A 288,358-nucleotide genomic window follows, 5' to 3' on the forward strand; every position below is an offset into this window, starting at 1 on the left:
AGGGTGGTTCCATGCATAGTCAGGTGGTAGGGTGGTTCCATGCATAGTCAGGTGGTAGGATGTTACCATGCATAGATGGATAGTAGGATGGTTCCATGCATAGTCAGGTAGTAGGGTGGTTCCATGCATAGTCAGGTGGTTGGGTGGTTCAATGCATAGTTGGGTGGTAGGGGTGGTTCCATTCATAGTTGGGTAGTAGGCTGGTTCCATACATAGTTGGGTAGTATGGTGGTTCCATGCATAGTTGGGTAGTTGGGTAGTTGGGTGGTACCATGCATAGTCAGGTAGTAGGGTGGTACCATGCATAGTTGGGTGGTATGGTGGTACCATGCATAGTCAGGTAGTAGGGTGGTACCATGCATAGTTGGGTGGTACCATGCATAGTTGGGTGGTACCATGCATAGTTGGGTGGTACCATGCATAGTTGGGTGGTACCATGCATAGTTGGGTGGTACCATGCATATTTGGGTGGTACCATGCATATTTGGGTGGTACCATGCATAGTTGGGTAGTATGGTGGTTCCATGCATTGTCGGGTGGTTACTTCCAGCAACTCTGTCTTGAAGAGAATTGAGGAGAGTGACGGACGACTTACTACCACAGTTTCCATAACGGGTGAGTCATCATCGCCTTCTAAACCATTATTATATATATATATATATTTTTACACCTGTTCCCCCCCATTTCGTGGTATCCAATTGATAGTTACAGTCTTGTCTCATCGCTTCAACTCGGGAGAGGCAAAGGTTGAGAGCCATGTGTCCTCTGAAACACAACCAAACCAAGCCGCTTCTTGACACAATGCCCACTTAACCCGGAAGCCAGCCGCACCAATGTGACAGAGAAAACACTGTACACCTGGCGACCGTATCAGCGTGCTTGCACCCGGCCCGCCACAGGAGTCGCTACGCACACGACCCTACGCAAACAGCCAAGACAACACAGGAGTGGCTTCAGGAACAAGTCTCTGAATGTCCTTGAGTGGCCCAGCCAGAGCCCGGACATGAACGCAATCTAACATTTCTGGAGAGACCTGACAATAGCTGTGCAGCAACGTTCCCCATCCAACCTTACAGAACTTGAGAGGATCTGCAGAGAAGAATGGGAGAAACTCCCCAAATGCAGGTGTGCCAAGCTTGTAGCGTCATACCCAAGAAGACTCAAGGCTGTAATCGCTGCCAAAGGTGTTTCAACAAAGTACTGAGTAAAGGGTCTGAATACTTAGGTAAATGTGATATTTCAAAAAAACTGTTTTTACTTTGTCATTATGGGATATTGTGTGTAGCTCAATGAGGGAAAAAAGCAATTGAATCAATTTTAGAATAAGGTTGTAATGTAACAAAATGTGGAAAAGGTCAAGGGGTCTGAATATATTTCCGAATACACTGTAGGTTATTCACACATTTTCTATAGGCTACTGCACTCTGTTAAAGATAAGGTACATGTTATATTCTCACTGTGGTTTTTATGCCCATTTTTATTTTCAAAGAGAGCTAAAATAAGAGGCCTGCATAATATTGTTCTAATATGTCTGCTGGGTAGACAGCTGCTGTTTAATAGCATATAGGATGTGTCCCAAATGGCACCCCGTTTCCTCCATTGTACACTAGTTTTGACAAGGCGCAGGTCAAAAGTGCATAGGGTGCCATTTGGGATGTTCCCACTGAATCACTGGGAGAGTAAATAAATATCTATTTTATATACCTTTACCATGAGCCAAGAGTGGAATCACTAAGTTATAAATCTATTTATGTTCCCTGGGGGTTGGGTGTGTTCTTTTTAGAGTTTTAAAACATGAACTCATAAATCTTGATATTTAAGGACACAATATTCCTCTCTTTCTGAGTAAACCAGGTCATCAACATGTTACGTCTCTCACCTGCCTCTCACATTGGTGTCAAACATCATCAAGCTACCCACATACAGTGCCTTGTGAAAGTATTCGCCCCCCTTGAACTTTGCGACCTTTTGCCACATTTCAGGCTTCAAACATAAAGATATAAAACTGTATTTTTTTGTGAAGAATCAACAACAAGTGGGACACAATCTTGAAGTGGAACGACATTTATTGGATATTTCAAACTTTTTTAACAAATCAAAAACTGAAAAATTGGGCGTGCAAAATTATTCAGCCCCTTTACTTTCAGTGCAGCAAACTCTCTCCAGAAGTTCAGTGAGGATCTCTGAATGATCCATTGTTGACCTAAATGACTAATGATGATAAATACAATCCACCTGTGTGTAATCAAGTCTCCGTATAAATGCACCTGCACTGTGATAGTCTCAGAGGTCTGTTAAAAGCGCAGAGAGCATCATGAAGAACAAGGAACACACCAGGCAGGTCCGAGATACTGTTGTGAAGAAGTTTAAAGCCGGATTTGGATACAAAAAGATTTCCCAAGCTTTAAACATCCCAAGGAGCACTGTGCAAGCGATAATATTGAAATGGAAGGAGTATCAGACCACTGCAAATCTACCAAGACATGGCCGTCCCTCTAAACCTTCAGCTCATACAAGGAGAAGACTGATCAGAGATGCAGCCAAGAGGCCCATGATCACTCTGGATGAACTGCAGAGATCTACAGCTGAGGTGGGAGACTCTGTCCATAGGACAACAATCAGTCGTATATTGCACAAATCTGGCCTTTATGGAAGAGTGGCAAGAAGAAAGCCATTTCTTAAAGATATCCATAAAAAGTGTCATTTAAAGTTTGCCACAAGCCACCTGGGAGACACACCAAACATGTGGAAGAAGGTGCTCTGGTCAGATGAAACCAATATTGAACTTTTTGGCAACAATGCAACACGTTATGTTTGGCGTAAAAGCAACACAGCTCATCACCTTGAACACACCATCCCCACTGTCAAACATGGTGGTGGCAGCATCATGGTTTGGGCCTGCTTTTCTTCAGCAGGGACAGGGAAGATGGTTAAAATTGATGGGAAGATGGATGGAGCCAAATACAGGACCATTCTGGAAGAAAACCTGATGGAGTCTGCAAAAGACCTGAGACTGGGACGGAGATTTGTCTTCCAACAAGACAATGATCCAAAACATAAAGCAAAATCTACAATGGAATGGTTAAAAAATAAACATATCCAGGTGTTAGAATGGCCAAGTCAAAGTCCAGACCTGAATCCAATCGAGAATCTGTGGAAAGAACTGAAAACTGCTGTTCACAAATGCTCTCCATCCAACCTCACTGAGCTCGAGCTGTTTTGCAAGGAGGAATGGGAAAAAATGTCAGTCTCTCGATGTGCAAAACTGATAGAGACATACCCCAAGCGACTTACAGCTGTAATCGCAGCAAAAGGTGGCGCTACAAAGTATTAACTTAAGGGGGCTGAATAATTTTGCACGTTTTTGATTTGTTAAAAAAGTTTGAAATATCCAATTAATGTCGTTCCACTTCATGATTGTGTCCCACTTGTTGTTGATTCTTCACAAAAAAATACAGTTTTATATCTTTATGTTTGAAGCCTGAAATGTGGCAAAAGGTCGCAAAGTTCAAGGGGGCCGAATACTTTCGCAAGGCACTGTATATTACCACATACACTACCCACAGTCTTGTTCTATAAGAAACCTTGTTTTACATGTGTTATAAACATCACTTTGTTAAAATAATTCAGTATTGGCAGTTTACACAACTTTAGCATCTAGCTCTCTGCCAGGTCACTGGCATCAGGATTGCCTGTACTGTAGTCAAGTTACCCTGTCTGGCCTGACCTGGCTGTGTGTGGCAACTTCACCTAGGATTTCTTACCTAGGTTACCAGTCTAGTAAAAGCAGAGCTCTGATTGGCAGCTCTCTGTTATTTCCAGGGCTGCTGTTGTCAGGTGTTATCAGGTAAGCAGTAAGCAGGTGTGTACAGGGAGCACCCATGTCAGCACCTGAGCCAAATAACCACAATAAAAACTCACAGTAACAGAATCGGTGATTGATTGAAGGTTCTCATTCATATGTATATGTGTTCTGATTTGCTGAACTGATTACATATAAAAGTTCCAGATGCAGTATGAGTCATTCTGATGACATGGCCCAATTAGAGGCAGCAGGCAAGCTACACAACAAGAGGTTTAGGTCACAGTAAGTCCGTCTGTTGTCATTTATCTCCAGTGGGGATAGCCATCTTATGGTTTCCTTTCTCTTCTGATGTTCAAGTGGTGTTTGTTGATATAGCTTTATTGAATCATTGGCACCGACACTACCTGGAGAAAAACAAAGTGTGGGATTAAACTTTAGTGTATTGTGCTGTAGTAATGACACACATCATTTCAGAGTTAACAAACTGGCAACACTTTACGTGAAGTAGCCCCTATACCTACAGTATATAGCACACTGTAGATATGTAGCATACTGTAGATATGTAACATACTGTAGATATGTAGCACACTGTAGATATGTAGCATACTGTAGATATGTAGCATACTGTAGATATGTAACATACTGTAGATATGTAGCACACTAGATATGTAGCATACTGTAGATATGTAACATACTGTAGATATGTAGCATAATGTAGATATGTAGCATACTGTAGATATGTAACATACTGTAGATATGTAATACATTGTAGATATGTAATATACTGTAGATATGTAATACATTGTAGATATGTAACATACTGTAGATATGTAATACATTGTAGCTATGTAACATACTGTAGATATGTAATACATTGTAGATATATAACATACTGTAGATACTGTAGATATGTAACATACTGTAGATATGTAATACATTGTAGATATGTAACATACTGTAGATACTGTAGATATGTAACATACTGTATGTAACACAAGTGGAATCTAATCTACCTTAGTTGGCTGATACAAGGCACAGTGTATAATTCACTTCACAGAAATGTCTGTTACTTCCTAGCACCCACTACACTCTATTACCATGTACTAACATAGCAGTTGCGGCCCTCCCGGGTGGCGCAGTGGTGTAGGGCACTGCATCGCAGCACTAGCTGTGCCACCAGAGACTCTGGGTTTGCGCCCAGGCTCTGTCGCAGCCGGCCGCGACCGGGAGATCCGTGGGGCGACGCACAATTGCCCTAGCGTCGTCCGGGTTAGGGAGGGTTTATCGTTTTCTCATCGCACACCAGCGACTCCTGTCGCAGGCCCGGGCGCAGTGCGCCAACAAAGGTAGCCAGGTGCACGGTGTTTCCTCTGACACATTGGTGTGGCTGGCTTCCGGGTTGGAGGTGCGCTGTGTTAAGAAGCAGTGCGGCTTGGTTGGGTTGTGTTTCGGAGGACACATGGCTTTCGACCTTCGTCTCTCCCGAGCTTGTACGGGAGTTGTAGCGATGAGACAAGATAGTAATTACTAAAAATTGGATACCACGAAATTGGGGAGAAAAGGGGGTAACATTTATTTAAAAAAAATAACATAGCAGTTACACATAGGTAAAAGGGCAAATTGTGTTACACATGTTTGCGGCATGAATCGTTTCACAGATTTGCATGATCAGTTTGTTTTGATGTTTGGAGCATGTGCTAAGGTGGCAACCAGCGGAGAATGATTCAAGACTAGAATCCCCCCCCCCTTCCATTTCCCGAAAATAAACCATTCTAGTAAAACAACAGCAAACAAGGTAACCTCAGTGCTACAGGTTTTTTCTTTTTACCAAGTGGAGTTTGGTGTCATTTCAACAAGTGCCCTTTAGGACTTCTTTCCCACATTCCACTTCTTCAGAAATCCCTGTTTCTGTCAGGAGGAGTCCCCTGCGGCTATTTGACTGCGTTAAGAGGTTGGCTGAGACCTCCCACTGTAACCTAAGATTTTATTCATCTGTAACTTATCCCTCTGTCTATTTATCATTCACCTCAGCCTGGTTTGAATAATAAGGCAGCTGAGAGAGAGAGGGAGAGAGAGAGAGGGAAGGAGAGAGAGTGAGGCTAGGAGAGAGAGAGAGAGATGAGAGAGAGAGAGAGAGAGAAGGAGAAAGAGAAAGAGAGAGGGAAGGAAAGAGAGAGAGACAGAGGGAGGGAGGGTGCTACTTTCTTGGTTTACTTGGAGGGTAGGATAGGAATTTACCTGTATTGACATACTTCTTCCACTCCTCTCGCTTACTTTCTTTCTCTCTCCTTCCCCCCCTCCTCCCCTTCTCTCCCTCTCTGGCTCAGGTGTTGGTCTTGATCCATCTGTCAGTATAAAAGTTTGGAAGAGGTCTTCAGCGGTTCAGTCCATCATTTGCTTTCTCAATGAGAGGCTCAAAGGGTCAACCCCTCTCCTCTACTCAGCGCCACTCAGTTTATCTTAACCAACAACCACCTTGGCATGTGACCGGTCTGACAGAGTGTGACACATCTGGCACTTCTTCTCTGAGCCTGTGCCGTCTGCTCAGCACCTGACTGCCTGGCACTGCGTCCGCGACAGACCTGGACACATCTGGGTACGTCTAATCCAGCAGTTTAATTCGTTAACTAATGCTATTTTATGCAGGTGCATCAAAATGTCAAAATTTTTAAATCTACAAAAATATATAAAATGATAATATATTGCCGTAGCAAATGAGAGCCCTGATGCAATCAAAGAACAGCAATTAGTGTCAATAGACCAAATTAGATAATTGAACTAATGTGCTATACAGGCTCTTATGATTGGTGCAATTACACAGAGAGAACCAGATCCTATCCTACATGTCCTACCGATGTGAACAAGCTCTGAAACCAGGGCTAAGTACCCACTCTCTGCCAGTGGATAGGGGATGTGATTGAAGTGTATCTGATGCCCCATTCACACAAGTCTTCAAATCAGGTAAAGAAAGAGGGAAGGGAGAGAGAGAGACCGAAGTGGTGACTTCAGCAGTACGGTAGCTAGGCCTTTGGTACCTGTTGTGACAGGTTTCCTCCTATGTATCTCATAGCGCTCTGCTGGTCTGCCGTGGGTTGGCTGAGGGCCAGACAGAAAGAGAGAAAAAGAGAGAGAGAGAGCATGAGATTAATGCTCTGAAGGCTGGAACCAGCTCTTCAGCTCTTCTTCCTACTACCACACTCTTCTTCGTCAATATATCTTCAACAGTATTCTTCAAAAGATGAATCACTCTGTTGGAAAGTGTTCCAGGTGTTTAGGCTAAACCAAGTGCATTATGTGAATCTGATAAATTCTTCTTCTTCCCCAGACTGGAATGATTGATTGTCACCACGAGATTCAAATAAGATACTGTGGCTTACCGGCAGAACAAGATTGTTGTCGAATCAAGGAGGGTGAGTTGAGCATCTCTAAAGGGTCAAGGATGGGAAAAGGTTGGAAACTTTGGAGCAAATATGCCGAACCTATGGCAATACACCTGTCTGTGCTTCTAACCAGCTATTGTTTCTTTATTAAGTGTGACATGCCTGTGAAATGACACTGAAAACTCATGTATGGCATGTTAAGGCCCACAAGGAGAGGACCTTGTTTGGTGGTTGTGTGTTTGCTGGGGTGACAAAACTTTCAAAAGAAAAGCTGTGTCTTTGAACAAAGATGAGTCTTGTCTTCTTACCTGCAACTGATGTTTAGCGGCTGAAAGGGCACCGACTAACGACATTAAGCATGCTTTAGTGGCCTTCTGGCCCCGTGTCAGCCACAATGGATTGAGTAACTACCCCTACTGTATGATCAACTTAGCTACAAAGTCTTCCTACAACTGACTCATGATAAAATGTTTAACAGACTTAAATCATTACTGTCAACCCAAGCATCTGTGACTTTCAAATATATGGATCAGGTGTTATAGAGCCAAATGCTAAAGTATAAATTATTGTAAGCAAATATATGTATCATGTCCTGGTTAGGGTTATATTAGCGTCAGCTACCAGGGTTCGCTACTGATAGTGAGATGAAAGCCTGTGACAGTGGCTAAAGTTATAGAGCATAACAAAGTTAGAGGCAAGGTAATCTAGGTCAGGGGGAGGTGCAGAGACAATCATATAATCTAGAGAAATCGTGAGCGATTAGAATCGTTAGCATGACTGCTGTCAATAAATCTCCCAGTGGGAAAGGTTATAATGACATCTTTACTACCGATGAATGACAGGTTCCATAATGACATAATGACATGGTGCCTGGGACCTAAAGGTTTAGGTAGTTTACAGAGAATATACAAACTTCTTGTTCTGAAACACTTACATAACATTAATCTTGAGCCTGAAATTGTAATTGGCAAATAATGTTATGGATGCTTTTTTTAGCGGTGACAATAAGAAATATTAAAAGATAAGAATACAAAACATAAAGCAAATGGCTCAGTAGAAGAAGCCTTATAGCAAGTGAGTAATATCAAGGAGATTAACATTCAAAAGCTTGTTCAGTTCACGAGGGCACATGTTGTCATGACAGCCACGTTTTTATACACAGGACAGGAGTTTACTGGTTCTTGTTCCAGACTTTCACTAACACCTCATTCAACTTATTGTGGTCTAAATTGTAGACGATGAATAGTTGAACATGGTGTTTGCTGGACAGGAATAAATACTTGCACACGGAGCAGTTCACGGGGACAGAAATCCCCCATGTCTGTATTTTAGAATGGTGGTCATATGTTACAATGAGCTGACAATTCTGCATGATAGAGAATAACTTGTGAATCTTTTTCTAACATAGTGATGTTGCACAGTGCTGAATAAACTTCTGACTAAACTCCTGGGATATGGTGATTTTCCTGGTGGACGGAGGGTTCCCAAGTTCTTTCCATCTGTCTGGGTGATGGGGAGGGATGTGCTTCAACCCGAGGAGAACAGAGCAGAATCATAAGGCTAAGGAAGGATAAATTAACCTCACTGCTCAGATTTCAGTCCTGGTTCAAGTTGCTGCGAACCACAACTGCCTTTGTCAATGTGCAATGGTTTTGTAAACAGTTTTCATATTCATAGGCTTGATCAAGTTGTCCCTGATTTACTTTATATTTATAATTTCATTACTCAAAACATTTTCTTCATATGCAATGGTGAAACACGAGGGGAGGGGAAAGTGACAAGAAGAAAGTTAGCTGGCTTGCTAACGGTAGTTAAACAGACACTACATGCATGTACAGTATTGACTGATTTTGTAAGAATGCACAACTTGACTGGCTAGAACTGTAAAAGTTTCTCCCGAACAGGGACCATAACAGTCCACCATTAATTCAGATGTTTTTGGAATTCTCGCTGTGTCGCAAGGTGTTATGGGATACCCTCCCCACCAAAGGGAATGAAAAAGTATGCTCCCATGAGTGCTTTGTTTTCCAGAACTCCCAAGTACGCTTATAGAACTTCCAGTAACTTAGTACATACTTGTCTTTGAACAGTCTTATGTTTGGAATCACACTTGAAAAATGACAGTTGACTTTCGTACTTGCTATATGCTCTAGATAGAACACAAGTATGCATTTTGGAACACTACCAGTGTTTGTTTGACTAAATAGTAAATGTAATGTGAGAACTAACAAGAGCGCTGTGAGTTGTATAACATGACTATCACATTGTTGACAACAGGCAAGCCAGCACTTTCACATGTAGGCATGAGAGCCTGTACAGAGAGGAGAGGCTATGGGATTATGCCTTTGCCTGGTTTCATGGTCCTATCCAATGGTTTCCAGGAAACACTTCCCCAAAATGACTAATTCGTGGTAAACAGGTTGGAGGAGCACCCAATCTAAATTCCTCAAAAAAAGTATGTACGGTGTATTCAGGAAAGTATTCAGACCCCTTGATTTTTCCCATAATTTGTTACGTTACAGCCTTATCTGCATGTTTTCTTTTCTTCTTATCAATCTACACACAATAACCCATAATGGCAAAGCAAAAACAGGTTTTTAGAAATGTTTGCAAATGTATACCCCAAAAAACCTGGAAATCACATTTACATGAGTATTCAGACCTTTTACTAGGTACTTTGTTGAAGCACTTTTGGCAGCGATTACAGCCTTGAGTCTTCTTGGGTATGACTCTACAAGCTTAGTACGTCTGTATTTGGAGAGTTCATTCCATTCTTCTCTGCATATCCTCTCAAGGTCTGTCAGGTTGGATGGGGAGCGTCGCTGCACAGCTATTTTCAGGTCTCTCCAGAGATGTTCGATCTGGTTCAAATCTGGGCTCTGGCTGGGCCACTTAAGGACATTCAGAGACTTGTATCGAAGCCACTCCAGTATTGTCTTGGCTGTGTGCTTAGGGTCGTTGTCCTGTTGGAAGATGAACCTTTGCTCCAGTCTGAGGTTCTGAGAGCTCTGGAGCAGGTTTTCATCAAGGATCTCGCTGTACTTTGCTCCGTTCATCTAGTCTCCCAGTCCCTGATGCTGAAAAACTTCCCCACACTATGCTTCACCGTAGGGATGGTGCCAGGTTTCATCCAGTAGTGACGCTTGGCATTCAGGCCAAAAAAATGTAATCCTGGTTTCATCAGTTCTGAGAATCGTCTTTCTCAATTTCTCATTTCTCAAGAGTCCTTTAGGTGCTTTTTGGCAAACTCCAAGTGGGCTGTCATGTGCCTTTTATTGAGTAGTGGCTTCCCTCTGGCCACTTTATCATAAAAGCCTGATTTGTAGAGTGCTGCAGAGATGGTTGTCCTCCTGGAAGGTTCTCTCATCTCCACAGAGTTGCTCTGTGGAGGTTCTTGGTCATCTCCCTGACCAAGGCCCTTCTACCCCAATTGCTCAGTTTGGCCGGGCGGCCAGCTCTAGGAAGAGTCTTGGTGGTTCTAAACTTCTTCCATTTAAGAATTAAGGATGCCACTGTGTTCTTGGGAACCTTCAATGCTGCAGAATTTTTGGGGTGCCCTTTCCCAAATCTGTTCCTCGACACAATCCTGTCTCAGAGCTTTACGGACAAGTCCTTCGACCTCATGGATTGGTTTTTGCTCTGACATGCACTGTCAACTGTGTGTGCCATTCCAAATCATGTCCAATCAATTGAATTTACCACAGGTGGACTCCAATCAAATTGTAGAAACATCTCAAGGACGATCAATGGAAACAGGATGCACCTGAGCTCGATTTCGAGTCTCATAGCAAAGGATCTGAATACTTACGTAAATAAGCTATTTCTAAAAAACTGTTTTCGCTTTGTCGTTATGGGGTATTGTGTGCAGATTGATGAGGATATTTTATTATTTTATCCATATTAGAATAAGGTTGTAATGAGTGGCGATTTTAGCATGTAAATCCTGATGGGGAAACAAACATTTTTGGGGGGGATGCATGCCAGCAAAGCCACTTCACTACACAATACATCACTAAACAATACATTTATTGCGCTATAATGGTGACAAACTATACTCACAAGCTGTTATGGCCTACATACAGCTGTCACAACAGCAGAGTCCCAACAGCAGTCCCAACATCTTACAACTGTTACACCTGGCTATCAGCGGAGCATTGTCTGGCAGCGAAACAGTTCATTCAGCCTAATTTCCTGCCTTTAAAAAAACATTGCTGATATGGTTGACTTGCTTAAACAAATGTGGTTTCTAATGACAATTCAGATGTACAAACTATAGCATAAGGGGATGACAAGCGGATACGAGCCAATCAGTAAATTCGATTAAAACATTAATGAGCTAGGATGGATGTAGTCAATATAACTATTTGTTCAGCACTTTTGAAATGTAAAGTGGCAGAATTCTGGACATGGGCCATTCTTACAGTGTTCTCCTTGTACACCAAGTCAGAACCATAGGATAAATAAAGGGGGCATATAAACCGACAATGACAGCTCTTACAATATTTGATTACATTTTTATAAAACAGGTTATAGGCTACATGAGCACCACCAAGTCAGAACAGTAGGCACAATTAAGAGGGGAAAAATAGACAAAATATTAGGGTGAGACACATGGGCTACTAAAGGCTTACTACACAACTTACAGTTGAAGTCGGAAGTTTACATACACCTTAGCCAAATACATTTAAACTCAGTTTTCCACAATTTCTGACATTTAGTCCTAATACAAATTCCATGTCTTAGGTCAGTTAGGATCACCACTTTATTTTCAGAATGTGAAATGTCAGAATAATAGTAGAGAGAATGATCTATTTCAGCTTGTACTTTTTCATCACATTCCCAGTGGGTCAGAAGTTTACATACACTCAATTAGTATTTGGTAGCATTGCCTTTAACCTTTCTAGTGCAGGAGTTCCGCTAGCGGAACACCTCGACAACATTCTGCTGAAAAGGCAGAAATTCAAAAATATTTTTGGGAAATATGTAACTTTCACACATTAACAAGTCCAATACAGCAAATGAAAGATAAACATCTTGTTAATCTACCCATCATGTCCGATTTCAAAAATGCTTTACAGCTAAAGCACAGCATATGATTATGTTAGATCACCATCAAGTCAAAAAAACACACAGCAATTTTTCCAGCCAAAGAAAGGAGTCACAAAAAGCAGAAATATAGATTCAATTAATCACTAACCTTTGATGATCTTCATCAGATGACACTTATAGGACATCATGTTACACAATACATGTGTGTTTTGTTCCATAATGTGCATATTTATATCCAAAAATCTCAGTTTACATTGGCGCCTTACGTGCAGTTATGTTTTGATTCCAAAACATCCAGTGATTTTGCAGAAATACTAATAATAAACATTGATAAAAGATAATAGTGTTATTCACAGAATACAGAATTAAAGATAGACTTCTCCTTAACCTCCTTAACGTTAACGATTTCTGAAAATCGCAAATAAAATGAAAATAATGCGCCTGCTCTCAAGCTTAGCCTTTTCTTAACAACACTGTCATCTCAGATTTTCAAAATATGCTTTTGAACCATAGCAATTGACTAATTTGTGTAAGAGTATGCTAAGCTAGCTTAGCATTTTGAGTAGCATTTAGCACGCAACATTTTCACAAAAACCAGATAACCAAATAAATAAAATCATTTACCTTTGAAGAGCTTCGGATGTTTTCAATGAGGAGACTCTCAGTTACATACCAAATGCACAGTTTTTCCTGAAAGCTTCTGTGTGTAGGAGAAATCGCTCCGTTTTGTACATCACATTTGGCTACCGAAACGAACCGAAAATTCAGTCACCTACAACGTCAAACTTTTTCCGAATTAACTCCAAAATATCGACCGAAACATGGCAAACGTTGTTTGGAATCAATCCTCAAGGTATTTTTTCACATATCTCTTCATTGATATATCGTTCGTGGAAGCCTGCATTCTTGTCTAAATTCCATGGAAAAATACTTGCAGCTGACTTTTGCGCACCAATTTCGGCGCAGGACACCGGGCGGACACCTGGTAAATGTGGTCTCTTATGGTCAATCTTCCAATAATATGCCTACAAATACGTCACAATGCTGCAGACACCTTGGGGAAACGACAGAAAGGGCAGACTTACTCCTCTCGCATTCACAGCCATATAAGGAGACAATGGAAAACAGAGCCTCAAAAATCCTGCTCATTTCCTGGATGCCGTCTCATCTTGGTTTTGCCTGAAGCTCACGTTCTAGGGCACGCACAGAAAATATCTTTGCAGTTCTGGACACGTCAGAGTGTTTTCTTTCGAAAGCTATCAATTATATGCATAGTCGAGCATCTTTTTGTGACAAAATATCTTGTTTAAAACGGGAACGTTTTTCATCCCAAAATGAAATTGCACCCCTAGAGTTTCAACAGGTTAATGCAACCGCTGTGTCAGATTTCAAAAAAACTTTACGGAAAAAGCATAATCTGAGAACGGCGCTCAGAACCCAAAACAGCTAGAGAGCTTTACAATTTTGGGACTATTCTATTGGTCCATTAAGCAAGGCATGCTCAATCAAGCACAGATAAAGTATTCATAATGATTTCAAATACGATTTCAACCCAGGTCTGTCAGAAACCAGCACACAGTTCAGCTTTAGAAGAACGTTAAAAAGGAATTGGACACTTAAAGGAAAACCAGCACCACTAAACATTGGTGTATCAAATTATTCACATATATATTTTTGTCTTTAAATCAGATGGGAACCATTCATTCATATATTTCGGCTCCTGAATTGTGGGAATATCCCCAGGACAAACTGTGGACATTTTGATACCTGATTTTTAATGGGTCATTTTTCTAGAGTCATGATAACATGGCAGACTGGTGCCATTTCTTTTCCCACATCAACTCACAGACAATGGCAGCATTTGTTCATCTGAATGGCACATACTGTACATTTGTCAGTATTAGCTTCTGGTTGTGGAGACCATTATCAGTACACAGTTCCTAGAGTCAAATCATATAGACATTAAGGTTAATTGTGAAGATGTATTGCAGTATATTGGTTAGTTCCCAGAGTCTAACGAAGGACGCTGCTGTTACATAGCAAGTGCACTTCACCTATGTCATAAAGGTCCAGCCCTTTTGTCAGAGGTCACAGTACACTTACAAACAGGGATGTCACACTATAGTCCTCAACCGTCCACAGATCCCGCTCCACCTTAAATCCAGTTAACCATCTTTGGCGAAAGAAATGGCAGCACAGTGATTATTTGTCTTGATCAGTTATTCTTCCTCGTCAGTGCTCCAAACGGCCAATCAGAGGTTTGAGTCAAACAGGTCAAAAGTCAAAGGAGCTGTTGCTGCAACAGAACAAAGGCTGTCTCAACTCTGACATTTCACTTCCTTTTTACTCCTGTATGAAAACTTCCACAATCTCTCTCTCTCTCGCTCTCTCTCTCTTCTCTCTCTCTCTCTCTCTCTCTCTCTCTCTCTCTCTCTCTCTCGCTCTCTACATCCCTGAAACGAGTCGCCATCAATAATGGTAACACAACAAAAGGATCTTGATTTCACCCTTCAACCCACCTCAGCAATAGCTGGTTTTGAGTGACCTAATCTTCACAGTTTGTTGCCCTTTTTAATGAGCTTTGAGGAGTGTGTGTGTGTGCGCATGCGTGTGAATATGTGTGTGTATGAGGTTACCCTTCCTGGAACCTCTGCCACGTGCCTCACACCTCTTCTGATAACAGTACTGTAAACTGATGAAGATGGAAGAGCACCTTGCCTCCTTCCATAGAGTCCGAGACTAAATGTTTCTCCATTTAAAGTGCTTCTTAGTCCAAGATTAGACTTGATCTGTGTCCGGATAACTGTTCCATCGAACCTAAAGTACCCACACCTGCACACTGAAAGATCACGTACTGTATCGCTCCTAGTCTTGTACAATGATAACTCAGTGATGCCCAGACGACCACTGAGACGTTACACTGGGGTGCTGTAGCCTTCCTGAAAGGTACATTCATACTATGAATAACCCAGACTGAAGGATACAATAAGAATATAATGTAACGCATGGATGGCACTGGCAAGCATCAACCACAAAGAGATGAATCATACAAGCCACTGTGCATATGGTACATGTCATGGACCTGTGAAAGCTAGTCATGACACATTTCCAATTCCAAATCACATAGAGAAAAAAACACAGGGAATGGGAGTGTGACTCATAACACACATGTTGAGCTACACTGAGTGTACAAAACATAGACTGACCACATAGACTGACCAGGTAAATCCAGGTGAAAGCTATGATCCTTTTATCAGTGTCGATGAATGGGGGGGAGACAGGTTAAAGAAGGATTTTTAAGCCTTGAGACAATTCAGATATGGATTGCCATTCAGAGGGTGAATGTACAAGAAAAAATATTTAAGTGTCTTTGAATGGGGTGTGGTTGTAGGTGTCAGGCTCAGTTTGATTGTGTCAAGAATTGCAATGCGGCAGGGTAGCCTAGTGGTTAGAGCATTGGACTAGTAACCGGAAAGTTGCAAGATTGAATCCCTGAGCTGACAAGGTAAAAATGTGTCATTCTGCCCCTGAACAAGGCAGTTAACCCACTGTTCCTAGGCTGTCATTGAAAATAAGAATTTGTTCTTAACTGACTTGCCTAGTAAAATAGATAAATAAAAAAATATATATTTTCTTCCCGGGTGCAGATTTCTTTCTAGGCACACCATCATGTCTACAGACTCTCCCAGCTCCACATTTACACCCAGTGCCAACAGGTTCCTGACAATGACACCAGCCCCTCAGACCTCCTCCCTACGCACCTCTGATCCTCCAAGGTCCTCCTTCCAGCAGATGGCGCACTCACTGGTACCAGAATACACTGAAAACTGTTTATTTTAAAGTTGCACCCATTTTCACCCAGAGACAATCCAGATGTTAACCATAGGCATGGAAACACTCCATTTTGATCTCGCCCAAAGCCATGCATGCTTTACCCATCTAATCTCCTTTCCTGCACCTGCATTAGGCTACTGTTCCTCCAGTGGTAATTCCAGAATCTACACTGTGATCTTAGTGCAATAGCCCTTAGCTGTTTGACTAACCAAACTTCAGTTCAAGTAGTATTTGTTATCTTTCAAATACTTTGAGCATTTGCTTCAGCCTGCTTGGAGTGGTAGATGGACAGGTTTTGAAAAATGTACCTTTTTTTTGGTTGAATTGGTTACTTTTAATTTGTCATTTTCATTGGTTCCAGTGTGCCAGATAAAGTATTTGAATGAAAATGAATACTGTTTGAACCCAGGTCTGCTTGCAACAGAGAGATTGTTTATGAGTGAATCTAAAAGGATGTAAACTATCTACCTATCGCACACACAGGACCTTTTCAAGGACAAGATGCCCTGGAGGAAATGTGTTAAGTTTTATCCTGACATTAATCACGTTCCTCTTCTTTTGGACTAATTAATTACCCACCCTTGGGGCAGTAATGTCTATCTAGAGATCAAAATACGACCACACCCCCCCTGAAACAGGCAGGATGTGTTTAAACAGAAATAAATCTGCGTCCCAAATAGCACCCTATTCCCTAATAGGATGCCACTTGGGACACAGTCAATGCCAGGAGATAAAAGGTAGGTGATTGTTGGCTATTTCCACTTGCATTGTTTTATGATTGCAGATGCTAGCCAGGAGATTCTGGACGTTGCTAAATAACCAGCTTAGAAATTGTATATTCATCTCCCCTCAGTGTGAGGAGAGCAGTTCTGTGTCATTTACCACTGCCCAGCGTGAGAGAGAGAGTGCCACCTACAGACAGAGAAATGCCGCTGCAGAGAGCTGCAGGAGGCACAGCGTTGATGGAGCCATGGTGGGACAGAGTCAAAGGTCAAACTTAGGGTCAGGAACGGCTGACCGCTTCCACCCCTACCGACATCAGTTCAGCGATGATGGGGTTGGCACCGGTTGCCTGGCCCCTGGTGCCCCTGGGTCTCGTACCTTCGTCTGTCTCAAAGAGGCTCCAGATAGCTTCGCTGCCACACGCACATCTACCAGTGAGGAACAGACATCCTGGGATCCATACAACGGGAGTTTCCAGGCTTCCAGACTGATGGTATGACACAGTGATACTCATACTCTAAATGGCTATTCATTCTTAGTACACGCCACCAGCTGAACTGTAGTACCATACCCAGGTGTACATGGCCATCGGGGACAGCCCCACATGCGCAAGTAGTTCCCCATAGACAGATCTCTCATACACACCTACAGCTCCTATCCACATACCCACCCACCCACACATCACATTGATACTAGTGCTGCCAATGAGTTTTCTCAGATTTCATCACTTGAATCATGCTATTATCTTCATTCATTCCCTTCATTCAACACAGCAGGGCTCCCAGCGCTCTTACACAGAACCACAGGATGCACCCGAGGAACCTTCCTGCTTCCTGTCCCAAGGCCACGCCTCCTACAGCCCCCGAGCCCCGCTACCGCAGGTGAGTGGGCAGGACCAAAGTACAGGGGGAGGGGATAACTTAAGGGGGAGTTTCTTAGAGGAGCTTATCTCAAAGGGGTGATTTTGGAATTGCACAGAAAATAAGGTCAGTGGTAAACACAGGCTTAGGAGATCTTATAGTATATGTTTTGTTTTATGAGATAATCTTCATCTGCTAACGTAATTTTTTTAAAATTTTGAAGCATTTATGTAATCGAAACAAGCACACAAAGCACTTAATAAGGCTTCATAATTCATAAATGTCATGTTTACTGATTAGTATTCTCTCAAAGAACAAAACTCATTTCTGTTTTTTAGGACTACAAACTGGCGAACTCATTTTGTTTGGGTGGAATTTTGGCTGTGTATAGGTTGATTGACATAGAAACCACCTACGGTACTGCATATCTTTCCTATTAGGTGTGTATTCTACTGCATATCTTTCCAAGGATTAGTGCCACTCTGCCAAATACCTTGTCAAACACCTTGCCAAGGAAAATATCACTTTGCCAACAGGGCTTGATTATATCATACCATGAACTTGTTTACAGTTGTTGGCTTTGCAGCACACAGCTGTGCGGTTTGGAAAAACCTCACTGTGTACACACTCTGTTGCTAAAGTAATACAAGTTCTGCTGTAACGCATGTGTACGTGTGTGTGTTCTCTCCAGTTCTCACCAGGTGTGTATTCTACCGGTGGACAATCCAAAAGTTCTGCTGTAACAATGTGTGTATGTATGTGTGTGTGTTCTCTCCAGTTCTCACCAGGTGTTGTATTCTACCGGTGGACAATCCAAAAGTTCTGCTGTAACAATGTGTGTATGTATGTGTGTGTGTTCTCTCCAGTTCTCACCAGGTGTGTATTCTACCGGTGGACAATCCAAAAGTTCTGCTGTAACAATGTGTGTATGTATGTGGGTGTGTTCTCTCCAGTTCTCACCAGGTGTTGTATTCTACCGGTGGACAATCCAAAAGTTCTGCTGTAACAATGTGTGTATGTATGTGTGTGTGTTCTCTCCAGTTCTCACCAGGTGTGTATTCTACCGGTGGACAAACCAAAAGTTCTCAGTACTCCCTCCAGTGCCTCTCCACTCCAACCCATCAGGACAGTAGCATGCAGTCCCTCTTCCCCAAGCCCATCTACTCATACAGGTGAACACTGTCGTGACGTGACTATCATTCATCTAATGACTCTTATTTATTTTGTCAACTAACTATGTTTAATTGTTACTCAATTGTTATTCAATTAAATTAATCATGTAACAATTAATTCATTAGGAATTTGGGGCACCATGGAATAAGTTGTTTAATGACTTACCACCTCCCAAATTAAACTCTAAAGATATGTTCTGCCTGTGGCTGTGGAATCCTGACCTGGTCCCCGGATGTGCTACCTGTCCCAGACCTATTATTTGACCATGCTGGTCATTTATGAACATTTGAACATCTTGGCCATGTTCTGTTATAATCTCCACCTGGCACAGCCAGAAGAGGACTGGCCACCCCTCATAGCCTGGTTCCTCTCTAGGTTTCTTCCTAGGTTTTGGCCTTTCTAGGAAGTTTTTCCTAGCCAACGTGCTTCAACACCTGCATTGCTTGCTTTTTGGGGTTTTAGGCTGGGTTTCTGTACAGCACTTTGAGATATCAGCTGATGTACGAAGGGCTATATAAATAAATTTGATTTGATTTGATATGCAGATATCTCTTACATCAATAACAATCAATTATGAATTATTACCTCATCAGTCTCAGTCTGAACGTCACATAATCCTTGGATCCGCAAGAACCCTAGCCCTTCTGAATATTCAGTACTACACAAATTGATTTAATCATTTATTTACTAACTAACAAAATAATAACACAGAATACACATACACACGTACATGAGATAAAAGTCCCTAGTGGACTGACAAGATATGACGGCTTGTTACACATATGAAGAGGGAGGGGTAGGTAAAGAGAGGGAGAGACAAAGAGTCAACTTATCATTGTTACATTTGGAACCTACACTCAAAGGAATAGTAATACTTTGCACACGAACCACCGCTCATTCGGATAAGAAGTACAATATATACATTTACGCATAACTGTCCTTGATCTTCGTCGATCTCTGTTGAACTCGATGACTCCTATGGTGAAGTTGTCGATGGATGTAAGGTTCTGGTTTGTCCACCAGAGGTCACAATGTCTTTTGTAGAGCTTCACTGGTTGTGGAGAGGTTGTTGGAATAGATACTTCAGATGTGCCAATGGTTGTCTGAGAGGGACTTATTCCTTCCCCTCGTGTCTTTGATCTAATGTCCTAGACTACTTTACATGCCAGCTGTAGACTGGTAAATGCTATGGTCTAGTGAGTTTCTTCTTCTTGTGTAAAGATTGAGAGTTTCAGAGTTTCACCATTTCAAACATATAGACTACCGTCTCACATTTTCTGGTCTGTAGAGTTGAAACCATTTGTCACGTTTAGCTCACGCTGTACGTTGGCTGGTCTCGTAATGGTCTCGTAATGGGCTGATTATTCAGGTTCAGGCTCCCAACCACTTTACACGCCAGCAGCAACCCGGCATGTTTTGGTCTAATGTAAATTTAGTTTCCAAGGCTTTTATCCTTGGTTAAAAAGGGGGGCATTCCATCACGCCGACACAATGTCTGTGCTCACTTGGGCGTGTGGTTACTGACTGGGCACAAGTTTATATGAAAACAATTAGCTAATTTAGAAGGCTAAAATTACATCACTATCTTCACAAAACTGTTCTCATATTTAATCATTTATTTTACACATTTAGATGTAAACTTGACACATAGAATGCGTACACTTTCAGAGTTACAGTTACTATACCATCCTTAATGACATCACAAAATAATAAACAATATGACATGATTATTCTTTAGATCACCACTGATCATTCTTAACATTAATATCTTATAACTATTGTTCCCATATTCACTTTCTGTACAAAAAGGTTTTGGCGGCAAAAGTCTCTCTCTACACAAAGCACATTCCAACCTTGCTACTAGAGAGCCAGAAGGAGAGTTCTCTCTCCCTTAATTTATGATAGGGTGTGAAGGTGTCAAAACCATCCCAGTCCGTCAGCCATTTGCCAAGCTGATCTGGCACCTTTGATCCTCACCCAGGAAAGAGTCATGACAGCACCCTACTTCGATACTCCATACATGTGCATAATCACAATCTTTTACCAACCTGTACAATCAGGTTTTGGACTTTTGTGCAACATGAATTATATACTAAAGACCTTATTCAATCAAGACCTTATTTAATCAAACCCATTTCTCACTCTTCATCACTCTTCTTTCTCTGCATGTTTGAAATAATGTTTACAAGGTGAAACAAAAAGATGTTAAGCTGTAAGCATGTCAGTTCTTTAATAACCCCTAAAACCAGTTTACCAGTTTGGATTGAAAATGAACCCAAGTATTCAGTGTTCAGCTATGATTTCAGTTAGTTTCTGTACATTTTGTACTCTGGTCCTCTGAGGACCAGATGGTATATATTTCAATAATGATTTAACCTAAACTCCTTTCAAGTATCAATGTTACATAACACAAATAATCACCGTTATCCCTCAGGCTTGCAGGTGTGAGGTGGATGGGGTGTGTGTGTGTGTGTGAGGTGGCCCATGCCCTAGATCTTCACTGGTTCTGCATACACAGCACGGCCTCTTATTCTAACCCACAACGGAAAACTATTCGTGCTTTTATTTACGATAATGTCAATTCTACTGTATCTACTATACTTATTTTCAGACTTTTTCCTCAAAGACTGAATTAGTATAATAATAACAACATGAATGTCCTTGTTTCCTTTTAGTGTTTTGTGGATGTCATCATGGATCCTTGTCACGAATGTACACTCATAGAAAATAATATGCTATCTAGAACCTTAAAGGGCTGTCCCCATAGGAGAACCCTTAGAATAACCCTTTTTGGTTCCAGGTAGAACCCTTTTTGATTCCATGTAGAACCCTTTCTACAGACGGTTCCACATGGAACCCAAAAGGGCTCTACCTGGAATCAAAAAGTTTTTTACCTGGAAACAAAAAGGGTTATTCAAAGGGTTCTCCTATGCCTATGGGGACAGTCGATGAACCCTTTTTTCTGAGAGTGTAGTGTATATGAAATAAATAATATCATGTAATCATGTATATCATGTAATATACGTAATAATAAATATAATAATAATATTGACTACATCTGATTGACTACACTGACTACAATGTTTGTCTTCTATCCATAGCATCCTGATCTTCATGGCTCTGAGGAACAGTAAGACAGGGAGTCTCCCGGTTAGTGAGATCTACAGGTTCATGACTGAACACTTCCCCTACTTCAAGGTACAACAGGAGGACATTATGGCTTCTCACTGACCCAACAGTCATCTCTGTTTCATTATTCTCATCCTATGTATTTTATCTGTGCAATGTCACAGGCAGAGTTTCTCATGCACTGAGAAATTGTATGAACTTTGCATCACCTAACTTACCAAAACAGACACATAAGTGTGTTATGCATTGTAAAGTAAATACCTTGTAGTATTTACATGTGGTTTAAAAGACTCAATCACTCTCTCTTATCTTCTTATCTGGCGATAAGCCCTTTATAGAAAGACACGGAGAGGGAGAGAGAGAGAGAGGGAGAGAGAGAGAGAGAGAGAGAGAGATATCAAGAGAGAGAGAGAAACCACATATTTTCTTTAGACCATAGGAAGGATTGGCTCTACCACCTTGCAGTCTCCAGATCTCCTGGCAAGCCTCGGGGAGATGGATGATGAATGATATACTGTGATAGTGTATATAGATTCAACAGTGTGCCAAAGCAGAAGCAGCCGTAGGCTAGCCTCTTCCCCAGCCGTTTGTTAGGCATCATCGACCCCTACCTATTCCATATAGAATACAGGCGTGGCCTAGGACCTAGTCAAAAGTAGTTTACTTGGTAACAGGGTGCCATTTGGGAAACAGCCAGTGTTTAACGAGGCTGACCGTGGGCCACCCCGGCTGATTCCCGTTAGGGCTTGATCAGTGTCTTCCCATCCATCCCAGTGGTTATAGACCCATGAAATGGTTGGCTGTTTGTTGGCTGGCTGTTTGTAGGAGGAGCTGGAGGAAGGTGCAACGTGGCATTGCAACAGCTTTGGCTCCTCTCCAGCCAAACATACAGTAAGACCTTTGACTGAGAGACTACCTCAGGGGGTGTGTGCACATGTGTGTGTGCACATGTGTGTGTGTGTGTGTTCAACGTGGCACTCACACTGCTTTGGTTCCTCTTGACTTTTGACTTGATTTTGAATTACTTAATTGGTTAGGGTTTTGGCAGTTGAAACAATAACTCAGTGTTCTCCCCCCCTGTTTGAGGTAAAAAGCTGAGGGATGGGGCTGGACAGAGCTATGGATGTAAGGTGTATGTTGTTTGTTTACTCTTTAATGTTCACCAACAATGGAGTAAAACAAGCATATATTTTGAGTTCTGAACTAACTTATAAGTTGTATTCTTCAAGGATCAGTGGGGGTAACACAGGAGGTTGGTGGCATCTTAATTGGGGAGGATGGGCTCGTGGTCATTTGTGCCGTTCCAGCCATTATTATGAGCCGTCCTCCCCATAGGAGCCTCCACTGATGGGTAAATATCATTCATTGAAAAGTCCAAAAACGGATACGTCAATCGCAGATAGTGTCACGACTTCCACCGAAGTCATTTCCTCTCCTTGTTCGGGCGGCGTTCAGAGGTCGGCGTCACTGGTCTTCTACCCATCGTAGATCCACTTTTTTCCCCCTACACACCTGGTTTCCATTTCCCTCATTATTTGTTGTGTATTCAACCCTCTGTTCCCCCATGTCTTTGTATGGAATTGTTTGTTGTCAGTGCTTGTGCACATGTTTACTGCGCGTTGGGTTTTTGTACCCATGTTCTGTTGTATTTTTATGCCATTGGTTTTTGGATTAAACTGCTCCGGCTATTACCTAGTTCTGCTTTCCTGCGTCTGACTTCCCTGCCACCAGTTACGCACCCCTTTACAGATAAACCCTTTTAAGGAATACATAAATGTTAAATATACTTCAAAGCAATACCTTGGTTATTTACATACAATCGAAATTGAACAATTTAAGAGAAAAATAGTATCCCATGGAAAATGTAAAAATACACTGTTACTGTGAGTTTTTCCTCTCCTTTCTGTCTCTCAGACGGCTCCAGATGGATGGAAGAACTCGGTCCGCCACAACCTGTCTCTGAATAAGTGCTTTGAGAAGGTGGAGAATAAGATTGGCAACTCTTCCCGTAAGGGCTGCCTGTGGGCCCTCAACCCAGCCAAGATAGAGAAGATGCAGGAGGAGCTACACAAGTGGCGCCGCAAAGACCCCCTCACTGTCCGCAAGAGCATGGCCAGGCCAGGTAGGTGGTCTATACATCACAGACCAGGACTCCCCTTAGACCTGGGCTATGTTTTATTTGCGCTTCCTCAAAGTTCAGATCCCAGTATTTTAGGTGGAGGGTAAGCTTGGCATTTCTCAGGTCCGTCATGGCATAAATCACACCATAAAATAAGATGCGGTGACATACATAGTATGTTACCTTTGAGACTGAGCAACTCCAGCGTTCTGGTGATTCTATCAACTCAGACTTTTTGGCAGCTGTTACAGGAGATAAGTGCAAGGTCATCTCAATTTACCCACAGTCTCTCTCTCTCTCTCTTTCTCTGTTTTCTCAGAGGACCTGGATCGCCTGTTGGGGGAAAGACCAGAGAGGCTGAAATCTTTACCTTCTTACCACAACCAGATCCCTACCCCTTCCTCCTTCACATCCCATCCTCCAGAGCCCTGTCATCCTCTTCGACGTCCCCTCTACCCCCACGTCACCCCTCCCTCCCTGACAGTCCAACAGCACCCCCGTTACCTGCCCCCGACCACCCCCACCCCTTCTCCTTCTACTCCCCCTGCAGACAGCAGCCTCTATCGGGAATCCCCCCCAATGTGGATACCCTGGGTTCCCCTCTGGCGGGGCAGACACCCCCCACCTGTAGCGCCACCATACATGCAGAGTATGATGTTGGGCCCAGGAGCATACAAGAGCTACAGCTAGATGAAGATGCTAGTAACGATATTGACACGCTCAACCCCAGCTTGACTGACCTGCAGCTCCATGGTAAGGATGAAAGAGAGAGATAGAGAGTGAGAGGCCAAGACAGAGAGAACCATATTCAGGAATTATTTTTATACAATCTACAACAAGATTCACAACCCTGTTCACTCTCCTCTCAGGTTACTTGTGGGACGAGCTGAGAGAGGACAGCCTGGCTCCTGATTCGCTGGTGCTAATCAGTCCCTCCCTGTCCCCCTCCTCTTCCCAGCCAACACACCTCCTCCTGGGGTCCAGTCTGAGGAGCACCAGTCCTGTCAACCAGACATCAGAGTGGATCTCCGACGGGCTGGGGAAGGAAGATGAGGAGGAGATGGGAGGAGGATGTGGAGGTCCATCAGACCTCCATATTAATGGACAGTACCACACAGCCTACCCAGGTGTAGAGAGCTTGGCTAGTTACCTCACTTCTATGGGGAACACCCCCATACCTTTGCTTTGAAGCCCAGGAATAGGGCTCCCTTCGTGGAATAGCTCACAAAGACCTTCCCCCTGGACCTCAAGACTGTGGTTGTGAAGGTCAAGACTTATCACAAAGGGCTCAGTTTGAAAGTGAATGTAGCAATGATCACAATCAAATGTCATATTTTGCTTTGCTTTGAACATGCAGAGCACGTTGACTCAATTTGTCGACAATGAGTCTGAAGAGAATGGGGGAGCCTGGGTTCATAACCGTGTGAACAATATGTTTTTATTCATAACAATGACTTTGGCTGGGTCAAAGTCAAGACTTGACAAATGAGAATGAATGTATCCAAAAGCTCATGACACACCTGACTGTTCAGTGTTAAGGAGTAGAGTGCAGTATGAGCTGACTCCACACTAGATGGCAGTGGAGAGCTGTAGTTACTGGGAACTTTAAAGTTGTAGACAGAAATACAGCACTGATGACATTTTTTCCGTATTCTACACTACAGAGAATCATATATGTTCTACACAATACATTTCTATGTTGAGCATTCTGTGAAGTCCCATTCTCCTGAATAAGCCCCCTGGTGTGATATGTTCCCACTATTGCAATTAGCATTTTATACAGCTTAATGGTGACAGGAGATGATTCAAGCCAGTTGTTTTTTAGCTCAAAGCTAATGAATACAATTACAAAATGTGTCTCAGCATAATTTCTTATACGATATAGGGAACATACTCACTGTTTACTCAATTAATTTTGCTTTCTAGAAATAGTTTTCAAAGCTTTATAGCTAAATTACCATTGAGGATGGAAGTCTATCAAGGCAGAGCCAGACGACTGTTCTCAGGCCTTCATCTGGTTCCTGCAGGCACTATCTTATAATAAAAATGACATCACCTTACCAGATTTTTTGAGTGTATTTTAGTCAAAGCATGTGTGAAAAGCCCCTTTTTCTTGTATGACTTAACTGAATATATAGTAAACTGTTTTTGATTTATAGCGCTTGCATTCATTCATTAAATTATATTCTAGTCTAGACAATTGTTCTGTGTCTATCTATGCAATTCATTTCTTCTAATTTCTGTCACAGATCTATCCAGTCATTGTAAAACAACATTTGTTATACGGTGCATTCGGAAAGTATTCAGACACCATTGACGTTTTCCACATTTTGTTATGTTACAGCCTTATTCTAAAATGTATTAAATAAAACATTTTCCTCATCAATCTACACACAATATCCCATAATGATAAAGTGAAAACAGTTTATATTTTGTTTATTAAAATTTAAAACAGAAATACCTCACGTCTGGATGAAACCTGGTACCATCCCTACAGTGAAGCATGGTGGTGGCAGCATCACGCTGTGGGGACGTTTTTTTAGCGGCAGGGACTGAGAGACTAGTCAGGATCAAGGGAAAGATGAACGGAGCAAAGTACAGAGATCCTTGAAGAAAACCTGCTTCAGAGCGCTCAGGACCTCAGACTGGGGTGAAGGTTCGCCTTCTAACAGGACAACAACCCTAAGCACACAGCCAAGACAACTCAGGAGTGGCTTCGGGACAAGTCTCTGAATGTCCTTGAGTGGCCTAGCCAGAGCCCGGACTTGAACGCGTTGGAACATCTCTGGAGAGACCTGAAAATAGCTGTGCAGCGACGTTCCCCATCCAACCTGACAGAGCTTGAGAGTATCTACAGAGAAGAATGGGAGAAACTCCCCAGATACAGGTGTGCCAAGCTTGAAGCATCATATCCAAGAAGACTCGAGGCTGTGATCGATGCCAAAGGTGCTTCAACAAAGTACTGAATAAAGGGTCTGAATACTTATGTGATATTTCAGTTTTGATTTTTTAAATATTTGCAAACATTTCTAAAAACCTGTTTTTGCTTCGTCATTATGGGTTATAGTGTGTAAATTGATGAGGGAAAAAAACAATTGAATCCATTTTAGAATAAGGCTGTAACGTAACAAAATGTGGAAAAAGTCAAGGGGTTTTGAATAATTTCCGAATGCACTGTGATTGGCTATTCCCACATATCTTCATCTTCCTATCAAGTGAATAAAGACCACAAGACGCATTTCAAGACTTCCCAAAAAATCACATATATTTATTTCTCAAAGTGGCATTTCAACCATCTAAACTTTACACTATTTTTTGTTTTAATTTACAAAAACCACATTTATTTTAAATAAATCTGCAGATCACTTGAGACTAAATAGTATGTGCTGGATATCAAAATGAATATCTGGTTTTGAATTCCTATGACTATCCTTCACCTACTTTTAACTCCTCAAAGTGGCTATTTAAAAAAATACTTTAGAACATAAAACTATGAGTATACGGAAATAAACACTACTAGGATCGCAAAATTCGACTAACTTTCCTAAAATTCCCAAGTTTTCCGGAAATCCAGGCTGGAAGATTCCGAGAATCAGGTTGGAATAAGAAATGCAGGAATCCTCCAAACGGGACTTCTGGAAAACCAGGGAATTTTGGGAAAGCTAGAATTTTACAACCCTAAATACAACACATTCACTGTAAAAGAGTACCTGTCCCATTCTACGACTTACTGTACCCTAATGGCATTCGACTGGTTTCTAGTGGAATGATGATTGACAAAGAATTTCATCAAACAGTAGTACTATTCCTATCGGGGACATCGAGTCATTCAGAGCTAATGGCTATTTATTAGAAATTCAATAAACTTTTTTGACTTTCTTTAAGAGTAAAAAAAAGTTGCTGAACCCTAGTAGAAATATATAGGTTCTGCTTGCTCGACTAGAATACATGTTTTGAGGATGTCAGATAATTGTGTGTCTGTGTCACTTGGTCCTGTGACTGACAACTGGCGGGTCTGTCTGTCTCTATTGTTTAAATAGCTGAATGTTAATGAGATGAAGGGCAGATAAGCAGACCCTCTCTCTATCTCTCTTTCTCTCTCTCTCAATTTTTTCTGTCTCTCCCTTTTCTCTCTTTCCTTCTTTCTCTCTTTTTCTCTTTAGTAGATTGACTGAGCCCTTCAGAAAACACTGACTAGACATTCAATCTCATTCATTGTTACTGGCCCTTACATACTGTACTTGTTGTGCTTTGGTCAAGATCAGGCCACATCAGACGTGTCCCATAGCGAAGGTCTATGTGTGTTTATGTATGCTAGACTGTGTACACATCTACAACACTCTCTATCAGACACAGAAACATAAGTTGAGAGGTCATTGCAAGAGACTTGGGAGTATGGGGATTGCAATTGAGGCGGTAACAAGCAATGGGGGGATTCTGGAGAAATAAAGCTGCGGAAAGTGTGAGAGGCTGTCCATCAGCCCTGTTGCTTGTGACCTGTCAGTCCGTCCATACATCTCTCCATTCGTCATCTGTCAGCACGTTCGTCTGTCTGTCTGTCCGTGGTCCCATGGGGGGGGGATTGAGTTGGAGTTGGGATGGGTCTAGATGTCTAGGGGGGTCCTGTGGTCCTATGGACTCCCACTGTAGGAGTAGTCTGCCTTGTTGTGCATCACCAGCTTGTTGTCCACAAAGTAGAAGCTGTCGGACTGCGTTTTGTATGGGTGCAGGATCATCTCACGCACTGAGGAAGAAGAGAGAGCAAGGACACATCAGTGTGTGTGTGTTTGTGTAAGTGTGTGTGTTTGAGTGAATGCGTGTGTGTGTGTGTGTTTGAGTGAACGTGTGTGTGTGTTTGTGTGTCGGACTGTCTGGTATGGGTACAGGACATGCATGCATGCGTGCTATGTCTGTGTCTCTGTTTCTATGAGTGTCTATACTCACTGATGTCCTCTGACAGAGGGGGGAACTCATAGATGTGTTCACAGGTGTTCTTGCTGCTGGGCATACAGAAACCAAACTCAAAATCAAAGCTCTTGAGGAGCTGCTCTCTGAAGTAGTGCCTCTCAATCATCCTGAAGTTGTTGATGGGCATGTCTCCCACTGTGAACTCCACACTGTGTCAGAGAGGACAGGGGGACAGAGAGATCTGATAAACTCTTGGAAACACACTTACACACATCATTAGTTTGTCATAGTTTGATGGAGAACGGAAGTATAATTCCATGTCTCCTCATCTGCCCCCATTCTGTAGCCCTTTCCTGCAGTCCAATGAAACACTGACCTCATGGGTGGAATGTTATTCATATTTTTCAGAATTTCCTAATTAATAAAGATTATTTTAAAGAGGCGAACATCTGGTGTTTCTATGTCAAACAATTTTGTTATATTTCATTCTTCTATGATCTATATAAAGTGTAGTATTGGGATGCAAACTACAACGATTTCAACTTTATATCTGAAATAGTACAGGTGTCTTCTTTTTTAAGCCCATAACCATGTGTGTGAGGTGTATACTTTGGTTTCAAAGTAGATTTGTTCAAGACTACTAAGATTTAGCCCACTGCAGTAATTAATAACAACTGGCCCGAATGTCCTTTTCCTCATCTCTCTGTCTCTCTCTCTCTCGTTCTCCCTCTCTGCCTTCTTTTCTCTCTCTCTATCTCTCTCTCTCTCTCTCTCTCTCTCTCTCTCTCTCTATCTCTCTCTCTCTCTCGTTCTCCCTCTCTGCCTTCTTTTCTCTCTCTCTCTCTCTCTCTCTCTCTCTCTCTCTCTCTCTCTCTCTCTCTCTATCTCTCTCTGTCTCTCTCTCTCGTTCTCCCTCTCTGCCTTCTTTTCTCTCTCTCTCTCTTTCTCTCTCTCCCTCTCTCTTTCTCTCTGCCCCCAACTGTACGGCCTTCCTGGCTCCTTGGTATCTGTCACTCACAAACACGCATGCAAGCACGTAGGCATGCATGCACACACTCTCACCTCCTCTCACTCTCCGAGAATAGCCCTCCCCATCTGTCTCCTCTTCGTAGAGCAGCAGGGCACTGAGTGTCCACCGCACCACCATTCTTACACACCCACACACCCTGGCGGCCATCTTAGCTCTGACTTACGTGGCTCCGACCTGGCGCAGCTGCAGGAAGGCGGGGGTGAACTGGTAACGGACGAAGCGGCCTCCGTTGGGGTCCAAGTCCTTCTTTTCGCCCGCTGCCACAGTGTCACAAAAGATACCGCGTTAACAAGCCTGCTGTTTTGAAGCGCAGTCGCTCTGCTGTGTACCTCTCTGAATAGACACCGTTTCAGAGCCTTAGATGATCAACTCACACAGCGAAATAACACCTTCTCAATGGCGACCTAGCAATTCATTCATGAATCATGCATATTACTGCCTGGGCCTAGTTAACCCAGAGGTTGATGTCAGAAATTAACATACACTTTAGCCAAATACATTTAAACTCAGTTTTTCACAATTCCTGACATTTAATCCTAGTAAAAATTCTCTGTCTTAGCTCAGTTAGGATCAGCACTTTATTTTAAGAATGTGAAATGTTAGAATAATAGTAGAGAGAAGGATTTATTTCAGCTTTTATTTCTTTCATCACATTCCCAGTAGGTCAGAAGTGTACATACACTCAATTAGTATTTGGTAGCATTGCCTTTAAATTGTTTAATGTGGGTCAAACATTTCAGGTAGCCTTCCACAAGCTTCCCACAATAAGTTGGGTGAATTTTGGCCCATTCCTCCTGACAGAGCTGGTGTAACTGAGTCATGTTTGTAGACCTCCTTGCTCGCACACGCTTTTTCAGTTCTGCCCACAAATTCCCTATAGGATTGAGGTCAAGGCTTTGTGATGGCCACAACTTTGGAAGTATGCTTGGGGTCGTTGTCCATTTGGAAGACTCATTTGCGACCAAGCTTTAACTTCCTGACTGATGTCTTGAGATATTGCTTAAATATATCTACATCATTTTCCTCCCTCATGATGCCATCTATTTTGTGAATTGCACCAGTCCCTCCTGCAGCAAAGCACCCCACAACATGATGCTGCCACCCCGTGCTTCACGGTTGGGATGGTGTTCTTCGGCATGCAAGCCTCTCCCTTTTTCCTCCAAACATAACGATGGTCATTATGGCCAAACAGTTCTATTTTTGTTTCATCAGAGCAGAGGAAATTTCTCCAAAAAGTACAATCTTTGTTCCCATGTGCAGTTGCAAACCATAGTCTGGCTTTTTAAGGTGGTTTTGGAGCAGTGGCATCTTCCTTGCTGAGCAGCTTTTCAGGTTATGTTGATATAGGACTCGTTTTACTGTGGATATAGATACTTTTGTCCCTGTCTCCTCCAGCATCTTCACAAGGTCCTTTGCTGTTGTTCTGGGATTGATTTGCACTTCTCGCACAAAAGTACGTTCATCTCTAGGAGACAGACTTGTGGAGGTCTACAATTTTTTTCCGAGGTTTTTGGTAGGCTTTTAGGTAGGCCTTGAAATACATCCACAGGTGCACCTCCAATTGACTCAAATGATGTCAATTAGTCTATCAGAACCTTCTAAAGCCATGACATCATTTTCTGGAATTTTCCAAGCTGTTTAAAGGCACAGTCAACTTAGTGTATGTAAACTTCTGACCCACTGACCCCAACAGTGAATTGCACAAAGCAGATGTCCTAACCGACTTTCCAAAACTATAGTTTGTTAATGTTTGTTATGACCTATAGTTTAGTGCCACAAGTCATACATCCTAGGGTCTAATAATAGAGAATATGTTAACATGTATCTATGAATATGTTAGGGGACACAAATACTAACGGTTATACACTACCGTTCAAAAGTTTGGGGTCACTAAGAAATGTCCTTGTTTTTGAGAGAAAAGCACATTTTTTGTCCATTAAAATAACATCAAATCAGAAATACAGTGTAGACATTGCTAATGCTGTAAATTGCTATTGTAGTGTTTTGTAGCGTTTTGAACGGTCGTGTACATAGTACAGACAGGCCTAATACTGACCTGGTGCTGGAGGCTTGGTGATCTCAAACAGCACCATCCCTGTCTCCATGTCTTGATTAAATACATTATAATGGGGGACATGTATCTAATATCTGTACTGTATAATATGATAGTTTCGACATAGCACATACCTGGTACAGGGGGCTTGGTGATCTCAAACAGAACCGTCCCTGTCTCCATGTCTCGGATTTTGAACCGTGTGAAATCGATCATGTGAACGTTCTCCTCTGGGGAACATAGGTAGTCTGAAACAGAAAGGAGACAGAGCACCTTTTAATCTGAATACAGGAGGGCTACAGGAGGGCTACATACTCTACAGAACACCTTTTAATCTGAATACAGGAGGGCTACATACTCTACAGAACACCTTTTAATCTGAATATAGGAGGGCTACATAATCTACAGAACACCTTTTAATCTGAATACAGGGTGGCTACATACTCTACAGAACACATTTTAATCTGAATACAGGAGGGCTACATACTCTACAGAACACCTTTTAATCTGAATACAGGAGGGCTACATACTCTACAGAACACCTTTTAATCTGAATACAGGGTGGCTACATACTCCACAGAACACCTTTTAATCTGAATACAGGAGGGCTACATACTCTACAGAACACCTTTTAATCTGAATACAGGAGGGCTACATACTCTACAGAACACCTTTTAATCTGAATACAGGAGGGCTACATACTCTACAGAACACCTTTTAATCTGAATACAGGAGGGCTACATACTCTACAGAACACCTTTTAATCTGAATACAGGAGGGCTACATACTCTACAGAACACCTTTTAATCTGAATACAGGGTGGCTACATACTCCACAGAACACCTTTTAATCTGAATACAGGAGGGATACATACTCTACAGAACACCTTTTAATCTGAAAACAGGAGGGCTACATACTCTACAGAACACCTTTTAATCTGAATACAGGAGGGCTACATACTCTACAGAACACCTTTTAATCTGAATACAGGAGGGCTACAGGAGGGCTACATAGTCTACAGAACACCTTTTAATCTGAATACAGGGTGGCTACATACTCTACAGAACACCTTTTAATCTGAATACAGGGTGGCTACATACTCTACAGAACACCTTTTAATCTGAATACAGGAGGGCTACATACTCTACAGAACACCTTTTAATCTGAATACAGGAGGGCTACATATTCTACAGAACACATTTTAATCTGAATACAGGGGGGCTACATACTCTACAGAACACCTTTTAATCTGAATACTGGAGGGCTACAGGAGGGCTACATAGTCTACAGAACACCTTTTAATCTGAATACAGGAGGGCTACATACTCTACAGAACACCTTTTAATCTGAACACAGGAGGGCTACAGGAGGGCTACTACAGGAGGGCTACATACTCTACAGAACACATTTTAATCTGAATACAGGGGGGCTACATACTCTACAGAACACCTTTTAATCAGAATACAGGGGGGCTACATACTCTACAGAACACCTTTTAATCTGAATACAGGAGGGCTACAGGAGGGCTACATAGTCTACAGAACACCTTTTAATCTGAATACAGGAGGGCTACATACTCTACAGAACACCTTTTAATCTGAATACAGGAGGGCTACATACTCTACAGAACACCTTTTAATCTGAATACAGGGTGGCTACATACTCCACAGAACACCTTTTAATCTGAATACAGGAGGGCTACATACTCTACAGAACACCTTTTAATCTGAATACAGGAGGGCTACATACTCTACAGAACACCTTTTAATCTGAATACAGGAGGGCTACATACTCTACAGAACACCTTTTAATCTGAATACAGGGGGGCTACATACTCTACAGAACACCTTTTAATCTGAATACAGGAGGGCTACATACTCTACAGAACACCTTTTAATCTGAATACAGGAGGAGGGCTACATACTCTACAGAACAAATTTTAATCTGAATACAGGGGGGCTACATACTCTACAGAACACCTTTTAATCTGAATACAGGGTGGCTACATACTCTACAGAACACCTTTTAATCAGAATACAGGGGGGCTACATACTCTACAGAACACCTTTTAATCTGAATACAGGAGGGCTACAGGAGGGCTACATAGTCTACAGAACACCTTTTAATCTGAATACAGGGGGGGTACTACAGGAGGGCTACATACTCTACAGAACACCTTTTAATCTGAATACATGAGGGCTACATACTCTACAGAACACCTTTTAATCTGAATACAGGAGGGCTACATACTCTACAGAACACCTTTTAATCTGAATACAGGAGGGCTACATACTCTACAGAACACCTTTTAATCTGAATACAGGGTGGCTACATACTCTACAGAACACCTTTTAATCTGAATACAGGAGGGCTACATACTCTACAGAACACATTTTAATCTGAATACAGGAGGGCTACATACTCTACAGAACACCTTTTAATCTGAATACAGGAGGGCTACATACTCTACAGAACACCTTTTAATCTGAATACAGGAGGGCTACAGGAGGGCTACTACAGGAGGGCTACATACTCTACAGAACACATTTTAATCTGAATAAAGGGGGGCTACATACTCTACAGAACACCTTTTAATCTGAATACAGGAGGGCTACATACTCTACAGAACACCTTTTAATCAGAATACAGGAGGGCTACATACTCTACAGAACACCTTTTAATCTGAATACAGGAGGGCTACATACTCTACAGAACACCTTTTAATCTGAATACAGGAGGGCTACATACTCTACAGAACACCTTTTAATCTGAATACAGGGTGGCTACATACTCTACAGAATACCTTTTAATCTGAATACAGGGGGGCTACATACTCTACAGAACACCTTTTAATCTGAATACAGGGGGGGGGGGGTACTACAGGAGGGCTACATACTCTACAGAACACCTTTTAATCTGAATACATGAGGGCTACATACTCTACAGAACACCTTTTAATCTGAATACAGGAGGGCTACATACTCTACAGAACACCTTTTAATCTGAATACAGGAGGGCTACATACTCTACAGAACACATTTTAATCTGAATACAGGAGGGCTACATACTCTACAGAACACCTTTTAATCTGAATACAGGAGGGCTACATACTCTACAGAACACCTTTTAATCTGAATACAGGAGGGCTACAGGAGGGCTACTACAGGAGGGCTACATACTCTACAGAACACATTTTAATCTGAATACAGGGGGGCTACATACTCTACAGAACACCTTTTAATCTGAATACAGGAGGGCTACATACTCTACAGAACACCTTTTAATCTGAATACAGGAGGGCTACATACTCTACAGAACACCTTTTAATCTGAATACAGGAGGGCTACATACTCTACAGAACACCTTTTAATCTGAATACAGGAGGGCTACATACTCTACAGAACACCTTTTAATCTGAATACAGGGTGGCTACATACTCTACAGAACACCTTTTAATCTGAATACAGGAGGGCTACATACTCTACAAAATACCTTTTAATCTGAATACAGGAGGGCTACAGGAGGGCTACATACTCTACAGAACACCTTTTAATCTGAATACAGGAGGGCTACATACTCTACAGAACACCTTTTAATCTGAATACAGGAGGGCTACATACTCTACAAAATACCTTTTAATCTGAATACAGGAGGGCTACATACTCTACAGAACACCTTTTAATCTGAATACAGGAGGGCTACATACTCTACAGAACACCTTTTAATCTGAATACAGGGTGGCTACATACTCCACAGAACACCTTTTAATCTGAATACAGGAGGGCTACATACTCTACAGAACACCTTTTAATCTGAATACAGGAGGGCTACATACTCTACAGAACACCTTTTAATCTGAATACAGGGTGGCTACATACTCCACAGAACACCTTTTAATCTGAATACAGGAGGGCTACATACTCTACAGAACACATTTTAATCTGAATACAGGAGGAGGGCTACATACTCTACAGAACAAATTTTAATCTGAATACAGGGGGGCTACATACTCTACAGAACACCTTTTAATCAGAATACAGGGGGGCTACATACTCTACAGAACACCTTTTAATCTGAATACAGGAGGGCTACAGGAGGGCTACATAGTCTACAGAACACCTTTTAATCTGAATACAGGGGGGGGGGGGGTACTACAGGAGGGCTACATACTCTACAGAACACCTTTTAATCTGAATACAGGAGGGCTACATACTCTACAGAACACCTTTTAATCTGAATACAGGAGGGCTACATACTCTACAGAACACCTTTTAATCTGAATACAGGAGGGCTACATACTCTACAGAACACCTTTTAATCTGAATACAGGGTGGCTACATACTCTACAGAACACCTTTTAATCTGAATACAGGAGGGCTACATACTCTACAGAACACATTTTAATCTGAATACAGGAGGGCTACATAGTCTACAGAACACCTTTTAATCTGAATACAGGGGGGGTACTACAGGAGGGCTACATACTCTACAGAACACCTTTTAATCTGAATACAGGAGGGCTACATACTCTACAGAACACCTTTTAATCTGAATACAGGAGGGCTACAGGAGGGCTACTACAGGAGGGCTACATACTCTACAGAACACATTTTAATCTGAATACAGGGGGGCTACATACTCTACAGAACACCTTTTAATCTGAATACAGGAGGGCTACAGGAGGGCTACTACAGGAGGGCTACATACTCTACAGAACACCTTTAAATCAAAGGAATTAACAGTAGTTCCACAAAGACTATGGGATACTTTTACGATACATTTGTTCAAGTTCATGAACATTCTAGAATTGTCAATTGTCAACCTCTTGCATACAAACCAGACCAGAACTGTTTAATATAAAATGTAACTTTGATCAAATAAAGGAATGTAAAAGCATGAATCTTGGTGTAACGATCATCTTCGGGAGAAAGAGAGGAGGACCAAAGCGCAGCGTGGTAAGTGTTCATGATGATGTTTAATTAAAACTCAGAACACTAAACAATAAATGACAACGTGAATTTACAAAACCGAAACGGTACCGTGTGGCCCAAACACTCACACGGAAACAAACACCCACAAACCAAAAGTGATACCCAGGCTGCCTAAGTATGATTCTCAATCAGGGACAACAATTGACAGCTGCCTCTGATTGAGAACCATACTAGGCCGAACTCAAAAACCCACATAGAAAAACAAACATCGACTGCCCACCCCAACTCACGCCCTGACCATACTAAAACACAGACAAAAACAAAGGAACTAAGGTCAGAATGTGACACTTGGTACACTTGGACTACAAGTAATAAAATCTATGTTAAAAGACAATTATGCAGTTGTTACAGCGTTGTGTACACTGATTCAGCTCTTCTGACCCTGCCCCATCCAGCCACCTGGCCAGCCTGTCAGATCCTCACCTAACACAGAGACAGAAATAGCTATTTTTACTCCTCTAATCCTTGAGTCTGCCAAGATGTGACACTGACAATAATCACAGTCTTATAGTCACTGGAGAACTTCTCTGAGATAACATGCAGGCCCACAGTGTTTTGTGTCACACTAACAGAACTGACAGCTTGGAATATGAGACACTTCTATAAGGCCCTCTCACAGAACTGACAGCTTGGAATATGAGACACTTCTATAAGGCCCTCTCACAGAACTGACAGCTTGGAATATGAAACACTTCTATAAGGCCCTCTCACAGAACTGACAGCTTGGAATATGAGACACTTCTATAAGGCCCTCTCACAGAACTGGCAGCTTGGAATATGAGACACTTCTATAAGGCCCTCTCACAGAACTGGCAGCTTGGAATATGTGGAAGGGAAAATATTAGGACAGAAATAGAACACTGACAAACACATATGGTTCCAATACAGCTCAGTTGGTTGGAGCATGTTGTCGACAACACCAGGGCAACACCAGGACAAAACCAGGGCAACACCAGGGGGCCAGCCAACATAGCCTAAGGTTTGGGTCGAGGGTACAGTACGCTGATCCCACACCCTTAGATAAAAAGGGTTCCAAAAGGGTTCTTCGGCTGTCCCCATAGATGAACCATTTTTGGTTCCAGGTAGAATCCTTTTTGGTTCCATGTAGAGCCCTCTCTGTGGAAAGGATAATACATGAAACACAAAATACTTCTAGCTGGAACCAAAAAGGGTTCTTCAAAGGGTTGTCCTATGGGGAAATGCATAGAACCCTTTTAGGTTCTAGATAGCACCCTTTTTGCAGATCTGTGCCCAAGGGACAGCATCTACAGCCCTGTGGCATACACTCACCCCCCCACAGGCTGTGGATTAGGACTAAGAGGCTTACATTGTTTCACCGTCATATGGACAGATTGGAAGACGTTAAGGGGATTTGGGGAAACTATAGGTTTTGCTGTACTATAACCTCCATTCCCCCGACACCACCCCACACATTGACCACTACACCCCTTTCATACACCCCTCCCTACCTGCGTCCCATTAATTGAATCTACAGGTGGGCACCTGCCTCTAAGCCTTTGATATAACTTCATGTCAAAACTGTACTGAGGTAGAACAGTAAGAGCATGTTCTAGTAAGAGTTCATCGAGCCCTCAAACACACACAAATCAAATAGTGTGCACACTCTCTCTTTCTCTCTTTTGCCTCTTCCTCTCTCTCTCTCTCTCTCTCTCTCTCTCTCTCTCTCTTTGTCTCTCTTCCTCTCTCTCTCCCTTTCTATCTGTCTCTCTCTCTCTTTGTCTCTCTTCCTCTCTCTCTCTCTCTCCCCTCTCTGTCTCTCTCTCTCTCTCTGTCTCTCATCCTCTCTCTCACTCTCTCTCTCTGTCTCTTCCCCTCTCTCTCTCTCTCTCTGTCTCTCATCCTCTCTCTCTGTCTCTCTCTCTCTCTCTGTCTCCCACTGTCTCTCACTCTTTCTCTTCCTCTCTCTCTTTGTCTCTCTCTCTCTCTCTCTCAATTCAATTAAATTCAATTTGCTTTATTGGCATGGCGTAACAATGTACATATTGCTAAAGCTTATTTTGGATATATACAATATAAAAATGAACTAAAAATAAGAATCAAATAGGTTAACGGGACAACAGTAACAACAATAACCAAGCGTCAAAATAACCATACATTCAACAATAACAATAAATATACAGTAGAGTACATGTGCAGGTTGATTGGTCTGTCAGACACTGTCCCTCATCTTATGGCAGGCAGCAATGTAGTGTTCTGCCAACTCACAGCTCTCTGCGTCCTCCCCCAACAGGACGGGTAGCCTATCCTCATCAGAGAGGTCTTTGAAACCTTGAATAAGGGTTTCAAATTTGGGAAAATGACACTCTCTAATTGTTTTATATTTTTTACATTTTGTCAGGAAATGCAGCTCCGTCTCAGGTTCTGCTGTTGTGCAGTGGTTGTACAGCCTTTCCTCTACAGGGAGCCAGGTTTTCCTGTGTCTACCCTTCTCAATGGCAAGGCTGTGCTCACTGAGCCTGTACTTTGTCAAGGTTTTTCTAAGGTTTTGATCAGTAACCATGGTCAAATATTTAGCCACGGTGTACTGTCGATTTAGGACCAGATAGCACTGCATTTTGCTTTGTGTTTGTGCTTGTGTTTCCCAATAAGCAATGTAGTTTTGTTTTGACTGTGTTGTAATTTGGTTTATTCTGATTGATTGGATGTTCTGGTCCTGAGGCTTCAGTGTGTTAGTAGAACAGGTTTGAGAACTCAGCCTCAGGACCAGCTGGAGGGGACTATTTTCTTTGCTCAGCTCTTGGCATTGCAGGGCTTGGTAATGATATGAGAGGGGGTCACTGTATTTTAGACGTTTCTAAAACTGAATTGCTCTTTTTTTGAGTTTTTATTATTTGTGGATATTGGCCTAATTCTGCCCTGCATGCATTGTTTGTAGTTTTCCTCTGGACATGTTGGAGAATCTTACAGAACTCTGCATGAATGGTTTCAATGGGGTGTTTGTCCCATTTGATGAAATCTTGTTTTGCAAGTGGACCCCACACCTCGCTGCAATTGGTTCAATGACATATTCAATTAGTTTTAATAGGTATTTCAATTTCAATTAGTTTTTTAATGGCGTAGAATGCCCTGCGTGCTTTCTCTCTAAATTAATTCACTGCCTCATTAAGGTGTCTAGTTGAACTTATTTTTAAACCTAAGTAATTGTAGTGTGTACAGTACTCTATATATGTTGTACCAATTGAGAACTTTGGTCTAATTCCCTGAGATCTCTCTGTCTCTCTCTCTCTCTCTCTCTCTCTCTCTCTCTCTCTCTGTCTCTCCCTCTGTCTTTCGCTCTCTCCCTCTGTCTCTCTCTCCCTCTCTCTGTCTCTCTCTCTCTTCAGTTCTTTACTTACCTAAGGGTTAGGAAGCAGATGGACCAAACTGGCTAGCCAATGACCAGGAGATATTTTTAGCCTTCCTGTTACCTAGCTGTGCTACATGGAGAGAGGGGATGTGTGTGTATGTGTAAGTGAGTATGAAAGGTCGTGTGTGTGTGTTTGTGTATACGCATGCACGCGTGTGTGTATGTGTGCGCTCACATACGTGTGTGTGTCTATGTGAGTGGAGGAGGGGGGAGTGTTGCACTCAAAGGGCCTTCACACAAACCTGCTGAGGTCTTAAGACGACGCCCTCGTTCCCTGCTCAGGCCCCGGTGTTGTTAGGTTCATTAATATAATTGGTAGCAGGCTTTGGACTCTGCTGTGTGTGTGTGTGTGTGTGTGTGTGTGTGTGTGTGTGTGTGTGTGTGTGTGTGTGTGTGTGTGTGTGTGTGTGTGTGTGTGTGTGTGTGTGTGTGTGTGTGTGTGTGTGTGTGTGTGTGCTGTGCAGATGGCAGTAATTCCCTTGTGAGTTGTGACTGGGTCTCCTGGCTACTTTCCATCTCACCTACTACCCACCTGTCATTATAATCCACACCACAGTACTACTACACCCACAGATAGATAGTAACAACTGTATATACTGTACGTGTGTGTGTGCGTGCGTGTGTATTCTGTACTGGTGGGATAATGGAACTTTTTCACATGTAAGACTGGGGCTCTATGTCTAAGTCCAGAAAGGTTGTCTCAGTGGAGTTGATGGGAAAGCACTCAGCACTGGGATAGCCAGACCAGTCAACAGATGTACTGTAGCTCTCCAACTTAAACCAGCAACCACAAATTCTGGGATTTTTACTTCTGAGGCCAACCTACAGTAAGGTTGAGGGTAACAGTGGTCTGAGGGTTACAGTGGTCTGAGGTTTACAGTGGTCTGAGGGTTACAGTGGTCTGAGGGTTACAGTAGTCTGAGGGTTACAGTGGTCTGAGGGTTACAGTGGTCTGAGGGTTACAGTGTTCTGAGGGTTACAGTGGTCTGAGGTTTACAGTGTTCTGAGGGTTACAGTGGTCTGAGGGTTACAGTGGTCTGAGGGTTACAGTGTTCTGAGGGTTACAGTGGTCTGAGGGTTACAGTGGTCTGAGGGTTACAGTGGTCTGAGGGTTACAGTGGTCTGAGGGTTACAGTGTTCTGAGGGTTATAGTGGTCTGAGGGTTACAGTGTTCTGAGGGTTATAGTGGTCTGAGGGTTACAGTGGTCTGAGGTTTACAGTGTTCTGAGGGTTATAGTGGTCTGAGGGTTACAGTGGTCTGAGGTTTACAGTGGTCTGAGGGTTACAGTGGTCTGAGGTTTACAGTGGTCTGAGGGTTACAGTGTTCTGAGGATTACAGTGGTCTGATGTTATAGTAGTCTGAGGTTTACAGTGGTCTGAGGGTTACAGTGGTCTGAGGGTTACAGTGGTCTGAGGGTTATAGTGGTCTGAGGTTTACAGTGGTCTGAGGTTTACAGTGTTCTGAGGGTTACAGTGGTCTGAGGTTATAGTGGTCTGAGGTTTACAGTGGTCTGAGGTTATAGTGGTCTGAGGGTTACAGTGGTCTGAGGTTATAGTGGTCTGAGGTTTTCAGTGGTCTGAGGGTTACAGTGGTCTGAGGTTTACAGTGGTCTGAGGGTTACAGTGGTCTGAGGTTTACAGTGGTCTGAGGGTTACAGTGTTCTGAGGGTTACAGTGTTCTGAGGGTTACAGTGGTCTGAGGGTTACAGTAGTCTGAGGTTTACAGTGGTCTGAGGGTTACAGTGGTCTGAGGGTTACAGTGGTCTGAGGTTTACAGTGGTCTGAGGGTTACAGTGTTCTGAGGGTTACAGTGGTCTGAGGGTTACAGTAGTCTGAGGTTTACAGTGGTCTGAGGGTTACAGTGTTCTGAGGGTTACAGTGTTCTGAGGGTTACAGTGGTCTGAGGTTTACAGTGGTCTGAGGTTTACAGTGGTTCACAAAATAACTGATGTTGATGTATGACACTTCTGTACTACTAAGAATATTATGCCAGAGTCAAGTTTGATTTGTCACATGCACATTTACAGCGACATGCTTAACTATAAGCCATATCCAACAGTGCAGTATTCAATATCAAAACAGTATAACTAATACAAACATAAACATATAGAAACTCGAGCAATAAGAGAGGAAGAAAAAGACAAAAACAGAAGAATGTCAGCTATATTCAAGGTCAGTGCCAATACCAAATGGACAATGTGTAGTGATACTGGAGTATTGAGGTAGATACTGTAGCTGTAGGTGAATAACACAGTGTTTTAGGGGTAAATGTGGTCAATAAACAGTAGGAATATGGAGGGCTGCACACTACAGTATATCTTAAATAATTGCCCATTGAGTCCAAACACTAACTTACAGCTCTTAGGCTAACCTTTTCCTCCTTGGGGAGCACAGGTCATTCAGGTTCAAATCGGTGTGAAATAATACATTTCAAATGAAATGTTGCTGTCCCCTCAATAATAAACAAAGAATTATAGAACAGACCTACAGTGTTAGAAGGTAAATATGAATAACAAAACACTGTAGACTATTACAGCTATATAACATGATTGTAGGTCAGTTATATGTGTAGTGACTGATTGACCTTCATTTACACGCTGACTCTGGTGCCATACGGTAGGTGTTATCTAACACCTAACACGTTAGATCAGAGGCCCAAGCTGTATGTCCAGGCATCGGCTAACAAGTGGGAGAGCAGAATAGTGCGGCCCTTAAATCCTCATCAACACACAACCATGCTGCATCACAGTGTAAGAAAAGTCAAGTCTACATTCAATCTCTGGTTGAAAAAATAATGCTGTGCCGTACTCAAAATTGTAAGAAATTACGTTATTATGACCATTCAATTTCTATAATCGATGTCCCTTTTTCCAATCTGTCACTCAACCCCAAAGGCTCCACACACATTTCTACAGCCATGACAACTACAACCACAGTGTGTTGGAACTGAAGGTGCCGTTACCCTGGCAACACTGGCACTATGTTCTTGGCACATGGCAGCCTTACCTTCTTTACAGTGACTGTGATGTCTGATAAGAGTGATGTTCTCAGAACATGAGACGGCTACAGATCAGCTAGCTAAACAGGAGCTCCACGAGCAAATTGTATGAGCCCCACTACCCATACTGCAGTACAAAGGTTGCATCTCAGTAGTCGTCCCCATGACCCATAGTACAAAGAAGGCCGCATCTCAATAGTCTAAAGTGGCTTCCTCCCCTTTACTGATCTGAACAGAGACAAATCAATTATGGAGGATGCTTTCACCTGTTCATTTCATTCATGTCAGTGTAGATTGCCGGAAGGGCACGAGGAGAGACTATTGAGACACACCCAAAGTGACCAATACTCCATTGCTCATCACAAAAGATGACAATGATAATACCACTACATTATCTGTACCTACTGTAGGTCCAATAGTCATTGAGCCATCTGAAGTAACAGGGTCTGAAATGCTGAAGGCTCAGAGTAAGATAGCATCAGAGACCTTTGTGCAGGCAATGCCAAAAGGCACATGGACCCTGTTCCATCAGAGACTGTCATGATGACTCCCTATAATGCTTGTATGAGCATGAGCTTTTCAATCATTTCAACTAACATGGCGTGGGCCACGTTATCTCTGATTATTCATGTAGCCTAAATATTGTATTCCCTTCTCGACACATCCAGAAACACAATATACACCGCACATCATATAAGTGATCATGTCAGCTTCCTCATTGGGAATTCTACTTTCTGATTGATTTCTGTTGCAGCTTAAGCTTTGCCCACTCATCCAATCCAGTGGGCAGGTAGGTAGGGAGAGAATACACTACATGGCTGCCTAGCATTAAATTGAATCTTTGGCCCCGTGAAACAATGCACTGCAAAACGTGTGTGTGATTCTAAATCTGAAGCTGACTGGACAGATTACCGACAGATGCCCTGCAGAGGAGGGATAGCAACACGCCAAGTCACTCACACACACACACACACACACACACACACACACACACACACACACACACACACACACACACACACACACACACACACACACACACACACACGCTAAATCAGACAGAATTACAGATGGAGGGAGAATGTCATCAGACATTACACACTATGCTAATTAACCTGCACTAATTTCCCTCATCGTGAACCAGACGGTGTGAACATTTGCATAGAAATAAATGTACTCTACTTGTAAACAAATGTCATACCCAACGAGTCACCAAAAAGCCCTGCAATCACAGCTCCTAAATGTCTCTCCATTCTCTCTCCTCACTGAGTAAGGCCTGCACGTAGATAATAGATGGACATAAGTACAGTAATAGCCGCTGTTAAAATCCTAACAGACCTCATCCGCTGTACTTTAAGGGTCATTTAAGTGATCATTGTGTATATTTCCTCACAAGGAACGACAACACAAGATTGTAATTTACGTCTAAAACATCGAGAGAGGGACAGAAAGACGAAGTCACAACAAATATGGCGTGAATCATCGTATTCAACAAGAAGAGGTTCCACTTCCGATTCATCTGAATGGTTATCCTTGAAGAGGAGAGAAGGAGAGGAGAGGAAGAGATGAAAGGAGAGAAGAAAAGGATGAGAGGAGATGAGAGGAGAGGAAGAGAAGAATGGAGAGGATTCGATGAGAGGTGGGAGGGGAGAAGAGGAAGATTATACATTGTAATTGAATGTTTTTTTATTTATTTGTTATTTCACCTTTATTTAACCAGGTAGGCAAGTTGAGAACAAGTTCTCATTTACAATTGCGACCTGGCCAAGATAAAGCAAAGCAGTTCGACACATACAACGACACAGAGTTACACATAGAGCAAAACAAACATACAGTCAATAATACAGTATAAACAAGTCTATATACGATGTGAGCAAATGAAGTGAGATAATGGAGGTAAAGGCAAAAAAAGGCCATGGTGGCAAAGTAAATACAATATAGCAAGTAAAACACTGGAATGGTAGATTTGCAATGGAAGAATGTGCAAAGTAGAAATAAAAATAATGGGGTGCAAAGGAGCAAAATAAATAAATTAATTACAGTAGGGAAAGAGGTAGTTGTTTGGGCTAAAATATAGGTGGGCTATGTACAGGTGCAGTAATCTGTGAGCTGCTCTGACAGTTGGTGCTTAAAGCTAGTGAGGGAGATAAGTGTTTCCAGTTTCAGTGCTTTTTGTAGTTCGTTTCAGTCATTGGCAGCAGAGAACTGGAAGGAGAGGCGGCCAAAGAAAGAATTGGTTTTGGGGGTGACTAGAGAGATATACCACTGATATACCAATGTTAAAACAGTTCTGTCCATTAACCGGATCACAGCAACGACCTGGTCCATGATGACCTTTACCAGTATTCCCTGGAGTAACTCGGCTAATGAAGATGAACAAAGCTATGGCTTAATTTACAGAGAAAACCATCAAAAGGACATTTCTGCCATCCCACCAGGAGTTGACCTGCATATTACAATACATCAATGTCTGAGACAGCCTATTGATATCATTGAGCAAAGTGGCCCAGGTGATCTACGCATCTATGGAGGGTATATGAATAAGTATGTGTGTGTGTGTGTGTGTAAAGTATGTATGTGTGTGTGTGTGTGTGTGTGTGTGTGTGTGTGTGTGTGTGTATGTGTGTGTGTGTGTGTGTGTATTCCTTTGTAATTAATACGTTTGTCTCTGTCTAAATTCAGTCTGATTGGTCCAAGCACACTTCCAGTATGCAGCAGGACAGAGCACAAATGAACCTGCATTGTATCTGTCTGTAGTCAAAATCAAATAAATAATTATAGGCCAATCTCAAAGCTGTCCCCCCTGGTGAAAATACTTGAAACCCTTGTGAGTGAACAGCTAAATGAGTTTTTATTTACTAACTCTATTTTATCAATGTACCAATCGGGCTTCAGGAAGAGGCATAGCACAATTACAGCAGCCATGAAGGTTTTAAATCATATCACTGAAGCCCTTGACAAAAAACAGCACTGTGTCTCACTTTTTATTAATCTCGCTAAGGCTTTTGATACAGTTGATCATGCTATACTGAGGCAGAGATTGTCGAGTGTAGGTCTTTCCGAACATGCAGTTGCATGGTTTGTTAACTATCTGTCTGATAGAACTCAGTGCACTCAATTTGATGGGCTCATGTCTGTTAAATGTCTGTCTGTAATGGTGTGCCCCACAGCTCTGTACTTGGTCCTCTCTTATTCACTATTTATATAAATAATTTAGACAAAAATGTCCAAAATGCGCAACTTCATTTTTATGCTGATGATACTGTTATTTACTGCTGTGCCCCGTCTCTTACAAAAGCTTTCCAAAACTTGCAAAATGCTTTTTATACTGTTCAACATACCTTGTGTCAATTGAAGTTTATCCTCAATACTGACAAAACTAAACGAATGGTGTTTTCTAAAGCAAGAAATAGACCTCTGAACCTTTCACCTGTCAGGGCATTGAGATTGAGACTGTAACCTCATATAAATATCTTGGAATTTTAATTGATGACGGCCTCTCTTTTAAATTGCATATTCAACAACTTACAAAAAAATTGAAGCTGAAATTGGGATTTTATTTTAGGAATAAGGCCTGTTTTTCTTTTGAAGCCAGAAGGAGGCTAGTATCAGCTACATGTATGCCTTTACTAGACTATGGGGATATTTTATATATGACTGCTTCCGCTCAGTGTTTGAGATCAATTGACACTCTTTACCATGGAGCATTGAGATGTATTTTAAACTGCAAAACTCTTACGCACCACTGCACTTTGTATACCAGGGTTGGCTGGCCTTCTCTAGTCACTGTCATTCTGCGCCTGAACAGGCAGTTAACCCACTGTTCCCAGGCCGTCATTGAAAATAAGAATTTGTTCTTAACTGACTTGCCTGGTTAAATAAAGGTAAAATTAAATATAAATCCTATGGTTTTTACTAGACTACTTGTAGTTTTTCATGTTGTTTGTCTGTCATTTTTGTAATGACTTGGTGCTGCCTATCTTGGCCAGGACGCTCTTGAAAAAGAGATTTTAAATCTCAATGAGCACTTCCTGGTTAAATAAAGGTTTAATAATAAATAAAAAATCAAATCACATTTTATTGGTCAAATACACATATTTAGCTAGATGTTTTTGTGGGTGTAGCGAAATTCTTGTACATGCCTACAATGTCAGGTGTATTGATGTTCCAGTACCAGCATGGTTCAGTGAGTCAGAACATTGAGCAGTGGCTTACTGCTTACTCTTCAAAGCAGAGGGATTCTCTCTGTAATGAACTTCACCAAAACACTTCCTTCAAACTGCTGGCTGTGCAGATATCAGACAGGAGCTGCTTGGCAGAGACTTGAGGGATGCCACTGCACTGTGCAGTTAAAAGGCCAGTTGACTTTGTAGTCTAGTCTACACAGAGTACCACTGTTGTCTTGCTGACTTCAGCGTGTGTGTGAGTGTGCGTTTGTGTGTGTGTGTGTACATCATCACAAGAAAATTGCCATACAGGTGGCTATTCATCAACCTGTAATGACTAAAAGGTGATATTAAAATGACAGGTGGGTGACATTAGACAGTTCATGAGAACCAACTCTAATATTGATAGAATTCATAACTGATAAACATGTTTTTCCCTGTTTGTGAGGAAGCATGTCATCCTAACGGAAGCAGTCTGGCACCTGATAATAATATGAGCTCGATGTCTTATTGTATGTGCTTATGGAGGCACTGTAGATACTGTGAGTGGGATAGAAATGGGCTTCACAGAATGTGAATCGAGCTCTATGGATCATTCTGTGTGAATTAGGATCCGGCGGATACAGTATAGCACTGTGTCCTCTGGCTCTCATCTAGATACAGTATATCACTGTGTCTTCTGGCTCTCATCTAGATACAGTATATCACTGTGTCCTCTGGCTCTCATCTAGATACAGTATATCACTGTGTCCTCTGGCTCTCATCTAAATACAGTATATCACTGTGTCCTCTGGCTCTCATCTAGATACAGTATATCACTGTGCCCTCTGGCTCTTGTCTAGATACAGTATATCACTGTGTCCTCTGGCTCTCGTCTAGATACAGTATATCACTGTGTCCTCTGGCTCTCGTCTAGATACAGTATATCACTGTGTCCTCTGGCTCTCATCGAGATACAGTATATCACTGTGTCCTCTGGCTCTGATCTAGATACAGTATATCACTGTGTCCTCTGGCTCTCATCTAGATACAGTATATCACTGTGTCCTCTGGCTCTAGACGAGATACAGTATATCAATGTGTGCTAAATGGGATGCTTTGTATTAGCTGATCTAATACAAGGCCCTGTGGTTTGATAGGCCCTGTGGTTTGTCTGTGCGTGTGTACATATGGATGGATGGTTCTTTGTGTGTATAGTTTGGTTGTTCTGTGTGTGAATCAAGGATCCTGGGTGTAATTAGATATAGGGTGTCACTGTCCTCTCAGTCTGCGTTCTAAGGGATGTCGCTGCTTCATGTGGTCAAGGAGATCTGGTTGGTCTGGAATCCTATGTGTGGTTCTGTCTGTGTATGTATGAACATAAGGGACCCTGCTCTATGAGTGTTTATGCTCTATGAGTGTCTATGAGCTCTATGAGTGTGTATGCTCTATGAGTTTCTATGAGCTCTATGAGTGTTTATGCTCTATGAGTGTCTATGAGCTCTATGAGTGTGTATGCTCTATGAGTGTTTATGCTCTATGAGTGTCTATGAGCTCTATGAGTGTCTATGAGCTCTATGAGTGTTTATGCTCTATGGGTGTCTATGGGCTCTATGAGTGTCTATGAGCTCTATGAGTGTTTATGAATAATATGTGCCCATGCGTGTGTGTATCTCTTCCTGTGCGACTGTGTGTGTGTTTGTCCGTGTGCTTGTCCATGTGTGTCGGCAGCTCGGTGGCAGCGTCTCCCAGGTTCCCTCTGTCTCTCTCTCAATGCCTATCTCTCTTTCCCTCTCTCTCCCTGAGAAGAGTGCCACTCTTCACTTCCTTTTCCTTTAACAGCATCACTTAGCAATGCTCCTTCTGATACCGTGCCAGGACATTCTGCTTTCTGCTCCACCTCTATCCCCTTTCCTCCCCTCCACCCATCTCTCCTCCTCCTCTGCCTTTCCTCCCCTTCACCGATCTCTCCTCCTCCTCTACCTTTCCTCCCCTCCACCTACCACTCCTCCTCCTCTACCTTTCCTCCCCTCCACCCACCTCCCCTCCACCCACCCACCCACCCACCTCTCCTCTTCCTCTACCTTTCCTCCCCTCCACCCACCTCTCCTCTGCCTCTACCTTTCCTCCCCTCCACCCACCTCTCCTCTGCCTCTACCTTTTCTCCCCTCCACCCACCTCTCCTCCTCCTATACCTTTCCTCCCCTCCACCCACCCACCCACCTCTCCTCTTCCTCTACCTTTCCTCCCCTCCACCCACCTCTCCTCTGCCTCTACCTTTCCTCCCCTCCACCCACCTCCCCTCCACCCACCCACCCACCTCTCCTCTTCCTCTACCTTTCCTCCCCTCCACCCACCTCTCCTCTGCCTCTACCTTTTCTCCCCTCCACCCACCTCTCCTCCTCCTATACCTTTCCTCCCCTCCACCCACCCACCCACCTCTCCTCTTCCTCTACCTTTCCTCCCCTCCACCCACCTCTCCTCTGCCTCTACCTTTCCTCCCCTCCACCCACCTCTCCTCCTCCTATACCTTTCCTCCCCTCCACCCACCTCTCCTCCTCCTCTACCTTTCCTCCCCTCCCCTCCACCCACCTCTCCTCCTCCTCTACCTCTCCTCCCCTCCACCCACCTCTCCTCTTCCTCTACATTTCCTCCTCTCTACCCACCTCTCCTCCTCCTCTACCTTTCCTCCCCTCCACCCACCTCTCCTCCTCCTCTACCTTTCCTCCCCTCCAACCACCTCTCCTACTCCTCCTCTACCTTTCCTCCCCTCCACCCACCTCTCCTCCTCCTCTACCTTTCCTCCCCTCCACCCATATCTCCTCTTCCTCTACCTTTCCTCCTCTCTACCCACCTCTCCTCCTCTTCTACCTTTCCTCCCCTCCACCCACCTCTCCTCCTCCTCTACATTTCCTCCCCTCCACCCACCTCTCCTCCACCTTTCCTTTAATCTACCTTCCCTCCCCTCCACCCACCTCTCCTCTGCCTCTACCTTTCCTGCCCTTCACCCACCTCTCCTCCTCCTATACCTTTCCTCCCATCCACCCACCTCTCCTCCTCCTCTACCTTTCCTCCCCTCCACCCACATCTCCTCCTCCTCTACCTCTCCTCCCCTCCACCCACCTCTCCTCTTCCTCTACATTTCCTCCTCTCTACCCACCTCTCCTCCTCCTCTACCTTTCCTCCTCTCCACCCACCTCTCCTCCTCCTCTACCTTTCCTCCCCTCCACCCACCTCTCCTCCTCCTCCTCCTCTACCTTTCCTCCCCTCCACCCACCTCTCCTCCTCCTCTACCTTTCCTCCCCTCCACCCATCTCTCCTCTTCCTCTACCTTTCCTTCTCTCTACCCACCTCTCCTCCTCTTCTACCTTTGCTCCCCTCCACCCACCTCTCCTCCTCCTCTACATTTCCTCCCCTCCACCCACCTCTCCTCCACCTTTCCTTTCCTCTACCTTCCCTCCTCTCCACCCACCTCTCCTCTTCCTCTACCTTTCCTCCTCTCTACCCACCTCTCCTCCTCCTCTACCTTTACTCCCCTCCACCCACCTCTCCTCCTCCTCTACCTTTCCTCCCCTCCACCCACCTCTCCTCTACCTTTCCTTTCCTCCCCTACACCCACCTCTCCTCCTCCTCTACCTTTCCTCCCCTCCCCTCCACCCACCTCTCCTCCTCCTCTACCTTTCCTCCCCTCCACCCACCTCTCCTCCTCCTCCACTTTCCCTCCTCTCCACCCACCTCTCCTCTTCCTCTACCTTTCCTCCTCTCTACCCACCTCTCCTCTTCCTCTACCTTTCCTCCTCTCCACCCACCTCTCCTCCTCCTATACCTTTCCTCCCCTCCACCCACCTCTCCTCCTCCTCCACCTTTCCACCCCTCCACCCACCTCTCCTCCTCCTCTACCTTTCCTCCCCTCCACCCACCTCTCCTCCTCCTCCTCTACCTTTCCTCCACTCCACCCACCTCTCCTCCTCCTCTACCTTTCCTCCCCTCCACCCATCTCTCCTCTTCCTCTACCTTTCCTCCTCTCTACCCACCTCTCCTCCTCCTCTACCTTTCCTCCCCTCCACCCACCTCTCCTCCTCCTCTACCTTTCCTCCCCTCCAACCACCTCTCCTCTTCCTCTACATTTCCTCCTCTCTACCCACCTCTCCTCCTCCTCTACCTTTCCTCCCCTCCACCCACCTCTCCTCCTCCTCTACCTTTCCTCCCCTCCACCCATATCTCCTCTTCCTCTACCTTTCCTCCTCTCTACCCACCTCTCCTCCTCTTCTACCTTTCCTCCCCTCCACCCACCTCTCCTCCTCCTCTACATTTCCTCCCCTCCACCCACCTCTCCTCCACCTTTCCTTTAATCTACCTTTCCTCCCCTCCAACCACCTCTCCTCTTCCTCTACATTTCCTCCTCTCTACCCACCTCTCCTCCTCCTCTACCTTTCCTCCCCTCCACCCACCTCTCCTCCTCCTCTACCTTTCCTCCCCTCCAACCACCTCTCCTACTCCTCCTCTACCTTTCCTCCCCTCCACCCACCTCTCCTCCTCCTCTACCTTTCCTCCCCTCCACCCATATCTCCTCTTCCTCTACCTTTCCTCCTCTCTACCCACCTCTCCTCCTCTTCTACCTTTCCTCCCCTCCACCCACCTCTCCTCCTCCTCTACCTTTCCTCCCCTCCAACCACCTCTCCTCTTCCTCTACATTTCCTCCTCTCTACCCACCTCTCCTCCTCCTCTACCTTTCCTCCCCTCCACCCACCTCTCCTCCTCCTCTACCTTTCCTCCCCTCCAACCACCTCTCCTACTCCTCCTCTACCTTTCCTCCCCTCCACCCACCTCTCCTCCTCCTCTACCTTTCCTCCCCTCCACCCATATCTCCTCTTCCTCTACCTTTCCTCCCCTCCAACCACCTCTCCTCTTCCTCTACATTTCCTCCTCTCTACCCACCTCTCCTCCTCCTCTACCTTTCCTCCCCTCCACCCACCTCTCCTCCTCATATACCTTTCCTCCCCTCCACCCACCTCTCCTCCTCCTCTACCTTTCCTCCCCTCCACCCACATCTCCTCCTCCTCTACCTCTCCTCCCCTCCACCCACCTCTCCTCTTCCTCTACATTTCCTCCTCTCTACCCACCTCTCCTCCTCCTCTACCTTTCCTCCTCTCCACCCACCTCTCCTCCTCCTCTACCTTTCCTCCCCTCCACCCACCTCTCCTCCTCCTCCTCTACCTTTCCTCCCCTCCACCCACCTCTCCTCCTCCTCTACCTTTCCTCCCCTCCACCCATCTCTCCTCTTCCTCTACCTTTCCTTCTCTCTACCCACCTCTCCTCCTCTTCTACCTTTGCTCCCCTCCACCCACCTCTCCTCCTCCTCTACATTTCCTCCCCTCCACCCACCTCTCCTCCACCTTTCCTTTCCTCTACCTTCCCTCCTCTCCACCCACCTCTCCTCTTCCTCTACCTTTCCTCCTCTCTACCCACCTCTCCTCCTCCTCTACCTTTACTCCCCTCCACCCACCTCTCCTCCTCCTCTACCTTTCCTCCCCTCCACCCACCTCTCCTCTACCTTTCCTTTCCTCCCCTACACCCACCTCTCCTCCTCCTCTACCTTTCCTCCCCTCCCCTCCACCCACCTCTCCTCCTCCTCTACCTTTCCTCCCCTCCACCCACCTCTCCTCCTCCTCCACTTTCCCTCCTCTCCACCCACCTCTCCTCTTCCTCTACCTTTCCTCCTCTCTACCCACCTCTCCTCTTCCTCTACCTTTCCTCCTCTCCACCCACCTCTCCTCCTCCTATACCTTTCCTCCCCTCCACCCACCTCTCCTCCTCCTCTACCTTTCCACCCCTCCACCCACCTCTCCTCCTCCTCTACCTTTCCTCCCCTCCACCCACCTCTCCTCCTCCTCCTCTACCTTTCCTCCACTCCACCCACCTCTCCTCCTCCTCTACCTTTCCTCCCCTCCACCCATCTCTCCTCTTCCTCTACCTTTCCTCCTCTCTACCCACCTCTCCTCCTCTTCTACCTCTCCTCCCCTCCACCCACCTCTCCTCCTCCTCTACATTTCCTCCCCTCCACCCACCTCTCCTCCACATTTCCTTTCCTCTACCTTCCCTCCTCTCCACCCACCTATCCTCTTCCTATACCTTTCCTTCTTTCTACCCACCTCTCCTCCTCCTCTACCTTTCCTCCCCTCCACCCACCTCTCCTCCTCCTCTACCTTTCCTCTCCTCCACCCACCTCTCCTCCACCTTTCCTTTCCTCCCCTCCACCCACCTCTCCTCCTCCTCTACCTTTCTTCCCCTCCACCTACCTCTCCTCCTCCTCTACCTTTCCTCCCCTCCACCCACCTCTCCTCTTCCTCCACCTTCCCTCCTCTCCACCCACCTCTCCTCTTCCTCTACCTTTCCTCCTCTCTACCCACCTCTCCTCTTCCTCTACCTTTCCTCCTCTCCACCCACGTCTCCTCCTCCTATACCTTTCCTCCCCTCCACCCACCTCTCCTCCTCCTCTACCTTTCCACCCCCTCCACCCACCTCTCCTCCTCCTCTACCTTTCCTCCCCTCCACCCACCTCTCATCCTCCTCTACCTTTCCTCCCCTCCACCCACCTCTCCTCCACCTTTCCTTTACTCCACCTTCCCTTCTCTACCACCCTTCTCTCCTCTTCCTCTACCTTTGCTCCCCTCCACACACCTCTCCTCTTCCTCTACCTTTCCTCCCCTCCACCCACCTCTCCTCTTCCTCTACCTTTCCTCCTCTCCACCCTTCTCTCCTGTTCCTCTACCTTTCCTCCCCTCCACCCACCTCTCCTCTTCCTCTACCTTTCCTCCACTCCACCCACCCACCTCTCCTCCACCTTCCCTCCTCTCCACCCATCTCTCCTCTTCCTCTACCTTTCCTCCTCTCTACCCACCTCTCCTCTTCCTCTACCTTTCCTCCTCTCCACCCACCTCTCCTCCTCCTATACCTTTCCTCCCCTCCACCCACCCACCTCTCCTCCTCCTCTACCTTTCCTCCCTCCCTTCCACCCACCTCTCCTCCTCTACCTTTCCTCCTCTACCTTTCCTCCCCTCCACCCACCACTCCTCCTCCTCTACCTTTCCTCCCATTCCACCAACCTCCCATCTACCCACCTCTCCTCTTCCTCTACCTTTCCTCCACTCCACCCACCTCTCCTCCTCCTCTACATTTCCTCCCCTCCACCCACCTCTCCTCTTCCTCTGCCTTTCCTCCCCTCCACCCACCTCTCCTCCTCCTCCACCTTCCCTCCTCTCCACCCATCTCTCCTCTTCCTCTGCCTTTCCTCCCCTCCACCCACCTCTCCTCCTCCTCTACATTTTCTCCCCTCCACCCACCTCTCCTCTTCCTCTGCCTTTCCTCCCCTCCACCCACCTCTCCTCTTCCTCTACCTTTCCTCCCCTCCACCCACCTCTCCTCTTCCTCTACCTTTCCTCCCCTCCACCCACCTCTCCTCCTCCTCTACCTTTCCTCCCCTCCACCCACCTCTCCTCCTCCTCTACCTTTCCTCCCCTCCACCCACCTCTCCTCCTCCTCTACCTTTCCTCCCCTCCACCTGTCCACATTGCTTTCTGTCCACTTTGCAAAAGCAGACAAAGCAGAGCTGAACGGATCATGTTAGGGTTGATTCAAATGGTAATGAAACACTCTTAGCTGGTCTCAGATCTGTTTGTGCTGTATAGATGTAACTTATATTGTTGTTGTCATGAAAAATCAGGGTAATGAAATGCTACTTTACAGTGATCTGATAAAGTGGTGTCAGACCACTGGGCCCCCGGCTGTGTGTGTGTGTGTCCGTGTGTCTTTCTCTGTCTGGTACTCAACATGAGGAAGGGCCAGTAACAGAAAGGTTGCTGGTTTGAATCTCCGAGATGACTAGGTGGAAATCTGTCTGTACCCTTGAGCAAGGCACTTAACCCTAAGTAAGTTGCTGTGGATAAGAGCGTTGACTCAAATGTAAAAAATAAAAAAAAGAGATGAGAAAGACATTTTACACTCTGGCTCAGAAAGCAATTTGGCTGTTACTGCCTGAGGCTCTGCCTGTAATACATTACAGTGTGATGCAGAACACTTTCAGATATGTCTTGGAACAGATGTGTCAACATACAACACGGTACATTGACATGAACTCCACGTAATGGGGATGTGGGTTTTATACAGGTTCTATGATTTATGTACAGCCCTTACATTCGTGCACAGTAGACGACAAGGCTACAGGATATGATAGAGCCTCAGGTTATTCCAAAACTGGACACAATACAGCATGGGCTGACACTGATCTGCATTTCTTGCATCGAATGCTTCAAAGCTCACAGAAGTATTGCGGAGGAGTAAAATTAGACTCAGCCTTGAGTCATGCTGTTCTTATAAAAAGGACCTGTATGACACAAGATGGCCGTTCATGGCATTCATCAACAGCAAGCGACTGCCATATATAGTTCTTAAAGAAAGGGACCTGTTTTGACACAAGATGTCTGTTCATGGCATTCATCATCAGCAAGCGACTGCCATATATAGTTCTTAAAGAAAGGGACCTGTTTTGACACAAGATGTCTGTTCATGGCATTCATCATCAGCAAGCGACTGCCATATATAGTTCTTAAAGAAAGGGACCTGTTTTGACACAAGATGTCTGTTCATGGCATTCATCATCAGCAAGCGACTGCCATATATAGTTCTTAAAGAAAGGGACCTGTTTTGACACAAGATGTCTGTTCATGGCATTCATCATCAGCAAGCGACTGCCATATATAGTTCTTAAAGAAGAAAGGGACCTGTTTTGACACAAGATGTCTGTTCATGGCATTCATCATCAGCAAGCGACTGCCATATATAGTTCTTAAAGAAAGGGACCTGTTTTGACACAAGATGTCTGTTCATGGCATTCATCATCAGCAAGCGACTGCCATATATAGTTCTTAAAGAAAGGGACCTGTTTTGACACAAGATGTCTGTTCATGGCATTCATCATCAACAAGTGCCTGGCTGTCATTTATAGCTCTAATCCCCCAGATTAGCCAGGAGGAGTTAGAAGACTTTTCAGCCACAAGCTTCATTGACATCTCCCTCTTTCTTTCTTTTTACTTGACTCGAGCTGTCAATCAACATGGATAAATACACAAGGAGACCTATTTAAAGGACATGCCCAAAACCTAACAGTTGACAGTCTCCCACAGGAACAAATCTACATTTGAAATAGTTTTCTTTCCCAGGATGATAGTGATAGGCTTTTTATTATGCTTCTTCACACAGCATGTCTCAGATATGCTGCCTGTAGGCTACTGGTTGGCTGCCTGGCTGACTGTGAGGTGATTGGCTGACTGGCTGTGAGGTTCATTGAAAGGTTGTGTTTTATTTAAGAGCTGAATGCAGATGAGATCTCCTCCCTCTTATCTTCCTCCTCAGCCCCCGCTTGGTCTGTTGTTTGGTAAGTGTGAAAAGGCAGCTTGATTTGGAAGGGAATGCGTGAGAGGGCCTGTGTCTGTTTGTATAATGGTCTGGGGGAGAGGTATCAGGAGGGTTTACGTCTCCATCACACCGACAGCGTCATTGAGCAAAATGGTACGCAGCATCATCTGGATATGTGTGAAACAAAAGTTCAATGTTCACTTTTTGCTACCATTTCTGTCAAGCCGTCTACACATACAGTTTGATACATACGTTCGATAAGTCCAATGTATGCACCACACACAATGCACTGCCTCTGCATAGCAATGCTGCAAGGCAAACGCACAATTCCATTGGAATTGAATGTACTTCTGGTGTACCAAAATGCAATGAAGCTGTCGGTGTGATCGAGGCGTTAAGGTCTGAATTTGAGCTGCAATTGGCTGTGAGAGAAGTGTTGCTGTGTGAACATACTAGCTCTGTTCACAAGCCCTATGATTGAACACTATGTTATGTTGTGCTAGGTGCTACATCATGCTAACCACACACATCAGGGTAACTAAGCGATTGCCTCACCTATCAAATAGGTTACATTCCAAATGGCACCCTATTCCCTATCTAGTGCACTACTTTTGACCAAAACTATTGCACTTAATACAGAATAGGGTGTAATTTGGGACGCACAAATATCCTCACTTCCTGTTCATGCTTTACTCTGCTGACTTACAGTAATAGAGATGGAACCCTCCCGGTCTGACCCCAACACACATAAACACACCTACACCTCACTATCTCACACACACACACGCACGCACGCACGCACACACACACGCACACGCACACACACACACTCACACACACACACACACACACACACACACACACACACACACACACACACACACACACACACACACACACACACACACACACACACACACACACACCTCATATCGACTTCCCTGTCCTGCCACATACATATTAAATATCATTGCCAGTTATGCAATACAACAGCACAGCAATTAATGCTCCATTACAGGTCTGTCACATTTACGAGACTAATACCACCATCTTATCTAATGTTAGTGTGAGTTAGGTCTACATGTTAACATAGTGTACTACTCCTTTATCATGATGCAGGCCTCTTGCTTTGTAATGCAGGTGGCTGTGGTAACTGTCTGGAGAAGCCCCTCACTCACATTTACTGCACATACAGCCAGGTAGAAAGCTACTGTCAGCAGCACACTGACTTGGGGATTTGATGATCAGCAGGGGGTGCTGCTGTTCCGAAAGGGTTAACTGCATTAACCCTGTAGAGGTGCATCTGCAACAGACAGCTTGTTAACTGTTTCCCACTTCAACAAAATGGAGGAAGTGGACCAACTGTGTGTCTACAGTAGCCTATAACAACAATATGTGACGGTAAATCATTGACTATAAAACTAGGCCTTTTTTAAACACAAACAAGATAGACCTACAAAGTGATAGAAAATGTATATCATTTAGTTTAGATTTAAACAAACCTTCTTATGGTATTTTGTTTACTGGTCACAATCCTTTTACTCATCTGCTTTAGAACTTTGAGAAGCAAATCTAGAGAGGCGGAACAGTAGAAGCCACAATATAAGCTGCTACAGGTTACTACACTGCTTCAGCCAACCAGGAACACGTATAGACACATACTAGGAGGTGGAGGATCAAAGGAAAAGCTCTGAACCTTAACCTTAAAATAAGCATATTGTAGGGCAAAAAAAGTATAATGTTATAGCCAAGTTTGACTTTGCAGCTTGTCCATGTAGGCCTAGTTGGAGCCATGTTTTAGGGCCATAGGAAAAATAAACAAAGCCCAGGAAGCTCCAGTTACACTGCAGTTGAACATCTCTCTGACAGCTTTCCTCTGATACCTACCATCTACCACTACAGTACTTCACTGGCCCCCAGGGTCACACTGCTACCAGTTGAGAGAGAAAAGGCCGGCGGCCATTTTAAACTCTGCTCTATGTTCATAGGATTCTGTGCCAAACGTCACAAAGAATGGAGGCAACTGAAATGAATACGGCTTGGTAAGAAGTACTGTTGTGTTATTGTACCGTAGGGCTGTTTTAGCTTGAACGCGAATCGGCTCAGTTCATCACATCATCCCATTCAGAGGGTGAACACACGCACGCACGCACGCACGCACACACACACACACACACACACACACACACACACACACACACACACACACACACACACACACACACACACACACACACACACACACACACACACACACACACTTTAACACACTCACACTGGTGGCGGTATGACTAAGCTCATATATTCCTCCAGGGTCTCTTTCCACTACGTGGCATACTGAGTTCACAGGTCTGTCTGGAAACAGATTCCCTACCCCAGAATTTTAGGCACAGATACATTCAAATATCACGTGAACCTTTTTTCAGACCTGCATAATACAATAGTAACACATATCCTAAGACTGGTGGAACAATGGTCTGTCCGACAATAAAAGCGTAGTAATATTTTTGTATTTTTCATTATGCAAATGATACAATAGCATATTTTGGAAGGTTTTGTTTATGTAATACATAATGTTGAGGGCCACATGGAAATGTCATGGTGGGCCGGGTACAGCCATAGGGTGGAGGGTTTTTGTGTCCCTGACCGAAGAAGTCATTTCCTCCTCCACCAACAGTGTTGAGTGAGTGGCTCCTTCTTCTTCCTTTCTACTGGTGCACAGACTTTGTGGTCGGCTGGCACACACACACGCACACGCACGCACACACACACACGCACGCACATACACACGCACACGCACGCACGCCCACACACAGAAAAACAGGCCAAACTGACTGACTCAAACCTCATCAGATGAAAATGAGTCAATGGCTTGCTGCTTTCAACAAGCAATGATACATTCTCAATACCCCAATGTGCCACTCAATAGATCATACATGTTGTGTTACTTAGGCCTATCTGACTTGCGTTAATTGTTAACCTTCAAATATACAGGCTATCACAACTGTTTTGTTATACTAAAGATTACACTTGTTTAATCAGATTTAGAGTTGAGTTGCTTTGACCCAAGTGAGGAACAATATCCCCACCACAAGACATCTATCCACATGCAAAAATTAGAGGAGAAGACAGAAGAGCACAGGACAGGACGAGAAAGGACAGGACGGGAGAGGACAGGACGGGAGAGGACAGGATGGGAGAGGACGGGACGGGAGAGGACAGGACGGGAGAGGACAGGACGGGAGAGGAGATGACGGGAGAGGACAGGACGGGAGAGGACAGGACGGGAGAGGAGAGGACAGGACGGAAGAGGACAGGACGGGAGAGGACAGGACGGGAGAGGACAGGAGAGGACAGGATGGGAGAGGACAGGACAGGAGAGGACAGGACGGGAGAGGACAGGATGGGAGAGGACAGGATGGAACAGGAGAAGAGAATAGAGACGGGAGAAGAGAATAGAAGAGAGGAGAGGACAGGACGGGAGAAGAGAATAGAAGAGAGGACAGGACAGGACGGGAGAAGAGAATAGAAGAGAGGACAGGACGGGAGAAGAGAATAGAAGAGAGGAGAGGACAGGACAGGAGAAGAGAATAGAAGAGAGGAGAGGACAGGACGGGAGAAGAGAATAGAAGAGAGGACAGGACGGGAGAAGAGAAAAGAAGAGAGGAGAGGACAGGACAGGAGAAGAGAATAGAAGAGAGGACAGGACGAAAGAAGAGAATAGAAGAGAGGAGAGGACAGGACAGGAGAAGAGAATAGAAGAGAGGAGAGGACAGGACGGGAGAAGAGTATAGAAGAGAGGACAGGACGAAAGAAGAGAATAGAAGAGAGGAGAGGACTGGACGGGAGAAGAGAATAGAAGAGAGGACAGGACGGGAAAAGAGAATAGAAGAGAGGACAGGACAGGACGGGAGAAGAAAATAGAAGAGAGGAGAGGACTGGACGGGAGAAGAGAATAGAAGAGAGGACAGGACGGGAGAAGAGAATAGAAGAGAGGAGAGGACAGGACGGGAGAAGAGAATAGAAGAGAGGAGAGGACTGTCCTGCCCATCGACATCAAATGAATGACCCCCATAGAACAGTAACTTACCTTGTGACAGATGCAAAGAGTAGATTTAAATTAAGCCGGCCACACACATCAATTTGCTTTTAAAACTCCAGCCATTGTGGTGACAGTCAAGTCCAGAGACTGTAAATACAGTCATGGGAATATACAGTTAGAGGGAAAGGTTGTTGTTTATCAGACAGACAGTGATGAAGTGTTTCCCTGGCTTTAATTCAATCTCCCTATGATGTCGGAGACATCGAGAGACTGTATAGGAGCTGGACGTGAAGTGGGCTGGACTCACCGAATAAGAGTTTCATTACTGGAGAGCTAATATACTTACATTAATATACTTACAGTAATGTCTTTCATACACTCATTTGAAGAAAAGACAATTACACTGCAGACAAATAAACACACAATGAGTGAGGAGGACTGGACAACAATTGGAGGTGACTAGGAATAGCTAATATACATTATAAACCGGGTGGTTTAGTTTTACTGCTCTAATTATGTTGGTAACTAGTTTATAATAGCAATACGGCGCCTCGGATGTTTGTGATATATGACCAATATACCACAGCTAAGGGCATGTCGCAACACACCTCCTCGGGCCTTATTACTTAAGTATAGTACTGTTACTTTTTGATGTGGCTCGACAACTACAGTAAGAAGTCAATAAGTGTGAGAAAAAAAAGCTATAGTTCTACTTTTAGGATCTCATTATGTTACCTAAGGACAACTGATTGAAGTGGCCTATATACATGTATCTGATGTGGTGAGACTGAGACCTGCCAGTATACAGGTTGGTTCCCTACTTCACCCCACACATACAGAGCAGTCCAGTATTCTGCCAGGAGCCTGTTGATGTATTGTTGGCTTTGGCTACCTAGGATGGTTTTCCAAGAGTGGTGGCCTATATTCAAGCAATTGCTTGTGTGGCGAGACACTTCCTGAGGGCCAAAAGCCTGTTGGGTCAGTGTTGGCTAACTCGAGTGGAATGAGCTATCCCTGAGAAAGGATTCTCCCTGGTGAACAATCTGAAGCCATTATGATTAATACTATTAATACTATCACAACAAAGCGGGCCATCTGACTACATTTGAGTAATAAGATGACAGCCAATGTTGTGTGAACTAGTCACATCAAATGTCAAATGGCCCGCGGTTTATCTAATAGATGTGAGCATGTGCCAAAGATAAAATGTTTCTTCAGTTTCCTTTGGAAACAGATTGTATTGTGATGCATTTGCATCGTATCTCATAACAGTATGAAATATACGGTACATGAAGAGTTTCCTAAACACTATCTACCAATTTTTTCATGTGTGTTTTTTCATCAGAAATGATTGCTTATGTGTGTGTGTATAACATATTACTCTTATACACACAGTAATATGTAGATGTTTGATGAATAGATTTTAGATGTACATGTATATGAAAATGTGTTCTCTATATATCAGTTGTTTAGCTGGAATGGAATGTCCGTATCCTGTATTGGACTGTGATATGTGGTTGTCTCACCTAGCTATCTTAAGATCAATGCACTTACTGTCACTCTGAGAAGATTGTCTGCTAAACGACTCAAATGTCAAATGCAAATGTTTTACACAAAAATCTCATATTACTGTATTGAATTATATATATACAAATAATAATATTGAAGCCACAAATGTATCATTTGTACATGTGTTTATGACAGATGTAGTTATTTATTAGATTTGACTATGTAAAACCTAGCAGTATGACATCTTTCTCTGAGACTGAGGTGGGTATATAGAATTTTGCTAAACAACATGATTATTTGTCTCCCTGAAATGAAACCATCAAGTGATAGATTTTAAATAAATACATGTCTGCCATTGAACAACCCCATGATTAGATAATCAACAACCCAATGATTAGATAGTCAACAACCCCGTGATTAGATAGTGAACAACCCCATGATTAGATAGTGAACAACCCCATGATTAGACAGTGAACAACCCCATGATTAGATAGTGAACAACCCCATGATTAGATAGTGAACAATCCCATGACTAGATAGTGAACAACCCCATTATTAGATAGTGAACAACCCCATGATTAAATAGTGAACAACACCATGATTAGATAGTGAACAACCCCATGTCATGATTAAATAGTGAACAACCCCATGTCATGATTAAATAGTGAACAACCCCATGCCATGATTAGATAGTGAACAACCCCATGCCATGATTAGATAGTGAACAACCCCATGCCATGATTAAATAGTGAACAACACCATGATTAGATAGTGAACAACTCCATGCCATGATTAAATAGTGAACAACCCCATGCCATGATTAAATAGTGAACAACCCCATGCCATGATTAGATAGTGAACAACCCCATGCCATGATTAGATAGTGAACAACTCCATGCCATGATTAGATAGTGAACAACTCCATGCCATGATTAGATAGTGAACAACCCCATGCCATGATTAGATAGTGAACAACCCCATGCCATGATTAAATAGTGAACAACTCCATGCCATGATTAGATAGTGAACAACTCCATGCCATGATTAAATAGTGAACAACCCCATGCCATGATTAGATAGTGAACAACCCCATGCCATGATTAAATAGTGAACAACCCCATGCCATGATTACATAGTGAACAACTCCATGCCATGATTAAATAGTGAACAACTCCATGCCATGATTAGATAGTGAACAACCCCATGCCATGATTAGATAGTGAACAACCCCATGCCATGATTAAATAGTGAACAACTCCATGCCATGATTAAATAGTGAACAACTCCATGCCATGATTAGATAGTGAACAACTCCATGCCATGATTAGATAGTGAACAACCCCATGCCATGATTAGATAGTGAACAACTCCATGCCATGATTAAATAGTGAACAACTCCATGCCATGATTAAATAGTGAACAACTCCATGCCATAATTAAATAGTGAACAACCACATGCCATGATTAGATAGTGAACAACTCCATGCCATGATTAAATAGTGAACAACTCCATGCCATGATTAAATAGTGAACAACTCCATGCCATAATTAAATAGTGAACAACCACATGCCATGATTAGATAGTGAACAACCCCATGCCATGATTAGATAGTGAACAACTCCATGCCATAATTAAATAGTGAACAACCCCATGCCATGATTAGATAGTGAACAACCCCATGCCATGATTAAATAGTGAACAACCCCATGCCATGATTAGATAGTGAACAACTCCATGCCATGATTAAATAGTGAACAACCCCATGCCATGATTAGATAGTGAACAACCCCATGCCATGATTAGATAGTGAACAACCCCATGCCATGATTAGATAGTGAACAACCCCATGCCATGATTAGATAGTGAACAACCCCATGCCATGATTAAATAGTGAACAACCCCATGCCATGATTAGATTGTCAGGATTTGGCCAGGGTTGTTCCGGGTTTTGGTCACTAGATGCCCCCATTGTGCTTTTTGACCTTATGTTTTTTCCCTTGATTCCCATTATTATTTGCACCTGTGCCTCGTTTCCCCTGATTGTATTTAAACCCTTAGTTTCCCTCAGTTCTGTGCTCTGTGTTTGTATGTTAGCACCCAGCCCTAGTGTTCTGTGTATTCTTGTCGATTCCGGTGGACGCTCTTGTGGAATTCTGTTTTTGTTTTTTGAGTATCTCTTGAGGCTTTTTTGTGCTATTCCTACCACCTTTTGGATTTGCCATTTTGTATTGAAGGACTTCTCCTTTTTTACTTTATTAAATACACCGTCTTAAGTACTGCTGTGTCTGCCTCATCTTCTGGGTTCTGCTGACTATTCGTGGCTCAGTTGGTTAAGTGACTGTTTCTCACTCCGGAGACCCAGGTTCGTAACCGGGTCCTGACATAGATAGTGAACAACCCCATGCCATGATTAGATAGTGAACAACCCAATGCCATGATTAGATAGTGAACAACCCCATGCCATGATTAGATAGTGAACAACCCCATGCCATGATTAGATAGTGAACAACCCCATGCCATGATTAAATAGTGAACAACCCCATGCCATGATTAGATAGTGAACAACCCCATGCCATGATTAGATAGTGAACAACCCCATGCCATGATTAGATAGTGAACAACCCCATGCCATGATTAGATAGTGAACAACGCCATGATTAGATAGTGAACAACCCCATGCCATGATTAGATAGTGAACAACCCCATGCCATGATTAGATAGTGAACAACCCCATGCCATGATTAGATAGTGAAAGAACACACCAATCTCTTTCATAATTTCAATAAAGAATAAAAGCTAATTTACCAACATTTATGAAAATGCATATATAGCGTTTTGGAATGAAACTCTGCACATCTCACATACTATTAAATACATGGCATGTTGCAAGCTGAATAAATCCCTGAAGTGACTACTGTATTTCATATCCCTTCTCCCTTTCCTTTCCTTATAGCATAAGCCCCATGCAGCATGCATACACTGATAAGAAACCATTTCTCATTTCACAAAACACCCTCTCTCTACTGGTTAGATTACATTTATTTTCCTCATCATGCCTGTCTCAGAGAAACAGTGTGTCCCTCCCTTATCAGCGCTGAGCTACTGTGTCTCCCTGCCTCCCCAAAATGGACGCAGTTACCTCCCAAAGCACTGCCATGAAAGTAATTTACACAGCAAGCCTTGCAATTTTCTCCTTCAGTCTTTCACTGGTTATTTCTCCTCCACTGAGCAGAAAATGGACAAAATTGATCTCTGTACAGTCTCGGCATACATGTAGCATATGTATTGACTGAATAATGAAGATTCTCTGGTTCATTAATACAGTATGTACTGTGCTGATTCAAAGAGAGTAAGGCAACCATAGGGCCAAATTCAATACGACTGCATCTCCTACAGGAGGGGGGACAATGATATTCTATACAATGACCATGAATCAAATAATTATTAGACCATAGCAGGTGGCTATCATAAAGCATTTGTCAGAGAAATGTAATTTATGTCATTTGATCTATGGTTTCCTGAATGTATCCTAAACTGCAACTATGTTGGCTAGAGACCAAAACAGTGAACACAGAAAATGTAACACATATAGTATCAGCTAAACTTGGCTTCGAATCAGAAATTATATGCCCTGTAAACACATTTCCAGATGCGTTGAGTGTTTTGTTGCATGCTGCTTGACTCTGAAGCATTAATTAACTAGAGTCAATCAGGTCATAGAAGTGCCACATTCCCTTCCTTTCTGACATAATCCAGATTACATGTCAGTGGAGAGCAGAGATTATCACTATGCAGCCTTCATCAGTGATTTCTGTATTATCTCACCACTGCAGCCCGATGCTGCTCTTCTGCTCTTCCTCTGGGGGTTACAGAACCAAACAGCTAACACTATCGGACAGGAACATGGATAAAAGGGATGATGTTGGCGGGCTAGTGCGCCTTTTGGGATGAGTACTGCTCCGGATGATGAGAAATGCCCTTTGCTTAAAGCAGAGACTCTCCGCATAACAACCAAATTGTTCAGACACAAGTCTGCATGTACAGTATATTGAAATGACTCATCGTACATGGAGGCTTAGGTTAAAGGCCTTATTACCATCTAGCTAACCCACAACCACAGGGCATTGGTTTGTGATATAAAATGGAACTAGCGTGTCAAGTACAATATGGATGCATCCCAAGTCTCTAAAGTGGCCTAGAAGGCCCTTATCCTACAGTGTCTACAGAATAGTACCGTAGTATGCCTGGCCTTCGCTCTATTGTACTCTATATCCGCTACTGATGTGAAAGGTGAATTGATGCAGGCAATACAACAGCCACCAGTCTGTATACTTTGTGAGGCTGGTGCAATTAATTTTAACCTGAGAAGCAGTATCTTTCAGACCAGGACAAAGCCACTTGATAGAACCAGGATGCACTCAGGTAGTTGACATAAAGATGACCCCATAAAATTACTTTTACAGCTAACCAAACACCAGTAACCTAGTGTGAATGCAGAAGGAACAGAGAGTGGATGTGCTTTATACAACAACAACAACAACAACAAAAAGCATATCTGTGTCCCAAGTGACTGTAGCTGTGTTGTTGTGTCATGTAACAATCTAATGCAGATCTTTAAATAGGCTCTGACTGTCTCAGTCTCAGTTGGCAGGCACAGAGCACTGACCACCTGTTACCTAAGAGGAAACACGTTCTTCAGGTTGGGGAAAGGATTTAAGAGAAGTCTGATTTACTTTTTTTCATCAACGTGGACAACAGCAGGCCTTAGAAAGAACAATCACATTAATCCCTGCCTGTCTGGTTCAAAAATACTATTTACACACACACTCTCTCTCGCTTGCTCCAACCTTCTCTGTCTTTATCCCTCTTTCTAGCTCTTTCTCTCTCTCTCTTTTTCTCTCTCTCTCTCTCATACACACACACACACACACACACACACACACACACACACACACACACACACACACACACACACACACACACACACACACACACACACACACACACACACACAAGGTTGTGTGCATACCTATGTTCCGGTCTACTAAACCTGTCTGAGCTAGAGGCTGATAGCCTACTCCCCTGTCTTACATCATTATCTAATATGTCGAGATTGCCCACACAGAAACATTCATGTATACATTTCGCTAGCCTATATAACCTGTATTTCCACACGCACAAATATACTACTTTAGCCTAATGTTCCTCTATGTCGCTATCCAATGCACTGGCAGTATACCCTTGAAAAATTAAAACCTGGCACGAGGCAACTAATATGCTACTACGCGGATGGATGAATAGATGGATGGCTGGCTGCACGTTAAAAATGTAACGTTGTTGCTGTGGACCGGATGCTTCATGCCAGGCATCAGGCATCCGAGCAACAGCAGGTGCGCTGTGGCCAGAACGGTTCAGGTAGCCATGAAGCTACCCTTCAGACCAATTAGTAGCCTACTTACTTTCAGTGATCTTCTGTAACCCAAGTACATCCTCAGGCGATATTACGGTGTTTCTTAGCAACTCGTCTTCCGATGTAACCGGGACCCCAGCATCTGTCGAGTTGCAGCCTTTCTTCACTTTCATGGCCACGAGCGGTTTGGGGTGCGACTGGCGTGAACTCGGGCTTCTGCTGCTGCTGTCGAGATCTCCGCTGCCACGGTTCGTATTATTAGTAGCCGCTTTCTTCGCACTGGCGTTAGGTGCGTCCTGGCTGTTACACACAGCCTCGGTGGTACAAGAATAGCTCATTCTCCGTGCCTCCTCCCCCTCCCGATCTGGTGAAGATACAAATCAGTCTCTCTCCCTCCCTCACCCAAGGCTCAACGGCTCTCTCACTCGGTATGTAATTTAAATCCTTAAGTTCTTTAAACCCGTCTGTCCGTTACTGCTTGTGTGCGGCGGCTGAATAGCCCTTGCTCTTGGAGCGCGCGTGTGGTGGTGGCGGGGGTGTACAGACTTCAGAACGTAGAGAGAGGAAGGAAGGATGTGGTGGGTCGTCTGCGCTCATACGAAAGCATCATAAACCGTTAATGAAAATACATATAAACTCAAATGATAGCAGGATATTCTCACATAAACGGAGTCCTGTCACCCTACATGCATCTCTGCGGTGGCCAACTAGCGCATGGACATGCGCTCCCGCATTGAACAGCCTATGACTCATTCAATTGTTACTGTAACTTCTCATCAATTTATGACATGATCATTACATGATTCCCAGAAACTGTAAAAATGGCCACTTGGCCAGTGTAGGTCATGTGAAGCAGTTGTCCCTTCAGCTCACATCCATGACTATTCACGTGTACATATGCAATTTACATGTTTGCAGATTTTTGCAATTATTGATCATATCTACAGAAATCAGCGAATCAGACAGCTTTTTGGACACATTCTTACCAAAATTCTGTGAATAATTTAACATCCTTATATACTGTATCTGGCACAACTGGCAAACGTGGTTGTGTATTCTACATCACTATGAACATTTTAAGATATTTCAGGGCATATTACAATTATATTTCATAGAGTTATGGTCCTGCGAAATTTTCTGATAAGACCACATTGAGTTGTTGGGTAGCCATATTGGAAAAGAGCTTCTGCGGGGCTAGAGAATTATGTGATGGCCCTATAGCTACAAATCTTTTTTTAAACCCTGTTCCACCCTGTGCCGCTATCACCATTACAATCCAAAAACGGAGCTGCCACATTACATGGAATTATGTGACTAAACGTCCAACATTTTAATGTCAATGGCACAATATGGGCGATTTTTAAACAATAGTTGCAGCTGATGCTTTCAAAGTTGGTTATATTATACAGTACCAGTCAAAAGTTTGGACACACCTACTCATTCAAGATTTGTTACTATTTTAGCAACCTGTAAGGGTGCGTGCTGGTGGCAGGGAAGTTAGGCGCAGGAGATCGAACTTAGAGACATCAAAACTATGAAATAACACATATGGAATCATGTAGTAACCAAAAAAGTATATATTTGAGATTCTTCAAAGTAGCAACCTGTAAGGGTGCGTGCTGGTGGCAGGGAAGTTAGGCGCAGGAGATCGAACTTAGAGACATCAAAACTATGAAATAACACATATGGAATCATGTAGTAACCAAAAAAGTATATATTTGAGATTCTTCAAAGTAGCAACCTGTAAGGGTGCGTGCTGGTGGCAGGGAAGTTAGGCGCAGGAGATCGAACTTAGAGACATCAAAACTATGAAATAACACATATGGAATCATGTAGTAACCAAAAAAGTATATATTTGAGATTCTTCAAAGTAGCAACCTGTAAGGGTGCGTGCTGGTGGCAGGGAAGTCAGGCGCAGGAGATCGAACTTGGTATAAACGGAGCAGTTTAATAAGTGCTAAAAAAACAAAATATACAGAATAAAACAAGTGGGTACAAAACCCGTCGCACACCAGAACATAACTTGCACAATGCTTACAAACAAACAATCAAAGACAAGGACAATGAGGGGGAACAGAAGGTTAAATACACAACATGTAATGACTGGGATTGAAACCAGGTGTGATACAAGACAAAACCAAAGGAAAAAGAAAAGATGATCAGAGATGGCTAGAAGGTCAGCAATTTCGACCGCCGAACACCGCCTGAACAAGGAGAGGGACCAACTTCGGTGGAAGTCGTGACACAACCGTTTGCCTTGATGACAGCTTTGCACACTCTTGGCATTCTCCCAACCAGCTTCCTGAGGTTGTCACCTGGAATGCATTTCAATTAACCAGTGTGCCTTGTTAAAAGTTCAATTGTGGAGTTTCTTTCCTTGTCACGCCTTGGTCTTAGTATTTTGTGTTTTAGTTAATTAGTTGGTCAGGCCAGGGTGTGACATGGGTTTATTGTTTGTTGTAATTCTTAGTGGGGTTTTTTAGTTATTGGGATTGTGGCTGATTAGGGGTGTGTGTTGCATAGGTTTGGCTGCCTGAGGCGGTTCTCAATCAGAGTCAGGTGATTCTCGTTGTCTCTTATTGGGAACCGTATTTAGGTAGCCTGGGTTTCGCTTTGTATTTCGTGGGTGATTGTTCCTGTCAATGTGTTAGTGTTCACCAGACAGGCTGTTTAGGTTTTTCACGTTCCGTTTGTTGTTTTTGTTATTTCATGTATCGTCATTTGTTCTATTAAAAACATGAGTAACCAACACGCTGCATTTCGGTCCGACTCTCTTTCGACAAACGAAGAACGCCGTAACATTCCTTCTTAATGTGTTTGAGCCAATCAGTTGTGTTGTGACAAGGTAGGGGGTAGGGGGGGTATACAGAAGATAGCCCTATTTGGTTAAAAAAACAAGTCCATATTATGGCAAGAACAGCTCAAATAAGCAAAGAGAAATGATAGTCCATCATTACTTTAAGACATGATGGTCAGTCAATCTGGGTTAAGTTCAAGAACTTTAAACGTTTCTTCAAGTACAGTTGCAAAAACCATCAAGCGCTATGATGAAACTGGCTCTCATGAGGACCGCCACAGGAAAGGAAGAGCCAGAGTTACCTCTGCTGCCGAAAATAAGTTAGAGTTAACTGCACCTCAAATTGCAGCCCAAATAAATGTTTCATAGAGTTCAAGATACAGACACATCTCAAAATCAACTGTTCAGAGGAGACTGCGTGAAAGGCCTTCATGGTCTAATTGCTGCAAAGAAACTACTACTAAAGGACACCAATAAGAATAGATGAGCAATGGGCATTAGACCGATGGAAATCTGTCCTTTGGTCTGATGAGTCCAAATTTGAGATTTTTGGTTCCAACTGCCGTGTCTTTGTGAGACGCAGAGTAGGTGAACGGATGATATCTGCATGTGTGGTTCCTACCGTGAAGCATGGAGGAGGAGGTGTGATGGTGTGGGGGTGCTTTGCTGGTGGCACTGTCTGTGATTATTTAGACTTCAAGGAACACTTAACCAGCATGGTTACGACAGCATTCTGTAGCGATACGCAATCAAATCAAATCAAATTTTATTTGTTATATACACATGGTTAGCAGATGTCAATGCGAGTGTAGCGAAATGCTTGTACTTCTAGTTCCGACCATACAGTAATATCTAACAAATAATCTAACCTAAAAATTTCACAACAACTATCTTATACACAGAAGTGTAAAGGAGTGAATAAGAATATGTACTTAAAAATATATGAATGAGCGATGGCCGAACGGCATAGGCAAGATGCAGTTGATGGTATAGAGTACAGTATATACATATGAGATGAGTAATGTAGGGTATGTAAACATTATATAAAGTGGCATTGTTTAAAGTGGCTGGTGATACATTTATTACATCAATTTTTCATTATTAAAGTGGCTGGAGTTGAGTCAGTATGTTGGCAGCAGCCACTCAATGTTAGTGATGGCTGTTTAACAATCCCATCTGGTTTGCGCTTATTGGGACTATCATTTGTTTTTCAACAGGACAGTGGCCCAAAACACACCTCCAGGCTGTGTAAGGGTTATTTGACCAAGGAGAGCGAAGGAGCAGTACATCAGATGACCTGGCCTCCACAATCACCCGACCTCAACCCAATTGAGATGGTTTGGGATGAGTTAGACCGCATTGTGAAAGAAAAGCAGCCAACAAGTGCTCAGCATATGTGGGAACTTCTCCAAGACTGTTGGAAAATCATTCCTTATGAAGCTGGATGAGAGAATGCCAAGAGTGTGCAAACCTCAGTGGTGTAAAGTATTTAAGTAGTACTTTAAAGTATTGTTACTTAAGTCATTTTGGGGGTTATCTGTACTTTACTTTACTATTTATATTTTTGACTAATTTTACTTCTACTTCACTACATTCCTTAAGAAAATATTGTATTTTTTACTCCATACATTTTCCTAGACACCCAAAAGTACTTGATCCATTTTGAATGCTTAGCAGGACAGGGGAAATAGTCAAATTCACGTCAACCGAACATCCCTGGTCATCCCTACTGCCTCTGATCTGGCGGACTCACTAAACACACATTCTTTGTTTGTAAATGATGTTGGAGTGTGCCCCTGGCTTTCCGTAAATAAATACAAAACAAGAAAATGGGGCCATCTGGTCTGATTAATATAAGGAATTTGAAATTATTTATACTTTTACTTTTGATACTTACGTATATTTAAAACCAAATACTTTTAGACTTTTACTCAAGTATAATTTTACTTGGTGACTTTTACTCAAGTATGACAGTGGGATACTGTTTCCACCACTGGCCAAGCTGTCACCAAGGCAAATGGTGGCTATTTTGAAGAATGTAAAATATATAATATATTTGTTTAACACTTTTTGGTTACTACATGATTCCATATGTGTTATTCCATAGTTTTGATATATTCACTATTATTCTACAATGTAGAAAATAAATAAATAAAAATCATTCTGACAGCAGCCCAAGTGAGTCCCCGACAGTCCAAATTTGGGCTATTTGTTGGATTGCAAGAACATGACATGGTTACAATTTGTCACTGTTGATGTAGGATCGTCTTTGTGAGGATATCTATATTATGTAGAATAATGTTTTGAATGTTCAGCATAACTGATATGAAAATGTGGGACAAACACCACAGATAATCATACAACACACAAGAGAACAAAAAGTCAAACAAGTAACCTGACATGAGCCACTGATTGCATTTCTAGCACTGAGGTTAGGAATCTTCATTCATTTATTTTATTTTATTGGAAAGTTGCTTTCCAGATGCCAGTATCCCTGAGAAATATATAGTGTATATAACAAGATTCCTCAGCAACCCCATCATTAAGAGGGGGGAGGGGTCTCCCAAAAGGTCAGCATGTCTAGAAAAACACTACCAGGTAGCCTACAGCAGCCTGTCTCCCAATCATGCCCCCGAGCTCACTTCCTCCTTCAAACATCCTCACTGCCCTAGACTGAGTGGGTCATGGACATAGCTTCCCTGCCCTAGACTGAGTGGGTCATGGACATAGCTTCCCTGCCCTAGACTGAGTGGGTCATGGACATACCTTCCCTGCCCTAGACTGAGTAGGTCATGGACATAGCTTCCCTGCCCTAGACTGAGTAGGTCATGGACATAGCTTCCCTGCCCTAGACTGAGTGGGTCATGGACATAGCTTCCCTGCCCTAGACTGAGTAGGTCATGGACATAGCTTCCCTGCCCTAGACTGAGTGGGTCATGGACATAGCTTCCCTGCCCTAGACTGAGTGGGTCATGGACATAGCTTCCCTGCCCTAGACTGAGTGGGTCATGGATATAGCTTCCCTGCCCTAGACTGAGTAGGTCATGGACATAGCTTCCCTGCCCTAGACTGAGTGGGTCATGGACATAGCTTCCCTGCCCTAGACTGAGTGGGTCATGGACATAGCTTCCCTGCCCTAGACTGAGTGGGTCATGGATATAGCTTCCCTGCCCTAGACTGAGTGGGCCATGGGCATAGCTTCCCTGCCATAGACTGAGTGGGTCATGGGCATAGCTTTGAAGCCTTGAAGGTGGAATGTCATTGGGGAAATTATGGTTGAGGTGCAATCCCTAAACCAGAAGGTGGCTTTGGGGGAGAGTACATGGGGAAACAGTGCCTCCCGTGGATGATTGAGCTCACTGCAGGGCATGGACAGAGCACAGAGAGCTGGCAGCTGTCCACCGTAGCTTAGAGACTGGAGTGAGAGCAGTATGTTGTATCTCTGCTCTCTAAAATGATTCACAGATCGCAGGAGGGTAGAGCATTGTAATGAACAGGCTTATCCGGCATCATTAGGTATATAGCTAAGAAACACATAAGCAACAAAAGATGTATAAAATAAATTGGGTTTGCAGATATGGAAACAAACTAGTGAACACAAACTAATGAAGTTATATAACTTGTTAAAATCTTTGTTAACTAATTCCCTTTCTCCAATTAAAATCCCCATCATAAATATCATAAATCTTCTCATGCTATAATTCCATCCGGTCTTGGAACAGAGAGTACAGCTATCACTTTCACCAGTATTATTATATTCAGGCATTGTGGAAGTCAGCTGCAGGTGAGCTGCAGTAGCAACCGTTGCCCAGTAGGTGACACTGTCCTCATTCAAGGATTATGCATCTCAGTACACACACCCTGAATGTTACTACTTGTAAAAGTGATTGAGGTGGAGCCAGTGATGTACGCTGTTAGCTTATGTTGGCTGTGTGGAGTTCCAAGATGGAGCTCCAGACCCAAGGATGGTTAGCTCTAGGGCAAGCCAGGCTCCTTCCCCTCTGTCCTGCTGGCCCATGATCCGTCGCCTGCCTGGCTCCATCTAGACGGTCCACTCAAAGCAGCCTCTGCGATGTGTCTGCATGTCCCTCACTCTACGGATGGACTGGATCTGGGGATGGTGGGCGCCCCACTCGTTCCAGTGCTTGAAGACACCGCACTCGAACACGTACTGGTAGCCACGGTAACCAGGGTACTGGTAGCCAACCCAACTGTCATCCAGAGAAGCACACGGAGATAATGTTTGAGAGAAATGGAAGTTAACATCTTAAATCAAAAGGATGTGTAGATGGATGGATTGATAAGTTAATATGCCAACTCACGTTCCACCAGTGACCTGGATGCTGGCCACACGGTCCTGGAAGCCGTAGGACCACAGACTGGGGATATCCTCATCACACACCTCCATCTTACGGCCCTCAAAATTATTACACTCAAACAGGCAGATCTTGTGGTCCTGGGTGTCCTGTAGGCATAGAAGAACAGAGGGAGGGATATCAGCAATAGAGTTTACCACCTATTCACCCACATCCCTCAGACGAGGAGGGGAAGCCACTTAGACTAGAGTATCCATGTAGTGGATGGATGGATGGATGGATGGACAGACTAACCATGCGAACGGGCCTGACGGACATGAAGCGGTCACACCTGTAGCTGTTGCTCCAGGTATCCCAGCGGGGGTACTCTCCCTTCTCCAGCATGAACATCTCTCCACTCAGGTTCTGCTGCTCATAGCCCACCCAGCTGTATGGGGACATTATATAAGTGTTACAGCACAACTATAACACACTTATAATGAATTAACACAACTCTCTTTTCACCATGATCAGAAGCCTTGAGGCTAGGTACAGCTAAGTGATTAGAAGGTTCCTAGGTGACACCATGTTAGATGTCACATGTTCATCGCAAAAGTCATGTATCATTGGAAATTGCATGTTGTAAATGAACTATGTATCTGGTGTCTCATTGGACTAAGATAACGTTAGTATTAGTAGGTTTTACTGGTTTCTCTCAGTCATAGACTGAATTGTAAACCAATTTACAATCATAACATCAATCACATAATTATCAAATAGTTTAGGATTGTACTATCAAAACACTTAATATAATAAAATGTAAAAAATATGTAATATATACAAAACAACAATACTACGACAACAAGGTTTGGGGTGGCAGCTTTAGAAAAGGCATCTTCAGAGTTCAGAGGCATTTCTAAGGCCCCTGGGCTATATGGTGTGTGCATTGATCAGTTTAGTGAAGTATGGAATGGGAGAGTTCTGATAGCGGCCTGTGTGTGTTATGGGAGTGTTCAGTTTGTGGCTGTTGCGCGTTGCCTGTCCAGTAATCTGAGGTCTGGTAGGGGGGAGCCAGTCTGCAAACTGGGAGTTCTGTGGGGATTTAGCAAATGTCAGGCAGATCTGCTCCCGTCTGCTGTCGAAGGACATGATTCCGAGGGTTTTGAGGGCTTCCCAGTAGCTGGTGTACGACCCGCTCAGAATGATTCTGCAAGCATTCTTCTGGACACTCTCCAGCTGACAACTTCATTCTAATGGCTCGAATAATATGAATCCCTATGAATGTGTTTTTTAATCTTCTATGTAAACAGATGAAGTTAGATATGACGTACGGTCCACACTCCACCCTGATGGAGCCGATCCTCTCAAAGCCCTTCTCACACAGGTTACGGCACTCAGTGATGCACTCCATCATACGACCCTGGAAGTTCTCAAACTCAAACAGGTACATCTGTAAAGATAGTGAATACCACATTATGGTAATTTACCGTAATAAGCTATAATATATTACTGTTAATGATTTGATATGGAGATCTTTGATCAAGATGGCAGTCTTGGGCATTTAAAACAACTGGAAATGCTGTATCTTCGCTAAAGATGATTAGTTATGATAAGTAGTTTGTTAAAAAAGTGTGTTGACCTACTTTGTGGGCACGCAGCCCCATGGCTGGGTGGCTCCCAATGCTGCCCTGGGCTCCGGAGTGGGACATGGTTGAATCTGTGGCCAAACAGGAAGAGAGTGAGAGGAAGGGAGAGAAATTAATGCCGAGCCTCTTGGAAAAACAGCCTCATTTGACCTTCATATTGTGACACTCATTTTAATCATTTAGTAGACATTCTTATCCAGGGCAACTAGGGTTAAGTGCTTTGCTCAAGGGAACATCAGATTTTTTCACCTCGTTGGCTCAGAGATTCAAACCAGCGACCTTTTAGTTAATGGCCCAACACCCTTAACCACTAAGCTACCTGCAGCCCATGCCCCAGCTGTGTATCTATTCAACAGGCCCCCCAAGAGTCATATCTGTTCAGCTAAATAGATCAAAGAAATGTTTCCCACTGGTTTCAGATACAAAAGAGAAAAAAAGACCAACAGTAGTTCATGTTCAACTCAATGACTATAAACAGATATCAATATTCGTCTTTTGCCAAAATTCCATATCAAAACCCACGTATTCACACAAACTATTAATGAGAACAGAATCTACTTGTATCTAGTCACTCAAGGCCTTAATCTAGACTGTTTTTTAGGCTTTTTCCTCTATCATGAACTCTACTCCAAAACACACCTTTTGATGTTGAAGCCTGTTCTAAGAGACTTGCCTGTGCAATTTACCCCCACTAAATATTCCATAAAGAGCAATTCCTCTGTGAAAAAATAAAATCTCCAAAGATCTTTTTTAAACAACATGCTCAAACATATTTTTCTTACAATTACTAAATTTAGTGACACTGAGCACACTTTCATCTGCCAGATGCAGGTAGGCCTGTCATGTAGTATTACTGAGCTGAGAGAAGATCACAGTTAAACATGGGCTCATCTCTCTCACCGCCATTTCCCATTAAATGAACCACGGAACAGACAGAACATCAAAGTAATGCAAAACATCACTCTCTTGATATAAGACAAAAGAACATCCCAGAGTTAATTGAAGTCAAAAGCTTCAATTTGACAGTCCTTGATTTAGGTTATGGGACGAAGAGACCACACCTTTGCCCCCCATCTCTCTCGCTCACAACCCCCTTCCCTGAGTGTGAATCTCACCAAGCGGCTGGTTGTCAGGTACAAGGGAGGAACGAACGTCCAGAAAGATAAGCCTAAGAGTTTGAATCAAGCCCCCAGAGTAGGGATATATATACATTTACATCCCCATGCCGCCTATTGGGCTGGGATCCCACCTCGTCATTGGATGAGCATGGTTTTCTTTGGGGGGGGGGGGGGGGGTCAGGGGTCATATATGCTGATCTCCACTAAACCATGCTGAGTCGGCTACTCGCTTTGTTGTCCTGCGCTGTGTGGTGGATCTCTCGCTGTCTCTCTCTCTCTAGCAGAGCAAACAATGTGCTGACCTATTGTGTGTCGTGCGAATAGGCGCGCAGGTATGCACACACACAGTTTGGTGTTTGCTAGGTTGTTTTGTTTTGTTGTTATAGCATGGGACACCTCAATGGACAGTAGTGTCTGTCAGACTGCCAACATCTAGTATAGTGAGAGGAACACAGCAAAAGGACTTGGCACCCATGTAATTTTACAATACAATAATGGTTTACAGTGAAACAGTCAGAACATGACATTGGCCAGGCAGAGAATATCTAGCTAAGTGGAAATCATCAGGTACAGTTGGGTGAAGAAAGCAGGTTTGTAAAGCATGTTGTTTGGTACAGGTGTCACATTATATAGTATCATCATATATCAAAGATAAGGGGGGGGGGGGGGGTCAAGTGGATTAGGATAGAAATAGAGCTTATTGATAATGGTGCTTAATATACTCTACAAGTCTAAGCTGTTGGGGGGGGGGGGGGTTCTACTAAGCTAACATATGGAATGTTTTAAGATGATCAAATCATGGCTCATTTAGCTATTTGATTTTGAAATGTAGGACACTGAGGTAGAAAAAAAGATTTACTACTATAGCCCATAGAAATGCATTGAATAACACCTTCGTAAATGCCAACAAAGACAGTCCAAAAAATAACAAGAATCTGAAGTGTCTGTCCTATATCTAAGAGACATAAGAAAGCGCAGGAAAAAAATAATAATAATATATATTTAACTATCTCTATAATTCCATTAATTTGTATGGGTTACATTCCAATGATTCCCGTGACACTTATGGAGTCATGTTAGTTTGTAGCCTCAACGGTTCAGATGCTACGAACATTTGTGAGAAGACCGATTTTCGGGATGTCACATGGTCTGACAAACACCGATGGAACTCGGCCGCCTTCCACCGCAGATGCAGATGCGGAGGATTGAGATGAGGCCCATGCGGTTAAACTTCCATTGAACTCGTGATTGTGGCTCTATGTCATCAAAAGGGAGGGGTTCGGTATGAAATACACTCCCTTCCAGATGTGTTGGGTGGTACCACCTCAAGGCTTACTATAAAAGCAGGTGAGAGCGTGCCTTATGTGGCAATGGTCTTGGTAAGCAACCTGGTCTCAAAGAATTTCGTATGATTTTGTACGTAAATCCGAGACACTCCATTTAGTATGATGTTTCGTATGGTATCTATTCATTTGTGGATATCCATTACCCGTTTCAAATCAAAATCAAATTTTATTGGTCACATACAGTACACATGGTTAGCAGATGTTATTGCAAGAGTAGCAAAATGTTTGTGCTTCTAGTTCCAACAGTGCAGCAATATCTAACAATTCCACAACAAATACCTAATACACACAAATCTAGGTAAGTTATGGAATAAGAATATATATATATATATATATATATATATATATATATATATATATATATATATATATATATATATATATATATGGATGTCAGAGTGGCATAGGCTAAGATGCAGTAGATAGTATAGAATATAGTATATATACATTATTAAAGCGACTAGTGTTTAATTTACTAAAGTTGCCAATGATTTCAAGTCTGTATGTAGGCAGCAGCCTCTCTGTGCTAGTGATGGCTGTTTAACAGTCTGATGGCCTTGAGATAGAAGCTGTTTTTCAGTCTCTCGGTCCCAGCTTTAATGCACTTGTACTGACCTCGCCTACTGGATAGTAGTGGGGTGAACAGGCAGTGGCTCGGGTGATTATTGTCCTTGATGATCTTTTTGGCCTTCCTGTGACATCAGGTGCCGTAGGTGTCCTGGAGGGAAGGTAGTTTGCCCCTGGTGATGCGTTGTGCAGACCACACCACCTTATGGAGAGTCCTGATATGTTACGAATTGCAATTCATATTATATTTTACGAATATGTTACAAATTCTAGCTAGGTAGCTAGGTGGCTGACATTAGCTGGCTGCGAACATTAGCTAGGCTAGGGGTTAGGGTTAAAGTTAGGGTTAAGTTTAGGAGTTAGGTTAAAGGGTTAAGGTTAGGGGAAGGGTTAGCTAACCATCTAAGCAGTTGCAAAGTAGCAAGCAGCTGAAAAGTTGCTAATTAGCTAAAATTGCCCCCTGACCAACCACCCTACTTCCATTTGACCTTAAGTAACCATCGGTCTTATGTAACCATACCAAACGTACCATATCATACTAATGTTACATCTAGTCTATGAGACCAGGCTGTGTTAAGTGGAGTGTGTCAATATGTGCATGATGCTTCCTTGACTAGACCACTGACATTAAACAAAATTCAAAAGGCAGTAAGTTACATTTCCTTCGGGAATTCAAAATTACACCGCAAGTTGCAATATAAGTCTGGAACTCTGCACCTTACCACTATGAGCGAACTGTCGGGAGGAGTGTTTGCTCTCGATGCATAATCTTATTATCAGAGCGTGCCAATGAACTTCTGGTAGGTATGCTTTAGTGAGAAAGTGTTGGTATCAGGTACAACTACCCCCCTCTCCAATTAATATTTATGAAAAATTCCCCCCAGCCACACCATCTCACCTGATAGTATTTTGTTTTAAATTTGAAGGGGTTGGGCAAAGGATGAAATTTGGGTTGAGAGTTACCCTTTAAGGAAAATGTTATTGTTTATTATTTCTCCAGTAGGTTTCCTCAAGGAGAAAGCCTGCACTTCTATGTCAAAGATAATAAAACAAAAATACTACAGTAGTGTCTGCAAGAACACTACAGTAAATACTACAGTCAGCAAAAACACTACGGCACATACAGTGCCTTGCGAAAGTATTCGGCCCCCTTGAACTTTGCGACCTTTTGCCACATTTCAGGCTTCAAACATAAAGATATAAAACTGTATTTTTTTGTGAAGAATCAACAACAAGTGGGACACAATCATGAAGTGGAACGACATTTATTGGATATTTCAAACTTTTTTAACAAATCAAAAACTGAAAAATTGGACGTGCAAAATTATTCAGCCCCCTTAAGTTAATACTTTGTAGCGCCACCTTTTGCTGTGATTACAGCTGTAAGTCGCTTGGGGTATGTCTATCAGTTTTGCACATCGAGAGACTGAATTTTCTTCTCATTCCTCCTTGCAAAACAGCTCGAGCTCAGTGAGGTTGGATGGAGAGCATTTGTGAACAGCAGTTTTCAGTTCTTTCCACAGATTCTCGATTGGATACAGGTCTGGACTTTGACTTGGCCATTCTAACACCTGGATATGTTTATTTTTGAACCATTCCATTGTAGATTTTGCTTTATGTTTTGGATCATTGTCTTGTTGGAAGACAAATCTCCGTCCCAGTCTCAGGTCTTTTGCAGACTCCATCAGGTTTTCTTCCAGAATGGTCCTGTATTTGGCTCCATCCTTCTTCCCATCAATTTTAACAATCTTCCCTGTCCCTGCTGAAGAAAAGCAGGCCCAAACCATGATGCTGCCACCACCATGTTTGACAGTGGGGATGGTGTGTTCAGGGTGATGAGCTGTGTTGCTTTTAGGCCAAACATAACGTTTTGCATTGTTGCCAAAAAGTTCAATTTTGGTTTCATCTGACCAGAGCACCTTATTCTACAAGTTTGGTGTGTCTCCCAGGTGGCTTGTGGCAAACTTTAAACGACACTTTTTATGGATATCTTTAAGAAATGGCTTTCTTCTTGCCACTTCCATAAAGGTCAGATTTGTGCAATATACGACTGATTGTTGTCCTATGGACAGAGTCTCCCACCTCAGCTGTAGATCTCTGCAGTTCATCCAGAGTGATCATGGGCCTCTTGGCTGCATCTCTGATCAGTCTTCTCCTTGTATGAGCTGAAAGTTTAGAGGGACGGCCAGGTCTTGGTAGATTTGCAGTGGTCTGACTCCTTCCATTTCAATATTATCGCTTGCAGTGCTCCTTGGGATGTTTAAAGCTTGGGATATCTTTTTGTATCCAAATCCAGCTTTAAACTTCTTCACAACAGTATCTCGGACCTGCCTGGTGTGTTCCTTGTTCTTCATGATGCTCTCTGCGTTTGTAACGGACCTCTGAGACTATCACAGTGCAGGTGCATTTATACGGAGACTTGATTACACATAGGTGGATTGTATTTATCATCATTAGTCATTTAGGTCAACATTGGATCATTCAGAGATCCTCACTGAACTTCTGGAGAGAGTTTGCTGCACTGAAAGTAAAGGGGCTGAATCATTTTGCACGCCCAATTTTTCAGTTTTTGACTTGTTAAAAAAAGTTTGAAATATCCAATAAATATCGTTCCACTTCATGACTGTGTCCCACTTGTTGTTGATTCTTCACAAAAAAATACAGTTTTATATCTTTATGTTTGACGCCTCGAAATGTGGCAAAAGGTTGCAAAGTTCAAGGGGGCCGAATACTTTCGCAAGGCACTGTATTATAGTATACTACAATCCGTAAAAACACAACATTAAGTAGTATATACTACAGTTTTTTTACTACAGTATTTATACTATAGTTAACTGTAAAATACTTGCCTAGTTAAAAGGTTACTTTAAAAAAAACACTTCACTACACTATTCACTGTACTGTTTTGTCCACAGAAAAACTACAGTGAATGGAGCCAGCAGCATAACACCCTGCATCCCACTTCTGACTTAAATCTCAAATCTCAGGGTTGGTCCTGGATGGGAGACCAGATGCTGCTGGAAGTGGTGTTTGTAGGGCCAGTAGGAGACACTTTCTTCTGGTCAAAAATGAATCATTTCCCCAAGGCAGTTATTGGGGACATTGCTCTGTGTAGGGTGCTGTCTTTCAGATGCAACGTGAAATGGGTGTCCTGACTCTCTGTGGTCACTAAAGATCCCATGGCACAGATCCCATTGTATGAGTAGGGGTGTTAACCCTGGTGTCCTGGCTAAATTCCCAATCTGACCATCATGGCCACCTAATCATCCTCAGCTTCTAATTGGCTCATTGATCTCCTCAATTGTCATCTAAGAAACACATTTTTAAATGGTTAGAATTTTGGTACATCCTCTTTCTGACGTGTGTCTCTATCTTTTTCCTCAACAGCATATACATTAACTACTGCAATCGTGTCATGGGTTAGGGGTAGGGCTATGACCAGGACTGGGTGTAGTCTATGTCTGTATAATCACGGAGTCCGGACGCTTGTCCCGGACGCTTGTGTTAATCGTCACTGGGCACAGTGCCCTGCATCCAGACCAGTACACCAGCACACCATGGCAGGCGGGGGAGAGCCTAAAGCCCTGTGGCTCAGTATGGAACAATGGAGGGCCCAGCAATGTGCTGACTCCTACCCCGTCCCACAGGCCTGGGCTCCATTTACCACCACTGTGTATAAATAGGCCCGTTTACTCAGGGGTCAGGACATCGTTTTGTGGAGCCCCCCGTGAGCGCTACACAGCAATTTTTTGGGGTAGGTCAGGTAAGCCCTCCATCTTTAGACCATTCAGCCTATAGCAATTTGCCAGCATTGTTGTCCATTTACATTGTCCATTGTCCTGTTTTTTTCCTTTGCTGTTTTCTGCTGAGCCTTGGGAATGTATAGAAAGGGTCATATGCACACACACATTCTCTAAATGGACACGCCAATCGTCATCATAGTCAACATCATACATGACGCCATCAACAGCACAGTTTACTTTACACACTCAGGGTGTGACAATGGCATGACTTACAGGCACATGACACAATGGTTCACAATGTAGAATTTATAACAACTAATAAAGAAAAACATAATTAGCACATATTATTCAGAAATGTGGATGGATGCTTTGCATTGTACTATTTTATTTGTGGTATTACATACCAACATTAGATACCAGACCTATGTATTAGAGAGGATTTTTTTTCAGTATTATACTATAGTATTTGCACTTCTCTGTTGGTATCTGTTTTCTGCTTTGTATCGTTGCTCTGGCTTTAGCTAGATGTTTTTGTGGCGTGCCTCTCTTTAGCTAGATGTTTTTGTGGCGTGCCTCTCTTTAGCTAGATGTTCTTGTGGCGTGCCTCTCTTTAGCTAGATGTTCTTGTGGCGTGCCTCTCTTTAGCTAGATGTTTTTGTGGCGTGCCTCTCTTTAGCTAGATGTTCTTGTGGCGTGCCTCTCTTTAGCTAGATGTTCTTGTGGCGTGCCTCTCCTCCCTCAGCCCTATGTGCATTGTATTATCATCAGCAACAGCACAGGGCAGTGATTTGTTTGGGCTTGTCTTGAGTCTCTTGCATAGATTCTCTAGTTCCAGCCACATTAGCATAACCATAATATTAATATATTTGGGCATTAGCTGCTGGGCACAGACTGACGCAAGAGCTGAGTGGAGATGAGGTCCATTGGGGTTTAGTCAGGTCTACCCTGGTCTTCCTGTAAGGCCAAACAGAAATGTGACTGCGTGACTGTCTGTGACTGTGTGCTTTCTGCACTGCAGGTCAATTATTAGTGAGATATCAAACATGGCGCTGACTACTCCTAACCCAGTGGGACCATGGAAGGTGAGTCAGTGTTAGGTTCACCACGTTTCCACAACACTTTTCCATTTTTCCTGAAAACAGTCGCAAAAGGAGAAAGGAAAGCTTTGCACACGGAAGTGCATTCTCTAGCAGAGATACTGGTTGTGTTAAAAACAGTAAAAAAACTATAAAAAAACACATTTAAAACAGCAATAGCGGGTCAGGCAGATTACAAATATGCACTATATCCTCTGTCCTAGATCACTGTCTACGACCAGGAGAACTTCCAGGGAAAGCGTATGGAGTTCACTGCTTCCTGCCAGAACATCATGGAGTGTGGTGTGGACAACATCCGCTCCCTGAAGGTCGAGTGTGGAGCGTAAGTCAGACAGCCCCCCAAAACACATGTACATACTGTAGGATATTTATCTCCCCGACAGGTTACACATTATCCTTCAAGCCAGGGGACCATTGCACAGGCAACAATTTCTAAGGGATACTGATAGACACATACTGTATCATGGACACATGACAAAGTCTTTGCCCCACCTTAGCAACAATCTACATGTACTGTATATCTCTATCCCTCTGTCTCTCCATGTCTCGCTATTCATCTCTATCACTTTGTATCTGTCCGACTTTCCATCTCTGTATGTATGTATGTATGTATGTATGTATGTATGTATGTATGTATGTATGTATGTATGTATGTATGTATGTATGTATGTATGTATGTATGTATGTATGTATGTATGTATGTATGTATGTATGTATGTATGTATGTATGTATGTATGTATGTATGTATGTATGTATGTATGTATGTATGTATGTATGTATGTGTAGCTGGGTAGGGTACGAGCACTCCAGCTTCTCCGGGCAGCAGTTTGTGTTGGAGCGTGGAGAGTACCCTCGCTGGGAGTCCTGGAGTGGCAGCAACGCCTACCACATCGAGAGGTTGATGTCCTTCCGCCCAGTCTGCTCTGCTGTGAGTGTACAATCCAAGCCTACTTCCTGTTCCTGCCAGACCAGGCCAGACAGACACTCTCCTCTGTGGACTATGTTCCAATATCCATTGCAGAATTCCACTTAGAATGCCCAATACATTCACATTGTATGTTAGTACCGATATTGGAACAGAAGCCTGGGTTCTGGCCTCAGTCCGTGTCTCTGGCTCTTGTGACTGACACTGACAGAGTCCAGCTCTACTCAGTATTACTGACACTGACATTATTACATTTAACAGATACAAGTAGCTGTCCTTGATAGTACTTTCAATAATGCTGGTAGAGGCTAAATGACAAAGTGAATAAAACACAGTATTATAAAGATTTCATACTTTCATTCATACTTTTACCCAATATATCTTTCGTAAATAGTTTGGAGTGAAACAGGTTGAATGTAACCTGACATTGCCTAATCTTCTTTCTGAACTGCACAGAACCATAAGGAGTCCAAGATTGTGGTGTTCGAAAGGGAGAACTTCATTGGCAAGCAGTGGGAGATGAACGATGACTACCCCTCCCTGCAGGCCATGGGCTGGGGCAACAACGAGATCGGATCCATGCAGGTCCAGAGTGGAGCGTAAGTAGTAGGAGTAGAAACCCTGGCTTCCTTTTTCACACTACAGAAGACTATGCTCATAACAAATCAGAAATAGAGGAATCAGGCCTCTCGAGTGGTACAGTGCTAGAGGCATTAGTACAGACCCGGGTTCATTCCTGGGCTGTCCCATAGGACGGCTCACAATTGGCCCAGCTACGTCAGGGTTAGGGGTGGGTTTGGCCGGAGGGGCTTTACTTGGCTCATCGCGCTCTAGCATCTTCTTGTGGTGGGTTGCACCTTTAGTATTATTATTTTTTTAAAGTGGAACTTGATCTGCGGACCTACAAAAGTGGCCGCCTGCTGGCTGACCCCAGTCGCCAGTTGAACGGTGTTTCCTCCAACACATTGGTGCGGCTGGCTTCCGGGTTAAGCGGGCGGGTGTTCAGGAGCGGGGTAAGGTGGGTCATGTTTTGGAGGACGCATGACTCCACCTTCGCTTCTCCCGAGCCTGATCGAATTTGGGGAGAAAAATACTAAACTTGGACAAACTGCTAAAAAGGTGCAGTAAGATTAAAATCCATTGTAATAACTATATAATTCAAATCCTTTGTAATAATTATAGAAACTGTGAGAGGATAATCCGTTCTGTAATAGATCATAATATAACTAAGCAAAAGACTATTTCAGAACTGAAATTATTAATTATCTAAACGAGTGTCCTGTGACCTTACTGACCTCTCTTTGCCAAATGTGTTAAAGAGACACTATGGTGAAAAATGAGCTATTATATGGTATATTATAATGTGCTATTATATGGTGTCCCTGGATATTATACAGAGGATTAACATGTACTGTAGAGGCCAACTATTTCTGATCTGCAAGGGCCTAGACTCTGAACATCATGAGGGGCCACAGTGGCTGGGGGGCAAGCGTAGAGAAGATGTTTCAGTTTTAAAGTAAGTTTGCTGCAACTCTACTCATGTTGTCATGTGGTGGAGAGAAATATTTGCAGGTTTTAATGTGATATCTAATGATCAATGGGGAGCCACCAGTCGGTAATTCAACGATGATTACTACAAGTTTAGATAGCTGGCTAGACTAGCTTACCAATCTGAAAAATGTTTGCTGACATGGGCTAGCTTACCAATGAGAGTGACTGTCATAAGACAAAAAACTGCTTATGAACAACAATTTTGAAATTGCACATTTAGTATTTTAATTTTTTGTTGTGGAACTTGATCTGCGGACCTACAAAAGTGTCCGCCAAGTTGTCCATCCCTGTTCTACAGGGTAAGGGCTGGGGCTTGTTTCCTGGTATTTTCTCACTTCACCCACTTCCTCTCCATCTCCCCCTTTAGCTGGGTGTGCTACCAGTTCCCCGGTTACCGTGGCTACCAGTACATCATGGAGTGCGACCGTCATGGCGGAGAGTACAAACACTACAGGGAGTGGGGCTCCCACGCTCAGACCTTCCAGGTCCAGTCTCTGCGTCGCATCCAGCAGTAAGAGCGTCCACAGCCTCCTCCCTCTTTCACCCCTCCTCTTCCTCCTTTCCCCTCATCCCTCATTCGCCCTATCATTTCAAGCTTGACCAGTAGTCCTGTTAGACCTCCAAGACCGACGGCTCCTGAAGCTTCTGGTGCTCCACAGCGACAAACATGTTTACAGCACTTTTGTTTTGTTCCATCGCCAAAAGAAGAAAAACGAGAGAATGAAAAAGTAAGATAGAAAAGTGACAGGTGCATCCCACATCAAGCGGAGTGAAGGGTCTCGTGTGATGTGGTGGTACAACCCAGGCTTTGATGCTGTTCTTCAGTGTTGTCACGGGGAATTCACAGCCACAGTGATCAATAAAGAGAAAATGAGAAAAAAATAAACAGCGATACAAGAGTCTGCTATTAACCTGCTCAAGTGTCTTTACTCTTTTCACTGTCTTCTCTTGCATCTTTTCTCAGCCCTTTCCGCTGTAGGTGACTACTTTCTAATGAAGGCCTCACTATCTGTAATAGAAGTTAGTGGAGTTGGTTATGCCAGGGCTATAATCTACTGGTTCATGTTCAGCATCAGGTTTCCGGTCACTATAAAACGGGTCGAACTGGGCTGGAGTTACACCACAGCATTCCACCACTTCTAGGCCTACCCTTACAAGCCTACAGTAGCAGACAAGTAGCTATAAACTCTTAGTTGAAATGACCCTATAATGGCAGTTACTTTTATGTACAGCAGTTCCATCACCTTTAACAAACTAATTTCACCCTTGCTTATAAGAAATATAGAAAATATGGTTAAGAAATATAAAGTGTCTACTAAGTGGACCTTCATACTGAAAGCAAACTGACACATATTCCACCCTTATTACACGCTATAGCACAGCACACGGTTAGAAACTCCAGTAATCAACGTATTTTAGCCATAATTCAATATACAGTACAAAGATTAAATAATGAGTGAAATTTTTTATTTTAATTAAACTCAGATCTATTATCAAATCAAAGTTTGTCACATGCGCCAAATACAACAGGTGTAGTAGACCTTACAGTGAAATGCTTACTTAGAGGCTCTAACCAATAGTGCGAAAAAAGGTGTTAGGTGAAAAAAGGTAGGTAAAGAAATAAAACTGAAAAAATATAAAAGATAAAGTGTTTATCCAAAGGCGCCCTCTCAGGCAACACGAAAAAACCCAGTCTGTCTCAATTCCGTGCCAAATCTTGCCTAAATGCATGGTGTCTGTCAGGCCTATCCTATGCAATTTAGTATCAATAGCCTATACTGTATGAGGAATATGTTTAGGAAATTGAGGCTATGGTAATATTGGCAATTTACAACCTACCACATTTCAGAAATATTCATACACTGGATATATATTACATTACTGATTCATGTTGGCATTGTACATAACTAAAATGCACTGTACATGTAGTCTGAAATTCTAGCTTCTTCAAGCCACCTTAAAAAGGAGGGTCAATGCGATCTGGAATCCTGCCCTAAACCCTAACCCCTACTCTTACCCTAACTAGAAACATAACCATTACGTAACCCTAACCCTTAACTTAACCATTTAAAAAATGTCAACTTCATTGGAGGTAGAGACATCACAAGGACCCCGGATAGCGCGGACCCTAAAAAGAGGCTCCTCCGCAAGGAGGAGACTGACATCAGATGAAACCCCACCTCTTTTTTAAGAGTTGGATGCAAACACTGGCAGGTTGGCCGGAGAGACAGCTAGCAAAATTCTAGATAGCTAGAAATGTTTTCATTTCAAATATACATTTCAAAGCTATCCTCCATCGTGTAAATCTCCAGTTTGGGAACATTTTGGCTTCCCAGCAGACTACAACGGCGATGGACAGAACTGTGGATAAAATTCTTAACATTATGTTGCCTCGCTCAATGAGAATAGCCTATGCAGCTGCCAACACCGCACATATTTTGACACATTTACACCAACAGCACCCCCAGTGTACCGGAGCAAGATGAAAATGTAAAGAACCGCCACAACGTCGCCTCCACTCTGCATTCAAGCAACCCTCGAAAATGAATTACAATAGCAATAAGTAGGCTATGTTTATATTTTTATATGTTTATAGTTAGGTTTATAGCTGTGTATATGCGCCTATTCTCTGTGGTTGAGAATAGGGGGTTTCAGCATCTTGTGAAAGTTAAAGATACATTATGAACTTCCCTCTTGCACCCAATTCAGCAAACAGGTAGTACCTGATCTATTCAAGCAAGCCAATGTCTACATTTTGAATGAATTAGCCATTACACAGCCGGCCAAATAGCTAGGTTCAGCTCCGAGACAGGATTGTGTCAAGGCACAGATTTGGGGAAGGGTACCAAAACATTTCTGCAGCATTGAAGGTCCCCATGAACAGTGACCTTCATCATTCTTAAATGGAAGAAGTTTGGAACCACCAAGACTCTTCCTAGAGCTGGTTGCCCTGCCAAACTGAGCAATCAGGGCCTTCGGCGGGGAGGTGACCAAGAACCTAATGGTCACTCTGACAGAGCGCCAGAGTTCCTCTGTGGAGATGGGAGAACCTTCCAGAAGGACAAACATCTCTGCAGCAATCCACCAATCAGGCCTTTATGGTAGTGTGACCAGACGAAAGCCACTCCTGAGTAAAAGGCACATGACAGCCCACTTGGAGTTTGCCAAAAAAGGCACCTAAAGGACTCTCAGATCATGAGAAACCAGATTCTCTGGTCTGATGAAACCAAGATTGAACTCTTTGGCCTGAATGCCAAGCATCACATCTGGAGGAAACCTGGCACCCTCCCTTTGGTGAAGCATGGTGGTGGCAGCATCATGCTGTGGGGGTGGTTTTCAGCAGCAGGGACTGGGAGATTAGTCGGGATCGAGGGATAGATGAACGGAGCAAAGTACAGAGAGATCCTTGATGAAAACCTGCTCCAGAGCGCTCAGACTGATGTGAAGGTTGACCTTCCAACAGGACAATGACCCTAAGCACAAGCCAAGACAACGCAGGCATCTCTGAATGTCTGTGGCCCAGCCAGAGCCCGGACTTAAAACTGATCGAACATCTCTGGAGAGACCAGAAAAGCTGTGCAGTGACGCTCCGCATCCAACCTGACAGACCTTGAGAGGATTTACAGGGAAGAATGGGAGAAACTCTCCATATACAGGTGCGCCCAGCTTGGAGCGTCATACCCAAGAAGAGTCGAAGAGTCGAGGCTGTAATCACTGCCAAAGGTGCTTCAACAAAGTACTGAGTAAAGGGTCTGAATACTTATGTAAAAATGTCTAAAACCCTGTTTTTGTTTTGTCCATATTGTGTGAAGAGTGATGAGTGAAAAAAAGCTATTTTATCAATTTTGGAATAAGGCTGTAACGTAACAGAATGTGTTAGAAGTCAAGGGGTCTGAATACGTTCCGAATGCACTGTAGGTCCTGCAGGCTGGCCAGATAACCCTGCTCGCTCCTCGCTTTGTGGGTTTTATAGACGCCTCCCACGCCTTGGCAGCAAACCTAATTTAGTTTATTCTGCATGGACAACCTATGTGGAATTCCAGCAGCGTTTGGAACTACCGATCTGCGGTCAAGAAAGCTGAGTTCATCTGCATCTGGTCATTGCGGTGGTGGCACAGGGCTACTTATTTATCCTAAATGGGAGATTCTCTTTTCCCTCTCACCTGTATCTCCTCATTTGGATGACAACAGTCAGGTCCATTGATCTTGGTACCCTGTGGTCTCTATTATTGTCACGTTGGTATGAAGGATCGGGAGACGATTTCGCGCGCCTATTTTTTAAATTTATTTCTTACCCAAATTACGTCGTGCCGTGAAAAGGCACGGGGACGAAGTCCAAACAAACACTATAGAAAACACTGGGTTGAAACCCAAACAAAAGAGCGAGGAGTACCTCGAATAAATAACACAAGCGCACAATGATTAACACACTGGACGAGACCCGTAATCATCTGCGCAATCCACAATGGCACAAAAGCCAAAACACACAGCACAGGTACTCAAACAAACCAGCGGACATTGTAATCAACAGGACACTGGTAAACCAAGGGCACACTTATACAATTACTAATCACTGGGAATAGGGGCCAGGTGTGCGTAATGAAAGTTCCGGGGGGGATCCGTGACAATTATGTCTGGTTTAGTGTATCACGACTTAACATGAGGCTGAAATGAGAACTGCTTGGCCTACTAAAGATCTGTTATTCCAGTTATATTTGTTTTTATAACTGATAAGGCTGTTATTTTCTAGCTCAATGACATCACAGCTAGCCTTTTAACAGCCATTAGCACAAATCATTATGATGTGGTAGTGAACTCTATTAAAGAGCATACGTGTATGTGGCTTCATTTACAGTTACAATACTGAAGGTGTCACGACTTCCACCGAAGTTGGCTCCCCTGCCTGTTCGGGTGGTGCTCTGGTGGTCGTTGTCCCCGGCCTACTCGCCGCCACCGATCCCCTTTTCGTTGTCTGTTTGTTTTGTCTTAGTAGTTGCACTTGTCTATTTATGTGCTTGATTGGCTTCCTTATTTATAGTACGTTTATCCGCCCTTGTTTCGTGCTGGATTACTCATATGTCACATGTGTATGTTTTTTTTGGTGTTCGTGCTTTGGGTGTTGTGTTGTGGTGTGTTGTGTTGTGTTGTGTTGGTCCACATTTTCCGCACCCTGTTTTGTTGGGCATTATTTTCTGTGCGATATTAAAAGTGCACGTCTTCCTGTGGAACTATATGCTCTCTGCGCCTGATTCTTCCCTCACGCACCAAGTTACCCGTGACAGAAGGCCTGGATGCTCCAGCTCTGCACTAAATGTTATTCAAATGGGGTTGTTTTCTTACTAGCTGGATTAGGTACCCTATATTCATATACCTAGCAGCTTTATGTGTTGGTAGCTTTTGTCTGGATTCTGGAATGAATCAATTTTGATCTGCTTGTCTTGGGCTGTAAGGTTAATGTACAACAATAACTGTGTCACATTATGGATGTTTTTTGTGACATTGCATTGGAAAATGTATCAATGGAAATTCAATCAAGCGCAGCTGATACAATACACTAATGTATATTTGAAAGCAAATACATTGCCTTACAATTTGAACCTAGTTCTGGTTTTCACACATTTCGGAATCAGAATGTCAGAAAACCCACAAACTACAACAAGGGCTGATAACAGTAGTGTTACATTAATTCCTGTTCCTTCTTTTGCTCTGTCCTCTACCACTTCAGAGCCTGTGGTTGTAAGTAAAGTAAACAAGTAACAGATCTAGTGTTTATTTAACCCCACGTAGCCTTTTTAACGCCATCCGTTCTTATATTATGTATAGATCTCATCTATGAAATCTGGGGGCTTTACCCGGGGCTTGGGTCAGGTGATAGATATAGACACAATGGTTTCCTCACAGTGAGATGTCCATAGAGGCAATGTCAGAGACAGCCTAGGCCTGTTGCACCCTGCTGGTGTCACCATATGGGACTAAGGCGGCAGCGTAGCCTAGTGGTTAGAGCATTGGACTAGTAACCGGAAGGTTGCGAGTTCAAACCCCCGAGCTGACAAGGTACAAATCTGTTGTTCTGCCCCTGAACAGGCAGTTAACCCACTGTTCCCAGACCGTCATTGAAAATAAGAATTTGTTCTTAACTGACTTGCCTGGTTAAATAAAGGTAAAAAAACAACATCCTGAACTAACATCCTTAAAGTACTCTGTAAAACAGGCTCACGTAGGGCGTTGATCTGTTTCACGTCAGCTGTCAGCTGAGCACAACTGGACTGGGGCTTACACACACCCTGCCATTTAACAGTCATGCTACATGTTTAGTAATGTTTCCACTACCATGACTCAAGCACAATACTATGAAAACTCTATGAAACATGTATAAATATATGTTATGCTGCCATAAAGCTTAGAATCAAATAGATTTAAAATAACCCACCAACTGTCTTGTGGTTTTATATCTAAACTCTTTACCAGTCAACCAAAACCACAGAACCCAGAATTAATCTGCAGGCCAGGCAGTCACAGTGATGCAGCCATTTGAGATGATGTACAACAGCTGCATGTACCACTCTGGCTGGTATTCTGGCTTGTCCTAAGCTTACTCAGTACTGTGTTAGTAAGGGCTTACTCTGTGCTTTCTGATACCTTTCGTCTCAGTGTGAACTGGCCTCGAACGCACACATTCAACCCTGATGTATATGGATTAAACAGCCGCCTTACTGGAGATTTCTTTTTTAAACTGGTGCCTAGTAAGTTAGTCACTCACTGAGGATGGATGGATGGGGGGACTGACACTTGTTTCCTCTTTTCCTTTTCTCCCCCACCTCATCCCCTCTCACTGCCTCTGTGTCAAATAACTTCTGAAGATTGCTGAATTAAAGCCACGTCCTGTAGTTCGACAAATCTCAAGCAGCCATATTAGCTGTCTCACACACCCCTGCGACTGCCGGGGTGTGTGTGTTGTTTAATTATGTAAATGCTGAATCTGCTGTGTTGTATCTTGCCCACATCATGCTCTCTGATATCATAATATGCACACAGCAGCATTTCTAACCTGAGGCTGGTAGGCCTCACACATTCAGATAAAAGAGCAGGGGTTGTTTGTGATGTTTGTCTCCTATGAATTTGTGTGTGTGTGTGTGAGCACGTGCGTGTGATTATGCGCACTAGCATGCATTTGCACGCTGGATTGTGTCTGTGTAAAGGTGGCAGTAACTTGGCCTTGTTTTTCTGTGTAAGGAAGATAGTTTAGTTTCCTACTTTAATTGGGTTCCAGTGCCCACCTAGTCATGGCAACCCTCCAGAGGTCTACTGCCTGCCTGCTTTCTGGCTCTGTGCTGAGGGCAATCTGGGAATGCTGCCTGAGCAGCAGGTGGCACCAGGCCACCGCAAACACATTCCTCCCCCAGGCAGCCCTCGACTAGAGGAAAGGCTGGTGCTGGCCACAGCCCGCTCTGTTCTGCCAGAGGAACTTTGCATTGATCAACATCTTGTAGCCTACATCCTGGGTTATGTGGAGATTTAAGGAAGTTCCTGATTCAAAGCGTTAAGGCTGTGTCCACGCTGTTGCTTTCATGACCTAAACAGAAGAGATTGAGTCAACACACTTGCTTATGACAGTCAAGTTTATTTTCTATGCTTGCCCACTTTATTTTGTTTGTGCTTCCAAAAATGATATTGATGTCTTCATGAGTGGTTTTGAAGCAGAGGGACAATGAAATGTTTACAGGAAAAATGTTTGACATAGTGTCATGTTCTGACCTTAGTTCCTTCATTTTGTCTTTGTGTTAGTATGGTCAGGGACGTGAGTTGGGGTGGGCAGTCTATGTTCGTTTTTCTAGGTTGTGTTTATGTGTTTGGCCTGGAATGGTCCTCAATCAGAGGCAGGTGTCGTTAGTTGTCTCTGATTGAGAATCATACTTAGGTAGCCTTTTCCCACCTGTGCTTTGTGGGTGAATGTTTTCTGTTTAGTGTATGTCACCGTTCAGAACTGTTTCGTTTCATTCTCCGTTGTTATTTTGTTTAGTGTTCTGTTGAATAAATTAACATGGACATGTACCACGCTGCATATTGGTCCGATCTCTCCTACTCCTCCTCAGACAAGGACGACGAACGTTACACCTAGGCTATATTTTCATATCTTCTAATCTCTGTTCAGGAGACATGCAGGACTATAACTACCTGAAGCCCACTTCCTGTTCCTGTCAGGCTAGGCCAGACAGGCACTCCACTCTATGGGCTACGTTCCAATATTCATTAATAGTGTCACGCCAACTCCCTCTCTCCAGCGCTCAGCGTCGCCAGTCTACTAACCACTGGTCCTGGCAACCATTATTATGCACACCTGCTCTCCATCATTACGCAAACCTGCTCCACATCATTAAGCACACCTGGACTTAATCATCACCTTGATTACCTTCCTTTTATTTAGCCCTCAGTAGCCTCAGTCATCAGGCAGTATTGGTTTGTTTTCATGTTCCATAGTTTTGTTCATTTGCCTTGCATCCTTGTTATTAAACTCTTCTACTGCACCTGCTACCTGACTCCCTGCCTATACGTGCCAGAATACTACCTCACAATATGGAAGCAGCAGAGGAGAAAACCATGTTCCAGAAGGTCCAGGAACAGGGTCATCTACTCCACCAACACCACGACCAGCTGGCGCAACTGGGTACGGCCATGGAGGATGTCCTCCGCATTCTCCACCGCCTCGACACCACCAGCGAGGCTCCCCATATACCTTTCAGAGGGCTTCCAACCACGGGTCGTCACAGTGAGTCAGTCGACCAGCCTACCCAGCCGTCCGCCCAGGTCAGAGATGCCGTACTGTCCCTTCCAGAGAAGTATGACGGTACTCCATCGAAATGCCATGGCTTCCTACTCCAGTGCTCCCTCTATTTCGCCCCACCACCGAGAGGTCCAAGATTGCCACTGATGACCGGGCAGGGGTTGAAGTGGGCTATGGCTGTCTGGGAGAGAGGAGAGGAGGCGCTAGGTTCCTATGAGAGGTTCATGGCTCTGTTCAGGGCGGTCTTCGACCATCCACAAGAGGGCAGAGAGGGAGGGACTACTCCAACTCCGGCAGGGTGCTCAGACCGGGTGCTCAGACCGGGTGCTCAGCCTCACTTCCGGTTACTAGCCTCAGTCTAATGGGCAGGTGGAGAGGATAAACCAGGAGCTGGTTAGGTTCCTGAGGAGTCACTGCTAGGACCAGCAAGAGTACTGGGCCCAATTCCTTCCCTGGGTGGAATACACCCACAATTAATTGCGTCACTCCTCCACCAGGCTGACTCCCTTCCAGTGTGTTCTGGGTTATCATCCAGCCCTGGCTCCGTGGATCCGAGCCATTGAGCTCAATTTCGAGTTTCATAGCAAAGGGTCTGAATACTTATGTAAATAAGTTTTTTTTAAATTATTATTATTTTTTAAATTTGAAATACCTGTTTTGCTTTGTCATTATGGGGTATTGTGTGTAGATTGAGGACTTTTTTTTATTTCATCAATTTTAGAAAAAGGCTGTAATGTAACAAAATGTGGAAAAAGTCAAGGGGTCTGAATACTTTAAAACGCACTGTCAATTAGTGTCCTGTGACCTTACTGACCTCTCTTTGCCAAATGTGTTAAAGAGACACTATGGTGAAAAATGAGAATAATGTGCTATTATATGGTGTCCCTGGATATTATACAGAGGATTAACATGTACTGTAGAGGCCAATTCTTTCTGATCTGCAAGGGCCTAGACTAAGGGCTGGGGCTTTTTTCTGGATACTTTCTCCCTTTCCCCCTTTCGCTGGGTGTGCTAGCAGTTCCCAGGTAACGCGGCTACCAGTACATCATGGAGTGCGACTGTCATGTTGGAGAGTACAAACACTACAGGGAGTAGTCCAGCAGTGAAGGTTTCCACAGCATTCTCCCTCTTCCGCAGCCTCCTCCTTCTTTCACCCCTCCTCCTCTTATCCCTCCTCCACTCTATCATTCCAAGCTTCTGGTGCTCCACAGCAACAAAGATGATTACAGCACTTCTGTTTTGTTCCATTGCAGAAAGAAGAAAAACGAGAGAATAAGAAAGAAAATGAAAGTGGCGTATACGCCCCACAGCAAGCGGAGTGAAGGGCCTTGTTCGGTGTGGTGGAACGACCCAGGCTTTGATGCTGTTCTTCAGTGTTGTCATGGGGAATTCACAGCCACAGTGATCAATAAAGAAAGAATGAGCAACAAAAATAAACAGCGATACAAAAGTCTGGTATTAACCTGCTCTGGGATCAATTGTCTATACTTGTATAAACCATTTTCTCTCTCTACTAGTATATTTTCTCAGCAGTTCCATCTCCTTGAACAAACACTTTCAACCCTTGGATATAATAAATATAGGAAACATAAATATGAAGTGTCTACTAAGTGTACCTTGATACCAAAAGCAAACTATATTATACCCTATAGCACACAAATATAAACCCCAGAAATCTAAACTATTTTAGCAATAATGCAAAAGAAAATACAAAGCTTCAATCATGAGTGAAATATTTTGTGTAAAGTAAAATGTTTAAATTTAACCCAGCTTTATTGAGACATCGTGAACTGTTTATCCAACACTGCCTCTCTCAGGCAACACTAAAAACGCCAGTCTGTCTCAATTCAGTACCATTTTCCATCTGAAATATTGACTATTATAGGACAAATCGTGCCTAAATGCTTGCTATCGCTCAGGTTTATCCAATGCAATTGGGTAGCTAATAGCCAATACTGCATGAGGAACATGTTGGGAAATTGAGACTATAGAAATATTGAGACAACAATGGGAATGTACAACCTACCAAGTTGAATAAATATTTATACAAGGCATTTCACTTACATTTTTATTTTATTTGGTATATCACAATACCGACTAATATTGACAGATATCAACGTATAGAACTAAAATACACTATAATACTGTACTCAAATGATGATATATTCTGCAAATCACCTTAAAAAGAGGCTCCTCCTCAAGGAGAGTGACGTCAAACCAAAGCACCGCCCCTTTGAAAGCTTAACGGGATGTTGGATGCATCCAGTCTGGGTTAGCTAGCTAGCAATGTTCACCTTTTCATTTCACAAGAGTGGATGTTCAAGAGGTAAGGGAGTCGGAAACATGGCAACATATTTGCGGGAGCATCGACATACAGCGCCGAAACTGTGTGTCTCACTTTTCGTCTTCCTCCTTTTTGTTGTTGTCCCCATCACGGCTCTGAGCGTCGGCGAGGCGAGGCTTGTCAGAAGCAACACCGCAGCGAAAGAGGTAGAAGACCATACAAAATACTACAATTATGTGCAAATGACCCGGCTACTGAAGTTCATGGCCTTGAAATACTCTCACATCGCCAACCTGTCCAGTATAGGCCAGTCCGTGCAGGGCAGGGAGTTGTGGGTTATGCGAATCACAAAGGACCCCAACGCTGACGTACCTGGAAAACCCAAATGTAAATACGTGGGGAACATGCACGGGGACGAAACTATCTCGAGGCAAGTATTGGTTTACCTTGTGGACTACCTATTGACGAGGTATGGAGAAGACCCGCGTATCACGGAGTTGGTGACGAGCACGGATATTTACATTATGCCCAGTATGAACCCAGACGGGTTCGAAAGGTCGAGAGAGGGTGACTGCAGTGGCGACGCAGGGGGTCGTTCCAACGCCAGGAACGTGGACCTCAACCGAAGTTTTCCTGACCAGTTTGGCAAAATCAACGTACAGCAAGAGGATATTCCCGAGGTTACAGCTGTCATTAAATGGATACTGGAGAAAAAGCAAGTATTTCTTTCTCTTTTCTATTTACATAGACCTACATACACCATGGTGTGTTTAGTTTACATTGTTTATAATCAAATTCAAATGGTGAGATGGGGCTCAACGTTATGGGCTACACCAGGGGTAGGCAACCCGTTTCCTGGAGTGGCCCAGGTACTACAGAATTTTGTTCTGACACCTGACCAACTGAGATAATTGATCACTTCACAAATTGCCTAAATTCATCACATCACACACCTGATCCTCCAGGTCAGTTAAATATGAAGTGGCTGCTGCACTCCAGGACCCTGGGCTACACAGACATCCCTTACTGCAAATCAAATTATAATTGCTAAAACCAAGGACTTAACTGGCAGCCTGCATCCATCATTGTTCCTATTGTTTTGAAGCACCTCCTCATGGACCCTAAATACCCCCTCCCTTCCTCCCCCTTTTATTTATTTGATTTGTTATTTAACTAGGCAAGTCAGAAGGACCCCTGAAGGATCTATCCATTCACCTAGGGTCCCACTGTTGCCAGCTAACAGTTGTGAATGCCCTCGATCAACATCAGACTCCAATAGGCCAACATAAGTAACCTGCCATACAACTTTAGTTCGGCCACCTTTGTCTAAGGACCTGTCAAAACAAACTATACCTCCTCTTCCAGCTGTCACTGAACAAACAGCTGTTGAAAAACATCTAATGATGTCATGTTATTGCATATAGCTGATTTTATTAAAGCACATAGGGTTTGTCTATATATGGAAAAATACACGTTTTAAATTGGTCTGAAAAACTGACGACTTTCGGTCTACCAAGATTCTTTTTAGTTAGCGACAGCCCTATTTGGTATAAACCCGTATTGCAGCTCAGCACTTTAGCTTTACAGTCAGGACTATGCTATCTTATGTGTTGGTAATGTTTTTGGCACTACTGCAGGATATGTTGCTGTTACCGTTATAGTCCCATCTGGTGTGGAGAACCTCCTGCGCGGACAGGAAGTAGAACACAATAGACCAAATCAAATTATTTGTCACATGCGCCAATTACAACAGGTGTAGACTTTTTACTGTGAAATGCTTACTTACAAGCCCCCAACTATTATTAATAAAAAATAATAATAAGTTAAATAAAGAAATGTATTCATTATTAATAAAAAATAATATATATGACTTTTTATTTAACTAGGCAAGACAGTTAAGAACAAATTCTTATTTTCAATGACGACCTAGGAATAGTGGGTTAACTGCCTTGTTCAGGGGCAGAACGGCAGATTTGTTTTTCCCTTGTCAGCTTGGGGATTCAATCTTACAACCTTTCTGTTACTAGTCCAACACTCTAACCCCTAGGCTACCTGTCGCCCCATAAGGTAAATAAAGACAAAATAGTAACACAATAGTGAGGTTATATACAAGGGGTACTGGTACTGAGTCAATGTGCAGGGGGTATTGGGTAGTTGAGGTAATATGTACATGTAGGTAGGGGAAAAGTGACTATGCATAGATAATAAACAGAGCGTAGCAGCAACGTGTGTGTGTGTGTTTTGGAGTGTCAGTGTGAATGTGTGGTTAGAGTCCAGTGAGGAGTGTACATTGAGCCTGTGCAAAAAAATATAATAAGGGGTCAATGCAATTAGTCTGTGTGGCCATTGATTAACTGTTCAGCAGTCTTATGGCTTGGGGGTAGAAGCTGTTTAGGAGCCTTTTGGTCCCAGACTTAGCACTCCGGTACCGCTTGCCGTGCGGTAGCAGAGAGAACAGTCTATGACTGAACAGTCTATGACAGTCTTTGACAATTTTTAGGGCCTTCCTCTGACACCGCCTGGTATAGAGGTCCTAGATGGTAGAGAGCTCGGTCCCAGTGATCTACTGGGCCGTATACACCACCCTCTGTAGCGCCTAGCGGTCGGATGCCGAGCAGTTTCCATACCAAGTGGTGACGCAACCCGTCAGGATGCTCTTGATGGTGCAGCTGTAGAACTTTTTGAGGATTTGAGGACCCATGCCAAATCTTTTCAGCCTCCTGAGTTGGAATAGGCGTTGTCGTGCCCTCTTCCCGACTGTCATGGTGTGTTTGGACCTGAGTGATGTGGACACCAAGGAACTTGAAGCTATCAACCTGCTCCACTATAGCGCCGACGATGTGAATGTGGGCGTGCTTGTGTGTGTACTTCAGCTCAGCCTTGGATAGTTAAAGGTTTCCCCCATTTCCCTTCCCCCTGCTACAGACAGTAGATACTAGGCTTACTATATATCCCCTGCCTCCTGATAATATTGTGTTGTTGTCATGTCCCTCCAGGTTTGTCCTGTCAGGGAACCTGCATGGTGGCACTGTGGTGGCCAGCTACCCGTTTGATGACTCGGCCTCCCACATAATGCAGGGTTACTACAGCCGCTCTGTGGACGACAACCTGTTTAAACATCTGGCACTGACCTACGCCAAGAACCACCCCGTCATGAGGACCGGGGAGCCCAAGTGCCCAGATACCCCTGACGAGACTTTCGAGGATGGCATCGTCAACGGGGCAAAGTGGTACGATGTACCCGGTAAGACTTTTTCCTCCTCAACTATCAGACCACTGATTTATGCTCTTTGGGGAGCAAAGGTCATGTTCTTTTTCCTTATTAGTTTGTTGAAAAATAGTTTCTTTCACACACAAAGTAGCCTCGACCAGCTCCAGTATCTTCCTTTTGTGATTTCTAATGTATTTTTTTTTCTCCTTCATAATTTGTTTCATTTCCATTTCTTGACGAAATATCTTCACCTGCTTTAAAAAAAAAATGTTTACCTCATTATCCCACCTCACCTCTCTCAGAACAATCACACATTATTGTTGAAACAGAGAGCGGAGTCCTGCGTTGCCATGAGGATTAAGTCAATTGGGGGTCTATTTTAAAATGTTCTCTTCTCAAGAGACTGATGACATCATGTGGTATATTTACCTCTCAGGCATTCATAATCAGCTGGATATCAGGTTTTACTCAGCTCAGTGTTGTATGAGTTCATGGAGACACCTTGAAATGAATATTCATTGACATGTAGGCCTATAGTAAGGGAATAAAGGATATATGATAACATGTAAAGTGTGGGCTTTCACTGCCATGGTACAGGCTTACTTTTTGTCATTGGGACAAAGCCCAATGTGTGATGTGTAGGCTACGGGTTGCCATGAAAAGGGGTTAATTAATTAGTGTGGTGGTTTCCTCTGTCTTTGCTACTGTACATTTTCCATGGCCCAATTTTCACTGAATATATTTCCCTCGACTCATTTTGGATCTATTTAAGAACTAAACCAGCAGAGCCACAGCTGTAGTTGTCTGTCTAGTCTTGATTTAAAACCCCACTAATTAGGCTATTGAATCAGAGTACGACTTTGAACTACAGGTGTTCCATTCCGCTGACTTCACTATCTTGCAGAGCAGCTGTGGCAGAGGACAACAGACCCAGCTAGCTATTATTGTATTATTCACCCCTGCAGGACAGACCTGCTCTCTGTTCTCTCTTCACAGAATGCCTGACTGGTCTCAGGTTATCCTATCCATCTTTTACGAGCTGGGTTTGTGTGCGTGTGTCACCACCTGTCCATGCAGCTTGCTGTCCCCCCACTACCCTCCTTCATGTTCAGGAATACCAGTGTCTGTGTTCACCAGGCAGTAACCGGACCCCCAGTCTCTGTTGTGCTGTGTGGCTGCTGCCAGGTCAGGGGTTTGGAAAGAGAGCCAGACGAGGGGCGATGAGATGATACTCTAATCTGAGTCTGAAGGTTTCAGGTGACCGTCAAGGCTTTTCCTGTAAAGACGTGTGGTGTCATCACCCTGTGTGTATTTCTGTGTCGGGGTTGTATATTCTCAGCCATTCCTCAATAATCCCAGAATCTGCTCTAACAGACTGCCTCTGCTTCAGTTGTAAATTATGACTCGGCAGAAGACTAATTCTGGTTTCTTCATTACTCACCTGAATCTAAATTGACCGCCTCTGTGGTTAATGGAGACTGCAGGAGGTCTGTGCATCAGAGGAAATCTGTCTTCTATAAGCACAACCAAAGGAACAGCAGAGGTGTCATTTAAAGGTGAACTTCGGAGGTGTAAAGTTTAGGTGTCTCAATATGCCTCAATTCTCTGATGGAATTTGAGAATAGACTTACACAATACAATGCTCAATGAGGAAATGAGGAAATGACAGGAGTGAAATGTACCCAATGATATTGTAGGATCTTATTAGAACATTACAAATGTGAGTTTAGAATCTAGATCATTGTCATTATGACCTTCCAAGAGGTGACTGTTGAGAGAGCGAATGATAGGGAGGGAGGGAAGTTTTTAGTCGACTTGGATAATTGTAATAGTGACTGATATCCTTTTTTTGTAGACCTATTTTGTAGCGAGTTTATCTTTTTCCTCTATGTCAGAGGTGTCATTCATTCCATGAAGGGCCTAGTGCAGTGTTTCCCAAACTCGGGCCTTGGGACCCCAAGGGGTGCACGTTTTGGTTTTTGCCCTAACACTATTCAGCTCATTCAGATGATCAAAGCTTGATAATTAGTTGATTATTTGAGTAAGCTGTGTAGTACTTGGGCAAAAACCAAAACGTGTAACCCTTGGGGTACCAAGGCCCAAGTTTGGGAAACCCTGGCCTAGTGTTTGCTGGCGAGGGGAGTTCCTATAATAATCAGTGACCTTAATTCATCAATCAAGTATAAGGGAGGAGCAAAACCTGCAGACACTTGGCCTTCCGTGGAATGAGTTTGACACATGCTCTATGCTATTGTCTACTGTATTTGACATACCCATAGTTTACACAGGGATATAGGCTACTCCTAGAGAAATAGCCTTGAATCAACTGGTTGTACACTGAGTGTACAAAACAGTAACAACACTTGCTCTTTCCATGACCTAGACTGACCAGGTGAAAGCTATGATCCCTTATTGATGTCACTTGTTAAGAATTTTAAGCCTTGAGACAATTGAGACATGGATTGTGTGTGTGCCATTCAGAGGGAGAATGGGCAAGACAATATTTAAGTGCCTTTGAACAGTGTATGGTAGTAGGTGCCAGGCCGCACTGGTTTGTGCCAAGAACTGCAACGCTGCTGTGTGTTTCACACTCAACAGTTTGTACCAATAATGGTCCACCATCCAAAGGACATCCAGCCAACTTCACACAACAGTGGCAAACATGGGCCAGCATCCCTGTGGAATTCTTTCGACACCTTGTAGAATCCATGCCCCGACAAATTGATGAACTGAAAGTTCATGCAGTTTATAAACTAACTAGTCTTTTTATAGCCTAAATCATTTGAACTAGCCTAGTCCTTTTACTCACTAGCAATACCCAGTGCTCTGTTTCTGACTGTTCATACTTGGATGACAAAAGTCAATTCTGTTGTTCTTGGTACCCTGTGGTATCTTTTATGTCCCGGTTTAGTGTTTTTTATTTAACATGAGGCTGAAATGAGAACCACTGGACCTACTATTAGGGATGTAAGGATTCACCTGTACACATCGGTCACACATTCAAATAGTTAAGATAGGAGTGGATCGGTCCACGGGACCCCAAACCGATCCAAATGTAGATACTCGGTCAGAAAAACGTTACAAATGATTGGTTCACAAATTTTTTGTTGCGCATATTACTTTCTTTCTACCTTCTAAAAATACCTAATCTTTTATGACAACTGTGTTGATCTACAAGTTATGTTGCATTCCGAACAACCCCAGGCCATATCAGTAGCCTGGTCAAACTTCCCACTGTGCCCTGCTTCATGTGTTGAGCAAAGAGAGGTATGGGGCTTATTCCTGATCTTGCACATCTGCGTAGCACCTTCATCATTCAAATGCCTGTAAAATGGCTTGCACAATATTAGGCTTTATTATTGATTTGATAAGTTATCAAATGCGCTGTTACCGGAATATAAGTAAGCCACCAGAGAGACAACTCATATGGCTGTAGCCTACCTGCTGAACATGGCTTACATAAGATTTGATTTTGATCAGGTTCACCGTCAGCTATAGTTTTGGTAGTTTTGCTTTATACGATCAGTGTAAATGGTCATTTTTAGATATCCAGAGTAAAGATGATCATTTCAAAAATGATGATGGCCATCACTTTTGCGAGCAAAGCAGCACTGCATGTTCAAAAAAGGGAGGAGCTTACTCCATAACTTCCGAACGGTCAAAACCATTTCGGTTTGAGACTGGGTGAAATCCAAAGTTGTGCTATATATTCATTGGTTATGTCATGGCTAATTGTGTAAAGATAAATATTGATACATCACAAGCTCAAACAATTTTAATCTGGAAAAATGAGAAATGGGTGATCAAATCTGGGGTTAAAAACAAACATACATTGCCTCCCTCTAATCTAATAGCGGGGTGGTAGATGCCCACTAGGATCCCTTATGGCTCAGGTGACTACAAACACCATAGACACATCAGACCAGGGGCGCAACTTTCACTGGGGACGGGGAGGACACCCCCTACATTCTGAAATTGCATTTTTGCCCCCCCCCCCCCCCCCCCAGTTTTATAATTGGAATGTGATACAAAACGAGGCAATGGTGTGCTTTAGGACCACGCGGACGCCTCCCAGTGTCGGGTAGGCTGTTTGGAGTGTTTATCCGACTGGATAAACAGCAGCGCAGACAGATCCAGCTCAGAGAGGCCCAGCTCATGAGTTCTATCAGAAGCAGGTTTAAATTTAGTATGGAAAATTAATCTTTATTCACTAAATGTTACTGCACAGAATCGCATTGATTTGTTTGTTGAATCGCATCGAATAATTTCAAACTAAGATGTATCGTATGGGAGCCATGATGCATATGAATCATCTTGAAATGGAAAGATGCACATCCCTACCTACTATAGGCCAGTTATATTTGTTGAGCAAGGCAATCGGTCACTGTGGTTTGGGTGAAAAGCCTATACAAACAGTATTGCAGGGTTGGTAGGCCTAGTGCTACAAACAGGCATCACTGCAAACAGACAGAGAACAACAGACATGGTGATTGTAGTGATGACAAGGCTAGTTCTGGGGAATTTGCCGTGATACTCCCACTTGTCTTGTCGAAGGTATGTCCTCTTATGATTATCAGTCAGTCAGTAATCTACTTGTCTTTGGCTGTGAGGTTAATGTAGGGCAATTCCACGGTAACGGAATTATGCTGAGACCAAGATTTTTCACTTAAAATGTATGCCAAACAAAAAACATTTTTTTCAAAGTTCAACAAACCATACAACTCTATGCATAAGGACTATTAAAAAAAAAAAAAAAAAATGTACGCAGAATATTTTACTAAAATGTATGGGCAAAACGAGTGACTTAAGCAACTTTGATCATGGTATGCTCATTGCTGCCAGGCGGCCCTGTTCCAGTATCTCAGAAACGTCCAGCCTCCTGGGCTTTTCACACACAACAGCAGTGTCTAGGGTTTACCAAGGATGGTGCGACAAACAAAAAACATCCAGTCGGTGGCAGTCCTGTGGGCAGAAAACAGCTCTTTGATGAGAGGTCGAAGGAAAATTGCAAGAATCGTGCCAGCTAACAGGTGGGCCACAAACAAACAATTAACGACTCCGTACAACAGTGGTGTGCATAACGGCATCTCGGAACGCACAACTTGTCGGTCCTTGTCACAGATGGGCTATTGCAGCAGGAGTGGAACCAGACGTGGTCACCTATCAGCTAAAAACAATAAGAAGCGGCCCCAGTGGGCATGTGATCTCCCACACTGGACATTTGAGGCGTGGAAAAACATTGCATGGTCTGACAAATCCTTGTTCCTGTTGCGTCATGCTGATGGCAGAGTCAGGATTTGGCGTAAGCAGCATGAGCCCATGGCCTCATCCTGCCTGTTGTCAACTGTACAGGCTGGTGGTGTAATGGCGGAGGGAATGTTTTTTTTTTTTTTCCTGACACGCTAGGTCCCTTGATACCAATTGGGCAATGTTTCCATGCCCTAAAGAATTCAGGCAGTTCTGGAGGCAAAGGGGGTCCGATCTGGTACTAGCGATTTATCTACAGATAAATTATGAACATATTAAATCAAGAGGTTGAATACCTACTATTCCTGCAGTGAGGAGTGGTGAGAGAGCCTCATTCTGGTCCAAAATATGATAGAGATTAAAGGTTATAAAAAGGTTATAAAATCTAATGATACCTAGTATTAAAGATATTGAGATAGGCCTACTGATTTAATCAACGTGTCAAATGGAGTAGTCAACTGTTGCTTTCTGTATAGCAAAGCCCAGGTTTAACACGTGTTTCATTCTTCAGTCATAGCTTCATTCTTCAGTCATAGCTTCATTCTTCAGTCATACCTTTGTGCACCCCCACTTTTATACAATCTGGCGGGGGGTTTGGGGGTCATCCCACTGAATGTTTGCGTTTTTAAAATCCTTTTCCTGCATTTCTATATTGTTTCTCAAACTGTAAATATTACTTTATTCTCAAGAGAAGAGAAGTTTAATGTTAAAGATGATCTTACTTAAAAAAATGTCCTGATCTTACAGGGCTCGGCCATATCCAAAACAACTAAATGGTCCTGATCATATAGGGCTAGGCCATATCCAAAACAACTAAATGGTCCTGATCATATAGGGCTAGGCCATATCCAAAACAACTAAATGGTCCTGATCATATAGGGCTAGGCCATATCCAAAACAACTAAATGGTCCTGATCATATAGGGCTAGGCCATATCCAAAACAACTAAATGGTCCTGATCATATAGGGCTAGGCCATATCCAAAACAACTAAATGGTCCTGATCATATAGGGCTAGGCCATATCCAAAACAACTAAATGGTCCTGATCATATAGGGCTAGGCCATATCCAAAACAACTAAATGGTCTTGATCATATAGGGCTAGGCCATATCCAAAACAACTAAATGGTCCTGATCTTATAGGGCTAGGTCATATCCAAAACAACTAAATGGTCCTGATCTTATAGGGCTAGGCCATATCCAAAACAACTAAATGGTCCTGATCATATAGGGCTAGGCCATATCCAAAACAACTAAATGGTCCTGATCATATAGGGCTAGGCCATATCCAAAACAACTAAATGGTCTTGATCATATAGGGCTAGGCCATATCCAAAACAACTAAATGGTCCTGATCTTATAGGGCTCGGCCATATCCAAAACAACTAAATGGTCCTGATCATATAGGGCTCGGCCATATCCAAAACAACTAAATGGTCCTGATCATATAGGGCTAGGCCATATCCAAAACAACTAAATGGTCCTGATCATATAGGGCTAGGCCATATCCAAAACAACTAAATGGTCCTGATCATATAGGGCTAGGCCATATCCAAAGCAACTAAATGGTCCTGATCATATAGGGCTAGGCCATATCCAAAGCAACTAAATGGTCCTGATCATATAGGGCTAGGCCATATCCAAAACAACTAAATGGTCCTGATCATATAGGGCTAGGCCATATCCAAAACAACTAAATGGTCCTGATCATATAGGGCTAGGCCATATCCAAAACAACTAAATGGTCCTGATCATATAGGGCTAGGTCATATCCAAAACAACTAACACACTGAATTCATCCATTTTTAATTTATATTGTGAAGTCATGTATTTCTACTCCAACTAATTTGACTTATCTGGGAGGTGAAGTCGTTAAAGTATTAAATCATTTGGTCTATTTCGGATGGAATCAAGGCATTAGAATGTACCAGAGGCCACCAAAATAGAGCTCGTTCTGCAAAGTAGCCAGCCAAAACTCCCTGGCTGGCTACTTGTTCTATTTGGCTGGCTACTCCATGTAGTTAGGGAAAAACACTGGATGAGGGTGTGTCACTCACTGTGTATAGCCTATCCCAGGGGAGAATGACTGCCCCCTCTCATTGAAGCCACAGAAGTTCCAGGCTGACCAGGGTACTGCAGGTATTGTTAGCAGAAAAAAGGATCCCCCATTATAGTGAATGGAAAAATGGCAATCTTCGTGGTTAATGTTGTGTAAATCGAAAAATGTTTAGAAGACAATCATGGCATCAATAATAGCTTCTAACACACCAGATGTATGTACTTGAACAGATTTATTTTAAATAGCACACAGTAGAAATAATAAGGATAATTTAGTTACTAATGGAAGCGTACAGTACACGGGTCGGCCTACAAAGTTATTCAATGAGAGGGGTCAGCCTGCAACTTCATTTCCTGGAGTAGCTCAGACGGCGCATGTTATGTCAACATGTGACGTCATCTTAACCAACTTCATTTGGCTTGAATGCGCTATTGAGTCTGCCATTCTCAGCCATTCCTCAATAATCCCAGAATCTGCTCTAACAGACTGCCTCTGCTTCAGTTGTAAATTATGACTCGGCAGAAGACTAATTCTGGTTTCTTCATTACTCACCTGAATCTAAATTGACCGCCTCTGTGGTTAATGGAGACTGCAGGAGGTCTGTGCATCAGAGGAAATCTGTCTTCTATAAGCACAACCAAAGGAACAGCAGAGGTGTCATTTAAAGGTGAACTTCGGAGGTGTAAAGTTTAGGTGTCTCAATATGCCTCAATTCTCTGATGGAATTTGAGAATAGACTTACACAATGCTCAATGAGGAAATTAGGAAATGACAGGAGTGAAATGTACCCGATGATATTGTAGGATCTTATTAGAACATTACAAATGTGAGTTTAGAATCTAGATCATTGTCATTGTCATTATGACCTTCCAAGAGGTGACTGTTGAGAGAGCGAATGATAGGGAGGGAGGGAAGTTTTTAGTCGACTTGGATAATTGTAATAGTGACTGATATCCTTTTTTTGTAGACCTATTTTGTAGCGAGTTTATCTTTTTCCTCTATGTCAGAGGTGTCATTCATTCCATGAAGGGCCTAGTGCAGTGTTTCCCAAACTCGGGCCTTGGGACCCCAAGGGGTGCACGTTTTGGTTTTTGCCCTAACACTATTCAGCTCATTCAGATGATCAAAGCTTGATAATTAGTTGATTATTTGAGTAAGCTGTGTAGTACTTGGGCAAAAACCAAAACGTGCACCCCTTGGGGTCCCAAGGCCCAAGTTTGGGAAACCCTGGCCTAGTGTTTGCTGGCGAGGGGAGTTCCTATAATAATCAGTGACCTTAATTCATCAATCAAGTATAAGGGAGGAGCAAAACCTACAGACACTTGGCCTTCCGTGGAATGAGTTTGACACATGGTCTATGCTATTGTCTACTGTATTTGACATACCCATAGTTTACACAGGGATATAGGCTACTCCTAGAGAAAAAGCCTTGAATCAACTGGTTGTACACTGAGTGTACAAAACAGTAACAACACTTGCTCTTTCCATGACCTAGACTGACCAGGTGAAAGCTATGATCCCTTATTGATGTCACTTGTTAAGAATTTTAAGCCTTGAGACAATTGAGACATGGATTGTGTGTGTGCCATTCAGAGGGAGAATGGGCAAGACAATATTTAAGTGCCTTTGAACAGTGTATGGTAGTAGGTGCCAGGCCGCACTGGTTTGTGCCAAGAACTGCAACGCTGCTGTGTGTTTCACACTCAACAGTTTGTACCAATAATGGTCCACCATCCAAAGGACATCCAGCCAACTTCACACAACAGTGGCAAACATGGGCCAGCATCCCTGTGGAATTCTTTCGACACCTTGTAGAATCCATGCCCCGACAAATTGATGAACTGAAAGTTCATGCAGTTTATAAACTAACTAGTCTTTTTATGGCCTAAATCATTTGAACTAGCCTAGTCCTTTTACTCACTAGCAATACCCAGTGCTCTGTTTCTGACTGTTCATACTTGGATGACAACTGTCAGTTCTGTTGTTCTTGGTACCCTGTGGTATCTTTTATGTCCCGGTTTAGTGTTTTATATTTAACATGAGGCTGAAATGAGAACCACTGGACCTACTATTAGGGATGTAAGGATTCACCTGTACGCATCGGTCACACATTCAAATAGTTAAGATAGGAGTGGATCGGTCCACGGGACCCAAACCGATCCAAATGTAGATACTCGGTCAGAAAAACGTTACAAATGATTGGTTCACAAATTTTTTTTGCGCATATTACTTTCTTTCTACCTAAAAATACCTAATCTTTTATAACAACTGTGTTGATCTACAAGTTATGTTGCATTCCGAACAACCCCAGGCCATATCAGTAGCCTGGCCAAACTTCCCACTGTGCCCTGCTTCATGTGTTGAGCAAAGAGAGGTATGGGGCTTATTCCTGATCTTGCACATCTGCGTAGCACCTTCATCATTCAAATGCCTGTAAAATGGCTTGCACAATATTAGGCTTTATTATTGATTTGATAAGTTATCAAATGCGCTGTTACCAGAATATAAGTAAGCCACCAGAGAGACAACTCATATGGCTGTAGCCTACCTGCTGAACATGGCTTACATAAGATTTGATTTTGATCAGGTTCACCGTCAGCTATAGTTTTGGTAGTTTTGCTTTATACGATCAGTGTAAATGGTCATTTTTAGATATCCAGGGTAAAGATGATCATTTCAAAAATGATGATGGCCATCACTTTTGCGAGCAAAGCAGCACTGCATGTTCAAAAAAGGGAGGAGCTTACTCCATAACTTCCGAACGGTCAAAACCATTTCAGTTTGAGACTGGGTGAAATCCAAAGTTGTGCTATATATTCATTGGTTATGTCATGGCTAATTGTGTAAAGATAAATATTGATACATCACAAGCTCAAACAATTTTAATCATCTTTGATCATCTTTACCCTGGATATCTAATCTGGAAAAATGAGAAATGGGTGATCAAATCTGGGGTTAAAAACAAACATACATTGCCTCCCTCTAATCTAATAGCGGGGTGGTAGATGCCCACTAGGATCCCTTATGGCTCAGGTGACTACAAACACCATAGACACATCAGACCAGGGGCGCAACTTTCACTGGGGACGGGGAGGACACCCCCTACATTCTGAAATTGCATTTTTGCCCTCCCCCCCAGTTTTATCATTGGAATGTGATACAAAACGAGGCAACGGTGTGCTTTAGGACCACGCGGACGCCTCCCAGTGTCGGGTAGGCTGTTTGGAGTGTTTATCCGACTGGATAAAAAACAAAAGTTATGTCCTCCCTACTTCTAAATCCAAAGTTGCGCCCCTGCATCAGACAGACCAGACAGCAGCGCAGACAGATCCAGCTCAGAGAGGCCCAGCTCATGAGTTCTATCAGAAGCAGATTTAAATTTAGTATGGAAAATTAATCTTTATTCACTAAATGTTAGTGCACAGAATCGCATTGATTTGTTTGTTGAATCGCATCGAATCATTTCAAACTAAGATGTATCGTATGGGAGCCATGATGCATATGAATCATCTGGAAATGGAAAGATGCACATCCCTACCTACTATAGGCCAGTTATATTTGTTGAGCAAGGCAATCGGTCACTGTGGTTTGGGTGAAAAGCCTATACAAACAGTATTGCAGGGTTGGTAGGCCTAGTGCTACAAACAGGCATCACTGCAAACAGACAGAGAACAACAGACATGGTGATTGTAGTGATGACAAGGCTAGTTCTGGGGAATTTGCTGTGATACTCCCACTTGTCTTGTCGAAGGTATGTCCTCTTATGATTATCAGTCAGTCAGTAATCTACTTGTCTTTGGCTGTGAGGTTAATGTAGGGCAATTCCACGGTAACGGAATTATGCTGAGACCAAGATTTTTCACTTAAAATGTATGCCAAACAAAAAACATTTTTTTCAAAGTTCAACAAACCATACAACTCTATGCATAAGGACTATTAAAAAAAAATGTACGCAGAATATTTTACTAAAATGTATGGGCAAAACGAGTGACTTAAGCAACTTTGATCATGGTATGCTCATTGCTGCCAGGCGGCCCTGTTCCAGTATCTCAGAAACGTCCAGCCTCCTGGGCTTTTCACACACAACAGCAGTGTCTAGGGTTTACCAAGGATGGCGCGACAAACAAAAAACATCCAGTCGGTGGCAGTCCTGTGGGCAGAAAACAGCTCTTTGATGAGAGGTCGAAGGAAAATTGCAAGAATCGTGCCAGCTAACATGTGGGCCACAAACAAGCAATTAACGACTCCGTACAACAGTGGTGTGCATAACGGCATCTCGGAACGCACAACTTGTCGGTCCTTGTCACAGATGGGCTATTGCAGCAGGAGTGGAACCAGACGTGGTCACCTATCAGCTAAAAACAATAAGAAGCGGCCCCAGTGGGCATGTGATCTCCCACACTGGACATTTGAGGCGTGGAAAAACATTGCATGGTCTGACAACCCTGTTCCTGTTGCGTCATGCTGATGGCAGAGTCAGGATTTGGCGTAAGCAGCATGAGCCCATGGCCTCATCCTGCCTGTTGTCAACTGTACAGGCTGGTGGTGTAATGGCGGAGGGAATGTTTTTTTTTTTTTCTGACACGCTAGGTCCCTTGATACCAATTGGGCAATGTTTCCATGCCCTAAAGAATTCAGGCAGTTCTGGAGGCAAAGGGGGTCCGATCTGGTACTAGCGATTTATCTACAGATAAATTATGAACATATTAAATCAAGAGGTTGAATACCTACTATTCCTGCAGTGAGGAGTGGTGAGAGAGCCTCATTCTGGTCCAAAATATGATAGAGATTAAAGGTTATAAAAAGGTTATAAAATCTAATGATACCTAGTATTAAAGATATTGAGATAGGCCTACTGATTTAATCAACGTGTCAAATGGAGTAGTCAACTGTTGCTTTCTGTATAGCAAAGCCCAGGTTTAACACGTGTTTCATTCTTCAGTCATAGCTTCATTCTTCAGTCATAGCTTCATTCTTCAGTCATACCTATGTGCACCCCCACTTTTATACAATCTGGCGGGGGGTTTGGGGGTCATCCCACTGAATGTTTGCGTTTTTAAAATCCTTTTCCTGCATTTCTATATTGTTTCTCAAACTGTAAATATTACTTTATTCTCAAGAGAAGAGAAGTTTAATGTTAAAGATGATCTTACTTAAAAAAATGTCCTGATCTTACAGGGCTCGGCCATATCCAAAACAACTAAATGGTCCTGATCATATAGGGCTAGGCCATATCCAAAACAACTAAATGGTCCTGATCATATAGGGCTAGGCCATATCCAAAACAACTAAATGGTCCTGATCATATAGGGCTAGGCCATATCCAAAACAACTAAATGGTCCTGATCATATAGGGCTAGGCCATATCCAAAACAACTAAATGGTCCTGATCATATAGGGCTAGGCCATATCCAAAACAACTAAATGGTCCTGATCATATAGGGCTAGGCCATATCCAAAACAACTAAATGGTCCTGATCATATAGGGCTAGGCCATATCCAAAACAACTAAATGGTCCTGATCATATAGGGCTAGGCCATATCCAAAACAACTAAATGGTCCTGATCATATAGGGCTAGGTCATATCCAAAACAACTAAATGGTCCTGATCATATAGGGCTAGGCCATATCCAAAACAACTAAATGGTCCTGATCATATAGGGCTAGGCCATATCCAAAGCAACTAAATGGTCCTGATCATATAGGGCTAGGCCATATCCAAAGCAACTAAATGGTCCTGATCATATAGGGCTAGGCCATATCCAAAACAACTAAATGGTCCTGATCATATAGGGCTAGGCCATATCCAAAACAACTAAATGGTCCTGATCATATAGGGCTAGGCCATATCCAAAACAACTAAATGGTCCTGATCTTATAGGGCTAGGCCATATCCAAAACAACTAAATGGTCCTGATCATATAGGGCTAGGCCATATCCAAAACAACTAAATGGTCCTGATCTTATAGGGCTAGGCCATATCCAAAACAACTAAATGGTCCTGATTTTATAGGGCTAGGCCATATCCAAAGCAACTAAATGGTCCTGATCATATAGGGCTAGGCCATATCCAAAACAACTAAATGGTCCTGATCATATAGGGCTAGGCCATATCCAAAGCAACTAAATGGTCCTGATCATATAGGGCTAGGCCATATCCAAAACAACTAAATGGTCCTGATCATATAGGGCTAGGCCATATCCAAAACAACTAAATGGTCCTGATCATATAGGGCTAGGCCATATCCAAAGCAACTAAATGGTCCTGATCATATAGGGCTAGGCCATATCCAAAGCAACTAAATGGTCCTGATCATATAGGGCTAGGCCATATCCAAAACAACTAAATGGTCCTGATCATATAGGGCTAGGCCATATCCAAAACAACTAAATGGTCCTGATCATATAGGGCTAGGTCATATCCAAAACAACTAACACACTGAATTCATCCATTTTTAATTTATATTGTGAAGTCATGTATTTCTACTCCAACTAATTTGACTTATCTGGGAGGTGAAGTCGTTAAAGTATTAAATCATTTGGTCTATTTCGGATGGAATCAAGGCATTAGAATGTACCAGAGGCCACCAAAATAGAGCTCGTTCTGCAAAGTAGCCAGCCAAAACTCCCTGGCTGGCTACTTGTTCTATTTGGCTGGCTACTCCATGTAGTTAGGGAAAAACACTGGATGAGGGTGTGTCACTCACTGTGTATAGCCTATCCCAGGGGAGAATGACTGCCCCCTCTCATTGAAGTTCCAGGCTGACCAGGGTACTGCAGGTATTGTTAGCAGAAAAAAGGATCCCCCATTATAGTGAATGGAAAAATGGCAATCTTCGTGGTTAATGTTGTGTAAATCGAAAAATGTTTAGAAGACAATCATGGCATCAATAATAGCTTCTAACACACCAGATGTATGTACTTGAACAGATTTATTTTAAATAGCACACAGTAGAAATAATAAGGATAATTTAGTTACTAATGGAAGCGTACAGTACACGGGTCGGCCTACAAAGTTATTCAATGAGAGGGGTCAGCCTGCAACTTCATTTCCTGGAGTATCTCAGACGGCGCATGTTATGTCAACATGTGACGTCATCTTAACCAACTTCATTTGGCTTGAATGCGCTATTGAGTCTGCACATAGGAATGAATGGTGTCACATGACGAATATGACGAATAGCTTTGTCCAGTCATACTGTATAAATAGTTTTTCCACCATAATTTGCAAATAAATTCATTAAAAATCCTACAATGTGATTTTTCTGGATTTTTTTCTCTCCATTTTGTCTGTCATAGTTGAAGTGTACCTATGATGACAATTACAGGCCTCTCATCCTTTTAAGTGGGAGAACTTGCACAATTGGTGGTGGCTGACTAAATACTTTTTTGCCCCACTGAATATGTTATGCTGCTGCCATAAAGCCTGGAATCAAATAGATTTAAAATAACCCACCAACTGTCTTGTGGTTTTATATCTAAACTCTTTACCAGTCAACCAAAACCACAGAACCCAGAATCAATCTGCAGGCCAGGCAGTCACAGTGATGCAGCCATTTGAGATGATGTACAACAGCTGCATGTACCACTCTGGCTTGTATTCTGGCTTGTCCTACGCTTACTCAGTACTGTGTTAGTAAGGGCTTACTCTGTGCTTTCTGATACCTTTCGTCTCTGTGTGAACTGGCCTCGCACGCACACATTCAACAGCCTTACTGCAGATTGCTTTTCTACTGGTGCCTGTTAAGTTAGTCACTCACTGATGATGGATGGATTTTCGCTTCCGTTTCTCCCCCTCCTCTTCATGTCTGTGTCAAATACCTTCTGAAGATTCCTGTACTAGAGCCACGTCCTGTAGTTGGCTAAATCACTGCCAGCCACCCTAGCCGTCTCTGCTGTGTGTGTGTCGTTTTGATTATGAAAATTCTGGATCTGCTGTGTTGTCTTTGACAGCATGTGTGGGAATCATATGCACAAAACAGCATTTCTAACCTGAGACTGGTAGGCTCTTTTCAGATGAAAGAGCTGGCCTTGTTGTTTGTCTCGTGGGTGTCTGCATGCGTGCACGTGGTTATGCGCACTAGCATGAATTTGCAAGCTGGATTGTGTCTGTGTAGAGGCGGCAAAGTGACTTGGCCTTGTTTTGTTTGTGTGTGAGGAAGGGGGAAGGAAAAGGAAGAGTTTCCTACTTTTATGGGGTTCCGTTAACCAATAATAGTCAGCTTTTGGACATTTTATTTTATTTTTATAAAATGATATATACAGTGCATTCGGAAAGTATTCAGACTCTGAAAAAATGTTCCTCGTCAATCTACATACAATAACCCATAATGACAAAGTGAAAACAGGATTCCAGGAATTTTAGCAAATCTACTAAAAATAAGACAGAAATACCTTGGTGCATTCAGAAAGTATTCAGATGTTACCTCATACCCCATAATGACCAAGCGAAAACAGGGTTTTTGAAATGTCTGAAAATGTATAAAAAAATAAAATGTATTTACATAATTATTCAGACCCTTTGCTATCAGAGTCGAAGTTGAGCTCGGGTGCGTCCTGTTTCCATTGATCATCCTTGAGATGTTTATACAACTTCATCGTAATCCCCTTGGTAAATTAAATTGATTGGCCATGATTTGAAAAGGCACACATCTGTCTATATAAGGTCCCACAGTTGACAGTGCATGTCGGAATAAAAACCAAGCCATGAGGTTGAAGGAATTGTCCTTAGAGCTCTGAGACAGGATTGTGTCGAGGCACAGATCTGGGGAATGGTACCAAAACATGTCTGCAGTATTCAAGGTCCCCAAGAACACAGTGGCCTCCATCATTCTTAAATGGAGGAAGTTTGGAACCAAGACTCTTCCAAGAACTGGTCCCCCGGCCAAACTGAGCAATCGGGGGAGAAGGGCCTTGGTCAGAGAGGTGATCAAGAACCCGATTGTCAGTCTGACAGAGCTCTACAGTTCCTCTGTGGAGATGGGAAAACCTTCCAGAAGGACAACCATCTCTGCAGATCTCTACCATCAGGCGTTAATGTTAGTTATCAGACGGAAGCCACTCTTCAGTAAAAGGCACATGACAGCCCATTTGTTTGCCAAACGGGGCCTGAAGACTCTCAAACCATGAGAAACAAGATTCTTTGGTCTGATGAAACCAACATGAACTATTTTGCCTGAATGCCAAGTGTCATGTCTGGAGGAAACCTGGCTCCATCCCTACAGTGAAGCATGGCGGTCATGCTGTGGGGATGTTTTTCAGCGGCAGGGACTGGGAGACTATTCAGGATCGAGGGGAAAGATGAACGGAGCAAAATACAAGAGCGATCCTTGCTGAAAACCTGCTCCAGAGCGCTCAGGACCTCAGACTAATGCCAAGGTTCACCTTCCAACGGGACAATGACCCTAAGCACACAGTCAAAACAACACAGGAGTGGCTTCGGGACTAGTCTCTGATTCTCTTTGAGTGGCCCAACTGGAGCTGGACTTGAACCCAATCGAACATCTCTGGAGAGACCTGAAAATAGCTGTGCATCAATGCTCACCATCGTACCTGACAGAGCTTGAGAGAATCTGCAGAGAAGAATGGGAGAAACTCCCCAAATGCAGGTGTGCCAAACTTGTAGCATCATACCCAAGAATAATCAAGGCTGTAATCGCTGCCAAAGGTGCTTGAGTAAAGGGTCTGAATCCTTATGTAAATGTTTTTGATTTTTAATACATTAGCAAATGTTTTTGCTTTTTCATATGGGGTATTGTGTGTTGATTGAGGCATTTTTTATTTTTTAAAATCCATTTTAGAATAAGGCTGTAACAATGTGGGAAAGGAGTCTGAATACTTTCCTTATTCATGTTATGTAAACAATTATTTTTAAATCAAAGCCAATTTCAAATAAAATTGGTGCCGGTCAATTGTCTGGGTGAAGACAAAATCACATTGCGAAATAATGCTTTTTAGCTTATTAATTGATTGAAATATCAGTCAATGGAAATACATTTGATGGTCATGCTTATCGGTTTATAGGTTACTTTGCATAATTTAGTGGAATTAAATTGGCATGTGTGTACAGTATATTCGCTATGTACAGTGCATTCGGAAAGTATTCAGACCCCTTGACTTTTTCCACATTTTGTTTTGATACAGCTTTATTCTAAAATGTATTAAATTGTTTTTTAAATACATTTTAGAATAAGGCTGTAACGTAACAAAATGTGGAAAAAGTCCAGGGGTCTGAATACTTTCCAAATGCGCTCTATCTTATTTAGCACACGTGCAAAGCATAGAGAGATACAAAGCCTTTTGAGTAGAAAATCTGTCAGACATCGCGAGAGCTGCTTATACAGCATCTCAAACAGCAAAAGCATAGGAAACTGGAGGCAGGCTTTATCAGCGCGTCACACACCTATGCATTTTGACAACATATTTTTAATTCATTAAAACCTGAAAGTTTACCACATATGAGGTATGTTTTACCTTGCTTCAAAGTGAGCTATCCACAATCTGACCATGTCCGTGGAGGCAATTATTCTACATCAACGTTCTTTCGTTGTCCAGTAGCCAAAGGCGCACAATCATAGTCATATTATTAACACATGCTAACGTTAGTTGTTGCATATTAGATCTCCCCTCTTTCTAAATTTCAAACTGATATTTTCATCTCTGTCACACGAAAGGGCTCACGTGCATTATGGTTCGAACATTTTCACTACTGCCTTGTGCGCATTGCTGTGCTTATAATGTGAAGAAATAGTTAAATAGCTATATGTTCTTATCTGCTGCATCAGACTCAATGCTTTTTAACTTGTTTTTATGTAGCCTATGCTTACTGGTTGTATGAATTTGCGATCAATTGTCCCAGAGTCTGTTTGGAGTGGGCTATTTCTTTCTCGACAAGCTGACCAGTAGAATATGCCTAGGTACATTTTTCTACGATGGGGATTATGGTAGATTGACATAGGCTAATGATTTTGCTGTTCTTTACTCATCTTGTTGGCTGAGGAAAAGTCCATGTAGACAGTTATTGTAACATCTTCAAAGTGTGCATCATATTTCAATAAGTTGTACCACACATTGTTGCATCCAGGTCTTGCATGGTCGAGTACATTTCTCAAATGTCCGGTAAATTTCAAAAGCTGCCGGCACCACATATTCCAAATGGAAACCCTTATTGGGTTACAGCGTCCAGTCATGGCAACCCTCCAGAGGCCTACTGCCTGTAACGCTGCCTGGGCAGCAGGTGGCACTAGGCCTCAGCAAAAACATTCCTCCACCAGGCAGCCCTGGGCTGGAGGAAAGGCTGGTGCTGGCTGCAGCCACTTTGGATGTATCAATACCTTTTAGCCTACTTTTTATGAAACTCTTATTTTACCAGGTTAGTTGACTTAGAACACAGTCTCATTTACAGCAATGACCTGGGGAATAGTTACAGGGGAGAGGGGATGATTAGCTGACCATGATAGTATGAGTGCCAGATTGGGAATTTAGCCAGGACACCTCTACTCTTACAATAAGTGTCATGAGATCTTTAGTGACCACAGAGAGTCAGGACACCCGTTTAACGTCCCAACCCGAAAGACGGCACCCTACACAGGGCAATGTCCCCAATCACTGCCCTGGGGCATTGGGAAAAATATATATATATATATTTTTAGACCAGAGGAAAGGGTGCCTCCTACTGGCCCTCCAACACCACTTCCAGCAGCATCTGGTCTCCTATCCAGGGACTGACCAGGACCAACCCTGCTTTGCTTCAGAAGCAAGCCAGCAATGGGATGCAGGGTGGATTGGTGTAGATTTAAGGACATACCTGATTCAAAGCGTTAGGCCTGTGTTCATGCTATTGCTTTCATGACCTAAACAGACTTTGTTTTGACAGTTTATTTTGTATGCTTGCCCACTTTCTTTAGTTTGTGCTTCCAAACATGATATTGATGTCTTCATGAGTAGTTTTGAAGCAGAGACATTTAAAATGTTTGCAGGACAAATTATTGAAATAAACTCCAATTTGTAATCCCTGTTCAGGAGGCATGCAGGACTATAACTACCTGAATGGGAACTGCCTGGAGATCACCATGGAACTGAGCTGCTGTAAATTTCCCCCGGCCTCCGAGTTAAAGAAAGAGTGGGACTACAACAGGGAGTCACTTATTGCCTACCTGGAGCAGGTAGGCTTTCACAAGACACAGTGTCACACTCCAACTTTCAAACAATCATACAAATAATTTCATTGCACATATGAATATCTGTAGTATATGGTTCTTACTACTGTACTCTATTTATTTTAATTGAAGAGATTTTTCTGTCTTTACATCCGTTTGCAGTAGTTACTTAGTTCTGGGCAGCACTTAGTTATTTGAGCTTCTTTTGTTCCCAGCTACTGAGGCAATAGAAACAGTGTTTGAGATCTCTTCTAACGTTATCCTGTTTTCTCCCAGGTTCACATTGGAGTAAGAGGCTATGTGAAGGAAGCTACCAATGGGACAGCTCTGTCTGATGTCAGGATCATGGTGGCAGGCATCAACCATAACCTGACCACGGCCCAGTTTGGTGACTACTACCGTCTGCTGCTCCCTGGGACATACAATGTCTCAGCTATAGCTACGGGGTAAGTACAGCTGGAGGAATGAGCTCTATACCTTCTACAGTAACTTTGCAGGCACAAGTTACTGTAGTCTTTAACAAAATAAGCATACTCTACTCCTGACTTTAGTTCCTGTCTGTTTTCCTTAGAACTGATTTGGGTATGGTGTTTTCTTACAGGAAGTAAATGTATATCTTAGAGCTTGTTACTGGTACTTAACCATGTTACCTCACACTTCCTGGTGAAATACATTTTAAATCACCTGGATGTAGATACACTGCTGTGCACAGAGGTTTTACTTTGTTTTTTGCATTACTTAATGTTTATTTTAACTGCAACAAAATAAAAATTCAATGTCTGTATTCATAGGTACATGTCCATGACAGTAGTTGGGGTTCAAGTGGTGGAGGGCAAGGCCACCGAGCTCAATTTCACCCTGGCACCCCTGGGAAATGGACCCACAGGCGGCATAACCGTACCCTTTACCCCCACCACCACCGGCCCTACCACAACCTCTGACCCTGACTCCACCAGCATCGAGACCTCCAGCACCACCTCTGAGATGGTGACCTCTGGGGCCAACGAGAGCTCCACTCCCCAGGAGGCTCGGCCCCCAGCCCAGCCTGAGCACCAGCCCATCCAGCCACAGGACTTCCGCCATCACCATTACAATGACATGGAGCTGTTCCTACGCAGGTACTGTTGTGTTTGCTTTATAGCCTTTGCAGTGAAGCATTTAAAATGTTATGCTAGCAAGTATAGGCTACCTGGGGCGGCAGGTAGCCTAGTGGTTAGAGCGTTGGGCCAGTAACCGAAAGGTTGCTAGATCGAATCCCCGAGCTGACAAGGTGAAAATATGTTATTCTACCCCTGAACAAGGCAGTTAACCCACTGTACCTAGCCCGTCATTGTAAATAAGAATTTGTTCTTCACGGACTTGCCTGTTAAAAAATAAATTTAAAAAAATAAAGTGATTTTAGGATGTTGGAGCTTGAATTAAATGTGAAAAAGCCTTGTTCTTTCAACACAACAGGTACAGCAATGGGTTCCGTTCCATCGCTCATCTCTACTCCATTGGGAAGTCAGCAGAGGACCGTGAGCTCTACGTCATGGTGATATCAGACAACCCCACTGTCCATGAGCCAGGTATGGATGTGATTTGGTGTAGCTTCAGAAGAGACTATTGGCTCTAAAGCGAGGCCTTCAATCAATGGCTGTTTGGTTTATGATGATCTAACTTCTTACAGTAACTGGATTGTGTTCATACACTGAAATTCATAGCAGTTCTGCTGTTTTCTTCCTTAAGATGATCCTGACATTATTGCTTCGGCCCAATTATCTAGTAGCTTCATAACAAGATGGCGATGACAGACATGGCTGTTCTGCTTCTAGCTCCTAAGCAACTTTGCAGTATTTTATTTTTTGTGTGTTATTTCTTACACTATTAGCCCAGAACAATTTTTGTGTTATTACATAAAGCTGGAAATAGCTTTTGGATATCAGAGCTGCGGTAACTTACCAGCACTACGACCAGGAATACATCTTTCCCGAATTGGATTATTTGTTCGCAACCCTGAGGACAATTGAACTTCTCCCATAGGCTGCTCCAAGACTCCGCCGCCGGAGAAGAGGTATTCAGAGTGGACTTCTAGTCCGACTCAGGAGGCGGGCACACCATCCACCGCTTCCAATTATATTACTTACTAATGTTTGGTCTGTGGACAATAAAGTAGACAAGCTCAGGACAAAGATCTCCTTCCAGAGAGACATCAGTGACTGTAACATTCTCTGTTTCACGGAATCATGGCTCTCCGGATATACTGTCCCTGTCCATACAGCCAGTTGGGTTCTCAGTACATAGCGCAGACAGGAATAAAGAACTCTCAGGGAAGAAGGGCGGTGGTGTATGTTTCATGATTTACCACTCATGGTGTGATTGAGATAACGTACAGAAACTCAAGTCCTTCGTTCACCCGACCTAGAATACCTCACAATCAAATACAGACTGTATTACCTCCCAGAGAATTCTCTTCGGTTAGTCACAGCCGTGTATATTCCCCATCAAGCCGATACCAGAACGTCCCTCAAGGAACTACACTGGACATTATGCAAACTTGAAACCACATGTCCTTAGGCGGCATTTATTGTGGCTTGGGATTTTAACATAAGATTCAGGAGCATTTTCCTCAAATTTTCTATCAACACATTGACTGTAGTACTCGCTCTGGGAAAATACTCAACCACTGCTATTCTCTCTCCCGGGATGCCTACATGGCCATCCCCCGCCCTCCCTTCAGCAAACCAGATCACAACTTTATTTTGCTCCTCCCTTCCTATAGGCAGGAACTCAAACAGGAAGTAACTGTGCTATGGTCTATTCAACGCTGGTCTGACCAATCAGAATCCATGCTTCAAGATTGTTTTGATCATACGGACTGGAATATGTTCTGGGTAGCCTTGTATAATAACATTGATGTATACACAGATACAGTTGTTCCCACGGACTATTAAAATCTACACAAAACATAAACTGTGGATAGATGGCAGCATTCGCGCTAAACTGAAAGCGTGAACCGCCGCATTTAACCATGGCAAGGTGACTGGGAATATAGTCGATACAAACAGTGAAGTTATTCCCTCCATAAGGCAATCAAACAGAGAAAACGTCAGAACAAATACAAAGTGGAGTCGCAATTCAACGGCTCAAACACGAGACGTATGGGTCTACAGACAATCACGGATTACAAAGGGAAAACCGGCCACATCTCGCTTTGAGAATAACACAGTGCCATCAACGCGGCCCGCACCTAAGGACTGTGGACTCTCCTTCTCTGTGGGCGACGTGAGTAAGACATTTAAGCGTGTTAACCCTCGCAAGGCTGCCGGCCCAGACGGCATCCCTAGCCGCGCCCTCAGAGCATGCGGAGACCAGCTGGCTGGAGTGTTTACAGACATATTCAATCTCTCCCTATCCCAGTCTGCTGTCTCCACTTGCTTCAAGATGTCCACCATGGTTCCTGTACCCAAGAAAGCAAAGGTAACTGAACAAAATGACTATCTCTCCGTAGCACTCACTTCTGTCATCCTGAAGTGCTTTGAGAGGCTAGTTAAGGATCATATCACCTCTACCTTACCTAACACTCTAGACCCACTATGATTTGCTTACCGCCCCAATAGATCCACAGAGATGTAATCGCCATTACACTGCCCTACAACTCCTGGACAAGAGGAATACCTATGTAAGAATGCTGTTCATTGGCTATAGCTCAGCCTTCAACACCATAGTACCCTCCCAAAGTCGTCATCAGGCTTGAGGCTCTGGGTCTGAAGCCACCCTGTGCAAATGGGTCCTGGACTTCCTGACTGGCCACCCCCAGGTGGTGAACGTAGGAAACAACACCTCCACTTCACTGATCCACAACACAGGGGCCCCACAAGGGTGTGTACTCAGCCCCCTCATGTACAGCCTGTTCACCCGTGACACACGCCTCAACTCCAATCATCAAGTTTGCAGACGACACACCCATAGTAGGCCTGATTACCAACAATGACAAGACAGGATACAGGGAGGAGGTGAGGTCCCTGGGGGAGTGGTGCCAGGAAATTAACCTCTCCCTCAACGTTAACAAAACAAAGGAGCTGATCGTGGACTTCAGGAAAAAGCAGTGGGCGCACGCCCCTGTCCACATTGACAGGACCACAGTGGAGAAGGTGGAAAGCTTCAAGTTGATTGGCATACACAGCACTGAGGATCTGTCTGTGGTGGACCATTTCAGTGTGGTGAAGAAGGTGTAACAGATCCTCTTCAACCTCAGGAGGCTGAAGAAATTTGGCTTGGCCCCTCATACCCTCAAACTTTTACAGATGCACAATTGAGAGCATCCTGTCAGGCTGTATCACTGCCTGGTATAGCAACTGCACCGCCCACAACCACAGGGCTCTCCGGAGGGTGGTGTGGTCTGCCCAACGCATCACGGGGGGCACACTGTCTGCCCTCCAGTACACCTACAGCACCTGATGTCACAGGAAGGCCAAAATGATGATCAAGGACATCAACACCCGCGCCACTGCCTGTTCACCCCGCCACCATCCAGAATGCGAGGTCAGTACAGGTGCATCAAAGCTGTGACTGAGAGACTGAAAAACAGCCTCTATCAAGGCCATCCGACTGTTAAATAGCCACCACTAGTCGGCTGACACCCGGTTACTCAAGCCTGCACCTTAGAGTTTGCTGCCCTATGTATGTAGACATGGAATCACTGGTCACTTTAATAATGTTTACATACTCCTTAACTCATCTCATATGTACAGTTGAAGTCGGAAATTTACATACACCTTAGCCAAATACATTTAAACTCAGTTTTTCACAATTCTTGACATTTAATCCTAGTAAAAATTCCCTGTTTTAGGTCAGTTAGGATCACCACTTTATTCTAAGAATGTGAAATGTCAGAATAATAGTAGAGAGAGTGATTTATTTCATCACATTCCCAGTGGGTCAGAAGTTTACATTCACTCAATTAGTATTTGGTAGCATTGCCTTTAAATGGTTTAACTTGGGTCAAATGTTTCGGGTAGCCTTCCACAAGCTTCCCACAATAAGTTGGGTAAAATTTGGCCCATTCCTCCTGACAGAGCTGCTGTAACGGAGTCAGGTTTGTAGGCCTCCTTTCTCGCACACACTTTTTCAGTTCTGCCCACAAATTGGCTATAGGATTGAGGTCAGGGTTTTATGATGGCCACTCCAATACCATGACTTTTGTTGTCCTTAAGCCATTTTCCACAACTTTAGAAATATGATTGGGGTCATTGTTCATTTGGAAGACCCATTTACGACCAAGCTTTAACTTCCTGACTGATGTCTTGAGATGTCGCTTATATATCCACATAATTATCCTCCCTCATGATGCCATCTATTTTGTGAAGTGCACCAGTCCCTCCTGCAGCAAAGCACCCCCACAACATGATGCTGCCACCCCCGTGCTTCATAGCGGTTTTGGAGCAGTGACTTCTTCCTTGCCGAGCTGCCTTTTCAGGTTATGTCTATACTGTGTATATAAATACGTTTTACTGTGGATATAGATACTTTGTACCTGTGACCTCCAGCATCTTCACAAGGTCCTTTGCTGTTGTTCTGGGATTGATTAGCACATTTTTCCCACCAAAGTACGTTAATATCTAGGAGACAGAACGCATCGCCATCCTGAGTGGTATGACGGCTGCGTGGTCCCATGGTGTTTATACTTGCGTACTATTGTTTGTACAGATGAACGTGGTACATTCAGGCGTTTGGAAATTGCTCCCAAGGATGAACCATACTTGTGGAGGTCTACAACAATTTCTGAGGTCGTGGCCTATTTCTTTTGATTTTGCCATAATGTCAAGCAAAGAGGCACTGAGTTTAAAGGTAGGCCTTGAAACACAGGTACACCTCCAATTTACTCAAATTATGTCAATTAGCCTTTCAGAAGCTTCTATGGCCATGACATCCTTTTCTGGAATTTTCCAAGCTGTTTAAAAGGCACAGTCAACTTAGTGTAAGTAAACTTCTGACCCACTACAATTGTGATAAGTGAAATAATCTGTCTGTAAACAATTGTTGGAAAAATAACTTGTGTCATGCAGAAAGTACAGTGTGACAAAAAAAGTATTTAGTCAGCCATCAATTGTGCATGTTCTCCCACTTAAAAAGATGAGAGGCCTGTAATTTTCATCATAGGTACACTTCAACTATGACAGTGAGAAAAAAATCCAGAAAATCACATTGTAGGATTTTTAATGAATTTATTTGCAAATTATGGTGGAAAATAAGTATTTGGTCAATAACAAAAGTTTATCTCAATACTTTGTTATATACCCTTTGTTGGCAATGACAGAGGTAAAACGTTTTTTGTAAGTCTTCACAAGGTTTTCACACACTTGCTGGTATTTTTGCCCATTCCTCCATGCAGATCTCCTCTAGAGCAGTGATGTCTTGGGGCTGTTGCTGGGCAACACGGACTTTCAACTCCCTCCAAAGATTTTCTATGGGGTTGAGATCTGGAGACTGGCTCGGCCACTCCAGGACCTTGAAATGCTTCTTACGAAGCCACTCCTTTGTTGCCCGGGCGGTGTGTTTGGGATCATTGTCATGCTGAATGACCCAGCCACGTTTCACTTTCAATGCCCTTGCTGATGGAAGGAGGTTTTCACTCAATCTCACGATACATGGCCCCATTCATTCTTTCCTTTACATGGATCAGTCGTCCTGGTCCCTTTTCAGAAAAACAGCCCCAAAGCATGATGTTTCCACCCCCATGCTTCACACTAGGTATGGTGTTCTTTGGATGCAACTCAGCATTCTTTGTCCTCCAAACACGACGAGTTGAGGTTTTACCAAAAAGTTATATTTTGGTTTCATCTGACCATATGACATTCTCTCCCAATCTTCTTCTGGATCATCCAAATGCTCTCTAGCAAACTTCAGACGGGCCTGGACATGTACTGGCTTAAGCAGGGGGACACATCTGGCACTGCAGGATTTGAGTCCCTGGCGGCGTAGTGTGTTACTGATGGTAGGCTTTGTTACTTTGGTCCCAGATCTCTGCAGGTCATTCACTCGGTCCCCCCGTGTGGTTCTGGGATTTTTGCTCACCGTTCTTGTGATCATTTTGACCTCACGGGGTGAGATCTTGCGTGGAGCCCCAGATCGAGTGGTCTTGTATGTCTTCCATTTTCTAATAATTGCTCCCACAGTTGATTTCTTCAAACCAAGCTGTTTACCTATTGCAGATTCAGTCTTCCCAGCCTGGGGCATGTCAACAATTTTGTTTCTTGTGTCCTTTGACAGCTCTTTGGTCTTGGCCATAGTGGAGTTTGGAGTGTGACTGTTTGAATATGTACATAAAGATATATGAATGAGTGATGGTACAGAGCGGCATAGGCAAGATGCAGTAGATGGTATCGAGTACAGTATATACATATGAGATGAGTGTAAACTAAGTGGCTAGTGATACATGTATTACATAAAGATGCAGTAGATGATATAGAGTACAGTATATACGTATACATATGAGATAAATAATGTAGCGTATGGAAACATTATATTAAGTAGCATTGTTTAAAGTGGCTAGTGATACATTTTACATCAATTCCCATTATTAAAGAGGCTGAATTTGAGTCAGTGTGTTGGCAGCAGCCACTCAATGTTAGTGGTGGCTGTTTAACAGTCTGATGGCCTTGAGATAGAAGCTGTTTTTCAGTCTCTCGGTCCCAGCTTTGATTCACCTATACTGACCTCGCCTTCTGGACGATAGCGGGGTGAACAGGCAGTGGCTCGGGTGGTTGTTGTCCTTGAAAATCTCTATGGCCTTCCTGTGACATCGGGTGGTGTAGGTGTCCTGGAGGGCAGGTAGTTTGCCCCCGGTGATGCGTTGTGTGTAACGAGTGGAGGACAGAGGAGCCTCTTAAAGAAGTAGTTACAGGTCTGTGAGAGCCAGAAATCTTGCTTGTTTGTAGGTGTCCAAATACTTATTTTCCACCATAATTTGCAAATAAATTCATAAAAAATCCTACAATGTGATTTTCTGGAATTTTTTTCTCATTTTGTCTGTCATAGTTGAAGTGTACCTATGATGAAAATTACAGGCCTCTCATCTTTTTAAGTGGGAGAACTTGCACAATTGGTGGCTGACTAAATACTTTTTTGCACCACTGTAGATGTCCTAACCGACTTGCCAAAACAATAGTTTGTTAACAAGAAATGTGTGGATTGGTTGAAAAAGGAGTTTTAATGACTCCAACCTAAGTGTCTGTAAACTTCCAACTATATACTGCATTCTATTCTTCAGTATTTTAGTCAATGCCACTCTGACATTGCTTGTCCTAATATTTATATTTTTTTCAATTTGATTATTTTACTTTTAGATGTGTGTATTGTTGTGAATTGTTAGATATTACTGCACCAACAATATCATATGCTAAATATGTGCATGTGACCAATAAAATTTGATTTGATATGCTTTTGAATGTGGTGTACTCACTCATATCAGCAGGCCCTTTAAAGCATTGTGTTTTTTCAATATTTGGTGGCACTGCAAGGATAAGGAGGGTTTTATAATCATTGGTGTGCTTTAGTTTAATTGAGTGTGAATTTGTTCAGGAGACCTCTGCCCTCATTCTCTCTCAGCCGACTTTGCCCTACTTCTCTTTTAATAGCACTCTAACACTTTTTGTATGTATTTTTCCCACTCTTTTCTCCCCTCTGCTTCAGGTGAACCAGAGTTCAAGTACATAGCTAACATGCACGGAAATGAGGTGGTGGGACGCGAGCTACTCCTCAACCTTATTGAGTACCTGTGCCATAACTATGGCAGCGACCCTGAGGTCACCCAGTTGGTCAACACGACTCGGATACACATTATGCCTTCCATGAACCCAGATGGTTATGAGATCGCCAGGGAGGGTAAGAGAGGAACGTGTGTGTGGGTCTATTTGTGAAAATGTTGCCTGTACGCATGCCAGATGAAGAAAAATGTAGTGTCGCTCTAAAATAAGTTATTTAACATGATCAGCGGTAGCATGAAGTCAGTGGTTCCCAAACTGTGCCCCCCCCAAGTTTTATTTTTCTTAAGGAACTCGGTCCGGCTTTCAACTTATTCTTGAGAGTTGTAATAGTAGAATGCACCAGTGCAATTTTGAGGTTGGGTAGTGCATCATCAGTTCCTCTTGTCATGTCAGTCATTGCATACCTTAGAGAGCGATTTATAACTTGCAAGAAATGTCCTGATCAACTAGCGCATATCTGCAAAAAACATTTTAGATAGGTTTTTTACCCCATAGATTTTGTTGTATTGTTTGAGTCACTAAAATATCACAGGAATACACATTAGACATGGTGAATTTGTATAGAATTTTAAGAACTTTCTGCCTGTGAACAAAAAGTGTTCACACAAATAGTTTCTGTTGGCATATTCAAGCTATCTGTACGTCAAGTGTCAGACTGAGACCTTGAAATACTTCTGAATGGAATTTCTTCTCTTTTGCTGCCTAGCTTCCTTATTTGCCCTGTAGATCTTCTCACATTTCCTCTAACATAGGTCTAGTTTTAGCTCAGCTACTTGTGCTGCTGTTTTCCCCAGCACTTTATAAACAGGAAGTTGATCACCGGGGAAATATTTAAGGTGGAACTACCCTATTATTAAAAGAAGTCATGGAAATATGTGTTTTGGTACCTGGTACTATGACATGAGAACAATCCGTTTCTGTTGTCTCTGTATAATGGATTGAGATATAGGTATCAGGTGTTTTGTATTGTTTTCTGTTCATTTTCTCTCGCAGGTGATGTCAGAGGGTACACGGGACGCAACAACAGTAACAACTTTGACCTGAACCGTAACTTTCCTGACCAATTCACTACCATCACTGAACCCAGGCAGCCAGAGACCATCGCTGTGATGAACTGGCTCAAGAGTAATCCCTTTGTGCTCTCAGCCAACCTACATGGAGGTAATCCCTAAGCTCCCCCATTTTTCAATGTTTCTAAAAAATTGTATGTTGGCCTGCCACCAACATATTGTCTCACTTTGGAGGACAGCTTTATAATTTTAGTAATATACTGTATTCTCATTGAATATTTCCTCTCTGCCCACCACAGGGTCATTGGTGGTCAACTACCCATATGATGATGACAAGCAGGGACGTACGGAGTACAGCAAGTGTCCTGATGACAAGGTCTTTAAACAAGTGGCCAGAGCCTACTCTCAGGTCAGTGGACTTCAACACACAATTTTGGTCCTTATATCAGTCCATTTAATGTAACTTTTTAATTAATACATTTATACAGTTGTAAACTGTTTTAATTATGTTAATAAAACCATTGGACAGAAGATACATTTACTGTTTCAATTCTGCTGTTTTTATTGCATTGCATTTGCCCTGTGTGTGTGGTGTGTGTGTGTGTGTGTGTGTGTCCAGGAAAACGCTCTCATGCACAAAGGACACCCTTGTGAGGACCTTTACCGATCAGAGTTCTTTGAGGACGGCATCACCAACGGCGCCAACTGGTACAATGTTCCCGGTACGTACCCTCTCATTCCAATTCACACACTGTGAGGAACAATTTGTATGTCTGCGCACCTCTGCGTGTGTATCTGACTTCTCTTTGTGTTCTCTCACCAGGTGGGATGCAGGACTGGAACTACCTGAACACTAACTGTTTTGAGGTGACCATAGAGTTGGGCTGTGTGAAGTACCCTAAGGCCCAGCACCTGCCTTTGTACTGGGACCAGAACCACAGAGCCTTACTGCAGTACATCCACCAGGTCAGCATACTTACATGCAGTCCTTCACACACTCTCTCAATTATTATTATTTAAAAAATTGTACGTGTATTTTCTCTCTTTCCCACCTACTTATTTTGTCTCAAATGCACCAACTTGTATTTGAAGTATTCATTGTGTGTGTGTGCCTCTGTAGGTCCACAGAGGCGTGAAGGGCATGGTGATAGACATTAAAGATGGTACAGGCATCCCTAATGCCACCATCACGGTGGAGGAGATCGATCATCAAATCACAACCCACCTAGCTGGAGACTACTGGAGACTTCTGGTCCCTGGAACGTACCACCTCACCGCCTCCGCACAGGGGTGAGAGACAGGACCGTAGTAGAAACTGAGATAAATTTGAGGGTTTGTTTAAAATGTAGAACCAAGACCGGTCCAAAAAACCCTGTTTATCTGCAGGGTAACCACACACTAACCCATAGAAACAGAACAACTAGAATGAACGACCTCTGTGGCCTAACGCTCCCTCCCCGTCTTCTTAGGTATAACTCAGTAAAGATCTATGCCACAGTGCCAGAGGAGGGGGTGGAGCTGGTAGACTTCCGGCTGACCAGGATGCGTTCTGATCCCAACGGCCAGGCCCCAATGGACCCCAGGGCCACCCAGGACCCTGCAGAGGAGGTGTTCCAGAGCTTCATTAAGGACCTGTCTCTGGGCCAGGGGCTGGAGCAGCTGGTTCAGAGTACCGTCACAGAGAGCAGCTTCAGATACAGACGCTACAAAGAGCTGTCAGAGTTCCTGAGGGGTTTGACGTTCAACTTCCCCAAGATCACCTCCCTGCATAGGTAGGCCTGAGTTATAACCCCTGACCTCTAAACCCTAACCTGATAACTAACCTCTAAACCCTAACCTGATAACTAACCTCTAAACCTCAACTTTCCCAAGAGGAACTCTCTGCACAAGTAGACCTGAGTTATGACCACTGACCTCCTAGCTAAACGCATCAAATGTCACCTCCCTGCATAGGTAAACTCTGACCTCTAACCCCTAGTGTAACTGCACCATGTCATGTAAAAAATAAATAATGTATATGTATTGTCACATGCACGAGATAGATGCTATGAAATGTATTGTTTTACAGAGTCTGCCATAGTAGTACGGCGCCCATGGAGCAAATTAGGGTTAAGTGCCTTGCTCAAGGGTACAGATATTTCACCTTGTTGGCTTGGGTATTCGAACCAGCGACCTTTGCATTTTTCTGTGTAGTTTGGGCCAGAGTGTGGAGTACAGGACCATCTGGGCCTTGGAGATCTCCAACAAACCAGATGAGCCTGAAACGGCCGAGCCCAAGATCCGCTTGGTGGGAGGTATCCATGGCAACGCCCCCGTGGGCACTGAGCTGCTGCTGGAGTTCGCTGCCTTCCTCTGCATCAACTACGGCAAGAACCCCACCATCACCAGGGTGAGATGTTTTAACTGAGATGGTTTTACTACACCAATCATAACTACGTTACCTAGTGAAATTATTCATACCCTTGCACAGTTGTGTTGCCTTGAAATGGCTAAATATTCATTGTGTGGATTTCTTGATCTTCCACACTTTCTAAAAAGTTTAGAGATGTTGTAAAATACAAAAGCTCTCATTAAATATCACTGATGTCCTGTTCTACCCATCATTCCTCTTTCTCCTTTTCCCTCTTCTTCTCTCCACAGCTGATAAACGAGACGCGGATCGTTATCCTTCCCTCCATCAACCCAGATGGACGAGAGCTGGCCAGAGAGAAACAGTGCACCTCTACTGTGGGCATGACCAACATACACGGGAAAGATCTGGACACTGACTTCTTCGGTCAGTACCTGCTGTTTGTGTATAGACAGATGTTTTGTGTGTGTATACTTGCATGCCCTTACATGTCTAATGGTGTCCTGTCTGTGTGTGCTGCTGTTGTAGGTAATGCCTCCCAGCGCGTGGTGGAGGCTCAGCCAGAGACCAGGGCAGTGATGGACCTGATCTTAGAGAGGGGTTTCACACTCTCTGTAGCCCTGGATGGAGGCTCCCTGTTGGCCACTTACCCCTACGACAAGCCTGTACAGCCAGGTAGGAGCATAGGGCTCCAAATAGAATACTTTAGTGGGAAAACTATAAAATAAATAGTTACCTAATAGTGTACTTTTTTTCAGTTGAAAATGAGGAAACTCTGAAGTACCTGGCCAATGTTTACGCCAGAAACCATCCCAAGATGCACCTGGGGGATACAGGATGTTCAAGCAATGACCAAAGTATGTACCAACAGCACCACAAATAGACCAATGTGACCTATAGACTGTATAGTGAATTAAAAGGAAGTGGTGAATTGGAAAAGAAGATAGATAGCTTCTATATATCTATTGACAACTCTGTTTCAGCCTCCTCTTCTCATCCTCTCTACTCAGTGGGTAACATCCCAGATGGAGTACTCAGGGCAGCAGAGAGACAAAGTCACATGGGCAGCATGAAGGTATGTTCCATCAACCCCTGCTTCTTAATGCTATACCTGTCTCAGGGTTGTTCTGACACCCTGGGCCCAAAGAGGCATCTGCTGGTTGAGTCCTGGAACGACAGGACTATATTTATTGCTCACCAAAATGCCTCTTCTGATCTGTGTGTATGTCTGTGTTCCAGGACTTCAGTGTGGACTTTGGCCACTGTCCAGAGATCACGGTGTATACAGGCTGCTGTCTGTTCCCCCCGGCCGTGCAGCTGGCCACGCTGTGGGATGAGAACAGGAAGGCACTGCTTAGCATGCTGGTGGAGGTCAGTAATACCCTTGACCTCTGACCTGGTGCCATGTGATACAAATGCATTAAATAAGTTCACAAATGCGTTGATAAGAGTTATTGAGTGTGTTTGTTAATAATTAATTAAAGCATTTCGGCACTCCGATTTGGTTACTTATCAAACGCATTTGTTAAACACAGTTGGGGCGGTAGGTAGCCTAGTGGTTAGAGCATTGGGCCAGTAACTGAAAGGTTGCTGGATCGAATCCCCATGCTGACAAGGTAAAAATCTGTCTGTCTTCCTGCGATAGACTAGCGTCACAGATATTGAGATATTGAGACAGATATTTCAACCACTATGACTAATTTGTTCCCATTTGAAACGACGGGCTGTGGTCCGTCTTGGTTTACTTATAAAATCTTTGCTAGAGTGTGTACTTCTGTTCTGTTATAATCTCCACCCGGCACAGCCAGAAGAGGACTGGCCACCCCTCATAGCCTGGTTCCTCTCTAGGTTTCTTCCTGGTTTTGGCCTTTCTAGTGAGTTTTTCCTAGCCACCGTGCTTCTACACCTGCATTTCTTCCTGTTTGGGGTTTTAGGCTGGGCTTCTGTACAGCACTTTGAGATATCAGCTGATGTAAGAAGGGCTATATAAATACATTTGATTTGTACTTGTACTGCACATCAAGCTGTCTTACGCTACAGTAACAGGATAGAGGCTCCTGCCCTATCGGCCGTTCTGGCTCGGACATGGCTACTTACTTTCTGTTCTGTGTACTTTACATTCAATCTGTGTTTCGTCTGTCTCCCAGGTCCATAAAGGTGTGCGTGGCGTGGTAAAGGATAAGAGTGGGAAGCCCATCGTGGGGGCCATGATCGTGTTGAATGGGGGTGTGAGGGTGTTCACTGCAGAGGGAGGCTACTTCCATGCTCTTCTGGCACCAGGAAACCACAACATAGAGGCTGTGGCTGATGGCTACCAGCAACAACGGCAGGAGGTGGTTGTGTCGTCATATGAAGCTGCCAGCTCCATCATCATTGAGTTTGACATGGACAACCGCATTTTTGGCCTGCCCCGGGAGTTTGTTGTGGCTACTGCAGGTAAGCATGAGGAGAAATGGGTTTTGTGGAGATGTTACCTTTTATGTAATGTTGCCAGATGATTGCAGACAATTACATTTAAAAAAACATTTTTGTCATTTAGCAGACGCTGTTATTATAGGAGCAATTAGGGTAAAGTGCACATCCACAGATTTTTCACCTATTCGGCCCGGGGACTATTGTAGGGAGTATAACAAGGTGAATAAGTTAAATGCTGTAAACACATTTGTTTTGTGCCATAGTCTGAGAGTCCTTTAGGTGCCTTTTGGCAAACTCCAAGTGGGCTGTCATACTCACTGTCATGAGTATTCAGACTTTTTGGTATGAGACTCAAACTTGACCTCCGACGCATCCTGTTTCCATTGATCATCCTTGAGATGTTTCTACAACTTGATTGGAGTCCACCTGGTAGTAAATTCAATTGATTGGACATGATTTGGAAAGGCACATACCTGTATATATAAGTTCCCGCAGTTGACAGTGCATGTCAGAGCATAAACTAAGCCTTGAGGTCAAAGGAATTGGCCGTAGAGCTCCGAGACAGGATTGTGTCCAGGTACAGATCTCAGGAAGGGTACCCCAACATTTCTGCAGCATTAAATGCCCCCAAGAACACAGTGGCCTCCATCATTCTTAAATGGAAGAAGTTTTGAACCAACAAGACTCTTCCTAGAGCTGGTCGCCCGGCCAAACTGAGCAATCGGGGAGAAGGGCCTTGGTCAGGGAGGTGGCCAAGAACCCGATGGTCACTCTGACAGAGTTCCTCTGTGGAGATGGGAGAATCTTCCAAAAGGACAACCATCTCTGGAGCACTCCACCAATTAGGCTTTTATGGTAGAATGGCCAGACAGAAGCCACTCCTCAGTAAAAGGCACATGACCGCATGTTTGGAGTTTACCAAAGGCACCTAAAGACTCTCAGACCACGAGCAACAAGATTCTCTGTTCTGATGATGCCAAGATTGAACTCTTTGGACTGAATGCCAAGCATCATGTCTGGAAGAAACCAGGCACCATCCCTACGGTGAAGCATGGTGGTGGCAGCATCATGCGGTGGCGAAGGTTCAACTTCCAATAGGACAACAACCCTAAGCACACAGCCAAGACAACGCAGGAGAGTGGCTACAGGACACGTATTTGAATGTCCTTGAATGGCTCGGACTTCAACCCGATCAACATCTCTGGAGAGACCTGAAACTATTTGTACAGCGACGCTCCCCATCCAACCTAACAGAGCTTGAAAGGTGTGCCAAGCTTGTAGCATCATACCCAAGAAGATTGAGGCTGTAATCTCTGCCAAAGATGATTCAACAAAGTACTGAGTATAGGGTCTGAATAGTTATGTAAATGTAATATATATATATTTTTTCCTAATACATATTTTTGCTTTGTCATTTTGGGGTATTGTGTGTAGATTGATTGAGGGGATAAAAAAACAAACATTTTAGAATAAGGCTGTAACGTAACAATGTGGGAAAAGTCACGGGGTCTGAATAGTTTCCGAATAAACTTCATGCTCGTCTCTCCTTCCCTACAGCGGCCTCCATGACGGCCCTGGTGGTGACAGCCTGTATCATCTGGTGCGTGTGTTCTGCTAAGTCCAACCAGCAGAAGGATGGTTTCCACCGGCTGCGGCAGCACCGTGACGATTACGAGGATGAGATACGCCTCACGTCCCTGGGCTCCAAGAAATCCCTGCTCTCCAATGAATTCCAGGATGAGAGTGAGAGTGATGAAGATGCACTCTACGCCAACGCCGACAAACTCTGAGATCCCACATACATACACGGCCAACCTGGTTCGTATTCGTTAGGCAGCAAACAGACGGAAGCAGGGAAGGGACAACAAGAAACGCTTGTTTTTGCTATCTGTTTTTCAAAACCATTTTGCTACGGTGTGCCCTAATGAATACGATCCTGTTAGTACTGGGCTATTCCACATTAAGAGTGATGATGAGTCTCAGATTTTTCACTTTAAAACAAAAACCAATGATTGCGAAGTTGGACACCATAAAACTCTTATGCACTACTTTTAACAATTTCCATAGAACATTTTACAAAAACACATTTACTTGAAGAACAATGCTGATGCAAAGTTTAGTAACAGAATGATGGTTTGTGCAGTTGGTGCCGTCATTCTGTTACCAAAATTTGCATCTGCACTGTTCTTCATGTCAATGTGTTTTTGTAAAATGTTCAGTGGAAATTGTAATAGTTAGAGTGGATAGAGTTGTAAGGTTTTTGTTTGACATACATTTTAAACATGAGAAATCTTTAGTCTCAGCATCACTCTGTTACTGTTGAATTGCTCTACTGCCCATCCCTGTGACTGAGTTGGCTGGTATTGTGCTCTGTGGCTCTGCTTTACTGGAGGGAAAGGGAGGAAGAGGTGGAGCAGGGAGGGCTTGGTCTTGTCCTTTCCTATAAGATTCCCCAGGTCCTATTTGCCTGTCCTCCTCTAGCCCACCAGAGAGAGGTGTTTCAGAGTCTACAACTGTCCTCTATGACTGGTGTCCAAGATGACTCGTCCAAATCAGCACTTGCTTGGCTCTGTTCATGGATGCACATTAAAGGCTGAGTGGAGCTGGGAAACCTTTTTTTTCTTTCATGCACGCAACACACACATGCACACTTTTGCAGCTAACCTCTCATCAACCTGTCCATATGTATTTGATACTTATACTTTGAACTAGTATCAATGAATACACTAACTACAGTAATTTGAAATTATTCAAGAAATGCCAGTTTCTCATGGTTCTTGTCAATGTTGTCCCAGTCCAGTTAGCCAGTCTTTCAGAGGGAGCATCAAACACAGTGCCTTGGATGCTGTAGAGTTAGACACCCCACTCTCTTGTAGGGCTATAGTACAGAAGTGTGGTGGTGTGGGTACTAGAAGCATAGTAAATATACGAGAATCTCTCCAGATTATGGCCTAGTACAGATTGTAATCTGTGATCCATCAGATACTCGGGTGGTATGGAAGACCTAATAGTCATCCAGGATTCTTGAGTATTTTAAATGATGCACTCAGAGCAGAAGCCTTGCAATGGGCTTAGGTTCACAGGCTGCATGTGTTTTCACTTCTATTGCCCTCTGCTTATTCATGTGCCCTCTTGGACATACAGCACAAGGCCCTCTATGCATTGTACTACAAGCACTGTATGTTAAATACAAATACATGATTCCCCATTTAATTGTTCAGGGAAAGCACTTTGAAATAGATGCAAATACTGTAGATTACAAATGGATGGTTTTCTTTAAAAAAAAAAGTTTTTTAAAGAACATGTATGCTTTTTTTCTTTCTACGCACAGACCAGCTTGTTTAAAATGTTGCGTATCTTAAAATGACCTTTTAAGATGGCAAATTACTTACCCATGCTTTAATTATCAGCAGCAACATAGATGTATATTTAGTTGTAGTTTACTTTTATTTCTCTTTTTGCTGTTAATTTTTTTCATGCATGCATTCATTCATGATTTATTTGTACATCTGATATATAACAATTCTATCAAATCCTTATGGTAGATGGCAGCCCTACATTACTGAAAAGGTGCAACATGTCTGCTCTAGAATCATCCAGCAGTGGCGGGAGTGTTTAGAGAGGAGGGCATCTTCCTCTACAACAGTGGTCACCAACCCTGGGCATGAGGAGTATGAGGTGTGCAGACTTGTTCCAGGCCAACACTGACCCTCCCAATTCTACTCTCATCAATGTCTTATTGAGTAACTGGTTAGTTGAATCAGGTGTGTTAGTGCTGGGCTGGAACAAAACCCTGTACACCATGTAGCTATTCAGGACCAGGGTGGAGGACCACTAGTCTACAGGAGTTACTGACTCCTAGCTTACTTCTCTGTTGCACAAAATCAATATTGTAGCGAAGCCAGCTAATCTTAGGGGAGAGGGAGAAATTAAGTTATTTTTGTTTTACTTTCTGTGTGTGAGAGAAAGATGGAGAGCGTGTGTTTTCTGAATGGATGTTGGTGTTTTGATATAAATGGTTATTTTTGTTTCTTTTTATATGAAACTGAATTGATTGTAGATAATGAACTGTTGCCAAGTGTATTTGAGTGAGAAAAATAAGTGCAATTCAAGTTAACCCTGACAATACAACACACAATTCATAACAAACCAACCTGTTACTTTGTATGTGGTGATTATTTTTATTTTAACCTTTTATTTTACTCGGCAAGTCAGTTAAGAACAAATTCTTATTTACAATGGTGGCCAACCCCGGCCAAACAATAACCTGGACAACGCTGGGCCAATTGTGCGCTACCCTCTGGGACTCTCAGTCATGGCCTGTTGTGATACAGCCTGGAATCGAACCAGGGTCTGTAGTGAAGCCCTGAGTTGCATTGCCTTAAACTGCTGCGCCACTCGGGAGCCCCATATGACAGACCATGCTGACATGAACATTCTTCAAGACACATTGATGAAATAAATAATTTTCTTTCAATATGGTTTTATGTCCTAATTTGTTGTATTGGTTTGACTACACTACTCTTCTCAGAGATGTCATTCAGCAGCAACATTGCAGCAAAATGTTAATGCAGATTCTCCATTTTAGCATTTCTATTGACCCACTACTGCCATTAGTGGACAGCCAATGAATTAACGCTTTGAATGAAGACAACTTGCATGGTGGCTGCTGTGAAAGGTTAAAAATGTGTTACTGCATATTTTGTTTAGTCAGTTTAATAGGCTGGATTTTTAGATGTCAATGCAGTTGTTTGTGTTGCAGACTACTAGCATTTACCATTTTATTTCTATGGGGAGGGGAAGAATGTAGAGCAAGAATAGGACCAGTTTCACAACATTCCTCATTGCTTCTGTCGACACAGCTTATGAAAAGAAGTCTATAACGGCAACATTCTCTTCTGCTGGCAGGTGTGGTCTGTAGCTGTCTCATAAAATCATTCCTCTTTCAATTACTGTTTGAGGCTATACATACACTGCTTTTTTTGTTCCCAAGGTTTTGACCAGTTTGTCAATGGATGCTTGCTGCACATGACTAGTTTACAGCGCGGGGAGGCGCTGTTGTAGTGTACAGTTGTAGGAGTTTTCAAGTACAGTCCGTGGGCCGTGCGTCAGCTGATGACGTTGGACAAAAATGGCAGGAGGAAGCAGCAACTACTGGGAAGGTGAGGTGGCAAACTGGCACAACTAGGGTGCGATCAGACAGACATTGGATACATTTACAACGATGTTTGGTAAATTATAACGGGGTTTACAGGCCAAAAGTGTTGTCAAATTTGGAGCAAATCGTCACTGTTGGGTTGTGTGGCATGTCTAAGAGCTCAGTTAGCTAGCTAGCAAAACAAGCTTTTGCTAGCAAGTGAAACGTTCACCGATGTAATGTTAACTTCGTCAGCTAGCTAGCTAGCTAATGTTTGTTAGCATAGCCAGCTAGTTTCACATAGCTATACAAACTTTAGGTTGTAGCTAGCTATTTTAGATTAGTTGTATACAATAGTTAGTATACTAGCTAGGTTGCTGTCGAGTTGATTAACTAGCTATGTGATTTCAGTTTCACCTCGCTAGCTAACAGTAGTTATTTACCTAAATGATAAGCCAACCTAAGCAAAATTGTTTTTGTGCTAGCTAACTAAAGTAGTTGGTTAGCCAGCAAAGTTGTATTGTCAACAGCAGCAGGGTGATTTAGGGTGCTGCCTGTTTTTTTTGTCTCCACTTAGCAAACCGTAGCTACCTACCACTATTATATAGATAACTAACTTTAACATTCAGATGTTTAACTTTCGATACGAAAAAGACAGCAAGACATCTGATTTAATGACTGATTTCAGCTATTTGGATTACAATCTTTCTGTAGACGTACGTTGCTGTTGACGCCAAACCTGTTTCTCAATTCCAAACGGTGTGTGTGTGTATATGTATGTTGCACATCCCAGATTTGCGAAAGCAGGCCAGGCAGCTGGAGAATGAGCTGGATCTGAAGCTGGTGTCCTTCAGTAAACTGTGTACCAGCTACAGCAGTTCCAGAGATGGCCGTCGAGGAGACAGGTAAGACTAAGACCCGTTCCTTTTTTATCCCTAACCCCTTCCCCTATGGCCTAGGTCCTACATTACAGGTGAGACTAGTGCCTGCCACTACAACTACAACTTTGGGGACCGTTTCCCAGAACCGAGATTAAGCCTTCTGGACTAAAAAGTACTTTCAATGGAGATTCTCCTTTAAACATGCTTTTTCTTGGTGTTTATGGATCTAAAAGAACTGATAGGTGTTATAAATATGTCGATACACTACCTCCACCAAGCTCACATGTTGCTAGCCCTAATGGTCTTTCTCTCCCTCCTTTTCTTCCTTTCTGCCCTATAGCAACTCGGATACTACTCCCCTCCTCAACAACTCGACACAGGATAGAATGTTTGAGACCATGTCTGTGGAGATTGAACAGCTGCTGGCCAAAGTAAGACTTCCCAGCAAGTAATTATCATTGTATGCAGTTTATATGAAATTTCAGAATGGATTTTGGTCCTCAAGTAGTATTCAGCATTGTTGTGTGTATGTGTACTGACGGTGCTGTGTCTCTTAGCTCACGGGTGTGAACGACAAGATGGCGGAGTACACCAGCACCCCAGGGGTGACGTCCCTCAACGCAGCTCTGATGCACACGCTCCAGAGACACAGAGACATTCTGCAGGTCCGTCTGTCTTCTCTTACTTTCAATTTTTTTCTCTTTATCCCTCCCTCTCGCTCCCGCTCTTTCTTTGTTTCACTCCCCATCTCTCTCGCCTATTCCTCTCTCAGAACTTAGTCCTACCTTGAGCTCTGCATGCATCATTTTCACTTCCATGGTTAATGGTTTTTCATTCCCTTAATTAACTCCTGTTTTTTTGTTGCTGTACCCTAGGACTACACTCACGAATCCCACAAAACCAAAGCCAACTTCCTTGCCATCCGGGAGAGAGAAGATTTGCTGGGGTCTGTCCGGAAAGACATTGAGTGAGTATCTCTCCCTCCAGTCAGCCATCCCTCTATAGATCCTGTCTTACCATAAAACTTTGTACTGACTTGAAACAACAGATTGTGTCGACTATTTCAACTGTAAAGGGCGATTTGATAAAGCATATGATTATATTGATTATTATGGTTCTCTATGTAAGAACACACCCTCATGTGGGTCTCATCCCTGATCATGTAACAGTGAAAATAAATTAAAATACCAGTCATGTATGCTGTTTAGGTGTCGAAGTTAAATAAAAAAATGTTTTAGTGACAGTTCATCCACTTCGGGCAGGGTGACGAAGGCATATACAATGAGAGGGTGAAACGCTGCATTGAAACTTTCTTTATAAGCACTTTCACACTCACCACATACGCTGCTGCTACTGTCAATCTATCCTGTTGCCTAGTCACTTTACCCCAACCCATGTACGTAGCTACCTCAATTACCTCGCACCCATGCCTACAAATTATGATATCACTGTAGTTTTCACATTTTTGATGGTATTTGATGTTTCTGATTAAAAATAGTTCTAAATAGGCTTAGCGGTAGTGCATGGCAACAAATTTATTCTTAGTAGTTTTAATGAACTTTCTCCATTCTGATTGCTTTATCCTGTTCAAATAAACTTCAACCGAAAATAATAGGAATACATAACTGACAGTGAAGTTTAGGCCGTCATTGTAAATACAAATTTGTTCTTAACTGACTTGCCTAGTTAAATAAAGGTTAAATATTTGTAAAAAAAAAATGTTAATAGTCCTATTTATAGAACATTGCATAGGAATGAAAATCCTCTATCGTAACCTCTCTGGTACTCGACCAATGGTTCCCATTTCCATAGTTATTTGTTGAATTCCAGCATTCATCTCCTACATTTTCATACATTTCTTCATTTCCTGCGCAAATTTGTTGTCACTGTCACTTTTTTAATTTTTTTTATTTTATTCTCCCCTTTGACTGTTTTTGGATTCAATTGCAGTTCTTGTTTAATAGAAGGTAAAGTAAAAATCTAAACCGTTCCTTGAATGAATACAGTTTTGTTTTTAAATGGTTTACCGCCCAGCCTACACCCATGGGCCTCCAATTAGAGAGAAGGTGCTCAGTGCTCCACTGATTGGCTTGGTAGTGAATGAGGAGATTTTAAATCAGGGCTAGGCAACCAGACCATGACTATTGTCTGTGTTCTAATGGCTTATTGATCTGTGTAAGATGCATCAGGCCGCACCACAAGATCACTGCAGGATTCCTATTGAGCACACACACCCCCCCCTTTATATAAGCATATAGCCTTATTCATCAGTGCTCTCTGTTCCATACAGTCGTGTGTTCTCCTTGTGCTCCACAATAAACCAAACATCATGGTGCCTGGGAATGAACCTTTCACTGTTCTGTTGGCTGTGGACTGAATTCTAATTGTTCTTCTTGAGAAAAGAACATTACTGCCCACCCACACAATGTGATGGGAATGTGAGCTTTGTTTGAGTGGTATTCCTATCCTGTCTTAGTCATCACTAAAGTCCCCAAAGGAGCATTTTTATTATTGTATGCATTCTGATCCATGTAGCCTACATGGTGTATGATGTACTGTAAGCATTAACATACACATTGGGAAATGAGATACTACAAAGAGTGCCTCCAGAAAGTATTCAGACCCCTTGACTTATTTCACATTTAAGTTTACAGCCTTATTCTAAAACAAAATAAATACCCTCAATCTACACACAACCTCTGTGAACAATTATTTTGACTTTCATGGCTTGGTTTTTGCTCTGACATGCACTGGGACCTTTTATATAGACAGGTGTGTGTGCCTTTCTAAATCATGTCCAATCCACTGAATTTACCACAGGTGGACTCCAATCAAGTTGTAGAAATAGCTCAAGGATGATCAATGGAAACAGGATGCACCTGAGCTAAATGTAGAGTCTCTTAGCAAAGGTTCTGAATACTTATGTAAATAAGGTATTTCTGTTTTTTTTATTTTCAATACATTTGCAAACCTTTCTAAACCTGTTTTTGCTCTATCATGGGGTATTGTGTGTTGATTGAGGAGGACTTCATTTCATACATTTTAGTATAAGGCTGTAACGTAACAAAATGCAGAAAGTCAAGGGTTCTGAATGCTTTCCGAAGGCGCTGTACATGCTGCTCCTCAAGGATTTAGACTGGTGTTGTAGTGCTTTCAAAGCCCACATGCTTGAATCTTGTGGCGTACTAAGGCTGAACTAACACACTAATAGCCAAGCTACTGAAGCTAACGACCGTGCTCATTATCAATACATCAGCACTAAGCTGACAAGAACCCCTATTGTCTTGTACTATCAAGCATTGAGTTGAGAGACACAGGCAGTCATGCAGATGCTGAGACTCAGAGCTTCCATTTCCGTGAAGCTCAGTGAAATGGGGAAACTGAGAGAGGAAGTGATGGAATGAAGAGGGAGAGGTGGTAGTCTGTCAGGGCACCACTGGGATGCTTCGCCACTATTCTGTAACAGTTGTCCATTTTGTCAAGTTCCACAAGTTCTAAGGCCCTTTTTTGATACTATAAAGTCGTTATAAAATTGACCTATAGTAATTTTATCTTCTTTACTACTTGGCTAACTTGACTAAAAATAATTTGCCATCTGTTCAAGTACAATAACTTTTGTATCCTCTTGTTCTTCCTACCCATTTACTGTACAGTATGTTCAAGCTTCATACAGACCTTGGGACTGTATTAGTAAGTCATCTTGGCAACTCGATCTGGCACATTTTCAGCCTCGTGTCATTCAATGGTGTCCTTTGAGACTTCCCATATATCAATTCATGTTATGTCGATCAATATTATGGCAGCTTGCAACTGTTTGTTTGGTGGCCATCCAAGTTACTTAGCTTATGTCAAACTCCACTGTAATGTTGTTGGGCTTCTTTGAATCAATATAGTATGTTGTGCTGTTTTATAAGTTCACCATGCAATCATGCAGACTTTTAACAATAGTGTTTGCATTATTTCTTAAGTGATCTATTACTTCCTGTAACCAGACAATGCCAAATCCCCCTATAAGTATATTTAAAAGATCCCTGCCAACATGACATAACACTATCCACCATGGATGTTCCCCCTCTAGTAGGCTTGGGCGATATACCGTATACCGATGGTAGGATTTTCAATACTGTGCTACGCCACTGCTTATAACGAAGTTAATTATAACTATAAGAAATCTAAGTTATGTCAAATTATATCTAGCTCAGGGCTCCAGCTATGCATTCGGTTTTCTAACTTGCTATGTAAGTGCCTCGATGTCAAAGTCAAGCTTCTTGTTTACAACAGAGACATTTGATCATATATCTAATTCAATTACTATTAGTATTCTGATTCTATGCATTCATCCCCTCCTGGATCTAGTATTCAAACAATGGCTGCCTCTCCTTTCCCCGGGTCAGTGGAGAGGAAGGAGAGCATCAATAAAGTGCTTATGGGCTTACAGCCTGGAGCTAGTCCAGCAGCCACTTCCTATTGCACCCGCTGCAGTGGGAATTGAGAGTAGCGCTCAGGAGCTGTCGACGGGTTTCTCGGTGCTCATATCTACTCTGTGAGTGGCTTAATCAACAGTGTGCCGTTGTGTAGGCTACATGGTGAACAGTATAGACTTAAGCAATAAGGCCCGAGGAGGTGGTATATTTCCAATATACCACGGCTAATGGCTGTTGGGCATGACGCAATGCGACAACGACACATTAGCCATGGTATATTGGCCATATACCACAACCCCCCCCCCAAGGTGCGGAAATAAATGTATTTATTTATTTCCACTCAAACTTAATTAACCATTATTGAAATGGTTCTAGAAACCCTGAAGCATGTGGGGCTGAGTGGTGTCTTCCTTGTGTAGCACACATTCCCCTGTTGCCCACCAGGTGGCAGTAGATCTTCTGCATACCTGACTGGGTGTGTGTGGCTGCTTAATAATTAAGTAAGCAGTCAAGATGAGGGCTCTTTCTGTTTAACCATACCACACACACACATGGCTCCAACCATCTTTAAAGGATTCTTCTGAATGTTGGTATCTACTTCCTCAGAGTCAGATGTACTGGTGGATATCATTTTTATGTCTCTGTGTCCAGCTTGAAGGAAGTTGGAGGTAGTTTTGCGAGCCAATGCTAACTAGCGTTAGCACTATGACCAGCAAGCCTTCTAACACTGTTACTGTAGTAATGACCAGCCAATCCCTCTGAGATGTGGACCACTCCATTACTGCCTCGTCATCCATTTTCATTGTACTTCTCCCACAACTATATGGCCCTAGCAGGGTCAACAGATCACCCTGGCCAACACACACATTTACATTTACATTTAAGTCATTTAGCAGACGCTCTTATCCAGAGCGACTTACAAATTGGTGAATTCACCTTCTGACAAACAGTGGAACAGCCACTTTACAATAGTGCATCTAAATCATTTAAGGGGGGGGGTGAGAAGGATTACTTTATCCTATCCTAGGTATTCCTTGAAGAGGTGGGGTTTCAGGTGTCTCCGGAAGGTGGTGATTGACTCCGCTGTCCTGGCGTCGTGAGGGAGTTTGTTCCACCATTGGGGGGCCAGAGCAGCGAACAGTTTTGACTGGGCTGAGCGGGAACTGTACTTCCTCAGTGGTAGGGAGGCGAGCAGGCCAGAGGTGGATGAACGCAGTGCCCTTGTTTGGGTGTAGGGCCTGATCAGAGCCTGGAGGTACTGGGGTGCCGTTCCCCTCACAGCTCCGTAGGCAAGCACCATGGTCTTGTAGCGGATGCGAGCTTCAACTGGAAGCCAGTGGAGAGAGCGGAGGAGCGGGGTGACGTGAGAGAACTTGGGAAGGTTGAACACCAGACGGGCTGCGGCGTTCTAGATGAGTTGTAGGGGTTTAATGGCACAGGCAGGGAGCCCAGCCAACAGCGAGTTGCAGTAATCCAGACGGGAGATGACAAGTGCCTGGATTAGGACCTGTGCCGCTTCCTGTGTGAGGCAGGGTCGTACTTTGCGGATGTTGTAGAGCATGAACCTACAGGAACGGGCCACCGCCTTGATGTTAGTTGAGAACGACAGGGTGTTGTCCAGGATCACGCCAAGGTTCTTAGCGCTCTGGGAGGAGGACACAATGGAGTTGTCAACCGTGATGGCGAGATCATGGAACGGGCAGTCCTTCCCCGGGAGGAGGAGCAGCTCCGTCTTGTCGAGGTTCAGCTTGAGGTGGTGATCCGTCATCCACACTGATATGTCTGCCAGACATGCAGAGATGCGATTCGCCACCTGGTCATCAGAAGGGGGAAAGGAGAAGATTAATTGTGTGTCGTCTGCATAGCAATGATAGGAGAGACCATGTGAGGTTATGACAGAGCCAAGTGACTTGGTGTATAGCGAGAATAGGAGAGGGCCTAGAACAGAGCCCTGGGGGACACCAGTGGTGAGAGCGCGTGGCGAGGAGACAGATTCTCGCCACGCCACCTGGTAGGAGCGACCTGTCAGGTAGGACGCAATCCAAGCGTGGGCCGCGCCGGAGATGCCCAACTCGGAGAGGGTGGAGAGGAGGATCTGATGGTTCACAGTATCGAAGGCAGCCGATAGGTCTAGAAGGATGAGAGCAGAGGAGAGAGAGTTAGCTTTAGCAGTGCGGAGCGCCTCCGTGATACAGCAGTCTCAGTTGAATGACTAGTCTTGAAACCTGACTGATTAGGATCAAGAAGGTCATTCTGAGAGAGATAGCGGGAGAGCTGGCCAAGGACGGCACGTTCAAGAGTTTTGGAGAGAAAAGAAAGAAGGGATACTGGTCTGTAGTTGTGACATCGGAGGGATCGAGTGTAGGTTTTTTCAGAAGGGGTGCAACTCTCGCTCTCTTGAAGACGGAAGGGACGTAGCCAGCGGTCAGGGATGAGTTGATGAGCGAGGTGAGGTAAGGGAGAAGGTCTCCGGAAATGGTCTGGAGAAGAGAGGAGGGGATAGGGTCAAGCGGGCAGGTTGTTGGGCGGCCGGCCGTCACAAGAAGCGAGATTTCATCTGGAGAGAGAGGGGAGAAAGAGGTCAGAGCACAGGGTAGGGCAGTGTGAGCAGAACCAGCGGTGTCGTTTGACTTAGCAAACGAGGATCGGATGTCGTCGACCTTCTTTTCAAAATGGTTGACGAAGTCATCTGCAGAGAGGGGGGAGGGGGAGGAGGATTCAGGAGGGAGGAGAAGGTGGCAAAGAGCTTCCTAGGGTTAGAGGCAGATGCTTGGATTTTAGATTGGTAGAAAGTGGCTTTAGCAGCAGAGACAGAGGAGGAAAATGTAGAGAGGAGGGAGTGAAAGGATGCCAGGTCCGCAGGGAGGCGAGTTTTCCTCCACACACACACCAAGCTATGGAGCAGCACTCCGGACCAGCACCAGTGATGGTGGAAAGAGTTGCTAGTTGCGTATCGCAATATTATTTTGGATGAAATAACAATACTTTGACTCCAAGTATCGATTTGTTTCCAAGTATAGCTGGTTAGCGTCAGCTAGCGCTAGTCTGCTGTACCTGCGCAAAAACGCGAGTATTTTTCATCTTATAGCTTGTTCTCCATCCTTTTAAAATAGTAAGCCAGCATGTCTTCAGCACTTTTATTTCCATCACTGATTTAACTCATTTTCTCACTCTCTCTTGTCTCCATCGTAGTAAAATCGCACTATCAAATACATATTAATACATATTGTATCGGCAGCTCGGTGTTGGGATAATATCATGAGGCCCCTGGCCAGCACACTAGCGCCCTGTCACCATCCCCACTGCGACAAAAAAATGTGTACATTTCACAAATCAAATATCTTATTGGTCACATGCGCCTAATACAACAGGTGAAGATCTGACAGTGAAATGCTTACTTACAAGCCCTTAACCAACAATGCTTTAGGAAGATCATTATGATTTTTTTGACATAAGTGTTAAGTAAAAAATAGAAAATCAAAGTAACGAATAATTATAACAGCAGTAACATAACAAGTGAGGCTATATACATGGGGTACCGGTACAATGTGCGGGGCCACCGGTTAGTTGAGGTAATATGTACTTGTAGGTAGAGTTAAACTGACTAAGACACTCTTATCCAGAGCGACTTCTTAGTGAGTTAATTTTACATGGTGATGTTGACAGCAGGAGAAACCATCCTCAGTGTTTTCCATTCAGGCCTGGCTGCTTTAAAAGAGCTGTACATCTACTGCACTCCTATAGCTAGCTCTTTAAACCACCTCATCATGGCTGGCCTCCTATTATACATGAACTCCTCCATTTACCAACTGTGCCCATCTGCTTGGACTGTAGCTGCATAGACAAACCTTGTTTCAAATGGTCACATTGATCAATCCATATATGTTGTGTTTGATACAATCGAGGCTGAATTTGGTAATACCTTAGATTAATCAGGATCAATTTCTCAGTAAATATTTAATATGGTCATAGCAGTGATGTCATCTTGTAGTTTGTGTGTCTTATTAATTAAACCCATTCTCTCTTTCTGTCCAACAGGACATACAAGAGTGGTTCAGGAGTAAACAACAGAAGAACAGAACTGTTTCTGAAAGAGCATGAACACCTGAGAAAGTAAGAACGAACACACACACACACCGCTCCTGACTTTGACTCTAAATGACCAGATTACTTCGCAATATCATCTTGCAATATTCTCCAAGTACCCATACTGCCATCTCACAATTATTCAGTCAAGCTTTTTCTGAAATTCTTACAAGCAAGTTGGCTTTTTGCTTCTGGTAATTCCAAGTACAGTGTCGTTGCTGTTCCCAGAGCAGTTATCATAGCTGTATCAGTTCTCAGAGGAGCTGCTACTTCCCAGGAACCAGACCAATTGCAGTCTGCTGAGCAGCACAGTGCTGGGATAACTCATGTTGATGGGCCCAGTTAGGCATTTTGAATAACTCTAAAATGATCTCCCTGCTCTTGCTGTTTGCTTGCTAAGCACTGCTTAAACACTTCTTCCCCCAACAAGACAGATGAGAAGCTGTTAGAGTTTTTCATTTTAAAGATAGAGCTCGGGGTAAGGATGTTTTGGTGTATAAATCAGCGTGTGTCATCTTGATTCACTGGCATTTCTGGCTATTTTTTTCCCCGTAGACAGCAACTTGGCTGCTTAAGTTAATGATCTGTTTAAATGAAATGTAAGAGAATAAAATAGATTTAAGGTAAAAGCAATGTTGGCCTAATAATTCATAAATAAATAAAAAAATTCCTGTATTATTCTTCCATTGAAATATCAAGGCGATAACTCCTAAAGGTCAAACTCCACCACACACTCAGTCATAGCACAACTATACATTTGAGTTCAGTAAGGTTATTCTCATTCAGTCAGACCATAAACGCCACACAGTGCAACACAGCAATAGAACTGTCATTCTATCATTTACCTCAACTTGAATGGACTGGCATGGCGCTCTGATTTTCAAGGGTTAATTATTTGTTCACCTCTGTGTTGGCGTGTGGCGCGCAGAGGTGTTAGAGACAGCCCATTCAACCTCACACAGGGTATCAGCATGGTGTAAAGACAGAGACCTACACATTAACTACAGCGTTACATGTGTCATGGCCAGTGTCAGGAGGGAGACATTGCAAACCATGGCTACACTAAAGAATTGGCCCCCAAATAGCAGTTTCTACAGATACACCCCAAACCTCCATTCATTAGAAGAAACCATCTGACTGTTCTGTCACAAAATGGCTGTCGTGTCTGTGACTCATTAATGACATGCTGTTTTATCAAATCGATTACCTAATGTTTAATTGATTACGTGATTGAATTAAATCATGCAACAATTAACTCATTAATAACCTAGGGCACCGTGGAGACGTTTATTTAAGGAGTTCCGTCTTCCGAATGAACTCTTAGCGATCTAAAGATCTTACATTTCAGTCATTAATTATTCTTTACCTTCTCATCTGAGCGTCGTAAAATTCTTTATCTGCATGAACCCTAGTTTCCATTATCAGCAATATACAAATTGGCTTAATTATTTATTTACTAACTAAATAATCACAGAAATGCATAACAAACCAACAGTAGATATTGGTTACTAACAATGATAGAGAAGTCCCTAGTGGGCTAAGCCGATATGACGTCTTGGTAGACAAAGGAAAGGGGTGGGGACTGAGAGAACGGGAGAGACCAAATGGATTCACGACAAACAGAATAACCTATTCATTGAAATGCTAATCCATTGCACATGAACGGCCGCTCATTCGAGAATAATTGAAATGTATATGTTTGTCTTCTCTGTTGGAATCCTTGATCGTCCTGTAGGGTTCATCAGTCTCAGGTTCACTTTCCCAGAAGTCACGATGTCTTTCGTGGTTGTAGTTGGTACCATTCGGAAATATTCTCATAGATAGATGCTTCCGCAGTAATTTCAAGCTGCAGACTAGTAATTATGTCTAAGATCTGCTCTTATTCTGTAGTGATCGATAGTCTGAGTTGAACCATTTCCAGCCATGTAGCCAATGTTCCACGTGGTATGGTCTTGTCCTTTGGTAGTGTTGTAGTGCCAACTATTTCAACATGTCGCATCCGCTGCATGTTTTCTAGTCTTAGAAATTCAACCATTTGCAACCTTAGCTAACACCGGGGTTTGGTGATCTTAACAAATGGAGACGTCCAGCTTACCGTGGGTCTCTCTGGCATGAAATGTACATTTTGTCACGGGTGGTTTTACACACTTCAGAGAAAAGGGCCGGTCCATAACGCCGACGTCATGTCTATGCTCTCGTGGGCGTGGTTACTGACTTGGTTAACTTTATATGAAAACCCATTTTTTCTCATTTAGAAGGTTAACATCACATTACATCTTTTCACAAATGGTTTCATTTTTAATCACATACATTTCACAATATTTAGATGTAAACCTGACAGCTGGGAAATGTACACATTAAGAGATACTGTTATGTGTGTTTCCTGTCCTTCTTGAGATCACGACATCACCAAACGAAACACACTCGTCATAACTGTCCTTTGTGTCCACGGAACGTTCCCACATTCTCAGAAGTACAGATGTTTCATTCCCCCATTTTGGGGATTCGTAGTTTGGCCAAGTCTAGTTCTTTGTTCTCTTGCTCTACACACTGCATGTCCAAAGGAATTTACGACCTGTCATTAAACTGTGGCGAGAGAGGAACTTCTGTTAGTGTAATTTTTGTTTTTCACTTTTGTGTTATCTACTTCACTTTCGTTGGCAATGTTAACATATGTTCCCCATGCCAATAAAGCCCCTTGAAATGAAATGGGGTGGGGGTGCCTATGATACCCCCAGGGCACATCATGACAGCTGAATGGTATTTTTCCAGTCACTGCACTGAATGTGCTCATTCAAGTACAGTACATGACCAAAAGTATGTGGACACATGCTCGTCGAAAATCTCATTCCAAAATCATTGGCATTAATATGGAGTTGGTCCCCCCCCTTTGCTTCTATAACACCCTCCACTCTTCTGGGAAGGTTTTCCACTAGATGTTGGAACATTGCTGCAGGGACTTGCTTCCATTCACCCTTGCGCATTAGTGAGGTCGGCCGCTGGTGTTGGGCGATTAAGCCTGGCTCGCAGTTGGCTTTCCAATTCATCCCAAAGGTTTTCAATGGGGTTGAGGTCAGGGCTCTGTGCAGGCCAGTCAAGTTCTTCCACACCGATCTCGACAAACCATTTCTGTATGGACCTCGCTTTGTGCACGGGGGCATTGCCATGCTGAAACGTGAACAGTTGCCACAAAGTTAGAAGTACAGAATCATCTAGAACAGTGGTCACCAACTTTTTCTGAGTCAAGATCACTTTCTGAGTCAAAATGCATGCCGAGATCTACTGTTCAGATTTGTTTTTATCATGACTTTAAAAACATAAGCCTATGCAACATAAACCAATTAAAAACAGTACTGTAGCAATGCGTTTTGTGCAGTAAGCTATAGGCCCAATATATTATCACCGCATATTGGCTTTGCTTAAATTTACCTGCCAATGCATTGTTTGGGACATTTTTTTAAAATTTGATTTTAAAAATTGAGGTAGGCTATATGATCACACCAGTAATAGATCCATTGTACGTGTGAGGCACAGCTGAGTGAGCAAACATTTAAATAATTTGCTTTTTATTTTACTGGGCTGATGGTGCCTGCATCTGATGGTCAGTTGCAGCAGAGAGAAGAGAGGAGAATGAGGGTCCCCCTCTCAACATCCCTTCACTCAACCTTTCCTCCACTGATGCTGACCAAAAAGGACACCATCTTCCAGCTGATGGTGAAATGCGAGTCACACCGCATTATTTCTGCCTCATGCACAAATTTGTTGTTTCTGCTATGAACAGAGAAAGTGAAATATTCTGGGATATTAAGACTCAAGCCACTAATAATAACAACGCAAGCCTATAGATAGTTTCCTACTCATTCATTACTGCTGCACTGCTTGTTGTAGTGCTGAGTGGAAATAGGAAGAAGGCGCATTTTATGGCGTATAAAAGTGTTGACAGTGCTGAGTACGAAACATAACTCACTTATAAAAACAGCAGCTCTTTTCTGTATTTGTTGGCAGTCTCTCTCTAATCATGGTTTTAAACATTTTGAAATATCACAATCAATTTTGCCGTAGCTTTCTTTTATGCCTGCTACGTTACTGCAGACTCGGTCATCTGAGCAATCTGATTGGCCAGCGGTGGCATAGTGCACTTGGATTTCCTCTCCAGGCCCACCGGGAAGGTAGAGTTTGTGCAGAATTGTTTGGCGACCGCCTAGAAATGCCTTGGAGATCAACAAGTCGATCGCGATCAACCGGTTGCTGACCTCTGATCTAGAATGTCATTGTATGCTGTAGCTTTAAGATTTCCATTCACTGGAACTAAGTGACCTCGCCGAACCATGAAAACAGCCTCAGACCATTATTCCTCCTCCACCAAACTTTACATTTGGCTCTATGCATTCAGGCAGGTAGTGTTCCCCTGGCATCCGTAAAACTCAGATTCGTCCGTCGGACTGCAAGATGGTGAAGCGTGATTCATCACTCCAGAGAACTCATTTCCACTGCTCCAGAGTCCAATGGCAGTGAGTTTTACACCACTCCAGCCGACGCTTGACATTGCGCATGGTGATCTTAGGCTTGTTTGTGGCTGCTCGACCATGGAAACCCATTTCATGCAACTCCTGACAAACAGTTCTTGTGCTGACGTTGCTTCCAGAGGCAGTTTGGAACTCAGTTGCAACACTCACTACCGAGGTCAGATGAAGTGCTTCAGCAGTTGGCGGTCCCTTTCTGTGAGCTTGTGTGGCCTACCACTTCGGGCTGAGCCGTTGTTGCTCCTAGATGTTTCCACTTTACAATAACAGCACTTAAAATTGACCGTGGCAGCTCTAGCAGGGCAGAATTTTGACAAACTGACTTGTTAGAAAGATGGCGTTCTATGAAGGTGCCACGTTGAAAGTCACTGAGCTCTTCAGTAAGGCCATTCTACTGCCAATGTTTGTCGATGGAGATTGCATAGCTGTTTGCTTGATTTTATACACCTGTCAGCATCGGTTGTGGCTGAAATGGCTGAATCCACTAATTTTGAAGGTGTGTCCACATATTTTTGAATATCACGTGTACCTCTGTGTAATTTCATAGTGAAGTTGGTGTAAGGGGACCCATGGTTTTTGTGTATCTTTCAGCAGTTGCCTCGGACGGTAGGGCCCACTTCTCAGCATTGATATCACCAGCATTACATTCTGTGTGCTGTTTACTTTAGTACCAAAGGAATCCTTACAAAACACTGTGCTGGTGGAAGACCTGTTTGACTGGGTTTTATTTATTCAGGTGCTGCTGATGCAGGTTTAGGTTCTGTTTGTGAAGCAGTCAATTTCCCCCTCTGTGGATGAAAGAGAAGGACCATGAAAATAACTGCTGGTGCAGAACATTAAAGCCATACAAAACCCCTACAAACACATTACCCTGTACTAGCAGCCTATTGTAGTGTACATTTAATGTGATTTAACAATACAAGACAGTAAGTAGGTCATGGGGACAGCTGCTCAGTGTTTATTTTTCAATCTCAGGTTAACATTATACGAAAGGCAGAACTGCAGCATTTGAAATGCTATAGATGTGCAAAATAATTTATAATATCCTTTGTCAATGTCACAGCTGCATAGTGCCTATGCTGTTATTATTGCCCTCATTACATTGAGAAAAGATGGCACGTAGAGTTGGTCTAGTTCTCAGTATCGCAATGCTTTTGTAGAGGACCTTGGTTGGTTTCGAAACCTGTCCTAGACCAATCCCCAGAACCTGTCTTTTAAGAGAGGAGGCTATCTGTAATCTGAGTCATATCTATGCCAGCTCAGACATGCAATACAATCTAGGAAAGTTTGGTCATATTTGCTGTCGCGGTATGGGTACACAGCCTCAACCACATGACAAGCTGGGAGCAACACAATATGATGTTAACCACAGGAGATAACAGAGAGGACTTTCCCCTACTATACCAATGACTGAGGAGAGGAGAGTGAGCTGGAGCTTAGTGGGCTTGATTCTATTACCTTAGATCTATTGTATTAAAGAGAGGGCAGGAAAGGGGGATGGAGGAAAGAAGGGTTGAAATGTGTTACTGGCTGCTGTGGTAATTTCCTATAGCGGTTTAGAGACACAAGATGCCAAAGGAAGAAAGGCTACCCATCAAGGTTTGCAGCTCTGCTGCGTTGACCATTGGAAATGTTTGGGAGGTAGGGTGTGTGTTTGCGTGCCCAGTTTCCCGTGGTCAGGAAAAACTCCTTGTCCTAAGTACACTGCTTTACAGGAGGTAAACCTTACCTTGGCAGATGAACATGGACACACACAATCCTCATGCCCAGGCCAGAAATGCAGAGGCTGTGTTTTGAAGAACACTTGGAAGAGCACTGTCCCTACAGGAGGTATATTTTTTTTATTCATTTCTAACTCCAAATTCAATATTGTTAACCTGTGTACAGATACACTGTTTGTATTTTATTATGGCTCCCCATTAGCTGCTCCCAAGGCAGCAGCTACTGTCCTGGGGTCCAGCAAAATGAAGGCAGTTATACAATTTTAAAAACATTACAATACATGTGTGCTCCAGAGTGGTGCAGCGGTCTAAGACACTGCATCACAGTGTTAGAGGTGTCACTACAGACCCTGGTTCGATTCCAGGCTGTATCACAACCGGCTGTATTTGGGAGTCTCATAGGGTGGTGCACAATTGGCCCAACGTCATTCGGGGTAGACAGTCATTGTAAATAAGAATTTGTTCTTAACTGATTTGCCTCGTTAAATAAATGTAAGGTTAAATACTACCACATATCTACAGCACAAAGTCCATGTGTACGTGTGTGTGTAGTGCGTATGTTATCGTGTGTGTATGTCTGTGCCTATGTTTGTGTTGCTTCACAGTCCCTGCTGTTCCATAAAGTGTTTTTTAAAATAACATTTTACTGCTTGCATGAGTTACTTGATGTGGAATAGAATTCCATGCAGTCATGGCTCTATGTAGTACTGTGCCATAGTCTGTCCTGGATTTGGGGACTTTGAAGAGACCTATGGTGACATGTCTTGTGGGGTATGCATTGGAGGTCGACCGGTTGGTCGGCAGGGCATTTTTGGACGCCGATTATGGCCGATTACATTGCACTCCACGCGATTGCGTGGCAGGCTGACCACCTGTTACGCGAGTGCAGCAAGGAGCCAAGGTAAGTTGTTGGCTAGCATTAAACTTATCTTATAAAAAACAATCAATCTTAACATAATTACTTGTTAACTACACATGGTTGATGATATTACTAGTTTAACTAGCTTGTCCTGCGTTGCAAATAATCAATGCGGTGATTGTTAATTTCTTATCAAATCACAGCCCACTTTGCCAAATGGGGTGATTTAATAAGTGCATTTGTGAAAAAAGCATTGCACCAATGTGTACCTAACCATGAACATCAATGTTGTTCTTAAAATCAATACACAAGTATATATTTTTAAACCTGCATATTTAGTTAAAAGAAAGTCATGTTAGCAGGCAATATTAACTAGGGAAATCGTGTCACTTCTCTTGCGTTCTGTGCAAGCAGAGGCAGAGCAGAGCAAACAGTTTGGGCCGCCTGGCTCGTTGTGAGCTGTGTGAAGACCCTTTTTTCCTAACAAACACCGTAATTAATTTGCCAGAATTGTACATAATTATGACATAACATTGAAGGTGGTACAATGTAACAGCAATATTTAGACTGGATGCCACCCGTTTGATAAAATACTGGACGGTTCCGTATTTCACAAAGAATAAACGTTGTTTCGAAATTATAGTTTCTGAAATTATAGTTTCCGAATTTGACCATATTAATGACCTTTGTATTCCTGTGTGTTTTATATTATAATTAAGTCTATGATTTGATAGAGCAGTCTGATTGAGCGGTGGTAGGAAGCAGCAGGCTCGTAAGCATTCATTCAAACAGCACTTTCCCTGCATTTGCCAGCAGCACTTCGCAATGCTTGAAACACAGCGCTTTTTATGACTTCAAGCCTATCAACTCCCGAGATTCGGCTGGCAATACTACAGTGCCTATAAGAACATCCAATAGTCAAAAGTATATGAAATACAAATGGTATAGATAGAAATAGTCCTATAATTCCTATGACTACAACCTAAAACATCTTACCTGGGAATATTAAAGACTCATGTTAAAAGGAACAACCAGCTTTCATAAGTTCTCATGTTCTGAGCAAGGAACTTAAACGTTAGCTTTTTTACATGGCACATATTGCACTTTTACTTTCTTCTCCAACACTGTGTTGTTGCATTATTTAAACCAAATTGAACATGTTTCATTATTTATTTGAGACTAAATAGATTTTATTGATGTATTATATTAAGTTAAAATAAGTGTTCATTCAGTATTGTTGTAATTGTCATTGTTACATATAGAGTGGGGAGAACAAGTATTTGATACACTGCCGATTTTGCAGGTTTTCCTACTTACAAAGCATGTAGAGGTCTGTAATTTTTATCATAGGTACACTTCAACTGTGAGAGACGGAATCTAAAACAAAAATCCAGAAAATCACATTGTATGATTTTTAAGTAATTAATTTGCATTTTATTGCATGACATAAATATTTGATAACCTACCAACCAGTAAGAATTCCGGATCTCACAGACCTGTTAGTTTTTGTTTAAGAAGCCCTCCAGTTCTCCACTCATTACCTGTATTAACTGCACCTGTTTGAATCAAACAGACTCCAACCTCTCCACAATGGCCAAGACAAATCAAATCAAATCATCAAATCAAATTGTATTTGTCACATACACGTGGTTAGCAGATGTTAATGCGAGTGTAGCGAAATGCTTGTGCTTCTAGTTCCGACAATGCAGTAATAACCAAGTAATCTAACTAACAATTCCAAAACTACTGTCTTATACACACAAGTGGAAGGGGATATATGAATGAGTGATGGTACAGAGCAGCATAGGCAAGATACAGTAGATGGTATCGAGTACAGTATATACATATGATATGAGTATGTAAACAAAGTGGCATAGTTAAAGTGGCTAGTGATACATGTATTACATAAAGATGCAGTAGATGATATTGAGTACAGTATATACTTATACATATGAGATGAATAATGTAGGGTATGTAAACATTATATTAGGTAGCATTGTTTAAAGTGGCTAGTGATATATTTTACTTTTCCCATCAATTCCCATTATTAAAGTGGCTGGAGTTGAGTCCGTGTGTTGGCAGCAGCCACTCAATGTTAGTGGTGGCTGTTTAACAGTCTGATGGCCTTTAGATAGAAGCTGTTTTTCAGTCTCTCGGTCCCAGCTTTGATACACCTGTACTGACCTCGCCTTCTGGATGATAGCGGGGTGAACAGGCAGTGGCTCGGGTGATTGTTGTCCTTGATGATCTTTATGGCCTTCCTGTAACATCGGGTGGTGTAGGTGTCCTGGAGGGCAGGTAGTTTGCCCCCGGTGATGCGTTGTGCAGACCTCACTACCCTCTGGAGAGCCTTACGGTTGTGGGCGGAGCAGTTGCCGTACCAGGCGGTGATACAGCCCGCTAGGATGCTCTCGATTGTGCATCTGTAGAAGTTTGTGAGTGCTTTTGGTGACAAGCCGAATTTCTTCAGCCTCCTGAGGTTGAAGAGGCGCTGCTGCGCCTTCACGATGCTGTCTGTGTGGGTGGACCAATTCAGTTTGTCTGTGATGTGTATGCCGAGGAACTTAAAACTGTTCCATCGATGTGGATAGGGGGGTGTTCCCTCTGCTATTTACTGAAGTCCACAATCATCTCCTTAGTTTCGTTGACGTTGAGTGTGAGGTTATTTTCCTGACACCACACTCCGAGGGCCCTCACCTCCTCCCTGTAGGCCGTCTCGTCGTTGTTGGTAATCAAGCTTACCACTGTTGTGTCGTCCGCAGACTTGATGATTGAGTTGGAGGCGTGTGTGGCCACGCAGTCATGGGTGAACAGGGAGTACAGGAGAGGGCTCAGAACGCACCCTTGTGGAGCCCCAGTGTTGAGGATCAGCGGGGTGGAGATGTTGTTGACTACATTCACCACCTGGGGGCGGCCCGTCAGGAAATCCAGTACCCAGTTGCACAGGGCGGGGTCAAGACCCAGGGTCTTGAGCTTGATGACGAGCTTGGAGGGTACTATGGTGTTAAATGCCGAGCTGTAGTCGGTGAACAGCATTCTCACCAGAGAGTTATGTAAGGACATCAGGGATAAAATTGTAGACCTGCACAAGGCTGGGATGGGCTACAAGACAATAGGCAAGCAGCTTGGTGAGAAGGCAACAACTGTTGGTGCAATTATTAGGAAATGGAAGAAGTTCAAGATGATGGTCCATCACCCTCGGTCTGGGGCTCCATGCAAGGTCTCACCTCGTGGGGGCATCAATGATCATGAGGAAGGTGAGGGATCAGCCCAGAACTACACGGCAGGACCTGGTCAATGACCTGAAGAGAGCTGGGACCACAGTCTCAAAGAAAACCATTAGTAACACACGACGCCGTCATGGATCAAAATCCTGCAGCGCACTCAAGGTCCCCCTGCTCAAGCCAGCGCATGTCAAGGCCCGTCTGAAGTTTGCCAGTGACCATCTGGATGATCCAGAGGAGGAATGGGAGAAGGTCATGTGGTCTGATGAGACAAAAATAGAGCTTTTTGGTCTAAACTCCACTCGCTGTGTTTGGAGGAGGAAGAAGGATGAGTACAACCCCAAGAACACCATCCCAACTGTGAAGCATGGAGGTGGAAACATCATTCTTTGGGGATGCTTTTCTGCCAAGGGGACAGGACGACTGCACCATATTGGGGGGAGGATGGATGGGGCCATGTATTGCGAAATCTTGGACAATAACCTCCTTCCCTCATAAAAGAACATTGAAGATGGGTCGTGGCTGGGTCTTCCAGCATGACAACGACATGAAACACACAGCCAGGGCAACTAAGTAGTGGCTCCGTAAGAGGCATCTCAAGGTCCTGGAGTGGCCAAGCCAGTCTCCAGACCTGAACCCAATAGAAATCTTTGGAGGGAGCTGAAAGTCCGTATTGCCCAGCGACAGCCCTGAAACCTGAAGGATCTGGAGAAGGTCTTATGGAGGAGTGGGCCAAAATCCCTGCTGCAGTGTGTGCAAACCTGGTCAAGAACTACAGGAAACATATGATCTCTGTAATTGCAAACAAAGGTTTCTGTACCAAATATTATGTTCTGATTTTCTGATGTATCAAATACTTATGTCATGCAATAAAATGCAAATTAATTACTTAAAAATCATACAATGTGATTTTCTGGATTTTTGTTTTTGTCTCTCACAGTTGAAGTGTACTACCTATGATAAAAATACAGACCTCTACATGCTTTGTAAGTAGGAAACACTGCCAATTTTGCAGGTTATCAAATACTTGTTCTCTCTTGTTCTCTCCACTGTGTGTATAATATACATATGTGTGTGTGTGTGTGTACACACACACACACACGCCGATTCTAACTTGAGTAACGTGACTACAAAATATCTCAAAAGTTACCTGTAAACTTTGCCGAAACATTTCAAACTACTTTTGTAAAACAACTTTAGGTATTTTTTAAAAAGTAAATAATGAATCAAATTGAAGACGGGATGATCTGTGTTCAATACAGGAGGAAAACAAAACTGTAGCTAGCTTTCAGGTCACGCGCCTCTAAGAAAGAGTCCTCTTCACTCTAGCCTCATTCTAAACAGTGCTACTTCTTCATTACACAAAGGAAAAACCTCAACCAATTTCTAGACTGTTGACATCCAGTGGAAGCGGTAGGAACTGCAAGAAGGTCCCTTTAGAGACGTGGATTCCCAATGAAAACCCATTGAAAAGAGTGACCTGAAAAGAAAATCTGAATGGTTTGTCCTCGGGGTGCCAAATAAGTTCTGTTTTAATCACAGACATGATTCAAACAGTTTTAGAAACTTCAGTGTGTTTTCTATCCAATACTACTAATAATATGCAGATATTAGCATCTGGGACAGAGTAGCAGGCAGTTTACTCTGGGCACCTTATTCATCCAAGCTACTCAATACTGCCCCCCTGTCACCAAGAAGTTAAGGAGAAGTTTCTCTAAAGTTACATGCATAACACTTGTATTTTCATCAACATTTATAATGAGTATTTCTGTAAATTGATGTGGCTCTCTGCAAAATCACTGCATGTTTTGGAACTACTGAACATAACACGCCAATGTAAAATTAGGTTTTTGGATATAAATATGCACTTTATCGAACAAAACATACATGTATTGTGTAACATGAAGTCCTATGAGTGTCGCCTGATGAAGATCATCAAAGGTTAGTGATTAATTTTATCTCCTTGTGCTTTTTGTGACTCTGGTTGGAAAAATGGCTGGGTTTTTCTGTGACTTGGTGGTGACCTAACATATTCGTTTGTGGAACCTTCGCTCTAAGAAATTCTTGAAATCCGACAATGTGGCTGGATCAACGAGAATTTTATCTTTAAAATGGTGCCTAATACTTGTATGTTTGAGAAATTTTGATTTGTGAGATTTCTGTTGATTTGTATTTGGCACCCTGCAATTTTATTGGCTGTTGGCGAGGGGTTCCTCTAGTGGAACGTGGTTCCCAGACAGGTTAAATGTTTTGGTACTACTATTGGAGAGCCCTTTGTCTACACCCATTCAGCATTGTTCACCCCCTCTTAAGCCTTAGCCCCACCCATCTCTTTAAGGGTTGATCCGTGCGTTCTGGGTTGACCCCAGCTACTTCCAGACATCTGAGAGAACAGCCCACTGAACATTATTCGCCCCAGCAGAGCTGGTTTGGCTGTTATGTTGTTGTGGCTGCTGCCAACATACTGACTCAACTCCAGCCACTTTAATAATGGAAATTGATGTAAAAAATGTATCACTAGCCACTTTAAACAATGCCACTTAATATGTTTACATACCCTACATTACTCATCTCATATGTATACAGTGGGGCAAAAAAGTATTTAGTCAGCCACCAATTGTGCAAGTTCTCCCACTTAAAAAGATGAGTTGTCTGTAATTTTCATCATAGGTACACTTCAACTATGACAGACAAAATGAGAGAAAAAAAATCCAGAAAATCACATTGTAGGATTTTTAATGAATTTATTTGCAAATTATGGTGGAAAATAAGTATTTGGTCAATAACAAAAGTTTATCTCAACACTACTGACGATGCGCTCCCCAAATTTCACCACGCTCACTGTTCATTAACTCTTGGAAGTGCTTGCACAAAGGATAGTAACATCTCATCCTGTGTTCTTGGAATCTATACCCTTTGTTGGCAATGACAGAGGTCAAACGTTTTCTGTAAGTCTTCACAAGGTTTTCACACACTTGCTGGTATTTTTGCTCATTCCTCCATGCAGATCTCCTCTAGAGCAGTGACGTTTTGGGGCTGTTGCTGGGCAACACAGACTTTCAACTCCCTCAAGATTTTCTATGGGGTTGAGATCTGGAGACTGGCAACGCCACTCCTTTGTTGCCCGGGCAGTATGTTTGAGATCATTGTCATGCTGAAAGACTCAGCCACGTTTCACTTTCAATGCCCTTGCTGATGGAAGGAGGTTTTCACTCAAAATCTCACGATACTTGGCCCCATTCATTCTTTCCTTTACACGGATCAGTCGTCCTGGTCCTTTTGCAGAAAAACAGCCCCACAGCATGATGTTTCCACCCCCATGCTTCACAGTAGGTATGGTGTTCTTTGGATGCAACTCAGCATTCTTTGTCCTCCAAACACGACGAGTTGAGTTTTTACCCAAAAGTTATATTTTGCTTTCATCTGACCATATGACATTCTCCCAATATTCTTCTGGATCATCCAAATGCTCTCTAGCAAACTTCAGACGGGCCTGGACATGTACTGGCTTAAGCAAGGGGACACGTCTGGCACTGCAGAATTTGAGTCCCTGGCGGCGTAGCGTGTTACAGATTGTATGCTTTGTACCTTGGGTCCCAGCCTTCTGCAGGTCATTCACTAGGTCCCCCCGTGTGGTTCTGGGATTTTTGCTCACCGTTCTTGTGATCATTTTGACCCCACGGGGTGAGATCTTGCGTGGAGCCCCAGATCGAGGGAGATTATCAGTGGTCTTGTATGTCTTCCATTTCCTAATAATTGCTCCCACAGTTGATTTCTTCAAACCAAGCTGCTTACCTATTGCAGATTCATTCTTCCCAGCCTGGTGCAGGTCTACAATTTTGTTTCTGGTGTCCTTTGACAGCTCTTTGGTCTTGGCCATAGTGGAATTTGGAGTGTGACTGTTTGAGGTTGTGGACAGGTGTCTTTTATACTGATAACAAGTTCAAACAGGTGTCATTAATACAGGTAACGAGTGGAGGACAGAGGAGCCTCTTAAAGAAGAAGTTACAGGTCTGTGAGAGCCAGAAATCTTGCTTGTTTGTAGGTGACCAAATACTTATTTTCCACCATAATTTGAAAATAAATTCATTAAAAATCCTACTGTGATTTTTCTGGATTTTTTTCTCATTTTGTCTGTCATAGTTGAAGTGTACCTATGATGAAAATTACAGGCCTCATCTTTTTAAGTGGGAGAACTTGCACAATTGGTGGCTGACTAAATACTCTTGTCTCCTTCCTGAGCGGTATGATGGTATGATGGCAGCGTAGTCACATGGTGTTTATACTTGTGTACTATTGTTTGTACAGATGAACGTGGTACCTTCAGGCATTTGGAAGTTGCTCACAATGATGAACCAGACTTGTGGAGGTCTACTATTTTTCTGAGGTCTTGGCTGATTTATTTTGATTCTCCCATGGTGTCAAGCAAAGAGGCACTGAGTTTGATGGTAGGCCTTGAAATACATCCACAGGTACACCTCCAATAGGCTAATTGACATAATTTGAGTCAATCAGAAGCTTCTAAAGCATGACATCAATTTATGGAATTTTCCAAGCTGTTTAAATGCACAGTCAACTTAGTGTATGTAAACTTCTGACCCACTGGAATTGTGATACTGTGAAACAATCTGTCGAAACAATTGTTGGAAAAATGACTTGTGTCATGCAGAAAGTAGATGTCCTAACCGACTTGCCAAAAAACTATAGTTTGTTAACAAGAAATTTGTGGAGTGGTTGAAAAACAAGTTTTAATGACTCCAACCTAAGTGTATGTAAACTTCCGACTTCAACTGTACGTTTTTCCAGCAGCAGACAAGTTATATTTGCATGATGTTGCATAAATCATCATTACTGTTTTGTTTCATTCATGTGACAGACCAATACCTCACAAGACTTATTTTCTCTAAGCTGAGACCTTAAAACTGAGACCTTTTGTTCTCAAAACAAGGTCTGGGCGTACTGATAAGTGAGGATTCGTTCAATCAGTCACTTGCATGAACACAGAAATTGGTTATTAGAGCAGCACATGAATAGAACATAGAAATTAGTTATAAGAAAAGCACATGTGTAAAATGTCCATCACAATATCACATACATTTATCAAGCATTTCACACAGATACTGACTGTTAGCACTTGGTGGTCTATTGCGACTTCCCACCAGAATGGGCTTTAGGTGAACCAGATGAACCTGTAGCCATATTACTTCAACATTATTTAAAATGAGATCCTATCTAAGCTTTACAGGAATGTGGTTCTGAATATAAACGGTCACACCTCCACCTTTTGGAATTTCTGTATTTTCTGTAGGTCTAATAACCATGTATTGCTACCACTGTATCATCAAATGTATTATCTAAGTGAGTTTCAGAGATTGTCAGAATATGAATCATCTGATACTAGCAAATAATTGATTTCATGAACCTTATTAACTTGTTTATTTATGTTAGTGCAGGGTGAACTACAAACAGTGGACTTCCTACTAGGGCATACCACCTCAGTGCTACCAGTATCACTCTGGTTCATAGGCATATGATTACTGCATACAACAGCTGTAGGATCAGCAGAGGCATTCAGGGCAGTTAAAGGGACAAATTAAGTTACTTACATTGTCTTCCAACGCCCCTGGGATAATGTACATTTGCTGAAGCATTATGACAACTTAGCGACACAATGGTAGGGATTAACCGAGCTGGGCTTGGGTCATCGATAAGTCATTGTCTCATTGATAAGTCATTGTCTCAAAGCAGCCTTATAATGCTGTGAAAGGATCCAGGAACCTAAATGATTTGGGTGGATCCCATCCTGCTTTATAATATGAGCTTTGTTTCCAGAAAGTATCTAAATTGTCAAATGTTACACCCACAGAGCTGTCTTGTAGCCAGTTATGGCGGGATACAAGTTCAAAAGGACAAACCACAATATTTCATTGACGAACAGACTAAATGAATGGGCCCCATATGAAAACACACAGAACATAAAATACTTCCTGGTACGCCTGCTTGGTGTCACTGTGAGAAATATTATTGACAATTCTCCACTGTCCCATTTGAAATCATTAGTATTTGTGAATGGTGAAGAAGCCTAGTTTTGGATATGGGATACTCATTGATTGGAAGGGGATCTGAAAACACTATAGGCCTTTTATCGAAGGTTGTAGCATATACAACTATGTTAAAATCAGACAACAGCCCATGTAATAACTATTAAGACACATCCATGTTGTAATCAGATCTGGATATAAGGTGACTGGCTGTGTGAAGTTGGAGAGTGGACTTATCCCTGTGTACCAAAATGGCTAGGGGAACTCTTGTGACATGTTTTCTCTTCTGCTATGTTACTCCCTTGTTCCCTCTCTCTCAGGGAGGAGGAGGATGGGGCGGCAGGTGTGAGGGATAGTCTGTTGTCCCTAAGGAGAACATTTGTTTAATCAGGTTTGGCTGGGGCCTTGGAAGTGTGTTGTGCCGTATTGTTTAAGTCTTTGTCTCTCGCCGACACATGCACGCTCTTACTGTCTCACTCATGCGCTCTTTCCATTACATCCTTTCTCGTTTTCTCTCTCCCCTTTCCCCTCCCTCTCCGTCTGTGAAGAGAAGGTCATGATTCAATGAGAGGAAAGGAGGAGCATGCTGCAGGACCAATCAGTCCAGAGTGACTGGAACTGATGTTGGTTGTGGTTTTGCTGATTGCAGCTCTCTTACAGATTTTTTCGCTTTCTCACTCTGTTCTCCCTCCCTCCCTCTACTCCTTTCCTTTTCTCCTGCTTTCTTTCTCTGCTTTTCTGTTTCCAGCCAGTTAATCATCCATCCCTGGCCATTTCAGTCTAGCATCCAGCAGAATCCTGTACTGCTTGAAGACATAACATGTTCCTATTAGTGATGTGCTGTTTGAGACCGAGGCAAAGGATCCAGTCCTCTTTTCTATTGGGATGTAACCTTCTCAGGGATGGATAATGTTGAGGTAATTTCCACACTAAATCAGTGTCTCAGTCCGTAGCGGCTGGGGACAGAAGAAGCCAAGATGGCTGGGGGTAGGGCTGTGGCGGTCTTAACTTCGTCAGCCGGTGATCAAGAAAATAACTTAAGCAAATAACTGACGGTCTAACAGTAATTGACCTCTCATTTAGCATCACTTGGCCTCCACACAGCCTACAAGCCACTGATGCAGACCTTTGGAACATCTACATTTTAAGTGTAATGAATCCATGTAAAATGGCCTACACCTTCACAATAAATTCTTTATTTATTTTATAGGTCTAAAGAAGCATGATATGAAGAAAATGTAGTCGAGTTCAGAAGAAAAGAATAGCAAAATGGCCAAATGGCTGTGGGCTCCACTAGTTCATTTGACAAGATTTGCTTAGAATTCCTTGGCATTATTTTTAGTATGAACACAGCTGAATAAAATAGAAAGGATATTTTCTCAATGATTTGAGGGAGTGTGCACATGGTGGCTATTCTGTGTTGAGTGGTTAACAAAGAAACAGGTCCTCCTATATGCTTCATTTAGACTTAATTATGTAACTTTAGTTGTGATACATACATTGGGCTATACTGTGTTTTAATTTTTTTAAATACATTCTAAAGCTGCATGATGTGATTCTAATGATGATTTGAAAAGCCTATTTACAGTGACTAAACGATCATGTGGCATTTGACTGCCATCATGACTCGTGATGCCTGTGTGGCAGTAATATGGTCACCGTAACAGCCCTAGCTGGGGCCTACAGGCCAATGACTCAGCACTCAGTTTTTCAATGAAAGTGGAGACTTTGCAATGAGAGATTCTCCTTCCTGCTCTCTTGTTCACTTTCTGTCATTGATGCTCTCTCTCCCACTGGCAAATGAATGTCTGCAGTATCGACGCTAAACGGACGTAAGGCTCAGATGTTTCTCTTCCCCTCCTGTTCTCTCTCTCCGTCAACCTATCCCATCTCTCATATCTCTCCATCTTTCTCCATTCTCTTCCTCCCTCTCTCTCGCTAAATTTTACCCTCCAAGCTTTTATCTCTTTCTGTATCTCCCTCCATTCTCTCGCTCTGCTCTGTTATCCTCTTCTGTCTGCTCCCTCTCCCTCACTCTATCTGTCTGTCTCACTTATACTCTCACACACATGCAAGCTCATACTCAGGTCTCCCATTGGAGCTTTCTTTCCCTTTATATTGCCTCATCTTTCATCTCTCGCTCTCTCAGACCACTGCACTTCCTGTGGCTGTTCTGGTGCACGTTATGCTAGCTCCAGATATGCTAATGTAATCAGCATGAGTGGGGAGAACCCTGGGGAACCAGAGGGAGCGGCAGCTGCTCCTCTTTGCCTATGAACTGCTCAGGGGTGATTAGAGATGGAGCCAGTCGCACCCTTTACTGGAGGTACTGGCATTAGTAGTAGTGTTCCTCATTATTTGTGTATGTCATGTATTTTTCACTCTTGCACGCTATTCCCTCAACCTCACTCTCTCCCTCACAGACCATTTCTCCCTTCTCCCTCCTTCCCTCCATCTGTGTCAGTTCTCAGTAGCATGGACATTTCTCTCTCACACACAGTCCCAATGAGAAGCTGTAGCAAGACCGCGTGTTACTTTTGAAACAAAAATAAAAACCGATCTGTCTCCAATATCTCTTATTTAGTCCATCAATGAAACGGACATCCTCATAGCATGGTCCTGTGTGGCTCAGTCGGTAGAGCATGGCGCTTGCAACGCCAAGCGTCGTGGGTTCGATTCCCGCTGGGGCCACCCATATGTAAAAGTAGTGGCCCCAGCCGACTTGTAAGTCGCTTTGGACAAAAGCGTCTGCTAAATGGGATATATATAGCAGAGCTGAGGCAGATCACCCCTGTTTAATTAGCTATCTGATTTTCTAATCTGGCATCGATCATCTCACTCACCCCCATTGTCTCAAAGGTTATGAAGACAGAAACTACTGTACTATCTGAAAAGTTATGAAGGTTAACCCCAGTAGTTTCTTTCTGATTTAGGAGGCATTGTGGACAGTGTGTGACAGTATCCAGTAGTGTGGATGCCTTCAACAATGCAGTTGTTACGTTACATTAGTTCTTCACTGAGTCATTGATCTCTGCACGTGCGCTAAAGTTTTTGCTCCAAGAAAGGTAGATTTCTCGAGGATAAATCACAATACCACATGGAATTAGCTTTGCTCTGATGGCTGATTTTAATGACTGCAAAAACACAGCACTGTGATAAGAGGCAGGATGGAGAACACCCTAGTTTTTTGCTGTGGCTGCCACAAGGATACACACCTCCCTACCTTGTCCTACCTCCCCTTCCCTGCAACTGAACCATATCGCCTGACAGTGAGTGAGCAACACATAAATCCATCCTCCGTCTCATTGACACATATTAAAATGCCATGAATTAGCTCCCGCTGCAGCTCAACAGTCATCGTCCCCGTCCCCCCTTTCTGCACCTGATGATTTACAAGCTGAGCAGTCTTCCTTTCTTTCCTCCTTCCATTCCTCCTTTTGCTACCTTGCCTTTTTTATTAATTTACCCAACCTCTCATAACAGCTGTGTCAGGTGGCTGTCAACCCCTCATCCCCTCCTTACCCATCACCCCCTACCCTCACCTCCCTCACCCCCTACCCTCACCCAGCTGTCCTCCTCACCCTCCTCTCCCCCTACCCCCCTCACCCCCTACCCTCACCCAGCTGTCCTCACCCCCTACCCTCCCCACCCCCTACCCTCACCAAGCTGTCCTCCTCACCCCCTACCCTCCTCACCCCATATCCTCACCCAGCTGTCCTCCTTACCCCCCTCAACCCTATCCTCACCCAGCTGTCACCATAGTTAATAGACCAATAACAAAGAATTCCAAACCTCTCTGCCAATAACAGCTAGTTTTCAGTGTTCCCCTCCCCACTCAGACCACTCCCAGACAGTCATAGCCAAGGTTTTTTGCTAAAAAGCTATTTCTGCCCATTTTGAATGGAACTCTATTACAGCTGCTGCATTGGACCTTTTTTAAATGAAAACTTTTCATTGGCTCATTCATTTTACCCTAGTTGCACTACAACTTTGTCAAATCTAGAATCTATGCCAAGGCATGTTGAAGCTGTTATGGCGGCACGTGGCGGCCCAACGCCCTATTAAGCTACTAATGTGATTTTGCCACCCGTATATGGCTTACATCCTATATGTCTTCATCTCTAGCCAAATACTTTCCAAGCTCATGCTGTTTGATTTGGGTGATTTAGAGAGAGACAGCAGGTAGATTTGAGAGTAGTCATCTTTCCAGGAACGCCGGTGAACACCAACTGGAAGGAAGTAATCATCAACTCCCCACACATACACACCATTAGGGCTTGTCAGAGCACAAATATTATTCCAGAACGCCCCCATTAACTCTAGCACAGATCACTGGTCACTGGTCTTCTCTAGAGTTCTGTCAGAAGTGGAGCATTTTGGAAACCTGTGATAGGACATTGAGTCACATGCTCCCCCATTGGTGAATTCAGTGATGTGCAGTATAAGCACTTTGGGCCATCTGCTAATGTAAATTGATTAGTAGCCGTCGGATCCTGGACCCACAGAGGAGTAGTAGTACTTGGCGAACACTCTGTTTCCCTCAAGTCCTCCATGTCCACACTCCTCCTCAGGGTGAAATGGAAGATGTTTTCCAGCCACTATTCTCCATCTGCGTTGCAAAACCCTCTTGTTGTGATCCCATTGCCTGTAGAAGTACCGTCCAGCCTGCTGTCAGTGGCCATGTCACAGCACACTTGCACGCCGGACATTGGGCCAATGGGGTAGACGCTTGAGATGATTCTGGGTTGGGTGTTGTCATGGTTGTAGATGTCAGCTCAGTAAAAAGGCATGGTTTACTAAGACTGGATGGCCACAGGAGCCAGTAGTGCCAGGGTCAACATTACCTTCATTCTACCGGGTGGAGAGCGCTTCTTCACATTGATTTGTGTCATCTCGTTTTCTGTCAGATGTTTCTGTGATGTGCCTGTGATGAGCCCATAATAAAGTGATCAACATTACGTCTTGTATGGAGTTAACTGTGCAATAGACCTTTTCTGCTGACTGGGTGAAATGTTGTGGCTGTGTGTGTTCAGTAATGTTAAGGTACCTGGACTGCTTTTAAAAAATGTTGTTGAATTTAACCCTGGAAGCATTTCGTCGTAGCAACTTTTAATGCTACAGTCTGCGATTTGTACATTTTGGGAACTTTTCTGATATATAGCCATTAATTCTTGAATAGGGCTGTTGCGGTTACCGTATTACCGCCACACCGGCAGTCACGAGTCATGATGGCAGTCAAATTCCACGTGACCATTTAGTCATGGTAATTAGGCTTCTCCAAGCTCTGATGCTGCTGCTGGTGGTCATTAGTAGCCTATCAAACTGCCTGGTACTCAGCGCACTATTGTCCCTGTAATCTCTGACATCAATGCAAATGTAATTGAAAATCTAATCAAACTTCATGAATGCCCATGTTGAGCAACATTTCTATAGGCTGTGAAATTGCGTGAATACAGAGTGATGGACTCTTAGAAAGCTGATGGTATCCTCTTTTTATAGGCTAGGCCTACTATATTTATTTCTCAACCTTCCTAATATTAAGCACATTGCTTACATTTACAACAGGTGTATAGCCTACCTGTCTGGCATGAAAATAAACCGCATGAAAATAAACCACGGGAAAAGAGTCCTCCATTTGCTATTTAAGTGAAGAGAACATGTTTTTTTCCTCCGTTTTGAGACGGGTGCATTATAATGGTCCATTCTAAATCCAAATGAATTTCACACATATTATTTAGTATATATAAAGACAAGATTAAATCAAGAATAGTAGGACAGTGGTGGAAAAAGTACCCAATTGTCATACTTGAGTAAAAGTTTAATAGAATAATGACCTTAATAGAAAATGACTCAAGTGAAAGTCGCCCAGTACAATACTATTTGAGTAAAAACATTTGATTTTAAATATACTTAAGTATCAAAAGTAAAAATCATTCCAAATTCCTTATATTAAGCAAACCAGACGGCACCATTTTCTTTTTTTTACGGAGAGATGGGCACGCTGCAACACACACATTTACAAACAAAGCATTTGTGTTTAGTGAGTCTGCCAGATCAGAGGCAGTAGGCTGACCAGGGATGTTCTCTTGATAAGTGTGTGAATTTGACCATTTTTCCTTTCCTGCTAAGCATTCAAAATGTTACTAGTAGTTTTGGGTGTCAAGGAAAATGTATGGAGTAAAAAGTTCATTATTTTCTTCAGGAATGTAGTGAAGTAAAAGTTGACAAATATATATAAAAAGTAAAGAACAGATACCCCCAAAAAAGACAAGTAGTACTTCAGTGTTTTTTACACCACTGCTGATGGGTGACAATATTAGCTTATCACTTGTGAATTATACAATGCCTTCAGAAAGTATTCAAATCCTTTAACCTTTTCCACATTTTGTTACAGCCTTATTCTAAAATGGATTAAATATTTAAAAAATTCTCAGCAATCTACACACAATAACCCATAATGACAAAGTGAAAACAGGTTTTTAGATATGTTTGCAAATGTATAAAAATAATAAAAATACCTTATTTACATAAATATTCAGACCCTTTGCTATGAGATTTGAAATTGGGCTCAGGTGCATCCTGTTTCCATTGATCATCCTTGAGATGTTTCTACAACTTGATTGAAGTCCACTAGTGGTAAATTCAATTGATTGGACATGATTTTAGAAAGGCACACATGTCTATATAAGGTCCCACAGTTGACAGTGCATGTCAGAGCAAAAACCAAGCCATGTGGTCGAAAAGCATTGCCGTAGCGCTCCAAGACAGGATTGTGTCGAGGCACAGATCTGGGGAAGGGTACCAAAAAATGTCTGCAGCATTGAAGGTCACCAAGAACACAGTGGCCTCCATTATTACATGGAAGACGTTTGGAACCACCAAGACTACTCCTAGAGCTGGCTGCCGGGCCATACTGAGCAATTGTGGGAGAAAGGCCTTGGTCAGGGATGTGACCAAGAACCCGATGGTCACTGACCGAGCTCTAGAGTTCCTCTGTGGAGATGAGAGAACCTTCCAGAAAGACAACCATCTCTGCAACACTCCACCAATCAGGCCTTGATGGTAGAGTGGCCAGTCGGAAGCCACTCCACTGTAAAAGAAACATGACAGCCCTCTTGGAGTTTGCCAAAAGTCACCTGAGAACTCTGACCATGAGAAACAAGATGCTCTTGTCTCATGAAACCAAGATTGAACTCTTTGGCCTGAATGCCAAATGTCATGTCTGGAGGAAACCTGGCACCATCCGTATGGTGAAGCATGGTGGTGGCAACATCATGCTGTGGGGATATTGTTCGGTGGCATGGACTGGGAGACTGTCAGGATCAAGGCAATGTTGAATGGAGCAATGTACAGAGAGATCTTGATGAAAACCTGCTCCAGAGCGCTCAGGACCTCAGACTGGGGTGACGGTTCACCTTCCAACAGAACAACGACCCTAAGCACACAGCCAATACCGATTTTATTGGAGGACCCAAAAAAAGCCGATACCGATTAATCGGACAATTTGTTTAATTTTATTTATTTGTAATAATGACAATTACAACAATGAATGAACACTTATTTTAACTTAATATAATACATAAAAATCAATTTAGCCTCAAGTAAATAATGAAACATGTTCAATTTGGTTTAAATAATGCAAAAACAAAGGGTCGGAGAAGAATGTAAAAGTGCAATATGTGCCATGTAAGAAAGCTAACGTTTAAGTTCCTTGCTCAGAACATGAGAACATATGAAAGCTGGTGGTTCCTTTTAACATGAGTCTTCAATATTCCCAGGTAAGAAGTTTTAGGTTGTAGTTATTATAGGACTATTTCTCTCTATACCATTTGTATTTAATTAACCTTTTGACTATTGGATGTTCTTATAGGCACTTTAGTATTGCCAGTGTAGCAATATAGCTTCCGTCCCTCTCCTCGCTCCTGCCTGGGCTCGGACCAGGAACACAACGACAACAGCCACCCTCGAAGCAGCATTACCCATCGCTCCACAAAAGCCGCAGCCCTTGCAGAGCAAGTGGAACAACCACTCCAAGTCTCAGAGCGAGTGACGTTTGAAACGCTATTAGCGCGCACCCTGCTAACTAGCTAGCCATTTCACATCGGTTACACAAGCCTAATCTCGGGAGTTGATAGGCTTTTACAGTCATAAACAGCTGCTGGCAAACGCACGAAAGTGCTGTTTGAATGAATAAGTTACGAGCCTGCTGATGTCTACCATTGCACAGTCAGACTGCCCTATCAAATCATAGACTTAGTTATAACATGATAATACACAGAAATACGAGCCTTGGGTTATTAATATGGTCGAATCCGGAAACTATCATCTCGAAAACAAGACGTTTATTCTTTCAGTGAAATACGTGAACCGTTCCGTATTTTATCTAATGGGTGGCATCCATAAGTCGAAATATTCCTGTAACTTGCACAACCTTCAATATTAAGTCATAATTATGTGAAATTCTAGCAAATTAGGCGGCCCAAACTGTTGCATATACACTGACTCTGCGTGCAATGAACGCAAGAGAAGTGAAACAATTTCACCTAGTTAATATTGTCTGCTAACCTGGATTTCTTTTAGCAATATATGCAGATTTAAAAATATACGTCTGTGTTGATTTTAAGGCATTGGTGTTTATGGTTAGGTACACATTGGAGCATCGATTATATGCAACACAGGACATGCTAGATAAACTAGTAATATCATCAACCATGTGTAGTTAACTAGTGATTATGATTGTTTTTTATAAGATAAGTTTAATGCTAGCTAGCAACTTACCTTGATTACTGCATTCGCGTAACAGGCAGTCTCCTTGTGGAGTGCAACGAGAGAGAGGCAGGTCGTTATTGCGTTGGACTAGTTAACTGTAAGGTTGCAAGATTGAATCCCCCGAGCTGACAAGGTAAAAATCTGTCGTTCTGACCCTGAACGAGGCAGTTAACCCACCGTTCCTAGGCCGTTATTGAAAATAATGTGTTCTTAACTGACTTGCCTAGTTAAATAAAGATTAAATAAAGGTGTAAAAAAATATATAGATATCCGATTGTTAAATGAACTTGAAATCGGCCCCAATTAGTTGGCCATTCCTATTAATCGGTCGACTTCTAATGTGAACCCGGTCGAACATCTCAGGAGAGACCTAAAAATAGCTCTGCAGCAACACTCCCCATCCAACCTGACAGAGCTTGAGATGATCTGCAAAGAGGAATGAGAGAAACTCCCCAAATGCTGGTGTGCCAAACTTACCCAAGAAAACTCAAGGCTGTATTCTCTGACAAAGGTGCTTCAACAAAATACTCAGTAAATGGTCTGAATACTTATGTAAATGTGATATTTCCGTTGTCATTATGGGGTATTGTGTGTAGATTGATGCAAATAAAAACTAATTTTAGAACAAGGTTGTATCATAATAAATTGTGGATAAAGTCAAGGGATCTTATGATTAAAAAAAAAAATCATAGTCGCACACCTCATGTAGCCTATCCCCCATTGGCCTATATGTTTATCACAACTAAAGTGGCCAAATAACTTAAGCACATTAATCCACTTTACCAGGGGTGTAGAGCTAACTGGCTGTGCATGAGTTTCAAGTTTGGGGAAGATAATTTTCACCATAAGAATCACCTTTATAATAAAGGCATTAAATGCATAATCCCTTTTGATAATGGTGTTTTCCCGCTAACGGAACATTCGCATTTATAGGCTACTGTAGTTTTTGATGCTAGTGGTTGTATACATTTGGGATCTATCACATCCCACAACCATCCCAGACTATGTTTGGAATATTTATTTCTCACACGGAATATAATAGGTCAACTTTTGTATTGTGGGGGATGGTAGATTGACATAGGCTAATGCTTTTGCTGTTCGTTAGGCCTACTCATCTTGTTGGCTGACAAAGGAAATGTGCACCGTTCTTCCAAGATCCTCTTCATTGTCTCCGTCTTCACTTGTAGCCTGTGAGAACGGCCAGATCACTTGATGGAGAGCTGTGTTAGTGAGAAGTGCTTCAGAGCAGGCACCACTCAGGTAGAGGAGCTGCAAAAGACATGGATTTTTTAAAGGTTCATTACGGCCTCACAAAGAGGATGCCGCCGTGAAGTTTTAAGCATTATCAAGTGCTTCTCAAATTGTGAATGAGACCAAGTATACATTCTGCGCAAAAAAACTAAGCAGAGCTCATGCCTTTTCAAGCTACTTTTTTCAAATCATCATTAGTCTCATCATGCAGCCTTACAATGTATAAAAAAATATAAACATGCATGTATGCATGTATCCATCCATCCATCCATCCAACGTTTGTAGAACAACTAATGTTATATTAACTTCTTGGTGACAGGAGGCAGTATTTGCACGTCCGGATGAAATGCATGCCCAAATTCAACTGCCTGCTACTCATCCCCAGAAGATAAGATATACATATTATTAGTAAATTTGGATAGAAAACACTCTGAAGTTTCTAAAACTGTTTGAATCATGTCTGTGAGTATAACAGAACTTATGTAGCAGATGAAACCCAGAGAGATAAACCATTCAGATTGTTGTTGTTTTTTGAGGGCATTCTCTTTTCAATGAGTTTTCATTGGGAATCCAGATTTCTCGTGTACCTTCTTGCAGTTCCTACTGCTTCCACTGGATGTCACCAGTCTTTAGAAATTGGTTGAGGTTTTTCTTTTGTGGAATGAAGTAGCCCTGTTAAAAATGAGGGTCACTTCAAGTGTACTGTTTGTTCGAGGCACGTGACCAGAAAGGCAGCATCAGTTTGTTTTTTTCCTGTATTGAACACAGATCATCCCGTCTTCAATTGTATCGATTATTTGCTTTAAAAAATACTTAAAGTTGTGTTACAAAAGTAGTTTGAAATGTTTTGGCAAAGTTTACAGGTAACTTTTGAGATATTTTGTAGTCACGTTGCGCAAGTTGGAACCGGTGTTTTTCTGGATCAAACGCTTGAAATAAATTGACATTTTGGATATCGACTAAATTAATCGAACAAAAGGACCATTTGTGATGTTTATGGGACATATTGGAGTGCCAACAGATGAAGCTCGAGGCATGATTTATATTTTTATTTCTGCATTTTGTGTCGCGCCTGCAGGGTTGAAATATGCTTCTCTCTCTTTGTTTACGGAGGTGCTATCCTCAGATAATAGCATCGTTTGCTTTCGCCGAAAAGCCTTTTCAAAATCTGACATGTTGGCTGGATTCACAACACGTACGATACAAATTAAAGTCTGTGATTTCATGAAAGTTTGATTTTTATAGTAATTTATTTGAATATGGCGCTCTGGCTTTTTGCCAGGTGGGACACTAGCATCCCACATATCCCAGAGAGGTTAATAACTCTAAATTAAGCATGTAGGAGTGCCTGTTTCTTTGTTAACCGCCCAACACTTTTGCTCATTCCCTGAACTTTTGGAGAAAATATCATATTCTTCTAACTATAAAATAACGCCACAGAATTCTAATATAATCTTGTCTGCTAAATGAACTAGTGTAGCCCACAGCCATATAGCATAGCTAGATCAGGACCTAACATAAGGACAACTCAGTATGCTATTCTTTTCTTCTGAAATAGACTACATTTTCTTCATATTATGTTTCTTTAGACCTCTAAAATAAATAATGCATTTATTGAATGGTATAGACTATATCACATGGATTTATTACACTTAAAATGTAGAAGTTCCAAAGGTCTGCATCAGAGGCTTGTAGGCTGTGTGGAAGCTAGGTGATGCTCAATGTGTTTGTTAATTATCGGTCAATTACCGTGAGACCGTTATTTGCTTGACAATCACCGGCTGATTTTAAATTTTGTCATCACCTCGGCCTTTATTCTTGAAGAATATAACTTTTTCCCCATGAGCTTAGTTCAACTCTATTACCCAATCAGAACCCTTCAAAATATCCATTAAATAACTTGGTCAGTCTTCACATCCATAGCTCTGTCTATTAATGCGAGAGTCTTTCTCCTGCCCCATTCCTCAGGCTTTTACCAAAGTGACAGGCAGACATTTGTTGTTATTCAAAGCTTTAAAACATAATTTTTGATCTCCTCTTGGGGCAACATTAATCTATTCTTGACTAAATATTAAAACTGTACCAACAAATGTTAAATACAGTATATAATCTGGTTAATACAGTATCCAGACTTAGTACCACGGGTATGTCTGAGGTACATGTGTGCTGCTATTGTAATAGTGCGAGGTTAGAACAGTTTCTATTGGGAAAGGGTGTGTGTGTGTGTGTGTGTGTGTGTGTGTGTGAGACCCATCTGGTATTCAGAGGTGTGACTGTGGTCAGGTCCCGTATGAGGACATGGCCTTTTGGCTTTGTGTCCCTCCACCAATGACTTTGCTAGAGTAACCCACTATCCTCTTCATATTCCGATTCTACCCTTCTCCAGAGGTGTTCACTCCCAATCATCATGCATTGGATTGGTGCAATGAAAGCATTGGATTGGTGCGAGCATTTCTGGAAGGAGTTTCCACCATATTCCTCACACCAGTTCATTCCTTTTAAATCCATGACGGGAGTGTGTAAGTGCACACTTCAGGAGAAGGGTAGAGAATCGGAACGCAGCCGATGTCCCAAAACAACCCCTTTTTAAAAATGTTATAGTAAACAGGAACACAAATCATACAAACGGGTCAAGACATCATAATGGTAATGTTGTTTTCTGAATTGATGAAAAGAATGATCCATGTTTAGTTAAACCAGCTCACTAAATGCAGTTGTACCTGTAATGGTTTGATAAGCAGATACAACTGTTTCCTTTGGGAACACAGCTACACACACTTCCTACTGTCTTGTCAACACTCACTCTCCACCATGATTACCAAGCCCTCTTTTAAATCATCATTATTGGCAACCTCCATATTTCTTACCCGTTGACACTAGCCAGACCAACTTAGAGACCGCAAAGCTCTGCACTCACCCTTCCTCCTTTCTCTTTGAGTTGTGCTGCCCCTCCCCCTCAGCTCTTTCTCTCCCTCCTTTGTCCCCCCACATCTCCCTCCTCTCCCCTCCTTTGCCTCCCCACTCTCCCTCTCCTTGAGTCATGCTGTTCCCTCAAGTCCTAACCATAAAAGATGTGGTTGCCAGGCACTGGTCAGCCCATTTAGTAACAAGAGGACCTTGCCAGTCATAGATCTGTCTGTCTCAGTAAAGCCAGGTGGCACAGGAATGAAGGATGGCTGCGCCCGCGTCCCCTACTGCCCCCCCCCCCACCCCCCCTGGAGGACATTCATCACTAGGGGAATAGGGGATGAAGTGTGTCCGTGGGTATCCGTGTGTGTGCGTGCGCAAAGCTGAGACACCAAGGTGTAGTACTGTTGTGCACGACATGATTCAAATTGGCTTGACTATCACAATCACGTCCTGTCTGGTACAATATAAAATCATTATTTTTCCAACAATGGCGGTTTGGAAATGATGTTCCAAATTTGTTCACCAATGACCTAGTCAGAAGGTGAATTCACCAATTTGTAAGTCGCTCTGAATAAGAGCGTCTGCTAAATGACTTAAATGTAAATGTAATGTAATGTCTATACCCTGGTGTCCTGTTCCCTGGAGGGAGGACTGAACTGACTACTTTGTTTTTCCTCCTTTTCTGAAACATTATCACTATTGATTCTAATTAGGAAATAAAGTGCAGAGACTGTTGTTTTTGACGAGCAACTTGAGCCACAGGAGGGATCATTACACTAGGAGAGTATGCGTGCTGTGACGTTATTAGGCTCTGTGGGACTATATGGAGTAGAGTTCTTTTTGCCATGTCCTCTCCCTCCAGGGTAGGACAGTATACTCTGGGGACTCCCCCACTCAGGGGAGCAGGATCCTGGATCTCCTGAGCCCAGTTTACCCCTTCGTCATCCAGGGCCTAGAAAACCAAACAAATGATTTACTCAGACAGTAATTATCTCCAGCTTAGATGTTACTGCCTGGGTCCATCATCATCACAACATCACCTCTGGTTTAATTAACCTGTCAACACACACACACACACACACACACACTCTGTCTGTTCAGGAAAATGGTGAGGTGGGGGTGTTCCTTTAAAAGCCACACAGAGCTACAGATGCAGCAGATTGCCTTGTCTTCAGAATGTGTTCAGTATTTCCATCACAGCAATATTTAATGTAAGATGCTGCCCAGTGCCCATATACTGTAACAGTCATCCCATCCCTCCACCATTCCACACCATTAGCTCCGTTCTAATTGGTTAGCATCCATAATGCTGTAATGTACACGACCGGTCAAAAGTTTTAGAACACCTATTCATTCAAGGGATTTTCTTTGTTTACTATTTTCCACATTGTAGATTAATAGTGAAGACAACACTATGAAATAACACATATGGAATCATGTAGTAAGCAAAAAGATTATTAAACAAATCATGAGTCTAGCATAAGCTAGTAGTAATTTACCAGTTTAAAAAAAAAATAATAATAAGATCCATACCATATGGAAAACGGCTCTGCACAGCCATAAGAGACTATTGCTAATTGCTATAGGGCAGGACGAGAGACTGAAGAGGGCCTTGTCAGTGGCAACTGGGGCCATTTTATAATGATTAACAGCACATTGCTAACAGTGCTGATCTCCAGGCTGCAGATGAATAAAGGGCCAGGTCTGCCACTGCACTGACACAGTACGAGGTGACACACCAGCTAAACAGCATGCTATTTATTAGCTGTGTGTAAAGAGACGAGCTCTGAGGTGATTGGTACTGTGTCAGAGTGAAGGGGACTAGAAATGATAGCAAGGCTATTTGTTTGTAGGATAGGTTGGGGCACCTTGGGAAGTAGGAAGTTAGAAGTAGTACTATTTTTGTCTGTGTGTGTTCATATTCAAGTGTGGTATACACTGAGTGTACAAAACATTAGTCTCTTTCCATGACAGACTGACCCGGTGAATCTAGGTGAAAGCCTGACTTTGACTGACAGTGGAAAAAAACACAAGACACATCGGTCAGATTTCAGGTATACATTCAGGTGCATCCTATTTCCATTGATCATCCTTGAGATGTTTCTACAACTTGATTGCAGTCCATCCGTGGTAAATTAAATTGATTGGACATGATTTGGAAAGGCGCGCACACACCTGTCTATATAAGGTCCCACAATTGACAGTACAGGTCAGAGCAAAAACTAAGACATGAGGTTGAAGGAATTGTCCATAAAGCTCCAAGACAGGATTGTGTTTGCATAGATCTGGGGGAAGGGTACCAAACCATTTCTGCAGCATTGAAGGTCCACAAGAACACAGTTGCCTCCATCATTCTTAAGTGGAAGAGGTTTGAAACCACCAAGGCTCTTCCTTGAGCTGGCCGCCCAGCCTAACTGAACAATCGAGGTAGAAGGGCCTTGGTCAGGGATGTGACCAAGAATCCGATGGTCACTCTGACAGTGCTCCCGAGTTCCTCTGTGGTGATGGAATAACCAGAAGGACAACCATCACTGCAGCACTCCACCAATCAGGCTTTAATGTTAGTTGCAAGACGGAAGCCACTCCTCGGCAATTGCACGTCAGCCCGCTTGGAGTTTGCCAAAAGACACCTAAAGACTCTTCGACCTTGAGAAACAAGATTCTCTGGTCTGATGAAACCATGATTGAACTCTTTGGCCTGAATGCCAATCGTTACATCTGGAGGAAACCTGGCACCAGCCCTAGGGTGAAGCATGGTGGTGGCAGCATCGATTTCAGCAATCGAGACTGGGAGACTAGTCAGGATCAAGGTGAAGGGCGCAAAGTACAGAGATCCTTGATGAAAACCTGCTCCAGAGCACTCAGGACCTCAGACTTGGGTCAAGGTTCACCTTCCAACAGGACAACGACCCTAAGCACACAGCCAAGACAACGCAGGAGTCTCTGATTCTCTTTGAGTGACCCAGCCAGAGCCCATATTTGAACCCGGTTGAACATCTCTGGAAAGACCTGAAAATAGCTGTGCAGCAACACTCCTCATATGACCTGACAGAGCTTGAGGATCTGCAGAGAACAATGGGAGAAACACCTCTAATGCAAGTGTGCAAAGCTTGTAGCGTCATATCCAAGAAGACTCGAGACTGTAATTGCTGCCAAAGGTGCTTCAGCAAAGTACTGTGGAAAGGGTCTGAATACTTGTGTAAATGTGATATTTCTGTTCTGTTTTTTATAAATTAGCAAACATTTCTAAACTTTGTGTAGATTGATGAGGGGGGAAAAACGATTTAATACATTTTAGAATGAGACTAACCTAACAACATGTGGAAAAATTCAAGGGGTCTAAATACTTTCCGAAGACACTATAGGTGACACAACACCTGTCATAAACCATCCCATCAAATCATATGGCTTTATGACCCCAACCGTGACCTGGGATGTATTCAGTAGTTACTCATCCTAACTCAAGATGCACAAAAGCAACTCTGTTTTCTTGTTAATCATAACTTCATACATTGAAGTCAATGGGAAATTGGAATTAAGGCCCACCACATAAATCAAAGTTAAGGATTTCGGCCCATAGGCTCTGTTAGCCGGGGTGCTGCTGGGGATGGATGGATGGAGGGAGGAAGTGGATCCCAGCGCATCCCGCCCAGGGACCTGATCAGGATTCTGGCCAGCTTGGCACCAATTGTTGCCACCCTGACTCCCAGAGATATGTGGAGGAGCTCAAGTCAATCAATCTCCCCCATATCACCACACTGCTGCTGCCTCACCACAGAAACTAACCATCTCTTTCTTCTCTGATTCTCTCTCCCTCTCCTTGCAGCTCAGACCGACTGATGGATGACACAATAAGGTAAGCCTAATGCAGACAGACGTTATCTCTCTCTCTCACACACACACACACACACACACACACACACACACACACACACACACACACACACACACACACACACACAGCATATGTTTTACTATTCTTGTGGGCACCTAAAATGTATTTCCATTCAAAATCCTATTTTCCCTAACCCCCTAACCTAAGTCTAAAATAGTCTTTGTTCTCGTGGGGACCTGGGAAATGTCCCCATGAGGGATAATTTTTGTTTTACTATCCTTGTTGGGACTTTAGGGGATCGTTACACACACACTACTGTACTCCCTAGTGTGCACTTTTTTGTTGTCTTTAAACTGGTAGCTACACTGGACGTTAGACATCTCCATGGGCATGAGGTGAAGTCTCTCTAAAGAGTCCAGTACAGAGACCCTAGTGATCCTGACAGATCAGATGGCGACCTTGGTCTGTGTGGAGCTCCTTGCCTCTGACCCCACCTCTTAACATCCACTCTGTGACACCATTTAGATGAGATTACACCATTAGCCCAGAGATGGAGACAAGAACAGCTTTCAGGCCTAAGTGGGTTGATATGGTCAAGCAAAGTTTGAAGAGAGAGGAAGTGGTCTATGCATCTATCCCTCCCACCATCTCAGCCTCCCTTTTGCCTCTATCCCTCCCATCTCAGCCTCCATATTGCCTCTATCCCTCCCACCATCTCAGCCTCCCTTTTGCCTCTATCCATCCCATCATCTCAGCCTCCCTGTTCCCTCTATCCCTCCCACCATCTCAGCCCCCCTGTTGCCTCTATCCCTCCGATCATCTCAGCCTCCCTGTTGCCTCTATCCCTCCGATCATCTCAGCCTCCCTGTTGCCTCTATCCCTCCGATCATCTCAGCCTCCCTGTTGCCTCTGCATCTTATCCTGTTAGGGGCGTCCCCAACCTCCCCATTCATGTGGCCACCCAGCGCAAACTCCTCCGAATCTATCCACCCTCTTATCTATCCTTCCATCTATCCCTCCCTCCCCCTCTCATCCATCTTCTCTTCCTGCCGCAGCCCACCCACAGATAGCTGCCGGAGGGGAGGCTACTGGCACAGGTGCTTCATTAAGTGAATTTGTGGGCCGTGCAGCACCTCTTCCTGTCCAGCCCCCCTCACCCACCCGAGTCTCCCTCTCTCTTCCCTCTTGTTTTAGCCAAGCAGAAAATTACACTGGATGAGAAAGCCACGATCATTACCGGTTCCCTCCCCGTCTTGAACACGCCTAACAAGACACATCCACGCACACAGCCAGAAGATAATGAAGCATATTTTTTCTCCTGATTAGTTTTTGTGTGTTATTATGCCCTGTGGGGATGAGGAGGGTTGAGCTATGATTCATTTATGTGAATTAATATGCATTGGGCTTTAAGACCCAGGTTGGAAATAAAAATCGATAATGTTTTGAGAGGACCAGTTGGGACTCCAGTGACCGAGGCAGAAAGAAAAGAGTGCGATTTTCACAGCACAGAAATGCTGTTTTTGGTAGTTAAAGTAACATATCCATATTAAGCTCTGTCAAATTGGGGTTAGACTGGAGAGAATTGGTCTAAATAAACTTATCTAGAAACCCCACAGTGACTTTACTTTAGATGCTAACGGTGATGAGCTGAATTAGTTTAGCTTTAAGCTGGTTTTCAGACAGGTCGAGTCAGTGTGTGTGTGCTTTAGCCTCGCCCTTATCAGATAGCGCTACGCTAACGCGCTGGCAATCAGAGCTGCTAACGCTGGCCCAGTGTTAGTCAGCAGTGTTGGGCTTTGGGAAGAGAGGCGACTGGTCTTCCCCTCTGACTCTGGAGAACATGATATATCCTTGGCATAGGGACTGATGGTCCCCTCAGCAACACCCTACGAGGTGTTAGGCTATCAGCAGCTGGCAGCGATGAAGATTAGACAACACACATACACGCTTATTCAAACATGTACTACAAATGGTGAACTACCACACTTTCTCAAACACCTTCGCTCTCACACACTCAACACACAGTGCACCCACACTGGTGAGGAAGTTTCCATATCACAGCTATTTAATCTTCCAATGACAAGGCAGCACTCAGTTGAAGGAGATGGGAGAACATTAAGTGCTTGATGTCCATGTACACTGAAGAACACCACAAGATCTGAAATCAGCTAGAGCCCTCAGGCTTTGTTCCAGGCCTCATTCCTTATAAGAAAATAACCGCGCTAACAGAAATGTACTATATCTGAACTGAGATGCAAGATCTGAAATTAGCTAGTGCCCTCAGGCTTTGTTCCAGGCTTTACGTCTTTGAAGGAAATGGACTCTAACTGAATGGCACCGTCTCTGACGGTGCATTTAGTCTCTTAAGACTAAATTACAGTTACCATGTGAAAGCTACTATTTTTGTTTCTCAATGAGATTGTATATCTGCTGTCTTGAGGTGTCTGGGGAAAACAATATCTAACAGAGGGTTGTTCTCTGAAGCTTTTTTGCTATGAAGTGTGTGTCTGTGTACAGTGCCTTCGGAAAGTACTTTATCTACATTTGGTTAGGCTACAGCCTTATTCTAAAATTGATTAAATAGATTTTTTTCCACTCATCAATCTACACAAAATACCCCATAATGAGAAGGAAAAACCTTTTTTGTAGAACTTACTTACTAATTAATATTTTAGTATTCAGACCCTTTACGCAGTACTTTGTTGAAGCACCTTTGGCAGCGATTACAGCCTCTAGTCTTCTTGGGTATGACGCTACAAGCTTTGCACACCTGTATTTGGGTAGTTTCTCCCATTCTTCTCTGCAGATCCTCTCAAGCTCTAAGCTTTGTCAGGTTGGATGGGGAGCGTTGCTGCACCACTATTTTCAGGTATCTCCAGAGATGTTTCATCGGATTTAAGTCCGGGCTCTGACTGGGCCATACAGACATTCAGAGACTTGTCCCGAAGCCACTCCTGCATTGTCTTGGCTATGCGCTTAGGGGTGTCATGTCGGAAGGTGAAATTTCATCCCAATCTGATGTCCTGAGAGCTCTGGATCAGGTTTTCATCAAGGATCTCTCTGTTTCTCTGTTTATCTTTGCTTCAATCCTGACTAGTCTCCCAGTCCCTGTCGCTGAAAACCATCCCCACAGCATGATTCTGCCACCACCTTGCTTTACCTTAGGGATTAGAGGTTGACCGATTTAATCGGAATGGCCCATTTAATTAGGGCTGATCTCAAGTTTTCATAACAATCGGTCATCAGAATTTTTGGACACCAATTATGGCCGATTACATTGCACTCCACGAGGAGACTGCGTGGCAGGCTGACGACCTGTTACGTGAGTGCAGCAAGGAGCCAAGGTAAGTTAGCATTAAACTTGCCTCCATCATTCTTAAGTGGAAGATGCATTAAACTTATCTTAACATAATCACTTACTAGTTTATCTAGCTTATCATGCGTTGCATATAATCGATGCGGTGCCTGTTAATTTATCATCGAATTACAGCCTACTTCGCCAAACGGGTGAAGTAGTATTTAACAAATGCATTCGTGAATAAAGCACTGTCGTTGCACCAATGTGTACCTAACCATAAACATCAATGTCTTTCTTAAAATCAATACACAAGTATATATTTTTAAACCTGCATATTTGGTTAATATTGCCTGCTAACATCAATTTCTTTTAACTAGGGAAATTGTGTCACTTCTCTTGCGTTCAGTTCATGCAGAGTCGGGGTATATGCAGAAGTTTTGGCTGCCTAGCTCGTTGCGAACTGTGTGAAGACAATTTCTTCCTAACGAAGACCGAAATTAATTTGCCATAATTATGACATAACATTGAAGGTTGTGCAATGAAACAGCAATATTTAGACTTAGGGATGCCACCCATTAGATAAATTACGGAACGGTTCCGTATTTCACTGAAAGAATAAACGTTTTGTTTTCGAAATGATAGTTTCCAGATTTGACCATATTAATGACCTAAGGCTTGTATTTCTGTGTTATAATTAAGTCTATGATTTGATAGAGCAGTCTGACTGAGCGGTGGTAGGCAGCAGCAGGCTCGTAAGCATTCATTCAAACAGCACTTTCCTACATTTGCCAGCAGCTCTTCGCTGTGCTTCAAGCATTGCGCTGTATTTATTTCACCTTTATTTAACCAGGTAGGCAAGTTGAGAACAAGTTCTCATTTACAATTGCGACCTGGCCAAGATAAAGCAAAGCAGTTTGGCACATACAAAGACACAGAGTTACACATGGAGTAAAACAAACATACAGTATAAACAAGTCTATATACGATGTGAGCAAATGAGGTGAGATAAGGGAGGTAAAGGCAAAAAAGGCCATGGAGGCAAAGTAAATACAATATAGCAAGTAAAACACTGAAATTGTAGATTTGCAGTGGAAGAAAGTGCAAAGTAGAAATAAAAATAATGGGGTGCAAAGGAGCAAAATAAATAATATCAATAGAGTAGGGAAAGAGGTAGTTGTTTGGGCTAAATAATAGGTGGGCTATGTGCAGGTGCAGTAATCTGTGAGCTGCTCTGACAGTTGGTGCTTAAAGCTAGTGAGGGAGATAAGTGTTTCCAGTTTCAGAGATTTTTGTAGTTCGTTCCAGTCATTGGCAGCAGAGAACTGGTAGGAGAGGCGGCCAAAGAAAGAATTGGTTTTGGGGGTGACCAGAGAGATATACCTGCTGGAGCAGGTGCTAGAGGTGGGTGATGCTATGGTGACCAGCGAGCTGAGATAAGGGGGGACTTTACCTAGCAGGGTATGAAGCGAGGGCCAGCCAACGAGAGCGTACAGGTCGCAATGGTGACAAAACGGATTGCACTGTGATAGACTGCATCCAATTTGTTGAGTTGTGAATTGGAGGCTATTTTGTAAATGACATCGCCGAAGTCGAGGATTGGTATGGTGGTCAGTTTTACAAGGGTATGTTTGGCAGCATGAGGGAAGGATGCTTTGTTGCGAAATAGGAAGCCAATTTTAGATTTCACTTTGGATTGGTGATGTTTGATGTGGGTCTGGAAGGAGAGTTTACAGTCTAACCAGACACCTAGGTATTTGTAGTTGTCCACGTATTCTAAGTCCGAGCCGTCCAGTGTAGTGATGTTGGGCAGGTGCAGGCAGCGATCGGTTGAAGAGCATGCATTTAGTTTTACTTGTATTTAAGAGCAATTGGAGTCCACGGAAGGAGAGATGTATGGCATTGAAGCTTGCCTGGAGGGTTGTTAACAGTGTCCAAAGAAGGGCCAGAAGTATACAGAATGGTGTCGTCTGCGTAGAGGTGGATCAGAGACTCACCAGCAGCAAGAGCGACATCATTGATGTATACAGAGAAGCGAGTCGGTCCAATAATTGAACCCTGTGACACCCCCATAGAGACTGCCAGAGGTCCGGACAGCAGACCCTCAGAGTTCAGTGTGTCAAATCGATCAGAGAAGTAGTTGGTGAACCAGGCAAGGCACTCATTTGAGAAACCAAGGCTGTCGAGTCTGCCAATGAGGATGTGGTGATTGACAGAGTCGAAAGTCTTGGCCAGATCAATGAATAGCAGAGAGGGTATGGTGAGATTCGAAATGGTCGGTAATCTGTTTGTTGACTTGACTTTCGAAGACCTTAGAAAGGCAGGGTAGGATAGATATAGGTCTTTAGCAGTTTGGGTCAAGTGTCCCCCCCTTTGAAGAGGGGGATGACCTCAGCTGCTTTCCAATCTTTGGGAATCTCAGACGACATGAAAGAGAACAGGCTAGTAATGGGGGTGGCAACAATTTTGGCAGATAATTTTAGAAAGAAACGGTCCAGATTGTCTCGCCCGGCTGATTTGTAGGGGTCCAGATTTTGCAGCTCTTTCAGAACATCAGCTGACTGGGTTTGGGAGATGGAGAAATGGGGAAGGCTTGGGCGAGTTGCTGTGGGGGGGTGCAGTGCTGTTGACCGGGGTAGGAGTAGCCAGGTGGAAAGCATGGCCAGCCATAGAAAAATGCTTATTAAAATGTTCAATTATAGTGGATTTATCAGTGGTGACAGTGTTTCCTATCTTGTGGGCAGCTGGGAGGAGGTGTTCTTATTCTCCATGGACTTTACAGTGTCCCAGAATTTTTTTGAGTTAGTGTTGCAGGAAGCAAATTTCTGCTTGAAAAAGCTAGCCTTGGCTTTTCTAACTGCCTGTGTATAATGGTTTCTAGCTTCCCTGAACAGCTGCATATCACGGGGGCTGTTCGACGCTAATGCAGAACGCCATAGGATGTTTTTGTGTAGGTTAACCTCTTACACTTATGGTGGCGCTATTTCATTTTTGGAAGAAAAACGTTCCCATTTTAAACAAGATATTTTGTCACAAAAAGATGCTCGACTATGCATATAATTGCTACTGTTCGAAAGAAAACACTCTGACGTGTCCAGAAATACAAATATCTTCTCTGTGCGTGCCCTTTAACGTGAGCTTCAGGCAAAACCAAGATGACTTGGCATCCAGGAAATGACAAGGATTTTTGATGCTCTGTCTTTCATGATCTCCTTATATGGCTGTGAACGCAAGAGGAATGAGTCTGCCCTTTCTGTCGTTTCCCCAAGGTGTCTGCAGCATTGTGACGTATTTGTAGGCAGATCGTTGGAAGATTGACCATAAGAGACCACATTTACCACGTGTCCGCCCGGTGTCCTGCGCCGAAATTGGTGCGCAAAAGTCACCTGCCAGTATTTTTCCATGGGGCACAGAGAGAGAAGCAAGCTTCCACGAACTGCATGTCAATGAAGAGATATGTGAAAAAACACCTTGAGGATTGATTCCAAACAACGTTTGCCATGTTTCGGTCGATATTATGTAGTTAATCCGGAAAAAGTTTCACGTTGTAGGTGACTGCATTTTCGGTTCGTTTCGGTAGCCAGGCGCAATGTAGAAAACGGAACGATTTCTCCTACACACAGACGCTTTCAGGAAACACTGCGCATCTGGTATGTGGCTGGGAGTCTCCTCATTGAAAACATCAGAAGCTCTTCAAAGGTAAATGATTTTATTTATCTGGCTTTTGTGAAAATGTTGCGTGCTACATGCTACACAAAATGCTATGCTAGCTTTGCATACTCTTACACAAATTAGTCCATTTCTATGGTTCAAAAGCATATTTTGAAAATCTGAGATGACAGTGTTGTTAAGAAAAGGCTAAGCTTGAGAGCAAACGCATTATTTTAATTTTATTTGCGATTTTCAGAAATCGTTAACGTTGCGTTATGCTAATGAGCCTGAGGCTTAGTCACAATCCCGGATCCGGGATGGGGAGTTTCAAGAGGTTAAGGGCAGTCAGGTCTGGGGAGAACCAATGGCTATATCTGTTCCTGGTTCTACATTTCTTGAATTGGGCATGCTTATTTAAGATGGTTAGGAAGGCATTTAAAAAAATGTATAACCAGGCATCCTCTACTGACGGGATGAGATCAATATCCTTCCAGGATACCCCGGCTAGGTCGATTAGAAAGGCCTGCTCGCTGAAGTGTTTCAGGGAGCGTTTGACAGTGATGAGTGGAGGTCGTTTGACCGCTGACCCATTACGTATGCAGGCAATGAGGCAGTGATCGCTGAGATCTTGGTTGAAGACAGGAGAGGTGTATTTAGAGGGGTTGGTGGTTAGTGTGCCTGTGTTTAAGGCTTTGTGGAGGTATCTGGTAGGTTCATTGATAATTTGTGTGAGATTGAGGGCATCAAGCTTAGATTGTAGGATGACTGGGGTGTTAAGCATGTTCCAGTTTAGGTCGCCTAGCAGCACGAGCTCTGAAGATAGATGGGGGGCAATCAGTTCACATATGGTGTCCAGAGCACAGCTGGGGCAGAGGGTGGTCTGTAGCAGGCGGCAACGGGGAGAGATTTGTTTTTAGAGGTGGATTTTTAAAAGTAGAAGTTCAAATTGTTTGGGCACAGACCTGGATAGTAGGACAGAGCTCTGCAGGCTATCTTTGCAGTAGATTGCAACACTGCCCACTTTGGCAGTTCTATCTTGTTTGAAAATGTTGTAGTTTGGGATGAACATTTCAGAATTTTTGGTGGTCTTCCTAAGCCATGATTCAGACACAACTAGAACATCCGGGTTGGCAGAGTGCTAAAGCAGTGAATAAAACAAACTTAGGGAGGAGGCTTCTAATGTTAACATGCATGAAACCATGGCTATTATGGTTACAGAAGTCATCAAAAGAGAGTGCCTGGGGAATAGGAGTGGAGCTAGGCACTGCAGGGCCTGGATTCACCTCTACATCGCCAGAGGAACAGAGGAGTAGGAGGATAAGGGTACGGCTAAAAGCAACAAGAATTGATCGTCTAGAACATCTGGAACAGAGAGTAAAAGGAGGTTTCTGGGGGCGAAAAAATAGCTTCAAGGTATAATGTACAGACAAAGGTATGGTAGGATGTGAATACAGTGGAGGTAAACATAGGTGTATTGAGTGATGATATGAGAGAGATTGTCTCTAGAAACATCATTGAAACCAGGAGATGTCATCGCATGTGTGGATGGTGGAACTAATAGGTTGGATAAGGTATAGTGAGCGGGACTAGAGGCTCAACAGTGAAATAAGCCAATAAACACTAACCAGAACAGCAATGGACAAGGCATATTGACATTAAGGAGAGGCATGCTTAGTCCAGTCATCAAAAGGGTCCAGTGAGTAGTGAGGTTGGTTGGGTCACGGCGATTTAGACAGCTAGCCGGGCCATTGGTAGCAAGCGAGCATAGGATGGAGGTCTGTTATTAGCCACCTCGTGCGTTTCTGTCGGTAGGATTAGTGGGGTTCCGTGTGGTAGAGGGGATGAATCCAATTCGCAAAAAAACAATAGATATAGTTATAGAGGCCCAAGAAGTAAAAAATAATAAATTGTCCGATAGGTCTATTCAGATAGCTGTCTTATCGGCTGCTAACGATTAGCAGACCGCAGATGGGCGTTCAGGTAACGTCGCGACGGAGGAGCCAGCCGGATAACTCCCTCTGGTAGATAACGTCGGTAGTCCAGTTGTGAAGGCCCGGTGGGGCTCCGCTTTGGCAGTAAAACAGTTCCGGATAGGTGATTGTAGCCCAGGAGTGACTGATGGAACTCTTCAGCTGGCTAGCTCCGGAATAATTGATGTTTGCTCCGGAATCGACGACAGCCGATAGTAACACGGATAGCAGCTAGCTAGCTGCGAGATCCAGGTATAAATGTCCAGAGTTTGCGGTTGAAATCTGGAGGTCCGGTATGTTCCGGTCCGAGCCGCGCCGTACAAAACTGGCGATAGATTTTCGAGCTAAAAGATAGCTGATGACCACAAACCGTGGTTTTCTGAATACTAACGATTAGCCAGTTAAGAGGCTAACTAGCTTCTGGCTAGCTTCTGGGTTAGCTTCTGGTTAGCTTCTATGGAGGATGACAGATTTGAGGTAAATAATACTTTCTTTTTTTTTAAATATCAATTGGTGAGGCGGGTTGCAGTAGAGTGTTTTGAAGATGAGTTTATGGAAAATAAAAAATATATTTAAAAGGTATGCGAAGAAAGTTGTAAATATATATACGGGACACGACAAGACGAGGACAAAAGACGTCTGAACTGCTATGCCATCTTGGAGTGTTATGTTTGACTATCAACTCCCCAGATTAGGCTGGCAATACTGTAGTGCCTATAAGAACATCCAATAGTCAAAGGTTAATGAAATACAAATGGTATAGAGGGAAATAGTCCTATAATTCCTATAAGAACTACAACCTAAAACCTCTTACCTGGGAATATTGAAGACTCTTGTTAAAAGGAACCACCAGGTTCCATATGTTCTAATGTTCTGAGCAAGGAACTTAAACGTTTGCTTTTTTACATGGCACATATTGCACTTTTACTTTCTTCTCCAACACTGTTTTTGCATTATTTAAACCAAATTGACCATGTTTCATTATTTATTTGAGACTAAATTGATTTTATTGATTTATTATATTAAGTTCAAATAAGTTTTCTTTCAGTATTGTTGTAATTGTCATTATTACAAATATATATATATATTAAAATATTGGCCGATTTAATCGGGATAGGCTTTATTTTGGTCCTCCAATAATCGGTATCGGTCGACCTCTAGTAGGGATGGTGCCAGTTTCCTCCATACGTGACGCTTGGCCATATGATTTGATGGGATGGCTTATGACAGCTGTTGTCACCTACAGTGCCTTCGGAAAGTATTCAGACCCCTTGACTTTTTCCATATTTTGTTAGGTTTGTCTCATTCTAAAATGGATTAAATAGTTTTTTCCCCCTCATCAATCTACACACAAAAAGTTTAGAAATGTTTGCTAATTTATTAAACATAACAGAAATATCACATTTACACAAGTATTCAGACCTTTTTGTTGAAGCACTTTTGGCAGCAATTAGTCTTGAGTCTTCTTGGGTATGACGCTACAAGCTTTGCAAACTTGCATTAGAGGAGTTTCTTCCATTGTTCTCTGTCAGGTCATATGGGGAGTGTTGCTACACAGCTATTTTCAGGTCTCTCCAGAGATGTTCAACTGGGTTCAAATATGGGCTCTGGCTGGGTCACTCAAAGAGAATCGGAGACTCCTGCGTTGTCTTTGCTGTGTGCTTAGGGTCGTTGTCCTGTTGGAAGGTGAACCTTGACCCAAGTCTGAGGTCCTGAGTGCTCTGGGGCAGGTTTTCATCAAGGATCTCTCTCTACTTAGCGCGGAGTTGGGAGGGTCGTCAGTTCCATGGGAAACACCTGGGCCCGGTGTGTCCCAGGATAAATACACCACTTCCCCATTCATGGAGGAGACTCTCTCCATGCAGACACCTTTATGGATTTTGTTGTTTCTTGGTGGCCTTTGGGTTGTTTGCTTTGGCACTTTTCAACACCCTGCATTATCACATGCATGAAAAACACTCACTTACACTACTGATTACACACACCATTGTATATTATACTTAGTTACTTATTTAATAAATATATATGTTTTGTTACTCCTTGTCTCCCTTTTGTTACGGGCTTTGAGCCGGTTCGTGACAAGTTCAATCTTGGTTTCATCAGACCAGAGAATCTTGTTTCTCATAGTCTGAGAGTCCTTTAGGTGCCTTTTTGGCAAACTCCAAGAGGGCTGTCATGTGCCTTTTACTGAGGAGTGACTTCCTTCTGGCCACTCTACCATAAAGGCCGGAACTCTAGAGCTCTGTCAGTGACCATCGGGTTCTTGGTCACCTCCCTGACCAAGGCCCTTCTCCCCAGATTGCCCAGTTTGGCTGGGCGGCCAGCTCTAGGGAGAGACTTGGCGGTTCCAAACTTCTTCCTTTTAAGAATGATGGAGGCCACTGTGTTCTTGTGGACCTTCAATGCTGCAGATGTATTTTTTTGGTGCCTTTCCCCAGATCTGTGCCTCGACACAGTCCTGTCTCGGCGCGCTCTACAGACAATTCCTTCGACCTCATGGATTGGTTTTTGCTATGACATGCACTGTCAACTGTGGGATCTTATATAGACAGGTGTGTGCCTTTCCAAATCATGTCCAATCAATTGAATTTTCCACCGGTGGACTCCAAGTTGTAGAAACATCTCAAGGATGATCAATGGAAACAGAATACCATGAGGCTAGAAATTGACCTCGGGTGCAAAGGGTCTGAATACTTATGTAAATAAGGTATTTCTGTTTATTACATCTTTAAGTAAAATGTGTTTACATTTCTAAAAACCCGCCCCCACCGCTACACTTGCCACCACTCCTGAAAGAATATAATTGGTAAACACTGTGTGCTAGCACTACACGCCTCAGTGTATCTCTGCGCTAATATCCACAGGGCCTCAGACTCTGCTCCCCCAGTATTTCTCTCTCTGCATTCTAAATTAATGTGAAAGTTCTCCTCCCCCTCTAATGGGTTTCTCTGCCTCCACCCGCCTTCTGTCTGTCACGGTAGTTGCACTTGGGTTACCACACACACACAATCGTGCCTCATACTTTCTGCTAGAGAAAAGCTGTTTGATAACAAGCCTTACAGGTGTGATATTGTAGTGTTGCCTATACTCTCGATTGGAGAAAAGCTGTTTTATAACAAAGCTGAAGATTTACAGGGGTGATATTGTAGGGTGGGTTACCTCTCCCCTAATTTAACCTGTGTTTGTCACTGTCTTCCTCTTCTCTTCCTGCAGTATTGCCATGGCGACCAAGGAGAACATGACATCCCAGAGAGGGCTGTTGAAGTCCATACACAGCAGGGTCAACACTCTGGCCAGTATCCTTTACAACACCTAGCAAACTTTATGCACATTGGAGATTCTCCATTAAACATCATGTTTAGGACTGGGCTTAAAATGTGGCTGGGAAGCCAACCCTATGTTCATATCTGTTTGAAAAAGAACAAATTCACACACACCTATTTAGGTATTTAATCCAACAAGAAATTCTAGAGATCCAGGTATGTGTTTTAAACAACTTTTATTTGATCATAATTGTCTTTTAATGCTACGTAGAAGATATTTTTATCCAAAGAAATTTACAGAAGTGAGTTAATGTGAATTGATCCCCGGAGGAACTGAACCCACGACTGTGGTGTTGTTAGCGCAACGCTCTTACTCATTTGGTCCTCTATTTACCGTACTATTACCTCCTGTGAGCTGCAACCAGACACAATACATCTCTAGAGTTCCTTAATAGGGTGGCAGCAGGTCGCCTAGTGGTTAGAGGGCATTAAGACAGTAACCGAAAGGTTGCTGGATCGAATCCCCGAGCTGACAAGGTAAAAATCTGTCATTCTGCCCTTGAAAAAGGCAGGTAACCCACTGTTCCCCGGTAGGCCGTCATTGTAAATAAGAATCTGTTCTTAACTGACTTGCCTAGTAAAATAAAGGTTCAATTAAAATATATATATATATATATAGGCCCAATGATCATGCTCCAAGATTGGTTTGTATTGTTATCAAACACATCTATCCCAGCAAGATTTAAAGACCTCCTCCAGTGGTTTTTGAACTTTTCCTGTTGAAAAGTGATATTGCAAGTATAAATGTAGTGAAGTACAAGTCACTAAATAGGTAAAAAAAAAACATGTTTTCATCTAAATTTCAAGGGGTAGGGCATTCAATGAGTTGGTCTGATGGGAATGTGTGATGTCATCGGCCTCCCCCTTGCTTGAAAAGCAGAAGAGGAAAGCTTCCCCACCCCCACTTGTGCCATGTCATGACATACCTGGACCACCTATTGAGTTGTGCCTTTTTGTTAAGTAAATCAGGTGTTACATGAGGTGAAACGGAGACTGGAGTGACACTTTAATGGGAGCCTGATTCTGCCTGGTATCTTCTCTTTGCTCTGAGCATGGTTGGCAGGCCTTCCAACCGGACGATACAATATATTCCTCACACGGGGCACCAACACCAGCCTCTTCAGGGGAGAAATTCCTATTGATTCTAAGGAAATATCTGAGCATGCGGAGCAGTTTGATCCATTCTGGTCCATTTAACTGACTCGGGGGGGATTGAGGGCTTAAATTGCTCCATTCCTCACTCCTGCTAGGGTTCTATGAACAACATATTGGATCATATTTCACTTTGCTGTCAAAAGAAAAGATCAGTTGCCTGTTTCAGAAATACAATTTCAGAACAGACCAAAAATATTAGCAATGACATCAGAAAAGCAGGCAATTCGACATTTTTAGATTCTAATTAACGATTAAGGCCAGAGGGGTGTGGTATATGGCCAATATACCACAGCTAAGGGCTGTTCTTCTGTATGACACAATGCAGATACAGCCCTTAGCCGAGGTATATTGGCCATATACCACAAACCCCAAAGGTGCCTTATTGCTATTAGAAACTGGTTACCAAAGTAATTAGAGCAGTACAAATAAATGTTTTGTCATAAACTGTCTTATATTATGGATTTCAGCATTCGGGTCTCAAACTACCCAGTTTATAATTCCAATGTAATGATTTTCTGATTATACTTGTAATAAGAGGTGGTTGGCACTTGGTTCTGCTTCCCTTAACTTCCTCCTCCAGATCGTTTCCCAGCCATCAACAACCTCATCCAGCGAATCAACCTGCGGAAGAGGCGGGACTCCCTAATCCTGGGTGCAGTCATCGGCGTCTGCACCATCCTCCTGCTGCTCTACGCCTTCCACTGATGACAGACAGACTGGTCGAACAATCGTTACTCTGCGTTTGTAACATCAGAATCAGGACTCTGGAGAATGGGCTTGAGTGATTGGAGGCTACTAAGCAGACGGACAGATGGACCGACAACCTCTTGGCCCAATCGGGTTAACAGGATTGATCAAAGCCATCATGGACTACCTGATTTGTATTTAGCAGTGAGGGAAGAAGGAGATGGGGAGATGGAGCAGCATCTTTTTGTTTTTAGTTTTTCTATCAAAAGTGAATGTGCTGTTCAACTCTGGTTAAGGGAACGGAGACCAAATGTACTAATATGACTAGATTTTAAAGAATTCTATATAAAAAACACTTGTTTCAATGAGGAGTTAAAGGCTCTGAAGACAGATTGCGGATACGAAAGAGGGGGACTGTTTTGCTGTTAATTTCTGAGGTGGATGGATTTTTAGTTGAATGGTCATTTTTTAGTGGCGGGAGATTCAGGAGGTTTATCATCATGGGCTGTACAATGTGCATTATTAATAAATTATTAATATACAGTATGTGATACTAGGCACTTAACATTTTTCAATATATTTTTGGGAACTTTGACATGTATTGAGAAATTATATTTTTCATTGAAGGCCATTGATTCAACTCTAGTGCTGCAAATACCATTATTCTGTTGTGCTGCATGATGACTTCATAATCACTGTAGTACTTTAAACAATGGCTCACATACAGGTGTATGGTTAAACCATAACTCTGACTTCTTTCATTACGTGTTTCCCTCAACTTGCTTATTATGCCGCTTAGCAGACAGCTACCCAAAGTAACTTGCTCTACAGTGAGTGCATGCATACATTTTTCTAATCGAATCCACGACCTTGGCTGGTGCCACTCTCTCACCAACTGAGCCACACAAGTTCACTTGAAATCCAGAGATCTGTAAGATTGATCAGCATTCAGCCCTCTGATTCTTCATTATCAAGGACCTACTAAGTCCTACCTTGAGAAAAGTCAACAAACCTTAAGTCATACATTGATGTCAACTGGAAATCTGTGTTCAAACTTTTGTTCCAAACTGATTTTGAAAGTTATGATTCTGTTCTACCCTATATGCCCATTATCTTACAGAGCCTCAAACCTCTGTCTATCCCTTCTGCTTCATCCTGTTCTGCCTCCTGAAGATGTTCTGGGCTGATGAATTTATTTGACTAACATTTAACGTCCCTAATATGAACGTTGATTTGAAAGATGCTACAGTTGGAAGGAGATTATATTTTATTTTTTACTTGAAATTGTCAATGGCATTTTAAGTGGTTTTTACAGTGGAAGAGGCTGCGGATGTTAAAGTAAACAAGGCAGCAGAATCTAGATTACTGTTTAATGGGGTAGTCTGACAATCCGATGCGAGTCACCGCCACACTCCCTCAGACCTCTGTTTTGTAAAAAATATGCTTGCGTCTGCCGGCTTGTGAAAGTGCGTACCTACGTAAGTGCGTGTGTGTGTGCTGTGACAGCCACACCGCACAGGAGCTGTAACTGCAGTCTGCAGGGCTTCCCACCAGGACTCTACAGGAACCTGTCATCACTCCCATGTCACCTCGATAGCCACCTACCAGGTTTTAAATGAATTGCCTTGTCTTTCTGTCTGTCACACCTGACATCTCACCATTTATCATCTGGTAACAAGACAAGGAAGTTTTAGTCACAAAGTTGATTACATTTTGAAGTTTAGTTTATTGGTATAGCTACATGAAGTGGAAATATCTAAAACCTTTCCAAGTACATCCATTTCCCCTTTTTTCATAGATGTCACTGCCCACTTTATTCCTTTCATCCTTTATCTCTATTTTCAGGTTACTCTTCTCTGAGGGCAAATGGGAGAGTGCAGTACTTCTATTGGTCTATAACTGGTTCAACAAACATCCATACATTTAACACAGCTAGCCTACTCTGGTGCTACTGTGTATAGCTCCTGAATATTTCAGATCGTTTTGTCTGGTTTGAAGATCACTGGAGTAGAACTAAGTGTTGTGTACTTTCACTGTGACTCAAGTTTTTCCCAGAGGTAAATATTCTGCTGATTCTAGCACAACACACAGGACGGAGTCTATAATAAGATTTGATTTGACTTGACACGTGCCGAATACAGTTGGTGTAGACCTTACAGTGAAATGCTTACTTATGAGCCCATATCCAACAATGCAGTTTACAAAAAATATGATTAAGAATAAGAAATTAAAAGCAACAAATAATTAAAGAGCAGCAATAAAATGACAATAGCGAGACTATGTACAGCGGGATACCGGTGAAGAGTCAAAGTGCGGGGGCACCGGTTTGTTGAGGAAATGGGTACATGTAGGTAGAATTATTGAAGTGACTTAAGCATAGATGATAACAGCAGAGAGTAGCAGCAGTGTAAAAGTGTGTGGGGGGGAATGCAAATAGTCTGGGTAGCCATTTGATTAGATGTTCAGCAGTCTTATGGTTTGGGGGTAGAAGCTGTTTAGAAGCCTCTTGGACCTAGACTTGGCGCTCCGGTACCGCTTGCCGTGCGATAGCAGAGAGAACAGTCTATGACTCGGGTGGCTGGAGTCTTTGACAATTTTTAGAGCCTTCCTCTGACACTGCCTGGTATAGAGGTCCTGAATGGCAGGAAGCTTGGCTCCAGTGATGTACTGGGCCGTACGCACTACCCTCTAGTGCCTAGAGGTCGGAGGCCGAGCAGTTGCCATACCAGGCAGTGATGCAACCAGCCAGGATGCTCTCGATGGTGCAGCTGTAGAACCTTTTGATGATCTGAGAACCCATGCCAAATCTTGTCAGTCAGGGGGAATAGGTTTTGTCTTGGGCACGACTGTCTTGGTGTGCTTGAATCATGTTCGTTTTTTGGGGATGTGGACACCAAGGAACTTGAAGCTCTCAACCTGCTCCACTACAGCCCCGTTGATGAGAATCGGGCGTGCTCAATCCTTTTTCCTGTAGTCCAAAATCATCTCTTTTGTCTTGATCACAATGAGGGAGAGGTTATTGTCCTGGAACCACATGGCCAGGTCTCTGACCTCCTTCCTATAGGCTGTCTCATCGTTGTCGGTGATCAGGCCTACCATTGTTGTGTCATCGGCAAACTTAATGATGGTGTTGGAGTCGTGCCTGGCCGTGCTGTCATGAGTGAACAGGGAGTACAGGAGGGGACTGGGCACGCACCCCTGAGGGGCCCCTGTTGAGGATCAGCGTGGCAGATGTTGTTACCTACCCTTACCACCTGGGGGCAGCCCGTCAGTAAGTCAGGATCCAGTTGCAGATGGAGGTGTTTAGTCCCAGGGTCCTTAGCTTATTGATGAGCTTTGAGGACACTGGTGTTGAACGCTGAGCTGTAGTCAATGAATAGCATTCTCACATAGGTGTTGCAGGTGGGAAAGGGCAGTGTGGAGTGCAATAGAGATTGCATCTGTGGATCTGTTAGGGCGGTATGCATATTGGAATGGGTCTAGGGTTTCTGGGATAATGGTGTTGATGTGAGCCATGACCAGCCTTTCAAGGCAGTTCATGGCTACAGACTTGAGAGTGCTACAGGTCGGTCGTCATTTAGTCAGGTTACCTTAGTGTTCTTGGGCACAGCGACTATGGTGGTTTGCTTAAAACATGTACTACAGGGAGAGGTTGAAAATGTCACTGAAAACACTTGCCAGTTGGTTAGCGCATGCTCACAGTACACGTCCTGGTAATCTGTCTGGCTTTGTGAATGTTGACCTGTTTTAAGGTCTTGCTCGTATCGGCTGTGAAGAGCGGGATCACAGTCGTACGCATGCATGTTTCAGTGTTATTTGCCTCGAAGCGAGCATAGAAGTAGTTTAGCTCGTCTGGTAGTTTCGTGTCACTGGTCAGCTCTCGGCTGTGCTTCTCTTTGTAGTCTTTAATGGTTGGCCAGCCTTGCCACATCCTTCGAGCGTCAAAGCCGATATAGTACAATTCGATCTTAGTCCTGTATTGACGCTTTGCCTGTTTGATGATTCGTCGGAGGGCATCATGGGATTTCTTATCTTTCGGGTTTGAGTCCCGCTACTTGAGTGGCAGCTCTAGCCTATAGCCCAGTGCGGATTTTGCGTGTAATCCATGGCTTCTGATTGGGGTGTGTACGTACAGTCACTGTGGGGACGACGTCATCGATGCACTTATTGATGAAGCCAATGACTGATGTGGTGTACTTCTCAATGCCATCGGGGGAATCGCACGACATATTCTAATGTGTGCTAGCAAAACAGTCCTGTAGCTTAGCATCTGCTTCATCTGACCACTTTTTTTAATTGATAGTCACTGGTGCTTCCTACTTATTATTTAATTATGGTCAGATTTGCCAAATAGAGGACGACGGAGAGCTTTGTACGCGTCTCTGTGTGTGGAGCAAAGGTGGTCCAGGGTAAAGGTGCCCCCCCCCCTCTGGTTGTACATTTATCATGCTGATAAATTTGTTAAGACAGATTTAAGTTTCCCTGCATTAAAGTCCCCGGCCACTAGGAGTGCCGCCTCTGGGTGAGCGTTTTCCTGTTTGCTTATGGCAGAATACAGCTCATTCAGTGCTGTCTTAGTGCCAGCATCAGTGTGTGGTGGTTTGTAGACAGCTATGAAAAATACAGATGAAAACTCTCTAGGTAGATAGTGTCGTCTACAGCTTATCATGAGATACTCTACCTCAGGCAAGCAAAACCTTGAGACTTCCTTAGATATCGTGCACCAGCTGTTGTTTACAAAAACACATAGTCCGCCTACCCTTGTCTTACCAGACGCCTCTGTTCTGTCCTGCTGATAGTGTATAACCAGCCAGCTGTATGTTGTCATCGTTCACCCACGACTCTGTGAAGCACAAGATATTACAGTTTTAAATGTCCCGTTGGTAGTTTAATCTTCCACGTAGGTCATCGATTTTTTTTTTTTTTTTTTTTCAACGATTGCAAGTTTGCTAGCAGAATGAAAGTAGGGGTTTATTCGATCGCCTACGAATTCTCCGAAGGCAGCCCGCCCTCTGGCCCCTTTTTCTCTATCTTCTCTTCACACAAACGATGATGATATGGGCCTGTTCCCGGGGAAACAAGTACATCATTCTCGTCAGACTCGTTAAAGGAAAAAAATGATTCTGCCAGTCCGTGGTGAGTAATCGCAGTTCTGATACGCAGAAGTTATTTTTGGTCAGAAGACGGTAGCAGCAACTATGTACAAAATAAGTCAGATGTTACAAACAATGCAAAGAAACAAACAAAAAACACAATTGGTTAGGGATACGTAAAACATCAGCCTTGTTCTCCGGGTCCATTTTGTCAGAATGGCGTATAGAACCACAAAGTAAATGTGGCATCATCACAAAAACAATGGCTTTTTGAGAGAAAAAAGCAAACATTTTGTATACCTTTTTAAGTACACATGACTTGCGAGGCTCAGTGTATTTATTCCTCCCTGTCTGAAGTTTTTCAGTGCAGCAGGACATACCAAGGGGCTTCTGCTGTAGGTAAAGAGACCCGGTCTTATTGTTTAATAAAAATGACTAATGTTGATTCTGTGTAGTCATTTGTCTGTGCTGACTGCGTTTTGTGATTTTTGAGAGTACTGGAGGTGTGTGTGTCAGTGCATGTTTGTAAGCCCTGTGTTGTGAGTGTTTGAGTATTCTGTTATCTTGTGTGTGTGAGAGAGAAAAGGGGAGTGCGGTAGTGAAAGGGTGTGTGTGTGTGTGTTAACATGAGGGTTTAGCTCTACACCTTTCACTGTTCCAGACAGGGACATGGACTTTGATCATTATATCAGTGGAGCTGCTGCTGCAGATTTACCCCAGATGCCACTTCAAAGACAGGTTGTCTGACCCCTTACTCTCCTTCTCACACACTACTCAGCAGTTTTCCCCTTAGACCATTCCTCTCATACACTGTCCTTCAACACACAAACAAGCACACACGCATCCATCAAAGCCAAACCAACCAACATAAATCAGTCCAACTCATCGTAGACCATGCATGGTAACGTTTATTCCAGACATGCAGAAAGTTCACAACAGAGATGGAAAACAGCATATGTTATCACAAAAGGGGAAAAAATCTGGACATAAAAAAATAGACATGATTTTGTCAGTGTTTTACTGACACAGAACAGCACGTATGCATCTCGCAGCAGAAAGACGGTCAGAGAATGTGATAGAGTAGTGCGGAAGGTGAGTCGGAACTATTTCATGTGATAGACAAATTACCATAAAAATGTGTCTTATGGATATTAAGTTGAATTTTGTCTCTTCAATGGAAGACTGAGTCACTGAATTTCCCCTGCTGGATTGGGGTCTCTCTCGCTCTCTGTGCCATTTGCTCTTTCTGTATGACATAGAGCAGCCATCTACTTTCTCCCCAAAGTCAGGTTTCTAAAAGCACTTTAGGAGTGTGTGAGAAGTTTCCAGACTGAGGTGTGCCTGTTGCCCAAAGACGAGCATTCGAGCTCTTTAGACAGGGATGTCTCTTCAGCCCATCTGTCTAGTGAAGCACGCTGTGGCTACAGTGGCTTCCTACTGTGCAGTGTGACTTGTATAACCAAAAGGGCAGCAAGTTTTATCATACCCATAGATGTACTGTAGTTCAGTGCCTTTAAACATCATGACCATGTTGAGTCATTCAACAGCTGTGGTCCTATTTCTATTTGTTTCTAGAAATACAGCACAGATGCCAAAAAAATGTAACATATTGTCAAGAGTTTAGGTTTTAAATGCTGTGACTTTCTGATTAGAAATGGTTTGTCAATACTCACTTTGGGTTGGATCTGGAGTGATCTAGTGCTTTGCATGCTTAGACAAGGGCATTATTGGGGGGGTTCAGCAAGGAATGAACCAATAGGTGTTCATAGTTTAGAGGATTCAAAGGAGATCTCAAATGTTATGATGACCTATTTCACCAATTACAGGTTCTTTATCAATCATTTTAGATCTCTTTGAAGATTTTAAATTCAGGCCAAATAAATGCAATCAAATCATTATCATATAATTCTCTCTTTGGTCTCATTTGTGCAGCTAACACCTACATAAGCTCTTGATAATACAAGCAGTGAAAATCAAGAACTATTGGCCAACTTAAAGTATTGAAATCTAATTGGAGTTCAGGAGAATTATGAGTAGTAATAACATGAATATAAATCCAAACAAGGGTGTTATGAAGGTTTTATAAGAGGTGTTATGACCTTGTAGTAAACATCTGAAGTGTGTCAATGTAACAGTCCTTTGTTGTGTTACCGTAGTTGAATCTGAACACTGACTTATTCCAGATGGCATAGTGGCATATTTGAATACAGACAGATTGGTGTGTTACAGTACAGAGAGAACTGCTGCTAATCAATCAAACCTCAAAACAATCTTCCTTTAACATTACAGCAGGTCCTTACAGTGGCATCCAAAAACCTGGGTACTGTTTAGTCCTAAGCATGCCTATATAATATTACATATATATATATATACATATATATTCTTCATATAAATACATGTCATACTGATACAGCAGGGTGGCAATAGGTTAAGGATTTATGTTGGTCTCTGTAGTACTACAAAATGCATTCAGTCAAACAAGCTATGTTAACAGTCCCAGGTAATGAGACAAGGTACTGGAGTAGGGTGGGTTGTATTTTGGAGGGGGAGCTAGGGGGTCAGTGGAGAGTGATTGATTGATTGTTCTGACAAATTGCATATCCTTAGACTTATGCCCATGCTCTGGCATGGATGTTTGGAGAGGGGTTGGAGGGATGGGGAGGGTAGGCATGCACATTGGTATAGTCAGACCCCTCCCACAGCAAGGCAGGGGAAAGGGGGGGGTATTCTGTTTCTGTGGAGTCCACAGTCAACCCACACGGGGCTGAAACACTCAATTTTGTACAACTCACACTCAAGTCTCTAAGCACCTGGCATGTTTGATCCCAAAGTAAAAACACAAGACAAACATATGAATCCACAAACAAAATGAAAAAGGTTGGCTATCTACAGTCAAGTGGTCTCTTTTTTTTTAGTAAGAAATCTACAAAATAAACAACATAAATTCAAAAACATCTCTGAATTGTGTACCTTGGTCAAATATTACATTCTTCGGCAACCTATACTAGGCGACAGCCACTGCCAGTCAGGCAGCCATCTTAACTTAACAGTCTCAATCATACAACTTTTAGAAAATGTAAATGGATATATTCATCTATATTTATATCTGTATAGTTGTATATGCTTTCAATCCAGGAGGTCTGGTCAACCAAGTATATTTTCAGATTATTATTCAACTGTCTTGATGTTTTGTAGTCCAAAGCTTGGAGTTCATTTTCAAGGTCTCGTTCCATTCTTGATACAGAAAAGTTTATCACTTCATTCCTCTTCATCCCTCTCTCCTTAATTAAGAGTATTTTTTTACTCCACAGAGAGTCGAATGAGAGTAGCGAGTTCCTCAAACCATAAATCAACCATCCCATGTTCTTTTAAAATACACTTTTTATATGAAGGAATTTATTTTTCTTCATCAAGCTAATGTTAGTGGAATCTAATGCATGCATATCTGGATCTTTTGTGTTGCATTCATTTGCTACTGTATTTCCTACTCGTTAAACTTCTTAATTCGGAGATTAAAAATAAGGCAAACAATTAACGGAATAGATTTTTCCCCCCATGCAGCATCCTCTGCTTGGCTTGCAGCAGTGCTCTTGTTTCATGGTCTATACACTGGTCACTTGGTTACTGTTAGGGAAGAGAGAGGGGGGAAGGGGAGAGTGAAAGGTTAAGGTCCAGTCATTCCTACAGTATGGCAGACTGGTCTGTAGCTGAAACAGCAGGAGGGTTACTCTCCTTGCCACACAGCCAGCCTGCTATAGCTGCAGTCTTTAATCACTCCACACAGAGCTCAGAAATTTGCTGAGCTGACACACACACACTATCCAGTCATCAATGTGATTGATGACAGACTGGTTTATGTATGTTAAAATATTACCTTGGAATTGTTATGCAGTATGCGTGTATGTGCTTATGCACTGCAGAGGTGTGTGTGTATGTGCTTATGCACTGCAGAGGTGTGTGTGTATGTGCTTATGCACTGCAGCGGTGTGTGTGTATGTGCTTATGCACTGCAGAGGTGTGTGTGTATGTGCTTATGCACTGCAGAGGTGTGTGTGTATGTGCTTATGCACTGCAGAGGTGTGTGTGTATGTGCTTATGCACTGCAGCGGTGTGTGTGTATGTGCTTATGCACTGCAGCGGTGTGTGTGTGTGTGTGTGTATGTGCTTATGCACTGCAGCGGTGTGTGTGTGTGTGTGTATGTGCTTATGCACTGCAGCGGTGTGTGTGTGTGTGTGTATGTGCTTATGCACTGCAGCGGTGTGTGTGTGTGTGTGTATGTGCTTATGCACTGCAGAGGTGTGTGTGTATGTGTGCTTATGCACTGCAGCGGTGTGTGTGTATGTGCTTATGCACTGCAGCGGTGTGTGTGTATGTGCTTATGCACTGCAGCGGTGTGTGTGTGTGTATGTGCTTATGCACTGCAGCGGTGTGTGTATGTGCTTATGCACTGCAGCGGTGTGTGTGCATGCATTTCTTACCAGAGACCGTTACACAGACGACTATGGTGAGTATACCCAGGATTATGGAAACAACACTGAGGAGGCGAGCCAGTTTACCCAGTCTCTTAGCTCCGTCCATGTCTCCCGACTGCAGGCTGTTTCTGGACTAGAGAGGAGAGGAGACACAACACCAGGTGTATTTACACCCTCACAGAGACAGTCATGACACAATTTGAGTAATTACATTTGTCATTTAGCAGACAATCTTATCCTGAGCGACTTACAGTCAGAATTATAATCAAGTTGTGAACTTGAACTCAAATCTTGAACTATGATATAATTTGTCTCGCATGTATCTTGTAGTCTGTCTTATTTCCTGTCTGTATGACTTCTGCTCTTGTTGGACAAATGAATCTTACAACAACTGAAACACTTAAATCCATACAGAGATTCACTGGAACATGGTTTAACTGCAATTTACAGCTTTAAACTTTTTCTCAAACATACTTGGACATGATTGAATTTGGATGTTTCTCTCAGTCTCGATAAGTGTTTCACTGTGAAATGTATCACCTGCTAGTCCATCAATCCACAGAGAAATTGCTTTAAAAACAATTTAACACTAACACTAACTGAGAGATTTCCTACAGCTCGACAGAATTTGGGACCATATCATTGCAGACCTGTAATTTATTTATTCTTTGCCTGGTACTTTATTGAACATTTTACGATAACGACTTGACCAAGAGATTATTCTTGATGTACAAAGTATTTCCAATATTTAAAAATTACAGTTAGGCCTATTCATTGATTGACAAACTTTGATACATTTTAAATGAAGTAAAAAAATGTAAAGTCTGCAGAGCCTATTATTGTTATTGGTTGAACTTGATGAATAGTATAGTGTGGGCTTTACTGTAAATCACAAGGCAGCTTTATACGGTACCATACAGTGCATTCGGGAAGTTACATTACAGCTTTGTTTAAAAATTGATTAAATTGTTAGTTTTTTTCAAATCAATCTACATGCAATACCCCATAATGACGAAGTAAAAACAGATTTTTCAGAAGGTAAAAAAAAAACTTAAATCACATTTACGTAAGTATTCAGCACCTTTGGCAGCGATTACAGCCTTGTCTTCTTGGGTACGATGCTACAAGCTTGGCACACCTGTATTTGGGGAGTTTCTTCCATTATTCTGTGCAGATCCTCTCAAGCTCTGTCAGGTTGGATGGGGAGTGTTGCTGCACAGCTATTTTTAAGTCACTCTAGATATGTTCGATTGGGTTCAAATTCGGGCTCTGGCTGGATCACTTAAAGAGAATCAGAGACTTGTCCCGAAACCACTCCTGCGTTGTCTTGGCTGTGTGTTTAGGGTGGTGAAGGTGAACCTTTGCCCCAGTCTGAGGTCCTTAGCACTCAGGAGCAGGTTTTCATCAAGGATCTCTCTGTACTTTACTCCGTTCAGCTTTCCCTTGATCCTGACTAGTCTCCCAATTCCTGCAGTTGAAGATTTTTCCCACAGCGTGATGCTGCCACCACCATGATTCACCGTAGGGATGGTGCCAGGTTTCCTCTAGACGTGACGCTTGGCATTCAGGACAAAGAGTTCAATCTTAGTTCCGTCAGACCAGAGAATCTTGTTTCTCATGGTCAGAGTCCTTTAGGTGCCTTTTGGCAAACTCCAAACAGGCTGTCATGTGGTGGAGTGCTGCATAGATGGTTGTCCTTCTGGAAGGTTCTCCCATCTCCACAGAGGAATTCTAGAGCTCTGTCAGTGTGACCATTGGGTTCTTGGTCACCTCCCTGACCAAGGCCTTTCTTCACTGCTCAGTGTGTCCGGGCTCAGTTTTGATCCCTTCCCAGATCTGTGCCTTGACACAATCCTGTCTCGGAGCTCTGCGGACAATTCCTTCGACCTCATGGCTTGGTTATTGCTCTGACATGCACTGTTAACTGTGGGACCTGATATAGACAGGTGTGTGCCTTTCCAGATCATGTCCAATCAATTTAATCTATCACAGGTGGACTCCAATCAACTTGTAGAAACATCTCAAGGATGATCAATGGAAACAGGATGCACATGAGCAAAATATTTTGTCTCATAGCAAAGGGTCTGAAAGCTTAAGTAAGGTATTTCTGTTTATTTTGAATACATTTGCAAACATTATTAAACTTATTTTCGCTTTGTCATTATGGCGTATTGTGTGTAGATTGATACATTTTTAAATACATTTAATTACCCAGGCTTCCCCAGAACTTCCACATCTATCTGAACACTTTCTTCCCCATCTCCTTGATAACAGTCATTAATTTTTGGATGATCGTGACTAGTAGAAATCCCATAGCTGAGAACTGAATCCTGCCCTCCTGACTGACCAAGAGACATAAAAGACAACTAACCTCTGATTGTACCTTGTCAGCTCGGGGATTTGAACTTGCAACCTTTTGATTACTAGTCCAATGCTCTAACCACTAGGCTACCCTGCCGCCCCGCTGCCTTGGCATAGAACTGGAACTCTATTGGAGGGATGCAACACCATTCTTCCACAAGAAATTCCATAATTTGGTGTTTTGTAGATGGTGATCGAAAATGCTGTCTCAGGCACCATTCCAGAATCACCCAAAAGTGTTAATTGGGTTAAGATCTGGTCTCTCTCTCTCTCTCTCGCTCTCTCTCTCTCTCTCTCTCACACACACACACACACACACACACACACACACACACACACACACACACACACACACACACACACACACACACACACACACACACACACACGTTAAACCCCCTGGGGCCTAGTGGTTAGAGAGTTGGACTTGTAACCGAAAAGTTGCAAGATGGAATTCCTGAGCTGACCAGGTAAAAATGTGTCGTTCTGCCCCTGAACAAGGCAGTTAACCCACTGTTCCTAGGCCGTCATTGAAAACAGGAATTTGTTCTTAACTGATTTGCCGAGTTAAATAAAGGTTCAATAAAAAAGACCTATGCCCCTTTGAGACCCCTCTTTCAAAGTCACAAATCTCTTCTTCTAGTCATTGTAGCCAAAATAATGGACAACAACATGGGATGTTAAATGCTTAATTAACTCTGGAACCACACCTGTGTGGAATCACCTGCTTTGTATCCCTCATTTACTCAAGTGTTTCCTTTATTTTGGCAGTTTTCTGTAGATATTCTCATTTAAAGCCTGTGTAACGAATCAATTTAGACACACTTTTTGTTGCAGTTGCAGGTTGAAAATGAAATCATCTCAAGCAATTTTGCTGATACACGAAGCGACTCAAACACCATTGAGTCAGTACAATAGTACATATTCATGAAGCTGGAGCCTTTGACACAAACATGACATGTTCAGATTTTAGTTCTCAGGTAGAACATCATTGTAGTTCAGTGGTACTGTAGAGCATTGTGTGCGCGAGCCATTGTTTCTGTGAAATAGTTTTGAACCATTGTGTTTGCCTGGTTATCCCCTGTTAAGTGTGTGTAGGAAGAGCTCCCAGGATGACAGGTTTGTATGCTCAGGGTTGGGAGTGTGGGGACAGGGACGGAGACAGGAGGGGGAGGGATGGAGCACTGGGAGAGACTCCGTCCATGGGGGATGGATGAGATTATACTTTTATCACTGCAGGAAGCAACACTCCTACCCTTCCCCCTCCCTCTTTCTCTCCCTCTCATCCCTCATTTCCTCTGTGCCCTTCATTCCTCCCCCTCCTCCCCTTTCCTGTCCTTCCTCCCTTCCCTTCTTCCTCTACCCATGAGTCTCTACGCTGCCTCTGTCTCTGCAGTGGGAACTCACATAGTGCACTGGCAGTCAGAACAGCCTGGGTCAGAGACCACCAACCAATCGGCTGTATTCTCAGAAAGAGAAATTAGCTTAAGTTCTGGTGTGTGTGTTAGTAGGTGGGAAGGAGCCTTCAGTCGAGGTGACGGTTGTATTGATTTACAGGGAGAGGGAGACCTAGGGTTGTTGCGGTGACCGTATTACCGCCACACCGGCAGTCACGAGTCATGAAGGCAGTCAAATTCCACATGACCGTTTAGTCATGGTAATTAAGCTTCTCCAAGCTCTGATGCTGCTGATGGTCGTTAGTAGCCTACCAAACATGCTAACTGCCTGGTACTCAGCACTCTATTGTCCCCTAATCACGCTACTATCAATGCTAATGTTTTCAAAAATCTAATCAAACACTTCATGAGAGCCCATGAGCTCATGTTGGCAACATTCCTATAGGCTATAAAATTGAGTGAGAAAACAGAGTGATGGCTGCTAATAAAAAGAGGAGGATCCCCTCAGCTTTCTATAGGCTTGGCCTACTATAATTATTTATCAACTTTCCTAATATTAAGCACATAGCTTATATTTACAACACGAGTATAGCCTACAACACGAGTATAGCCTACCTGTCTGGCATGAAAATTAACCACGGGAAAAGCGTCCTCCATTTGCTATTTAAGTGCATAGATGACATATTTCCCACTCCCCCTGTTTCAATACAGGTGCATGATAATGGTCCATTCTAAATCAAAACAAATGTCACACATACACTAAATAAGGTATGTAAAGACCAGATTAAATCAAGAAAAGTCACTTGTCAATAATGGCCAGACAAAGTAACAATGCCTTTTTTTGTGACTTTTCTAATCATAGTCACACACGTCATGTAGACTAGCCCATAGGCCTATATGTTTTAAATAGGTTTGTATCACAACTAAAGTGGCTAAATAACGTCTTAAAATTAAGCACATGAATCCATTGGCATATATAAGCAGTGTGTGAGTTTGGGGAAGATAATTTTCACCATAAAAATGCACCTTTATAATAAAAGCCTTATCTGCATAATTGCATTTGCGGTCACTTTGTTAATGGTGTTTTCCGTTAATGGAACATTCGCGTTTGTAGCCTACTATCATGTGCGCATTGCTGCGCTTATAATGTGAAGAAATAGCCTAATAGTTATTTCAATATGCACCTCGGAATTAGATAAGGACCAGCGCAGTTGCATCCCCGAAGTCTTTTTTTTAGGGCGCATGACGGCCACAAAGGGGATGCCGCCGTGAAATTCTAAGCATTATCAGGTGCTTGTCAAACTGTGAATGAGAGACTATTTGAGTGTGTACAGCCTTTCAAGTGACTTTTTCAAATCACCATTCGAGTCTCATCATGCAGCCTTACAATGTATTATACATCTAAACATATAGCCCATCATTTGTAGAACAACTAAAGTTACGTTAATAACTCTAAATTAAGCATATAAGCGTACCTATTTCTTTGTTAACTGCTCAACACAGAATAGCCGCACGTGCGCACTCCCTCAAATCGTTTGGAGGAAATATGTATATTTTATTCAGCTTTGTTCTATTGTATTCTTTATACTACAAAATAATATAAAATAATGCCACAGAATTATGAGCAAATCTTGTCTGCTAAATGAACTAGTGTAGCCCACAGCCATTTGGCATAGCCACATCAGGACAACTCAGAGTATGCTATTCTTTTCTTCTGAAATAGACTACATTTTCTTCATATCATGCTTCTTTAGACCTATCTAAATTAAATAATGAATTTATTGTGAAGGTGTAGGCTATATTACATGGACTTATTAGACAAGGCTTGTGTGGAAGCCAGGAGATGTTAAATGTGTTTATGTTAATTAACGGTCAATTACCGTAAGATCAACAGTTATTTGCGTGACAATCACCTGCTGACGAAATGACTTGACCGCCCCAGCCCTAGGAAGTCTTGTTCAAATTTTCCTGATGAATGTGAAATTCAGCAAAAACCTGGCCTCTTGTCCCACATATGTGATTGTTGTTCTGCAGCACAACCCAGTAAGTCCACATGATACACACACACACACATCCCCTCCCCAGCTCTGCAGTTGTTCCCACTGCAGTTGAGGCTGGAGAGCGAGAGAGCTATGAAGGAAGAGAAAGAAAGAGGGAGGAGGTGGAGAGCTGTGAGTCTAAAAAAGTGCTCTCCCTCCCTCCAGCCTGCTGCTGTCATTATTAATGAGGAGTGTGGTTGCAGGGATGGGATTAGTCTGGAGGAGAGGGGATCTACTGTACTGTAGGGAGGGCCTGCCAGGACAGTGTGTGTTCGTGCGTGCATGCATGCCTGCATCAGGGTTGGGCTCAATTCGTATTGAAGGCAGTCAATTCATATTGAAGGTAGTCAATTCAAGAAGTAAACTAAAATTACAATTAAATAATCGAAGAAAAGGCATTTATTTCCAATGACTTCTCAATAAACCGAAAAGTAGAAGCTATTTTTATTCAAATCACTTCCTGAATGTAATGCCTTCAATTCGAATTGAGCCCAACCCTGGTGTGTGTGCGTGCGTGCATGCGTATTCAGATAACTCTAAAATGTTTCCTTTCCTCCCCTAACTCTTTGAAGTAATCTCTGATCTAACATGATCTGATAGGCGAGATTGAGAGTTCCACTACGACCTAACTTCTACCAATCTAGTCACATCAGATTAGTGACCACTTTAAGGGAGGGAGGACAGTAGGATACATTTCCACAGTATTGGAATAGAGCCCAAGGTCAGGGCAGGGGTAGGAAACCCTGGTGTGTAAGAGTTCACTGAAACGGTTGGGATGGTGTTCTTCGGGTTGCAAGCCTCCCCTTTTTTCCTCCAAACATAACAATGGTCATTATGGCCAAACAGTTCTGTTTTTGTTTCATCAGACCAGAGGACATTTCTCCAAAAAGTATGATCTTTGTGCAGTTGCAAACCGTAGTCTGGCTTTTTTATGGCGGTTTTGGAGCAGTGGCTTCTTCCTTGCTATGTCGATATAGGACTCGTTTTACTGTGATATAGATACAGTGCCTTGCGAAAGTATTCGGCCCCCTTGAACTTTGCGACCTTTTGCCACATTTCAGGCTTCAAACATAAAGATATAAAACTGTATTTTTTTGTGAAGAATCAACAACAAGTGGGACACAATCATGAAGTGGAACGACATTTATTGGATATTTCAAACTTTTTTAACAAATCAAAAACTGAAAAATTTGGCGTGCAAAATTATTCAGCCCCTTTACTTTCAGTGCAGCAAACTCTCTCCAGAAGTTCAGTGAGGATCTCTGAATGATCCAATGTTGACCTAAATGACTAATGATGATAAATACAATCCACCTGTGTGTAATCAAGTCTCCGTATAAATGCACCTGCACTGTGATAGTCTCAGAGGTCCGTTAAAAGCGCAGAGAGCATCATGAAGAACAAGGAATACACCAGGCAGGTCTGAGATACTGTTGTGAAGAAGTTTAAAGCCGGATTTGGATACAAAAAGATTTCCCAAGCTTTAAACATCCCAAGGAGCACAGTGCAAGCGATAATATTGAAATGGAAGGAGTGTCAGACCACTGCAAATCTACCAAGACCTGGCCGTGCCCTCAAAACCTTCAGCTCATACAAGGAGAAGACTGATCAAAGATGCAGCCAAGAGGCCCATGATCACTCTGGATGAACTGCAGAGATCTACAGCTGAGGTGGGAGACTGTCCATAGGACAACAATCAGTTGTATATTGCACAAATCTGGCCTTTATGGAAGAGTGGCAAGAAGAAAGCCATTTCTTAAAGATATCCATAAAAAGTGTTGTTTAAAGTTTGCCACAAGCCACCTGGGAGACACACCAAACATGTGGAAGAAGGTGCTCTGGTCAGATGAAACCAAAATTGAACTTTTTGGCAACAATGCAAAACGTTATGTTTGGCGTAAAAGCAACACAGCTCATCAACCACAACACACTATCCCCACTGTCAAACATGGTGGTGGCAGCATCATGGTTTGGGCCTGCTTTTCTTCAGCAGGGACAGGGAAGATGGTTAAAATTGATGGGAAGATGGATGGAGCCAAATACAGGACCATTCTGAAAGAACCTGATGGAGTCTGCAAAAGACCTGAGACTGGGACGGAGATTTGTCTTCCAACCAGACAATGATCCAAAACATAAAGCAAAATCTACAATGGAATGGTTCAAAAATAAACATATCCAGGTGTTAGAATGGCCAAGTCAAAGTCCAGACCTGAATCCAATCGAGAATCTGTGGAAAGAACTGAAAACTGCTGTTCACAAATACTCTCCATCCAACCTCACTGAGCTCGAGCTGTTTTGCAAGGAGGAATGGGAAAACATTTCAGTCTCTCGATGTGCAAAACTGATAGAGACATACCCCAAGCGACTTACAGCTGTAATTGCAGCAAAAGGTGGCGCAACAAAGTATTAACTTAAGGGGGCTGAATAATTTTGCACGCCCAATTTTTCAGTTTTTGATTTGTTAAAGTTTGAAATATCCAATAAATGTCGTTCCACTTCATGATTGTGTCCCACTTGTTGTTGATTCTTCACAAAAAAATACAGTTTTATATCTTTATGTTTGAAGCCTGAAATGTGGCAAAAGGTCGCAAAGTTCAAGGGGGCCGAATACTTTCGCAAGGCACTGTACTTTTGTACCTGTTTCCTCCAGCATCTTCACAAGGTCCTTTGCTGTTGTTCTGGGATTGATTTGTACATCTCGCACCAAAGTTTGTTCATCTCTTGGAGACAGAACACATCTCTTTCCTGAGAGGTATGACTGCTGCGTGGTCCATTTTACATTTACATTTAAGTCATTTAGCAGACGCTCTTATCCAGAGCGACTTACAAATTGGTGAATTCACCTTCTGACATCCAGTGGAACAGCCACTTTACAATAGTGCATCTAAATCATTAAGGGGGAGGGGGAGGGGGGGGGGGTGAGAAGGATTACTTATCCTATCCTAGGTATTCCTTGAAGAGGTGGGGTTTCAGGTGTCTCCGGAAGGTGGTGATTGGTCCCATGGTGTTTATACTTGCGTACTATTGTTTGTACAGATGAACATTTGGAAATTGCTCCCAAGGATAAGCCAGACATGTAGAGGTCTACCATTTTTTTCTGAAGTCTTGGCTGATTTATTTTGATGTCCAGCAAAGAGGCACTGAGTTTGAACGTAGGCCTTGAAATACATCCACAGGTACACCTCCAATTGACTCAAATGATGTCAATTAGCCTATCAGAAGCTTCTAAAGCCATGACATCATTTTCTGGAATCTTCCAAGCTGTTTAAAGGCACAGTCAACTTAGTGCATGTAAACTTCTGACCCACTGGAATTGTGATACAGTGAATTATACATGAAATAATCTGTCTGTAAACAATTGTTGGAAAAATTACTTGTCATGCACAAAGTAGATGTCCTAACCGACTTGCCAAAACTATAGTTTGTTAACAAGAAATGTGTGGAGTGGTTGAAAAAATGAGTTTTAATGACTCCAACCTAAGTGTATGTAAACTTCCGACTTCAACTGTGTCTAAAAACAATTGGTTTGATTTTTGCAATTAATTTACCATTCACATAATTGTTGTGATTGGTACCTGAACTTATAGGACGCCATGTTAAGAGATCACTGATCTGACCAAGTAAGATTGTTTTCACCAACGTTTCTACCCTTCTGTTCCCAAAGGACAGATTAAGCCTACTGTAGTTCAGGACTAAAAAGCAAGCTCAATGGAAAATTGCCATTTAAAATGTCCAGGTTAAATGTTGTTGATCAATTGTCATTGAAAAAGCCCAGATTAAAGGTTACATTTTGTTCAAAAATGTAGTACAATGTAATAGTGTATAGTACTCTTTCAGTAGGCCTACTTTGCAATGGCTAAATTTCTGCTACATCGCTGGAGCATGTTACGAGTCTATCTATACAAAATGATCTATTACCTTAGTCCTGTAACTGCAGTCAAGCTTTGCCTAAGCACCGAATACCCATTTTCCTGTATCTGCACTGTCAGTGCTCTACATTCAGTATCACACCCCTTCTGTTAACATCAGGTGTCCTTTCCAAGCTTTCAGAGGGAACGCTGACTTCAAATCTACCCAACGTAGCAGCTGCACAAAATTACTAATTAGCCGTTTAGAAACACACAAACACACACGGCTCCCCCTTCCAACACCTAAACAGAAAGAGAGAAATATCTATTGGGCTGAAGACTGAAGCACATACCAGTGAACGTGCCAAGCGTGCAGTAGCAGTTTGGGCCTAGCAGTCAGTCCCATTAGCTGGAGAGGCCTGCACAGCCAATAAAAGCATATAGCCCTGCCTCTCTCTGCCTCTCCACTCCACATAATTGACTCCACGTCTTCTGTGTCTGCCAGCCGCAACCTCAATACCAATGGCCATCCGTACAGCTGTCTTACATCTGTTAAGCCTACCTTGCTTTTCTACCTGCAGATCAGCATGAGTTGCCCATTGGTGGTCATACAAGACGCAGAGCATTCGGAAAGTATTCAGACCCCTTCCCTTTTGCACATTTCTTTTACGTTACAGCCTTATTCTAAAATGAATTAAATAAAAATTGTTCTCATCAATCTACACACAATACCCCATAATGACAAAGTGAAAACAGGCTTTTATAAATGTTTGTAAATGTATTACAAATAAAAACTGAAATACATTATTTATTTAAGTATTCAGACCCTTTCCAATGAGACTTGAAATTGAGCTCAGGTGCATCCTGTTTCCATTGATCATCCTTGAAATGTTTCAACAAGTTGATTGAAGTCCACCTGTGCTAAATGCAATTGATTGGACATGATTGGGAAAGGCACACACCTGTCTATATAAGGTCCCACAGTTAACAGTGCATGTCAGAGCAAAAACCAAGCCATGAGCACGAAGGAATTTTCCATAGAGCTCCGAGACAGTATAGTGGCAAGGCACAGATCTGGGAAAGGGCACCAAACAATGTCTGCAGCATTGAAGGTCCCCAAGAACACAGTGGCCCCTATCATTCTTAAATGTAAGAAAGTGGAACCACCAAGACTCTTCCTAGAGCTGTCTGCCTGTCCAAACTGAGCAATCAGGGGAGAAGGGCCTTGGTCAGGGAAATGACCAAGAACCCGATGGTCATTCTAACTGAGCTCCAGAGTTCCTCTGTGGAGATGGGAGAACCTTCCAGAAGGACAACCATCTTTGCAGCACTCCCACAATCACGTCTTTATGGTAGTGGCCAGAAGGATACTACTCCTCAGTAAAAGACATGTCAGCCCGCTTGGAGTAAGGACTCTCAGACCATGAGAAACAAAATACTTTGGTCTGATGAAGCCAAGATTAAACTCTTTGTCCTGAATGCCAAGAGAGTGCAAAGCTGATGTCTTGCTCCCCTCAGTACTGAGAAGATGTTTGTCAGAGCTGCGTAGCTGGCTAACTGCTGAAATTTGCCCCCTGCAGAAAGGCTCAATTGACTTCTCTCACCTGCTATTGAGTTAGTGGCCATCTCTGGTTTCTGCCCCTTCCCTCTCTTCTCTTCCTTCTCTTTCTACCCCTCCCTCTGCCTCACTGGGAGTGTCTTTGGTGAGACTGAGGAACAGTTGTTAATGTCAAAGACTTCAGTTAGGATGCTGGGTCTATTGGAGAGAACTGTTGTCAGAACTGCCATGTTCTGTAAACGTATTTGTTAATTATTCTGTGCTGTCCATGTCATTGAGTCAGAAGTCGTTCAGGGTTCAATGAAATGTCTTCTACTTGTCTGCAAGTCCAAAGATAGAAGACACCTGAGCCAAATCTGGTTCTTCACACCTGGCTACAGCCACTTTTACCTGGACCAAACTTGTCTTATTAGAACACTAGCATAGAAAATGTAGCCTGCTGTAGGTACAGACATGTCGGTCAGTGCAGATCATTTGTTTTGGTAGCTGAAGGAATTATTGGATTTCCTTACCCAAATATGACCACTGGGTAATTTATACGGTCATAAAACCCTGTATTTATCAGTGCAGATAATTTGTTTTGGTAGCTGAAGGAATTATTGGATTTCCTTACCCAAATATGACCACTGGGTAATTTATACGGTCATAAAACCCTGTATGAATATGGTTTAGTTTGTTTACCAAAATAATTGATTACTTTCTGCAAGTTATTCACCTCTAAAACTAAGTTTGCGACAACACTAGATAGCCAGATAAGCTAGCTAGCTCAAAAACTAGCTTGTACATGGAAACTTCCACGACCAGAACCAAAAGGAAAGAAATACAGAGATTGTCATATGGACAATTCACCACAAAATATGGTATGATTTTGGGTACTCCTCTTCAGAATGTGACTGTGGGGGGAAATACTGCAAATCTGGTGAGCATGGACAACTGCTCACAACTTGCGCCCCTCCAGTCCCCAGCTCAGGCCGTTACCTTACGACCCCAGCACTCCAGTCAAGCCCCCGGGGGAAAAGATGAGAGGCCAAGAGGGTAATGTCACTTCTTGAGATGCAAAACAATATTGTAATGCTTTTTACAGCAAAGATAGATGAAAGGGCAAATGGCTTGGAGGACATGGTTAGGGAGAATACGATGAAAATTGAGGACATTAAAAAGTCTGCTGACTTATTCTTTGGAGAAGTGAAAACCCTCAAAAGTGACATGAAGAAAGTAGAAGTTATCTGCCAGGAAAATGAAAAGAAGGCGACTGAACTCGAGCAAAAGGTGAATGAGGCGGAGAGATACCAGCGCAGGTGGAACCTGAGGCTCCAAGGAATTCCAGATCAGGCGGGTGAGGACATCAAATGCAGAGTTGTTGACATCTGTGGAGCTGTCACTCCCGAATCAAAAGCCAAGCTTCAGGAAAATGTAGACATCGTCCATTGTTTGGGACTCAAGGATCAAGACGAGACCGAGGACAACCATCATCCGGTTCACCAACAGATCTACATGGGATCTTCTCTGGAGGCGAATTGTGAATTCCTCATCAAGCAAAAATTGAGGTTCTGACCTCAGCAGACACAAGTGACAAGAGAGAAACTGTGGCCGATGGTGACTGCAGCTCGAAAGGCACGGAAAACTGCATTTTTTTAATCGGTACAAGAGTGATCATCGATGGGAAAGAAATGCTGCCAAATCAGAAGATTTGAAAGAGAGACAGAATCTAACTCGGACAGAACTGGCATTCCAAAATACTGATTGCCAGGTGAAAAGCTGCCTTTTATTTTAAAAAATGTACACAAACACTTGAATGATAAAAGGCTGACCTGAGAACTGGTAAACTAAACACTAAATATTGGTGAATAAATTCTTATTGTAAAGTCTACACAATGTCTCCCCCTTGTGGGAGTAAGAATGCTTTGGTAACTTTACAACCAATATTATTTTTTATTTTTTTTTGGAGAGATTAATATTGGGATGGAAGAGGCCTCCCGGGTGGCGCAGTGGTGACGCAGTGGTTAAGGGCGCTGTACAGCAGCGCCAGCTGTGCCACCAGAGACTCTGGGTTTACGCCCAGGCTCTGTCGTAACCGGCCGCGACCTAGAGGTCCGGGACAGCGACGCACAATTGGCCTAGCGTCGTCCGGGTTTGGGAGGGTTTGGCTGGTAGGGATATCTTTAATTCCTCATGCATTAGCGACTCCTGTGGCGGGCCGGGCGCAGTGCGCGCTAACCAAGGTTGCCAGGTGCACGGTGTTTCCTCTGACACATTGGTGCTTCCGGGTTGGATGCGCGCTGTGTTAAGAAGCAGTGCGGCTTGGTTGGGTTGTGTATCGGAGGACGCATGACTTTCAACCTTCGTCTCTCCCGAGCCCATACGGGAGTTGTAGCGATGAGACAAGATAGTAGCTACTAACAATTGGATACCACGAAATTGGGGAGAAAAGAGGGTAAACATTTTTTTTAAATAAATAAATAAAAATAATGGGATGGAATTCCTTTTGAGTTACATATCCTTAGCAAAAGCTTATATTAGCATAACAAGGTTGTTGGTTGAAGTTAATGTCTTTATCTCTTTGTTCAATTAATGTCAGGGGTATTCGTAATTTACTGAAACATAACACGGAACCCAAACCGGCTGCGCGTGCGCTATCGTGCATACATTCATTTTGTCCCCCTACACCAAACGCAATCACGACACGCAGGTTAAAATACCAAAACAAACTCTGAACCAATGACATTAATTTGGGGACAGGTCCAAAGCATTAAACATGTATGGCAATTTAGCTAGTTAGCTTGCACTTGCTAGCTAATTTGTCATATTTAGCTAGCTTGCTGTTGCTAGCTAATTTGTCCTGGAATATAAACATTGAGTTGTTACCTGAAATGCACAAGGTCCTCTACTTCGACAATTACTCCACACATAAAACGGCCAACCAAATCGTTTCTGGTCATCTCTCCTCCTTCCAGGCTTTTTCATCTTTGAACTTATATGGTGATTGGCACCTACACTTTCATAGTATTACCACGACAACCGACAAAACATTTCATCTTTCAATCACCCACGTGGGTATAACCAATGAGGACATGGCACGTGGGAAAAAAATCGATGGGGTAATGATATCTGGTTATCATATGGCATCAACCACTCTGCAAGTGTAGCAGTTTTAAGAAGTGCATTTAAAGGTCATCAGTTGTAAGACTCACCACTCTGGACGTTGGTTAATTTCAACAGTGAATATCAACAGTGAAATGTTTTTAGGGAATATTTATGCATCCAACAACAAACAAAACAACAGGATATTATTTCAAGAATTTGAAGAAGAGATTAATACAGTTATAGGTGTGTTTCAGGATATCCAAATTATTTTAGGTTTTAATTCTTTATCCAATGTAATGATTGACAGATATCCCCCTCCTAACAGATCCAGCATTGTTAATCTTGAGATTAATAAACTATGTCTTGGATTAGTCGATATTTGGAGATCTAAATATCCTGATAAAAAGGACTTCACTTGGAGTAACAACGACATGTCCAGACAGTCAAGAATTGACTTCTGGTTGATGTATGAGTGTACCTATGATAACAATTACAGACCTCTACATGGTTTGTAAGTAGGAAAACCTGCAAAATTGGCAGTGTATCAAATACTTGTTCTCCCCACTGTATGTAATAATATTCGACTAGTATTGGACTTGATAGACTACAATGAGCACATTATGGAAGATACAGTGCCTTGCGAAAGTATTCGGCCCCCTTGAACTTTGCAACCTTTTGCCACATTTCAGGCTTCAAACATAAAGATATAAAACTGTATTTTTTTGTGAAGAATCAACAACAAGTGGGACACAATCATGAAGTGGAACGACATTTATTGGATATTTCAAACTTTTTTAACAAATCAAAAACTGAAAAATTGGGCGTGCAAAATTATTCAGCCCCCATAAGTTAATACTTTGTAGCGCCACCTTTTGCTGCGATTACAGCTGTAAGTCGCTTGGGGTATGTCTCTATCAGTTTTGCACATCGAGAGACCAACATTTTTTCCCATTCCTCCTTGCAAAACAGCTCGAGCTCAGTGAGGTTGGATGGAGGGCATTTGTGAAAAGCAGTTTTCAGTTCTTTCCACAGATTCTCGATTGGATTCAGGTCTGGACTTTGACTTGGCCATTCTAACACCTGGATATGTTTATTTTTGAACCATTCCATTGTAGATTTTGCTTTATGTTTTGGATCATTGTCTTGTTGGAAGACAAATCTCCGTCCCAGTCTCAGGTCTTTTGCAGACTCCATCAGGTTTTCTTCCAGAATGGTCCTGTATTTGGCTCCATCCATCTTCCCATCAATTTTAACCATCTTCCCTGTCCCTGCTGAAGAAAAGCAGGCCCAAACCATGATGCTGCCACCACCATGTTTGACAGTGGGGATGGTGTGTTGTGGTTGATGAGCTGTGTTGCTTTTACGCCAAACATAACGTTTTGCATTGTTGCCAAAAATTTCAATTTTGGTTTCATCTGACCAGAGCACCTTCTTCCACATGTTTGGTGTGTCTCCCAGGTGGCTTGTGGCAAACTTTAAACAACACTTTTTATGGATATCTTTAAGAAATGGCTTTCTTCTTGCTACTCTTCCATAAAGGCCAGATTTGTGCAATATATGACTGATTGTTGTCCTATGGACAGAGTCTCTCACCTCAGCTGTAGATCTCTGCAGTTCATCCAGAGTGATCATGGGCCTCTTGGCTGCATCTCTGATCACTCTTCTCCTTGTATGAGCTGAAAGTTTAGAGAGACGGCCGTCTTGGTAGATTTGCAGTGGTCTGATACTCCTTCCATTTCAATATTATCGCTTGCACAGTGCTCCTTGGGATGTTTAAAGCTTGGGAAATCTTTTTGTATCCAAATCCGGCTTTAAACTTCTTCACAACAGTATCTCGGACCTGCCTGGTGTGTTCCTTGTTCTTCATGATGCTCTCTGCGCTTTTAACGGACCTCTGAGACTATCACAGTGCAGGTGCATTTATACGGAGACTTGATTACACACAGGTGGATTGTATTTATCACCATTAGTCATTTAGGTCAACATTGGATCATCCAGAGATCCTCACTGAACTTCTGGAGAGAGTTTCCTGCACTGAAAGTAAAGGGGCTGAATAATTTTGCACGCCCAATTTTTCAGTTTTTGATTTGTTAAAAGAGTTTGAAATATCCAATAAATGTCGTTCCACTTCATGATTGTGTCCCACTTGTTGTTGATTCTTCACAAAAAAAATAGTTTTATATCTTTATGTTTGAAGCCTGAAATGTGGCAAAAGGTCGCAAAGTTCAAGGGGGTCGAATACTTTCGCAAGGCACTGTATCTTTATTTTATTTGTAGACTTTTACAAGGCATTTGATACAGTTGAACATTAATCTATTTTTGAGACTCTTCGATTTTTGGGTTTTAGTCAATATTTTCAAAGTGCAATTAAGACACTTTACAATAATAGTAACAGCTCTGTTAAATTATCCCATGGAACTTCACAGAGATTTGACATTAGATGTGGAATTAAACAAGGATTCCCAATTTCTCCTTTGTTATTTTTATTGGTCACACAAGGTATGGCACTTCATGTAAATAGGGATAGTTTTAGGGGTATTCAGATTCAAGGCAAAGAAATAAAATGTTCATAATTGGTTGATGACACCATCATATCTTTTGAAAGATCATAATGAAGTCAGGAAAGCTATTGAGTGTATTCATGCCTTGTATCAGATTTATCTCTCAATATTAGGAAATGTGAATTATTTGCGTTGAAAAGATGTGACTTAAACTCAGTATGTAATATCCCTGTAAAAGACGTGATCACATATCTTGGTATTAAAGTTAGCAAAGATCAGAAAGAAAGGGCCAACTTAAATTTCTCTCCTATTGTGGAGACAATTGGAAAGAGATTTAACTCCTGTTTATTAAGAGATCTTTCTTTATCTGGGCGTGTACTTTTATCAATCTGAAGGTCCAGATGAGTTTATACCTCCCTTGCCTTGGATGTTCCTCTGTCAGTAACTGAAATGGTTGATACTAAATTATTTAATTTCATATGGAGGAATAAACCTCTTTAAGAAAAGCGGTAATATGTAGCATCCAAGGTGAGGGAGGGTTGAACGCTCTGGATTTTAAAACCTCTAATATAATATTTAAGATGAAATGGATACAAAACTATTTAAGAAATAAGGATTGCATTTAGAATATCATCCCTAATTTAATATTCCAACAGATTGATGGTCTAGAATTCTTACTCAAATGCAACGTTGATATGGGTAAAATCCCTATTAAGCTTGCAAACTTTCATAAACAAGTACCTCTAACTTGGAACCTCATGTACAAACACTTTTTTCCCCCTCATAGGTATACAATCTGGAATAATAAAGACATAAAATACAAAAAGTCTTTATTTTACCAGAACTGGTTTGACAACAACATTATTTGGGTAAAACAATTATTGAATAGTGATGGACACACAATGTTACATTCACTCCTGAGGAGTATCAAATTGTTGTTAGAGCTGTCCCTAAAGGTGCTATCCCTGTTTTAGGAGAATATAACAATACTCCAAGTGCAACTGTTGCAGATTTTGTAGCCTCAATACAATTAGAAGGAATTTACATTTTAAACTATAAATGTAATAACATGTATATAAGGAAACAATGTCTATGTTACTATTCCCTCTGCTAAAATGTACTGGACTGCAGCCCTAGGACAAGTGAACTGGAACAAAGTGTCGTTGTTGTCTGGTAAATATTGTATCAAATAAGGTGAAAGATGTATCATACAAACTCTTTCATAGAATCTACCCTGTAAAGACCTTTATTATACACAGATTTAAAATAGCTATTGACAACAAATGTGTATTTTGTGGTTGTGACCCAGAAACTCTTGACCATTCATTTTGGGACTGTTCTTGTGTCAGAGGATTTTGGAGTGAGTTAGAAGATTTTATTTTAAAAGAAACAACTATTAATGTTCATCTGAGAGACTCTGATATTATGTTTTATTTTGAACCAAATGATATGGACCCTGATTTAACTTCCATTGTTAATTTGTTTATCTTTCATGGAAGATTCTTTGTCCATAAAAGGAAGTGGGCAGACAACAAACCCTTCTTCACATTATTTAAAATAGAATTGAAATACTATTTTGAAATGATCCGTAAATGTAAAAACAAAAAAGCACCATAAAAGTATTTAAGAAATTGAATATGACAGCAGTGTAACGGGAGCTATAAAAACCCCTGTAACATCTCTGTAGTTTCAACACAACCCTCCAAAACTTCTCTAGTTACTACACTTCTTCTGTTTGTCCCTATAGCAGGGGAACCCTTTTTGGTGCTAGGTAGAACCCTTTGCAGAGGGTTCTTCCTAGAACTATCAATGTAGGGTGATTTGTAAATGATTCTACCTAGTAAATGATTCTAGATCCTAGATCCATCTATGAAGGGTTCTACCAATAACCCTTTCATCATCTAGGTTCTACCAAGAACCCTCTATGAAAGATTCTACCAAGAACCCTTTTATCTTTGAAGGGTTCTTCCTAGAACACTCTATGAACGGTTACACCAGCTTTATTAGCCTTTAAAACTCGTTATGACAATATAAAGCACATTTCATATGGCCTTTTTTGAAGAGCTTAGTTTACTCTACGTCAGTGGTGTTAAGAAACTCCTGGTTTGCAGGGACTGTAAGTCATTTGGGACTCAACCAGTCAGTGGAGGCTGCTGAGGGGGGACGGAGCATGTGGAATGGCATCAAACACCTGGAAAACATGTGCTTGATGTATTTGATACCATTCCACTGATTCCGCTCCAGTCATTACCACGAACCCTTCCTCCCCAATTAAGGTGCCACCAACCTCCTGTGCTGGAAAACCAGTTAGATGCTAGTTGCTTCGACTGCACTTACATTCAGCTCAGTACAGGATGACACACGCCCACTATACATGATGTACAGGCTTTGTTCTTCAAAATATGTTTTATGTAGCATACATGGAGATACACACATGCACTAACATTCAAATGTAGACATTGACATAAAGCACCACCAACATGTACCACTGATAAGAAACAGCTACCGTAAGGACATGAGCACATACACATTGCTGTAACCCTGATTCAGTGAGCTGTATGAACCACATTGTACATCTTCCCATTACAGACGAATTCTCTCGGTCCAGCAGATGTCAGATGACCATGGCTCGATATAAAGATGTCACTGATAGGCGCTGATAGGCGCTGCATTTATCCAACCTATCCAACCATCACAAGCGGAACAATTGGAAATAGGACGGTGTCTTTCTCCTGAGTCCTGAGTTGAGATAGAAAGAAACGTATCCTTTGTAGTTTCTACTGTAGCCTATGTTGCCACGCCCAAAAGATGTAACATCTTGCCTGAATCTCTGATGTTGTAGTTATTAAGTGTTGCTGTAAGCCTCATCTTGATTCAACAACTCATTTCCATCCTCTTTTTTTGGGGGTAAGATATCCACTACCATTCAAAAGTTTGGGGTCACTTAGAAATGTCCTTGTTTTTTAAAGAAAAGCACATTTTTGTCCATTAAAATAACATCAAATTGATCAGAAATACAGTGTAGACATTGTTAATGATGTAAATGACTATTGTAGCTGGAAACGGCAGATTTTTTATGGAATATCTACATAGACGAAAACTGTTGTCCTGATTAGAGAAGCAATAAAACTGGCCTTTTTTTGACTAGTTGAGTATCAGGAGCATCAGCATGTGTGGCTTCGATTACAGGCTCAAAATGGCTGTTTCTGGTTTCTTCTGAAACTCGTCAGTCTATTCTTGTTCTGAGAAATGAAGGCTATTCCATGCGAGAAATTTCCAAAAAACTGAAGATCTCGTACAACGCTGTGTACTACTCCCTTCACAGAACAGCGCAAACTGGTGTTAACCAGAATAGAGAGAGGAGTGGGAGGCCCCGGTGCACAACTGAGAAAGAGGACAAGTACATTAGTGTCTAGTTTGAGAAACAGACACCACATAAGTCCTCAACTGGCAGCTTCATCAAATAGTCCCTGCAAAACACCGGTCTCAATGTCAACAGTGAAGAGGCGACACCGGGAAGCTGGCCTTCTAGGCAGAGTTGCAAAGTAAAAGCCATATCTCAGACTGGCCAATAAAAATAAAAGATTAAGATGGGAAAAAGAACACAGACACTGGACAGAGGAACTCTGCCTAGAAGGCCAGCATCCTGAAGCTGCCAGTTGAGAACTTGTGTGTATATATATATTCACACAAGTTCTCAATTGGCAGCTTCGGGGTATTTTTACAATACAAAACATACACATACAAACGACAGCATACAGACTCACACAAACATCAACGACATCACACCTGCCCAGACCCACCTGCTCACACTCCCATCTCCAGCGCCCGCATCACTCTCCGTCACATGGCCTCAAACTGCATCAGTTTGTTTATCTCTGTCGCCCACATATTTTCAACATAATGAAGCATTTGACCTTTCCGTTGTGTTAACGATGGAGGATTGGTTGATTTCCAGTTTTCAGGTATATGTTTTATCAAGATGATTGATGAGAAAAGTATCTTCCAACTAAGCGGGTATCTCGCTGCACCCTCATATGCCATGTCTTGAACTATGCAGACAGATGGATTAAAAGTACATTTACATTGTAATGCTTCTGACAGCCAACTTTCTAACTCCGCCATTACTTTTGGACTTTATAGCATTCCAGAAGGCATTGATTATTGAGTCATTGTTAGTTTTACACTTTAGACATGACTCTACCGTGCTGTAGAATTTGTGAATTTTGTCTCTTATATAATACATTCTATACCTTTGTGTAACCGATGTGAAATTTCTAGCTAGTTAGCGGGGTGCACACTAATAGCGTTTCAATCGGTGATGTCACTCGCTCTGAGACCTTGAAGTTGTTGTTCCCCTTGCTCCTCATACCCAATTTGTTTCATTTGTATTTATGGTTTTGGAGTTATGTTTTGTTTTATTAAATTACTCCATTTTACCAAGTTTAATTCTCCTGCGCCTGACTTCCCTGCCACCTATACACATGATTGTGACATGTACAAACGCTTGCAAGGCATCAGCCTCAGGCAAATATTGTTATTAGATATAAAAACACTGCCCTTCATTGTCATTCAAACATACCTTTTATTATGTTTTACTTTGACTTTTAAAAACAACGTATCTTTGACCATCATTCTATCTCCCGCACAGCAACTCCACTCCCACTTGTCTCCAATTCCACATCCCAACCCTCAGCTTCCCTCAGCCCATCCCATCTATCTCTGTTGGCCACACACTTCGGGTTTCTACACAACACATATCTTTCAACTATGCTGTGATGTTTAACATACAATTTCAATCTATCAAATCGAATAGAATCCACAGATTGCGAGTTGAAGGTAAATAATTTTACTAAGAGTATCAGTATAATAGTAATTGACTGACCCGGTACTATTTCTAGGGTCAATTTTAGATAAATGTTATGCATTTTCAGCCATTCCCAAACCTGAGACCAGAAACAGGCCACCTGAGGGCAATACCAAAATAAATGGTTGATTGATTCTGTATCCTCACAACAAAAATCTGCAGAGTTAGGAAAATGGTTTACTAACATGCTAAGTAGTTGCAAAGTAGCTCAAAAGTAATTAGTGAAAATGCTAACGTTATCCATGATGAGAGTCGAACACACAACATTTGGGTTGCTAGACATTCGTGTTATATACCTACCATCCTCCCCCCGCCCAACCTCCCTCTAATCATTTGCGTTAGACGCCCACCCATCCTCCCCGACCAACCTCCTTCCTGTAGTTTCTGTCTTATATAACCTGTAATACTGGGTTGGATCAATCACAGTGAGGTGAGTTTTAAAAGCACGTACTGTTTTGATGATAAGTATTTGATGTGATTTTCAATTGCACTTGCATTGATGTCAGAGTGGTTAGAGAGACAATAGTTACCTGATAATCATTAGCGAGTCGGGTACTAACACAGGGGCAGAGTGCATAAAAGGAGATTATCATAACTCAACGGTCACATAGAATTTTACTGCGGTCATGACTTCTGGTGTGGCAGTAATACGGTCACTGGAACAGCCCTAGCCTCTCTCCATGTGCTATTTAATTAATTGTAAAAAAAATCCTCAGTTGTCATATTTGCGACCCACTTTGGAATGTAATTAATTGGAGGGTGATGGATATGTCAAGTGATGCCAATTTTTGCAATCCCTCAGAATTAAAGCAGACTGAATGCACTTATTGTTGTGCTTGCGTTACAACGCCAAATTATGTTGTCCATTTACAGTACCAGTCAAAAGCTTAGACACGCCTACTCATTCAAGGGTTTCTCTTTATTTTTACTATTTTCTACGTTGTAGAATAATAGTGAAGACATCAAAACTATGAAATAACACATGGAATCATGTAGTAACCAAAAAAGTGTTAAACAAATCGAATTAAATTTTGTATTTTAGATTCTTCAAAGTAGCCACTCTTTGCTTGATGACAGCTTTGCACACTCTTGGCATTCTCAACCAACTTCACGAGGAATGCTTTTTCAACCGTTCTGAAGGAGTTCTCACATATGCTGAGCACTTGTTCACTGCTTTTCCTTCACTCTGCAGTCCAACTCATCCCAAACCATCTCAATTGGGTTGAGGTTGGGTGATTGTGGATGCCAGGTCATCTGATGCAGCACCTTCACCCTTCTTCTTGGTCAAATAGCCCTTACATGGAGATGTGTTTTGGATCATTGTATTGTTGAAAAACAAATGATTGTCCCACTAAACGTAAACCAGATGGGATGGCGTATCACTGCAGAATACTGTAGTAGCCATGCTGGTTAAGTGTGCCTTGAATTCTAAATAAATCATAAACAGTGTCACCAGCAAAGCATCCCCACACCATCACACCTCCTCCTCCATGCTTCACGGTGGGAACCACACATGCAGAGATCATCTGTTCACCTGCTCTGCATCTCACAAAGACACGGTGGTTGGAACAAAAAATCGGATATTTGGACTCATCAGACCAAAGGACAGATTTCTACCGGTAAAATGTCCATTGCTCCTGTTTCTTGGCCCAAGCAAGTCTCTTCCTCTAATTGGTGTCCTTTAGCAGCAGACCATGAAGGCCTGATTCATGCAGTCTCATCTGAACAGTTAATGTTGAGATGTGTCTGTTACTTGAACTCTAATGAATGTATCCTCTGCAGCAGAGGTAACTCTGGGTCTTCTTTTCCTGTGTTGATCCTCATGAGAGCCAGTTTCATCATGGCACTTGATGGTTTTTGCGACTGCACTTGAAGAAACTTTCAGAATTCTTGAAATGTTCCGCATTGACTGACCATCATGTCTTAAAGTAATGATGGACTGTCGTTTCTCTTTGCTTATTTGAGCTGTTCTTGCCATAAAATATGGACTTGGTTTTTACCAAATAGGGCTATCTTCTGTATACCAACCCTACCTTGTCACAACACAACTGATTGGCTCAAATGCATTACAAAGGAAAGCAATTCCACAAATTAACTTTTAACAAGGCAGAACAGTTAATTGAAATGCATCCCAGGTACCTTATGAAGCTGGTTGAGAGAATGCCAAGTGTGCAAAGCAGTCATCAAGAAAAAGGGTGGCTACTTTGAAGAATCTCAAATATAAAATATATTTGGATTTGTTTAACACTTTTTTGGTTATTACATGGTTCCATATGTGTTATTTCATAGTTCTGGTGTCTTCACTATTATTCTACAATGTAGAAAATAGAAAAACTAAAGAGAACCTTGAATGAGTAGGTGTGTCCAAACTTTTGACTGGTACTGTATGTTGCTACAGAATATATTGTACTTGGATATCAATTGAGGTAAGAATATTGCTCTTTTTTCTTTACGACCACTTTTCTGTGACCTCGTTTTAATCTTTCCAATATTCGCAAAGTCAGGGCTTAACCGGCCTTTTACGCTGCTCAAGGAGAATTCTCCCACTCACGCTAGCCTCACCCTCATGTGGGTGCTAACAAGATAGAAAGAAAGCTTGGTAGTGCTACGTATCAACAGCCATTGTCAGACAATCCAGTAGGGGTTGGAAGCTGTGGTGAGCTTCGATTAGTCACACTGGTCACGATATCTCGCTTTGCTTCCATTGAAAGCAAATGGCTTCTGATGTTTCACCGCAGGATGCAACTTCCAAGTGTAAATGGCTTGTAAATCGGCCCCTTTATGCATAGATTGAAACCAGAAACACTGTTGCTTCTTAAAAACAACATCATTCTGGACAGCATACTCATTGATAGATCTGCTGCAACAAAGGCTACATCAATGTGCCAACGCTGGCCATATGATTGTCTAGCTGGGACATCATGGCACCCTGTACAGGAAGTGCAGCTATGCTGCAGATCTTTTCTGAATGAAGCAGCAGGGAGGGCTGTAATCGATTGTGCGCCCCCCCCCTTCCCACAAGGTAGGCTAAAGACAGTGCCTGGGAACAGGAATGTGTTTGATATACTATCATTTTCCCTTTATCACAAACATCATTTGTTGAACAGTGTTTTAGATGTAGGACTCTATTCAATCCATTTCGCGGAAATTCAGCGTTACAGCAAGATTGTCATTTTAAGGCAACGTTTCCGTGTTAGCGGAGACCGCTTTCAAGGTAAACACTGCATATGTTGGCAACATCGGAAATGACCTTTACATCTCTAGCAGGTAATCTGGGCTATAGGGCTACGATGTAGTGGCAAACGGTCGTAGACCAAATTATGATTCCCTTATCCCCCGATGTTCTCTATATAAATACAACATGGACAATGATGAACAGTGAATTGATAAGAAACGACAGGTGTTTTTAGACCCCACTTTCCTAGACAGACGATGGACATCCACTTACCATAATTGAATATGCCAAAGCAACAATGCTGACGGGCCAGAAAGGGCAGAAACAGGACAATATGACCAGTATGAGATAGTCTTTGGGCTTTTGCGCCTCTTGGACCGCGGCGTTCCCGATGGAAGAGGTGCGACTGCGACTCAAACTGACCCGGGACGGGGAGGGGGGGGCAGCGGTCAGGTGCCCCGCAGAGCCCGACCTAAAGGGTACACTGTGACCGTTCTGGTCCGCATCCAGGTTATTTTCGCTCCCCACGTTGATGGTAAAGGAGGAGGACATTTTCATACTGTTGCCGCCAGCAGGCTCCGTAGTTACGAGGTTGAGAAGTTTCTCAGTCTCCTGAGGCTCGTTGGCGGGCGCGCCGCCGCTCTTTCCCAGGTTAGATTTCTCGAATTCAGTGTCTGTGTTGATTGCCATTTCTTCAAAATTCCAAATATTTAAATTAGTTTCCAATAAAGGAAAAATAAATGCCTAATCGTGTAAAGTACTAAGACTGGTTAGAGTGGTGCTAAATTCCCATTATTTTACCTAATACATCTGATTTATTTTAATCGTGCCAAGATTAATTCTCCAATTTCTTTCGATGTTACAATAAACTGTAAGACTAAGACTAGCCAATTTAACCAATTGCGTGGCAAGTTGATATGTATACTAATGCACCATTTAGGTAGGCTATGTCATCCACATGCGTTATAAATCAACCCCTTTCAATTAGAGATAAAAACAAATTAGTGGTATTTTTCCCGTTGGATTTGTGTATCATTCTTCATCTATAATCTAGAATAATGCCTTCCGTCTCAATTCCGCAGTTCGATTCAATCCACACTCGCTATCAGAAAGCGATCTCTGAAATGTGCACTCCCTCTCTCCATATATAACGCCTGAGCCAAGGAACAAATCACTCAGTGAAGCGCCTGTCGCCTGCCTTTTTAACCCCACCGCAATGCTCTATTATTACCAGCTTTACATATCGCGCAAATAAACGTTTTCTTTTTCATTCAAAATAATAAAGATGGACGGAAAACAGATTACTTTCTCTCAAATATACGCCCAGAATCAGAGAAAGTGAGTTTGTGTCCTGTGTGTTGTTCCGCAACGGGCCGTGTCTCAAGGCTGTTTCTCACGCTGCAGCGACAGAGCCACTGGGTTGAACTTGTAGCAGAGCAATGTGGCGCCCCTCCCCACCCCTCTCCTCCCCTTCTTTCTCTCCTTCGGTGTTTCCCAACATCAGCACCACTATGGAAGCGCGCCAGGGGAAGTAGAGACAGGGCGTAATCTCTCTGGCGCTTTGATCCCCGCGTGGGACGTATCAACACTTCTTCTAGTATAGGTTAATATAGGCCACTTTTACTATTTTACTATTGTCGAAATAGCATTGATGATCTTAGGTTTGATTGTGTAGATTTACTCAATGTCCCGAGGTCACGCGTGGTTGAGCATGTGTACACGGTGTGGTATAAATGTTAACTGTCTTCCACTAGGCTCCCTTTACCAGGAACCTGATATAGCCTACTGGTCAATTGATACCAAATCAATAACCTACCACGGGTGTTGGTTTAATTAATTTGTGGATAATGACATAGAAACTGTGTAGTTCAAACTTGAATTTAGGCTACCATCCACATTCTGTATCGACTGATTATAAACAGTGGGTACATTTTTTTCCGGATACAGCATTTAACGTTCTAACTAGATTGATAATATGTACTGTATAGAAAGCCGTAAAGTGCTACATGTAATGATAAGGGAAAGGGGGATACCTATTCAGTTGTCCAACTGAATGTATTCAACTGAAATATGTCTTCCAGCATTTAAATGGTTGATAGCACTATGTTTTCTGCTGATATGGTCCAAAATGAGGACCTATGAGAAGTGAGGTTCTTGAAGGGCAGGTTGGTGTTGTCTGTTTTTGTGTCCTACACTCTTAGAAAAAAAGGTTCCTTATAGAACTCAAAAGGGTTCTATCGCTTGCTTCATATATGGATCAGAACCCTAGAGGTTCTTCTTCACTGAACCAAAATGGTTCCATACAGAACCCTGCATGGTGCCATTTATGAATTATGGCTACTACTATTAAATAGTCATATTTTTAGCTAACAATATAATTTAATAAACAATTAAGTAATGGACAATAGAATACCAGGATATATTTTTAGAATGTATTGTCATTATATGCAAACATATTTCTGAAATATGCACTGGTGGGCAGGAAGGCATGTCTTTGTTTGAATGATGGCCCAAGCCAACTCTGGCTGACTTCTTTACAATACAATGCAATACAACTTTGTCAAATAGTTACAGTGAACAACAAAAATGTGTCTTCTGCTCTGTTCTCAACCCTCCAAACAGCAGACCTCACACACAGTTGAGACGAGCATTTGTTCAAGCTGCAGTGCAGCGCCCCTGGATGGAGATTTGAGGATGTGAACCCAACAGCCCTCCATTTGTCAGATCAACTCAGCCCGTTTTTTTCCAGTGCCCGGCCCCAGGAATCGAACTGGCCTCCTTTCGGACACAGGTCCAACTCCTTAGCCACTGGGATACCTACCACGAATACAGTATGTGTTTTTGTGTGACTGGTTGCAGAGAAGAAAACATTTGCAAAAACATCAAATGAAGACAAAATCCATCAAAATCCATCAAAAATACATCAGTGGAGTCTCCTCAGAGGAGGAAGGAAAGGACCCTCAGTGAATTTATTAAAAATAAAAATAGTGAAACATTAAAACGTTATCCTTTTTAGATAAAACTATACTAAATATATTCACGTCACCAAATAATTTATTAAAACACACTGTTTTGCAATGAAGGTCTACAGTAGCTTCAACAGCACTGTAGGGTAGCACCATGGTGTAGTCGGAGGACAGCTATTTTTCGTTCTCCTCTGGGTACACTGACTTCACTACAAAACCTAGGAGGCACGTGGTTCTCACCCCCTTCCATAGACTTACACAGTTTGCGTGTGATCAGGGGTGTATTCATTCTGCCGATTCTGTTGAAAAAAAAGTTTCTTATACGGAAGCAAACGGAATGAAACGGGGAAAACATACCTGAATTTGTCCAATAGAAACTCTCATTTGCAACTGTTGGACTAATGATTACAATCTAGATCAGCTAGATGCAGGCACGGTTGTTCAAGGTGGTATTGAATGTGTAAATGTCTGTCACCTTGATTAATCAAATTTCTCTCAACCTGTGCACCGAGGTTGTAAACTTTCACTCATAAAAAACATAAATACCTTATTTACATAAGTATTCGGACCTTTCACTATGAGACACAAAATTGAGCTCAGGTGCATCCTGTTTCCATTGATCATCCTTGAGATGTTTCTACAACTTGATTGGAGTCCATCTGTGGTAAATTAAATTTATTGGACATGATATGGAAAGGTACACAGCAGTCTATATAAGGTCCCACAGTTGACAGTGCATGTCAGAGCAAAAACCAAGCCACGAGGTCGAAGGAATTGTCCATAGAGCTCAGAGACAGGATTGTGTCGAGGCACAGATCAGGGGAAGGGTACCAAAGAAATGTTTGCAGCATTGAAGGTCCCCAAGAACACAGTGGACCCCATCATTCTTGAATCGAAGAAGTTTGGAACCACCAAGTCTCTTCGTAGAGCTGGCTGCCAGGGCCAAACTGAGAAATCTGGTTAGAAGGGCCTTGGCCGTGCTTCTACACCTGCACTGCTTGCTGTTTGGAGTTTTAGGCTGGGTTTCTGTACAGCACGTTGTGACATCAGCTGATGTAAGAAGGGATTTATAAATACATTTGATTGATTTATTGATTGGTCAGGGATGTGACCAAGAACCCGATGGTCACTCTGACAGAGCTCTAGAGTTCCTCTGTGGAAATGGGAGAACCTACCAAAAGGACAACCATCTCTGCAGCACTCCACCAATCAGGCTTTACGGTAGAGTGGCCAGACGGAAGCTACTCCTCAGTAAAAGGCACATGATAGCCCGCTTGGAGTTTGCCAAAAGTCACCTGAAGTCTCTCAGACCAGGAGAAACAAGATTCTCTGGTTTGATGAAACCAAGATTGAACTCTTTGGTCTGAATGCCATGTATAATGTCTGGAGGAAACCTGGCACCATCCCTACAGTGAAGCATGGCAGTGGCAGCTTCATGTTGTGGGGTTGTTTTTCAGCGGCAGAGACTGGGAGGCTAGTCAGGATCAGGGCAAAAATGAAGGGAGCAAAGTACAGAGAGATCCTTGATGAAAACCTGCTCCTGAGCGCTCAGGATCACAGACTGGGGTAAAGGTTCACCTTACAACAGGACAATGACACCAAGCACACAGCCAAGACAACGCAGAAGGATCTGCAGAAAAGAAAGGGACAAACTCTCTGAATATATGTATGCCAAGCTTGTAGCGTCATACCCAAGAAGACTCGAGGCTGTAATCGTTGCCAAAGATGCTTCAACAAAGTACTGAGTAAAGGGTCTGAATACTTATGCAAATGTGATATTTCCATTTTTTATTTTAAAATACATTTGCTAAATTATCTAAAAACGTGTATTTCCTTTGTCATTATGGGTTATTGTGTGACAAATGATCAATTTAATACATTTTAGAATAAGGCTGTAAAAAAGTCAAGTGGTCTAAATACTTTCCGAAGGCACTGTAACCTTTTCAGGAAAGGGTTCTTGAATCTGCTCAAAAAAATCTAAAGGTTCTATAAAGAACACCAAATAACCCTTTTTTCTGAGTGTACAGAGGAAAGGACATGACGGATAGGGGATTCCCTGAATGAAAATGAGCTCTCTGTATGCCATCGACCTGATACTGTACACACACGCACACACACACACACACAGTCTTGTACAGCTAACCTGGTGGGGACACACAATTCAGTCCCATTCAAAATGATATTTTCCCTAACCCCTAACCCTAAAATGTAATCCATACTTTTACCCCTTAAACTTAACCCCCTAGAAGTAGCATTTGACCTCGTGGGGACTAACAAAATGTCCCCAGTTTGTCAAATGTTTGTTTGTTTGCTATGCAATCTACCTTCAGCTGTTTCCTAAACCCCAGGGGCATTACTCATCCTGAGCACTCTGTATTACTCACACACACACACACACACACACACACACACACACACACACACACACACACACACACACACACACACACACACACACACACACACACACACACACACACACACACACACACACACACACACACACACACACACGTCTCTCAGACATTTACCCAATTATATTATTGTACGTAGCTTACTGTAGGTGGGTGGGTGTGCTGTCTGTCATGTTATTGTGGGAGTGTTTCCATCACTAACCTGCATGTGGCCCCTATCACTCAGATACTTCAATCACCTATCATTTCTTTCACAGAAAAGTGATCCTTCATGTTAACATGCAGGCCATCAGAAAGCATATCAGGTCAACACATTAACTTAGAGCAGGGTCCAAATCTAAAGCAGAGTTCCCCAACTATGCTCCCGGTGAGCAACTGCGTGGACAGGCTTTTGCCCCAGCCCAGCACTAACACCCCCTGTTTCCAATAATCAACGCCTTCAGTCTGGACCGTGATTAGTGTAATCAGGTATGTTAGTGCTGGGCTGGAATAAACGCTAGAAGCCTCTGTTTTAGAAAGCCATCTGTTGGAGAACGTCCTGCCATTGTGCCATACTGGTGAATTAATGATCCTCTTTGTTACTGGAGTAGTTGTTGATATATCAGAAGTATACTTTGATAGTACAATATTTAGCCCTGAGGTCTATGCTATTGAAATAATGCCATCTAGTGGAATGTAATGGTGGCAACAAGATGCAGAGATATGACTACACTTGTTTTTCTGAACCTTTATTTAACTAGGCAAGTCAGTTAAGAACAAATTCTTATTTACAATGACAGCCTAGGAACAGTGGGTTAACTGCCTCGTTCAGGGGTAGAACAACATATTCTTACCTTGTCAGCTCAGGGATTTGATCTTGCAACCTTTCAGTTACTAGTCCAACACTATAACCACTAGGCTACCTGCCACCCTATGGAGTGTAGAAACACATTATTGAGGGTAGAAACTTTGTAAGTGTGTGAAAATCCATGGATTAAAGGAAAGAATAAAAGGCTATATTCATTCAAAACCTGATAAGTACATAATCTACAACCAAGCTTGATGTTTTTTATTTTGCCAATTGGCCTGGACACTTTTACTACACGGAGTCCTGTGGATCTATCACGACAGGTTTGCCGACGTAACCACATGAGGGGGCTACAACAGACATCTTCCGTTGCAACGTCCCTCTAAGGCCCTTCTGCTAGCCTGCTAGCCCCGGCCTGCAAGCTGTCTGAATTGCCGTGTCTCCAGACAGCTTAACTACTCACTGGACCCTATGATCACTTGGCTACACATGCCTCTCCCTAATGTCAATATGCCTTGTCCATTGCTGTTTTGGTTAGTGATTATTGTCTTATTTCACTGTGGAGCCTCCAGCCCTGCTCAATATGCCTTATCTAACCCTTTTGTTCCATCTCCCACACATGCGGTGACCTCACCTGGTTTAAATGGTGTCTCTAGAGACAATACCTATCTCATTGTCACTCAATGCCTAGGTTTACCTCCACTGTATTCACATCCTACCATACCTTTGTCGTACATTATGCCTTGAATCTATTCTACTGTGCCCAGAAACCTGCTCCTTTTACTCTTTGTTCCGAACGTACTAGACAACCAGTTCTTATAGTCTTTAGCCGTACCCTTATCCTACTCCTCCTCTGTTCCTCTGGTGATGTAGAGGTTAACCCAGGCCCTGCAGTGCCTAGCTCCACTCTGATTCCCCAGGCGCTCTTATTTGTTGACCTCTGTAACCGTAAAAGCCTTGGTTTCATGCATGTTAACTTTAGAAGCCTCCTTCCTAAGTTTGTTTTTTTCACTGCTTTCGCACACTCTGCCAAGCCGGATGTCCTAGCCATGTATGAATACTGGCTTAGGAAGGCCACCAAAATCACTGAAATTTCCATCCCTAACTTTAACATTTTCCAACAAGATAGAAATGCCAAAGGGGGTGGAGTTGCAATCTACTTCTGTCTTACTATCCAGGTCTGTGCCCAAACAATTTGAGCTTCTACTTTTAAAAATCCACCTTTCCAGGAACAAGTCTCTCACCGTTGCTGCTTGCTATAGACCACCTTCTGCCCCCAGCTGTGCCCTGGACACCATATGTGAATTGATTGCCCCCCATCTATCTTCAAAGCTCGTGCTGTTAGGTGACCTAAAGTGGGACATGCTTAACACCCCGGCCATCCTACAATCTAAGCTTGATGCCCTCAATCTCACACAAATGATCAATGAACCTACCAGGTACAACCCCAAATCCATAAACACGGGCACCCTCATAGATATCGTCCTAACCAACCTGCCCTCCAAATACACCTCTGCTGTCTTCAACCAGGATGTCATTGCCTGCGTCCATAATGGGTTTGCGGTCAAACGACCACCCATCATCACTGTCAAACGCTCCCTTAAACACTTCAGCGAGCAGGCATTTCTAATTGACCTTGCCCGGGTATCGTAGAAGGATATTGACCTCATTCCGTCAGTAGAAGATACCTGGTTATTCTTTAAAAGTGCTTTCCTTACCATCTTAAATAAGCATGCCCCATTCAAAAACATTAGAACCAGGAACAGATATAGCCCTTGGTTCACTCCAGACCTGACTGCCATTGACCAGCACAAAATCATCCTGTGGCGTACTGCATTAGCATCGAATAGCCCCAGCGATATGCAACTTTTCAGGGAAGTTAGGAACCAATATACATAGGCAGTTAGAAAAGAAAAGGCTAGCTTTTTCAAACAGAAATTTGCATCCTGTAGCACTAACTCCAAAAAGTTCTGGGACACTGTAAAGTCCATGGAGAATAAGAACACCTCATCCCAGCTGCCCACTGCACTGAGGCAAGGAAACACTGTCACCACCAATAAATCCACGATAATTGAGATTTACAATAAGCATTTTTCTACGGCTGGCCATGCTTTCCAACTGGCTAACCCTACCCCAGTCAACAGCTCTGCAGCCCTAACAGCAACTTGCCCAAGCCTCCCCATTTCTCCTTCACCCAAATCCAGATAGCTGATGTTCTCAAAGAGCTTCAAAATCTGGACCCCTACAAATCAGCCGGACTCGACAATCTGGACTCTCTCTAAAATTATCCGCCGTAATTGTTGCAACCCCTATTACTAGCCTGTTCAACCTCTCTTTCGTATCGTCTGAGATCCCCAAAGATTGGAAAGCTGCCGCAGTCATCCCCCTCTTCAAAGGGGGAGACACTCTAGACCCAAACTACTACAGACCAATATCTATCCTACCCTGCCTTTCTAATGTCTTCAATAGCCAAGTTAACAGATCACCAACCTTTTCGAATACCACCGCACCTTCTCCGCTATGCAATATGGTTTCCAAGCTGGTCATGGGTGCACCTCAGCCACGCTCAAGATCCTAAACGATATCATAACCACCATCGATAAGAGACAATACTGTGCAGCTGTATTCATCGACCTGGCCAAGGCTTTCGACTCTGTCAATCACCACATTCTTATCGGCAGACTCGACAGTCTTGGTTTCTCAAATGATTGCCCCGCCTGGTTCACCAACTACTTCTCAGACAGAGTTCAGTCTGTCAAATCGGAGGGCCTGTTGCCCGAACCTCTGGCACTCTCTATGGGGGTTCCTCAGGGTTAAATTCTTGGGCCGACTCTTTTCTCTGTATGCATCAATTATGTCGCTCTTGCTGCTGGTGATTCTCTGATCCAACTCTACGCAGACAACACCATTCTGTATACTTCTGGCCCTATTTGGACACTGTGTTAACTAACCTCCAGACGAGCTTTAATGTCATACAACTCTCCTTCCGTGGCCTCCAACTGCTCTTAAATGCAAGTAAAACGAAATGCATGCTCGTCAACCGATCGCTGCCTGCACCTGCCCGCCCGTCCAGTATCACTACTCTGGACGGTCCTGACTTAGAATATGTGGACAACTACAAATACCTAGGTGTCTGGTTAGACTGTAAGCTCTCCTTCCAGACTCACATTAAGCATCTCCAATCCAAATTAAATCTAGAATTGGCTTCCTAATTCGCAAACCAAGCATCTTTCACTCATGCTGCCAAACATACCCTCGTAAAACTGACTATCCTGCCGATCCTTGACTTCGGCGATGTAATTTAAAAAATAGCCTCCAACACTCTACTCAGCAAATTGGATGCAGTCTATCACAGTGCCATCCGTTTTGTCACAAAAGGCCCATATACTACCCATCACTGCGACCTGTATGCTCTCGTTGGCTGGCCCTTGCTTCATATTCATCGCCATACCCACTGGCTCCAGGTCATCTATAAGTCTTTGCTAGGTAAAGCCCCGCCTTATCTCAGCTCACTGGTCACCATAGCAGCACCCACCCGTAGCACACACTCCAGCAGGTATATTTCACTGGTCACCCCCAAAGCCAATTCTTCCTTTTGCTGCCTTTCCTTCCAGTTCTCTGCTGCCAATGACTGGAATGAATTGCAAAAAATTAACTGAAGCTGGAGACTCATATCTCCCTCACTAGCTTTAAGCACCAGCTGTGAGAGCAGCTCACAGATCACTGCACCTGTACATAGCCCATCTGTAAATAGCCGATCCAACTACCTCATCTCCATACTATTATTTATTTATTTATTTTTTTTGCTCCTTTGCACCCCAGTATCTCTGCTTGCACCTGCATCTTCTGCACATCTATTACTTCAGTGTTTAATTGCTAAATTGGCCTATTTATTGCCTTACCTCCCTTATCTTACCTGATTTGCACACACTGTACATAGACTTTTTATATTGTATTATTGACTGTATGTTTGTTTATTCCATGTGTAACTCGGTGTTGTTGTTTGTGTCGCACTGTTTTGCTTTATATTGGCCAGGGCGCAGTTGTAAATGAGAACTTGTTCTCAACTAGCCCACCTGGTTAAATATAACCAGGTGGGCCACCCAAAATAGGTGGGGGAGAAATATATATATATATATTTGCCCTTTATGACTAGATACAGTACTTGTTGCATTTGAACCATTCAAGTCAGACATAATGGATATATGTTCAACCCAAATGGATTGATCACCAAACAAACTTAGATAAATAAGTAACAATGACGTAGGATTTGTTACTGCCCGTCCATCCCCTCTCCCTCCACAAGCCGCATCTCTGCTGTCCACTTTAACATTGACCCCATGTGCATATCTCCTGGGCCATGTCAGAACAGGCCCTCGATCCACACCATCATGTTCCCCTGGCCGTGGAGCAAGGGCACAGCCTTCAGCCTCTCCTCATCATTCAGAGCCCACGACTCCCTGTCATACTCACTGGGCCGGTGCACCTGGGATACACAGACAGGCAGTCAGGCATGTACACACACATACACACACACACGCACATTTGTTTTACTATCCCTGTGGGGACCAAACAATTTATTCATATTTTCCATAACCCTAACCTTAACCCCTAACCCTAAACCTAACCCCTAACTCTAACTCTAATTCTAACCCTAACCCTAACCCTAATTGTAACCATAACCCTAAACCTTAAGCCTAAAATAGAATTTTCATTGACTTCTGGTCCCCACAAGGATAGTAAAACCAAACACACGCAATATTTGTGTATTTATGTGTCTGTACGTGTGTACAATATCTGTGTCTCTGTGTATGTCTCCATTCCAGTGTTTCCCTCTAACCCTGACCAGTTCCAGTACAAAGTAGAGAGGCTGAGGCTCCTTCTGTAGCTGGTCCAGGTCATCATAGCCCAGGGTGTGGTTGGCAAACATGTTGGCCATGCCACACGAATGGATGTGCCAGTCCACAGGGTCCTTGCCCTCCGCAATGCGTGTGTGTGTGGCCACCAGGGGGTAGAGGCCAGTGTGCAGGGGAGAGAGAGTCAGAAAGATGGGGCAAGCAAAGTTCATCAGAGCCAGTGGTGATTTTACCATGTAAATCCTGGTGGGGCAAACTCCCAAACATTTTTTTAGATACATGCCAGCAAAGCCACTACATAACACTAAACAATAAACGAATTGCACTATAACGCTGACTAACGGGGCCCACAGACTGTTACGGCCTACATAAAGCTGTCCCAACAGCAGAGCTTTCTTTTCAGCACCATGGAGTAAATCCTTACCACTGCCACACCCGGCTATCAGTGGAGCCTTGTCAGTCAATATAACTATTTGTTCAGCACTTTTGAAATGTACAGCGACAGAATTCAGAACATGGGCCGTTCTTACAGTATTCTCCCTGTACACCAAGTCAGAACTGTTGATAAATAAAGGGGGTATATAAGCAGACAATGAAAGCTCTTACAATATTCGATGATTACGTTTCTCTTAAACAGGCTATAGGCTACATGTGCACCACCAAGTCAAAACAGTAAGCTAAGTTACGAGGGGGGAACAAATTATTAGGGTGAGGCACATGGGCTACTAACAGCTTACTACACAACATACACTTAGTATTACTTTCTTAGCTACAGTATACATATCTCCCTGGCATGTTACATCATTTATGCAGCAGCATAAAATACATTTTTCGAATCTTGTTGTGATGTGCTCACTTGAACATGAAGGTGGCGCGGAGGTCCTTCTTATGGGCACATTTTGTCATGAAACTTCCTCATCAAATCTGGCATTCTCTGGATTTATGGTGCTTGTGGGATTTGTGGGAACTCTGACAAAAATTTGCTCCGACTGGGAAAATACATTACGAATGGTCATCCAACTCGGAACTCCAAGTCAGGAACTCTGTCTCTTTCTAGAACTCCAACTGATGTCATGATGAGTCCTAGCTAAGATGTTGAAAGTATGATGTTGACATTATCAGTCCAATCAAATCTATGGTAGATATAACGTGATTTGACATCATTTTATCTGTGGCCTATGACCTTGAGCCTTCCTGGATGGGCATTTCTAATGTAACTCTATGGCAGCACCCAAGGGGCTTGAATTTTAGAGCTGTTCCTGTAGATTTTGTTCCATGAGTGACAGAACACAGCCTATGACGGCGCAACTAGAGAACATTACCAACCCCCACGCTCTGTTTTCTCCGCTGGCTGCCCCACCACCACAGAAAGCACTGAGCGAGGTTGAAACACTTTTGGACCTGCCTTACTCAAGAAAGCAAAAAAGAGACATGTTTCTATGTGGCTTTATTAACTACTTTTTTTCTCTCCATTGTTTGCAAACTGATATGTGACACGTATTGATGCCAAAATAACATGCAAACAGGCAAAAAAGAAAAGACTGGTCACAACTGACCAAAGCTCTATGATATAAGATTTTGTTTAAGTGGGGTTTCCCCTTTTCTACTGTTTTGAATGGATTGGAATGGGTGGAGTACGACACTGCTCATTGTCTGTTATACTTAGTATATCAATTAAACCAGAAAGGACCCTGGTGTATTTGTGAATACACAAGTTATTGTGAAACTCTGCCAATTCTCCTCCTCAACTGAACTATGTCTCCTATGTAACAATATCGCCCTCCGCTGGTTGGGATGAGTAAACACTTAATTTTAACCTCAACACAAGTAGGGTCGCAGAATGTATCCTACTGTAAAGCACCCAGGTTGTAGCTACTAGATAAGGAATGAATGGCTATGCCCCAGCTGGTTTAAAGCCCGTCCCAGGTTGTGTTCATGGTGAGTAAGCAGTAATCACAGGCGATTAGAGAAAGTTGAAGTTGCTGCATATTAATCACACTCTCTAAGCTCTCCTTCTGTTTGTCTCCTCCATCAACATACACATACAAATGCATGCACGTATAAACACACACACGCATACGGAAGTTTGCACACATATATGCACGTATACACACACAGCCAGACTCTAGTAGACACAAATAACTGGGGGGAAAAGAAGTCACCCAAAGATGAAAATAGAACACACAACCTTAGGTTACCCTCACGAGCAGGTGTTGTAGATACAGTAGAAACCTTAGGTTACCCTCACGAGCAGGTGTTGTAGATACAGTAGACACCTTAGGTTACCCTCACGAGCAGGTGTTGTAGATAGAAACCTTAGGTTACCCTCACTAGCAGGTGTTGTAGATAGAAACCTTAGGTTACCCTCACGAGCAGGTGTTGTAGATACAGTAGACACCTTAGGTTACCCTCACTTGCAGGTGTTGTAGATACAGTAGCAACCTTAGGTTACCCTCACTAGCAGGTGTTGTAGATAGAAACCTTAGGTTACCCTCACTAGCAGGTGTTGTAGATAGAAACCTTAGGTTACCCTCACTAGCAGGTGTTGTAGATACAGTAGAAACCTTAGGTTACCCTCACTAGCAGGTGTTGTAGGTACAGTAGCAGCCTTAGGTTAACCTCACTAGCAGGTGTTGTAGATACAGTAGCAACCTTAGGTTAACCTCACTAGCAGGTGTTGTAGATACAGTAGCAACCTTAGGTTACCCTCACTAGCAGGTGTTGTAGGTACAGTAGAAACCTTAGGTTACCCTCACTTGCAGGTGTTGTAGATAGAAACCTTAGGTTACCCTCACTAGCAGGTTTTGTTGATAGAACAAATAAACAAAGTGCCTTTGAAAGGGGTATGGTAGTAAGTGCCAGGTGCACTGGTTTGTGTCACAAACTGCAACGCAGCTGGGTTGTTCATGCTCAACGGGGGGGTGCAACTCAATATTAGGAAGGTGTTCTTAATGTTTTGTGCACTCAGTGGAAGTTCACACTTTATTTGGATAGTCCAGATAGTCCATCTATAAATACTCTACAGATGGTCATGCTATCAACAAAATATATGTTGATAAGCAGCTGCTTGCTAAGGTTACAGTTAGGTTTAGGATAAGCGTTAGGGTAAGGGTTAGGTTTAGAATAAGGGTTAGGGTTAGGTTTAGAATAAGGGTTAGGGTTAGGTTTAGAATAAGGGTTAGGTTTAGATGAAGGGTTAGGGTAAGGGTTAGGGTTAGGTTTAGAATAAGGGTTAGGGTAAGGGTTAGGGTTAGGTTTAGAATAAGGGTTAGGGTTAGGTTTAGAATAAGGGTTAGGTTTAGATGAAGGGTTAGGGTAAGGGTTAGGGTTAGGTTTAGAATAAGGGTTAGGGTAAGGGTTAGGGTTAGGGTTAGGTTTAGAATAAGGGTTAGGGTAAGGGTTAGGGTTAGGTTTAGAATAAGGGTTAGGGTAAGGGTTAGGTTTAGGATAAGTGTTAGGGTAAGGGTAAGGTTTAGAATAAGGGTTAGAGTAAGGGTTCAGGTTAGGTTTAGGATAAGCGTTAGGGTAAGGGTTAGGGTTTGGTGTAGAATAAGGGGTAGGGTAAGGGTTAGGGTTAGGTTTAGAATAAGGGTTAGGGTTAGGTTTAGAATAAGGGTTAGGGTAAGGGTTAGGGTTAGGCTTAGAATAAGGGTTAGGGTAAGGGTTAGGGTTAGGTTTAGAATAAGGTTTAGGGTAAGGGTTAGGGTTAGGTTTAGAATAAGGGTTAGGGTAAGGGTTAGGGTTAGGTTTAGAATAAGGGTTAGAGTAAGGGTTAGGGTTAGGTTTAGGATAAGCGTTAGGGTAAGGGTTAGGGTTAGGTTTAGAATAAGGGTTAGGGTAAGGGTTAGGTTTAGAATAAGGGTTAAAGTAAGGGTTAGGGTTAGGGTTAGGTTTAGAATAAGCGTTAGGGTAAGGGTTAGGTTTAGAATAAGGGTTAGGGTAAGGGTTAGGGTTAGGTTTAGAATAAGGGTTAGGGTAAGGGTTAGGGTTAGGTTTAGAATAAGGATTAGAGTAAGGGTTAGGGTTAGGTTTAGGATAAGCGTTAGGGTAAGGGTTAGGTTTAGAATAAGGGTAAGGGTTAGGGTTAGGTTTAGAATAAGGGTTAGGGTAAGGGTTAGGGTTAGAGGTAGGGTTAGGGTAAGGGTTAGGGTTAGGTTTAGAATAAGGGTAAGGGTTAGGTTTAGGATAAGCGTTAGGGTAAGGGTTAGGTTTAGAATAAGGGTTCGAGTAAGGGTTAGGTTTAGAATTAGGGTTAGGGTTAGGTTTAGAATAAGGGTTAGAGTAAGGGTTAGGGTTAGGTTTAGGATAAGCGTTAGGGTAAGGGTTAGGGTTAGGTTTAGAATAAGGGTTAGGGTTAGGGTTAGAGGTAGGGTTAGGTTAAGTAAGGGTTAAGTTTAGGGTTAGGATAAAGGTTAAGGTTAGGGTTCAAGCTCGAGTTAGGGTTAGTAGATAGTTAATTGAAATGTTACTGTAGATAGTCTGTAGAGCATCTACAGATGGACTATGAAGTGTTACCAAATATAAATGTATAACCAAACCCCTGGAAAGCCTACAATTGCAGACATTATACGTTGAAGAGCACAGATAAAACAGACAACTGAAGGTAGGGCCTACATTTTTGACAAATGTGTGCTTTTCATAGCTTACTTTAGATGCACTATTGTAAAGTGGCTGTTCCACTGGATGTCAGAAGGTGAATTCACCAATTTGTAAGTCGCTCTGGATAAGAGCGTCTGCTAAATGACTTAAATGTAATGTAAATGTAATGTGTTGAATTGTCTAAGAAGGGACAAATAGCAAAAAAGGGGACCTGACAGAAATGCCTGGAACCTCTCCAATAGTGGGTTGAGATTAGCATTGACATGACACAAGAGCTAATCTGTTTGTTTTTACCTGTCCCTAATGTTGTTTCTGATTATCATCATTATGACACAACACTGGCGATGAACACACACGGGACCACAAAGCACCTGTATTAGGTGTATGATATTCCAGTGTGTTTGTATTGTGTCTCATGCTACTGAGAGAGTTATGGAGATATTTAAGTGTTTACTCGGTATGCTTTTGTGTTTTTGACAGTACTGTAATAATGGGTAGTGTCTCTTATAGTTCCTTGTAAGATGTAGGCCGACCATCATGAGAGAAACTTATTTTGATCATATTCATATTCTGATGTGATTGATACCTTTCAGCTTTTGTTAAACATCTCCCTGGGTAAAATAGTTGTTCACTTAGGACAAACCTTTTTTCATTGAGATAGTCAGTTGACTTCTGGAGAGGTGTTTAGAATCTGGAAACATGCTACCGTGGCACTGCATCGTGGGAGAATGAGTCCTACTCACAGTGACATCGCACCAGAACTCGGCCACCTCTCCGATCTTCATGGAGGTGAGCAGGGTCTCCCAGATCTCCAGCTTGAACATGTTTCCAATCATCGGCACGCCCAGCCCCTTACTGTCGGCTATCACCTTACAATCATCACACAGCTAGGTACAGAAATGGAAGGCTACCTGTGGAGGAGGGAAGGAGGTGGTGGTGGGGGGGGTAAAAGGAGGATAGGGATAATGGAGGAGGATGTACAGTATGAAAGAGGTGGAGGAGAGAAAAGAAGAGAGGGAGGGGTGGTTTAGAGAAAAGTCAGATCAGAGTCATTTTCCTCCAGATTCTCCAGTTTCACCAAATGCCACCCCTTTATGCACTGACCATACTGTTGTGGGTATGTGGTCCCTGTTGACAGGCAGGATGCAACATGATAATATCTTGTACCATGTCATTACTAATGGAATGAATAGTGTCATATGACTCCATAAGTAAGACCAATTTATTTGTCCTGATTTGAGTGAAACAAACATTCTTTTTTATTTTCAGAATCGACATAATGTTCTAGAATCTATTGCAACCATCTTCTTCACAGTAATCAGATTCGTTTGGAACTGGAGACAAAGCACTGGATGAGTAACTGTCTGTGGCCTGGAGAGAAGCTCCACTATTTGAGAAAGAGGATAGAAAAGTCGATAGATGGAGTTATGTGAAAATAGATAGATTGAGAGATTCGTATTGAGAAAGAGAGAAAGACTGAGGATTATAAATTAAATAGATAGAGAGATCGAAACGGATGAATTTGGATAGCGATAAAGAGGTTGACGCAGAGCAATAGGTAGAGATGGAGAGAGTGAGGCCTACCTTGGTCCCAGTAATGAACCGGGGCATCTCAGCTGTCCCTCCATACAGGATGGTTTTCTTAATGCCTTCCACACCAGGAGCACGGTCCCATCCATATCTGAAGACATCTTCCTATATGTCTGTCTGTGTACAGTAAATACTGTAAATAGCTGTGTGTGTCTGAATGTATATGTTTCTGCTAAGGTAGCCCATAGAAGGTGTGAGAGTTATGAACACACATTAATGTTACTCCTCGATGATTAGGAAAGAAAGAATGAGATTAAGAATCCCTCCTCCACTCATCTCCTTCTCCCCTTCCCCCATTCATCCATCCCTCAATCAGCTCTTCTCAACGTTTCTCCTGATGACAATCTATCATCTGCTGGACTAGAAACATCCAGAACGGGATAAAAAAACACTACTTCAAGCCCACAGTTACAAATCATTGTGATAGGGGCATAATGTGAAGCACTTAGAACGTGGACATCCTTATGATGGCTTGCTACTCTCACCCAGTAATGATTCTGAGACAGTATCAGACATATTGAGGCTGTTGTTGATATATTGCTATCTGAAATACATGCTTATAACTCGTAATAATGGTTTATTACTGGTTTATTATTAAGTGTTGCTAAAGCTTCTAGTTTCTATTCAGTCATGATCGAAGGGAAAAGAAGAAGACCGTCGTCCATCTCATAAAGGTCTGTCCGACTCCTTCCCTTTTAATATCCTGTGTTGCTGAGGTAGAAGCGTATATAATAGAATGTATTAGATATTTTAGAGTAGAACATGGTTTCCATTCCACAGGAAATTTCCTGGATTTACCAATATCAGGATGAATAGATAGACATTTCTCAGTGCTCTTTAAGACTCCAATGTCAGGGTAGGCAATTATCCAGCACTGGTACTGTGGACTCTGTGACCCCAGCTTCATACATCACATCTGCATCCCATATGTGCTGCTGAGTGGTGTGTATGTGTGGTGTGTGTGTGCGTCCATGCGTGCCTGTGTGAGTGAGTGTGTGTGTGTGAGCGCACGCATGTGTATTCATGCAGACGTGTGTATGTTTTAAATCCAAAGCTCCTGTGGTGGTGTGTGTTGCAGCCAAATCCAGTAAATAGTGGAGCAGCATTTCTACTCAAGTAAAGAGAACATCAGGGTGTGTGAGTTCCTTTTCTGGAAATTCAAACTCTTTTCAGGGAACTCTAATAGGCTACTCTAATATACGAATAAGAACCAAAACAGCCTTCAGGTAACTGCCAAAATAATGGAAACACTTGAGTAAATGAAGGATACAAAGTATATAAAAATAGGATGCTTCCACACAGGTGTGGGTCCTGAGTTAATGAAGCAGTTAACATCCCATCATGCATAGGGTCATATATACCTACGTGGGTATACCATGGATATACCCGCATAGGATGACAATTTCCCCAACCACAGGGCACAAGTGGACACTGAATGATTTGATGAGGATGAAAACAATGTAAACCCTATGCTATGGCCATCACAGTCACCAGATCTCAACCCAATTGAACACTTATGGGAGATTCTGGAGTGGTGCCTGAGATAGCGTTTTCCACTACCATTAACAAAACACCAAATATCTTGTGGAAGAATGGTGTCGGATCTTTTCAATAGAGCTCCAGACACTTGTAGAATCAATGCCAAGGTGCATTGATGCTGTTCTGGACCGTGGTGGCCCAACGCACTATTAAGACACTTTATGTTGGTGTTTTCTTTATTTTGGCAGTTACCTGTATTTTTAATTGCTTTATAGTGCATTATGAATCTATAATGTGGTCATTAAAGGTCATATGTACAGTAGGTGGAACACTAGACCCTATAAGACAACAAGCTGATCTCAAGTTTGCATTTCACCAATCATGTGGTAATCAGGATTGTGCAACAGCGCCTTATGTACCTGGACCATGGCCAGGCTAGTAACAGGATGATTTGTCGCCCTCGTGTGGCTGCGTCAGGTATACACACACTTAAATGAGCAGGTTTTACTGAAATTAGTAGGTCATAGGAGCAGCAGTTGAATTAATAATTGAATGAATGAATGGACAATATTCATTGTCCTTCAAGACTGAAGTCTTAGTGAATGAAATTACCTCATATATTGTCTTCAAAGATGAGATTATAATGTGATAGAGCACTTGAGTTCAGTTCTATGGAAAACATATCATTGCTGTCTGAATAGGAAAAACTAGTTTGACCTAACCCTGTGTCTACTGTATAACACATAATGTATGTTAATATATTTACAACACACACACACACACACACACACACACACACACACACACACACACACACACACACACACACACACACACACACACACACACACACACACACACAGTGAGAGAGAGCATCAGAGAACGGCGGGGGTGGGGTGACGCAGGCTTTATGAGTGAGTCACTCTGACACAAAGACTGACTTACAGCACCATAATCACCCAGTTACGTCTTCAACAGGTGTAGAGATAAACAGCAATGCAGCCGTTTTTGTCTCAACATCAAATCATTTCTGGGTAACAATTAAGTGCCTTACTGTGATTGTTTTCAATTAAAATGAAAAAATAAATAATTAACAGCTTCTTAGCAAAGAGCAGTTTCTCAAGCAAGAATTTGGCTATGACTGTCTGGGAGTGGTCTGAGTGGAGAGGGGAAAACGGAAAACTAGCTGTTATTGGCAAAGAGGTTTGGAACTCTTTCTAATTTACTAATTAACCAGACAGGCCAAAATTCCATCCCACCAAATCAGGCTATAATTTCAGGCGGTATTTACCAACAGCTCTCACACTAAAAGGGCATTATCATCATTTTCACAATTTCACAGAATTATTTTAACCTCATAGTATGGAAATATACATAAAACATACACGACATGACCAAAAGTATGTGGACTGCTCGTCGAACATCTCATTCCAAAATCCTGAGCATTAATTTGGAGTTGGTCCCCTCTTTACTGCTATAACAGCCTCCACTCTTCTGGGAAGGCTTTTCACTAGATATTGGAACATTGCTGCGGGGACTTGCTTCCATTTAGCCACAAGAGGAGGAGGTTTGGAACTCATTAGTGAGTCTTGCATCGGAGGACAGACAATTTTTACTCTCTATGCGCTTCAGCACATGGCGGTCCCATTTTGTGAGCTTGTGTGGCCTACCACTTCACGGCTGAGCCGTTGTTACTCCTACACGTTTCCACTTCACAATAACAGCACTTACTGTTGACCACGGCTGGTCTAGCAGGGCAGAAAATTTGACTAACTGACTTGTTGGAAAGGTGGCATCCTATGACGGTGTCACGTTGAAAGTCAGTGAGCACTTCAGTAAGGCCATTCTACAGTGTTTGTCTATGGAGATTGCATGGCTGTATGCTCGATTTTATACACCTGTCAGCAAAGGGTGTGGCTGAAATAGCCCAATCCACTAATTTGAAGGGGTGTCCGCATAGTGTTGGTCAGTCACGTTTTCGAGTGCACTGGGCCTTTACTAATCTGTGCTTCCTCTATGTTCGCACGCATGGGGTTCACTCTGTGACTGTACTCCTATTTAGCCACCATGGAAACACAGCTCTGATGCATTAGTTCCCTTTGATGACGTCATAAGCTATTTGTGTTCATGTCATCTAGCTGCTGCTATTGAAGCATATTGAAAGGCCATTCATTCATAAATAGAACTGAGTCTGATGCTTCAGTGATGGAAAAAGACACACACAGGTGCTCTGACGTGTGTGCCACTTTTCTTTCTATGGCTTCAGAGGGAGAGAGAATATGTGTGTGTGTGTGTGCAGTGTGTGTGTGTGTGTGTGTGTGTGTGTGTGCAGTGTGTGTGTGTGTGTGCAGTGTGTATGTGTGTGTGTGCAGTGTGTATGTCTGTATGTTCGCTCTACTTATGCTTCAGTAACACGTTAGGTTTTGTAGCATGTGTGTGTGTGCTCCTTCCTAACCTTGACATTCAGCGCTGAGCCAGCAGAAGGGCAACCACCAGAAGGGCAACCACCAGCAGGGGTACAGGAGAACATACCCTGGCCAGACATCTCCTCTTACCTGCCTCATCCTCTCACTGTGACAGACACGCACACACACACACAGGCACATCTCACACACACAAGAAAGCAAGTACGCACACACATGCACAGAGTACATAGTGATTTCCAAGTAACCATGATATTGTATCATCATATTAACATTGGACCATTTGATCATTGTTGATGATGATATTGGCGATGATGATGGTGATTATGATGGTGGTAATGATGATGATGATGGTGATTATGATGATGGTGATGATGATGGTTGTTCCTGCTGGGCCTGGTGACTGGCAGCTGGTGGTGGGAAACATGTGCGGGCACGTCCCCACACCCCACATAGTGAGAGGCTCTGGAAGTGCAGGGGCGGTGTATCATGCCCCAGAGATATGTCAGACAAGGGGGCAATGACCAGCCTCGTGCTTCAGAGCTTTGTGTGAGTGTTGAATGCACATTTGCGTTTGTGTGTTTCACATGCTTGTTTCTGCTTGAACCTGTCTGTCTGTCCGTCCACCCGTCTGACTACAGTACTTGGACTACTAACCTTCAGGGAGGTAAGATCTTAAACCGACATTATAATATAATAAACATATGTAACAGTGAGTGACATGACATAAAAGCCACACCTGTTATAACCCTTTTTGATTTCCCTGGTAGAACCCTTTTTTGGCTTCAGGTAGAACCCTTTTGGGTTCCATGTACACCCTCTGTGGAAAGGGTTCTACATGGAACCAAAAATGGTTTATCATTTTTTTAGTGTACCCCAGCCACAGTCCCATGTATCAGCACACCATGTAACCCCAGAACCAGCCCCATGTAACCGCAACACCAGCCCCATGTAATCCCAGCACCAGCCCCATGTAACCCCAACACCAGCCCCATGTAACCCCAGAACCAGCCCCATGTAACCCCAACACCAGCCCCATGTAACACTAGCACCAGCCCCATGTAACCCCATAACCAGCCCCATGTAACCCCAGCACCAGCCCCATGTAACCCCAACACCAGCCCCATGTAACCCCAGAACCAGCCCCATGTAACCGCAACACCAGCCCCATGTAATACCAGCACCAGCACCATGTAACCCCAACACCAGCCCCATGTAACCCCAGAACCAGCCCCATGTAACCCCAACACCAGCCCCATGTAACACTAGCACCAGCCCCATGTAACCCCATAACCAGCCCCATGTAACCCCAGCACCAGCCCCATGTAACCCCAACACCAGCCCCATGTAACCCCAGAACAAGCCCCATGTAACCGCAACACCAGCCCCATGTAATACCAGCACCAGCCCCATGTAACCCCAACACCAGCCCCATGTAACCACAACACCAGCCCCATGTAACCCCAGAACCAGCCCCATGTAACCCCAACACCAGCCCCATGTAACACTAGCACCAGCCCCATGTAACCCCAACACCAGCCCCTTGTAACCCAACACCAGCCCCATGTAACCCCAAAACCAGAACCCATGTAACCCCAACAACAGCGACATGTAACCCCTTGTAACCTCGACACCAGCCCCATGTAACTCCAGCCCCATGTAACCCAACACCAGCCCCATGTAAACCCAAAACCAGCCCCATGTAACCCCAGCACCAGCCCCATGTAATCCCAACACCAGCCCCATGTAACCCCAACACCAGCCCCATGTAACCCCAACACCAGCCCCATGTAACCCCAACACCAGCCCCATGTAACCCCAACACCAGCCCCATGTAACCCCAACACCAACCCCATGTAACCCCAGCACCATCCCCATGTAACCCCAACACCAGCCCCATGTAACCCCAGCACCAGCCCCATGTAACCTCAGCACCAGCAAAATGTAACCCCAGAACCATCCCCATGTAACCCAGAACCAGCCCCATGTAACCCCAACACCAGCCCCATGTAATCCCAGCACCAGCCCCATGTAACCCCAACACCAGCCCCATGTAACCCCAACACCAGCCCCATGTAATCCCAGCACCAGCCCCATGTAACCCCAACACCAGCCCCATGTAATCCCAGCCCCAGCCCCATGTAACACTAGCACCAGCCCCATGTAACCCCAACACAAGCCCCATGTAACCCCAGAACCAGTCCCATGTAACCCCAACACCAGCCCCTTGTAACAGTAGCACAGCCCCATGTAACCCCAACACCAACCCCATGTAACCCCAGAACCAGCCCCATGTTACACTAGCACTAGCACCAGCCCGATGTAACCCCAACACCAGCCTCATGTAACACTAGCACCAGCCCCATGTAACCCCAACACCATCCCCATGTAATCCCAACACCAGCCCCATGTAACCCCAACACCAGCCCCATGTAACCCCAGAACCAGCCCCATGTAACCCCAACACCAGCCCCATGAAACCCCAGCACCATCCCCATGTAGCACCAACACTAGCCCCACGTAACCCCAGCACCAGCCCCATGTAACCCCAACACCAGCCCAATGTAACCTCAGCACCATCCCCATGTAATCCCAGAACCAGCCCCATGTAACCCCAACACCAGCCCCATGTAACCCCAGCACCAGCCCCATGTAACCCCAACACCAGTCCCATGTAACCCCAACACCAGCCCCATGTAACCCCAGCACCATCCCCATGTAACCCCAGCACCAGCCCCATGTAACCCCAGCACCAGCCCCATGTTACCCCAGCACCAGCAAAATGTAACCCCAGAACCATCCCCATGTAACCCAGAACCAGCACCATGTAACCCCAACACCAGCCCCATGTAATCCCAGCACCAGCCCCATGTTACCCCAACACCAGCCCCATGTAACCCCAACACCAGCCCCATGTAATCCCAGCCCCAGCCCCATGTAACACTAACACCAGCCCCATGTAACCCCAACACAAGCCCCATGTAACCCCAGAACCAGTCCCATGTAACCCCAACACCAGCCCCTTGTAAACCCAACACCAGCCCCTTGTAACAGTAGCACAGCCCCATGTAACCCCAACACCATCCCCATGTAACCCCAGAACCAGCCCCATGTTACACTAGCACTAGCACCAGCCCGATGTAACCCCAACACCAGCCTCATGTAACACTAGCACTAGCACCAGCCCCATGTAACCCCAACACCATCCCCATGTAATCCCAACACCAGCCCAATGTAACCCCAGCACCATCCCATGTAACCCCAACACCAGCCCTTTATAACCCAACACCAGCCCCATGTAACCCCTTGTAACCCCGACACCAGACCATGTAACACCAGCCCCATGTAACTCCAGCCCCATGTAACCCAACACCAGCCCCATGTAAACCCAAAACCAGCCCCATGTAACCCCAGCACCAGAACCCATGTAACCCCAACACCAGCCCCATGTAACCCCAAACACCAGCCCCATGTAACCCCAACACCAGAACCCATGTAACCCCAACACCAGCCCCATGAAACCCCAACACCAGCCCCATGTAACCCCAGTTCCATCACCATGTAACCCCAACACCAGCCCCATGTAACCCCAGCACCAGCCCCATGTAACCCCAGCACCAGCCCAATGTCACCCCAGAACCATCCCCATGTAACCCCAGAACCAGCCCCATGTAACCCCAACACCAGCCCCATGTAACCCCAATACCAGCCCCATGTAACCCCAGAACCAGCCCCATGTAACCCCAGAACCAGCCCCATGTAACCCAAACACAACCCCATTTTCCACGACACCAGCCCCATGTAACCCCAACACCAGCCCCTTGTAACCCCAACACCAGCCCCATGTAACCCCTAACCCCGACACCAGCCCCATGTAACACCAGCCCCATGTAACCCCAAAACCAGCCCCATGTAACCCCAACACCAGCCCCATGGAGCCCCAACACCAGCCCCATGTAACCCCAGCACCAGCCCCATGTAATCACAACAACAGCCCCATGAAACCCTAACACCAGCCCCAGATAACCCCAACACCAGCCCATGTAACGCCAACACCAGCCCATGTAACCCCATCACCAGCCCCTTGTAACCCCAACACCAGCCCCATGTAACCCCTAACCCCGACACCAGCCCCATGTAACACCAGCCCCATCTAACCCCAAAACCAGCCCCATGTAACCCCAACACCAGCCCCATGTTACCCCAACACCAGCCCCATGTAACCCCAACACCAGCCCCATGTAACCCCAACACCAGCCCCATGTAACCCGAACACCAGCCCCATGTATTCCCAACACCAGCCCCATGTATTCCCAACACCAGCCCCATGTAACTCCAACACCAGCCCCATGTTACCCCAACACCAGCCCCATGTATTCCCAACACCAGCCCCATGTAACTCCAACACCAGCCCCATGTTACCCCAACACCAGCCCCATGTAACTCCAAGACCAGCCCCATGTTACCCCAACACCAGCCCCATGTAACTCCAACACCAGCCCCATGTAACTCCAAGACCAGCCCCATGTAAGCCCATCACCAGCCCATGTAACCCCATCACCAGCCCCATGTAACCCCATCACCAGCCCCATGTTACCCCATCACCAGCCCCATGTAACCCCAACACCAGCCCCATGTAACCCCATCATAATCCCCATGTAACCCCAACACCAGCACCATGTAACCCCTACACCAGCCCCATGAAACCCCAACGCAACCGCATTTACCCCGACACCAGCCCCATGTAACCCCAACACCAGCCCCATGTAACTCCAACACCAGCCCCATGTAACCCCAACACCAGCCCCATGTAACCCCAACACCAGCCCCATGTAATCCCAACACCAGCCCCATGTAACTCCAACACCAGCCCCATGTTACCCCAACACCAGCCCCATGTAACCCCAACACCTGCCCCATGTAACACCAGCCCCATGTAACACCAGCCCCATGTAACACCAGCCCCATGTAACACCAGCCCCATGTAACCCCAACACCAGCCCCATGTAACACCAGCCCCATGTAACCCCAGCACCATCCCCATGTAACCCCAACACCAGCCCCTTGTAACCCAACACCAGCCACATGTAACCCCTAACACTGACACCTGCCCCATGTAATACCAGCCCCATGTAACCCCAACACCAGCCCCATGTAACCCCAACACCAGCCCCATGTAATCCCAACACCAGCCCCATGTAACTCCAACACCAGCCCCATGTTACCCCAACACCAGCCCCATGTAACCCCAACACCTGCCCCATGTAACACCAGCCCCATGTAACACCAGCCCCATGTAACACCAGCCCCATGTAACCCCAACACCAGCCCCATGTAACACCAGCCCCATGTAACCCCAGCACCATCCCCATGTAACCCCAACACCAGCCCCATGTAACCCAACACCAGCCCCATGTAAACCCAACACCAGCCCCATATAACCCCAGCACCAGCCCCATGTAACCCCAACAACAGCCCCATGTAACCCCAACACCAGCCCCATGTAACCCCAGCACCATCCCCATGTTACCCCAACACCAGCCCCATGTTACCCCAACACCAGCCCCATGTAACCCCAACACCAGCCTCATGTAACCCCAACACCAGCCCCATGTAATCCCAACACAATCTCCATGTAACCCCAGAACCAGAACCAGTCCCATGTAACCCCAACACCAGCCCCATGTAACCCCAACACCAGCCCCTTGTAACACTTGCACAGCCCCATGTAACCCCAACACCAACCCCATGTAACCCCAGAACCAGCACCATGTAGCTCCAACACCAGTCCCATTTAACTCCAATACCAGCCCCATGTAACTCCAACACCAGCCCCATGTAACCCCAGCCCCATGTAACCCAAACACCAGCCCCATGTAACCCCAACACCAGCCCCATGTAGCTCCAACACCAGCCCCATGTAACCCCAACACCAGCCCCATGTAACCCCAACACCAGCCCCATGTAACCCCAACACCAGCCCCATGTTACCCCAACACCAGCCCCATGTAACCCCAACACCAGCCCCATGTAACTCCAACACCAGCCCCATGTTACTCCAACACCAGCCCCATGTATTTCCAACACCAGCCCCATGTATTCCCAACACCAGCCCCATGTAACTCCAACACCAGCCCCATGTTACCCCAACACCAGCCCCATGTATTCCCAACACTAGCCCCATGTATTCCCAACACCAGCCCCATGTAACTCCAACACCAGCCCCATGTTACCCCAACACCAGCCCCATGTTACCCCAACACCAGCCCCATGTAACTCCAAGACCAGCCCCATGTAACTCCAAGACCAGCCCCATGTTACCCCAACACCAGCCCCATGTATTCCCAACACCAGCCCCATGTAACTCCAACACCAGCCCCATGTTACCCCAACACCAGCCCCATGTATTCCCAACACCAGCCCCATGTATTCCCAACACCAGCCCCATGTAACCCCACCACCAGCCCCATGTAGTCCCAACACCAGCCCCATGTATTCCCAACACCAGCCCCATGTAACCCCAACACCAGCCCCATGTAACCCCAACACCAGCCCCATGTAACCCCAGAACCAGCCCCATGTAACCCCAGAACCAGCCCCATGTAACCCCAGAACCAGCCCCATGTAACTCCAATACCAGCCCCATGTAACTCCAATACCAGCCCCATGTAACTCCAATACCAGCCCCATGTATTCCCAACACCAGCCCCATGTAACCCCCGAACCAGCCCCATGTAACTCCAATACCAGCCCCATATAACCCCAGAACCAGCCCCATGTAACCCCAGAACCAGCCCCATGTAACTCCAATACCAGCCCCGTGTAACTCCAACACCAGCCCCATGTAACCCCAATAACAGCCCCATGTAACCCCAATGCCATCCCCATGTAACTCCAACACCAGCCCCATGTAACACCAACCCCAGCCCCATGTAACTCCAACACCAGCCCCATGTAACCCCAACACCAGCCCCATGTAACTCCAACACCAGCCCCATGTTACTCCAATACCAACCCCATGTAACCCCAACACCAGCCCCATGTAACACCAACCCCAGCCCCATGTAACTCCAACACCAGCCCCATGTAACCCCAACACCAGCCCCATGTAACACCAACCCCAGCCCCATGTAACTCCAACACCAGCCCCATGTAACCCCAACACCAGCCCCATTTAACCCCAACACCAGCCCCATGTAACCCCATACCAGCCCCATGTAACCCCAATACCAACTCCATGTAACCCCAACACCAGCCCCATGTAACCCCAACATCAACACCAGCCCCATGTAACCCCAACACCAGCCCCATGTAACCCCAACACCAGCCCCATGTTATCTCAGCCCATGTAACCCCAACACCAGCCCCATGTAACTCCAACACCAGCCCCATGTTATCTCAGCCCCATGTAACCCTGACACCAGCCCCATGCAACCCCAACATCAACACCAGCCCCATGTGAACCCGACACGAGCCCCATGTAACCCCAACATCAACACCAGCCCCATGTAACCCAACATCAACACCAGCCCCATGTAACCCCAACACCAGCCCCATGTAACCCTGACACCAGCCCCATGTAACCCCAACATCAACACCATCCCCATGTAACCCCAACACCATCCCCATGTAACCCCAACACCAACACCAGCCCCATGGAACCCCAGCCCCATGTTATCCCAGCCCCATGTAACCCAATCACCAGCCCCATGTTATCCCAGCCCCATGTAATCTCAACACCAACACCAGCCCCATGTAACCTCAACACCAACACCAACCCCATGTAACCCCAGCCCAGTTGGGCGTTACCTCCTCATCTCTGGGCTTGTCCTCGTCACAGCTCTCCCTGACAGAGCCTCATTCTCCTGCCCCGACCTTTAGCTACATACCTCTGCACATAGCAGACAGTACAAAGAGCACATGCACACAGCAGTCACACACACTCACAGTGTACCGACTACACACACACACACACACACACACACACACACACACGCACACACGCACACACACACACGCACACACACACACACACGCACACACGCACACACACACACACACACTGCTGACACAGTCAAATGGGCCTGGGGCTATTATTTAAGCTGGATAACCCTGGGAGACCAGCTGAGTATTGTGGGGTGGAGGTGAGATCCCACTCACAGTGTTCAGAGCCTGACTTCAGACGTCTTTTTGGACACACAGCGAGAGGATGAAACAGAGCTCGAGAAACGCAGAACAACATCTCTGACATACACTCACACACACTTCCCATGTGTTCCAACGTGCTGAGGGAATATTTCCCCTCCTGTGCAGTATATTTGTCATGCATCGTCTATGGGACCCTGTGACCTCGTCAGGTTGAGGAGTAAATAAATCGTCAGGGGTTCTTCCGATTCAGTGAACCAAGCTCAGACTTGCGTTAGCTCCTTCAACCTAATGCCTACACTTTGGCTTTAGCTCAGTGGGCTTACACAGTCTTGTGGCAGCCAGTCAGTCACTTAAACAGGAGCTCCTTCCCAGTGGTAGTGAGTGGTATGAGGACGGGGGCATGTAGGGAACACCTACTGCGAACTCATTCAGCTCATGTATGGAGTCAATACAGCTAATCCCACTGTTTACTTAAAACAAGAGCTTTGACAGCCCACACACCATAAGCTCAACACAAACACACAAAACACACACACACAGAAATACGGCATTTGGTTTAAAAGTAGCCTGGGAACGCACATAATAACATGCAATACAATATACAATACATTACACACACAGTTAATAATACATTCCAATAAAGAAAGTAGACAAATAACACAATTCCAAATCTCTAAGCAGATTCATTTCAATACCCCTGCTCTTCATCATGATCAAATTAAGTGATGATATAATGACGGTGACCTTTACTGCAAGCCTTACTGCGATGTGAAAGGGAGGAGGGAGGGTATTGAGTGTGATTTAAATGAGAAATATCTGGGCCTCCCGAGTGGGCCTGCTTTAGTGACTCCTTGTGGTGGGCCGGGCGCTTGCAGGCTGACCTTAGTCGTCAGTTGAACTGTGTTTTCTCTGACACATTGGTGTGGCTGGCTTCCAAGTTAAGAGGGCGGGTGTTAAGAAGCGGGGTTAGCGGGGTCATGTATCGGAGGATGCATGACTCCGCCTTCACCCCCCGAGCTCGTTGGGGAGTTGCAGCGATGAGACAAGATCAAAATCGGGGAGAAAACGGGGGTTAAAATACAAAAAAAGGAAATGACCAATATCTTCCATCCTAATCTGGGGTCATCCCAGGTCTGTGGATTAGAGGGGGAGAGGAGGACATACTGTAGAATACGTATCTGACCTCAATACATTTAACTTTAAACCAGTGGGCCTCGACAACGCCTGGGTTACGTTCAGTATGAGCAAACAGGACAAAATGTTTTGAAACCTGAAACAAAAATCTGCATTGTTGTTGGGTAAATTTGAGTGGGTTCCCCTGTTCAAATGTTCTCCTACCATTTCATGCCTACCTATAACCTCAACTTGTTAAAGCAGGCCACACGCTAAACTCACTGAACTCTATCTTCCCTGAGGAGGGGGTGGCTTTTAAAACAGCGTAATTTCCGACCCTATAAGGAAACCCATTGAAATGCTCTTTGCACCAAGAAGCCGGCAGCGTGCTCTGGTCTCTGGTAGGAGATTGCTCTGTCTGCTCTAATGTCTTCCATGTGGCCTGCCAGGAGACAGCGAGGCTGCGTTCAGGAGTGGCATGCAGTGTTTCTCTCTCTAACCAGCTATTGACAATTTCCTCAAGTATGTGCGAGGCACACACACACACGCACACACACACAATGTGTGAGGCACATACGCATATGCGCATTACACACACCCGCTACACGCTTCTTCCCATCCCATTGAGGCCCAGGGCCAGCCTGTTCTCACGTGGGCCCTGCATGTGGGACACACACATGCACTCACACAGACTTAAAACACAATGGTAGTGTCAGGGGAATGAGGAACATTATCGTCCATAGTCAATAGGGACTTGTTTGTCCACGTCCAGAGTTTCAGTAAATCAGCGTGTTTGTGTTTATATATGTATATACAATACAATACAATTGCATCGCATTGTATATACAGTACATATACACGAACACACTGATTTACTGTGTGGACAATCACAAGGGTAAAAGTACTGGATGTGGACAAACAAGTTCCTAGTGACTGATAATGTTCCTTATTCCACTGACAATAGCATTGTAACCTGTTTTCATTTATGTAACATTGTATGTATTTCTCCATTACTCCTGCTCTTTCTGTCACTCTAGGCCTCTCATTTGACATTTGAATCATTTAGCAGACACTTATCCAGAGTGACTTACAGTACTGAGTGCATACATTTTCATACTGATCCCCCATTGGAATTGAACCGGCAACTTTGGCATTGCAAGCGCCATGCGCTACCAACTGAGCCACACGGTTTGTTGCCGTGTCCTAATTACAGTACATGTTGTTCTGTACTTTGTCCTGGGCTGGCCGGCCGCAGCACAGAAACAGGAATCACACAATATCCCTACCACATGGGCTTGACTGCAGAAGAGCACAGATCACGTTTCACATAAAGTACACTGTGTATTTGTGTGTGTGTCCGTGTGTGTGTGTGTCTGCCTGTCTGTCTGTCTGTTTGTATATCTTGGCGAGCTATAGGTACAGAAGCAGTTAAAAGTGTGTCTGTGAAAGTGTTGTCTCTTGTCTTCTTTTTAAAATGGACTTTTGTGTATTTTTTGTCAAGTGTAAATCAAATGTGACTTGACTTGTGAGAGCCACACCCTGTGTTTGGTATTAAGAGCCAAGTGTGAATATAAGCAACAGTGGCTGAGACATAAACACATAAGCACTTGTTATCTCTCTCTCTCTCTTTATCTCTATCTATCTTTTACGCAGGATTAAGTTGTCAGGTTCCATTGAACTCTCAGCATCCTCCACCACACAAAACCTTCTTAAGGTACTGTACAGTTATTTATAACTAAGAGTTGGGTAACCCTCTACTTTCAATGTACCTAACCACCCATAGATAGCACCTGAGTGGACTCACTGTCATGGTTACTTGGACACAGCAGAGGTGGTGTGTGTGTGTCTGGATGTCATGTTCTTTTAACAAGATTGTCTGGTCGCTGCTGTGCGTCGGTCTACCCTGGTCAGACTTTTCTTTCCAAGGAATTACGCAACAAGCGTTCTGTGTACCTAAGAGGGAAATTGTCTAGGTGATGGCAAGGCCTCCTCTGATGTCACAGCCCAGGATTAACCATGGCAACCAGTCAGCGGTCTAAAGCACTGCATCTCAGTGCTAGAGGCATCACTACAGACCCTGGTTTAATCCCGGGCTGTATCACAACCAGCCGTGATCGGGAGTTCCATAGGGTGGCACACAATTGGCCCAGCATTGCCTGGGTTTGGACGGGGTAGGCAGTAATTGTAAAATAAGAATGAGTTCTTAACTGACTTGCCTAGTAAAATTAAATTACACAATACCTCTGTCTGTTACTACTCTTTCTCACTTCCTTGCTCACCCTTTTTCTCTCCCTACAGCCCATCTATAGAGAAGTCTGGAGTCTTTACTGCAGGGCTGGGGCCCAGGGCCTGGGTGCAATGTGTAACATACATCAGGGCCTGGACTGCCTGCTGGCTGGGGACTCATTGAAATGGACCGCTTGTACCTCCCGGGTGGCGCAGTGGTTAAGGGCGCTGTACTGCAGCCATCAGAGACTCTGAGTTCACGCCCAGGCTCTGAGGTAACCGGCCGCGACCGGGAGGTCCGTGGGGCGACGCACAATTGGCCCAGGGTTGGTTGGTAGGGAAATCCTTGTCTCATCGCGCACCAGCGACTCCTGTGGCGGGTGGGGCACAGTGCGCGCTAACCAAGGTTGCCAGGTGCATGGTGTTTCCCCCACATTGGTGCGGATGGCTTCCTTGTTGTGCTGTACCCTCTCCCCTATATCACTCCCATCTCCCCCATATCACTCCCCTCTCTCCCCTTTGTCACTCTTCTTTCCCCTATTTCACTTCCCTCTCCCCTATATCACTCCTCTCTCCCCTTCTCAATTCAATTTCAATTTAAGGGGCTTTATTGGCATGGAAAACATGTGTTTACATTGCCAAAGCAAGTGAAATAGATAATAAACAAACGTGAAATAAACAATGAAAAATGAACAATACACACAGTAGTTCCAAAAGAATAAAGACATTTCAAATGTCATATTATGTCTGTATACAGTGTTGTAATGATGTGCAAAAAGTACAAAAGGAAAATATATCAACATAAATATGGGTTGATTTGTTTTCAAATTCTTTGTGGATCTGTGTAATCTGAGGGAAATATGTGTCGCTAATATGGTCTACACATTTGGCAGGAGGTTAGGAAGTGCAGCTCAGTTTCCATCTCTTTTTGTGGGCAGTTTTCTCTCTCTCTCTCTCTCTCTCTCTCTCTCTCTCTCTCTCTCACCCACCCACATGGGTTGGTTTTTCCAGGGGCACCTGATGAAGTCATCAGACTGAAGGAGTAGAGGAGGGAGGGAAGGAGCAACAGTAGCCAGGGTGTCCAAACATGGAAACTGAGACATACAGTATGGGTGAGGGGGGGGCACATATTTCCCCTTCCCTCTAAATTGAACATTAACACATACATACAGGTCAATGGTCAGCACTGACTGACTGACGCGGTACAGCTGGGGTGGATTGGCCTTCTGGCAAATCTCAAATGTGCTGAACTATTTTTGAGTTGGGGGGGGGGGATGGTCGAAATTGACACACACACAATGATTTTTTAAGTATAAAAATGAAAAATGTAACATGGCCAGCGGCCTATGGGCCTGTTAAGATGATTATTTTTAAGATTTTTGCTCAATTTCTCTGTTATACAGTGGACAAAGGCCGACCGTCCCTACCAAGATGGACTGGCCCAGTGTCACAAAAAACTGACATTCAAAGTCAAACGCAGCATCAGCAAAGAGACCTGCTCTGACTCATTAGTTAGACAGCCAAGATCATGAATCACAAAAATGAAAAAGAAGCCTATTAACGTAGAAAGAACACATTCTACATTGTCACCTCACTCAAAACATTTTATTTTTAGGTCGGCTAAAGTGTTCCCCACCAGTTTTGAGCTCCACCAGTTCTGACCCCCATTTTTATTCTAAAATGGATTAAAAAAATCGTTTTTTTCCCCTCATCAATCTACACACAAAACCCCATAATGACAAAGCAAAAAAGGTTTTTAGAAATATTTGCAAATTTAAAATAAATAAATAATAATATTAAGCTTACATAAGTATTCAGACCCTTTACTTAGTACTTTATTGAAGCACCTAAAGCAGCAAATACAGTCTCGAGTCTTCTTGGGTATGACGCTACAAGCTTGGCACACTTGTATTTGGGGAGTTTGTCACATTCCTCTCTGTAGATCCTCTTAAGCTCTTTCAAATCGGATGGGTAGTGCCGCTGCACAGCTATTTTCAGGTCTCTCCAGAGATGTTTGATAGGGTTCAAGTCTGGGTTCTGGCTGGGCCACTCAAGGACTTTCAGAGACTTGTCCCAAAGCCACTCCTGTGTTGTCTTAGCTGTGTGCTTAGGGTCATTGTCCTGTTAGAAGGTGAACCTTTGCCCCAGTCAGAGGTCCTGAGCACTCTAGAGCAGGTTTTCATCAAGGATTTTTTTATTTTTTTATTTAACCTTCACTTTATAAGGCAAGTCAGTTAAGAACAAATTCTTATTTACAATGGCCTACACAGGCCAAACCCAGACGACGCTGGGCCAATTGTGCATCACCCTATGGGACTCCCAATCACGGCCAGTTGTGATACAGCCTGGAATCAAACCAGAGTGTCTGTAATGACGGCTCAAATACTGAGATGCAGTGCCTTAGACCGTTGGGCCACTCAGGAGCCCTACAGGATCTCTCTGTACTTTGCTCCATTCATCTTTCCCTCGATCCTGACTCGTCTCCCAGTTCCTGCCTCTGAAAAACATCCCCACAGCATGATGCTGCCACTACTATGCTTCACCGTAGGGAAGGTGCCAGGTTTCTTCCAGCTGTGACGCATTCAGTCCAAAGAGCTCAATCTTTGTTTCATGAGTCCAGAGAATTTTGTTTCTCATGGTCTGAGAGTTCTTTAGGTACCTTTTGGCAATCTCTTGGGAACCTTCAATGCTGCAGACATTTTTTGGTACACTTCTCCAGATCTGTGCCTGGACACAATCCTGTCTCGGAGCTATACGGACAATTCCTTCAACCTCGTGGCTTGGTTTTTGCTCTGACATGCACTGTCAACTGTGGGACCTTATATAGACAGGTGTGTGCCTTTCCAAATCATGTCCAGTCAGTTGAATTTACCACAGGGGGACTCCAATCTTGTTATAGAAATATCAAGGATGATGAATGGAAAAACCTGAGCAAAGGGTCTGAATACTTTTTTATTTTTAATACATTTGCAAAGATTTCAAAAAACCTATCTTTGCTTTGGCATTATTGTCACGCCCTGACCTTAGTTATCTATGTTTTCTGTATTATTTAGGTCAGGTCAGGGTGTGACGAGGGTGGGTATGTGTGTTTTTGTTTATCTACGTTTTTTTTGTATGTCTAGGTAAATGTAGGTCTATGGTGGCCTGAATTGGTTCCCAATCAGAGGCAGCTGTTAATCATTGTCTCTAATTGGGGATCCTATTTAGGTTGCCATTTTCCACTTTGGTTTTGTGGGTTATTGTCTATGTGTAGTTGCCTGTCAGCACTCAGTTTATATAGCTTCATGTTTGTTTTGTTATTTTGTTAGTTTGTTTAGTGTTCTTTCTTTATTAAAGGAAGTATGTATTCATATCACGCTGCGCCTTGGTCTCCTCTTTATGACGACCATGACAATTATGGGGTATTGTGTGTATATTAAAGATATATTTAAAAAATACATGTTATTTTAGAATAAGGCTGTGAAGTAACAAAATGAGGGAAAAATTCAAGGGGTCGAAATACTTTCCAAATGTATGGTATATTTTCCAAATGTATGGTATATTTTCCAAATGCATGTTGTTAGACCCCTTGCAAGTTGTTAGACCCCTTGACTTTTTTCACATTTTGTTACTTCACAGCCTTATATATTTTTTTATTCTCTCTCTCTCTCAAGAAAGTAAAAAATGTTTGTATGCGGCTTTTAATTCAAAGATATATATATTTTTACATTGTTTGCCAATTGTTATGTGACATGTATTGATGCCAACATAATATGCAAAACAGGCAACAATTGTACAGTGTGTGTATATATAAAATAACTCGCTCATATACAGTGGGGCAAAAAAAGTATTTAGTCAGCCACCAATTGTGCAAGTTCTCCCACTTAAAAAGATGAGAGAGGCCTGTAATTTTCATCATAGGTACACTTCAACTATGACAGACAAAATGAGAAAAGAAAATCCAGAAAATCACATTGTAGGATTTTTTATGAATTTATTTGCAAATTATGGTGGAAAATAAGTATTCGGCTTTTTCGGCTTATATGCCAAAAGATAATTATTTATTTCAGCTTGTACTTCTTTCATCACATTCCCAGTGGGTCAGAAGTTTACATTCACTCAATTAGTATTTGGTAGCATTGTCTTTAAATGGTTTAACTTGGATCAAATGTTTCGGGTAGCCTTTCACAAGCTTTCCACAATAAGTTGGGTAAATTTTGGCCCATTCCTCCTGACAGAGCTGATGTATCTGAGTCAGGTTTGTAGGCCTCCTTGCTCGCACACGCTTTTTCAGTTCTGCCCACATATTGTCTATAGGATTGAGGTCAGGGCTTTGTGATTGGTACTCCAATACCTTGACTTTGTTGTCATTAAGACATTTTGCCACAACGTTGGAAGTATGCTTGGGGTCATTGTCTATTTGGAAGACCCATTTGCGACCAAGCTTTAACTTCCTGACTGATGTCTTGAGATGTTGCTTCAATATATCCACATAATTCTCCATCCTCATGATGCCATCTATTTTGTGAAGTACACCAGTCCCTCCTGCAGCAAAGCACCCCCACAACATGATGCTGCCACCCCATGCTTCACGGTTGGGATGGTGTTCTTCGGCTTGCAAGCCTCCCCCTTTTTCCTCCAAACATAACCATGGTCATTATGGCCAAACAGTTCTATTTTTGTTTCATCAGACCGGAGGACATTTCTCCAAAAAGTACGATCTTTGTCCCCATGTGTAGTTGCAAACCATAGTCTAGCTTTTTATGGCGGTTTTGGAGCAGTGGCTTCTTCCTTGCTGAGCGGTCTTTCAGGTTATGTCGATATAGGACTCGTTTTACTGTGGATATATATATATATACTTTTGTACCTGTTTCCTCCAGCATCTTCACAAGGTCCTTTGCTGTTCTGGGATTGGTTTGCACGTTTTGCACCAAAGTACGTTCATCTCAAGGAGACAGAACGTGTCTCCTTCCTGAGCGGTATGATGGCTGCGTGGTCCCATGGTGTTTATACTTGCGTACTATTGTTTGTACAGATGAACGTGGTACTTTCAGGCATTTCGAAATTTCTCCCAAGGATGAACCAGACTTGTGGAGGTCTACAATTTATTTTCTGAGGTCTTGGCTGATTTCTTTTGATTTTCCCATGATGTCAAGCAAAGAGGCACTGCGTTTGAAGGTAGGCCTTCAGATACATCCACAGGTACACCTCCAATTGACTCAAATGATGTCAATTAGCCTATCAGAAGCTTCCAAAGCCATGACATCATTTTCGGGAATTTTCCAAGCTATTTAAAAGCACAGCCAAATTAGTGTATGTAAACTTCTGACCAACTGGAACTGTGAAACAGTGAATTATAAGTGAAATAATCTGAAATAATCTGTCTGTAAAGAATTGTTGGAAAAATGACTTGTGTCATACACAAAGTAGATGTCCTAAACGACTTGCCAAAACTATAGTTTGTTAACAAGAAATTGTGGAGTGGTTTTAATGACTCCAACCTAAGTGTATGTAAACCTCCGACTTCAACTGTATATATAAAATTGTTGCCTGTTTTGCATATTATTTTGGCATTAATACGTGTCACATATCAGTTTGCAAACAATGAAAAAATAAATTGTAGTTAATAAAGCTGCGTACAAACATGGTCTCTTATTTGTTTTCATGAGTAAGGCAGCTTCAAAATGCTGGTGTTTCAGCCTAACGCAGTGCTTTCTGTGGTGGGGCAGCCAGTGGAAAATACAGGGCGTAGGGGTTGGTTCTCTACTTGCGCCGTGATTGGCTCAGTGTTTTGTTACTCATGGGGACACTACGTCACCACAAAATCTACCGACAGCGCTTGAAAATTCAAGCCCCTTGGGTGCTGCCATAGAGTTACATTAGAAATGCCCATCCAAGAAGGCTCAAGGTCATAGGCCACAGATAAAATGACGTCAAATCACGTTTTATCTACCATAGATTTGATTGGACTGACCATGTCAACATCATACTTTCAACATCTTAGCTAGAAAGTTAGCGGTCATCATCATGTCGACAATCTACAGGCAAATCCTTTTCGATCCATATGAAGAGAAATTATAGATAAAATGCATTGGTGCTCATCGGCCATTGGACATTAACATTATACAACAAGTTGAAAATCGCAAATTCAACAATGAGTGGTTTGGAAGGAATCAGTGGCTAACTGTAAGAGTTGCCAAGGAATCACTATCCTGCTATTCAGTGGAGTGGGTGTGTGGTCCAAGTCTGGTTTAAGGGTATCTTTTCAAAGCTTAAAAGGATAAACATTCAACTTGATGGGTCAGAAAAGGTTGAATACATTGGCCATGCTGTGAAACCAGCATGACTTCTGCCGCGCTCAAAACAAATGGAAACTCAGAATTGGGAAATCTCAGACTTCAATGAGTTCAAGACAACTGGGAACTCGGAAAAAAACGATCTCCGACTGAGAAAAAAACGTTTTGAATGGTCATTCAACTCAGAATTCCAAGTCGGGAACTCGGGCTTCTTTCTAGAGCTCCAACCTGAAGATCACTGATGTCATGATTCAACCTTGATTTTTTTCAGAGTTCCCAGTTGCCCACGAAGGACTGCCATGCCATCCTGTTCAAGCACGAACAGCACAACAAGGCGAGAACAAATATGTAGAAGGGGTGCGTCACTTGAGTGGGTTGAGTCACTGATGTGATCTTCCTGTCTGGGTTGGCCTTGTCTCAGGATGGTAAGTTGGTGGTTGAAGATATCCCTCTAGTGGTGTGGGTCTGTGCTTTGGCAAAGTGGGTGGGGTTATATCCTGCCTGTTTGGCCCTGTCCGGGGGTATCGTCGGATGGGGCCACAGTGTTTCCCGACACCTCCTGTCTCAGCCTCCAGTATTTATGCTGCAGTAGTTTATGTGTCAGGGGGCTAGTGTAAGTCTTGTATATCTGGAGTATTTCTCCTGTCTTATCCGGTGTCCTGTGTGAATTTAAGTATGCTCTCGTTAATTCTCTCTCTCTCTCTCTCTCTCTCTCTCTCTCTCTCTCTCTCTCTCTCTCTCTCAAATTCAAATTCAAATTCAAGCTGCTTTATTGGCATGAAAAACATTGTGTCAATATTGCCAAAGCAACAATGTATACAATATACATTGTAACAAAATTCTAAATGATAGCAAATATAAAATATAAAAGTGTAGTAAATAATAATACAAAATTAAATACAAAAATAATAATAATTACAGTAATAACAATAATATCAATAACAATTAAGTTACTGCTTACTATGCAGATGTTATTATTCAGTGTCCCTCAGGCTATGGCAGGAAAATACATATTTGGCTGCAAGAGGAGCCATTGCTCCTTCGCCCATGAGTATTCTTAGTTTTTCCTCTGGGTTCAATTTGTAAAAATTTGGAATATGTTTAGTAATTTCTGTGAATAATGAATCTCTTTGTGAGGAATATTTATCACAGTAAAGGAGAAAGTGCATCTCTGTCTCTACCTCCCCTGTTATGCAGTGACCACATACACGCTCCTCTTTGGGTAGCCATGTCTTTTTATGTCTGCCGGTTTCTATTGCCAATCGGTGGTCACTCAGCCTGTACTTGGTAAGGATCTGTCTCTGCTTCGTATCTCTGACAGAGTAGAGATAATCAGCCAATTCATATTCTCTGTTTAGGGTCAGATAGCAATTTAGTCGGCTTTGGGATTTTGTTTCATTTTTCCAATGTTGTAAATATGATTCCTTTGATTGGTTCATGATTTTGCTTATTGGAATTCTTTCTTTTGAAGCAGTGCTGGTGTCAGCTTGGTTGGTGAGGTCCAACACCAGCTGACTGAGAGGGCTCGTTTCTGGGCTCAGCTCTTGGGTTTGAAGTGATTTAAATTGCAGACTTGAATTTGGACTTGAATTCAGATGTAGCCAAAATTTTAATGATCTTTTCTGTATTTTCATTATTACTGGAAAACGGCCCAATTCTGCCCTACATGCATTAGTTGGTGTATTTCTCTGGACTTGTAGGATTTTCCGACAGAATTCTGCATGTAGGGCTTCAATTGGATGTTTGTCCCACATTTTAAAGTCCAGTTTATTGAGTGGCCCCCAAACCTTACTTCCATAAAGAGCTATTGGTAGGATTACACTGTCAAATATATTAGTCCAAATTCTAATTGGGATGTTGATTTTGAATAATTTCATTTTTATTGCATACATTGCTCTGCGGGCTTTTTCTTTGAGTGCATTCACTGCCATATTAAAGTTTCCCGATGCAGATATGGTCAGACCAAGATAGGTGTAATTTTTTGTGTGTTCAATTAAGGTGTTGTTCAGGGTGAATTCATATTTGTGTTTCTGACATCTGTTTTTTTTTTTTGGAAAATCATGATTTTAGTTTTTGGGAAATTTACTGCCAGGGCCCAATTATGGCAATATTGCTCCAGAATATTAATTTTCTGTTGAAGACCTTCTTTGGTTGGTGATAGAAGTACCAAGTCATCAGCATATAGCAGGTATTTCACCTCTGTGTTAAATAGTGTGAGTCCTGGGGCTGGAGATTGGTCCAACATGTCTGCTAATTCATTGATATAAATGTTGAAAAGATTTGGACTCAAACTGCAGCCTTGTCTCACACCTCGACATTGTGAAAAAAATTCTGTTCTTTGGTTTTTGATTTTTATTGCACACTTGTTTTCTGTGTACATACATTTTATTAAGTCATATACCTTACCACCAAGCCCACTTTATAGAATTTTGTAGAATAGCCCTTCGTGCCAAATCGAATCAAATGCTTTTTTAAAGTCAATAAAGCAAGCAAAGATTTTGCCTTCTTTTTTTTGGTGGACGTGTTTATTAATTAGTGTGTGTAAGGTGTATATATGGTCAGTAGTGCGATGGTTAGGGAGAAAGCCAATTTGACATTTACTTATTACATTTTTTTCTTGAAGAAAGGTTTGAATTCTTGAATTCAAAATGCTACAGAAAATCTTTCCCAAGTTACTGTTTACGCAAATTCCCCTGTAATTATTGGGGTCTGATTTGTCTCCACTTTTGTGGATAGGGGAGATGAGCCCCTGGTTCCAGACATCAGGGAAGCAGCCAGAAGTTAAAACCATGTTGAACAATTTAAGCACATTATTTTGCAACTCAGGTGTGCTGTTTTTCAGCATTTCATTTCTGATGTTGTCTAGACCACAAGCCTTCTTTGATTTAATCGATTTTAGCTTTTCATTTAGTTCTTTTTGTGTTATTGGGTAATCTAATGGATTTTGGTTGTTTTTAATGACTGATTCAAGGATGTTCAATTTTTCTTTAATTTCTAATTGGTTCTGTTGCAAGTCTTTTTGTGGGATGTTTTTGTATAGTGTTATGTACTTGAGTGAAGACCCAAAAGCGGTTTTACAGAAACAGAGTTCTTTTAATGAAACATAAAGTCCCTCAGATGAATAGCTGGGTAGCGGCGACAGGCTGCAGGTCGCTCAGGGTCGGTGCGGGTCACAGAGGAACGGTGGTAGCTGATCACACGTAGAAAATGATGAACTGGACACGGTGCAAACAAAAGACAGTTAGTAGTGTACAGGATGCACCTGCCAGGCAGACTCCGACAGGATAGGACCAGAAGGAAGCAAACGAGACGATAGCTTGCTTCTGGCATGAGAAACACAAACGAGAATCTGACACCGAAAGTAGCAGGAACAGAGAGAGAAATAGAGACCTAATCAGAGGGAAAAAAGGGAACAGGTGGGGAAAGGGTGAACGAGCTAGTTAGGGGAGATGAGGAACAGCTGGAGAAGGAGAGAAAGAGAAGGTAACCTAATAAGACCAGCAGAGAGAGACAGAGTGAAGAGAAAGGACAGGAACAGACATAATAAGACATGACATATAGATTATCAAAATACGTTTTCCAAATTCCTACATCTTGTATTGCTAATTCTTGTGGCTTTGTTGTGCTTAAATTGTTCCACATGTCCCAGAACTGATTTTGGTCAATTGCGTTTTCAATTTCATCAAGTGTCCTGTTGGTATAATTAAATTTCTTGCGTTTCAGTGTTTGTTTATACTGTTTCAGAGTTTCAAAGTATTCATATCGTAGCTCTGGGTTGTTTTGCTGCTTATGTTTTTTGTTTGACATTTGTCTCAAGTGTTTTCTAATTGTTTTACATTCATTATCAAACCATTTGCCAGAAACATTTTGATTTTTGCTTCTGATGTTGCATTTCTTTGGTTTTCTCAAATTTGCTTTCGATGCTGCTTTTTGGAATATGCAGTTGATGTTTTGAGTAGCTGAATTGACACCATCTTTATTGTTTTGGTACCGTGAGTTATTGAAAAACTGTATAGAGTTCATTATTTCATTTGAGTTCAATGTTTCAGTGAATCTCTGCACTGTTTGGAGCCCATCTGTATGATTGGTTTATGTTGTAGAGTTTATTGGGCTGTTTTTTTGAATGAATATTGCCGGTTAATTTCTTCAGAAACACGTTGATCTGACTGTGATCTGACAAGGGTGTCTGTGGTCTGACAGTGAATGCACTAATGGAAGAGGGGTCAATGTCAGTGATGGCATAATCGACTACACTTGTCCCAAGAGCTGAGCAGTAAGTAAACTGACCTAAAGAGTCCCCTCTGATTCTACCATTAAGCATGTACAGGCCTAAGGCTCGACAGAGATGTACTAACTCCTTTCCATTTTTGTTCAGTATTTGGTCAGGACTGTTTCTATTATTTATAATAGGGCTACTGTATAAGGAGGGGTGTCCAAATATGTGGTGGTTACCTCCCGCATCAGTGTAGTCAGGCTCAGAACCTGTTCTTGCATTGAAATCTCCACAAAGAAGCACTTTACCCTGTGCCTGAAATGTAATGATTTCTGTCTGGAGATTGTCAAAAAACTGATCATCATAATATGATGAATCTGAAGGAGGAGCATAAGCTGCACATATGTATACATCATTGTCACAATAGATTGTACCTTTGTTAAGTTTTAGCCAAATGTGAGTGGTACCTTTTTCATTTCATCCAGCGCTAAGTCCCGCTTATGCCAAATGATGATTCCACCTGAGTCTCGGCCCCGTTTAACATGTTTATGTTTGATTGACGGTAGTAAACTTTCTCTATAGCCTGAGGGACACTGAGTATCTATGTCTCCACGACACCATGTTTCCAGTAGGATTATGATATCCTGTCCCTTGATGTTTTTAAGCAATTCTGGATTTGTTGTTTTATAACCAAAATGTGAAGAGTATAGGCCCTGGATATTCCAAGAGCTGATAGTTAATGATCTCATTTATAATAAGTGATATTCACTGGTTTGAGTAAAGTACATCGGAAAAAAAACAAATAAAAATAATACTATATATATATATACACATACACATACATATATATACACATACACACACATATATATATATATATATATATATATATATATATATATATATATATATACATACACATACATACATATATATATACATATACATATATATATATATATATATATATATATATATATATATATACATACATACATACATTCTCTCTCTCTCTCTCTCTCTCTCTCTCTCTCTCTCTCTCTCTCTGTCTCTGTCTCTGTCTCTGAGCCCTAGGACTATGCCTCAGGACTACCTGGCCTGATGACTCCTTGCTGTCCCCAGTCCACCTGGGCGTGCTGCTGCTCCAGTTTCAACTGTTCTGCCTGCAGCTATGGAATCCTGACCTGTTCACCGGATGTGCTACCTGTCATAGACCTGCTGTTTTCAACTCTCTTGAAACAGCAGGAGCGGTAGAGATATTCTGAATGATCGGCTATGAAAAGCCAACTGACATTTACTCCTGAGGTGCTGATCTGTTGCACCCTCGACATCCACTATGATTATTAGTATTTGACCCTGCTGGTCATCTATGAACATTTGAACATCTTGGTCATGTTCTGTTATAATCTCCACCAGGCACAGCCAGAAGACGACTGGCCACCCCTCATAGCCTGGTTCCTCTCTAGGTTTCTTCCTAGGTTCTGGCCTTTCGAGGGAGTTTTTCCTAGCCACCGTGCTTTTACACCTGCATTGATTGCTGTTTGGGCCTTTAAGCTGGGTTTCTGTACAGCACTTTGAGATATCAGCTGATGTAAGAAGGGCTTTATAAATACATTTTATTTTATTTCATTTGATATTGTATGTTACTGTAGCAGTATGCCAGGGAGATATGTATACTGTAGCTGAGAAAGTAATACTAAGTGTATGTTGTGTAGTAAGCTGTTCGTAACCCATGTGCTTCACCCTAATAATGTGGTCCCTTTCCCCCTCCTTAGGCCTAGTGTTCTGACTTGGTGGTGCACATGTAGCCTATAGCCTGTTTTAGAGTAATGTCATCATTGAATATTGTAAGAGCTTTCACTGTGTGCTTATATGCCACCTTTATTTATCCTACAGTTCTGACTTGGTGAACAGGGAGAATAATGTAAGAATGAACCATGTTCTGAATTCTGTCACTGTACATTTCAACAGAGCTAAACAAGGTTTAAAGAAGGTTTCCACTAGATAGCCACAAAGTCAAAATTGGCTACAAAAATGTGCTTTTTGGTCTTAATTTAAGGTTAGGGTTAGGCATAACGTTAGCAGTGTGGTTAAGGTGAGACATACGTTTTGCAGTGGTTAGGGTTAGGTTTACAATCAAATAAGAAGAGAAATTGTGGAAATAGGCAGAGTTTACCCATAATTATGGCAGAGTTTACCCATAATTATGACTTTGTGGCTGTGTTAACTAGTGACGAATCTTAAAGAGAGAGAGAGCCATATATGTTCCCAGGTACAGACCTTAGGTGGCCTGCCTTCTGTGAGTGTCCACAGGCCTCTGCTGGGCCCCCTTGGTAAAGGTCTGGGTGCATTGTTGGAATGTGCTAGGTCAGTCTGGGCTTGGGATAGGTCACACTGGCAGTGTTTTTGTCAGGTGCAGCGGTGATCTCCCACCCGTCAGCCGGCACATAGGGGTAATCCTAACCCTAAGAAGCTTTCACAGACGATTTCACAAAGGCTAAGGGGAAGTTAGGAAAGGTTTGTAAACCTCTTCAGAGCAGAGCCAGTCTTGGCCTCTTGCTGGCATTGAATCCTCTTCCTCTCCTCTCCTTTCTTCCTTCCTCCCCTGTGGTTTTCAGTATGGCTGGATGGAGCCATTAAGGAGAAATGGTGTGTGTGTGTGTTTGTGTGTACACACACATTAGTTCCCTTCCCCTCCATTACTTCTTATTAACTAATAGCGTCCACAGTGTCAGGGACATTTCTTCTAGGAACAGGAGAGGGGGAGATTAGGTTGTCCTGTGTTATGAGTATCTTTTGAAGTCTAAACACCACCATGTAATCATACTGGGCAGCCATTTTCCCAGAGAAGAAAAAAAAGCTTATCTGGCCATTTTGTGCCTGTAATCGAACCCACAAATACTGATGCTCCAGATACTCAACTAGTTTAAAGAAGCCCAGTTTAATTGCTTCTTTAATCAGGACAACAGTTTTCAGCTGTGCTAACATAATTGCAAAAGGGTTTTCTAATGATCAATTAGCCTTTTAAATGATAAACTTGGATTAGCTAACACAACGTGCCATTGGAACACAGGATTGATGGCTGCTGATAATGGACCTCTGTATGCCTATGTAGATATTCCATTAAAAATCAGTCTTTTCTAGCCACAATAGTCATTTACAACATTAACAATGTCTACACTGTATTTCAGAACAATTTGATGTTATTTTAATGGACAAAAAATGTGATGTTCTTTCAAAAACAAGGACATTTCTAAGTGACCCCAAACTTTTGAACGGTGTTGTATATCTACTCACAGTTCAAATAATACAAACACAAAGAATGTTTTGTCTCCGTGCAATTCAATTTATTATCACATTAAAATTAACAGTCCACGTAACATACAGCGGAATTACGTAGCATACCTTATTATACATAGCATTTTATAGCATACCAAAACACATACCATACACTTGCAGATCTCAAGCCTCCATAGTTAAAGTGCATGGTTAGGTGTTGGTGTGTTTTGTGTGATCAGGCTGGGCAGGATGGCATGATGGTGTGGGGTAACTTCTGTGCACCCCTCGCTCTCGTCTCTGTGCACCCCTCGCTCTCGTCTCTGTGCACCCCTCTCTCTCTCGTCTCTGAGCACCCCTCTCTCTCTCGTCTCTGTGCACCCCTCTCTCTCTCGTCTCTGTGCACCCCCCCCTCTCTCTCGTCTCTGTGCACCCCACTCTCTCTCTCGTCTCTGTGCACCCCACTCTCTCTCTCGTCTCTGTGCACCCCTCTCTCTCTCGTCTCTGTGCACCCCTCTCTCTCTCGTCTCTGTGCACCCCTCTCTCTCGTCTCTGTGCACCCCTCTATCTTTATCCAGTTGGTAGATGAAGTGACTTTAGGGCGGGTAAGGGTGCCCAAGGACAGGGGCACGCCTGAGAGGGCATAGGTAGGGTAAAGTTCAGAGACGACACACACACACACAGTCCCTGAAAGACACCTGCCACGTGTATTCTTGTTAGGTGGAGCAGAGCAGCCAGGATTATGTGTGTATGTCTTTAAGTCGAGCCAGTGAGCCTCAGCTCGGCGCCCCACCGCAATCTCTTAATGTACTCGCAGGCCGATTCCCTCAGAGTGGATCAGGTAGGAGACCTTGGCCTGTGACCTGACACACACAAACACAGCGGGAGACACACACACACACACACAAACACACAGCGGGAGACACACACAAACACACAGAGGAATACACAAACAAACACACTACTCTCTAGGTCACAGCCTTGCCCTGACTGCAGTGCTTCTGTTCCATGCTCACAGGGGACTGGCAGTGCTTTACCGGAGAGGATCAACTTGTGAGAGTGGGATAATCCTGTCTGAGGGATGTGTGTGTGTATGTGTGTGTGTGTCGCTCTCTGTCTCTGTTTGTGTGTGTGTTTGTCTCTATTTACCTCTATGTTTGTGTCTTTGTGTGTGTTTTAAGAGGGATGCTAGACAGAAAAGGGGAGAAAGAATGAGAAGAGTGACAAGACAACAAGATAAGGAGATTGAAGCAGATGCACTAACAAAGAGATAATAGTACGAAACAAAAAGCTAGCTTACCAAGAGGCCAAAAACAGAGATGGACAACAAGCTAGACAACAGAGAGAAAATGCATGGAAAGAAGTGGGAAAAGATAAGGAGTGCTCGTTGGCCAACTCTTGGCTCCACATGTTCCTAGACTGCAGCGGCCAGGGAATCTGGAACATTCTCTACCTTTGTTCTCATCTGGAGGGGAAGGTTTTTAGAGGGACACGCTCTCATATCCTGTTCTTGCCGACGCCAACACCGCCCTTGAAGTCAGATGTATGGTATGCTGTGTGTATGTGCTCATGTGGGGGTGTGTGACAGAGAGAGGGAGAAAGAGAGAGAATGAGTCAAATACAGACACACACATAGAAAGTGAGTAGAGAAAGAAAGAGAACAGAGAGGGAGAGGGAACAGAGACGGCCTGAGCAGTCATGGTTTGAGACAAACAGCACAGCTAAGTCTAGAACAATGCCACAAATTGCCTTTACCAGCATGTCAGGAGGCTGGTTTTGTCCAGCTGTTTGTCGTATGTCCTTGCCTTGTTCTCCCTCCCTCCTCCTTTCCCTTTCATCCATCCATCTATCCTCCTAACCTTCCCTCCATCTATCCTCCTAATCTTCACTCCTATCCTTTCCCCAATCTATCATACTGTATCATTAAATCATCCTATGCTTTACATACTTCTAGGTTTTGAGTAGCCAGTCCATCTACCTTCCTATCCTTCTACTTTTTGTTGTTTTTGAGTGGCATAAGAAATTATTCTAGAGATGTTTTGTTCTGATATACAATGAAGCACCCATGATGCCCCACCATGCAGCTTCAATCCATATAAGGGCAGCAGGCGGGTCCTGGCTGGGGTGTGGAATGTTGGCTGACTCAGCATGTACAATAGCATCAATGTGCAGTCGTCTTTGTTAATGCCTGAGTAGAATAAAGCAGCCATTTGTGGGGGCAGTTGATGCTGATAGTATGGTTTAAAAGAGCTCACATTGTACATGAAAGCATACATAAAACTCTGTTGAGTATACATACATAAAACTAAATGCAATATAGTGTAAATAGAGAAAAATACAGCACACATGTAGTAACATCTGTCTTCAGTAAGCATACTTCAAGTAAGCATACCTCATACCTTGGGACCATACTTGATATTTAGTAAGCAAACTTCATACTTAAACATATTTCATAGTTTGTAAGCATTTTTCATACTTCGAGCCTTAATTAGCTCTGTAACATGAGCAGAAGACTTAATGAAAACATTACATTTGAGTGCAGTGGGTTCATGTGTTTTTAACGGAGACCTATTGCATCATATCAGATGTCTTGGATAGCTAGCTATTCTGTTTAGCCTAATCTTCACGTGTGCTGTATTTACCTCTAAACATACTGTACACTGCTACCATTGGCTGCAAAATGGAACATCTGGATGGAGAATTCACTGATCCGATGCATGGCATCTGGACACACACACACACACACACACACACACACACACACACACACACACACACACACACACACACACACACACACACACACACACACACACACACACACACACACACACACACACACACACACACACACATATTTCTCGAAGGCGTCTCTTGGTCTTCTGTGTGGGATGCAGGAAAGAGCCAACCACAACAGTTCTTCAGCTGGCAGCTTTAGTTGGTACACAAGGACATAAAGCTTGCCAGTGAAGAACTGCTGTGGGTCAGCCAGTGAGCACCCACGCAACATGTACAAAAACACACACATATAAAAACACACACACACACACACTAGGCTACATCTTCTTCATTTTTGTCCATCAGGGTGGGCAGAGGTGGAATCTGTAGAGACAGAGAGAGAAGAGAGGGTGGAGAGAGAAAGGGAAACATTAGAATGTATGTCTGACAGACTGGTGCTAAAATAGAATATTCAGTACGACATACAGTACCAGTCTAAAGTTTGGAGACGCCTACTCATTCCAGGGTTTTTCTTTAGGTTTACTACTTTCTACATTGTAGAATAATAGTGAAGACATCAAAACTACTTTTGGCAGGGCTTTGGTCAAAAGTAGTGCACTGCATAGGAAATAGGGTGACATTCACAGAGTTTGCATATATTTTAGGCACTACAGTTCCCGCGACTCTTAAACTGTTTCTACATAAACTATCAAAATTGAAAAATAACATGGTGTCTTACTTACAAGAGAGCGTCACCAAAGGACAGAAATGTTCACTTTAATTCATGTCAGATTAATCCCAGTGAACTGCCAGGAGGGCTGTGAAACCTTCAAGAGATTCTCATTACAACACATTATCATCAATGATAAAGAATGTACCATAGCTCTGCAGCATTTTTAGCCTTAGCCTAGAAAAAAGTGTTAGTTACAATGCTTAAACAACACTTATACTTGAGTGTCCCATCTATGTTGATTTTTTTATTGTTATAAATAACTTATGTCCTTTAGTAAAACCCATAAAACAACCACAAAAAAACCACCCATAGAACAACCAACTGTAAATATATACCCAGTAACATAGTAAGGTCTATTTAGTTCAGTCAGCGTATGGTTAGCTTTTTCGCTAAACATATGATTAAAGTCTAGCCTCACTATGTGCTGTAGTATATGAAAACTATTCTTGTTATGCCGTTTTAAAATGCCTCTTCCTAGCTGCATATTTTCCGGGCAGAGCAGACAGATTTGTCACAGTTCAAGGACAGGGTTTTGGGCAAAGCTATCCCTTAGCAGTCCAGCGAACTCAACGACTCTGTAAACCCAACGAACCCACCCTTGTTGCCCTGCTCTGCGCTCCAGTGGAAAGCTCCTGTGTGCGGGCCTCACTTAATAGATCCACCCACACCCCCACACACACACACTGCCCACACACACACACGACCCAGCCTAGGAAAACTAGCCAGCTCTGCCAAAGCACTGAGTCCCTTTAAATACAGCTGCCTCAGACCCATCTTCCTCCTGAGGCTAGCCAAGCACAGGAGCTCTGAGCAGAGTAATGTAGTGGATCTAATGGATCCATTTTGGATGTGTGCACATGTTAAGACTAGTTCTTCAGGGACACCTGATTGGCGGAATCAGCCTTTTTTCAGCTTTAATATTGCAGATAGATTGTGGCTGCATCTGCATTTCCAATCCACAATACATATATATTTTTTAAATGTATTATTTTACGCTAAGCCTATCACACCTCCCCTAATTGGCATTTGTTTGCAGACTGAGCTGGACAGAGAAGATTCCTCCAGTGTTCAACAGGAACAATACAGTAGCTAGCTGTCAAGGAGATCCAGGAGAGTACCGTTACAGAGAAAGTACGAGAGAGAGATCGAGAGAAAGAAGAAGAGAAAGAGAGAGGGGGAGAGAAAGAGAAAATGAGGTCGAAAGAGAAAAGGACAAGAAATTAAAGCGATGGGCTACACTAATCCACTAACACATTCGAACCAAAGAGAAGTGAGTAGCGATGAGGGGGAGCTGACTGGTGACTGTACTAAATCCCTAATGTGACTTGTATAGTGTACAGAACTAGCCAGGGGCTAACTTAACTTCTACCCTACTGTGGAAATGGATAGTATGATACGTAGCTAACAAAAGGTAGGTATCTAGCTAATGTAATCCAGCTACTGTGCCCTTGGGCAAGTATCAGAGTCAAAATTAAACTCAACGTTATTTCTGGATAAAATAACATGCAATGTACTGTAGCTATTATAGCATAACTAGAGCATCCTAATGCAGGTAGTCAAGATTCAGATGGCAAGGCTTTCACTGCTAGCATTATTACCATTTGCCAGCCTCAGAATCTTCTAGTACCATTAGAATGAGGACTAGCATTAGCCAGCCTACTGTCCTGACCTACAGTACAGTAGTGTTTGTTAAAGGACACGGGGCAGTAAGTCAGTCAGTGTCCTCCTGCACCTGCAGACTCTCCAGAGAGGCTCTGACAGAACATAGTACAGCACTCAGCCATCACAACACACCTGCAGACTCTCAAGAGAGGCTCTGACAGAGCATAGTACAGCACTCAGCCATCACAACACACCTGCAGACTCTCCAGAGAGGCTCTGACAGAACATAGTACAGCACTCAGCCATCACAACACACCTGCAGACTCTCCAGAGAGGCTCTGACAGAGCATAGTACAGCACTCAGCCATCACAACACACCAGCAGACTCTCCAGAGAGGCTCTGACAGAGCATAGTACAGCACTCAGCCATCACGACACACCTGCAGACTCTCCAGAGAGGCTCTGACAGAGCATAGTACAGCACTCAGCCATCACAACACACCTGCAGACTCTCCAGAGAGGCTCTGACAGAACATAGTACAGCACTCAGCCATCACAACACACCTGCAGACTCTCCAGAGAGGCTCTGACAGAGCATAGTACAGCACTCAGCCATCACGACACACCTGCAGACTCTCCAGAGAGGCTCTGACAGAACATAGTACAGCACTCAGCCATCACAACACACCTGCAGACTCTCAAGAGAGGCTCTGACAGAGCATAGTACAGCACTCAGCCATCACAACACACCTGCAGACTCTCCAGAGAGGCTCTGACAGAACATAGTACAGCACTCAGCCATCACAACACACCTGCAGACTCTCCAGAGAGGCTCTGACAGAGCATAGTACAGCACTCAGCCATCACAACACACCAGCAGACTCTCCAGAGAGGCTCTGACAGAGCATAGTACAGCACTCAGCCATCACGACACACCTGCAGACTCTCCAGAGAGGCTCTGACAGAGCATAGTACAGCACTCAGCCATCACAACACACCTGCAGACTCTCCAGAGAGGCTCTGACAGAGCATAGTACAGCACTCAGCCATCACAACACACCTGCAGACTCTCCAGAGAGGCTCTGACAGAACATAGTACAGCACTCAGCCATCACAACACCCCTGCAGACTCTCCAGAGAGGCTCTGACAGAGCATAGTACAGCACTCAGCCATCACAACACACCTGCAGACTCTCCAGAGAGGCTCTGACAGAGCATAGTACAGCACTCAGCCATCACAACACACCTGCAGACTCTCCAGAGAGGCTCTGACAGAACATAGTACAGCACTCAGCCATCACAACACACCTGCAGACTCTCCAGAGAGGCTCTGACAGAGCATAGTACAGCACTCAGCCATCACAACACACCAGCAGACTCTCCAGAGAGGCTCTGACAGAACATAGTACAGCACTCAGCCATCACAACACACCTGCAGACTCTCCAGAGAGGCTCTGACAGAGCATAGTACAGCACTCAGCCATCACAACACACCTGCAGACTCTCCAGAGAGGCTCTGACAGAGCATAGTACAGCACTCAGCCATCACAACACACCACAGCCTCCGATAGCTAGGTATTTTCTTGATGTGGATTTTGTAATGCCTTGTTATTAATGGACTGATATTGATATTGCCTCCCGCTGATACTGACCTCATCTTAAAGTGTGTGCATGTGCTCCCGCATGCATTGACATGGAACATGACATCATACTTCATGTGCATGTTTAAAGTGTGTTTGGGCTGTGTTATTAGTATTGGACATGGAGAGCAGTATAGAGAGAGAGAGAAAGAGGGAGAAAAGAGAGCGCAATAGAATATTATTCAACCCTTGGTGACAAGGTGCTATGTGCTTTCGTTGACCCCTCTTTCCCCTTCTATGAGACCAGTTCTTCCACAAAGAGTCGACACAGGCAACCGTTTGCATAACACCTACACAGGTACTGAGAATGAAGGACAAGATACGCCTGTATCATGGTCTGATACCAGTAGTTCTCTTCGATGCAATTTCACCCCTAGAATCATAGACACCATGTTTATCATTCTTACATCATCTCACCCCCCCCCCCCTCTGGAACAGTGTATTCTGCATCAGGACTCTGTACGGGTATGTATGTACAGTTGAAGTTTTGGCAAGTCGGTTAGGACATATACTTTGTGCATGACACAATTTTTCCAACAATTGTTTAAGAACAGATTATTTCACTGTATCACAATTCCAGTGGGTCAGAAGTTTACATACACTAAATTGACTGTGCCTATAAAGAGCTTAGAAAATTCCAGAAAATGATGTTATGGCTTTAGAAGCGTCTGACTGACATCATTTGAGTCAATTGGAGGTGTACCTGTGGATGTATTTCAAGGCCTACCTTCTAACTCTGTGCCTCTTTGCTTGACATCAAAATCAAAAGAATTCAGCCAAGACCTCAGAAAATAAATTGTAGACCCCCACGAGTCTGGTTCATCATTGGGAGCAATTTACAAATGCCTGAAGGTACCACATTCATCTGTACAAACAATAGCACATATAAACTCCATGGGACCAGCCATCATACCGCTCAGGAAGGAGACGCGTTCTGTCTCCTAGAGATGAACGTACTTTGGTGTGAAAAGTGCAAATCAATCCCAGAACAACAGCAAAGGACCTTGTGAAGATGCTGGAGGAAACAGGTACAAAAGTATCTATAATCCACAGTAAAACAAGTCCTATATCGACATAACCTGAAAGGCTGCTCAGGAAGAAGCCACTGCTCCAAAACCGCCATAAAAAAACAGACTACGGTTTGCAATTGCACATGTGGACAAAGATCGTACTTTTTAGAGAAATGTCCTCTGGTCTGATGAAACAAAAATAAAACTGTTTGGCCATAATGACCATCGTTATGTTTGGAGGAAAACGTGGGAGGCTGGCAAGCCGAAGAACACCATCCCAACCGTGAAGCACGAGGGTGGCAGCATCATGTTGTGGGGGTGCTTTGCTGCAGAAGGGACTGTTGCACTTCACAAAATAGATGGCATCATGAGGATGGAGAATTATGTGGATATATTGAAGCAACATCTCAAGACATCAGTCAGGAAGCTAAAGCTTGGTCGCAAATGGATCTTCCAAATGGACAATGACCCCAAGTAAACTTCCACAATTGTGGCAAAATTTCTTAAGGACAACAAAGTCAAGGTATTGGACTTGCCATCACAAAGTCCTGATCTCAATCCCATAGAAAATGTGTGGGCAGAATTGAAAAAGTGTGTGTGAGCAAGGAGGCCTATAAACCTGATTCAGTTACAGCTCTGTCAGGAGGAATGGTCCAAAATGTACCCTACTTATTGTGGGAAGCTTGTGGAAGGCTAGCCAACACGTTGACCCAAGTTAAACAATTGAAAGGCATTGCTACCAAATACTAATTGAGTGTATGTAAACTTCTGACCCACTGGGAATGTGATGAAAGAAATAAAAGCTGAAATAAATCATTCTCTACTATTATTCTGACATTTCACATTCTTAAAATAAAGTGGTGATCCTAACTGACCTAAAACAGGGAATTTTTTACTAGGATTAAATGTCAGGAATGGTGAAAAACTGAGTTTAAATTTATTATGCTAAGGTGTATGTAAACTTCCGACTTCAACTGTCTGTGTGTATGTGTGTTTGCATGTGTGTGTGTGTGTGTGTGTGTGTGTGTGTGTGAAGGAGGGAATTACATACACATATAAACACGCACTGCTGTTCTGTGATCTCCCATTAAAAAAATCACTGCAACACACCGACACACACACACACCACCCTCAGGCCCAGGCCACCATACCACTGTAAATAATGCCCCTCACCACCACCACTTCCCACCCTCTAACCCTCATAAATTGCTTTCAAGTCAATGGGGGATCAATATATTAGTCATTGGCTCCCTCACCTCACAGCAGAATTACTAGGATGAGGAAAGGGACTCTATTTCAACTAAAACCTCTGTCTGTCTGCCTCTCTCTCTGCCTGACTGTGGATTAACTGTATATTACAGAGGGGAACCACTCCCCTCTCCTATAGCTCTGTCTGTCTGCCTCTCTCTCTGCTTGACTGTGGATTAACTGTATATTACAAAGGGGAACCACTCCAATAGCTGTCTGCCTCTCTCTCTGCTTGACTGTGGATTAACTGTATATTACAGAGGGGAACCACTCCCCACTCCTATAGCTCTGTCTGTCTGCCTCTCTCTCTGCCTGACTGTGGATTAACTGTATATTACAAAGGGGAACCACTCCCCACTCCTATAGCTGTCTGCCTCTCTCTCTGCCTGCCTGTGGATTAACTGTATATTACAGAGGGGAACCACTCCCCACTCCTATAGCTCTGTCTGTCTGTCTGCCTCTCTCTCTGCCTGCCTGTGGATTAACTGTATATTACAGAGGGGAACCACTCCCCACTCCTATAGCTGTCTGCCTCTCTCTCTGCCTGCCTGTGGATTAACTGTATATTACAGAGGGGAACCACTCCCCACTCCTATAGCTCTGTCTGTCTGTCTGCCTCTCTCTCTGCCTGCCTGTGGATTAACTGTATATTACAGAGGGGAACCACTCCCCACTCCTATAGCTCTGTCTGTCTGCCTCTCTCTCTGCCTGACTGTGGATTAACTGTATATTACAGAAGGGAACCACTCCCCACTCCTATAGCTCTGTCTGTCTGCCTCTCTCTCTGCCTGACTGTGGATTAACTGTATATTACAGAAGGGAACCACTCCCCACTCCTATAGCTCTGTCTGTCTGTCTGCCTCTCTCTCTTCCTGCCTGTGGATTAACTGTATATTACAGAGGGGAACCACTCCCCACTCCTATAGCTGTCTGCCTCTCTCTCTGCCTGACTGTGGATTAACTGTATATTACAGAGGGGAACCACTCCCCACTCCTATAGCTCTGTCTGTCTGCCTCTCTCTCTGCCTGACTGTGGATTAACTGTATATTACAGAGGGGAACCACTCCCCACTCCTATAGCTCTGTCTGTCTGTCTGCCTCTCTCTCTGCCTGCCTGTGGATTAACTGTATATTACAGAGGGGAACCACTCCCCACTCCTATAGCTGTCTGCCTCTCTCTCTGCCTGCCTGTGGATTAACTGTATATTACAGAGGGGAACCACTCCCCACTCCTATAGCTCTGTCTGTCTGTCTGCCTCTCTCTCTGCCTGCCTGTGGATTAACTGTATATTACAGAGGGGAACCACTCCCCACTCCTATAGCTTTGTCTGTCTTAACAGCTTGTTCACCAGAACAGAGCCATGCATCAGGAATATGACAGGAGATGCTCCTTTCTTGCAAAATGAGAGAGACAGGAAGAGAGACAGAGAGAGCGAGAATGGGAGAGACAGGAAGAGAGACAGAGAGAGCGAGAATGGGAGAGACAGGAAGAGAGACAGAGAGAGCGAGAATGGGAGAGACAGGAAGAGAGACAGAGAGAGCGAGAATGGGAGAGACAGGAAGAGAGACAGAGAGAGCGAGAATGGGAGAGACAGGAAGAGAGACAGAGAGAGC

General features: G+C 43.2%; 7 protein-coding genes and 1 pseudogene across 9 annotated transcripts; 4 read left to right on the forward strand and 4 right to left on the reverse strand.

The window, feature by feature from the left end:
- Positions 1-6,975: 6,975 nt before the first annotated feature.
- Positions 6,976-26,281, forward strand: LOC135552859 (forkhead box protein N1-like). The gene is given in 10 exon segments (XM_064984770.1): positions 6,976-7,215; positions 15,882-16,041; positions 16,922-17,284; positions 17,565-17,672; positions 18,693-18,823; positions 21,926-22,022; positions 23,868-24,075; positions 24,392-24,579; positions 24,582-24,825; positions 24,942-26,281. Coding segments are annotated over 9 exon segments (1,797 nt in total). The 5' UTR covers positions 6,976-7,215; positions 15,882-15,903; the 3' UTR covers positions 25,262-26,281.
- A 1,029-nt stretch (positions 26,282-27,310) lies between these two features.
- On the reverse strand, positions 27,311-68,278 carry LOC135552860 (protein unc-119 homolog A-like). Its single transcript, XM_064984771.1, has 5 exons — positions 67,990-68,278; positions 32,198-32,311; positions 30,174-30,267; positions 29,017-29,189; positions 27,311-28,816 (listed from the first exon to the last, which is right to left on the reverse strand). The coding sequence occupies exons 1-5, from the start codon at positions 68,276-68,278 to the stop codon at positions 28,704-28,706; spliced, it is 783 nt and encodes a 260-aa protein (XP_064840843.1). The 3' UTR covers positions 27,311-28,703.
- Positions 68,279-68,295: 17 nt separating this feature from the next.
- On the forward strand, positions 68,296-87,913 carry LOC135552861 (beta-crystallin A1-2). Its single transcript, XM_064984772.1, has 6 exons — positions 68,296-68,368; positions 84,471-84,534; positions 84,753-84,871; positions 85,337-85,478; positions 85,932-86,074; positions 87,394-87,913. The coding sequence occupies exons 2-6, from the start codon at positions 84,496-84,498 to the stop codon at positions 87,539-87,541; spliced, it is 591 nt and encodes a 196-aa protein (XP_064840844.1). The 5' UTR covers positions 68,296-68,368; positions 84,471-84,495; the 3' UTR covers positions 87,542-87,913.
- Positions 74,780-76,741, reverse strand: LOC135553399 (beta-crystallin B1-like). Its single transcript, XM_064985538.1, has 5 exons — positions 76,676-76,741; positions 76,364-76,482; positions 75,348-75,480; positions 75,060-75,202; positions 74,780-74,948 (listed from the first exon to the last, which is right to left on the reverse strand). The coding sequence occupies exons 1-5, from the start codon at positions 76,739-76,741 to the stop codon at positions 74,780-74,782; spliced, it is 630 nt and encodes a 209-aa protein (XP_064841610.1).
- A 10,112-nt stretch (positions 87,914-98,025) lies between the features above and the next one.
- On the forward strand, positions 98,026-139,767 carry LOC135552862 (carboxypeptidase D-like). Of its 2 annotated transcripts, none has more exons than XM_064984773.1 (21): positions 98,026-98,807; positions 101,089-101,336; positions 120,632-120,774; positions 121,045-121,214; positions 121,560-121,886; positions 122,224-122,336; positions 129,442-129,633; positions 130,509-130,676; positions 130,825-130,934; positions 131,145-131,247; positions 131,349-131,491; positions 131,646-131,815; positions 131,995-132,297; positions 132,719-132,914; positions 133,166-133,301; positions 133,404-133,550; positions 133,634-133,732; positions 133,859-133,950; positions 134,115-134,246; positions 135,023-135,311; positions 136,848-139,767. In XM_064984773.1, exons 1-21 carry the CDS (start codon positions 98,095-98,097, stop codon positions 137,078-137,080), a joined length of 4,227 nt encoding a protein of 1,408 aa, XP_064840845.1. In that variant the 5' UTR covers positions 98,026-98,094; the 3' UTR covers positions 137,081-139,767. The 2 variants fall into 2 exon arrangements, with proteins under 2 accessions (XP_064840845.1, XP_064840846.1); XM_064984774.1 differs by having other exon boundaries at positions 133,886-133,950.
- A 453-nt stretch (positions 139,768-140,220) lies between these two features.
- On the forward strand, positions 140,221-197,578 carry LOC135552863 (Golgi SNAP receptor complex member 1-like). Of its 2 annotated transcripts, none has more exons than XM_064984775.1 (9): positions 140,221-140,452; positions 141,221-141,332; positions 141,649-141,739; positions 141,866-141,973; positions 142,184-142,275; positions 149,771-149,845; positions 182,943-182,972; positions 195,081-195,163; positions 196,926-197,578. In XM_064984775.1, the coding sequence occupies exons 1-9, from the start codon at positions 140,422-140,424 to the stop codon at positions 197,048-197,050; spliced, it is 747 nt and encodes a 248-aa protein (XP_064840847.1). In that variant the 5' UTR covers positions 140,221-140,421; the 3' UTR covers positions 197,051-197,578. The 2 variants fall into 2 exon arrangements, with proteins under 2 accessions (XP_064840847.1, XP_064840848.1); XM_064984776.1 differs by having other exon boundaries at positions 140,430-140,521.
- Positions 197,579-205,672: 8,094 nt separating this feature from the next.
- Positions 205,673-232,118, reverse strand: LOC135551526 (trafficking regulator of GLUT4 1-like). Its single transcript, XM_064982734.1, has 3 exons — positions 231,702-232,118; positions 206,605-206,731; positions 205,673-205,749 (listed from the first exon to the last, which is right to left on the reverse strand). Exons 1-3 carry the CDS (start codon positions 232,116-232,118, stop codon positions 205,739-205,741), a joined length of 555 nt encoding a protein of 184 aa, XP_064838806.1. The 3' UTR covers positions 205,673-205,738.
- Positions 232,119-241,958: 9,840 nt separating this feature from the next.
- Positions 241,959-248,729, reverse strand: LOC135553400 (aryl-hydrocarbon-interacting protein-like 1; annotated as a pseudogene).
- Positions 248,730-288,358: the final 39,629 nt, after the last annotated feature.

This window comes from Oncorhynchus masou, chromosome 13 (genome assembly GCF_036934945.1).
Source record: "Oncorhynchus masou masou isolate Uvic2021 chromosome 13, UVic_Omas_1.1, whole genome shotgun sequence".
Classification (NCBI taxonomy): Eukaryota; Metazoa; Chordata; class Actinopteri; order Salmoniformes; family Salmonidae; genus Oncorhynchus; species Oncorhynchus masou.

Excerpts from the sequence above, each read along its gene's own strand:
- LOC135552862 (XM_064984773.1), top strand. The coding sequence starts at position 98,095 with ATGTTCACCTTTTCATTTCACAAGAGTGGATGTTCAAGAGGTAAGGGA. Across the intron at positions 131,492-131,645 it reads TACTGCAGTACATCCACCAG|GTCCACAGAGGCGTGAAGGG; the intron begins GTCAGCATACTT and ends GTGCCTCTGTAG. Across the intron at positions 132,298-132,718 it reads AAGATCACCTCCCTGCATAG|TTTGGGCCAGAGTGTGGAGT; the intron begins GTAGGCCTGAGT and ends TTTTCTGTGTAG.
- LOC135551526 (XM_064982734.1), bottom strand. The coding sequence starts at position 232,118 with ATGGCAATCAACACAGACACTGAATTCGAGAAATCTAACCTGGGAAAG. Across the intron at positions 206,732-231,701 it reads CTTTGGCATATTCAATTATG|TCCAGAAACAGCCTGCAGTC; the intron begins GTAAGTGGATGT and ends TCTCCTCTCTAG.
- LOC135552861 (XM_064984772.1), top strand. The coding sequence starts at position 84,496 with ATGGCGCTGACTACTCCTAACCCAGTGGGACCATGGAAG. Across the intron at positions 84,872-85,336 it reads CTGAAGGTCGAGTGTGGAGC|CTGGGTAGGGTACGAGCACT; the intron begins GTAAGTCAGACA and ends ATGTATGTGTAG. Across the intron at positions 85,479-85,931 it reads TCCGCCCAGTCTGCTCTGCT|AACCATAAGGAGTCCAAGAT; the intron begins GTGAGTGTACAA and ends TGAACTGCACAG.
- LOC135552860 (XM_064984771.1), bottom strand. The coding sequence starts at position 68,278 with ATGAGCTATTCTTGTACCACCGAGGCTGTGTGTAACAGCCAGGACGCA. Across the intron at positions 32,312-67,989 it reads GTTACAGAAGATCACTGAAA|ACTACCTATGTTCCCCAGAG; the intron begins GTAAGTAGGCTA and ends TTTCTGTTTCAG. Across the intron at positions 28,817-29,016 it reads CCCTCTGTCAGAGGACATCA|TGCGTGAGATGATCCTGCAC; the intron begins GTGAGTATAGAC and ends CTTCTTCCTCAG.
- LOC135553399 (XM_064985538.1), bottom strand. The coding sequence starts at position 76,741 with ATGTCCCACTCCGGAGCCCAGGGCAGCATTGGGAGCCACCCAGCCATG. Across the intron at positions 75,481-76,363 it reads ATCAGGGTGGAGTGTGGACC|CTGGGTGGGCTATGAGCAGC; the intron begins GTACGTCATATC and ends GTCCCCATACAG. Across the intron at positions 74,949-75,059 it reads ATCCAGGTCACTGGTGGAAC|TTGGGTTGGCTACCAGTACC; the intron begins GTGAGTTGGCAT and ends TCTGGATGACAG.
- LOC135552863 (XM_064984775.1), top strand. The coding sequence starts at position 140,422 with ATGGCAGGAGGAAGCAGCAACTACTGGGAAG. Across the intron at positions 140,453-141,220 it reads AAGCAGCAACTACTGGGAAG|ATTTGCGAAAGCAGGCCAGG; the intron begins GTGAGGTGGCAA and ends TGCACATCCCAG. Across the intron at positions 142,276-149,770 it reads TCTGTCCGGAAAGACATTGA|GACATACAAGAGTGGTTCAG; the intron begins GTGAGTATCTCT and ends TCTGTCCAACAG.